The 288,358-nt window shown below is 40.3% G+C and overlaps 1 protein-coding gene, 2 long non-coding RNA genes and 1 other non-coding gene across 7 annotated transcripts; 2 read left to right on the top strand and 2 right to left on the bottom strand.

Annotated features, from left to right (window-relative positions):
* The first annotated feature begins 30,312 nt into the window (after positions 1–30,312).
* Positions 30,313–49,558, top strand: LOC135362712 (uncharacterized). Its single transcript, XR_010407711.1, has 4 exons — positions 30,313–30,394; positions 39,613–39,780; positions 42,764–47,126; positions 48,527–49,558. It is a non-coding gene; the product is annotated as an uncharacterized LOC135362712 (long non-coding RNA).
* Positions 49,559–125,282: 75,724 nt separating this feature from the next.
* Positions 125,283–275,287, top strand: LOC123849618 (uncharacterized). The gene is made up of 4 exons (XR_006792114.3): positions 125,283–125,393; positions 196,573–196,645; positions 260,863–261,004; positions 261,259–275,287. It is a non-coding gene; the product is annotated as an uncharacterized LOC123849618 (long non-coding RNA).
* On the bottom strand, positions 130,014–261,865 carry ERCC6L2 (ERCC excision repair 6 like 2). Of its 4 annotated transcripts, none has more exons than XM_064579485.1 (19): positions 261,747–261,865; positions 255,702–256,126; positions 239,019–239,138; positions 217,445–217,638; positions 210,280–210,441; positions 209,658–209,865; positions 206,408–206,548; positions 205,273–205,386; positions 204,228–204,347; positions 198,599–198,670; positions 197,456–197,601; positions 194,833–194,928; positions 183,230–183,329; positions 173,418–173,570; positions 168,860–168,940; positions 166,378–167,542; positions 162,665–162,819; positions 139,822–140,003; positions 130,014–133,489 (listed from the first exon to the last, which is right to left on the bottom strand). In XM_064579485.1, the coding sequence occupies exons 2-19, from the start codon at positions 255,723–255,725 to the stop codon at positions 132,517–132,519; spliced, it is 4,206 nt and encodes a 1,401-aa protein (XP_064435555.1). In that variant the 5' UTR covers positions 255,726–256,126; positions 261,747–261,865; the 3' UTR covers positions 130,014–132,516. The 4 variants fall into 4 exon arrangements, with proteins under 4 accessions (XP_064435555.1, XP_045738321.1, XP_045738319.1 ...); XM_045882365.3 differs by lacking the exon at positions 261,747–261,865 and adding an exon at positions 261,408–261,506; XM_045882363.3 differs by lacking the exon at positions 261,747–261,865 and adding an exon at positions 261,101–261,263.
* On the bottom strand, positions 169,067–169,168 carry LOC123850316 (U6 spliceosomal RNA). The gene has a single exon (XR_006792283.1). It is a non-coding gene; the product is annotated as a U6 spliceosomal RNA (small nuclear RNA).
* Positions 275,288–288,358: the final 13,071 nt, after the last annotated feature.

The following is a 288,358-nucleotide window of genomic DNA, read 5'->3' as shown; positions in this document are numbered from 1 at the left end:
GCAGCCACCGGCCATCAGCCAGAGTTGACGTGCAGATAAACTTACTTGTCATCTTTGAGGGGGCAGCATGGGCCCTGGCCTAAAAGTCAGAGAACATGGACTCAGTCATGAGGGGGCCATTAACGAGGTATGGGGACACCAGATGAGGTTTCTAACTTCATTCACTGTGCTTCAGTCTCTTCACCTGTCAAATGAGAGGGCTCGATTGAGTCCATGGTTCTCCATCAGGTTAATTCTAAGAATCCTATTGTATGAGACTGCTCGGGCTGCCATAACAAAATACCGTGGACTGGGGGGCTGAAACAACAGGAATTGATTTCTCAGTTCTGCAGGCTGAAGTCCAAGCTCAGGGTGCTGGCTGATTCATCTCCTGGGGTGGGCCCTCTTCGTGGCTTGCAGATGGCCATCTTCTTGCTGTGTCTTCACATGGTTATCTATCTGTGTATGCAAGTGTCTCATGTTTCCTTTTATAACAGCACTAATCCCATCATGAGGCCCCGCCCTCAGGACCTCATCTAAACCTAACTACCTCCCAAGGGCCCCCAACTCCAAATACCATGACATCGGGGTTTAGGACTTCAACAACAAATGAATTTGGCGAGGGGGGCACACAGTTCAGTCCATAGCACATATGGATAGCTTGTTTTAAAACACAGCTTCCTAAAAAATAAATAAATAAAATAAAACACAGTTTCCTGGGTTCTTCCTCCAGAGGTTTGGATTCAGTCCATCTGGGGTGGGATCCAGGAATTTATGTTTTTAGCAGGCATCCTACGTGATTCTCAGCCTCCTTCAAGCTTGAGAAGCTTTGGGTGAGTTGATCACTGAGTTCCCCAATTCCCGGCAGTGAGCTGCAGGGTCCTCCCAACTCCCAGCAACCACTTGTTCCTTTCTGCCTGAGCCCGTGACCTGCCTCCATCTTACCTGCCCACACTAGGTGGAGAGTCTGGCTCATTCCTACGTGGGGCTCTAGCCCAGCGCCCCTCCTAGAGTCAGGCACACAGTAGGCACGTAAGCGATGTTTACTGAGGGTCTTGCCCAGGACCGCTTCTAACTTCAAAAGTCTTTGAAACGCGCAAATCATCTTTGAAGAGCTCTCCAAGGGTTTATCTGACATTATTTAGGAAAAAAGCAGTAGAGCTGCCTTTGTTTTTACTGTCCAGGAGGCTTAACCAACAGCGGGTACATTTACATTTCCCTCTCTCCCCAAGCAGCAGAAAGCAAAACAACCTGCGCTGTGACTAGAAAATGAATCTACACAGACACAAAGGACAACCTTGCTTCTTCCTCAGAGCCCTCTGGCCAGAGGCATCTTTCCTTCAATCCCTGCTGACTACAGGGCCAGTGCTGAAAGCAAAGGCAAGGCCATCGCTGAGGCTCGGTTAGGACTATGTGACCCAAGAGAAAATGGGGACACTTTTCTACATTCCTTTAGTCCCACGAGGGATAATGAAGGGAGGAAAGGGAAGGGAATGTGGAATGAGTTTTCTCTGTTCCAAGTGGGACTCAGAGGAAGAAGACAGTAATGCAAAGTCGTTGAACCGGTATGCGGCAAATTATAAACCATTTCTGAAAAATCACAGTAAGATATCGCTACACACCTGTTAGAACAGCTAAGATAAAAAATAGTCACAATAACCAAATACTAGTGATGATGCAGAGAAGCTGGGTCTCCTCAGACATTACTGGTGGGAATGTAGAATGGTATAGCCATCCTAGAAAATTATTTAGCGGTTTCTTATAAAACTAAACATACCATATGATCTAACCATTTTACTCCTGGGCATTTACCCCAGGGAAATTGAAATTTATTGTCCACACAAAAGCAGGTACAGGAATGTTTGTATTAACTTTCTTTGTAATAACCTTAAATTGTAAACAACCCCAATGTTCCTTGATGGACAGATAGTTAAACCCACTGGAATATCCATACTATGGAATTCTACTCAGCAATAGAGAATCACTATTGATACATTCAGCATTTGAGAGGGATCTCAAGGGAATAAAGCTGAGAGAAAAAAGACAGTCTCAAAATATTCCATACATTATGTAACATTTTTGAAGTGATAGAATCATAGAGATGGAGAAGAGATTTAGTGATCGCCAGGGGTTAGGGAGGGGGAGAGAAGAGAGGGAGGTGGGCATGGCTATAAAGAGGTAGCACGAAGGAACCTTGTGGTGGGATTATTCTGCGTCTTGATTAGGGTGGTGGTTACATGAATCTACATGTGTGATAAAAGTGCATAGGACTACACACACATACACACGAGTACATGCAAAACTGATGAAATATGAATAAGATCTGGGATTATACTAATGTCAATTTCTTGGTTTTGATATTTCCCTATAGACAGGTAAGATATACCATTGGGAGAAGTTGGGTGAAGGGTACATGGGACTTCAGTACTATTTTTGTAACTTCTTGTGAATGTATAATTATTAAAAATTCCTAAAGAGAAAAGTAAATAACTAAAGATAAGCATTTTCTCACACTAGAAGCTCATTATAATTATCAGGAAAAGCAATTTCTTTCTCTTTTGGGGTAGAGGGCACAATCTTGGTGCATCATTTTATTATGAGTTACCTTAAAAGGCAAACAATGTATAGAATAGAGAGACCAGAAATAAGCCTTTCTGTATATGCTGGAACGATTTTCACTGAGAGAACCAAGACCGTTCAGTGGGGGAAAGGACAATCTATTCAACAAATTGTGCTGGGAAAATTGGATATCCACATGCAAAGAAATGAAACTGGACCCTTACCTTAAACTGTATGCAAAAATTAGCTCAAAATGGATCAAAGATCTAAATGTAAGAGCTAAAACTATAAAACTCTTAGAAGCATACACGGGGGAAATCTTCATGACATTAGATTTGGCAGTGATTTCTTGGATATGACACCAAAACCAGAGGCAATAGAAGAAAAATAGACAAATTGGCCTTTATCAAAATTAAATGTTTCTGTACGTGCATTAAAGGACACATCAACAGAATGGAAAGACAATCCACAGAATGGGAGAAACTACTTGCAAATCATCTATTTGATAGGTATTAATGTCCAGAATCTATAAAGAATTTCTACAACTCAGTGACAAAAAAAACACACAACCAATTTTTAAAAAAATGGACAAAGGACTTGAATAGACTTTCCAAAGAAGTCATACAAATCGACAAAAAGCACATGAAAAGATGCTCAATATCAGTAACCATGAGGGAAATGCAAATCAGTGACCACAATGAGATACCACTTCATACCCATTAGGATGGTTATTGAGGAAAAAAACAGGAAGTAACAGGTGTTGATGAGGAGGTGAAGAAATTGGAACACTTGTACATTTCTGGTGGGAATGTAAAATGGTGTTATCACTATGAAAAGTGGGATAGCAGAGTCTCAAAAAATTAAACCTAGAATTACCATATGATCCAGCAGTTTCACTTGTGGGGATATACCCCAAAGAACTGAAAGTGACGAACCCAAACAGATATTTGTATGCCTATGTTTGTAGTAGCATTGTTCACAATAGCCAAAGATGGACATAACCCAAATGTCCATCAGTGGATGAATGGATAAACAAAATGTGGTATATACATTCAATGAAATATTATTCCACCTTAAAAACAAATGATGTTCTGATACATGCTATCACATGAATAAACTTTGAAGACATTATGCTAACACCCTGACACAGAGAACTAATATTGAATGATTCCACTTATATAAGGGACCTAGAGTAGTCACTCATAAAATGGAACAGTGGTTACCAGAGGCCTGGGTGGGGAAAATGGGAATTATTGTTTAATGGGTATTGAGTTTTAGCTTGGGATCATGAAAAATGATCGATTTTTAATACTTAATACTACTGAACTGTACTCTTAAAAGTGGTTAAAATGGGGCTCAGTCGGTTAAGTGACTGCCTCCGGCTCAGGTCATGATCCTGGAGTCCCGGGATCGAGTCCCACATCGGGCTCCCTGCTCAGCAGGGAGTCTGCTTCTCCCTCTGACCCTCCTCCCTCTCGTGCTCTCTGTCTCTCCTTCTCTCTCGCAAATAAATAAATAAAATCTTTAAAAAAAAAAGTGGTTAAAATGGTAAATCTTATGTTGTATATAGGATAGCATAATTTTTTTTAAAAGCATTACTAGAGATAAATAGGGCCACACACATGCGCGCACGTGTGCGCGTGCACACACACACACACAGAGCAAACATTGCCAAATTCTTCCCCTCGTTCAGGAAGAAGAAGTCTGTTCGATCCCTAAGAAGAAGTCTGTTTTACTACAGGATTTATGGGAAACAGGATTTATAGTGCCAAGCAATACTTAGACAAGTTGCAGCTTTCAGCTTAGCCTTAGTCGTCCTGTGTGTTTTGACTGAAAGTCACTATTCCTGTACTATTGATCTCTGCTCCCTCGTAGAACTCAGTCTGACAAGGCTACTTGGGGGATTCTGAAAGCAAGTTATTCTTTTTTTTTTTTTTTTTTAAGATTTTATTTATTTATTTGACAGAGAGAGAAAGAGAGCACAAGCATGGGAAGCAGTAGGCAGAGGGAGAAGCAGGCTCCCCACTGAACAGATAGCCTGATGCGGGGCTCGATCCCAGGACCCTGAGATCATGACCTGAGCCAAAGGCAGACGCTTAACCGACTGAGCCACCCAGGCGCCCCTCAAGTTATTCTTTCTTGATTTACACCATTTGTCTTTCCTGGAAAGCCCTCTTTTCTCTCTTTTTCTTCTCCACCTGTTCGAATACTACCTACCTCCAGACCCAACTCCAATTCCACCTTCTCCATGACTAAGTCATTTGGTGATTTCTTTGCCTTGTGTACTCTGCCTCTGCACTTCTTGTTCAGGCCCATTTTTTGACATCTGCATTTTTTAGGTAGATTTACAATCTCAAATTTCATATTCCTCCAATTAGTGTCTAAGATCCTCAAGGTACAAACCAAATCGTTAATCTCCTTTTTACTACCAAGTAATTCGATGCTGTGATTTTCAGAGTGGGCACTTAGTAAAAGTTTTGGAACGGATGGAAAAGAAGTTTTTATCCATTTTCCTATACAATTCTGAAACATTTGAAAAAAATTTTTAAGTGAGAAAACTCAATGAATAAAGAGCTAGCCTGTGAAAGACAAAGATACCTAAAAATGTAGGTGTATAAGGATTTTCTGAATTCTGAAAGTAGTGCATTAAAAATATGCTGGAGTGAGAAATGTAGCTCTTTCTGAAATCACGGGTTGCTAGAACTACAGGGAACCTGAGACCATCTACTACTAATTTCCATATCTCACAGAACAGGAAAAAAATGCCCAGAAAGTTGGAGACGTTGACCTAGGAAGACACAGATGGTACAGGGTTGGGACTAGAACCCATGATCTCTAAGTTCCTACTTTTTCTTTGTACTTCCTGCAGCTGCCTGATGGAATTATTTTATTTACTGAGATATAATGCGTGAGATACATGGCATGCAGAAATGATAAATGGTATGCTGGAGATGAAGCCTATTGCATTATTAGGGAAAATAATCTTGCATGTTCAAATCGGCTGGTCTGTGGGTGTAAATGTTCTTATGCTGGGGGAGGGGAGATGTAGATGACTGTGGTGTGGAAATAAACAAAGAACACCCAAAGAGAACAAGCAGAAGCTGTTTATTTGGAGTATGCTCTAACAAGGGAGTCAGCCACCATCACTTGCATTTGGCAGAGGGTCAAGGCAGGCAGACAAGTGGGAAAGCTTTATAGTGGAGAGAAGGGGAGGCTTCAGGTGTGCACTGATGGGAGGCTGTTTGGCCTGGGAAAGCTGGGGGAGGGATAATTACAAGGGGGGCATTCTACGTGATTGTCTAGGATTTGGCTTTCTCTGGTTGGTCTTAAGCTGGAGGCAGGGACAAAAATTAGGGTAGTTGTCCATTATTAACCAAGTCCTGGCTATTTGCGGTCAGTTGTTACAGAGGTTATTGTTTGGCTTCCTGGCACAGCTGCTAGAGATAGTGGTCGGACTTCCTGTAAAAGCCTTAGAGACAGCAGGTTGGTTTCCTGGGCTGGTTACTGTATCATGGGTTGGTTTCCTGGGTGGCCGACGCAGACTGTGGGTCAGAGTTCTATTTTTATATATGGTCTGGCCATTGCCTGCTTGTGTATTCAGTCTCTCAATGATTATACCTAAGGAAATCGACCACTTCTTGCTCTCTCTCTGAATAAGCACCTCCTCCTTTCCCAGACTGAAATGAAGCAGCACATTCAGGAAACATGCCTCCATCTTATTGGAGAACAGAGCCTGTGCTGTCTACGAAGTCCCCACAAGCCTTCCTTAAACCTGCTTTTCTTATATTGATTCGCTGCTGAAAAATATGTGCATTAACCCAGGACTGAGTCTGAGCCTCCTGCGTCTCCCACTCATCCGATCTATTCTTCCCCTCCCCCGCCACGCTTCCCTCAGGCAGGAATCTTTGCCTCCCCAGGCATTCCCACACTTACCCTTACTTCCCTGCCCTTTCCCCCACAGCTGCCCACTTCCTGGAATGCCTTCTGCTCTCTTTCCCAAATCCTGCCCACTGTTCAAGTTTCAATTTTAATCCATGAACCATCTCCCCACCACTCCGGTGTGTGTGCTGTACATCAGAGACTCACCAGGGGCAGCTGCTTAAAAGGCAGAGTCCTGGGCCCCCTTGGATTTGGATTTATTAGGTCTAGGCAGGTTGGGTAAGTCATATTTGGACAGACTGGGAACAAGGGGGAAGAGTGCTTTAATTAAAAAGTAAACAACATTTGGGGGCACATGGGTGGCTCAGTCCGTTAAGTGTCTTTTTCTTGATTTCGGCCTCAGGTCAGGATATCAGGGTTGTGAGATGGAGCCGCCACTCGGGCTCCTCACTCAGCATGGAGTCTGCTTAGGATTCTCTCCCTCCCCCTCGGCCCCTCCCCCCCCACCCCAACTCCCATGAGCTCACCTCATGTGCGCTCTCTCTCTCTCTCTGAAAAAAAACAAAACAAAAACAGTAAACAACATTTGTATGAATAGAGAGGTGGAAAAACACACCCAGGCATGTGTGTGTGTGTGTGTGTGTGTCTGTACACATATTACATATTAGAAAAAATTGTGAAAGGCTTTGAAACAACCCAAAAAGATAGCTGGCATCTTCAGTGGAAAACTAGGCGCTGTCTGGCCCCTCTATTTGATTTTATGTCCATTTTATGTGGTGTCTGCCCCTTTCACGGCCATTGAGCTTTTTAGAGCTCTGTAAATTGTGGATAACTGACAGCAATGCAAACCCATTTTGCATGTGATCGAGGTCCCATTGATTTCTCTCCCCCACTGTGGAAGGAGTGACTTTTGCATCTACTAAGCAAACTCATTTCAGTATTCTTAACAGCCTGTGGACGTGTCTGTCCCTTGGGTTCTCCTTTGAACCAGTGCTAACATCTTACTGGCTCTCTCATTAATTAATAAGTCAAATAAAATCCTTGGCATATGTTCTTTGATATTCCTATGAGAGCCATGGTTTACCTTTTACAAATCCTCTCTGTCACGCCCCCGGGCCCTACTCGGCTCAGTCATCTTACCCTGAGTAAATGGTTTAGTTTGGTGAAAGAGATAGACGAGGGACTGACGACAGGCCACGCCATGCAACCAGAACATTATTAGGTGATGCGCTTTCGAAATGGTCATTCAAAATGCTGGCATCATCACTTTGTAATTATTTATCCCTCCCAGATGCCTTTGAGTAAGAACGAGTATGTAACATTAGTCTTAGCTTTTCCATACAGCTCTGGGAAATTTCCTCTGGAACTCCCAAAGTGCCGCGCAAGGTAGAGTAGAGTAAACATCAGATCCTCTGACGGCAGGTCCAGCACTGAATGCTGCTGGCTGCTCAGAGTGTAGTCACAGAACATCTCGCCTCTTTCATCTGTAGGAAGCCAGGGAGATTCCGCCTCGGGACCTCCTGGAATGCTCTCCACCTGGTTCTTATGTGGCCAGGCAGCTGGAGCCACTTAGCCGTCCAGAAGCCAGGAGCACCAGATGAGCCACGTGCACACCCGAGAACACCCACCTCTCCCGGCTCAGGGCTGCTTCGTTCCCTTTCTGGTCCTTGTTTTAAAATCGTTAGGCGAAAGGTCCAGGTGCTTCCGCACCTTTTGCCTTTCAACCTTCCATGGACCAAGACTCTCTCCTTGACCAAACTTTAGACTCCTCCGAAACCTCTTCTCGACAAGGCTTCATCCTTGAGCCCTGTCTTCAGCCTGCCTCGTGACAAATCCTGCTAAGTCAGGTTAGGGAGAATCCCACTGTGCCTGTTATCTGATCACCTTCCATATCTGATCAAATTCCTCATCCCTTACCCTCCGTATCGATCACCCTGGCCCTCCTTCAGCAAGAATCTTAGGTTGGTTTAGCAAGAATCCTCCTATCTTGATGTCTCCTCTTAGTACTTTTCCATCCACTGACCCTCTCGCTCTGCTCCTGGGCTATAAAGCCCCAGCTGTCTTGGCTGTATTCAGAGTGGAGCCCCGTCTCTCTCCCACTGCCACAGTCCTGACATCTGTCGCCATAGTCCTGACTAAAGTCTTCCTTCTGTTTTAACAAGTGTCAGAATGATTTTTTTCTTTAACACCACTAGCGTGTGAGCTCAAAGAGATGACTCAGCCTGGCCATTCTGACCCCTCAGCCAAGCTGACTCAAGCTGATGTGGGCTGCTTTCCGCTTTCTGAGACCTGCCCCAACCAAATAACCATCTCTGTATCTTCCAAGGCATCCTGTTGTGCATTCACCCCTGGACATCTCTAGCCTGCACCCCTAGAAGAGAATCACCAATTCCCCTTCCTTGAAAACCTCCCAATGTGCAGACCCTTGTTTCAATTGCTGGAGTGGCCTGGAGTTCAGCGCCAACGGAGTGCATTTTGACCAGCCATGGAACCACTCACACCATCTTTCTATGTGTTTCTTCATGTGTGGAAGGGGCCCGACGATTTTGTAATCCACCTCCCAGGACCCCTTGGGGAGATGTCTGATTTTTTTAGCAGGAGAGAATTCTACATGCTTGGGACATTAAAAAAAAAAAAAAAAAAAAAATCAGTTCAGCCTCATAGAACCCAGAACCCAAACAGAAGTCAACCACCAAAGTGTGCAAGGACGAAAGGGGGCTAGGAAATGTGCCTAATCGGCTGACACAACAAGCCATTTTCCTAAAGGGCAAAGACCGATTTCCTATGTTGGAAAGAATTTACGACCTCAGTTGCTTTCCTTTCTTTTTTCTTTTTTCCAGCTTCCTCCTCCTCCCCACGCAATAAAGATCAGTTTGTCTGGGAGCCACTTCTTTTTGATTAGAGCCCGTCTCTGGGAGAGGGATTGGGCTTCAAGGAGCACATAAAAGTAAGTAGTAAAACACAAAACACAGCACACAGCGCAGTGCCAGCCCGTGTCCTCTGCCTGGCAGGCCCTGTGTCTGGCGCACCCCGGCAGCCTGCCTAAGTGTCCGGTCACCATGTGCTCAGCGAAGAGCAGTTTGCAGTGAGGTCAGCCTAATTAGCCAGGCTAATGTCTGGTTTCCTGGGGAGAGCTTTTGTGAAGTAATTGCCTGCCTTGGGGTCAAAATGTAGTAATTATAGGTCTTTTTTTTACTAAATGAGATAAACAGCCTTTGAATTCTTCCAGCAAGTTAGCCAATCAGACCGAGAGACTTCTCTTTGTGCCCCAGACGGCAGAGGATATTTTGACAGGTGATTTCAATACCATGTAGCTATTTATTTATTCTGGGCTTGGGACATAAACACAAACATCTTGTCCTACAATTGCACACGTTAAAAGACTATCAAGACTCCGTCAGAACCAAATGTGGGGATCGTGGGGGCGGAGGGTCTGCTTAAAACGCTGACATTGGAGAATAAGGCCCACAGATACTTTGAGCTAAAGCAGAAATTCCATCACAATTTTAAAGTTAACAGAACAGCAGAATTATCCATGGTAACCAGCTCCCTTTCTCCCAATTGTTTGCTTATTTTCTCTGTAAAAATCAACAACGGAACAGTCTGGGAAGACCATGGCAAGCTAATAAAGTAGGCAACGTCCTTTCCATCTCTGGAGGTAGATAATAGGGCATGGAGACAGATGAATTCCGAGCATGACATGAACATATTTTTACCAGTTGTGGTTGGCGTGAAGGTGACTGGCTCCACGGAGTGTGAATAAAACTGGTGTGGAGACTGGGAAAGGAGGAATGGAGAAATGTTTTATAACCAAAATGAACACCGCTTCCAGGATTTTGTTGCCTCCTGGGTATCCACCCCCTCACACACACACCCTGCGGGCACCTAGCTGGCTAACCCTTGCAACCCAAGCCCCACATGTTGCCCACAAACCATCAGCATAAATATCACTGGGGAGTTTGCTTGAAATGCAGAGTCCTCGGCTCCACTGCAGACCTCCTGAGTCATAATCTGCATTTGAACATGATTCCCAGGGGTTTCCTAAGCTTATTCAAGATAAAGAAGTTTTGGTTTAAATTACCACGTGATAGGGTTTCTTCCAGATAGGTGTGGCTCATTTTGAGGAAAGACATTGAGAAAGCCAAAGTATGGGGACATAGGGTGAGCTGTTAAGTACTAGAATGGTGACCTACAACATTTTGGTCTCTTTAGAAGAAAAGTGATTTGTAGACTTTCTTAATGTCAAAACTCAGTTGGGTGCATGTGGGGGGGTTCAGCCCACCCCTCTGCTCCCTCCCTGCTCTACCTGGAAAATTCGAAGGATATACTCTCCCTCCCTTTCTGGTCTATTGATGCAGCTTGATACCATATATCAAATACTATTGGAGCATGTGGCTGGTCCATGTCTGTTCTCACTTCCCCTGGTACCTCTTTTAGGCCCGGCCATGCATATGGAAGTCTGGTATTTAACGACGCAGGTAAACTTTTGAGCATCAAAACAAAACTTAATGTTTAGAAGGAACTGCCTGCTGGGGTGGGTCCAGAAGGAGGTTTGCACGTTCATACTGTTTCAAAATCCCACATCAAATGCACCAAATGGTGGTTGGGAGCTCTGCAGAGCTTGCGTATAGGATACCCCTGATATTTTTCTAGCACACGGGTGGATTTCAAAGACTCTGCCTTAAGATGGTGTTGGTGAAGATAGGTAACACCTCATGATGCAGAGCATGGATTTTTTTTTTAAGACATTTATTGGACCCATGTCACTATATTGTATAGCTTTCTATATACTAAAATCAAGACCTTAATCAGCAGTAAGCAACCCTGAAGGAAAAGAATTAGATTATACTACAGTATTTCCATTATTTTAATTGCATTTGAGAACTTGGAAGCCAAAGTGCTTTCAAAGCGTTCTGCAAATGAGTTACTCCAAAATCACCTCCTACCAAGAAAATTCTGGTTGATGACACATATTCTATTCCTGAAATCAGAATCTCTTCTCCAAATCCTCCTATAGGAACTCCATTCTTAATCCTGCACAAAATACATGAGTTATCTACCCAAGACTGCCTAGCTCTGGAGTAGAAGTACCACTAAACGGTAGCTCTTGGGCATATTCAAGCCACGATACTAAGTAAGATAAAGAATATTCTTCATTCAACAAGTATTTATTGAGTACATAATGTCTAAATATAGGTCTAGAGTGAGTAATTATAATATCAGTTAAAATTTTAGTAAATGTCTGCTGTTTGTCAGGCAATGGTCTATGCAGTTCTTTTTTTTTTTTTTTTTTTTTTTTTTGCGCGAGAGAGAATGAGAGACAGAGAGCATGAGAGGGAGGAGGGTCAGAGGGAGAAGCAGACTCCCCGCCGAGCAGGGAGCCCGATGCAGAACTCGATCCCAGGACTCCAGGATCATGACCTGAGCCGAAGGCAGTCGCTTAACCAGTTGAGCCATCCAGGAGCCCAATGGTCTATGCAGTTCTCATGTATTATTTAACTTATTTATAAAATAATCCCATAGATTGGTAGATTTGGAAGCTGAAGCCCAGAACGTCCAAATAATTTGGCTGAAATCACACGCCTAGTAAGTGGTGGAGCCAAGATTTGAATCTAGGAAGTTGTCTCATGAGTTGAAATTAGGAAGTTGTCTCATGATTTGAGGCTCTTAATCCCAATATGATCCACGTCTCTAAGAAGACAGACCCTACCCTTGCTCTCATGGCACTTAACATTTCACAGGGAAGACAGACATTAAATGACTACTAGTGAGACTAATGAATTTTAAGTCTGATGAGTTTTAAGCTATGGAAGCATATCAGAGGGGGGACTGAAGGCTTCCAGAATAAGTCATAAGTTTAAGTTGCAAGTGAGAATTCCTGACAAAGTTTCCATAGCAAGGCCAGAGTGTGGAGCTAGAGCCAGATTAGGGTGAGACTGGGTGAGTTACAGTAATGATGTTGAGTTTTATTTGGAGAGCAATGGAAAGCTGTTAAACTAAGAGAGAAAGTGCCCCAATCTGACTACAACAACAGCAGGGTGGAGGCGTAGAGAATGCGAGGCTTGGGAGGTGGTAAGGGAGAGCCTTGGTCGGAAGCTGTTACAGTGGGGATGATGGCTTTGCCAGAGTGTTGGCCATGGGGATGGGACACATGGTCTGAGGTGGGACCAGTTGGACTTGATCTAACTTGATCTAACTTGGGGGACAAGGGAAAGGAGTTTGATTTCTGAAATGTAAAATATGAATAGTGAAGCTTAGTACAGACTACTGACTTGATAAAATGTAACCAAGTATAACAATTCATGGAGCCTCTCCTCCATATTTTATGCCCTGCACTATGGGCCAGGCACCCGGCAAAGTGGTTTATATGCATTTTATCATTGATCTTTATAACAACCCTGTCAGACTAGCACTGTTTGGGTTCCCATTTTACAGGTGAGGAAGACGAGGCTGGGGAGGGTTAAGTGGAGGGCCCAAGATCATAAGAAAAGTGGCAGGAGCAGTGTTAAAGCCCTAGCATGTCTGATTCCACAAACCACGGTCCTCATGTGTCTCTTTCCGAAGCTTGTCTGATGATAAGACTCACCTGGGATATTAGTTGAACAAACTTATCTCTGGGAGCCACCCCTGGATGTGCTGATTCAGTGAGCTGGGGCCCCAGGATCTGTGTGCTCACAAGCTTCGTCACCCCTTCCCCCTCACTTTGCATAGTTTTATTCACAGAACTGATCAAAGTGAAAATTTTATGTATTATTATCTAGCAGCCCCTCTAGAACATAAATCCCAAGAAGGCAGCAGCTTTGGCCAGCTCCTGGAACAGGCCAGGACCGACCCCACCCTCCTTCACGCCCCTCCCCTCTCCCCGGAGGACCATAGAGCTCCTGGCCCTGTCTCCTGGCTTCTGTCCTTGCCCCTCCTTTGGCCAGCCTCCACACTGAAGCCCGAGGGATCTTTGAGCGATGGAAATTTAATCTGCCATCAATCCCTTGCTCACTGTCCTTAGAACAAGAACGCTCTGATCAGGCCCTGGCCTCCCCTTCCTTCCTCCCTTGGTCCCTCGATCCAGCCAGGCACTCAGGCCTCCTCCAATCACCCCAAGAGCTCTGAGCCATCAAGGGCCCCATGGAGGCTCCCAAGCACACTTCTCCTGGTGGTACCAGAGCTGCCCTTGCTGGTACAGTATGGAGGCAGAGAGGCTGGAGGCCGCTCCTCTGCCCACTTCCCCTCCTGGGCTCTTCCTGAGGCTTCAAGGGAGAGCTGTTTGCTGGCTGGCTCTGAGAAAGCCTCAGTAGGACAGGCACTCTGGTCACACTGCTGACCTGGGTGGAAGGCACGAGAAGGTGTCCTGAGTGGGAGGTCAGGGAGGGCTGCTCAGCTGTCCTGGTGGTCAGGGGCAGAGTGGAGAATGCAGGGAGGTCTCCCGCAGGAGAACTCTGCGGTGGCTGCTCCCTGGGTGGCCCGGCCGGCATGGCCTGCTGTGTTCTGTGCAGTTAAAAGAAAGCTGCGGGTGGAGGGACCTCGCTGCTCAGGGCCCCGACCACGGCTTACGCCACACATGGCTAAAGTACACAGACGATTAGCAATCAAGGGAAGGACCTCCCTGCTAGGGAAAATGACACAGGGGTTACTTCTCTGTAAACAGCCCCAGAAAAAGCACCGGGTCCTTTTACGGGCTGTCTCTCCTTCCTTTGAGAAGTTGCAAATGCACCCACTGAGTGCTTTGGCTCTCAATTCACAAACGGGGGAGGAGCAGCCCAGACACACACACTCACAACCTACAGCCTTCCAAACAGCAGAAAGCCCCAAAGGCCCTTAGGACTTCTCAGAAGTCTGTGCATGCCCGTGAGACTGAATCTTGCTGCGTGGAACCCGCTGTGCCTGAAATAGAAAACAGGTTGCCCTCAGGTCAACGTGGCCTCCCAGCTCTGGGGAAGCATTCCTGGTGTGCGCCTTGTTGCGGCGCCTTTGTTACCCAGGTCACTCATAGGAGCAAAATAGAGTGTTTGCACGTTGCCTCTGTTACTTATTCGGGATTAACATCTCATGAGTAATCTGTCAGGCCCTCCTGAGAAAAGGTGGGACAGAGACTTACGGGCTTTTAAAAGCCTCCAACCTTACTCGTATCTGTGAGGCCAGAGCCTTTCGGAGTCTTTGCAGCAGGGTGATTACCAGTCGTCCCCATACCTGGGAAGCCCAAAACAACATTCTCTGGGAACGAAGATTTCTGGTTGTGTTAGTGGCCATTAAACTTGTGAATGACAGAAGGCCCCACACAGGCCTAAGCACCAAAGGCCATTTCTGGCTTCTGCAGCTGGGAAGTCCAGACGGGCTGGGGCGTGCATTCCAGTGGGAGCAGGGAGAGCAAACGTGCATAGAGCCCTGAGCACAGATTGCCCGAGCCAGAGCGTTTAGCCCTCAAACCACACAGCCATCATGGCCCCATCCTCATCCCCTTTTGCAGAGGAACAAGTTGAGGAGCAAGGCCGATGGCTGGAGGCTGGCAGGGCCTGGATGTGACCACGAGGCCCTGAAAGGCTGAATCTCTGAGTGTCACTCGGTCTTGCTTCTGCTATCCTTAGGCAGAGTCACTCTGCTTTTTGGATCTGCCACCTTCTGAATTTGTCCCATTCTCCCCTCCTGGGCACAGGCTTCCTCCCTTCAAGGAGAAGTCCCCAGTGGGAAGCCTTTTGGCCCAGGGGCTTCAGGCCAGGGTGGTCTCCTGCAGCAGCTCGACAGAGCAGGGAGCGGGGCCAGGCAGGAAATATAAATGTGTGACAAGGGCCATGTGCTGGGCACTGTGACAAACCACGACCAGCCACAGCCACTTTGGGGATGTGGCCCAGGGGTCACCAGGTCCTCCAATTCTCAAGAAAAGCCAGAAATCTGGATTTTTCTTATAAAAGTCTCTGCTTTTGAAAATGCTATGCAGACCTCACAAAGTACATTTTGAAGTCACGGGTGTTCAGCTTCTGCTCTCCAGAGGAGTCCTGGAGAAGCAGCCTCAGTGGCTCACCTGCTCACCTGTGTTTGAGGCAGTTCCTGTGGCCAGGGGTGCTCCAGCCATCTGGGACCTGGTCCGCTCCCGGGGCTGGGGGGGTGAGTGTTCAGAGGGAGGTGTGATTGAAGCCCCACTGAGACCACCCTGTCTGTGGATGGAGTCTCCAAAGAAGAAGTGATTGGGTAAACTCTAGAAAGTCTGTAGAACCACTTGTAGGAATCCATGGGTCCTCGGAGAAAATTGTAGGAGAAAAAAGTATTCCATTTAAAAGTTAAAGTTGGTTATTTTTTTGGAATAGCTTCAAAGCAGAGATGAACATAATGGGCTGAGAGACGGCTGATGTAAGCAGCAGTGACATTTCTTCAGCCTCTAATGAATGTGCCTTAGTCAGAAATTAGGGGACCCTCTGAGGTTGGGTTGGAAGCTTGGTTTCCATTTCCTATTCAAATGTGGGCCTGTCTGATGAGATAAATACAAAGGAGCCAGATGTGGTCCCTCTGTAATAGTTGCTGATTATACTGGATCCTTTGCCTGCAAGGCATTTTCACCTAGGGCGGGGGACTGGACTCTGATTAGCCACTTTGGGGGCCTTTCTAATTTGGGTTCTAACTGCATAGCCTGGCTAGAAGAAAACATGCTGTGTGTGCACGTGCTTTATGACAGACTTCAAATTCCTAATTGAATAATTCTGCAGCATGAATTTGAATATTCTCTTGTTCTTGGTACGGATCATTTCAGGAGATGCTCCCCTATGGGATACAGAGATCTGAGCACCAGCAGGGGTCCCTGTGCCCTCAATCCTCATGTCCCTGTCTCATCACAGAGCCCAAGATTACTTGAAGTACTATCTTTCCTTGGGCTTAACACACTGTGCATCTTCATTAAGCTTCCGTGGTTCTACACTGACCTGGAAGGATGGTGTATTAGTGCGTGGAACACAACTTGCTCCGAACTGCCTACCTGGTTTCAGCTGCTATACACAACTCTTCCTCTTAGAAAGGTCTCTAATAATAGGCACTGTGAGCCTATTTTTCAGAGGAGGAAACAGTCTCCAGGAGTTGGAAGGAGGCTCTACATGCGAGTTATATTTATCATATAGATAAAAGCGTCAGGGGCAAGATGCCAGGAGTATCACATAGGACGCGGTTGGCTCCAGCTGGCAGAAAATTCCAACACAAGTGAGCTAATGAGGAAACTTACTCTCTAACAAAACTGGAGGTCTGGAGGTTGGATGGCTCTAGGGCTGGTTAATTTCACAGCTCAAATGATACCATCAGGAACCCAGATTCTTTCTTTCTATTTGTCATCCTCCGCAGGTCAGCCTTGACCTCAGTCCTCATTGTCCCTACTTGGCTGCGTCACGCGCAGACTTGCCCACACCCAGAGTGAGGGAGGCAGACAGACTGCCACACGGGGTGCTCATTCTCTTATCTCACACTTGATTTTGAATGATCTGCACCTTAGATTCTCTGAGTTTTGCTGTAAAGTTACATTAGCAATGCCCATTTTCTTTCAAGTAGCCTATAGGTTGAGAAGAGCTCTTAGCTTATGTTTTAGAATGTGTATACCAGTCAGGGCCTGTGAACGAGTGAGAGTTTTCTCCATTGCAAGACACTTCTGGCTTCTGCTCTGCATATTGATTGAGAAATTAGATCTGGGAATCTGGTTGCAAAAATTATTTAATGTATTTGTGCCTTAGTTTCTGCATCTGTAAAATGGGGATCATGTTAGAATCTGCTTCATAGGGGTGCCTGGGTGGCTCAGTCAGTTAAGGGTCTGCCTTCTCTTCAGCTCATGATCCCAGGCTCTTGGGATTGAGACCCACATCGGGCTCTCTGCTCGGTGGGAAGCCTGCTTCTCCTCCCTCTGCCTGTCGCTCTGCCTGCTTGTGCTCTCTCTCTCTCTCTTGCTGTCAAATAAATAAATAAATAAAACCTTAAAAAAAAAGAATCTGCTTCGGGGCGCCTGGGTGGCTCAGTTGGTTAAGCGACTGCCTTCGGCTCAGGTCATGATCCTGGAGTCCCGGGATCGAGTCCCACATCGGGCTCCCTGCTCAGCTGGGGTCTGCTTCTCCCTCTGACCCTCTTCCCTCTCGTGCTCTCTGTCTCTCATTCTCTCTCTCTCAAGTAAATAAATAAAATCTTTAAAAAAAAAAAAAAAGAATCTGCTTCATAGGATTGCTCTAAGGATTAAATTTATTTAATTGGGAAATCCTTAGAACTGGGTCTGGCCTATTATCAGAGCTCAATAGGCCCCAGTTCTTAATGTTATTCTCCAAGGTGTCTCCCCCTGGAAGGGACCTGTAGGAGGCAGCTTTGATGTGACATCGGTGTGGCCTGTGCTTCAAATGAGGAGTGAAGGCTGTCCCACCACCTCAGATTCCAGAGAGGACACTATGGAGCATGACCCACTGCCCTGTGGCAAGGTGCCGTGACGGATGTGTCATCCAAACCTCCCAGGGTTTGAGAGGAAGGAGCAGTTTCCTAACGGAAATCTGGAGGCGCTGGGACCAGAGGAAGAATGGTAGGTGTGCTGAGCAGATGATACTACAGATGACCCACTACCATTTGTTTTCTCTTTGACTCCAGGGACGGGGATTTTGACTGTGTTGACCATATTAGACACCGTGTTAGTAGCTGTGCTTGTAAGAAATTTTTCGGTCACAATATAATCCTTTATTCTGCCCTCCAGACGGCAATCTCTTCTCTAAGAATTCTCTCAGTATTTGATCATATTTGGATGACTGAATTTTTTATAATAAAAATTTCTAGGGGCAAATGACACCGTCAGAGGCTAACTCAGCGTTAATAGATGTTTAAAAAAACTTCTGTTTTTATTTTTTAAAGATTTTATTTATTTCAGAGAGCGAGGGAGAGAGCACGAGAAGGGGCTGCGTCAAAGGGAGAAGCAGGCTCCTCGTGGAGCGGGGACCCTGACGCGGGAATCGCTCCCAGGACCCTGCGATCATGACCTGAGCGGAAGGCGGACGCCCAACCCACTGATCCACCCAGGCGCCTCTAAAAAAAAAAACTTTCACTGTACTTCTTTGATTATATAGGCATGATACATGAAAAAAGTTCATGCAAACCAGAAAGAAAGCAGAGAGCAGCAGTGACTGTTTCACTAGGGTAACCTTAGTGATGTGCCTCCGCTCACGACGCGCACAGAGCGCTGACGGCAACATGGCCGCCTGCGGCGTTGCGCCTCCCGTCCCGCTGCGCAGGCGCCCGGGCGGACCTCCCCGCCGGACTTCAGGTATGAAGACACAGCTTTCTCGCCTTGGTACCCCAGTCCTCCCTGCGGGGACAGAACATGTATGGACTCTGTAACGGGTTTTTGAACAAAACTGATAACGCTTATAAAAAATATTTTCTGAAGAGCAGTGCGTTTAAATCATTTTTCTGAAGCCTAAAACTTGCTATATATGAGCAAGTACTTATTAGTAAAGTACTTTTTTATGCCATCAGAATTTTTTTCTAAATGTAAAAGCCACAGACCTTCAACAAATACCTTACATTTAATCTTCATGTTTGTCAATCCATGTACATGGTTTAAAAAGGGCAACAGTTTTATGACAAGAGTAACAAAAACCAAAGCAGTCTTTGCCCATCCCACCCCGCCCATCCTCCTTCCCAATCCTCTGGCAAACATTTTATCTCTTCCAGATCTTTCTTCTGATGTTTATCTCCATGTTATAAAATAATAACCTTACATTCCTATTCTTTGATTTTATAGTTTTTGCTATTGTCCTCATCTATCTGAGCTAATGACAAAGCACCATTGACGAGATAGTTGGTACACAACAGCAATTTATTTCTCACAGTTCTGGAGGCTGGAAGTCTGAGATGTGGGTGCCAGCATGGTCAGGCTCTGAGGAAAGCCCCCTTCTGGGCTGCAGACTGCTGACTTCTTGTTGTGTCCTCCCATGGGGAGCAGAGGAAGCAAGCTCTCTTGTGACTGGCACTAATCCTGTGTATAAGGGCTCCATCCTCATGACCTCATCGAAGCCTAATTACCTCCTGAAGGCCCCGCCTCCTAACACCATCACCTTGTGGGTAGGGCTTCAACATTTCCCCCACACCCATTTTGGGGGGAAATGAACATTTAATGCATAACAGGTATCACCTATTAACTTCTAACTATGGAATATAAAGTCTGGCTCCTTTCACACACCCCTCCCCACATTCTCCCCTTACAGTTATTTCTATAATTTTGGTTAAACCAAAATTCTGTTTTTGCTTATGTCATGATTGTATAAATAGCTGAGCTGTTAGTGTACTATGATTATTTCCTTTCAGAGTCACTGGTTCGTCTCCCTGGCAGCTAAAAATTGCCTCACATTTTCATTTCTCAATTTTGTAATGTACCTACTTTATTCATCCTCAAATTCTTTGCCAGAGTATACATTTCTCAAAACATTCTAACACATCAGGCAATCTATGTGATTCATATTTTCCTTGGTGATTATTCTTCCGGAGATTTCTGTTCCAATCTATGAGTTATTTTACTCAGTCTTTTCCCCATAGACTTTTTCCCCAGAGTGTTCCTCTTTCCACTTCCAGTATGAACTGGTTCTTTCTTAGACCAGCTGTAGAACCACTGTCATCAACATAGGGATCTCATCCCTCACCCTAGGAATTCTAATTTGTGTTGGAATGTTTGTTTCTTGGATCCCATATTTTCCTCATTCTTCGTGTATTTCCTTGCTTTGGTGAATCACAGCCTCCAGTAGCTTCCTAGTTTTGTTTTGTTTTGTTTTTGAGGCTTACATGTTTGAAAATGAAAATGTATTTATTTTTTACTTTCACTTTTGACTGATAACTTGGGTGGGGGTGATAGAATTCTAGATTGGAAATCATTTTGAAGGCATTACTTTTCTGGCTTTAGTCTTGCTTCTGAAAAGTCCAAAGCCATTCTGATTCCTGGTCTTTTGTGGGTGCCCCATTTTTCTCTCTAGAACATAGTAGCATCATCTCACTTTCTCAAACATTCTGAAAATTTAAGGTGGTGGGCTCTGACGTGTTTTGTTTGTTGTTTGTTTCATTTATTGTGCCAAATAGTTGGTAGGATTTTTCGGTCAGGAGACTTATGTCCTTTGGTTCTGGGAAATTCTCTTATTTTATTTTTCTGATAATTTTCCTCATTCAGAGTGAAGAAAGTCTAGCTCTCAAATTTGGTAGACTAACCATCTAATTTTTTTGGTATTTGGTCTCTTATTTTCCAATTCTTTGTTTATATGTCTTCCATTTAAAAAATGTATTTCTCAGGGTGCCTGGGTGGCTCAGCTGGTTAAGTGTCCTACTTTTTTATTTTGGCTCAGGTCATGATCTCAGGGTTGTGAGATCGAGCCCCATGTTGGCTCTGCACTCAGCAGGGAGTTTGCTGGGGATTCTCTCTCTCCCTCTCCTTCTGTCTCTCCTCTGCCTGTGTGCACTCTCTCTCTCAAATAAATAGAGAGAGAGCACAAGCAGGGAGGAGTGTCAGAGGGAGAGGGAGAAGCAGATTCCCTGTTGAGCAGGGAGGAGCCCGATGCAGGGCTCAATCCCAAGACCCTGAGATCATGACCTGAGTTGAAGGCAGATGCTTAACCTACTGAGCCACCCAGGTGCCCCAATAAATAAATCTTTTAAAAATGTATTTCTTCAATTCTGTTTTTCAATTTCCATGATGAAGTTTTAAAAATTCATGCTCTTATTTTTGTATATTCTTCTTTATATGGCATCTTGATCTTGTTTTATGGATGCAATATCTCCTTTTCTCTTTACTTAAAAATGAATTACAAATTTTATTTTATTTTTTTAAATTTTTAAAAGGATTTTATTTATTTATTTGAGAGAGAAAATGAGAGAGAGAGAGCACATGAGAGGGGGGAGGGTCAGAGGGAGAAGCAGACTCCCTGCTGAGCAGGGAGCCCGATGCGGGACTCGATCCCGGGACTCCAGGATCATGACCTGAGCCGAAGGCAGTCGCTTAACCAACTGAGCCACCCAGGTGCCCTGAATTACAGATTTTAAAAAGAAATCTTGATCTTTACATTATCTCTCTTATTTTTCAGGTTTTTTTTTTTTTCTTTCTTTACAAAGACTTCCCTCAAATATCTGCTAACCCTTGAGTTCTATTTAAGAGTGACTATTACAACAGTACAGGAAACTCTGTATTGTATGCAAGGGTTTTCCTTTTGTTAGAGTGTCCTGAAGGGTAATTGGCTATTTTGTTAGGAAGTCCCAAATGTCATTATTGATAGTCAAGTATCTGGGGTCAACCAGTTTCCCCAGAGAGGGACTCTCTAATTTCCTGCTGTGGGATGGGGTGGAGGGGAGGATCTAAGCCTGACTTTTAGAGCTCAGAGCCAAGTGAGGAAAGGGGCTTGACTTTAACCTACCTGCTATTTACACCTGGGCCTAGGTCCCTGGACTTGGACTCTCCCTGCTTTATCATCTTTAAAGAGTGACACTTCTTCTTGACGACGGAGAGGTGGTCCCATGCTGTGTGGGGTTAGCAAGGGGACTGTGACTTCATTCTCAACCCACCCACCAGGACCCTACCCATGAGAAACACCTGATGCTTCTATTTCCTGAGACTTCCTCTGGGCATGAACCCACGCATATCTCCTGGCCCAGTGCTGGCTTTTTGCCTCCTCTGGTCTGCTCAGTCAATCACCACTAGATCTGACTGTTGCATTCTTCCCTCTGTCTGCTCTGACACCTTTCATGTTCTCTTTGCCCTTGTGGATCAATGTCTTTTTATCTTTTTTCTGTCACTTTAATAGGGTTTTGGGAGGGAGTGGAGAGGAATGTGTGTGTGCAATTCATCATTTTTACATAAATTTCCATAAAGCCATAACACCCGAAGTCATGAACCAACCCACCTGTGAATCTCTCATCCACATTTGGGACAATTCCATTGTCTCCTAACTGCCCACCACATTTACAGTGAAATGGCCTCATTTCTTAGTTGGGGGTGGGGTGGGGTGGAGGTATCTACATATGGCAAGAGCCTCCACTTTCAATGCAGAATCAGAGCAGGTGATAAAGAAACCTCTGCTAGTCTCCAGAGTATCAGACACTGCTCCCAGGTCTAGGTAACTCTGAATTTGCCAGACTTTTCTCAAGGAATTAACAGTAATGTAAGCCTTTGTTAAAGCTCCCAAATTTGAAACGATGCTGTATGAGGGAAATGTTTTGGTGTCTACCTGAAAGAATAGACATGCTCTTTTTAGCCCTTTGCTTAAAAAAAAAAAGAAAAAGAAAAAATTTTTCTTTAGCTATAATGGAGGAAAAGTAGGGCTGAGTGGTGGAGGGACTCAAAAGCCTCCCTGGGGGTTTTGTAGAAAAGGCAAGAACTGCCTGGAGCAGTGGTGTCTGAGCTGAGAGTGGCCCTTTTGGTCTGAGCCCAGTTCCCAGCTGAACAACATGGGCAAGCTGTACCTGTTTCTTCCCCAGGCTAAGGACATCGTAATTCACAGGCTGCCTCCTGGGAGTTTCCTGGTGGAGACAGTGATCAAGGATTCATTGATAATGCACTGTAGGAACAGACATGCTCTTGGCTATGAGGCAGAGTTTGAATCCTGGAGCTGGGTCCCTGGTGGACCCTGAGGATTCTGTGCTGAGAGGCTGCCAGGAGGCCGGCAGGGTGTTGGGAATGGTACCAGCTGGGGACTGGGCTCAATTTTGCGTACAGAATGTTTTATTCAGTGGAGAAAAAGTGCTTGGGCATCTGAATAAAGCCTTCGGATTCTGTGTAGTGGGCTATTTAACTCTCCCCCTCTTCTTCATGCTCTGAACACAGCCAAAGGCATTTGGAACTTGGCCCACATTGATCATATCGTAGGTGACAATGGAATCTGGGCCACCCAAAATCAATGAATCCTTAACAAGGCACAACTGGTTGTTAGGACTTGTCTACAGAACTGTGAAGTTGCCAGTTGGGTAAATATTCTTTGTATAAACACACTCATATTAATGTGTAAACTATTTCCTTCCCAGTAAAGAGGCTCTTTATAAGACTGCTCTCATGTCCCTACTTGGAGGCTAAAAAAGGTGTCCTCTCTAGGTGCTGAGGGTCCTGATGTGGGAACAAGATGCAATGTCTGATCCAGTAATAATCTGGCTCCAATCCAGCCCAAGGTTCTGTGATCCAGGCCTGGGAAAGGAAGGAGGACAGCTGGGGCGTGGAGGTGGGAAGATGAGCTCTGGCGGTGTGTGTGTGTGTGTGTGTGTGTGTGTAGTGAGTAGAAAAGTACCCCCCCCACACCCCCCAAGATATGCCCAAGTCCTAACCTTTGGAACCTGTGAATGTGACTTTATTTGGAAATATAGTCTTTGCACGTGTGATTACATTAAAGATCTCAGGATGAGATCATCCTGCATTTAGGATGGGCCCAAATCTAATGACTCCTTGCAAGAGAAAGGGGGGAGATTTGAGACAGAGAGACACAGGGAAGAAGGCCACGTGAAGAAGTAGGCAGGGATGGGAGTGCTGCTGCCACAGCCAAGGAGCCATAGAAACTGGAAGAGGCAGGAAAGAGTCTCCACTAGAACCTCTGGAGAGCACGTGGCCCTGCCAGCACCTTGATTTCAGACTTCTGGCCTCCAGAACCTTGAGGGAATAAATTTCTGTTGTTTTAAGCTACCAGATTTGTGGTAATTTGTTGCAGCAGCCATAGTAAACTAGTGAAATGGGAGAGATCTGGAAAGGAGGAAGCAGCAAGACAGGAAGACAAAGAGGTCAGGGAGGGAACAGTTGTGGAAGCAGAGGCAGGGAGGGGCCCGGGCTGGTGTAACAGGTCCTCCCACCCTGTCTTAGTCCATTCAGGTGGCCATAACAAAGTCTATAGGCGGCTATAGACAGGGTGGCTGAAATGACAGAAGTTGATTTTTTCACAGTTCTGGAGGCTGGGAGTTAAAAATCAGGGTGCCAGCATGGTTGGTCTCTAGTGAGGACTCTCTTCCTGGCTTGCAGATAGCCATGCTCTCAGGGTGCGCTCAGATGGCAGAGAAAGAGCAAGAGCAAGCTCTCTGGCATCTCTTCTAATAAAGCTGCTAATCCTATCATGAGGGCCCCAACCTCATGGCCTGATCTAAACCTGATGTTTTTTCAAAGTCCCTATCTCCAAATGCCATCTCACTGGGGGTTGGGGCTTCTACATATGACTTTTGGGGAGCCATAATTCAATCCATAGCAAGCTCTTACTGCATAGACCTCCCAGCATAGGTTTGGCAATTTAGTAGCTGGAACTGGACAGAACTCTGATGCACAAAACAGGCTAAATAAATAAATAAATAAATAAATAAATAAATAAATAAAAATTTCACCTGGAAGAGAGGACACACTGCCTTGGGTTTAACTAGCTCTAAATAAAGACTAACCCAACAGCTTGGATGGCAGTGAAGGCAGGTGGCTCAGTCATTCATCAGCTCTGTGAAATGGGGGCTGAGGGGGTTATATGTTCAGTCTCACTATCTTCCTCTTCTGTCATTATTCTGCCAGGAAGGGTTCCCTTCCTGGTTACTCTTCTGTTATGGGCTGAATTGTGCTCTTCTCCCCCTCCCCTGTTCCCAATTCTTTTTTATTTATTTATTTATTTTTAATTAATTTATTTTTTTAAGATTTTATTTATTTATTTGACAGAGAGAGACAGCGAGAGAAGGAACACAAGCAGGGGGAATGGGAGAGGGAGAAGCAGGCTTCCCGCAGAGCAGGGAGCCTGATGCGGGGCTTGATCCCAAGACCCCAGGATCATGACCTGAGCCGAAGGCAGACGTTTAATGACTGAGCCACCCAGGTACCCCCACCCCCATTCTCAATCCTTATATTGAAGTCCTAACCCACAAGTACCTCAGGATATGATGGTATTTGGAGCCTATCTATACCTTTAAAGAGGTAATTACATTAATTGAGGTTATTAGGGTGGGCCTTAATCCAATCTGGCTGGTGTCCTCATAAGAAGAGGAGGTTGGGACATGGACACGCCCAGAGGAAAGACCCTGTGAAGACACAGGGAGAAGACAACCATCTACAAGCCAAAGAGAGAGGCCGAGAAGAAACCAACTCTGTTGACACTTTGATCTTGAACTTCCAGCCTCTAGAACTGTGAGAAAATAAATTTCTGTTGTTTAAACCATCCAGTCTATGGTACTTTGTTTTTGCAGCCCAAGCAAACTAACATACCTTCTCTAAGCCCAGGTCTTCAGGTAGAACCCTCCTTGCTCTATAAATAGCCCAGACCACCTCCACTCCATTGCTCCTCATCCTCTCATCCTGTTGGAGTCAGGGACACAATGGAATCCCTATTCACTCCCTTCTAACTTCAGCAAGTTGCTCAATCTCTTTGAATCTTGCCTGCTTCCTTCATAAAACTGGACATAATGAACTCTCCCTGGGCATGCAAATTAAGTGAAAACAGACTGAATGGAGTTAAGGTCCAACTACTCTAGCATCTTCCCCAATTTTATCTATTGTAGGGGACATTTGCCATGTTTTGCAGCCCAGCACTGAGCAACCTGCCTCTCTGGAGGAAATGCCAAGATCTATGGGAGGTTGGGCCATGTCTCCCATTGTGTGCAGATGAATCTTCTAGCAATTTATCTTTGGGAGTGGGATAGGCAATGTGACTGGTTCAGCCAGACTCTCCTGTCAGGCCCTAGACTCTTAAAAGAGTGACATAAAGAACTCATCGAGGTGACAGTAGAGGAAAGAGATCAGACATGTGGCAACAAGGGCCCAATGATCTGGTGGTGCTATCCACTGGGCTGCACCACTGATGGTAGCCCAAGCAGCAAGTCTTACGGGGTGACTTTTCTATATTCTTGTCTAGTACTCCTTCTTTGTTTTTGTCTATCCCTAGAACTGGATCTTCCAGATTGCACATTCATTTCATACATTGTTTTCCAGTGATTTTTATCTTTAAATCCTTCCAATAAAATCCCTTTCTGCTCAAGTTAGAGTTGGTTTCTGTTGTTTGCCACCAAGTACTCTCATGGGTACATCAATGTTGTGTCCCTGTTTGCCATCAGCTTCCTTGAGCTCTGTTTTCTTGGGGTCTGTCTCAGCTGGCAATCAGATTGGAAAGTTATTTAACAAGTTATTTCACACTAAGATGAGAAAGATTTGCATAAAGTAGTAACTTTCCCCAAAACATTTGCATTTTGAAAAGGGCAAGGAAATAAGTGATGTTAAGAAGTTAGAATTCTATTTAACTGTCAGTGGGAGAGTTGATCCTTAGGACTAAATGTATATGTATAGCAGACTTGTCGTGCCTTGGAATCCTGTTGTTCAAAGCATTGTCTAGTCTGCTTTGGCTGAGAGTGGTTCATTTGAGTGGGTACCTCCCATGTTGGCCCTTCTGCTGGCATAGGTAGAGAGCATGGCTGTCTTTCAGCTTTGTGTTTTATTTAGATTTTACTGTTTTAACAGGAAAGTTCTGAATTTCTTACTTGAAAGCCCACTCAGATGCCTGATTGACCAGCATTGGCAGGTGAAGGTCACATTTTGTCCAAATGAGCAGGGGGGTCGGGGGAGAGGACAAGGGAGTATTTGTCCAAATGTTTTAATCTGTTGTTCAGGATTGATGACACATGGCATGACTAAGACAAGAACTTCTAAGCAGATCCAATGCAGCAGGGTGAGGGTAGAGGTGGAAAGCCAGTACACGTTACAGATCCCAAGGACAGCTTGAGCCAAAATGCAAATTTCAGGTCAATTCCTTTAGCCAGGCCACTGTTCCTGGCTCTAGCTGCCACCACCATGTCATTTTCATTGAGACTTTAATCAGCTCTTGATGGCCTTGCACCTAGAAAAAGAAGAGGAATTGAGGACAGAAGATGGTGGAAAGGACAAGAGTAGAAGCAGGGTCAGGAATGGGGCATTCTTCATGAATTAGTAACTTCAGAGTAGAACCTAGGCAGGAATAGCAAGAAGGACAAATTAAGTGAAGCAAAGAAAACAGTAAGGCAATCTGGGAAATGACACTACTCTCATCATCAAGCTCTTTATGAAAATACTGTGAGATTTAAGGGTCCTGCCTGCCTGCCCAGGTCATAGTCTGAAAGAAGAGATGGATGTCTTGTTCTGCACTGAATAGTCAGGATACTGAGTTTCTGGATTTTTTTTTTTTTTTTTCTGGGCAAGAGTCTTGTGAACAGCAATAGTAATTAGACAAGGCCCCCAAAATAAAGTGGTTAGCCAAACCTAGGGAGAGCATCATCTGTGAAATAAATAAATAAATCTTTTCACATTCTTGAAGGACTAACTTTAAGGTCAACTCACTGTGTTTGGTAAATCTCACTAGGGCTTTGAAATGGACTATTAACTCCTATGATATTTAGTCATGTCAAAAGGGAATTTTGACTTCTGAGGCTAGGTAGTTTCTGGGGGTGCTTTTCAAATGCCAACCCACGTTGCCTCTAGGAATATTTTCCAACTCACTGTTCTGCCAGCCAAGATCCCATCTTCAAGTCATTGCTCACTCCTCCCTCTTTGTGGCTCCTGAAGTCCATCAGCCAACAGAATCTCCCCCACTCCCCACTCCCACTGACCTTACTTTGTCTATGTTTATCCTGTTTCTCGCTTTGTCCACAGGATCCTCAGGGACCTCTCAGCTTCTAATTTCTTCTCCCCAGTTCAACCTATCCTTTCCACCACTGCCAGATTAACAAATATCCACACTTCCACATTATCTACAAAATATTAAGCTTGAGAGTGAAGATCTTACTCAATCTGGGCCCTTCTTAGTTTTCCAGAAATGAGAGAAGAATTTTAATTAATTGTGGTTTTACGCTTCCCAAGATTCTAACAGATGTTGAGAAAGAGTGTTGTCCCGGAAGAACAATGTCTGGGTGTCCTGCTTTTAGATAAATGTCCAATGAAACCCAAATGATTATTTTTATAATAAAAGAATGCAAACCCTATTAAGACATATTCTAATATGTTTTCTTCCTTAGATTTTAAGCCACATCACTGCAATTATGTGGTTGGGTGGCATCTGAACCAAAGGATGGTAAGCCAAAGCTGAGGAGGTAGAAAAGGAAGGGGTGGAGAAAGCCAGGGTGGTGATCTCTGGAAGGAAGCCAGATGAGAAGACTCTCTCCCCTCCGGCCAATGTTCAAGTGGTAGCACACACAGACAGCACACACTCAAATACATAGGCATGTGCACACATATACACACAGAGTTCCTTTACACACTAACTCATCAGTGCCCTTAGATTTCTAGAGCATTTCTAAAGCAGTCATTTCACTGTTGGGTTGCCTTGTTCTTTAGACTTCAGTATTTCTCACTTGGATATTGCTCATTCTCTTAACAAGTATGGTAGACAGGGGGGAGAAGGGCTAATGGTTTCCTAAACAGTAATTCTTTGAGGCATCAACCCCTCTTCTCCCTTTTTTCTCATACATTTTTTAATAGTCCAACATCTTTAGCAGTGTGAGATGATCCAAAGGTTCTCAAAACTTTTGAGTGCACAGCATCACATATGATTGCTTTCAAGTGTGATCTAGAGAGGTCTTTGTCCAGAGACACAAAAGTTACCATTAGTTATTTAAAATAGTCCATTACTATCTTGGATGCGAACGTTTCGTTCACTATTATGTGTATCAATGTGGGCACTTAAATTTCACTGTTTGGGGATTAACCACATTGTAGAGACACACAAAGATGTAAGAAATAAATTGAAAAAAAGGTCCATAGAAACAGATTTTACATCGTAAAAGAGAAAATTATTAGGTGTTAGAAAAATATAAATGTTGCAAACTGTGTTTTATATACTGCTTCCAAGAATAAAACTATGCCAAACATGGGGAAAAAAGGCATTGATTAATCAGATTTCTGGATGGCCCCTTCCTTTCACTCTTAGCACTGCTGTGCTGTTTTACAGGCAGTAACTCGGTCACCAAAGAAAAAACAATCTGAACAGAGGCCTTGGAGGATATGCCAACTTGAGGACTAATTATTGCCTTGTTAAACAGTGGGATGGAGTTATTATAAGTTTTTGGGTGTGGCAGTTAAAACGTACTCCATAAAACAAGTTTCTAGAAACCAAGAATTTCTCAAATTTAATAAGTAACTGAAAGAGTAATTTACAGAAATGTAGTCTTTCCAGGGAGCCTTTCATGAAACAAAAAAGTAAAAGGGATGTTGTTTTTTTTTTTTTTTTTTTTTTAATTCATGAGAGATAGAGAGGCAGAGGCAGAGGGAGAAGCAGGCTCCCCACGGAGCAGGGAGCCCGATGTGGGACTCGATCCCAGGACTCTGGGATCATGACCTGAGCTGAAGGCAGACGCTTAACCGACTGAGCCACCTAGGCGTCCCGAAAAGGGACGTTGTTAAATGGGAAACAGAATAGAGGTAACCCTTCCACATGGTTTTTTGAAACTCCTTTCAAAGCAGCTATCTACCAATGTTACCAATGTCCTGCATAGCTATTGTTCTGGAGGCTAGAATTCTGAAATCAAGAGCAGGGCCATGGTGTCTCTGAAGGCCCTAAGAGAGGTATCCTTCCCTGCCTCTTCCAACTTCTGGTGGTTGCCAGCAATCCTTGGTATTCCTTGGCTTGTCATCACATCACTCCAGTCTCTGCTTCTGTGATCACATGGCATTCTTCCTGTGTGTCTGCGTCTACATTTCTCTCCACTTATAAGGATATCAGTCATTGGATTAGGCCTACTTGAATCCAGCATGCTGTCATCTGAACTTGATTACATCTATAAAGACCTTATTTCCAAATAAGGTCATATTCATAGGTACTAGGGGTTAGGACTTCAACACCTCATTCCTAGCCCATGATGTCACCATAAAGAGAATATGCCAGAAGTTCTTTGTTATTTATACACAATGATATTAGTAATAGCTACATACTCAAAATAAAACTGGGGGAAAACTATAAAACCCCAACCATTTAAAACTTCTGGAAATGGTCCTAAGAAAAGGCAGCAACTGAAGAAACTTCTATTTAAGAAAATTTACAAGAATTTGGTAAGATAGGTGAGTGTCTGTGACATTTGAACCAAGACTGCTTCTTTCCTTGCCAGCTCCAGTTCAGCAGGGTAGTAAGTCCACTCCAAACTTCTGCAGCCAAGAGCACAGGGTTCCCTCTCCCTCCAGCATGCAGAAGGCATTCTTCCCTAGGGGAGAAGCATGGCAGTTCTCATCCTGCCCACAGTTACCTGTTTCTGAGACTAAGTTCCAGATGAGTGTGGCTGAGAGGTGGGGCTCCCTCTTCTGCTACCCAGCTACCACTTGTGGAATGGAGGGTCTACCTTGAGCATGGTGAGAAGGATGTGGCCCTGGTTACTCTTGTCCCAGCTCATGAGGTGGTAGAAGATGTAAACTTAGAGAATTTCTGGCTGCCCCTACCTCTCTGCCAAGTGCTCAGCATTTAGAGTGGAGGTGTCCCTCAGAAGAAAGCTTGCCATTGTCCCTACCTCCAGCTCCAGAGCCTGGCTCAAATGTTTTGAGGATGGGGTTGGAGACAAGGGAAGAAGCAGGCCATAAAAAGATAGTTTCTAATATTTCCTCAAAGAAATTAAATTATTTTGCAACAGTGCTTGGAGAACGTCAAGCTAAGTGTGCTCTCAAAAACCATGGAGATTATGGTGAAAGGCAATTGGGAAAATATTTAAGATACTGAAGGCTGAACTGTAAGCCTGATAGTCTGCAGGAGAAAACTCAGAATAAGTCCCTAGGGAGGAGAAAGTACACCAATATACAAGTAATGGGAGACCAAAGGAAAGGATAGAAAGGAACAGAAAAAATATTTGAAGAAATAATGGCTGAAAACTTCCCAAATTTATTGAGAGATATTGGTCTGTAGTTTTCTTCTGTTGTAATATCTTTGTCTGGTTTTGGTCCTAGGGTATTGTTGACCTCATAAAATGAGTTAGGAAGGATTCCCTTTCCTTCTACCTACTGAAAGAGCTTGTAGAGAATTGGCATAATTTATTCCTTAAGTATTTGTAGAATTCACTAGTGAACCTGTGTGGGCCTGATGCTTTCTGTCTTAGAAGGTTATTAAATTATTGATTAAGTTACTTTACTAGATATGGGCCCATTCAGATGGTTTGTTTCTTCTCATGTGGGTTTTGGCAGATTGTGCCTTTCAAGGAATTGGTCCATTTCACTTCGGCTACCAAATTTGTGGACATAGAGTTGCTCATAATATCTCCGAATTTATTGAAAAACAATTAACCTACACATCTAAGAAGCTCAACAAACTCCAAATAGGATTAATTCAAAGCAAGCCACAAAGAGACACATTACAGTAAAAATATTGAAAGTTAAAAACAAGGAGAAGTTCTTGAAAGCAGCAAGAGAAAAATGACTAACAAGGAACCCTCAATAATATTAACAGCTAACTTCTCAGCAGAAACAATTGAGGCCTGAAAACAGTGGGATAACATACTCAAAATGCTCAATGAGAAAATGTAAACTAAGAATTCTGTATCAGGGAAAACTATCTTTTAAGAAATGAAAGTGAAATAAAGACTTCCCCATATAAACAAAAACTGAGAGAATTGGTTGCTAGTTAATTTGCCGTATAAGAAATATTAAAGGAATTTCTTCATACTGAAAGCAAGTAACCCCAAATGGTAATTCAAATTCACATGAAGAAACAAAGACCACAGGAAATTATGTAATGACAAAACATAGTTTAATTACACATTTTTCTCCCCTCTTCTCTTAATTGATTTTAAGACACTGGTATAAAATAATATGTATATAATGTATTTGGGGCCTATGAAAACATAAGTATGTAGAATATGTATAATATGTTTGTCAGTAATAGCACAAAGCGTGTGAATGGGAGCAAAGCTCTATTAGGCTAAGGAAATGACTACAGAGTGCAAGGAAATAATTATAATGATGTATTGGGTTTGTAACATTAATAGATCTAATAATATATGTAAAAATAATATGACAAAAAGGGAGGAGGGAGAATGTAATTATATAGGAATAATGTTTCTATACATTAATGAAATTAAGCTAGCATAAACCAGAAGCCAATTCTGATAAGATATATGTGGTAAACCCTAGAGTAACTACTAAAAATACTAAAAAAATATATAGTAAAAAATCAGTAAAGAAGTTAAAATGCTACATTAGAAAATATTATATTCATATTTACTTAGTGTAAAAGAACTGTAAATTAGGAATAGAGGGCAAAAAGACATGAGGCATATAGAAAACAAAAAGCAAAATGACAGACATAAATTGAACTATCTCAATAATAATATTAAATGTGAATGGATTAAACAATCCAGTCAAAAGACCAAGACTGTCAGACTAGATTTTTAAAAATGTTTCAACTATATACTGTTTACAGGAGACACACTTTATATTCAAAGATGCAAATAGGTTGAAAATAAAAGGATGACAAAAGACACATCATTCAAACAACAATCACATAAAAACTGGAATGGTTAAACTGATGTCAGACAAATAGACTTTAAAACAAAAAAGTCATAAAAATGGACATTTTATAATGATAACAAGGTCAATTCGCCAGGAAGATATAATAATTATAAACATATATTCACTTAATAATATGACACCAAAATATATAAAGCAAAAACTGACAGAAATAAAGGGAGAACTAGACGATTCAACAGTAATAGTTGGAGACTTCAGTGCCTCACTTTCAATAATGTGCAGAATAGCTAGACAGAAGAGTAACAAGGAAATAGAAAGCTTGACCAACAGTATAAACCAATCAGACTTAGCAGACATCTATAAATACTCTACCCAACAATAACAGAATATACACTCCTCTCAAGTGCACATGGAACATTCTCCATGATAGACCATATGTTAGGCTATAAAATACACCTCAATGAATTTAAAAGACAAAAATAACACAAAGTATGTTCTACAACCACAATGAAATGTAGGTAGAAATTATTAGCAAGAAAGAACTGGGGAAGCTTATGAATAAGTGGAAATTAAACAACACACTCATAAATAGCCAAGGAGTTAAGAAATCAAAAGGGAAATTATAAAAAAGCCTGAAATGAAAGAAAATGAAGATACAACATACCAAAACTCATGGGATTCAGTTACAGCAGTCCTCAGAAGGAACTCTAAAGGTGTAAATGCCCATATTAAGGAAAGAAGAAAGATCTTAAGTCAATAACCTAACCTTTCACTTTAAGACATTGGGAAAGGAAGAACAAACTAAACCTGAAGCAAGCAGAAGACAAGGAAATAATAAAGATTAGAGCAGAAATGAATGATACACAATAGAGAAAATTATTGAAACCAAAAGCTGGCTCTTTGAAAAGATCAGCAAAATTGACAAACCCTTAACTAGATGGTCAATAAAAATAAAAAGAGAGAAAACTCAAACTGCTAAAATCAGAAACCAAAAAAAGGACATTACTACTGATTTTACAGAAACAAAAAGCATTATAAAGGAATATTATTAAACAATTGTACTCTAACAAATTAAATAACTTAGATGAAATGGACAATTCCCAGAAAGGCACAAACTGATAAAACTGACTACAGAAAAAACAGACAGTATAAATATAACTATGCCAAGTGAAGACATTGAATTAGTGGTAACAATAATAAAACTAACAAAGAAAAGCTTATGACCAGATGGCTTCAACCCTGAATTCTACCAAACATTTAAAGAATTAATACCAATTCTCCACAAACTCTTTCAAAAAACAGAAGAGGAAGAAATACTTCTCAGCTCATTTCATGAGGCCAATATTACTCTAATACCCAAACGAGACAAAGACATCATAAGAAAACATAATTACATACTAATATCTCTTATGAAAATGGACATAAAATTCCTCAACAAGATATTAGCAAACCAAATCCAGCAATATCTAAAAAGAATTTGGTGAAGTGGGATTTATCCCAGGGATGCAAGGTTGGTTTAACACCCAAAATCAATTAATGTAAAATATCATATTAATAGAATAAAAAAAATATCACATGATTGTCTCATGGATGCAGGACAAGAATTTGACAAAATCCAACACTGTTCAAGATAAAAAGAGTGAACAAATTAGGAATAAAAGGGAACTTTCTGAAACTAATAAAGGGCATCTATGAAAAATCCACAGCTAACATCATAATTAATGGTGAAATACTGGATGCTTTCCCACTGTGGTCAGGAACCAAACAAAGATATTTGCTCTTGTCGTTTCTCTTAAACATTGTTCTTGAAGTTCTAGCCAGGGCTATTAGGCAAGATAAAGTAATAAAAGCCATACAGATTAGAAAAGAAGAAATAAAACTATTCATAGATGACATGATCTTGAATACACAAAAAACTAAGGAATCAACTAAAAACTATTAAAATTAATAAACAACTTCATTAAGTTTGAAGGATATGAAATCAATATATAACAATAAATTATATTCCTATAAACTTGCAATGAACAATCTAAAAATAAAATTAAGAAAATAATTCCATTTATAATAGCACCAAAAATGCTTAGGAATAAATCTAACAGAAGTGCATAACTTATCCCTTGAAAACTACAAAGCATTGTTGAAAGAAATTAAAGATAATCCAAATAACTGGAAAAATGTTTTATGTTCATGGATCAGAAGGTTTACCTTTTTTTTTTTTTAATATTTTATTTATTTACTTGGCAGAGAGGAGCAGGAACACAAGCAGGGGGCGTGGGAGAGGGAGAAGCAGGCCTCCTGCTGAGCAGGGAGCCCAATGTGGGGCTCGATCCCAGGACACCGGGATCATGACCTGAGCCAAAGGCAGATGCTTAACAACTGAGCTACCCAGGCACCCCAGGAGGGTTTAACATTGTTAAGGTGACAATACTCCTCAAACTGATCTACAGATTCAATGAAATTCCTATCAGAATTCCAACTGGCTTCTTTGTAGACATTGACAAGCTGAGTCTAAAATTCATATGGAATTTCTAGGGTCCTAGAATAGTTAAAATAATCTTGAAAAAGAACAAAGCAGAAGGGTTCGTACTTCTTTAATTCAAAACTTATTACAAAGTCATGTTAATCAAGACAGTGTGGTACTGTCAAAAGGATAGACAAATTGATAAGTGGAATAGAATTGAGATTCTAGAAATAATCCATATATCTGTGGTGAACTGCTTTTTCACAAGGGTGCCAAAACTATCCTATAGAGCAAGAATAGTATTTTCTTTTTTTTGGAGGGGGGTTCTTTTTTTAATTTAAATTCAATTAATTAACATACAGTGTATTATTAGTTTCAGAGGTAGAGTTCAGTGATTCATCGGTCGTATATAACACCTAGTGCTCATTACATCATGTGCCTTCCTTGATGCCCATCACCCAGTATCCCCCTATGCCCCTCCCCCTCAGCAACCCTCGGTTTTTTTCCTATGATTAAGAGTCTCTTATGGTTTGTCTCCTTCTCTGTTTTTGTCTTGTTTTATTTTTCCTGGGTTTGTTTCTTTTAGTAACCAGAATCATGCTGTATGTACTGTTCTTTGATGTGCTTGTTGGAGATCTTCTCAGTCTAGCACACTCCTTTTATCCATTATATATTCCACAGAATTAGTGTCACTATTTGGGTTACCTCATTCTGCTGTTATAATTATTCCCACTTCTGTGCACAAACTTGAGCACAGAGGTTGGAATTTGAGGGGAAGAGTGTCAGTTTGAGTCCTTGTTGATCTGAGATAAAGGTATATTGACTTGGCATTGAGCAGGTGGCAGGCAGTGCAGGAGGGTGGCTGGACTGTGAATTTGGGACCCACAGGCTGATGGCATTGTGTGTGACGGGAATGTGGCTGTTTTGCTCCTGATCATGAATTCCTTTAACTTCTGTTTTTCTGGGAAACTCTAACTCTCCTTCTATTCTGAATAAAAGCCTTGTTGGATAGAGTATTCTTGGCTGTAGATTTTTTCCTTTTAGCACTTTGAGTATATCATGCCACTTTCTTCTGGCCTGCAAAGTTTCTGCTGAAAGATCCACTGATAGTCTTATGGGGTTTCCCTTGTATCTAAATGCTTTCCTTTTCTTGCTGCTTTTAAAATTCTCTCTTTATCACTGCTTTTGGCCATTTTATTTACTTGGTGTCTTGGTGCAGACCTCTTTGGATTGGTTTTGTTGGGAACTCTGTGTGTCTCCTGGATCTGGATTTCTCTTTTCTTCCCCAGATTCAGAAAGTTTTCAGCTATTATTTCTTCAAATAAGACTTCTGCCCCTTTTTCTCACTCTTCTTCTGGGATTCCTACCATGCGACTGTTATGCTTGACAGTGTTGCTGAGTTCCCTGGGTCTATTCTCATTTTGTATATTTTTTTCACTCTTACCTGCTCAGCTTGATTACTTTCCATTACTCTGTCCTCCAAATTGCTGATCTGTTCTACTTCCTCTTGTTTGCTATTTATTCCAGGTGGTCTATTTATTTTCATTTAGTGAGTTCATTATCTCTAATTGGTTCTTTTTTAGGTCTCCTATCTCTTTGTGGAGGGTCTCATGGAGGTCCCGCACTCCTTTCTCAATTCTAGTGAGTTTCTTTATGAGCATTACTTTAAATTTGCTGTCAGACATATTACTTATCTCCATTTTGTTTAGGTCTCTTGCTATGATTTCATTCCACTCTTTCATTTGGGACATATTCTTCTGTCTCCTCATTTTGTCTATTGCTGTGTCTGTTTCTATGTGTGAGGAAAGAGCTATGTCTTCTGCACTTGAAAGTAGTGGCTTTATGAAGAAGAGGTCCTGTAGTGCCCCACAGTCCAATGTCTCCTTTTCACCAGAAAATGGTCTTTAGGGGTGCCCCCTATGTGTGTTACTATAAGGGTGTCTTACTCTTGTGGTGGAGCTGTGTTTGTCTTCAGTCCAGCCAGCGATGGCTCTCTGCCTGTTGTGGGCAGGGTCTGGTGCCTATGGTGTTAGTGGGCCAGTCTGGCGGTGCCTTGGGCTTGAATTGAGTAAGACCAGGTATTTGCCAGAGATGAAGTAGCACCGAACTACAGGGCACTTTCCCTGTGTTGTCCCCAGAGAAACTTTTATCAGTGGGTGGAGACTGTAGTCAGACCAGCTGCCTGCCCCCAGCCCACTGCTGGGGTCATAGTCAGACTGATGTGTGGTTATCTTCTCCTCTCCCTGGAGCAGGACTCACTTTGGAGTGGGGTTGACCCTTGTCTGGGCTGTGCGCACACTGCCAAGCTTGTGGCACTGCTTTGATGGGATCTTGCCAAGAGCATATTGTAGTAGGTGGACCCACTTTGCTGTGGCCTCTTGTCTACATCCAACTGAGGAGTGTCCGTTCTACCAGTTTTCTGGTCACTTTCAGGGTTATTTATGCCAATGTGGTTGTTCTCTAGGTGGCCACACCACAAGAGGTGAGCCCAGGGTCCTCCTACTCTGTCATCTTCCCAGCAGCCTCTGTTCACAAGAATAGTCTTTTCAACAAATGGTGCTGGGTCAATTGAATTGCCACATACAAAAGCTTGAGTTGGATTCTTACCTCATACCATATACAAAAATTAACTCAAAAAGGATCAAAGACCTAATGTAAAGTTAAAATTATAAAACTTTTAGGAAAAAAAACCCCACAGAAATGATCTTGGATTTGGCAAAAGATATAAACACCAAAAGCACTAGCAACAAAGAAAAATGAAGTTGGACTTCATTGAAACTATAAATTTTTGTGCTTCCAAAGACATTATGAAGAAAATGAGAAGACAACCCACAGAATGGCAGAAAATATTTTAAAATTATATATCAGAGGCTTAGATCTATATATCCATAAAGAACTCCTACAACCCAATAATAAAAAGCCAGATAATCTAATTAAAAAATAAGGAAAGGATCTGAATAAACATTTCTTTAAAGAAGACATGCACAGTCAGAGAAAGACGAATATCATATGACTTCATTCACATGTGGAATTTAGGAAACAAAACAGATAAACATAGGGAAAGGGAAGGAAAAATAAAATAAGATGAAAACAGAGAGGGAGGCAAACCATAAGCTATAGAGAACAAACTGAAGGTTGCTGGAGGGGAGGCAGTTGGGGGTATGGAAAAAAATGGGTGATGGGCACTAAGGAAGGAACTTGTTGGGATAAGCACTGGGTGTTATATGTAGGTGATAAATCACTAAATTCTACTCCTGAAACCAGTGTTACACTATATGTTAACTAACTTGAATTTAAATAAAAATAAAATAAAATAAAGAAGATATGCAGATGGCCAATAGCACATAAAAATATGGTTGATATTATTAATCATCAGAGAAATGCGCATCAAAAGAATGAGATACCACTTCACACCAGTTAGGATGGTTGTAATAAAAATGTCAGATAATTGCAAGTATTGATGAGGATGTAGAGAAGTTGAAACCCTCATACACTACTGGTAGGAATTTAAAGTGGTGCAGCCACTTTGGAAAACAGTTTGGTAGTTCCTTAAATGGTTAAATATAGAGTTACTATATAATCCAGGATTCTTACTCTTAGGAACATATTCAAGAGAAATAAAAACACATATCCGCACAAAATCTTGTACAAAAATATTTATAGCAATATTATCCATAGCCAAAAGAAGGAAACCACCTAAGTGTCCATCAATGACAAATAGAGAAATGAAATGTGTTATAACAACGCAATGGAATATTATTCAACTATAAAAAGGAATGAAGAACTGATATATGCTACAACATGGATAAATCTTGAAAACGTCGTGCTAAGTGAAAGAAGCCAGCGCCAAAAGACCACATATTATATGATTCCATTCGTACGAAATGTCCAGTAGAGGGAAGTCTATAGAGATAGAAGGTACGTTTGTGGTTGCCTAGAGGTGGGGTAGTGGGGTCTGGCAAATAGAAGGTGATAGCTAAAGAGTATCAGGTTTCTTTTTGAGGTGATGAAATGTTCTAAAATGGACTGTGGTGTTGGTTGCACATATCTGAATATCTAAGAACAACATTGAATTTTATACTTTAAATGGTATCACATATGAACCATATCTTATGTAAGCTGGTAAAAAAAACTACCCAGAGTGAAAATACAGCCTAGCTCCAGAACTCCAGTAATTTAATGCACCCTTCCACAATAAGGGCAGACCCACGTAGGGCAGCCATCTGTGAAATCCCTATAAATTGGAGTATTGCTTGAGATGGGAGCAGGGACAGTTTTAACTTCTCTTTATTGAGTGTGTGCAAATGCTTCAAGGGAGTTCACCTACCTTCTCTTTGTTTTCCTCCTATTCTATTATTCTTCCTCCACTTAGCTCCATAGTCATCATAATTCTGAGGACTGGGAAAGAAGAACCATTTCATTTCCATTTGTCTGGCTGAAGCAAGAGCTGGTTGTAGTGATGGGGACTCTGGTCAGAAAGAGAACAGAAGAGCCATCTTGGATCTTTTCTGAGATCCTACCCTCAACTCTCCCATAATTTGTAAGTTTCACAGTTTATTTGTAATTTTAAACCCCCTTTTTTCCTTTTCTTTTTGCTTTATATAATGCACATTTATGTTACAATAGAGCCTGATTTTCTACAATAGGCTTTTAAGTGTGCTTTTGATTCAAACACAAAAGCTCTACTTCAATGTAATAAATAAATACCCAGCCATTATTGTACCAAATAATTCACAAACCCCAAACACACTTGGACTTAGACACACATCCTGTCCTCCTTGCTGAAGTCCACTTCAGCATGTGGCATGTCCCCTCCCCCAACCTCATTACGGAGCTCGAGAACAAATTACTGTGCTTTTCAGACAATGAGTCTGTATTCACTATTTTTGAGTATAAATAAGTTTGTAGTTAGAGTATTAACCTTTCTCACTGCCACGCCTGTTGGAGGCATGTAGGCAGGACCTAGGTCTGGATATGCCACTGATTTATTTGTGGGCTGATTCTATTTGTGACATTTTCTATTCTCTCATCAAGATTCTCTCCATGCTCTAACCAAGATTCCCCACTTACACACTCATGTGCTGCTGGAGACTTGGAAAGTCTACCTGCTGTCCAGCATGTGAGTTACTCACCTCCAGGCACATCTTGCTTCTTCTTATATCTGACACTAACTCATTTTGGGTTATTCCCTTTGGCATATATTACGCTCCTCATTTTAATGGATGGAGTCCACACCACTAATTTTTCTACTTCTCACATGACAGAGAAATCGAATTTTATTTTTAAACCCTCCCTCTGGTCATCACTGCGGACAGCTGTGCCCAGTGGTCAGTCTTCTGGGGGGCACTGGCAGCAGTGGCTGCCATGGTTTAAGCTGCCATATTTTACTCAGCCTGAAATTTATCCTAACTTTCAAATGTATCATGAATACTGCTTGGGCTCAAGCTGGTAACCACAAGGCAAGTCATCTACACACCTCAATTTCAGAGGTTCTGTCACTAAAGAAAGAAGGGGATATTAGGATGTTAGGAAACATGACACTTCATGTAAAACGACTCCAAGCCCCAATGACCAAAATATCAAGAAGTCCAGAACCTCCTAAGTCTGCCTCCTTGATTTGTCAGAGGCCCTACGAGGCGTTTAGCATTGGGTCCTCATTGTTCACTGAGGAGCAGGAACTTGGATGGATTCCTACAACAGCTAGAGAGCTTCCTTGATGCTGGGCTGAGTGCAGATTCTTTAGCAGCTGTACCTCTGTGCTGTCTCGGCCACTGCTGCCAAGGACCCTCAGAAGACTGACCACTGGGCACAGGTGTCCCCAGTGATGACCAGAGTGAGGGATGTTTTCCTCTGTACCACCAACCAGTCCTTCCCCTTAATTCTCCACACACAGCAGAAACCAGACTATACGTTTCTGAGAATTTTCTGAACTTTGAAGACAGTGAAATGGAAATACAATAAGGACAAGGGCTTACAGTGAGCACACAGACCCAGACCCTCCAGGCTTCTTTACCAGGCTGCTCCCTCCCCCCATCATTGGAGGTACTCTGAACATCTCCATACTTCAAACTCTAAAAAATGACCCTAAGAATGTCAGGGAGAGGAAATATATAATCTTATCTCTAAGATCCACTTCGAGAGCCCCTATTCTTTAGACTAGAACATCCCGTTCCCCAGGGTGGGGACATCTGTTCCTTACAGAACCACCTACAGGGTATGGTATTCAGGCATGGAGCCCACAAGAATTACATCACCATTAGAACATTGGCTGAAGTCTAGACTATTGACCATAAGTACCCGCAGCCCAGCCAAAGAGGGCTGAAACAAGGTCAGCCCTGCTCCTATGCAGTCTCATCTCATCAACTACTTGACCCAGTTCTTCAATTTCAGCCTTAGTCATAAACAAGTGCCTTCCTTACCACAGGACTTCAATTTAGTCTGTGGAGCTTGGCTGGCAAAGCAACCTCCATCCCCTCATTCTTCCCTGCACTTCTCCATCTCTGTCGATGTAGGAGTTTTATCAATTAGGATGTATCTGATAGCAAGCCAAGCCTTTCTCAAGCCGAGGATTCTGAGTTTGGCACTGGTCCTGGGGAGAGAGGGAGTTAGGAGGTCAGATGTAACAGGAAGCCATGCAGGGGCCCTGTTTTAGACATTTACGTCCTGCGATTGGCCTTATGGCAGTTCTGTCTACTTAATTTATGGCGACAATTTGACAACAGAACTACTGGACAGATATGATGGCATTTTAAGAGGGATGTGTGTCCTTCCAATCCAGATACATGTACAACCCACAGCACCTCCTTGAAACTGTTTCTGTCGACTAAAGTAATAACCTCCCAGCCTGATTCAGTAAAAACCTGTGGGACTACCTCTGAGAATCCTAGTAATAGAAAGTGTGGTCTACCTGCAAAAGGGCAGTGTTGGGTTGTACCTAATTTCATGTGGGCTTTTGTCCTTGTTTTCATGACTCTAGCACAATAAAATGAGTCATCAATTACAAATGTAAAAATACGAGATATAAATAATTAATTTCCTGCTAATATATGCTAATATAATTTCCTGCTGTGTGTGGAGAATTTCTGCTGTGTGTGGAGGGTGGTGTTGAAGATGATAGCAACAAGATGACACTGTTATATGTAAGAGATGAATCACTGAATTCTACTTCTGAAACCAATATTGCACTGTATGTTCACTAACTAGAATTTAAATTTAAAAAGCGGGAGGGAACCCACGTTGAACTTTGTAAACACTTTAGGTATTTGAAATTGTACCTTCTCTTCTATTCAGTGGTGCATGTTTATATCACATTCTCTTTGCGCCATTCCCATTTATTTTTCATGGGAATTATCTTGCTATTGGAACTGAAATTTTCTTTAGCTGGACTCTCCACTGTGGGAAAATAGTGGAAGAATGTTCTTACCTTTGGTGGTGGTGATGCTTTTGTATCCAAGAAATGGAAAAAGGAATGGTGGAAGGGAAGACACTGTGGGGTCTAAGAAGGGGGTTATTTCTATTTTTAGCAGAAAACGTTACTACCACATGTAATGGAGCAGGAGGTCTTAGAGGCCCCCATGGAGTGACACCTGACAGAGAGCTCTCTGCCTCTAGGCCTTGAGGAAGCAGGTAGGAGTTTTCTCTCCTTGGGTATAATTTTGTTGTTGAAACATCAATAAGAAAACAAGCAAAAAGCACAGAGGATAATAAACAGGTATCCAAGAATTAGCCATCCCAAAGGATCAAATGTTAATATTGGAACACATTTACTTCCAACCTTTTTTCTAAAAAAGAAAATATTATAGATATTTTGAAGTCTATGAAGTTCCCCTCTCAACTCTCCCCACCTCCATTCCCACCCAACATCCCTATGGTATCATTCCAGCCCAGGTATCAGCACTTTTTATAAACTTATGTGTCTACACATAATAGATTTATTTTGTTTGTTTTTTTAAATTACCACTTTAAAAAAAGTAATTTCTAGGAAGGATAAGGAATGAGTGAAGGAATTGAAGGGCTAGCTGAAGAACTGGATCTCAACAAGGACGGGAAGCAGCATTTCTTGGAGTCAGGGGGCAGGACCTAAGGGAGAGTCACCAAGATGGCTCAATGCCCTCTCTTCCCACACTCCCGTCCCTCCACTCTAAGAAGAGGTCTGACTGGCTGAGGCTGGGTCACCAACCCTCCCCTTGACTGGGGAGCTGGAGCACACGTGATTGACACTCTCACCAAGTCGGATACACGGGTAGAGGGGGTGAAAGCCTGGTGCCTTTGCCAGAGGAGGGCAAGTGGGTGCTGGGCAGGCGCTAACAGAAATCTCAGCCTCTAGCCACCCGCCCCATGCTTCCTCGCTCCCTTCACCCTTCTTAGAGCCACTCCCTTTTGAACACAGAATCTCAAAATTCTTCCCATGATACTTCGCAGACCTATTCACCTCTTTTTCTCTCCCCCAGACCGACTTGTCTGGGCCTTTTCGGTGTCAACTTTCTTGGCCAAAGGGCCTTATTTGTTTTCCCTAAACAAAGAGCCATCCACCCGGGAGATAAATTAAGTCACTTCTCTAAGACACACCTGGCTGCAAGAAGCTGTGTTTCCAAGGAGTACCTCTGCCTCTGTCCTACACTCACGCTGAGGAGAGAGGCCATGTTCCTGTGGCGGTCTCCTGTTTGGTTGCTGGAGGGTGGTGTTGAAGATGATAACAAGAGAGAGAATAAATATTGGGTGGAAGAGAGGAAAAGGAGGGAGAGGAGGAGTGACAGAAAACAGAGGACCTAAGAGGAAACAGGAGGGCAGTAGAAGGAACATTGTGTTTCTTCTGGGTGATGGGTTGGGTTGGGTTGGATTGAGATTCTTAAATATTTTTATGGCATTAACTTTCAGCCACTGGAGTAAGTTTCTGGTCCCCTTATCAAAAAAAAATTTTTTTAATGCATAAAATGAAATACATAGAATTACAAAGGAAACTGATTATATTGAAATATGGAAACTTAAACGTTTTGTCAAATAGTAATATGTGTGCTTCTTTCTTAATGTTTTAATGATAAGACCTGGTAGTGGGTCTAATTGCTGTAATGTGAAGAGGAAGTGATGAGCATATGTGATATAAAGATATCCATGTTCTACTGGTGACAAAATTGCAGCACTGCAATTGATCGTAGAAGGAAATGCTACATTTCAGTTAGTTGTTCATAAAAATAAAGATGTGGGTTTTATTCCCAAGCAAATCCACCAGGTTCTTGAGTTCTATCTGTAGAAACCAAGTTCAGAATTTCTGCTCTGGGGGGAGGATGAAGACGCTCTTTCCATGAGACACTTTGAAGCAAGGCGTGTAGGTGGTGCTGCTTCGAGGCACCAAGTGTGGCCCAGAGGCAGGCAGAGGGCCATGCCCTCCTCTGCACAGGACTCCACCTTGATGTGGCACCTGGGGAATAGTGACTTTGGGAGGACCAACAGTGGCCTTGTCACATGGGTGTGCTCAGTGGTACCCATCATGTGGCTCCTCCAAGTGGAGCCCCACACAGGGCAGGAGCAACATGGTGGTGAAGGTCCATGGCTGGAGGAGGAAAGGAGTGAGTGGGGCTGCTTCCCTTTCAGTACGTGGCAGCACCAGGCATCTGGTGGCCCCTTGCAGAGAGGAAGTGCTGCTTCCTGTCAGATTTGTGAGAGCTTTGTCAACATAGGTAGGGATTTTATTTTATTTTTAAATTTTTTAATTTTTTAAAAAGATTTTATTTATTTATTCATGAGAGAGAGAGAGGGGCAGAGGGAGAAGCAGGCTCCCAAGGAGCAGGGAGCCCGATGCGGGACCCGATCCCAGGACCCTGAGATCATGACCTGAGCCGAAGGCAGACGCTTAACCATCTGAGCCACCCAGGCGCCCAACATAGGTAGGGATTTTAACTAACCTTTTGTACCCAGTGAAACTAGTCAAATTCCGGAATGTCTTTCTCATCTTCTTTTTGGAGGTATGCTAAACTCTAGGAGTTCACACAGGTACTTTGAGGGTATCGGTTCAAAGGAGTCTCTGCGTCTTGATCTTGATCTGTCTTTGTCTTGAACTGAGACAGAATTCAACCTTTTGGTCCATGGGCGGCTCTGCTGACATGTGAGGATGCCCCATGTGAACCCTGGCTCCAGCATCCCCTTGCCTTAGATGCAGACTTTCTCCTCTCTCCCCCCCCCCCTCTCTCCTCCCTCCCCCCCTTTCACGGACTCAGGAAACATTCAAATGCTTTCACGTGGGAGAAATCATGGGCTTTTGCTGGCTTTTTAATGCCTGGACCTCATACACGTCATGAGCTACTACATGACCATGATGGAGCAGAGACTGCCCTGTGAGGCCTTGATGATCTGCTAGGGAAATAAGGGGGAAGTGGACTCTATCTACCCTGGGGCCTCCAAACTTGAAGAGAGATTCCATTATTTTTCCTTGTCTTGGACTAGGTTGGTGAACATGAAGGGCAAGCAGAGGTACCACACACATGAGTCACCCTCCTGCTTCCCCAGCTCCTCCCTCCCCGGTTCAGACTGTATTTATCCAGTCGCCCTGAAGTAGGGCACGTGCCCTTTGTTTACTTCTCTTTCCAGTCTTGTTATGACACAAACCTTCTGTTTTCATGCCTTGCAAGGGGGTAGCCTTTTGAAACTCCACCTTCCTGCCTTCTCTCAAAATTCTCAGCTTTTACAAATTAGGATCTGGGCTTCAAGGCCATTAATTCTAACTTTCAAGAGCCTATTTAACACTGAAAATGCAAGAATTCGTTTCTTTGGTTTCTGCATTTGGCTCTGTTCATGTAGCCATGAGTAGAAGCAGGTAGGTGACAGAGTGGGTCACAGGATAACTTTTGTGTGAGGAAATTATTTGGTATCTCAGGATATCACATCAGCATCCTGAACTGTATGAGCTCTGGACATTCACAGGCATGTGAACACTCAAGTGTCAGCTGCATTTTCTGCCCCAGACACAATTCTTTCCTGTACAGCGTGAACATATTTTAAAGTTCAGTTTCTGCTTTATCACATATCAATCTCTGAGTCAGAGAAGGCATATGATGTTGATGACGAGACAGGTCTTATTCTATTTGGAGATAGAAGAAGAAGGAGAATGAGGGGAAGGAGAAGAAGAAGCAGTAGGAGGAGGAGAAAGATGAAGACAATTAGCATGTTGAGAAAGCTCATCCGTGCAATGGACGGCGTAGGAGACAAGGGGTGTTGGGGGAGGAGGTCACATGTATCGTTGGGAGGCACAGTGCCCGGGCCTTGCTGATGGCCTAGAACACGGGCTTTGGCCGGGAACACCTTCTTCAAGGAGAGAGGTATTACCGTAAGTGGAGTCTTGGTTATCTGATCCCAGGGAGGCACGACTCCCGCCTGCACTGATGTGCTCACACTTTTCAGTCTTCTCAGGCACACCACCTCTACTCTCCACCATCTTCATTCCTCAGAGGCTCGGCCGGGCTCTTCCAGAGTCAGTGTGAATGCCGAGCAGGGACAGCAGGACAGGCAGTTTGGCTCAGGGAGCTGTGAGCAGCATCACCCCCATCTCCATGAGTGAAAATGTGAGGCAACACTCCCAGTGGAGGCCCCAGTTGGCCCCACTTGAGAAACACCTGTGTAGCCAGGGCTGAGGGGAAAGGATGGTGGTGTGCACTTGCGTGAGTTTGTTCCCACACACAGTGCCCATCGGGAAGCTTCCTTGGTGGCAACAGATGAGCAGCACACAGGCCTCACGCACCAACAGCTCCCCAGTGTTCTGGGCCGTGGAGGGGATGCCCGCAGTGCCCGGCGCCCCGCAGAGAGCAAGGGACGCTCCCCAGGAAATACTCTCACGCTCTTGAACTTGACGGAGGCTCACTTGCATCCTGCTTTGAATGGACACCCTGCATCTCGGTAAGCAAGCGGGCCACCTGAGCTGGAGGGCGGGGAGGCCCGGGGACAGCGAGCGTGCCCTGGCTCAGGGCGACAGACTTTCTCCCTCCGTGCCTTGGTCTCCTCCACTGTGTTAGTAAATTATGTCCTCCTACAAGGCGGGACTCCCCGGGAAGTCTGCACTTTCATAGCGCAGGACCCCCAGAGAGCCCATATGCTGCAGAGATAAGGCTCTGGGCCCCGGGGGGCGTGGGGCCTCCGTTTTCTCACCTGTGGAGGGCGACAGCTGCCAGTACCTACCTCCCAGGTGATGTGGGCCGAGGTGAGGCGACATCTGAAAAGTGCCTGAAAACGGTGGCTGCCACGAGTGCTCTTCAGATGTTTCCTGACTCCGCACCTCCAGCAAATCCAAAGCTGCAAGCCTGTGGCGAGCAGCAGTTATTCACAGTTTCCTGGAGACAAAGTTTGTGCTTGCGCCCTACGCCACAGGCAAAACTCCTGTAGCCACCTCTGTCCTCCGCGCAGTTTCCCTAAGGTGGCCAGCGATGGCCACTTCCCTTCCGTCACGTTCGCCTGTCTTGCTGACTTACTACCAGGAAAGTTTTAGTTTGTGATAACAGTGGGAAGTCTCTGCCTTGTTGCGGGACAGTCTGGCAGCCCCAATCCGATGAAGTTGACCCAAGCCCCATGCCCAGCAAATCTGCTTCTAGGCACCCAAGAAACTCTCCCATGGGTCGTGGGGGTCATGGACCGTGGCTACTGTGAGGCCCGCGGGAGTGGGAAAAAAGCGTGAGGGGTTCCGGCCCCGGAGCCAGAGATGAGGTGCACAGCCGGAGAGGAGGAAGGCTCTCAAAGTGGCTCGGAGTGAAAAGGCAGAAACAAAATCTCTAGGGGTTCCCACTGCTCAAGGTGAGTGTGGGGACCCGCGCGCAGACCTCACCGGGTTGTCTGATGGAGGTGCCACCTCTGTTGCCGCCCAGACCTCCCCAGGCTAGGCCTGCCCCTTACCAAGACGCCCAGGTGAGCACATGAAGGTTGGAGAAGCATCGTCTACTGCACGCGAGGCAATAGCGTGCTCTTCCGGCAGCCGTGGGAAATGAACACCTTAAAGGCTTGCCTTCAGGAGAGGGGGGATGGGACAGGAGAGAGTTATGAAAACTAAGGGGGGAACAACACAAAAGCAGAGAACTGTGCTTCCTGGGGAGAGGGGCTAGAGAGGGAGGTCCACGCAGGTATTTTCCTCAAGGAAGACTGCTGAAGATGCAGATATATTTTCCCCTCCTCCCTCCCAATCCTCGAGCCCCTAAGGGAAGCTGAGGACAAGCTTGGGGTCAAGGTGTCAGCCTCTTGTGCTCCTTTGCACACACTGCTTTGCTGAAGCAGGGCTACTGCACCAGACTTGGACTCTCTTGCCCCTTTAGCTCCGGCTGCTCCTGAAGTTCCAAATGCTTGCACACAGGACCGTGCGGAAACACGGGCGGGGCCCTTAAGACAGAGCATTTGCTAGATGCACATGGAAGAAGAGAAGCCTTTTCATCTAATGCTGATTCCCAGTCAAAGCAAAATTCCAGAGATTGTGAAGAGCAAAATAACAGTAAGCTGAAAATAATTTTGTGTTCAGAGACTCAGTACTCCGCCATTTGCTTGCAGTCTGTCTATTGCTTTATATGGTTACTTCAAAGCACTGGATGCTGGGTTCAGAAGGAACTATTAGTAACAGAAGCATGGTTTTAAAAAGAAAATGTGGGGAAGGGAGGGTAGAGGTGGGGAGATGGGATGGACCCAGACCACTTCAATAATGCCCAGAATATCCACACTGAACTCGTTTATGGAGCTGGAACAAGAAGAAGCTGGCTTTTATTTGGCCGTGTGTGTGTGTGTGTGTGTGTGTGTCTTTCAAACCTTTGAAAACTGGGGATAATTCAAACACAAGCCCATCAGGAAAACCCTGGATGAGATTACCATTGACAATTACTCTTCCAAAATGGTTAATGCAGGAAATGTCACTTAAGCAACTTCAAAACCCAGGTCCATGCCTGCCATGCATCATTTGCATGGCCATGCTGGTGATGAGTGAGGCAGGGTTATTGCAGATAAGAGAGAAGCTGCCTTTTAACACAGATGTCGTGAAAAGAAGGGCTATATACACCCCAGTGTTCATAGCAGCAATGTCCGCAATAGCCAAACTGTGGAAAGAGCCGATATGCCCTTCAACAGATGAATGGATAGAGAAGATGTGGTCCATATATACAATGGAATATTACTCAACCATCAGAAAGGATGAATACCCAACTTTTACATCAACATAGATGGGATTGGAGGAGATTATGCTAAGTGAAATAAGGAGAGAAAGTCAATTATCATATGGTTTCACTTATTTGTGGAACATAAGGAATAGCATGGAGGACATTAGGAGAAGGAAGGGAAAAATGAAGGGGGGGGACATCGGAGGGACAGATGAACCATGAGAGACTATGGACTCTGAGAAACAACCTGAGGGTTTTGGGGGGGTGGGTGGGTGGATGGGTTAGCCCGGTGATGGGTATTAAGGAGGGCACGTACTGCATGGAGCACTGGGTGTTATACGAAAACAATGAATCGTGGATCACTACATCAAAAACTAATGATGTATTGTATGGTGACTAACATAACATAATAAAATTAAATTAAATTAAAAAAAGAAAAAAGAAACCGCCTTTTAGGAAGGAAATGGAGGCTGAATGCAGAGGTGGGGCAGGGCCAAGGAGCTCGGGCCCTGCTGGCGCCAAGAGATGGTTGGGACCTGCCCACCACGGAGAAGAAAACCCAAGGCCTGGAGACATCATAAGAATTCTTTCTACTTTGCTTTTTCCTTTCATCAGAGCAGCTCAGAAATCCCTTTACAGAAATTAATGAGGCCCTCGTTGTCATTGAGTTTATAATTTCTGTTCTACAGATGGGATAACATCTAAGGTTATAAGATGAATGAGTGACGGAGTCATCCTTATTTTCCAGGAGTTCTGGTTCTCCAAATCCATTCCTGGGATGTTGAACATGGGTTGTAGTAAGAAAGTCTTCAAAAAGGGAAAAAAAATTTGGAGCAGTCTTTGGAATTCCGTCCATGGTACTGTTTAATCTGTAAGATGTGGGGCTTAACTTGTAGAGTTTCGGAGAAGATCAAAAGAGGTAAAAGGGATGCGTAAACACCTTCGAAAGTCTACCGCCAGATGCAAACGTAAGATACTAGTGCCAATAAAGGATATGTTTTCTGCTGTGGTGATTCCTTTTACCCAAAACCCTCCTGGGAGGATAGCTCACCTCTGGGCTCGGCGGCCAGCTGCGGCCACGCCTCTCCCTCTGCTTTCTGTCCAGACCATTCATTACCCTGTGCAACTGCCCCGAGCCATTTTATTCACCCGGACTCTCAAATGCTAGCCTGACAACCTGGGCCCCTGGAGGCAAAGTTGTTAAAGTCCTTGACAAAATGTTAAAGGCCAGGCGGTAGGAATTTTCTACAAAGTCAAATTTATTCAATTGAAAAAAAAAGTGTCTTTAATTCTGAGGCCCCCCTCCCTTACCTTGGCATTAAAATGCCATTCTAACTTTTAGTGTTAAAATGATGGGCCAGTGGATGGTATGGTGTTTTTTCCCCCCCTTAATGTGTTTACTTGGAAAAATGACAAGTTGGCCACTTGATATAGGTCCTCTGGTTTTGTTTGGTTTTGTTTTTGAAATTTTATTGATCCATTACATTCCACAGTCTGAGAATCACTGCTAAATGCTCTATTGCTTTGCTTTCTGAAGGCCTGAACTTGTGCCTATAGGAAACAATGAAATGCATAAAGGTACTGGACCCTTTATAGGACACCGATCTGGGCTGGGCAGCCTCTGACTTAGGAACGAAGCCTTCCCAGAATTTGGGCAAGGGACAGGGGCATCGGAGCTCTTGCCAACAAGGGGCAACTGCTTGGACCATGACTCAGATCTTGGAGGGTGGCCTGGCCACAAAAGATTGGCGGGGGGCGGGGGTGGGGGGGACACGTGCTTCAACGTACTGCCTGGGGCTAGAAATTGTTCCCAGTATCCTTAGTGAGAGCTAGCAGAAAATCACATTTTGGATGATTGTTAGGGGTAATTCAAGCCACACTGTGTTTGACAGGTATACTGCCTGTTAATTAGGGCTTTGTGGGAAGGCCCAACACTCTAACGGCCATTTATAGTGTTGTTCCTCAGGAAAAATGCATTCTGAGTTCCAAATCGCTAAATTAAAATCAAACTCTTAATTTTTTTTTTGTGGCTATTTTCAGCTGAGTTGTATCCAAACTTCCCAGATGCTGAGTTTCACCACTGGGGTGCCTGGGTGGCTCAGTCATTAAGTGTCTTCCTTCGGCTCAGGTCATGATCTCAGGGTCCTGGGATTGAGCTCTGCGTCGGGGTCCTGGGATTGAGCTCCGCGTAGGGCTCCCTGCTCTGCGGGAAGTCTGCTTCTCTCTCTCCCACTCCCCCTGCTTGTGTTCCCTCTCTTGATGTGTCTCTGTCAAATAAATAAATAAAATCTTTATAAAAAATAAATTAATTAATTAAAATCAAACTCTTGAAATGGTTCATACAAGGTAGGACCTGGGGCCCATCCAAGAGACCCAAATGAATCAAAAATAGTAATTGGCATTTCTCTCGTGTGTTTCCACGTGTTAGCTCCAAGGTCCTGGTGAACCCCGTGAGGCAGACAGAAGAGCTGGGTTCTAGACCTGGGGGTCCTCCATGGGGCACCAGCCACATGTGGTCCCAGCTCTGATGGGCCCTAAGTATAAAGTACACACTCGATTTTAAAGACGTGGAAAAAAAATAATGTAAAATATCTCAATAATTTTAAAAATATTGATAACACATTGAAATAATATTTTGGATTTATTGTGTTTAAAATATAGTATTAAAATTAGTTTCACCTATCTCTTTGAACTTTTTAAAATGTGACTAGAAAATATGAATGGCATAAAATTTTAAATCATATATGTAATCTTTGTAATTTGTGGCTTGCTTGGTTTCTGTTGGAAAGCACTTCTCTAGACCAGAGGTTGGCAAACTACAGCCCACAGGCCAAATGTAGTTCACTGCCTGTTTTTGCCAATAAAGTTTTATTGGAACACAGTCACACCCATTTGTTTACATATTGTCCCTGGCTGTTTTTGAGCTACAGCAGCAGAGTTGAGTAGTTGCACAGAGACAGTGTGGCTTACAAAGCCTGAAATATCTACTATCTAGCCCTTTATTGAAAAAGTTTGCCAACATTTGGTCTAGACTATCAGGGTTCAAATCTTGGTTTCCAGATTTACTAGCTGTGTGACTTGGGCAAGTTTCTCTATCTGTGTGTGCTTCCGTGTCTTCATGTGTAAAATGGCGGTAATGATGAAGCAAACTTTATTCCAAGAAGTTGTTGTGGGGATCAAGAGAAATAGTATGTATCAACCATAGAGTCAATGTTCAATAAATACATCATCATCATCATCCTCATTGTCATTTTACAGATGACAAGACTGGAGATCAGAGAAGTTCTATGTGGTCCACGGTCACAGTCACACAGCTCAAATCCAGTCTGCCAACTTGTGCTTTGTTATTTCATTCAAAGTTTCTTTAAAAACAAAAGAAAAAGCCCTTTAAAAAAAAGCTTGTTCGTGCCAAGAGGGTCCATTCAGGGCCCGCATGTACCCATCTTCCTTCCCAGATGTGGCCTCAGATTATTCTCAACACAGTTCTCCAGGTAGTAAGCACACCTGGATTTGGCATATGAGCTGAAACCTCTTTGTCATCCCTGTTCCATAGACCTGGAATTCAAGGTCAGTTGGGTAGACAAATTCCAATGTAAGTCACCTCTCAGCATATCAAATTAAAAGATAGCATACATTTGGGGTCCCCCAAGAGTTGAGGAGTCTTTAAAAAATTGGGGACATAAAATGCAAATACAATATTTTGCATTTACAAAGTTGTTTGCAATTTATAGAGCATCCATATAAGGTTAGCAGGGAAGATACGGGTATTCCACTTTCAAAGATGGGAAAATTGAAGGTCAGAGAATTGATGATTGCTCACCATTAGAAGCCTAGTGAGAAAGAAGCAGAACTTAGACCCTGGTCTGCAGGCATCGGTGGCCACTTTCCCTTAGAGCCAGAGTCCTTGATAGAAATGCTTCAGAGAACTGGCAGTGTAAATTTTGGAAGGAAGATGGGTATTTTTGTACAAATCCCATAGCAAGACTCTTCAGTTCCAAAAATGTTTACTTTCTTCCATTTCTCCTGAGACATGTCTCCTTCTTACCTTTCTTTCCTCCCCAACTTTGATAATGATAGGGTGTTTTGATTAGCGATCGCTACAGAAGAAACCACCCCAAAACTTAGTGACATAAAATAACCACAGCCATTTACTACTTCTCATGATTTTGTGGGTGGACTGGGCTCTGCTGGGTGCTTCTTTTGCATGGTGTGTTAGCCAGAGCAGTGGTCATTTGGAGGTTCAACCAGGCCAGAATGTCCAGGATTGCTCACTTACATGGCTGACAGTTGGGCTGGCTGTTGGCTGGGAGCTCAACTGGGGTTGTGGAATGGAATGTTCTAGTTCTTTCCAGATGGCCTTTATAAGTGGCGTGGGCTTCTCACAGCAGGATGGCTGAGTTCCAAGATGGAGTGTTCCAAGTATATGAAAGCAGAAACTGTGAATGTCTTATGGCCCCATTTAAGAAGTTGTGCGGCATCACTTCTACCACATTCTGTTGGACAGAGCAAGTCACAGGCCAGCCCTGATTCAAAATGGGAAATTGACTTCACTTTTCGATGGGAAGGATGATAATGAATTTTTAGCCATTTTCAATTCACAACATATGGGCACAGAAAAAATATGTCTCTCCTATAAGGAAAACAACAGAACAAATATAATGATAAAGTACATCAGACTTTCAGCCGTGGTCTCAAGAGATATGAGGAAGTGTGAGTCCATGACGCAGAGGGGCAGGCATGCCCTGTGGGAATGTAGGCCCACCATCTCTAAAAAATCTCCCAATTTCCAAGAGAGGGCCCAAATACGAATTTTCATGTGAAGTCTCTGCTTTTGCAATGTGAGCTCCCCCTTTAAAATCCCATTGCATGGGGCAAATTGACCTGTGAGCTTCCAGTTTTCAACTTCTGCCTCTCACCTCCACGGGACAGCTCATCCTTTCCCTGAAACACCTGTTGGTAAGACAGTCGCGAAACAAACTGAGGGTTGCTGGAGTGGGTGGGGGGAGGGTTGGGGTGGCTGGGTGATAGACATTGGGGAGGGTATGTGCTATCGTGAGCGCTGTGAATTGTGCAAGACTGTTGAATCACAGACCTGTACCTCTGAAACAAATAATACATTATATGTTAAAAAAAAAAAAAGAAGAAGAAGAAGAAGATAGCAGGAGGGGAAGAATGAAGGGGGGAAATCAGAGGGGGAGATGAACCATGAGAGATGATGGACTCTGAAAAACAAACTGAGAGTTCTAGAGGGGAGGGGGGTGGGAGGATGGGTTGGCCTGGTGGTGGGTATTAAAGAGGGCATGTTCTTCATAGAGCACTGGGTGTTATGCACAAACAATGAATCATGGAACACTACGTCAAAAACTAATGATGTAATGTATGGTGATTAACATAACAATAATAATAAAAAAAAGACAGTCACGAGCAACCCGTTTCCTGGAGAATGTCCCTGCTTCATGGTTGGTGAGAAAGGGAGGAGAAAAGAGCAAGTTAATCATCATGAGTCTGGGAATCCCCCAGGGAAAAAAGGTATTTCTGTTATTTACTTCCTAGTATTTACTTGCAGGACAATAAATCCAAGTCCCAAGGCGACCAGGAGAATCAGCAGTGGCAACAGCTGTACCAGACAGAGCCACCCTTTTTATACGATGAACACCTGGCGAGGTCGCTTTCCAGTGATTTCCTGCAACTCTTACCAGATTCCAGGCTGGAGAAGACTAGGGAAGGGACGGGAAGGGCAGACTGAGGGAGGGGAGCAGGAGGGGAGATGCCTCAGCCCCTGGAGAGATGAACTGCCATCTGGAACAGGATGGAAGAAACAGGCAGAAGAGGTTCACCGCAGCTCAAGAAGTGCCCAGAGCCACGGCCACCCCAGGTGATCCACCCACCTGGGCAGGAGGTCCTTCTACCCTCCCCAGCCCAGTCCCAAGGCCAGCGTCTTTTCTCACCATGGAAACCAAACAGCATTCAGTTCATCAATGGGAAGAAAATCCTTCCTGCAGTTTAGTGAAGAGACACCCATGCTGAAGAGCTCTCCAGATGGACACTGGCTGTGGCGGGTGGTGGGGAGAGGGTTTTGAAATCTGAATCCCGGGGCACCGCACGCACCAAACACTTCACAACACGTAAGGCCGCAGGGCGACTGATGTCTTCTGATGGGAACCTAGAGGGGACAGAAGCTACACCGGGGACAACACACTCCTCCAGGGGTCTGCTTGAGGGGTGTCTGGGGTGGGAGTGGGAGCCAGGGATCTCTCCTTGCCTGCCACCCCATCCACAGGGTGCGCGCACCCAGGCCAGGCACTGCGTGCGTGCATGTGGTCACTCCATTCGCTCGTTCAGCCAGTGTTTATCAAGCGCCTGGATGAGCCCCGTGATTTCGCAGCCTTTTCCAGGCCGATCTTGAGATGAGCCAGGTTCTGGGCCCCACAGCCCGGGAGGATGGGGTTGTAGGTCAGGGGCCACCCAGCTGCTCCCTGATTGCCAGGTGGGTAAGGAATGGGGCCACTACCCCCGTGACCTCAGTGCGCTGAGGGCCATAAGGATGTAGGTCATATTTTCCAAGTGTAAAAAAGAGTAAATTTAAGCTAAAAAATAATATATATATATATATTTATTAGGCTCCACTTTTGGGTCGAAGAGGCAATCTTGGAGAAGTAGTTTGGGTGATGAAAATATTTTGTTTTTCAAATGTTTGGATGGTTTATGAGGACTGTTGGTGAGGATATTTGAAATTAGGACCCTCTAGCAAATTTCTTACTATGTGGGATAAAAGACTTGTGGGAAGGACATTAGAACCATGGGAAATGAAGGAAAAATTGTAATTCTGGGGGCAGAATCCTTGTTTGTAATATTTCGATAGCATATTCATTGCCGGATAGGAAAATTGATCTTATTTTGTGTATGAGCATTAGTTGAAGTGATTAATAACTAATAATAGTTAACATCTATTGAACTCTTGTTCTGTGCCAGATATGATCTTAGTCACTTTGCATATATAGTCTTATTTAATTCTTGCAGCAACTGTGTGGGATGGGTGCTCTTATCACTCCCGGAGGTAAGACACTCCCCCAGAGTTTCTCGGTTTGTGACTGGCAGAACCTAAAATCAAACTCCGGAAATCTGCCTCACTCTGTTTTAATTTATGGAGGAAACAGGCCATCGACAGGGCCTGGAGAAGGTAACTGACAGCCCATTGTGATAAAAACTTGGCTTGGAGGCAGCGCAGCCTGCTCCGAGTCCCCTGTTACTGCTGCTCAGTGGGTGATGTGGACCAAGTCACCTCCCTGCCCCACAGCCCAGGCCCCTCTCACTCATTCACTCTGCATCTTTCTCCCACTTGGAAGAAGCGCCGCTCACCGCACGCTAGCAAAGGGGGCCTGCTGGGTGGCTACACACGCACGTGGCTTTGGAGGCGGCAAGGTGAGTGTGGCAAGGTCACGCCCCAAGAGCAGCACCCAGTGTGGTCTGGGGTTGAGAGCAAATTCTCGAAGTCCCCTGTGACAACAGAACATGCCAACCAACAGGAGGACTGGTCACCACCAGGCTGCATCTAGAAGGATACATGCCAGAGAGCTCTTCAGGTGGAAGCCAAAGGCCCTCTAGGCAGATGCCCCTGGACTCAGGGAGGCATGGCAGGGGATGAACCACCCCCCGCTGTGTGGCGTGGCCACAGTGCGATAAGAATGTGGGCACTCCCAGCGGTGAGGCTAGAGACCAAGGGCGTGTCGGGAAAGGCCTCGAATGCCATGTCCAGGGCTTGGCCAAGCTGTCTGTGAGGAGCCTGCTGGCCTCAGAATCACAGCAGAAGAGCAACACACTCTAAGCTGTGCGTATGGTCAACGCATGGCAGCGTGTGAACCCTGCAGGGGTCTGGAGAGAAATGCAGAGTGGGAAAGCTGAGGTAGTTCTTTCCCAGTTCCCTGCATGTAAACCCACATCTAGTAAAATTCTGATAAAGTCTAACTAGGGATTAGATTTCAACACCAGACTACAGTTTCCTTTTGTTGTTGTATTTTAAAAAAAGTGATTGCCTTTAAGGAAATGTACAAATGGCTTGGGAAGTGCTTGACCTATTTAAAAGAGCAAACTATTTCTGAGTGCTTCAGTTTCCTGGGTGAAAGCAACGGGGGCATCCACAAGGACTTTCCCTGGTTATTGCAGCAGGCTTGCCCAGGGTGCCCCGGCAATGCTCTGCTGTCATGAATATGCACCGCTCCATTTGGAAACTAAAGACTGCATGGCTACATCTTCTAACATATCATTTCCCTAAATCTCTGTGTGCCCCCCTCCCAGTCCATATCAATGCAATTTAATTCTAATCTCTGGCCAATTTCATTTTAGTACAATAAAAACTAATGAGACTTAGTGGCTTGCCATTGAGGTTCTGCTGAAAGTTTCATCTGGGAAAAGATGCAGAAGATAAAGCTTGTGATCATCTTTGAGCGCGCCCTTGCCTGCAGGCGGCCGTGGTGGTCTGGACTTCTGCGTTTATAGGACTCGCCCTCCCGTCCTGGTCTTCTCGGGCTAAGCCATGGCCCCATCTGCTGTGCCTCTGGTTTTAGAGCCTGCAACTGAAGCACGAGAAATGTTACATTTGTTCCCTGATGCCCACCCCTCGTTTTAGTTTTTTTTTTTTTTTTCCTTCCTATTCCCAGAGGGGGACCATCTATTTTTGGTTTAGATAAATGATTCATCGTCTATTGCCGTGGACTTCCTTTTATGATCGATTAGTTTGAGGCTGTCAGCGCTGCTTCAAAGCTATCATGCATCTTTCACACCCTTCTACCCTATAATTTATAAGCACTGTGGGTTTCAAGAAAAAGAAAAAAAAAAGAAAGAAAGAAACTCTCCAGTACTTTTATTAGCCACCGAAATGCATTAGGGTGCACGCGCTTTGAACTGCACAGAAGAAGATAACCGTGCCTGTAATTGGAATAACTCACATCGGTCCCCTCTCAGCTCCGTTTAATAACCTCTGCATTGTTTTATCCCCAGGATTTATCGATGACCTGCGGTAGCCCTCTCCCAGGTCCCGGCCCACTGGGGTGTTTGTGGGGGAAAGGGCAATGCGCGTGGCCCACTCCCTGACCCGAGCCGCCCCATAAATCAGGGCCTGCCTTCGTCTGTGATGGTGAGCCAGATGGCAGCTGTTGTTGGAGGGGCTCAACAGGAATCAGGGCCTGTGATCTTTCCTGTTGCTAACAGGCCTGATTTTTTATGGCTGTCAGCATCCTTGGAATGGCTGAGGGAGGCACACAGGGAGGCAGGGGGCGGGGGCCTGGTGGCTCTAGATCTCCGCTTTCTTCTACCAAGGGGGCAAGCCACAAAGGTCTTTCTCTCTTCCTCACTGGCCAGGGGGCTCGGCCTCACAGTCTGTTTCTGAAGAAGTTTCCTAGAGTGTGCAAGTGGCAAAGCTAAACGTAACCAAACGCCTTCTAGAAAGGAAAATGGCGGTCAGCTTCCCTTTGCCATTGATACATAGACCCTGAGCATCACCTTACGTGGAAGATGAGCGGCCCTTTCTGTTGGAGTAATGTCTAAAACTCAGTAGTTTCTTAAAACACAATCTTGCTTTCCCAAATGCCTTTTATATGGAAATAAAAGCAATTACTTAAAGCTACTTGGTGGGTCCGACATTTGGATTTTTTGCTTTTCCAGAGTGAATGGATAGAAAATTCAGGAAGGATGTAAGGGTAAAGGATGAAAAGCAAGGAGCTTGCCAGACTAAAGAAAGAAACCCCAGCCAGTTCTGAGGTACCTGATTAGGGGGTGTTAGCTGCAGAGATCCGGTCATTAAGGTGGAGTCGGACCACAGTGGGTGTACCAGCCTGAACACCAGCGTGGAGTAAACAGTTTATTAACAGTCCTTGTGTGGTCCGACAGCCTGCCTCCAACAGACACAACCTCCCAGCAAGAACAGAGCCGGCCACAGGGCAGAGCTGTGTGGTCAACACCAAACAGAGCCTATGGAAGCCCGGAGGAGATAGTAATAGAACCCCAGATGCAGCCAGGTGGTTTCTAGCACAGGAGAGTGCATCTATTTATTTATTTCTGTAGGGCTTGAAGCTAGCCTCACACCATAGGGACGCTAAGCTTACAGATAAAGCAGACATACCCAAAAAATCACATGCAGAAAGTTCCAGGGGACATCCAGGTTCTGAGAAACACCGTGGGTCCACTGAGACTCTTGGCTGTGACAGTATTTGCTGTGGTGGGATTTAGCCTGCAGCCAAATGTCCACTTCTCAGGTTCTGAGTCCAATCACAGATGTGCAAGTGGACCACAGTTCCATTCCCATTTGGGATCGTCTGTAGGCCGGTGGATCTGACAACCACGACTCTCATAATCTCTAGAGGCCTTGCTTGTTCAAGAAGCAAAATTACCAAAACAGCCTCAGGGACAGTTTACCAGTACAGGGCATGTTCAAGACAGGCTGGCTGGAAAAAAGCCATTCCGATGATTCCCCCAAAGGGCAGGTGCTCTGCTTTTCCTCAGACCAATCAGGGAAGGGCCCGAGGTTGTTGTCAAGGGGGTCAGGCCACAGGTTAGAGCTTCCTGACTAATACAGCCAGCAGGTAGGTGGGTGCATGGGTCGTGTGAGGTATTCTTTTCTCGGAGTTGGGGCTTTTGGCTTTCTGAGACGCCTGTGAGATGGGCTATTGACTCATGATGTAAAAATGGTGGTGAGACCCTGCCTTCAGCCTTTCCTTCTTCTGGGCTGACCTAAGCGGAGGCAGTAGAGGGTGCAAACAGAGACAGACATTTTTTACTCTGCCATGATTCAACTGCTCTGACCAGGGCTCAGTTTGGATCCGTCCCACTGTAAAGCTTTCAGGATGTATGTATGACCCACATGCTTTTCTTAGGCTTTCTGGGGAGTGTAGAGCTCTGCAAGCTCCTTCCCACCATGAAGGAAGTTCCCACACCACAGGCACCAACATGGCGGCCATAGTGAGAGTCCCGGGAACCTGAAGAGATAAAAGCCCCATCGTGGTGGGCAGAAGAATGGCCCCCAAAGATGTCCATGTCCTAATCCTTGGAACCTGGGAATATGTTACCCACATGACAAAAGGGGCTTTGCAGGTGTGATGAAGTTAAGGCTCTCAAGATGCGGATGTTATTCTGGTGGGCCCAACATAATCACTAGAGTCCTTAAAAGGCAGAGAGGAGGCAAGAGTGTCAGAGCAGGTGTAACAGTGGAAGCAGAGGTGGGAGTGATGTGATTGCTGGCCGAAGGGGCCAAGAGCCAAGGATGGTGGCTGCCTCTAGAAGCTGGAAAAACAAGGAAACAGATTCTCCCCTAGAGCCTTCGGAAGGAACACAGCCCTGCCAACACCTTGATTTTAGTCTAGTAAGACTCATTTTGTACTTATGGTGTCCAAAACTGGAAGATAATAAATTTGTGTTGTTTCAACCTTCTAAGTTTGCAGTGACAAACTTGTGACAGCAGCAACAATAAACAAGTACGCTCATCATTTTTGTGTCTTTCCATGTGTTAAGCTCATTTTTAAAAAGGACTTGTTTCCCCTCATACAAACTCTCGGCCCCTCCTGTGATTTGACACCAATGGGATTCTGAACAACTCTGATCGGGTGAGAAGTGATGAATTGAGGGCTTAGAGTAAAGAATTTGTTGTCTGAGAACAGACCCAATAGCTACTCTAACAATCAGAACAAATAAGTCATTCATATGAGAGCCAGGGTCAAGAACCAGCAAAGACAAACAAGGGAGCTAGTCAGAGACTCAACCAGGGAGTCCACTTTCATTCTGGGGTAAATTTGCTGGCACAGAAGTATTTTCCCCTCAGGCATCTCTGTCTTATAGGCCTGGGGCAGTGTCCGGGAAAGAAGTGTTTAAGGTTTTTTTCCTAATTATTAAATCTGACTTAAGTAAACATACACATGCAAATACATACACAATTTCGTCCTTGTTGAATTTCATTTCACATCTGATATATTGACCTTGGCTTTGTATAAGCTGTTGGATAGGAAGACAGTATTTCACAGTGGTTCGAGCATGGGCTATGGAGTCAGAGAACTGGGTATGCATAAATGGCCTCTCTTCACATTCATGATTGACCCTGGGTAGTTCCTCACCATCCCTGAATCCACATTGTCCCCATGTAAAAGGGGGCTAATCCTGGTCCCTATGTCACAGCATCATTGAAAATATTAAATGACATTGATGTCCCTGGGTCCTTATCACAATATTCAGCACATGGGCACATAGCTGGTGCTCTACAAATCTAAACTAGTTGTTATTTTAATAATTATATTTGATGGAACTAAATGTGCAGTTTAATTACTCATTTAACAAAGCTCATACTCTGACCCAAAAGTGATGAAGTCAGCAATGATAAAAAGAGCAAACATTTATCGATCATTTGCTATGTGCCAGATACTCTTTGAAACACTTTATGCATGAAGTAATGGAAGCTCAGGGAGTTTGAGTAACTTGCCCAGGTCACTTGGTTAGTCAGCAGTAGAACTTGGATTCAAACCCAAGCAGTCTGAGCTTAAAGCCTGACTAACCACTTTGCCATGCTGACTTTCAAGGGATACCCACTCAAGGCTTATGCCATGATTCCTCTAACCATGGGATGACCAGCAGATTCACCTCTGCTCCCGATTTTCTTATATCTTGAGGGTCAGTGAGGTGCTGTGGGCATTTTCCTTAAGATTAAATGATGCTGATTACTATCTTGGAGATGCCATGCAATTAAAATCTTGGCTTCCCAGTAGAATATGGGAGGAGATGTGGAGGAGGGTAAATGTTTAGCCAGGTGAGCTTGAAGCAAGTCTTCCAGGCATCTCTCCAGCATTGTGGCCAGGGCAATCCCCATGACTGCTAGTGATAGTTTAGGAATGATTCACTTGGAACTGTCTTCTGGGTGCTCACCTTTAGTGGGTAGTCATTTCCATGATTACGAACAAGAATGTACTTTCCAGGATTCTGGAACATGTGGCTGGCTTCCTTAAGAAAGCAGTAAGGGGACCATCTAAAAAAAATCCAGGAAAAGTAGAAATCAGGAAAAATGGGCAATACCAAATATTGTAGATATCAGAGAACAAAGTTATCAGGAATACTCAGGGAAAAAAAAAAAAAAATCCCAGAAAAGAGAAAGTGTCACATTCCAAACACTAAGAAAAGAAGTGAATCAAATGAGTCAGTTTCCAGGTTTTGATGGAAGCTGAAGCAGAGAGATTCCAGGGTGAGGTGGGGAATTGGGCTCAATGCTATCAACACCCCACAGGTGACCAGGATTTCCTCCACTCAAAATAGCAGCTGCTCCATCAGACAGGGAGGTAGACTATTTCTGGATAGTTTCCACACCAGCTGAATCCTGCCTCCCCTTGCAGTCCCAATTGCTCGAGGAGTTCTTTTCTTCCTCTCCTGCCACTGTCTCTCCCTCCTCTTTCCTACTGCTCCTCTTCTTCTTCCTCTTCCTCCACATTCCCTGGTCAGATTTCTGGCTACCGGGATCATTTACTTCCAAGAGGATACAAAGCAAATGGCCTGGCTTAGAAGCTGTAAGTGTGATTTAATGCCACTTGTCACCTTCATCTGGTGGCAGCACACAGAGAAGCATGGCAAAGACAAGAATCTTCTACTGAAGGAGGCAACATTTAAGAATAATTTTTTTCTGCATACTTTGAATTTATTTAATTTTTTAAAAGATTTTATTTATTTATTTGGGAGAGAGAGAGAGCAAGAGAGGGGTGAAGGGCAGAGGGAGAAACAGACTCCCCACTGAGCAGGAAGCCCCATGCAGGGCTCCATCCCAGGACTCCAGGATCATGACCTGAGCCAAAGACAGACTCTTAACCGACTGAGCCACCCAGGCGCCTCATACTTTGAATTTAAAGCTGACAAGTTTTATTTTCATAAAATAAAATAAAGTAAAATAAAATAAAGTGAGTTCCTAGTGTGATTGGGCTGCCCGCGGGGTTTGAGAAACACACAGCGTGATTTAGTTAAATCTTGTGCCTTGCTTCCGGAGCGGGGAGCCCACAGATTCCATTGCACAACAATAATATTTCAGTCGTGGCTTGTGAACCCTGGTGGGTGCTGTTGCTATGAATATTATTGCTGTTGGATTATTTTGTTTGGAGGCCTGGGTTTTGTTGGTATTTTCAGACTCTTATCTCAGCTTGCACATGTTTAAAATACCAGCAAGAGCTGACTGGGGAACGTGAGGTTGTGTGGGCTCTGGAACTGCAGTAAAATAAGCTGTCTTGTCGTCCTCATCCGTTTCGTTGCAGATTTGGAGAGTCAGCAAATGTTGTCTCAGAAAAAGCAGACAGGACTGGGTGCAAGCAGGGGCCCTTGGGAAGAGGGGAAAACCTAATGGAACAATGAAACAATGGAGGCCCAGGAGGAGCCGAACTAACAGAAAGAAAGGACAGAGAAAAATGAATGATAGAATAAATCCAGCAAAGGTGACTTTACACCCTCTTAAGCCCTTCTTGCAAATATGCTACTCAGTACATCATTCGTTCATTCATGTCCCTCCCCCCACCCTCATCATCACTCTCAGGAAATATTTAGAGACAATGGATCATCAAAAATAAAAGTAATAGCGTGAATGGAATGAATGAGGGGAACATACGGGAGGCAAATGAAGGCATGAAGCTAACAGGGGAGTTAGACAAAGGAGCACTGTTCTTTCCAGTTTAATACAATCAAATCCCAGAGTGCATCTGGTTGTTGGCTTACTAAAAAAAATAAGATAAAAGCAACCACTTTGCTTATTTCCATATTCCTCACTTCCACGTAAATAGTGGAGGGATTCGGAGATGAGTGGTAAACTCTGTAGATGGAGGAATGAAGGGAATTGGCAAGCGGTGGGAATCAGATGGTGATCAACCAAGGACGGCGGAGAGAGGGGGCCTCCAAGGGGTGTAACATTGCGGAGAGGGAGAAGCCCTGCCCGCGCTCTCCAGCGTCCCAAGCGACTTTCATCAGAAGGATCCATAGTCAGTGAAATGCTCTTTTGGCTTCTGTCTCCCTATTAGTCTATCAGTTTATCCCTAGGGCGGTTTCTAACCCATAGTAGATGGTCCATAAGCGTTTGTTGGACTCGGGTCTAAGAGCCATGAATGGAAGAACAAGTACAAGGAAAACATGTGTGAGATAGAGATGATGAAAAATAGTAGTAAGGGACAAAAGGAAAGAGAGGTCTTTCAGGTGTTGTTTTGAATCTTTTCCGACCCTTCTAGAATGGAGTGCCCCTCTTGTGCGTTTCCCCAACACCATGCACTTCCTTCACTCACTGCAGTGTGTGGTCGCTTAAGTCTGTGCCTGCCTGTTTCTCTTTCCCAGTGGACTGTATGCTTTGAGCAGATGGCCAGTGTGCCCATCTGGCTCATTATGGTGTTCTAGAATCTAGCACGGTGCCTGGCTTATTTAGTTGTTGATATATATATATATATATATATATTTAAGATTTTATTGTTACTGATTTGAGAGAGAGAGAGAATATGCATGAGAGAGAGATCACACTGGTAGGGGGAGGGGCAGAGGGAGGAAGTAGATTCCCCGCTGAGCAGGGAGCCTGATGCAGGGCTCGATCCCAGGACCCCGGGATCTCAACCCTAGCTGAAGGCAGAAGCTTAACTGACTGAGACACCCAGGCGCCCTTATTATTTTGAATGAATAAGAAATGAGACCAAAGTTAAAGGAAGAATCTCATGAAGAAATAAGGAAATTTGTTTTTAAAATGACCAAGGGCATAAAAAGATGTTTAGGCACCTCTGGATGAAGAAATTTAATTTGAAAAAAAAAAAAAAAAGGCTCTTTAGCGAAAAGCAGGAAAGGAGGCTATGATAGTAAAGATAATGTGATATGATCTAGAATTTTGATTTCTTTATAAAATGAAGTTAATCATCACTACGTCCTTTTTATAAGGGTTAAATGACACTGTGTGTAAAGTGTTGGGTATTCATTGGCCTCTACAATTAAGTCTGTTAGGTTGAAAGAAATAGAAGCCCAGTTGGAAGTTATTTATGAGAAAGAAAGGGGAGGTTGTTTTACTGGTTTGTGTACCCAAGCCAAGAGGAAGGCAGGGAGGGGGCAGTGTAAGTACTATGGCAACCCCAGATGCCCTTGGTGGGTTTGACTCATCCTTTCCTACTCCAGCTGTCTCCACAAACCTGCCACGGTGGCCACCAACAGCTCCAGACTCCTAGCAACAGTTTCATAGATAAAGAGGGCAACGGGGCTTCTCTTGCTGGACCCCAACTCAACAAGGTCCAAGAAGGTCTGTGATGAGTCCCCTCCAGTTATGTCCTCACCTCCTACGCGCCCCACCATGCTCCGGAACCTGACGCACCAGGGATGCCCTACTCTGGGTCACATCTCACCTTTCAAAAGAGGGCTCCAAAGAGTTGACGAAATCAGTATCGGCCAGGAACTCATCTCAATTTCTGTCTCTGATATCAATGGTAAGAGCAGTCATAATAAAATGCAGTGAAGGAAGTGAAGGAGAGGAAATGACCAGCTTTTCCTTCAATTTTTCCACTCTATCCTTAGTTTAATAATATGGCCCTGCCCCAGCTTTGCACCTTGGTCCTTACTCTATATCTGACAGCTCAAAAATTGGAAGGCACACACTGCACTGTGCAAATGTCAATGTTCAAATCTGGTTGATCTGCCAGCCACAGTCAAGGTGACTGGAGCTGCTTCCCTCTTCCCTCCTCCTCTTGTTGGAATCAATAAATGTCAAGTTCCACAGAAGCAGGTACTATGTCTTCTGTTTTCTTTTGTGTACCTTGCCTTACCCACAGAGTGCTGTGGTCCCAGTAAGTGCTTACTGAGTGCTTTTTAAGTAATCGAATGAGCAAGCAAGTCAATGAGCAAGTAACATCATCAAGCATAAACCGTGTTGCAAGATGAAACTCATGTGTCAAAATGTTTTCTCTAAAAGTAACTCAGGACACCTGGCCAGCTCAGTAGGAAGAGCATGGGGCTCTTGATCTTGGGGTTGTGAGTTTGAGCCCCACGTTGGGTGTAGAGATTACTTAAATAAATAAAAACTCTAACAAATAAAAAATAAAATAAGATAAAAACAACTCACTGAAAATACTTGAAAATTTTGCCTCAGAAAATGGGTCTCCTAAGTCAGTTAAACATATTTGGTGGATGACTAAAATGTACAGATCCTTGAGTTTGGCACACTTCCTGAAGAAATAGAATATCTGGACTCTGAAAGGGTTCCAATTAAATGACTTCTTATTGTTTATAAAGTAAGCTATTTTAATATTTCGCAGTGAAAGATTAATTTATCCCCTTGTATTTCAACTCTGAGCTGTTTTTGCTAATCCTACATGTAAAATCAAGTCTGAAAAGGCAGCATGGAACTCCAAAGAACACATTTACAAAAGATCTCATCAGCAAGGGAACATTAACACAGTGACCTTGAATAGCTAAGTTCCGGGGGGGCGGGGGGGCAGGCAACCAGCAAAGGAATGAATCAATTCATGTTCAATCAGTCCTGAAATGTTTCCTGAACGAGGTGAGTTTGGAGTCATATCTTAAAGGAAGTTAGAACCTTGCATTGAAATGAGGAGTGGGGACAGGAAACTGGAAAAAGGAATCATCTAGTCACAAACATGAATTTTAAAGCAAGACAGATTGATCTCTTTCTCCCTGCCCTTAGGAAAATATATTACCTCTGAGATTAATGAGGGGAAGGGAGGTGGGGTGTGAAATCAGATGGGGAAACTGGTGGACAGTTGCTCAGTGAGCCCCCTCCTCCCTCTTGTCTGTTTCCAGAAGCAGGATCACTGTGAGAGGTGGGCACCAGGAGGGGGACCTGAGAAGTTGGGCAGAGTAGCTGGAATTTGAACACTTTCAGGATGCTGACAGGATGTGAAACTTGGAATCTCTCACAGCAGCAGAGATAATCACGGGGATGGGGAGTTGGGGGAGGGGGGAGTTGGGCAGAGACATCTGGGTAACTAGGAGAGGCAACAAAATACGTGGGAGTCACATTGAAAGGGGAGTCCAAGCATCACCCTGGATTTACAGGGGTAAATAAGATGAAACAAACAAAAAACGAGAGAGAGAGAAAGATTGAGAACTGACTGGTCAGTAGAGCCTATGCTATGCTTCAGTAACAAACAATTCCCACATCTCTGTGGTTCAAATAAAAGTTTGCTTCTTGCTGACACTTCTAGTCCATTGTATGTCAGCATCATAGTCATGAGGGGCCAGGCTGATGGGAGGTCCATCTTGACACATGCTACCACCATTGACAAGACAGGACAAAGGGAGTTTGTGGTATCTTCTACAGTGGTTCTTTTTTTTTAAAAAACAATGTATTTTTATCACTATAAATACTTCTTCGAAGTTAAAATCCTTTTTATGATGTAAATAACACTGTCAACCCCAGAAATATTTATCGAGGGACTCCATGTTATTCCCTGGGACTCTTTACTATTCTGCACTATTTTATATTCAGTTTCTATTCTGCACTAGTTCTTAAAGTTTGGCCCAGAAATGACACACATTTCTTCTCACATTTCATTGGCCAGAACAAGTCACATGGCCATGCCTAACTTCAAAGTTTTTGATCATTTCCTTTTAGTTTAATTTCCTATACGCTTCAGATTCTCAAGCTCAGCACTCTCTATTTTTTTAATTTAAAGTCAATCTTCATTTGAACTTATCTTAATATCTCTGAATAAAGAAGTTATAATAAATGAAGAAGGCTTGGACTGTGTTCTGTGAGGAGTCATCTTCGATGCTGAATGAAGGACCTTGCTAAATAGAACATTCTTTGGGAGGCAAAGGTTTCAGGTTGAGAGGCTGACACGGTTAAGTAAAGACTGGCCAAGGGGAATTCCCTGAATAGAAGGACCTTTGCTTTGCATTATGCAAGAGCAGGTCCAAAGCCAATGATGCATCAGAGCTGGGGGGAGAGCCTATCTGCCGGGGTAGTGACCAGTGAAGGCAAACAGTACACCCCTGGGTGAGTGAGGTCAAGGAGTGTTTGATAAATGTGTGTTCCTGTCAGGCTTTCTGTTTTGGCAGTAAGACACTTGGGACAGTGAAGATAAGATCTGTCTCCTGTCCACTTATCTGCTCCAAGATTAATGAAGTAACATGTCCTTTAGGGATTGAAATTTAAGATTAAACGTAATGGTTTGAAGTACAAGCATGCAATGGCCATTTGAAGGACACAGCCTGACCAAATCCACTAAGATTCATCTGCTGAAAACATACTGAGTTCCTTCCTGTGGAACCAGGTACTGTTGTAGGCACTTGAAATGTAGTGATGAACAAGACAGAAGTGGTGGATACTGTGAGGTGCCATCCAGGTCCCCCTTCAGGAACGAAGCTGCTAGGAGTGTTAATGGCAGATGGCCCTGGGCGGTCAGCCCTCTGGGGACTGCTTCAGCCACAGGAAGCTCCCTCCCTCAAGGTCATGTCCGATTTAGAGAGCAACCCACACCAAGTTACTGATCAATGAGGGGGAACTTCCAGGCAGAGAGGGCAAGTGTAAGGGTCCTGAGGTGGCACTGGGCTTCAGGAATATGAGGAAGAGGGAGAAGCGCACTCTGGCTAGAGTGCCACAAATAAGGGAAGTCACTGTGAGGTTAGTGAGATAGGTGAGGAGGCCACTGTTGGTCATGGCAAGCACTTTATACTTAAAAGGCAGTTAGAGATAGGCGCCACTAGTCCATACAGGGGCTGTCAATGATTTAGAAAAGTCCCCTTAATGGCTAGTTCAGTGCACCATCTGAACAACCATTCATAGCATCCCTGCTAGGAATATCAGGCAATGAAGCTCACTGTGGTAGCTGAGATAAGTAGGAGTGCACAGGGGGTAAGGGGATAGGAAGAATATCAACCCTGGAGTTTAACCAGCAGCATCCAGCCTAGGTTGACCCAAACCGTGATTCCATAATTCAAACTGCATTTTAAATCAATGGCCAAACATATGTATCCCATTAGGAATTAGGCAAAGCTGTCGCTGTGAGGGTGCACCCTTGACTCAGCCTGGCTCTCCCCAAATGCTCACTCTTAACCCCTTGACATGGGTGTGCACATGCAGTCAACAGTGTGCATACCCTTCCCATATACCCCCTCCACCTGGACATGACCCAACTTGTTTGACACAGCTGGAGAAGGCTGTGTTTCTTTGGATGGTTAGTTCCACATCTCTAAATAAAATGCTGTATTTCTTGTATCAGATAGGAACTGTGTTCAGCTGCCAGTACAGAGATCCAGCAAAAGCTCCTTAAACAAGATAAAGATTTGTTTATCTCCCACATAAGAGAAACCGGACACAGGGAGCAGAAAGATAGAAGGAAGCTAGATCCTAAATGATTATAGAGCTACCATAGAAACCCTACATCTGGCAAGAAAGGAGACAAGAGAAAGGAAAAGGGGAATGTCCACATGCTTTTTGACCTGTTAAGGAGTTTTTCTATAAGTCCTACCAACAACTTAGGCTCAGATTTCACCGGCCCTTAGTTACATCTTCTCTCTGCCTCTGTCCTGATACAGATATGTCACTATTTGTAGTTAAAAATAATAAAAATTTCTATTTTTATGATTATGTAAATATTGTTTCAGCTCCAAGAAATGAACCATTTCTTTTCTTATAAAGAACAGTTCTTGTAAAGTTTTTGGTTTTTCCCAGAGTTTTGACTAGCCTCTCCTTTTATGTATTATCTGTCATTATTATAGTTTCAGCTTCCCTCCACCCCCACTCTGCCCTGGAATCTCCATCATATCAGGTATTCTCTCTTCTTTCTCACAAAGTCCTTTCTCCTAGGACCTCCCATTCTTCAATCTCACCCCCTGCTGGTTGATTTCAGTCTGCTGCACAACTGTCATCCTTGGACTTGCCATTACTGCTCTATGTGTCAGAGGTATTATGTCTTGGGTTCCATATCTTCTTTCTTTGTTTACTCCTATATTTTATTGGAACTTTCCTGATGGATTATCCTAAATCAGGAACCAAAGGGGTGCTGGACTAGGCACCAGACATATGGAGAGCAATGAAACGTAATCTGTCCTAAAGGGCTTCACAGACTAATGCCGGAGACTGACAGCTGGAGAGAATAAGTAATAATATTTAAGTGCACTTACATGTTCTAGTAGCTGAAGTGTGAGGCAGCGCACAAGCAGGAGCAATGAAATCTATTTGTGGAATCAAGAAAAGATTTATAGCAAAGGTGGCACCAGGTTCTGAAAGAAGACTCAGTGTTTGCTTAATAGAGAAGTGAAGGGAGGGAATTCCAGGCAGAGGTAACAGCATGGGCAAATTCACGGAGGCACAGAAGCCAAAGCCAGTTAGAGGAATGCAGTCAGGGATACTGAAGCATAAAACACATAAGGTAGTCAGGCTGGTGAAGTAGGCTCTGGCCAGAAGATACAGGACCTAGTATGCTTTCAAAGTTCCAAACAACCCCTTTATAAACTTAGGAGTATGTCTTATTTGCAAGCAGATCTACAAATGTAGGCAGGGTATTAAAAACCCCAAACACTTCTGTACAAGAAATAAAGTCTCTTCAATTCTGGCTGTTGGTTTCTCAGTCCCAATTCAGACAGAGGAAGCTGAACTCCTTCCATTGGGCTTGCACACTCCTCACCCCTCAAACAGATTGTTTGAACTTTTTCAAGAGATAGAGTTTTATTAGAATGTAACAAAGAATAATCGGTTTAGTTAATCTAGTATGCAAAATCTTTGGTGTTCCTATGGCACAATAAAATGTTAGGATTCAAAACAATTACAGATCTCTCTAGCACTCAGAAGTTTTCCCCACTTTAAAAATGCTAAAATGCTTCTTACTTAAATGCACACTTTGCTTTCCCTTCAAAAGACAGCGCTAAACTAACTCACAGAGGGTAAGGCCCTCCCCTTCCCACCTTTGCAGATAATTGGGTTGATTCTATATTTGCAACATTTCTAAGTGCTTCAAAGGGGACTGGGGCAGACATAACCTCACCTCAAAGACTCCTTCTGGCTCCACATCACAAGTCTCCTGGGTATTTTTACAGTATTATTGGTTGAAAACCATTTAAAATATCTTTCCTCCATAAATGCATGTGTATATAGCTTCCCTGTTTCCCTTCAATCCCTACATTATAGGTAGGAAGTAGCCAATCAAACAACTGTTTTATGAAGAGACTCATACCTGGAGAAAAAAATACCTTCACACTCCTTAATGGTAGAACCCAGCATAAGGTACTTCATGGGTACTCCCTTTTCAAGTTATTTTTTGCCTTTATAGATAGGAGCATTTTAGTGATTCTGCTTTAATGGCTCTTCAGAAGAATCAGAGGGGAAAATAGTCACTTGGTGGTTGGGGGAATTGTGGAAAGGTGTGTATGTAGACGGGCAGATTATACTGGTAATATTTTGCTCCTAATAGTTTACTCTTAAACCTAAAACCCAATTAATTCATAAGTTTTATTTTGAACATTTGAAAGTATTGGGTCATTCATTTATTTTTCCAACTAAGATTGAAGGTGTATGTAGTTCAATGCCAGGCCCTTGCTGGACAATGAACAAGGAGACCCTGCCCTCAGGGGCCTTAGTAGTCCCTGGGCTGGTAGACGAGGAAAATGTTCAGCCCCACAGCATTGTCGGTGCCAGGTGGAGGAACTAGAGCCTGCCGCCCCCACCACTGCACTCCCATTTTCAGATTTAATCTCCACAACTAAAATGACATCCTCTGTCCAACTCAACAAATTCCACTATTATAAAATGTCTTCAGATTTTTTTAAGGCTTTCTGGTCATTGCTCAACTGCAGATGATTTTCTTTGGGTTCAACCTACTTTAATATGACTTTTCTTGGCTTGAAAATCTCAGCGTTGCCACTGAGGACTCTCCTAGCTTCTGGAAAAGAATGTCAACTGCCCCAGCCTCCCATTCCAAAATTCCAACTCTATCCAGTGTCATTCTGGAATCATTTCTAAGCATGTGTGTATATATACTTATACATATGTGTTAAAGTATATATACTCCTGTATGTATGTGTAACTTATTGTGTATATGCATATGCATGTATATATTTACATTTCTGGTTTTGCCTCTTTTTTCTTCATACTAGAAAAATTGCAATATGGACAAAGAAATTAAAACATGAATTGGTTTATGACTCTAGACTTCACAACTCAGTGAATGGAAGGAATTTTTGTAATGACCGAAAGATGAGTTGTCCCCGTAATCTCCCCATCTCTAAGCTTGAGAGGGAGCCACCCTTTGTAAGTGAGTGATATTATACAATTCTAGTTAATAAGACCATTTAGCGTTATCTTGACCTAAATCCCCATGTGGCAGACAGGAAACATCTGCAAGGGGGAGATGCTTATCCTGCCAGCCAAATCCCTACAGGGCTTATCAGTGTTATGGAAACAGCTGTTGGCAAATACCCATTCCACTTTGTGCCCCAGTCTGATACCCTGCCTTGTGGGGAGGGGTGCTGTGGGTGTCCCCCAGGGCAGCGGGTCTCAGCTTCCCTGGCACACAGGGATCACCTGAGGAGATTCCAAAGCTACTCCAGCTGGAGTGCTACCTGCAGAGAGTCTTCCCTGATTGGGATGGGTGGGGCTGGGCGCGGGGGGGGAGGTCTCCAAGGGTGAGTCTGAAGTCCAGCCAAGGTTGGGAGCCTCTATGATAGAGTCGTTGACCTAGAGGCTCCTGATATTTGAGGGCTGAGACTACCAAGGTGTCCTGTGTTTTCTCTCTCTTTTTTCCAGAGTGGAAGGTCATAGGGAGGAGCAGGACAGGGGGTGTGTGGAGCTGCGTGGACACCAGGGCCTGAGTGTTCCTGCAGGGAGCCTGGCCATGTGGATGCTACTACACTCCGGGCCCGGAGCCCTGCTCAGACTGTCGTAACAGGGTAAGATAAGCTCCCTGGAATGAAAAGAGGGTCAGCTTGCCTTTTCTGGGTTCTTGTGCCAAAGCAAGAGGTCCCCGAACTCACAAGGTTGGGGCAAGCCGGTTTGTGGACACAAAAATCCAAAGGACAAGAGGACTCTGTTTTAGCAGATTCATTTATAAGGAAAATATCAGAAGCAAAAGGCACACATGGGAATATTGTTATTGGAAAGAGCATTTTGCTAAAAAATTTTTATAAATGGAAACTGCTTCAAGTTCAAGCCATATTTAAAAACACAACCACATGGGTGGCAGGAAGGAGGGTAACAGCTGTGTTCAAATATTTTTCTGAAGGGATGAACACCCAACCTCATTCAGCTGTCCCTCCGGCGGGCCTCAAGGGGCTGTGTGGGTCTTGCTTATGCTTGGACAGGCCCCTGCATCCCTTCTGAGGCCTCTGTGACCTGGTGAGGGTGATAAAGCATGGTAGCTGGTTAAAAAGCTATCCAGTTTAGAGATCATTTTTCTTCACCCAGGATGATTCAAGAACGGTTGATTTTGGTACTGGAGGGAAGACATGGACACACAAACTAGGTACAAGTTAGTGAAAAAGTCAAGGGGCCAGATTTCCTATGAAATTCATACCTGAGTCAGCTGGAAGTCTGTGGGGTTTGCTTCAGGGATTGCTCAGGGATCTTTTTCTCTCTTCCTTCGACCCATACTAGAATGGACTGGGTTGATTTGAGGGGTTTCTGGGTGGCTGTTTGAGGATGGAGGTTGAGAGGATTTGGGGAAATTGGAGAAAATAACTTTCTGAATAGACCAGAAGTGAAGTTTTGCTGTGGTGTGCAGCCCAGAATCTAGTAGAGACCTTTCTTGGTGGCATTTTTGGAAATGGCTCTGATTTGACACGACCTTTTTTTTGGCCTAATGGAACTTTGGTTATCTAGAAACACACATTTCCGGGGGCTAGGGTCAGCCACTAGATGAGGACAGGCACTCTGCTCTGGCTGGCACCGGGGGGTGGGGGTCGGGGGCCACAGGTACTGCAAATGTATCTGTTGAACAAATGAAAGAGTAAATGTCTCCCCTGTGAACTCCTAGAAAGCATTTCTGAAGTAGACAAAAGACTGTCAATACATATTTTCTCCAAGATTAATCATTTCAGTTCCCAGGAAACCAAACCTTTTCTGATCTTCAATATATTGTCTCATATCATATAAGTGTAATTAATGTAAATAAAATCTGTTCAACCTATTTATAATGATTAACATTTTGTGAGCACATACTGTGAAATAAGGCATTGTTCAAGGAGGTTTGCATATATTAACCCATTTTCACCCTCACAACTCTATAGGAGAAAGAGCTATGCCCATTTCACAGATGAGGAAATGGAGGCCCAGAGGATTTAGTAGCTTACTTAGGGATACTCAGCTAATGAGTGGCAGAATTGGGACCCCAGCCCAGGCAGTCTGACTCTGGACCTTGTTCTCCTAACCACTGCCCTGCCTTGTGTCTAGGGCTCATCAAGTGGTGTGCAGCCCAGAATCTAATAGAAGCCTTCTGGTAGAGGTCTAGTAGACCCCTCATCATTTTGTCTGCCCAACATCCCACTTTTCCTTCTGGAACAGCCATATCTACCACCCTAAGGAGAAAGCTCTCTGCAACCCAAGAGTGAGCAGAAGGAAGCCAGGTGCTCAGAAAAACAGGAAGGAGAGACCAAGAGTACTGGAGCATCAAGCCTCTGGTTCCCGATGTCCCTGAGACCCGCCATGTTCCTGCCATGGGATCTATGGTCTCTGCAACATTTCCCTTTTGGTAGAAGCTAGTTTGAATGGGGCTTCTGTCACTAACAATCTAGATAGTTCTAACTAGCAGAGGCAGAAGCTCAACTTTGAGCTCTAAACCCAAGCTTTCAGAGCCCTTCTGCCTTTTTGTAACAAAGAAGACCTTTGTCTAGAGAGGGATATGAGCCTTCCCCACAAGATGGGGACTGCTCAGGAGGACTTCATACCTGTGTTGCTACTCCAGATGTTTTCAAAGATGCTGCAGCAATTTGTCCCATGATCTCTTGTGAAGGGACTTTGTCATTCTTTCCACCAAGAGGGGGAGTCTGTTTCCCTGCCTCTTAAATTTGGGCATGACACATGGCTTGCCGTGGCCAATTGTACCAGAGTCTGACCAGAGTCAGACTGCCTAGGCTGGGGTCCCAATTCTGCCACTTCAAGACTAGCCCTTAAAAGGCCTTGTAGCTCCTGCTCTTGCCATCCTGGGGCACTGCCCCGAAGCCCCCACATAAGGAGGCAGCCCAGCCTCCCGGAGGATAAAGGACCGCGTGGGGGGAGAACTGAAACATCCCAGCTAAGAGCCCGTGGTGTCTGCCAGTGAGTGCAAGCCGAGCGGGAGCCGCCATTGGACCCTCTGGCCCAGCTAACCCCCCGGCCCAGCTAACCCCCCAGCCCAGCTAACTCCCCGGCCAGCTAACCTTCGGCTGAACATAGCCACGAGAGTGAGCTCTGGTGAGCCAGCAGAGAAATCGCCTTTCAGAAGCAAAAGAAATAGCAAATCGGGTCATTTTAAGCCACCAAGTCTTGGATTGGTTTCTTTCACAGAAACAGCTAAGTGATACAGCCAGTTTCGCATTGAGATTTTTCCAATCTTCCGCCAAGAGTCCTAATGAGAACAACACAGAGGCCTGGGAATGGCGTCTCCCTGGGAGCCTGGGTCCCATTGTCTGGTGGGTACGTATGGGAATGAGGGCTCGGCAGGAAAGGAATAACGTCTTCCAAGGCAGAGAGGCGTAGTTTCACTGTACTGCCTGGCCTAAGGAAGGCCCCGCACACATCAAGGTTTAAGAAAGTGTTTTTGCTACCTGGCATTAAATCTGGGCACCTAAGAGTCAGATACCTTAGCAGGTGCATAAGGAGGAACAGTGCACGACACGCCGACACCCCCCCCCTGCCCCCGCAAAGATATGTTAGCTGTGCAGTGTTAATCCATGTGGATAAGCCCTAGGTGTCATTCAAGTGCTGGTCTGGCGAAGTGCCCTTGCTAGCGAAGAATATTCTGGGTGAGCCCTGAATGTGTTTGCACTTGGAGTCCCAGGATCACATGGCTCTGCATTCACTCTTTTGGGCCCTGTAATACTTGTGTTTCCGGAGAACTGGCTACAGGTCTAATTACTAGGGCAGCCAAAACTTGGGATATGTTAAGCTTCCAAATCTGGAGTTCTTGACTCAGCCAGAATGCTTACAAATTCAATGAGCTTTATACATCTTTTCTGATTGTACCAGTTAGTTCAGGAAGAGCCTTTCCAAAGCTTTGCTGTTTTTCTTCCTAGTTATTGCTAGAAAACCATGGAGCATAGAGTCACAAGGTCTTGGGATATATTGGAGTAAAGCTCCTTGTTTTCGGAGAGGTCGGGGGTGTCTCCGATGACTCAAGATAGACTCAGTGGGGTGTGGAGTTAGATGTTGGCTCGTAGGGAATCTGTGTGCTCAGGGCAGAGAAAAATGCCTTCATTGCGACTAAATTGTCAGGGTCACATAAACTGCTGTCCATTCAGATCTCTTGGGTTTCCTGGGATCCCACTAAAAAGAACTTAACCCACAAGTGTGATTCAAGTGTCCAAGGATTCAGGAGAAAGGGATTGCAGGGAAATCTCTGGGAACAAGATTGCAGAGAAAGTCCCAAGCAGATAGTTTCCTGCATGAGGAAGGCATTCAGCATGCTGCAGGCTTCCTGTCAGGTGTGATGTGAGGGAGGATTGGGGTCCAGACAGGAACACATCCTCTCTGTCTCTGATGACACCAAGGCCTCTTTGCTAGGGATCCTGATCCTATGGGAATAAAACTGCAGTTTCAGAGACCAAGCAACAGTGCTGTGGTGGAGACATTTCCATGCCTGCTGGGGAGATGGGAGTCCCAGGAGGTGGGGGTGGGGCAGTCACAGATCAAGGGCAGATGGCCTGGGGTGTGCAGGGAGGTGTGTTGAGAAATTTGGCCACGGCGCCCACAAATGCCTGTGTAGAGCTTTAGCAGCGGGGGCCATAGCCTTAGTGTGGCTGGTGAGGTGAGCGCAGACAGCTTGGTGGGTGGATGGAGGGCACACACAGAAGAGGAGTTACAGGGTTATTTATTTCTAAATAGTATGGATTTGCATATATGACGTATATATGTACATGTACACACACATCTACTTTTGGATTCCAGGACACACAGTAAGCGAGGGCTGATGTCCCATCTCAGAGCAAGTGGGGATCCCAGTCAAATTGTTCCAATGACTCTGCCTCGGGCCTACAAGCTGGAAGGTCACAAGGCCCTCTGGACAATTTCCAGATGAAGACCTCAGGGCTCAGAGAGGTGAAGTGACTTGTCAACAAGGGACAATACTGTGGAGACCACAGGCCACATGGGGCCCAGGCCTGTTTTTGTCGATGAAGTGGCCCTGGGACCCAGCCACATGCATTCAGGATTCAGAGAAGGGAAGGGTGGCACAGGGTTCCATCATGAGTTGGTTCCAGAGGAGGAGGCAGCCCCCCTCTCTCCATTGCGAAAGCAGGGTAAGGACAAGGGGGAAGCCCAATGGTGATTCTGAATAGAGGTCCTCAGAACAAGGGCATCTCGGAGCAAACAATTTTATATCCTGTCACCTGCAGCTGAGGGCGAGAGCAGCTTTGGCGCCCATGCTGAGACAATGGCCTGGAGTGGATGCAGCACATAGAGCAGGGGCACTGTGATGAGTTGACTCATTCCAACAAATAACCTGTAGCAGCTTGAACTTCAGTTGGTAGAAGTTTTTCTTGCCCAAGGAGACAGAAATCGCCTAAGAACCTTGCGAAAAGCCACGAGAGAAGACAAGATCCAATCTTTGGCAAGCGTGTTTGGACCCAGAGCTTTGTGAAACCCCAAACACCAGAGGTGGGTCCTTAAGTGTATGCCTCGCAGACATGCCAGAGAGCCAGCCGGGCAAGAAGGATTTAGAGGAGAGGAGAGCAGAGGAGGAGGGAGATTGCAGAAGGACACCAATGAACTTTATAGTCTTCAAGTGGCTGCTTCACCACATCTGGAGGTTGACGATCCCCAGACACCCAGCAATCAATCCTCCCAGACAGGCCTGGATGCACCCGGACGCCGGAAGTGCTGGCTGTGCAGGGTTGCGGGGGTGGGCAAGGAAGGTGGCCTTGCACCTGGGAGGCCGGTGGCCCTGCTGCAGCCACGCAGGCTGTCTGGTCCCTGACGCTACAGCAGAAGAGGACACGGCTGTCCCTGCTGATGTTCAGACCAACACGGCCGGGACCTTCTGTAGGAGCCGTAAGGCGATCTCACAGCCACTCCAGACCAGCTGCCCCTCGTCTTCCCTCGCTTTCGCCTTCAACGCCCAAGAAAGCCAAACGTGTCCTGGAAGGGGCCTTGAGACTGCAAAGAAGTCATTGCCGTGAGCATCCTTACGTGTGATATGAGAAGGGTGTGGAGGAGAGCAATGAATTTCCAAACTTTTATTTTAAACTAATAGATCCTATTTTTCAAACAAAACGTTCATCAAAGACAAGTGGAAACTTTGTGTTGGGGGATGGCAGGGGGTTGACAAGAAGCCCGGTAGAGCTGCCGTAACAAAGTACCACAAGCAACAGAGACGTATTGTCTCCCAGTTCTGCAGGCCGGACACCCCGAATAGAGTGGGGGCCGGGCTGGTTCCTGCAGGGGCTGCAGGGAGGGATCTGCTCCAGGCTTCTCGTTCTGGCTTGTAGATGGCACCTTCTCTCTTCACATTGTCTTTCCTCTAAACAGCTCTGTGTCCACACTTCCCCTTTTTATAAGGACATCTGTTTTGGTGGGGTAGGGCCCACGTACCCTAACACCTCACCTTGGCTTGATTACCTCTGTAAAGATCTTATCTCCAAATAAGTTCATATTCTGAAGTCCTGGGGGTCAGGGCTTATATGAATTTGGAAGGGATGCAATTCAACCCAGAACAGAGCCTTTCCTGCTCTGACCCACCCCCTTCTCGACACCGTGGAAACACAGAGCTCCAGACACATCGCAAAGCTGCCTAGAGAGCCTCATCAGCCCCTTCCCCTAGCTGGAACAGTCTATGTCGGCACGGGCCTGTGCTCAACGAAACCCCTTGAGAATGTGTGTGTTCACCTGGTGCCCAGATCTTGGTTTCTAAATACCATTCACACTGAGTGAATCCCAGGCTCCTTGAGGAAAGGGCGGGTTCCAGGACTGGGATAGGGAAAGTAAGAGACGAGTCTGACATAGATTTTTGGGCTAGGAAGTAATGATGGGAGCCTGTCAAAGGGACACGGGGTAGGGGTGGAGAGCAAAGAGAGAGAAGAGAAAAAGGGAGAAGAAAAAAGGACACAGAAGCCTATGAGATAGGCTTATATGTATATAAGCCTATAATATGAAGAGCAAAATAAGCAGGGCTTGTAACTGATTATAGCCTTTTGAATCAAACAGCAATCTGAGGCCATACTGATAGAAATGAATGAATACAGAATGAAACAAATATGGAGAAGAGAATGTGCTTTCTTCTAGCCTAATGCCAACTGACATTTTTACAATTAGTTAGCTTTAGAAAATCACCGTTTGCGACCATCACAGTAAAAATGAACTCAGATGAGAATCATCCTTGGGGGCAAACACCAGTGGGGGAAGTATGATGGCAAGGATGTATTTATATAATCTCAGAGTCTCTTCTCACAGGCCATTTATTTGCTTCCAGGGGAAAAATAGTAACTCTACAGTAGAGAAACCTGAGGGACTTCACCTCAACTAAGTGATCATTGTTCACAAAATGACAAATGGAACAAAAAGACATCATGTGCCTCCTCATAGGATGCAGGAAGGACATAACAGCATTTCTGTGCTATTCCGTGTATTTGTGTCTTATCTGCTGTAAAAAATGACCACAAACTTGGTGGCTTAAAATAACAGAAATGTATTCTCTCATAGCTCTGGAGCCCAGATGTCTGAAATCAGTGTCAGTGATCCAAGATCACACCAGTCATCAGGGAAATGCAAATCAAAACCACAGGGAGATATCGCCTCTCACCTGTCAGAATGGCTGGTATCAAAAAGACAAGAAACAACAAGTGTTGGCAAGGATGCGGAGAAAAAGGAGCCTCGTGCACTGTTGGTGGGAATGCCGACTGGTGCAGCCGCTGTGGAGAACAGTCAGGAGGGTCCTCCAAAAATTAAAAATAGAATAGAATAAGAAATACCATATGATCCATTAAATTCCACTTCTAGATATTTATCTGAAGAAAATGAAAACGCTAATTCAAGAACCTTTTAAAAAAAGTTTTAATCTTTTTTTTTCTTTTTGGAATGCCATATTGAGATACAATTCACATACATACAATTCATGCCTTTAAAGTGTATAATTCGGTGATTTTGAGTATATTACAGCGTTGTGCAACCATTGCCACAATCAATTTTGGAACATTTTCATCACCCCCAAAAGAAACCCTGTTCCTTTTATCTATTACCTCCCCATCCCCAACCCTCACCCCAGCCCAAGGCAACCACTAATCTACTTTTTGTCTCTCTAGATTTGTCTGTTCTGTGCATTTCATATGGAATCATATAGTATATGGTCTTCTGTGTCTGGCTTCTATCACTTAGCATAATGGTTTCAAGGTTCGTTCGTGTTGGGGCTTATATCAGTACTTCACTCCTATCATGCCAATGAGCCAAAAATGGCCCTAGGTTATTTCTTCACAGCGGGCTGAGACCCCTCAGCTCAAAAGCCACCAGCACCACGCTCAAATTGTGCACATCCAATTGTTTCAAGGCTCAAACAAGCAGATTTTTAGCCATTTGGGGGCTGCCTGCTTTGTATGCTCCGGAAAACTATACCCAGCATCTGCTGGTCATTGATTATGTGGAACCCTGTGGTTTGAAGGCCCAAAGGTGGTCAGGCCCTTCAGAGCTCTCTGACCTGAATGAAGACTGTCAGCCATGCAGCTGAATGACATCACTTAGATACATATGCCCCCTGTCTGGCCCCCTCCCCCGCCATTCCCTTTGCCCTCTTCCCCTTCAGGATGGTGGACCCCTTGTCTTAAGCCTCTGTAGGTCTCATGCTGTGAGGAATTTCCCCCTGCATGCAACCCTGTCCAAGTGCTGCCCAAGAGTTTGCTGAGTGTTACAGTCACTCACGGCCATTCCTTTTTCCTTGATCACTTCCACAAATCTCTCAGAACTCCTACAATTCCTTTCTGTTGATGAATAACATTCCACTGTATGGATATATCAGTTTTTGTTTATCCATTCCTCTCTTGATGGACTTGGGTTGCTTCTACCTTTTGGCTGTTGTGAAGAGAGCTACTATGAACATTCCTATGCAAGCTTGTTTGAATGCTTGTCTTCACTTCTCTTGGGTGTAGGTGTATAATTGCTGGGTCATATGGTAACTCTATGTTTAACCCTTTGAGGAACTGAAAGACTGTTTTCCAAAGCAGCTGCACCATTTTACATTCCTACCAGCAATGTCTGAGGGTTCCAATTTCCCCATATCCTTGCCAACTTGTTATTGTCTGACTTTCTGATGATAGGCACCCTACTGGATGTGAAGTAATATCTCACTGTGCTTTTGATTTGTATTTTCCTGATGACTAATGATGTCAAGCATCTTTTCACATGCTGCTGACCATTTGCGTATCTTCCTTGGAGAAATATCTATTCAGAATCTTTGCTCATTTTTAAATTGGGCTATGTGGATTTTTATTATTGAATTGTAAGAATTCTTTATACATTCTAGAACGAGTCCCTCATCAGATATATGATTTTCAAATATCTTCTCCATTCTGAGAGTTGTCTTTTCACTTTCTCAGTGATGTCCTTTAAAACACAGAAGTTTATAATTTTGATGGTATCCAATTCATGTACTTTCTTATTGGGTTGCTTTTGCTAAGAATCATTTTAGCTCTTACATTTTAGGTTAATTTTTTAATAGAGTGTAGGTTCTTTTGCATGTGGCTATCCACATGTCTCAACACCATTGTTTAAAATACAATTCTCTTCCATTGAATTGCGTTGGCAACCTTGTCCAAAATCAACTGAGGATAGATATATGGGTTTGTTTCTGGACTCTCAATTCTATTCCATGCATCTATAAATTTATCCTTATGCCAAGACTACAATGCCTCGATGCTTGGAGATAAGCCTTTTGTGTGACTCATCCCCCCCAACTAATTGAACTGCTCAGGTCAGGATTCCCAAGCCCTGTGCCCTGCCCCTAAAGGGTGGTGTCTTTTAAGGGTGCTGCCGCTCTAGGTATTAGGAGTTGGCTGTACTCTGGGGTTTCTCCTTCTTTCCAGCCTTTCTGTGGCCTTCGTCGGTCTTTCCATCACTCAGGAGTGTTTTCCTCAGACTGGGGCAGTGGTTTGGATGATTTGAAGCAGTAAGAGACCGGGAAGAGGGTAGTGGTCAAACTCACTGTCTACAGGAGGTGGGGGGCTTCCTCTGTGCTCCCCAACTCCCACTGACAGATCTTTGGGGATTGACTGTACTTCATTTTTGTAGCTCTGGTTTAAGAATAACAAAGTTGAACCCAAGGTATGAAAGAGACTAATGAGAACTGGGAAAGATATTCCAGAAGTAGGGAAATAATCCTTGAAAGGAAAGAACAGTGCCCAATTTTTCAATATTTAGGCTTTTAGCTATCAAATATTCTCCAGTCTTCTGTCCCTTTGAAGGGAGGTAAAAAAAAAAAAAATATGCTGAGAAGTGAATCCATTCATCATCGGGAATATCATGGCTTTAAAAACCTTTCCCAACTTAAAACATTTCCAAAAGGGAAACTTTACAGACTCACCAGGGAACATAATAGAATCTAGAACTGGAAAGGCAACTGAAAAGAAGCAAACATCACTGCTTCAGGAGAGAAGTACTGAGGAAAGGAGACCTCCCAAAAGAATGTTTTCATGTGACAGAGGGACACGTGGAGAGCTGAGATCGTACATCTCCAGAATGAGGTCACTTCAGGTGCTTTGCTGGGAACTGAGAAGACCTTATGTGATCTGGGAATGTCTTCAGTGAAAGCATCACAGGCAATGATTTTAGACAGAGGAAGTGTTGGTTAATATTTCTCATCTGGAGCTCAGCTGGAAGGGGATAAGGTGTGGGAAGGAGCCCGGAGACACCTAGAAGAGCCTCTTTGTTTCTTGCATGAGAAAACAGCATCATCATTTGCGAAAAGAAGTGAGACATAAAGAAGGAAGAGACCAATGTGAGATTTAAGTGCATGATCAGAATTGCAGAGTCTATGCCCATGCTATAACTACTAGACCCTGACCCAGAGGGCAAGGGAAGGAAAAATGGAACAGGTTTAAAAAAGGCCTGGCTTTGACTGGCCCATAGTATCCAAGGAGGCTCATCTTGGGTCCCCTGTCCTCCTTCTCTGGGACACGGATCCAGTCTTCTTGCTTTGTCTATTGTGTGGTGTATTTTTAATAAGTGCCAGGATAGCCAAGGGGGTGGATTGAAAACTCTAGGGGGCCCCCTATGCCTGAGGTAAAGAGAATACGGTATGATCAGGGCTCCATGGGAACCCTGGGGTTTGGGTCTCTCTCCGAGGTGTTAGAAGCAGGGATGGTTTTTTCATACCTTGACAACTTTTTTACGTAATAAATACATGTTGATTTAAAAAATGCAAGTAATCAAAAGGATAATAATTACCAAGATCTCCAGCTGATAACCATTGATAATATTTTCACCTCTTCACAACTTAAAAATACACACACACACACGCACGCATATTTGATTTCTTCAAAAATTAAGTCTCACTGTACAATAGTCTTTTGCAGGTTTTTTTTTTCACTCAACTTGTGTATGATGAATATCTTTCCTTGTCAACTGAAACTTTCACAACATCCTTTTTTAGTGGTTTCGATCCATGGATGTATCACAGCTTTCTAGTGGATAGTATTTTTATTTTATTTTATTTTATTTTATTTTATTTTATTTTATTTTATTTTATTTTATTTTATTTTATTTTATTTTATTTTATTTTTTGAGAGAGAGAGAGAGTGGAGCAAGGGGGAGGAGCAGAGGGAGAGAGAGAGATTTATAAGCAGACTCCACGAGTGACGCCCAGAGTGAAGCCCAACGCGGGGCTCCATCCCAGAACACTGAGATCATGACCTGAACTGAAATCAAGAGTCGGATGCTTAGCTGACTGAGCCACCCAGGCGCCCCTCTAGTGGATAGTATTTTAGATCAGTAATTATAATCAGAGCGACACATTTTTGGCTCTCCTGAGCACAGCCAGAACAGGGCTCTCTGTGGTATCCTCTTGCATCTCTTAACTTTTCTTAATGAAACAAGGGTCTATAAAAAGGAGAACCAGGGCAACTAGTGACCACATCCCAGGCAAACACTGAATCCTGTTTAAGGATTCCTTATTTCTGGTCCCTCCCTTCCTTAAGCTCCAATGGAATCAATAGCTTCCCTGGAACAGATAATACCTAAGTGAGATAATACATTTAAGATGATCTGTAAGGTATAAAATTGCTATATAATTGTTGTAATAATAGTAACAATATTGTTATTATAGATTAAGCTCTTGATTTGGGGTTTATAGCGGGAACCTATAGAACATTTAGAATTACACAAAGCAATAGCTCACCTCACTTTAGCCATACATGTGCTCCTGAAAGTTTGGGACAGACTAAACATATAATGAATGAAATCATACATTCACACCTAAATTTGAAAATGGTTCTATTTTCCTCTCTGATTGGTGTTCAATTTTCACTTTAAACCTCTAGTTTTCCCTTAAACTTTAGTTTCCTTTAAAACTTTAGTTTTAAGCACTACCCCCTTCTCACCAGAAGTTAAGATCGGGCAAACACTTAAACCTTCTAGAGGAACCTGATAAAGGACTGTTCTCTGAGCAGGGCATCCTGTTTGTGGCCCCCCCACCCCCAACCCTCCCCTTTCTGCTTCTCCCTGGGGAGTCTGGCCTGTGTAGACTGTACTCTACAGCTCCTGGACCCTCTGCCTTCTGGGTCATTTTGGCCAGTGGGAGCAGGAGATCAGGAGGGGAGAATGAGGCCAGGGTGTTAACTGCCCTGACTTCCTTTCTGCAAAGTCATTTCTCAAGGAGGCATCTTCCTCATTACCCCTCTCCCCTTCTAGATTCCCATAACCTCTCCCTCGGTCATCCCGTTTGCTCAGTGGTGGCAAAACTTTCCTCTATTATCCTAATTTGAGTGTGCCTTCTGTTTCCTGTTGGAACTCTATTTAATAAAGTCTGGAGAGTCTAGAAACCCTTTGATAGCAGATTGCATCCTTCCTTAATTTGGTGACTAGAATCCAGTGGAGGCTTTGCTATTGCTCACAAGGGCTCTGTGAGTTAAAGATAAGGGCATGCAAAAGAGGGATAGGCACAGGGTCAGGCACCAAGGATCTGGGTGCTAAACAAATGTCAAAGCTATCAGTGAAAAGAAGAGTATAGTGTTTAGGTATAAGGTTTGGTGCCATGCTGCCTGGTTTCAAAAATAGCACACTGCTTACTATGGCAGCCAACTTGAAGATGGCCACCAACGATTCTGTCTCCTGTATTTTTGCCCTTGTGTAATCACTCCCTTTGAGTGGGGGTGGGAACTTGTAATTTCTAGCCAACAGAATATCACAGAGGTGATGAGATGTCATTTCCATGATTATGTTGCATAAGACTATAACTTCCTTGCTAGCAGATCCTCTCCCCAGCTGAAGATGCCAACTGCCATGCTGTGAGTTATCAATAAAAAGGCCCATGAAACAAGGAACCGAGTTGGTCTTTGGCCAACAGTCAGTGGGGAACCCAACAGCACTCAAGGAATGGTCACTGGCCAACAACCGCATAAACTTGGAAACAGGCCCGTCCCCAGTTGAGTCTCCAGATAAAACCTGACTGACAGCTTCGTGAGAGACCCTAGCCATATCACTCAACTACACTGTGCCTGGATTCCTGACCCACAGAGGCTGTGAGATCATAAATGTGCTTTGCTTTAAGCCATTAAGTTTGTGGTAATTTGTTAGGCAACAAAGGATAACTATATATCTGTCTAATTGCAAGGAAGTCACTAAAACAATTTGTGTCTTAGTTTCCTTATCTCTAAGAACAGAATTAAGATAACAATCATACACTTCTGCTTTGCAAGGCTGAAGGGAAGATGAAATGAGGTAACTAATATGCTTAAAGCAGCACCTGACACAGAAATGGCTCATCACACATCAATGTTGGCTAATATTTTTAGAGCAGACTCTAGTCTCTTCTGGGCTATACCACATTCCCTGATCATAAGATTTGGTTAACCCTTCTTCCTCTGCTCCTGCCCCCCTGAATTCACCCCAACGTTTGCCCCTCATTTGTCTCTTTGGTAAATGTGGCATTCCATAACAGGTTTCTACAGAGCAGAAAACACCTTGCAGAGCCCTAAAGCATGAGAGTACCGCCCTAAACCTTTTCTGAGACTCAGTCACCCCTACTGTCATCCTCTTTGTGGGCTCTCCTCCACTGCTATCTCTGAATTCCTTAGAAAACCAACTAAAACACAGCTTGGCTAACTCGTGTTAGCCAAATCTGGATGTCTGTTTAGTGGCACTTATTATAATGCATCCCTCTAGGGGCCAGCAGAGCATCAGAGAACCATAGGACGTATGAAGCCAGAGAGGAGCCTTTTCCAGCTCTGGGTCTCTTGAAACATAGTGTTTAGTTCCTCAAGTGTCATTCACTGTTTTGCCCAGATCTTGGATCCTTCTCTCTTCCTAGGGTCTGAGAGGTTTTAAATCTCAAGGACCCTTTCCTGTCAGTCCTCTTTTCCCAAACCTCCCCCACTTCCCATACACTCCAAACTTTCAGACCCATTTTTTACCACAATGAAGCTAAGGTCTCCAGGCAACTTCCTTTCTTCTTGTACCCACCCATGTTCCTTTTCTCTTACAATACCTTACATGCAAAATGATTTCTCCTTTTCCATTCAGCAAGCCCACTCTACTCCAAATTCACTTCTACCTCCTGTTCCTACCTACATTGATTTAGTGGACATGACTTTTTCCCCATTGTCCCAAAAGTCAATCTCCCAAAACAAACACATACCTGTTGACCCATGCAAATAAGCCACATAGAGGATTATTGGTTGTTTCATCTACGTGCACAATATTTTCTCTGAGTATAAGTTGCCCCAACATGCTGTGGGTGCGGAAATGAACCAAAAGAGGAAAAGTGACTTGCCCTAAATTAGCCTTCAGCTCTTTGCCACTCCAGGAGCAAAATTCAGGGGTCCCAACCCAGAGCAGATACTGTTAGACAATAGGACTGGCCTGTTGTCTGGGGCCAATCAGCTGGGCAATAATTATGCTTACTCTTTGACCTGTCTAGTAGGACAAACTCCCAGTGAATTGGAAACCCCAAAAGGTGAGGGGCTACCTCTTATTTACATTCACCACAGAGAGATGGATGTAAGAAGCACTCAGGAAAAATCGGTCAACTTGACCCTGTCATTTCCTTCAAAGCAGAAGGCAGGGAAACTATAAGAGGTGGGAGCTGGTTTGGAAGAACCTCCGAATGGAGTCTTTCTAGGAGATATCTCTTATAGTAGCTGTCTCACCTTTCAGTGCACTGAGAGAGTTCACGATCGCCAGGAAAAATGACTCTTGTCACTGCCAGCCATGTGAGCAAGCGGCTCCACTGCATCTTGTAAATCTCCCTCCGCTGGGGGGTGGGGGCAGTGGCACTGAGGGGGACAGGGGAGTGACGCAGAGTGGATTGTCCACAGGGTTTACAGTAGCAGCAGCTTTGTTTTCTCTGCCCCCCTTTTTTTGGGGGGGGACACTACAGTACTGTGGATGGGTGAGCAGACGAGTGGGTGGATAGACAGACAGAAGAGGGATTTTCCTTCTCGAGATTCTCATAATTGGTGTGTGGTTTACATCCCTTTCATCTGGAGGACGCTGATAGTAATCTGAAACAGCTTGAGCTAAAGCTGCCTCAGGTGACACAAATGGGCTAAACTGGGCTTGTCCGGGGCCCCTTGTCTCCTTCCCTCCCATCAGCTCCTGCTCTATTTTAAACAAAAACCCCTCCGGTGTCCTGAACCTCAGGTAACCAGCACAGTCAGTTCTTCTCATTTAAAACAAACGCATGACATACACAGAGTTTTTTATAAAAATAGCATAAGGAGACAGGTGCTATGAAATCCCAGGTGTCCCTCCCCAAAGAAGCTTTTAACAGCTGAATACTTGCAGAAAAATGTTAACTCCAAAATCAGGAGAGAGTATGTACTTTCCATTTACATGAAAGGAATTTCTGTATATCCACAGCTCTGGCTCTTGCTGATTTTACTTAGTACCTGTGAGAGATCATTCAAATCCCCTCTGGTTCATTCTTTTCAATGGCTGTATTGTATTCCATCCTATGGCTATAGTTAATTGATTCAATCCGTTTTCTATTGATGTGGTTTTGGTGGCTTGCAGTTTTTCACATGGTGGCTTTGGGGACAGAAGTCTCCTGGCTGGAACGTGGGGTCTAGTGGTCATCTGTGTGTCGGTCTTGTTGAATGCATCCACCAACCAATGGTCAAGCCCAAGGGCTCTTGGAGATGCTCCATATGGCAGCGAGGCCCCACCATGAGAGGGGACCGACCCAGAAACCGAAAGCCAAAGAGGTACAGATGAAGATACTTGGGCCCCTGGGTCCCATGTGGGGATGCCATCACACAGGGGCCTCGCAGGGAGTGGGGAGAACACTCTCGGGAGTCTGAGACACGGGGCTCCAGGCCCACCCTGTAGAAGAGTAAGGAACATAAGGACCATTTGCTGTGCTCCGACTCGGAGCCAGCCACCTGGGACATGCGTGGTCTTTCCTCCCCATCACAGGGATGGGTATCACCAGCCCCTCGCAGGTGGAGGGACCGAAGCGCCAACACACAGTTGCCTGCCCGGGGTCAACACTACCCCGGTCCTGCGGTGTGTGCGGGGTCACCTCTCAGACAATTCTGAGTTTGAAATTCTTTCCTTCTCACCCCCACTCTGGCCTCCTTTCAGCCACTCCTTCCTAATTTTTCCTGCCCTTTCCTTTCAGAGGAACCTCAACGAAGTCAACAAGTATTAATTGAGCTCCAACTCTTGACAGGACACTTTTTCTCCCTTTCCTGTAGGTTTCCAAATGGGAGGCACAGTTGTCTCAGGGATTCCAAGGTGTCAGATCACCCCCCGGGGGCCTTCTGGTGGCCTCCTCGGGGATTAATGACAAGTCGCCCTCCTGAGCTGGTGTGAGGGGAGGGGCTGGGAGGGAAGTGGGTCCTCCCTGCCTCGCGCCTCTCCTGCCACCCGAGGAGCTCCAGGCTGCGCTATGAGCTCCAGCTCCGAGCCTGTTGAAGCCTGGGTGTCAGAGGCTGCGCCAGGCCTCAGCCTCCGACTTGGAGGGGAGGGACCTCAGAGGCTCCTAAAGCCCATGGGCGGCCCACGGGCGGGTTGTGGGGGTGGGTGGGTGCAGAGGGGCAAGGTGGGAGTGAGGACAGACAGTGTGCTTCTCCAGGTCTGGAGACGGAAGGAGGAGGTGTATGCAGTCGGAAAATGTCAGACACCTGACACCGCGCACCCCGCCGGCCCGTGGGAACCGGGCTGCCAGAAGCGGATTGCCAGCAGGTAGCAGGGCCTCAGGCCTCCTGCTGCCGTCCAGCCTCCGCACTGTCAGCAGGCTGTGCGACGCCCCCCAGACTGCTTCAAGGTTTGAATGACAACAACGGTGGCCATTCATGGAGAAGTGACTAAGGCCAGGCACTGTCTAAGCCGAGCCCTTTTCGAAACCCCAGGACAGCCAGCAAGCCAGATATCAATTCCCACATTTTACAGATAGGAGAATGGAAGCTAGAGCTGGGAAATGGCGTGCCCCAGCGCACAGAGCCCTTAGGAACTAGGCCGACAAAGCAGGGCGGGCCGATGCAGGGAGGAAATCTGGGTGGCAGGCCGGGGGGGAAGAGAGGTGCCTCTGGCTGGGGCACGGGGGAAGCAGTTGCATTATAAAAGCCCTTTGGGCCTTGTCTTCCTTGAATGGGGCTATTTAGTGGTGAATCCATAATGTTGGAGCAGATTGGGCTCCTTGGCAAAGCCCTTGGCAAAGCCCTTGGCAGGCTCTCCCTAATGGAACATCCAGAGAGAAAAAGTCCCCTGTCCTCCTCCGCGTCCCTCGTAACCTCCGGCCCCACCCACGGGGATCTTGTTTGCTCTGGCAGACAGGGAGCCCATTCAGAGCCCTCGGGTGGCACAGGCAGAGTCTAGCCCGGGAGCCTGGCCAGGCCACGTCTGGATGGGGGGGCGGCGGAGGGGTCAGGGGCTCTCTAGAAGGCTCCTTTGGCTGGGGTGGGGGGCGGGGAGCTGACTTTATTCTGGCCCATGAGAATGACTGACTTTACAGTTCCCTCTTGCTCCATAAACCAGAAAGCCACTTCCAGCTGGTGGGAGGAGGCCTGGTGGGCGGGTGTCTGGTGCCATCCTGCCGAGGGCGGGGCTGTGGTGTGTGCTAGCCGCAGGGAAGGCGGGGCTAGGGCCCACAGCAGGCCTGAGCGGGTGCCAAGGCTGTGCACTCAGGGAGAGTAATTGCTGCACCTGGTCCCGGACATCCACAGCTTCCCAGCTTAGCACCTTCATTATGCTGCCATCAGAGGCCTTTCTTGGTATACAAGGAGAGGCTGCCCAGGCCTTTTTCCTTTTCCAAGGATGGGAAATACTACCTTACCTTAGGCTCAAACCACATCTGACTCTGACAGGGCTGTGAGTGAATTCCACAGCCGGCTGCCGCCCGAACTGCTCCCAGGGTCTCCCAGCCTTGGGAGTCAGCGGGTCCTCATTTCCAGCTTCTCGCCGGGGCTGCCGAGCCCCCAGACAGGAAGAAACCCGGCTGCCCAGGGGCGGCCCCTCACAGGGTAAGCAGCCCCCCGCGTAAGCAACATTGGCCGCTTCTCCCTCCTGCCTTCCTTGTCAGGCCACAGCTGTCAGGACTAGCTTGAAGGTTCTTACGTTTAAATATTAAAAAATGCTTAGTTAAATAGGTTGGCTTGTTTGCTTTTGCTGATAGTAACAGTCTACCCACAGAGCCCTTTCAAACCTCTGCAGTGTTTTGGAAAGTGGATAAGGGACTCATTCAGTGACACGCAAGTGTGACCGGAGCCAGGAGGGAAGCACGGATCTCATGAAATGAGGAATCGCCTCAGACCACACACAGAGACGTTTCTGAACTCAGGCTGCCTCTCTCTGTCTCTGTCTCTGTCTCTCTCTCTCTCTCTCACACACACACACACACACACACTTCCCACCCTGGCAAACTGGCTGTGACTGGCAGCAGGAAAGCCCTTACTGGAGTCCAAGGCCAAAGGCCGAGGGGGGCTTCCAGGCCTTATGGGGCTCTTTGTTAGCCACAAGCTGATGACAAACTGGATGAGTACAGTGTGCACCCCGCCCCAAAGAGAACTCGCACACACACAGACCAGCACCACCTAAACACAGCTGTTGCAGAAGGAAAAGTTGGAGCCAAATGGAGTGGTTGAAATCACCTTTGTGTGGGGAGGCAGGAAACACACACACGTTTTCCCCAAGAACGGGCAGGTTTTGTGGCAACTTCCCTCCGAGTTCTGTGAGTCCGGGGAGCAGCCCGGCAGCCCCACTCCCCAGGCACCAGGCACAGGAATCACCTGACTGGACACAGCATTTCTTCATATCAGATAAGTCATTGTTGGGCCACGGGAATGAGGGGCTGCACAAACGTGAGGTGAGCAGTTCTTCTAGAAGACACTGGGGCAAAATTACTTATCCATTCTTTGACTACAAACTTCAAGCGGAGTGAACTGAACCTGACTGGGGCCCTGTGTGAAGTTTGGGAGATCTTGGGTTTTCTTTCTTCCCCTTCTGAACTTTTATTTAAATGTAGGCTCCAATGGATCCAGAGAGAGTGAGGCGGTTCCTTCAAGAAATACTTAGAGTGCTTCCCAGGCACAGTGAGTGGGGGTGGGTCTGGGGGATGAGGGCAGGGAGAAGGAGCACACCCCCTGCCCCTACAGCCCCAGCGTCCTCGTCAGATGCTGCAGGGCAGCCCCTTATCAAAGGGGTGTGCTCCCCAAAGCCTCGGTCCAGGCGGACATCACTGTCACATCTGCTTGGCAAAGGCCATGAGGTTTTCCGTGGCTCTTATTTCTCCCCCTCGCCATCCACTCCCTCCCCCTGTGGTGTGACTGTCCCTGGGAAGGTGGCAGCACCTTCCCAGGCTGTCCTCGTTTGCCCCTCACCAGGGTGCTTCAAGGAGAGTGACCTGGGCAGAAGACCTGTGTGCCTTCTTTCTTCTCATGCTCCAACTTTTGAGATGAGAAGATGACCTTGCCAAGAATAAACACAGAGTTGGAAGCCCAGAGTTCTGGTTTGGTTTGGAATGAAGAATCCCCACAGTCCCAGGATGTCTCAATAGGTCACACAAGTCCTCAACCTCAAGCAGCTCAGACCAGCAGAAGAATGAGTTCTCTCTCCTGAGCTTTCCTAAGGTTTTCCTGAGGCTTCCTCACAGTCTGTGACCATGCAGGTGAGATCGTTGACCCTGGCTTCTCCGGGCCAGAGTGTGAACCGCAAAGATGGAACAAGAGCCAAACTCAGAGGCTCCTGGCTGAGCGGCCACTACACATTCAGGAAGGTTTCCTCCCTCCATTCCCTTCCTGGGTTGGCGCCAGCTCTGATGATGGTGTCACCTTCCACAATGAACTCACTCATATTCTAACCCAAGGGCTGTTCTTCAAGCCCTTTGCCCTCCACCCTTGGGAATTTGTCCACAATTCATGTGGCAGCCTTCTGCCTGCCAGGCATCTCTGCTCCTGCCCCTCTACCCCTCCCGTGCAAGCTGCCGTTGCCTCCAGAGCACCAGGTGAACGGAGGGCTGGCGCAAGAGCAAACACATGCCCGCCTGGGACCCAGCTTCTCGCCTGTGGCCCCTCTGGGCCACACTCAGGTCCACCCTGCTCCCCGGGCCTCCCAGAAAGGGTAGAAAAACACAGTGTCCTCAAGAGTGAAACAGAGACCATGATTTTGACCTTGTAGAATAGTGTGAAGATAAAGTGAGATTTCCTCCTTTTCTTTACATCGACAAATATTTCTTTGTCAAATACCGATTATGTTCCAGGGCCAGAAAAATTGCCAATTCCCAGGTATTTGCTAAATATTCTGGAACTCATTTGCAGAGAAAGGAGTAACTTTTTTGGACATTATAAATCACTGTGACAGAGACCGTGGTGTTCACTGATAACCTGATACCTGTGTTCCTCTCTTCCTCCCGCTCACATCTCTGCAGTACATTCCCAGCCTCCCTTGCAGTCAGTGGAGCCATGTGACCAGGTTCTGGCCAATGAATGTGAGCAGAGGTGACAGGGGCCACATCCAGGCCTAGCCCATAGAAACCTCTCACACAATACAGATGTTAACTCAAAATGGATCACAGACCTCAATGTAAAACATGAAACTATGAAACTTTTAGAAAAAACATAGATCTTTGGGACCCAGGGCTAAGCAGAGTTCTTAGGCTCGACATAAAATCACAATCCATAAAAGAAAAAAAAAAAGATAAATTATCAAAGTTAAAAAACCTTTTTTCTGAGAAAGACCAGGTAAGAGGATGAAAAGACAAACCATGGACTGGGAGAAAATATTTGCAAACCATACATCCATATACCTAAAATATATAAAGAACTCCCAAAACTCAATACTCAAAAAGCAAGCAAGCTAATTAGAAAAATGGGCAAAAAACCATGAAGAGATATTTCACCAGAGAGGATATACAGAAACAAATAAGCATGTGAAAGGGGGTTTCATATTGTTAATCCTTAGGGAAATGCAAATTCAAATGAAATATCATCACACACCTACCGGGTTGACTGAAACAAAAATATGACAACACTAAATGATGGTGAGGGTGTGGAGAACTGGATTGCTTATATACAGTCTTTCTGGTGGAAGTATCAATTGGTACAGTCATTATGGAAAAGAGTTCAACAGTGTCCTAATAAAAAAACTAAACACACAACTATCTTCCATCCCAGCAATTATACTCTTGAGCATTTATCCCAGAGAAATGAAGACTTTGTTCCCACAAAAACCTCTATAAAAATGTTTACAGCAGCTTTATTCATGGTTGCCCTAAACTGGAAAAAGCCAGCTCTCCTTCAATGGGTGCATGGTTAAAAAAATGTGGTCCATCCAAAGCATGGAATACTATGCAGCCACGGAAAGAAAAACTATGCTAGATGTAATAACCTGGAAGAATCTCCAAGGAATTATGCTGAGTGAAAAATACCAATCTCAAAAGATTACATACTGTATGATTCCATATAAATATTATTGAAATGACAAAATTATAGAAATGGAGAATAGATTAGCAGTTGCCAGGAGTTGAGGAGGGGGTGGAGGAGGGAGGGAAGTGGGTGTGGCTATAAAAGGGCAACATGAGGGATCCTTGTGGGGAGAGAACCATTCTCCATCTTGACTAAGTCAATATTGCCATTGGCTGTGATGTTGACCTGGAGTTTTGTAAGATGTTACTGCTGGGAGAAGTGTCCACAGGATCACTCTATATTTCTCATAATTTCATGTAAATCTACAATTGTCTCAAGAGTTTGATTACTATCCCTGGTACCCCTCTCATGTTCTTGGCCCTTTCTCCCCTTCCACTGGATGGATGGAGACACATCCCGGACCAAGAGGAGGGCAAGTCATAAGAGGGAGGGAGTCTGGATCCCTGAATGGCTGCGTGGAGTAAAATCATTCCCTCTCTTTCCCACACTGGACCGGGATGCAAAACTTTTCTTATGTTAAACCACTGACGTGTCTGGGATTTGTTTGTTACTGCAGTCACTTCTACTTATTCTGACTAATGGCACATTGGAAAGTCTGGGATTCAAACTCAAGTTCAGGTTCCTCAGGCAAACAACAGATGAGCTGATTTGTCCATGAAATTACTTTGGTTTCTAGTGCAAAGAAATCACTCCACTTCCTGTGTGTGGGCAAACCTGGGATCAGCTCCCACTTTCAGCTCATGTTGGCTTTTCCAGTTCAAGTCACTGGATTTCTCTAAGCCTCATTCTCCCCAACTGCAAGACTCATGAGTTAGGAGAAGAAGTGTGCATATGGGAAAGGACTCTGTGCATGACCATACTGGAGAGTTGTGTGACCAGCAGGCTCCTCATTGCTCTCCTTGTGATCAAACTCTTCTGGCCTCTGAGTCATTCTCTGTCTTAGCCCCCGATGACATTCCTTAAAAGCAGACCTGATCAGTTAACCTTGGTTAAAAAATGACAGTAAAGACAATGACGAAACAGCAATAATATTGATAATAATAGCTGTCATCTATCAAGCACCAGATCTGTTCCTAGTAACACTTGTAAGTAAGGGTAAGACTGCGTAAAGCCCGGTCTTTACCCCTGGGCTTCTGCTGGCATTTCCAAGCCCGGCATCTTCTGAATTGCTCTTTCTCCGACCCTCCTGGGCAGGTGATGCTCCACGAAGATGTCCTCTTTCACCTTGGCCCTCCCTGCCCCGCACTTGGGGCAGCGTGTCCCTCATTTGAGGCTCTGACCTTACAAACAAGGTGTAGGTGGGGACTGGCCATTAAGAGTTACAGTATGACAGGCACTGGGCAGAGTGCTTTGTGAACATCATCTTATCTAGTTATATAACATGTCCTTCTGTAGAATGGGAAATTCTGGCAGGCTCTTCTTAAGATGGCTTCCAGAGGCCAGGGGAGCCCTCCTGTAAGGTCATGATGAAGTTTCACTGGTTGTATGAGTTTTGTATTGCTGTGGTGACAAATCAGCACACACTCAGCGGCTGACAAGAACATAAGTGTATGATCTTCTCTAGTCTCACAGTCTAAAACTGTGAGTGTCTGGCAGGGCTGTGCTCCTTTCTGGAGGCTTTAGGGGACACCCCCCCAATTCCTGTTCTGCCTCCTTCTGTCACTGGTGATTACCCTGGGCCCGCCTGGATAACCCAAGATCATGTCCCCATTGTAAGGTGTGTTCATAAGTAACCTTAATTCTCTCTGCTGCCCAAATTCCCTCTGGCCGGGTAAGGTGATAGACTCACAGGTTCCCGGATTAGGAGGAGGCTGTCACACCTTCCACACAGGTTCATGGCAAAATGAGAAAGATGACAGTGTAGTGATCTTCTTGTGATGCCAATTTGTTTTTAAAATTATAATTCTGGAAGTATGCCTTCTTAATTTGGGGGCAGGGGTGTTAAATAGTAAGAAATGTCCTTCTGAGGAAAAAAAAATGGAAAGTCGGCAAACTGGAGTGTTCTTAGTCCGTGAAATTCCAACCTGTGGGAAACAATGCTTTGGACCAAATAGTCCCACAGGTGTGCTCCCCCAGAGCATTACCCAGGCAACCGCCAGAGGCTGACTACCTCAGGGTGCTGCTGAGGGATGGTGTGTGGGGGGGTGGTCCCTGAAGGGCTGTGGCCCGGCTGAGAATCATGGAGATGTGAGAGGTGCCAGTGACAGGGGCTTACCATCCCACTCAGATCAGCTCCCCGATCAGTACTCATGCTGGGCTGAGGAGTGGGAGCCAGGCTGTGAGCAATCACGGGATAACTACAGGAGCAAGGTGATGTAACGTGAGTCACCTTCCTTAGCTGACAAGTGAGACAAGGGCGATGTGTGTTTAGAGCAGGTGGAGAAAGAGGGATGCAAATATACACATGCTTGTGTGAGGCTGACGGGGTTCCATGGATGGAATTAGAGGGCTGCGTGGTCTTTGACAAATCACTCAACCTCTCTGAGCCTGCTTCCTCATTATCAATACAATAAAAAACACAGCACCTTCCTCCAGGGCCTTATGAGGCTAAATGAGATCCTTCATGAGAAGAATTTTGTGTGGTCAACACACATATACTATATTTTAAATAAACAAGTACCAGTTTTAACCTTACATTATGGAGACTATGCTCCACATTTTTGAGGGTTAAAAATTACATTAATCTTCAATACAGTCTGCTTCTTGGGTTTTGCCCTTGACATTGTTTTTAGAGGAACAAGTTAAACCAGAAGCAACTTCAAAATAGCTTCTAAGCCTGCATTTCAGTTTTAAGATGTTGATAGAAAAATTCACTCAAAAGATGGGATAAAATCCAGCCATTAACAAACAGATTAATTTAGTTCAAAAGTTTGAAAATGTCTAATGGTCTGTTAGTTCCATGAGTAAGGATTTACCTATTGGTGAGGCCTTTTAAGTATCAGCAGATGATTTAAAAGATCAGAAAGAAAGAAAGGAAGAGAAAGAAAGAGGAAGAAAGTTTTGGTTTTGGTTGATTGGTTTTAAAAATCATATGAATTGCTTTTTTTTTTTTTTAAGATTTTATTTATTTATTTGAGAGCGAGAGAATGAGAGACAGAGAGCATGAGAGGGAGGAGGGTCAGAGGGAGAAGCAGACTCCCTGCCGAGCAGGGAGCCCGATGCGGGACTCAATCCCGGGAGTCCAGGATCATGACCTGAGCTGAAGGCAGTCTCTTAACCAACTGAGCCACCCAGGCGCCCCTGAATTGCTTTTTTATAGGTAGTAAAATTACTACATAGATATTGATAGATATATAAAGAAATATACAAAAGAAAAATATTAGTCACTCTTTCCCACTGCCCAAAAGTAAACACCACTAATTTTTTTTATATTTCCTCCTGCTGTTTCATCCAGCAAGAATGAAGCAATTTTCATACTGTGCTGATATCCTGCAGAATCCTACCAAAGTAGACAATGAACTTTAGTTAATATCAGACAACATTTTAGGGTTTTTTTTAACTGTTAAAAAATAAATATTTACCCTCCAATATCTCTAGTTGTCCAGTAATATCTGCTTTGATTTCATCCACATTTTCAGTTTTTTTTTTCCCTCTCTCTCTTAGAAATTCCTGGAAACTTCCAGTCCTCTCTACCTCACTGGTCTAAAAGAACACAGCTTTCAGAACCACACTGGGATTCGTTCGTGGCCACAGATGCTGAGGAGCCCAAGGACAAGGAAGGTAGGGAGAGAAGGGGACATATGAGTCCTGTTTCACATGTCCCTGTCCTTAGGTGTTTATTTCACGGACACCATGGCAAGGTGGTGGTAGGTGCCCGGCCTTTGTCCTACCACCTTCCACTCACCCTCTTGATCCCATGGGGCCGGAATACTACACAACATTACCAAACTCTCTTGCACCTGAGCTTTGCACACGAGCCACTCAGATACAGGCTGGGAAGATGGGAGTGAAGCGGGGCCGGTGTCCGTGGTACCTGGGCAGGCTCGTGGACATCAGGAGGCACAGGGCCTTCCACTTAGCTGGGAAGGACGGCAGCACCAGGCGTGTTTTCTGAGTCCTGCAGTGGTCGTGGCTGTTTCTTGACTTTACAGAAGAGGCAGCGGCTCCCTGGTGGCTCAGTTTGGCAGGATGGTTTGGGACTCACCCCTGAAAGCTCAACCTACAGGTGGCTTTTTAGCCCTCTCACCCATTCTGTTAGCCATTTTGCTTAAGTAAGCCCAACTCACACCAGCTAGAGTGGATTCTATTCTCTGCCACCGAGGCCCCACTGATAACGGCTGTTGTAGTAGATCTATCTTGAGCATCTGCTGTGAGTTAACATCATATGAAGCAAGACGAGGTCTTCCAGAGAGGTACTAGAAGCAGGATGGGGTCTGCCAGAGAGGTACTGTAATGGCTTCCAATGAGCCGAACTAACACTAAGTTAATCCTCTCAATAGTCATATGAGCGGCATGCTATTATCCCTCCGATCATCCAGAAGAGGAAAGCAAGTCACAGATGGATTACATCATTTGCCTGGGGTAACGAGGCACAGCAAGCTCTGTCCCCGTGCAGTCTGGCTGCAGGCCACACGGTCTTTGTTTCCGCCCTCTGCCACCCGGCCTCTCATGCCTACATTCTAGACAGTCTGATAGTTGGTCTAAAGGGTCTGCTCTTTTTTTTTTTTTTAAGATTTTATTTATTTATTTATTTGACAGAGAGAGAGAGAGACAGAGAGAGAGAACACAAGCAGGGGGAGTGGGAGAGGGAGAAACAGGCCTCCCACCGAGCAGGGAGCCCGATGAGGAGCTCAATCCCAGGACCCTGGGATCATGACCTGAGCCAAAGGCAGCCACTTAACAACTGAGCCACCCAGGCACCCCGGGTCTGCTCTTTTTTGAGGAATAAAACCAAGCACCATAAAGTACACAGTTATGAAGTGGGCTGTTTTTTTGACTCTTTGACTTTGTGTCATCTTAATTTGTGGGTTTATAAATCAGACCTGAGAGATTTTCAAATCTGAATTCAAACAAGAGACCACAAAGATCTCACTCCTACTATGTTTTCCCATGTGGAGTATTCAGACTCGTTTTCCCACCCTCCCCTAAAACCATCCCTCAGCAGAAGGATATTCTGTAAGAAGCCTGTTCAGCTCTTAAAAAACTGGTTTCTTATGTCCTGCATTTGAAGTCTGGACTATTACCCAAGTTAATAACATATTTTCAGTCTGTTCCTAAAGAGGGCTGGGAGCATGAATCACACATACTACATAGTTCTTGCTTTCTTTGTAGGGAAAATTAGCAGGGAGAATTACTTTTCTCATCACTCCTCCACAGAGATAATTTATCTCTGTTTGAGGAGTTGTATGTTTCTGTGCTTGCTTGGTTTGGAATTGCAACAGACACTCTGAGTCCTGCAAAAATCCATTTATTTTCTGCATGGAATGCAGCGCAATGCACCGACGTCTTCCATACACCAGTCACAGCCCCGTTAATAACACAGTCCTCGGACCCCACTTACACCCAGAGCCTCGCCATTGCTGGTATCAAGTAGCTTGAGCTCATAATTTCGCTGAATCCGTCTAGGCCTTCCCCCCTGTTCTGCTCCAACCAGCACAGAAAGGGGCAATGTTAACTTGATGGAATTAAAAAATGCCAAAACCACACAAAAGAATGCAGGCCTGCCTGTAGCACTCACCTGCTAAGTCTGAAATCTTCCACCCAGTGAATCCTCCAGAAACCAGGTCAGTCCCAGAAGCTGACACTACCTTGGCCAGGGAGGGGCCAACGGTGCTGTTAAAAGCTCTAGCCAGCGATTACCTCAGACAGCGGAAACACAAAACTGGTGCTTGTGTTTATTTGAAGTTATTGGCTTCGGACTCATTCCTGGTAGACAAAGATTATCTTGTTTACAGCAGCATCCAGATGATGGACAAGACTCTGTATAACATAAATCGAACTATGTGGGGGGTCGGGGGGCACAAAGTAAACAACTTTCCTCAAGCAAAACAAATCCTGCCAAGGCTCAAGATGGAATTCATTTATTCTACAGCTTCAGGTTGACGTGTTCCAACATTAAACAGCCACAAAAGCAGAGGGATAAGAACTCATGTCCGAGGCATACGAGCCTGTCCTTTTAACTTCTAGCATCTTTTGCAGAGGCTGTCTGTGGCTTTGTCATGCTGCGGTGTTCACTTCTCGGCAAATGCTCTCAGCCCTGTCACTTCACAGGACCGTGTGGCTGTGAGCTGCACATCTGTGTAGAAGGCAGGAAGGGGCTGCGAGGGCCTTGAGGACTTGCCATTGTCCTTTGGAAAGCATTCTGCCTGGGGAGAAGCCCTGACTTGGGAACCTTAGTGAATTTAACGATATAGACAGAGCTTGGTGATGAGTCTGCCCCCTCTGGGATTCGGACTTGCTTGGCACTGGTGATGGGGCCTTGTGAGACGTATTCACACCAGCGGCTGCAGAACCTGCTCGGGAAGGCTCACCGGCGCAAGGACAGAATCCAGCAGACCAGCCAGGGCCCCACACAGTGAGGAGGGACTCCAGGCCCGGCCCCTCAGCAGGAGAGGTGGTGGTTGGGGGGCACAGCGGCCAGAACGGTGCCAAGGGCAGCTGGGACGTAAGTCCTGGGCTCCTGAGCACAGACTAGAAGTTCTGTTGAGAAAGGACAGGGAGGGGATGGAGCATGAGTTGGTGAGATCCCTCAGGGACACCAAAAACATTCCAGGAGGAGGGGAGCCAGAGGAGGGTGAGGAGCCAAAGGGGGATGTGGAAAGAGGGTGTCAACAGAAAAGAAGTATCAACAGGGAGCCCAAAGCAAGTTCCTGAAAAAGAAACTCCGGGGGGGGGGGGGGGGGACGAGGACAAGAGGAAGATGAGGATCCTGCCTCAGAAGATGAGGGGGAGGAAGGGATGAACGAACAAATGAACGAACGAATGAACGAATGAACGAATGAATGTGTGCGTCCGCAGCACAGCACGGAGATCCAAGAAGGGAAGGAGAGAGCTGGGAGCAGCGGGCGGGACTTCGTTTCCCGGAAAGCCGTCTCCCTCTCAGTTTGCTCTGTCCGTGCCAGTGTCTTCTGCAGATGAGGCCCCCGTCCTGATTCAGGGGTCCGGCCCGCAGGGTGACTGCACGCCCGCTCCAGGGTGCGGTTACCGGCCGGCCCCGCTCGCTGCGGGCCTTGCGAGCGCTCCCTCCGGCCGAGCACCGGCTGCTACACCTCCACGCTGGGGAAGAACCCCCCTGAAGGCCCAGGCCGCAAAGAGAAGGCACGTGCGCCCGCATCAGCTGTTGGCCTGAGCCGCTCCCCCACAGCCGTGGAGACCTGAGCGTGGGGGGCCTGAGTCCGCCCCGGTCCTGGCTGGTTCCACTGTCCGTGAGCCTCCCCTCCACTGGCCTCTCCTCTCCTGAGCCTCCTCCACCCGCACACGCTCCCCCGCACAGGAAAACCCACTCGGACTCTTCTGCGTCTCGCCCACTCACCTCCACTCCCATGCGTGTGCGCTTTGATTTCACCCACACCTCCAGGCTCGTGACTTCTTCCTGTCCTTCTCATCTCCACCAAGCCTTCTGGCCCCGTCTGATCCTCCTCTTCTCATGCCACCAACCCCTCGACGCCCCTGCCCCTCAGACCTCTTCCAGGGCCCGCCTGCCAAAGCTGAACTCTGAGTCAGCCCCGTCATCTACCCTCCGCGCTCATGCTGGGCCACCGTATCGCCTCTCCCTTACCCCAAAGCTTAAGGGCTGAACAACAAACACTTTCTATCACACATGGTTTCTGCGGGCGAGGCTGCTCACTGTGGTTCAGGGTCTCTCAGAGGTTGCAGAGGAGATGTTGGCCAGGGCCACAGGCCCCGGGGACTCGGCTGGGACAGCAGAGTTTGCTGCCAAGGTAGCTCCACACAGGGCTGTTGGCAGGGGCCTCAGCTCCTGGCCTCCAGGGCCATCCCACAGGGCTGCTTGAGCATCCTTATGACATGGCAGTTGTCTTCCCCAAGGCAAGTGATCCAAGAAGGAAAAGGGGCAAGCCTGAAGCCACATGGTCTTTTTGACCTGGCATTGGAAGTCTCCCATGTCACTGTCACTTCTGCTGCCAAGTGCCTAAGGCCCGCCCACATTCATGGTTAGGGGAATGGGGACCACTGGGGGAAGGGGGGTGGCCTAGTTTAAAACCACCCCAGTTCACCTGATTCTATTCCTCTCAGGAGAGCGATCAGGCTGTTTTCCTGCCCCCCGACTGCAGCCAGAGCCAACTTGTGAACCCTTAACTCTGGGTAGACATTGCATCCACCTTCTCTGCTTCTGTGCATAGGCACGTGAGCCCTGATGGAGAAAAACTCCGCGAACAGCCATGGGGGCAATGCTGATGCAAGTGCTCCAGACTAGCGGGCTCTTCAGCTCCTGGCACCTCTTCTCCCTGACCCCAGGCGACCCCAGTGACTCTCACTGCTGCTTCTTGGTGGCACATCCAAGTTCACCTCTCTCCTCAGTACCTGCACTTCTCAGCAAGCAGTTTGCCTCTGACTTAATCACTTCCTCTCATTCTGCACAAATGAATCTGTATCATAAACTTATTTCCCTCCCATCTTCTCTCCTAAAGCTTGATCATTCCAGATCCAATTTCCATCCTTCCAGCAGTTGGCACAAATTCCTCTTAATCTTTCACCTTTGTACTGGGTTCCCTGCCTAACTATGAACAAACTCGTGTTTGTTCCAGACTTTTTTTTTTTTTTTAAAGACAAAACAAAATAACAATCCATTCTTGGCCCACTCGCTCCCCTGCCCAACAACACACCCACAGGATCCTTCAGTGACTGTCCCATGTCTCTTCCACTTCACAGTTGGGCTTCTAAAAGGAGTGATGTGCATTTTTGGTCACTTCTCCCACCTCTTTCACCACCACCCACCTGTCAACCCACTGCACTCTAGCCTCACCCCCAGCCTCCGCAATATCTCTGGGGCCACCACAGAGCCATCTCCACAGATTGTCCTGTCTTGTGTGGCCGCCACATAGCCCTGGGCTCCCAGGTGATACTTCCTTTCTGTTGACACTCTCTTTCCACTTCCCCCTTTGGCTCCTCACCCTCCTCTGGCTCCCTTCCTCCTGGAATGTTCTTTGTGTCCCTGAGGGATCTCACCAACTCATGCTCCATCCCCTCCCTGTCCTTTCTCAACAGAACTTCTAGCCTTTGCTCAGGAGCCCAGAACTTACGGCCCAGCTGCCCTTGGCACCATTCCACCTGGATGTCACTTGTGAACCTTAACCTTAACACGTCCAAAACTAGACCAATAGTGTTTCCTCTCAACGTAGCATCCCTGTCCACCAGGTCACTCAAGCCAGAACCCAGGAGCCCTCCGTCTTCTCTCCATATGACCAATCATTTAAGTAATCCTGGGAAACAAAGCACCACCACAACAATAACAAACAACAAAAAAAGGCTCAGGCCCTGTTGCCGGGTTCCCACCTCCTCTGCCTCCTCCCAAGCTGCTGATATCGATCGGGCAAGGCCCTTACCTTCTGGGCCCCTGTCTTCTCATCAGTAAACTGGGCATAATAACAGTACCTACTTTGTAGGCTTGTTGTGCCGTTAAGTGATAAATCCACAAGGAGTCAGGGAGTAAAAGCTCAGAAAGGGCGGCTCTGAACATGCCATCCTCCTCCCCCCGGCGATGGACATTGGCCAAGCAGTGCTGCTCCCGGTCCAGTCCAGACTGGAGCCAATTTGGGAAACGTTTGTTATTGATCTATAATGGGATAAGTGCAGAGGTTGAGAGTAGGTGTTTTAAACATTATAACCCTAATGTGTTTTAAGTGATTACAGGAGCCAATGGATAATTTTATAGACGTTAAATCTCATAATAAAAAGTTGGGGCTTCACTTCACACCCATCAGGATGTCTACTATCAAAAAACCAGAATGTAGGGGCACCTGGGTGCCTCATTTGGTTAAGCGTCTGCCTTCAGCTCAGGTCATGATCCCAGGGTCCTGGGATGGAGCCCCACGTCCGGCTCCCTGCTGAGTGGGAAGTCAGCTTCTCCTTCCCTATGCCCTTCTCCCTGCTCATGCTCTCTCTCTCTTTCTCTCACAAACACACACACTCTCACATAAATAAATTTAAAAATCTTAAAAAAAAAAAAAAACCCACAAAATCCAGAAGGTAGCAAGTGTTGGCGAGGATGTGGAGACACTGGAACCCTTGTGCTCTGTTAGTGGGAATGTAAAATGGTGCAGCTGCTGTGGAAAACAGTATTGAGGTTCCTCAAAAAAAGTTTAAAAAATTACCATGTGATCTATCGATTGTACTTGTGGGTATATACCCCAAAGAATTGAAGCAGGGATGTGAAGAGATACTTGTACACCCATTTTCATAGCAGCATCATTCATAGCCAAAAGGTGGAAGAAACCCAAGTATCCATCATAGGATGAAAGGAAAAACAAAATGTGGAGTATTATTCAGCCTTAAAAAGGAAGGAAATTTGTCACATGTTATAACATGAGTGACATTTGAGGATATGATCCTAAGCGAAACAAGCTGTATGCCAAACTGTATCATTCCACTTAGAGGAGGTCCTCAGCTACAGTAGTCAAACTCAGAGAGAGAGGAGGATGGTGGCTGTTGGGGGTTGGAGAAGGGGGAAGGGGAGTTGCTGTTTAATGGGTAGTTTCGGTTTGGCAAAATGGAAAAGTTCTGGAGATTGGCTGCATAGCAATATGACTACTTAACACTACTGAACTGTATACTTAAAAATGGTTAAGATGGTAAATTTTACGTTACGTATGTTTTATCTCAATTAAAAATTTTGGATAAAAGACTAGGGTCCACATTTTTATTTTTATTTATTTATTTTTGAAAGATTATTTATCTGAGAGCGAGCTCGCACACGCCCATGTGCATGAGTGGGGGGAGGGGCAGAGGGAGAGAGAGAATCTCAAGCAGCCTCCTCACTGAGCGTGGAGCCCAAGGCAGGACTCAGTCTCACGACCCTGAGATCATGACCTGAGCCGAAATCGAGTTGGATGCTTAACGGACTGAGCCACCCAGGCACACCTTGTTTGTTTTTTTAAACTACATTTTTCTGATAATTCATTTTATAAAAGTATCTATCCATGAATTGGAACCCAAACGCTGCACACCACAGATGCTTCCAGAACCACTGCCCTGGGTCAGGTTCAGCTGCATTCCTTCCTGGTTTACCTGCCTGTGCTCTGACCCCTCTCCCATCCATTCTCAACCTTGGCCACAGAGTTAGACACTCTAAAGAGCAAGTCTAACTCTGTGTCTGTCTGTCTTGGGCAAAGATTTTCAGTCGTTTTATACTCGCTTCAAGGGAAACCTCAGACCCCCTAGCTGGGCACACAGAGCCCCCTGGGCTCCAGCGGCGCCTCTGCCCAGCTCCACGGCGCCTCATCCTGTGATGGCCCTGCCACTCCTCCCGGCGCCCCCCCGGCTTCCGCGCCCCCCTCCCCACCAGGGCACCGGCTGGCCTCTTGACCACAGTGCCTTTGCCCCCGTGTCCCACCCACCTAACTCTTGCTTGTGTGCCAGAGGCCAAGGAGCCTCCTCTGAAGGGCACATTGCACAATGCATGACGGGAAATGAGCCGCCTCAGCACTGACGAAAGTGTAAGAAATGGGAAAGGAAGAGGTCAGGCCCTTGAATGGGCCAGAGGAGGGGAGCTTTAGGCAAGCGGGCTACTTGGCCCTCGCCAAACGTGCCTGGAAGGCCCTCTGGCCCCTACCTGTGTTTCTGGGGCTGCCCGAGCAACCCAGGGATTCTGCAAAGTGGGCAGGCGGTCGTGGCCGCCACCAGGGCCTGTCGGCGTGAGCCCATCATGAAGGCTTCTGAAGATTCTGTCTTTCCTTTCAACTTGGGAGAGCAGAGGGAGGCTTCGGGCCCGGTTTCTGATGTGCTTCTTGACGCACTGATCGTGGGCTGGGCCGAGCCGGTCACCATGACCCTGAACAGCTCGGCTGAGAGATAGCCGCCCTTCCTTGGCTCCTTCCTGGGCGGGTCCCCTGGTGGCCTTGGCCTGCCTGCCCCATCCTGTGGGAGAAACCCACGCGCTGCCTGCCGGGGCTGGCCAAGATCCTGCTCTGGGGCTCTGGATTCGAACGGTGTGCCCAACTCGAAATAAATGTTTGCAGTCTCCCTGAACAGTGCCTGCAGATGGAAAGGGCAGCTCTTATTTTGTGATGGCTACGAGAAGGGGCATCGTCATACTGAGGCCAGCCTTCCTGCCTGGGCGCCTCATTCCCAGCCTCTTGGTGGTGGTGGTGGTGTTTTTTAGGCAGCAAAAAATCTCTATTATACATAGGTCCAATGTAGGAATTAGGAATTATTTATGGTTTCCTGCAATCCTCCCAGGTATAATATGTCAGATTCAAACTGGAAACTATGTCTGGAACGAAATCCTACTTGAAACAGTTTCTTGTGGTTCCTATTAATGACCGGTGACTGGCGGATTTACACAAACAAAATGAATATTATAATTTGGTGGATAAGCAAATAAATTACTTTTATAGGATTTAGGCACTTTCCACGGAAGCTTTGGTTTATCCAGAGAGACGTCTATGCATACAGGTTACTAAATTGCCAACATACAACCCTTGAGTCCTGATTCTTATATTAAACAGGAGCTTGGGCCCTGCTCTCTGCAGACTTGCTGCTTAAATGGGGAAATAAAATGCTTGATAAGTAGGAAGATTCTTTGTTGACATTTTTAAGCCAGCTGGGAGCCTTGAGAATTTGAGATTTGACCTACATGTAGGGGAATGGACTTCTTCCCAGGCCACCAAGCGCCTGTTGGAGGACAAAGCATTCTAGAGATGGCCAGCATCGTCTCTTGGCCACACAGAGGCTCTCTCTGGCTCCGTCAGCCCGGGCTCTTGGTGAGACCTTCGCTGCTTTTAGCTGCTGCCAGGTATGAGAGTGTCTTTTGGGGTTCATTGCCCTGGAGCAGGACATTACTGACAGATAAAAAGGCTCCCACAGGACAACTATCAAAGCTGAAGGGCTGCATTTGTAAAAATACCTGAACAGACCCATCAGGGAGATAGATATACGGGAGAGGCAAACTCTCAGAAGCGCGGTGGCAAAGATAAACAAGCCAGTGCCCGCGACAGAGCCAGATCATCCCCGGTTCGCCAGAGTGTTCTGCGGACGATCTGTCGCTGGCACACCCCCTTGAGGAGAGACAAGGCTGAGGAAAAGAGCCTGAGCCAGGCGCTCAGTGTCACTTCCGTTTTAGCAAAGCAGGACATGCTCAACTCAGCTCAAGTTGCACCAAATGAGATGGATCTGCTCTTTCCTGGAGGATCCGGGACAGGGGGCGGTTGGGGGGGACAGACATGGGAGCAACTTTTCAGATCTGGGGTCCGTGGTCTTTCCTTGATGAAGGAAGGTACGTGGAGTGCTGGCCTTGGGGCTCGAGGTGTGCGTTGAAGGTTCCCAGCGCGGGATCCCCGGCCTGGCGTGGGAGTTCCAAGCGAAGGGGCTGTGCCAGCTACCCGCCCCCCGCCCGCGGGGACACCAGAGCTCAGGGGCAGGCCTCCTGACAGTCCCTGCCACGCCAGTGACCCATGACAGCCGCTGACGATCTGGGGCCCGTGATTTACTTTTTCTCCCCTTATTTGATTCTAATCTTGTCCACAGTAAGCTGGATCTAATAAAAAAAAATTTTTTTTTTGGTAGAATGTCTGTGTGCTGTTAATGTGGATGGAGGATGACCAGCCTGCCCCTCCCAGAACAGGCCCAGACGAAGGCTCCCCAGACCGGGTCTTGGGGCAGCAGGCATGGGTCAGGCCTGCTGTGACCGGGGAAGGCTTGTGTTACTGCAAAGCGGAACTAGGCAGTGGGTCCCCAGAGATGGCGAGCAAAGAAGGCTCAGGCATTCGCACACTTACTTTTTATTTGCAAACAGTTATACAAATACATATGCAAGCTGGTTGCTGCCCTAAGGGTTTTGGCTTGCAGCCAACCCATCCCCTGGGTCCTGGCGCTTGGACACCTCAGCTTTCTAGCATTTAGAAGGCAACTTGATTGGAGCAGGCTGTGGATTTTGCTGATGCCAGGAAATTATTTTCTCTTGGATTCAAACCCTGCTTTGCTTGTCGAAAAAGGGAGAGGGTTTGTTCTCGATGAGCATTGGCAAGAGATACATCATTCTGATTATTTTGGATGCCTCCAGACCTCCAGCACAGATCTCTGGGTGCCCTGGGTGTACAAGCAACAATTCAGGCCTTGGGCTGAGTGTTACCTTGTGAGGGAGACCTTCCCTGACCAGTCTTGCTAAGAAATACAATAAGCAAAACAAATAGAACAAAACAACGTAAAATGACCCATCCTGGCCCCCTTCATTCATACCACTTAGCTTTATTTGGAAATACTTATTTCTTTGCTTGTTTATTATGTCTGTCCCTCTAGACATGAGGTCCACGAGAGCAGGGACCTTATTTGCATGGTCACAGCTCTATCCCTGGCATCTAAAACAGTGCCTGAAATATAGTACATACACATTGTGGAATGAATGGATGTACTTTAAAATGTACCCAGGATTTGTCTTTATCGGGTTGGTGAGACATGCAGAAATGACAGTCATGAAGGAAGAAGTCTACACTCACAGCTCCCTAGAATCAGGAGGCCCCACACAGCATGCAGGGCCCCCCCAGGGAAAGCGGCAGTGTCCAACAGGAGGCAGAAAGGGAGAGGAGAAAGCACGGGCGTGAGCCTTTATGGAGGTTTTCACGGGAAGGAGTCAGCAGCAGGGTAAGCAGCTGAGCAGGTTTAGGATTGGCTACTATGAATAATTTCCACAGGCTCTCAGCGAGAGGGGTGGTCCCTCCTTGTCTAGTGCTTAGCGCTTTGGGTGGAGGAATATCGCCTCCTGGACTGTAACAGCTGAGAGGAGGTGGTTTGGAGTACGGGTTCTGGATGGAGTCGTTTGCATATGAAAGACATGCAGACAAGTTGCTTGCTATTTGTAGGAAATAGCTAACTGGGAGGGGCGGTCCCTTGCTCTGTCCCCAAGTTCCCAAGATGTCACAGTCTCATAAAATATAGACCAAACCCCCCCACCCCCAAACAAGAAACAAACCATGATCAATACAGGACTCTTCGACATGTGTAGAAATGTAGAAGTTTACACAAATGTGAGAACCACACATGCTCGGAGTAAGCCAAAACAGACAGGGTATTGTTCTGTTTCTACTGGTCCTGAAATCGCCATGTTTCCTTCGGGTGATTTTGCCAGTGGGATACCCAGTGGGGAATGATCTTTTCTGATACCACCTCTCCCAAACTTTTACTAAAGTATAACGGGCATTCAGAGAATTACATAAGGTACAGTCATCATGCTCACAACTGAATACACCCCTTCAGCCAGCAGCCAGATGCAAAAAGGGAACATTACCAGCAGCTGGAGGCCCTTTCTTGTCCCCTCCATTTCCTATGGTAACCACTGTCGTGATGTCTAGTAGCCCAGGTTAGTTTCGCCTGCTTTTTACCCTCACAGGTATGGATTCATATCGTGTCTAGTTTTTTTTTTTTTTTCTAATTATATTTGTGAAATTCATGCATATCATTGCATATGGTTGAAGAGAGTTGATTCTTGCTGCTGGACAGTATACCACTGGGCACGCTCCACAATTTATTTACCTATTCAAATGTTAAGGGCCATTTGGGAAATTTCCAGTTTGGGACCATGACCCCTCCGTGGACTTTTTGCCCACTGGTGTGTCAGCCAGTCTTGCAGCTGGGAGGACCAGAGCTTCCTCTGGACGACTTAACTCGCAAAGGTAGGTTGACTGGAACTGTTCTAAGTAGTTCACAGAATAGAAGAAAAAGAGGGAACACCCAGGCTTGGAAAACGATGTGAATCAGGGCTCCCCATATTAACGGATCAAGAACTTGTGGACCACCTCCTTGGATGAAATGGTAAGTTTCTCCCCCTGGAGAGAGGGACCTGGAGCGGGGGTTCCTGTCTCTTGGGATGGAACACTAGTGGCCTACAGGAATTCTACAGAGTGGCATGAGAAGAAAAGAGTCTGTGGCTAAGTCATTTATTTTTTTGTTTTTTTGTTTTTTTAAGATTTTATTTATTTATTTGAGAGAGAGAGAGACAGCGAGAGCAGGAACACAAGCAGGGGGAGTGGGAGAGGGAGAAGCAGGCTTCCTGCCGAGCAAGGATATGGGGCTTGATCCCAGGACCCTGAGATCATGACCTGAGCTGAAGGCAGATGCTTAATGACTGAGCCACCCAGGCGCCCTAAGTCATTTGGGACACTGGTTAAAAAAGGTTATACTTCTCAGCACCTTTACTAGGAGAGAGTGTATTTTAACCTCTAGGAGGGCAATATTTCCCAAACTTGACTTTTTTCATGGAGCATCAACTTTTATCTCAAGGAGCACCAGTGTTCCAAGGAACCCAGCTTTAGGAAACACTGATGCAGAACAGAGTGTGAATGAAGGAGAATAGAAGAAAACGTGCTTTGGGCTGAGTTTTTAATGCAAAGATAGGGGTTGGGATGTTTTTTCTAGAAAATAGGGAACTTTGAGAATAGATGATCAGTGTTACTTACTTACTCACTTACAGGAATAACCATCTGGCAAGTGTTACAATAACACCAAGCTTTTGTGTAGGTTTTGCAGTTCACAGAGCCCCTTCGGTACATTACGTAGGTCAGTCTGACCACTGATGCCCTGTGCTCTTAGGAAGCGGAGGGCCAGGGAAACAAAGGAAGACCCAGACACAGGGTCGCATGCAAACCTCGATCAAGCTGCCCACTAACTGTGATGGCTGCCGACGGGAGACTTAGTTCTGCACGGGGATTGTTAATTGCAGTCCCGGGCGTGGCTGGGATTGCCTGGGGCGGAAGGTAGAATAGCGGCCTAGGAATAAGGCTTGGACAATAGTGATGTAGAGAGGCCACGTGGATGAGGATGAACCTGCAAAGAATCCTCAGAAAGAGCAGCCAGAGCATTGAGGCAAATCAAGAAAAATACTGAGATTCAGATGCCAAGGCAAGATAGCGTCTCAGAAGAGGGGACAGGTCAACCGTCTTTCTCTTTCACAGTTGTTATCCCTCCTGAGTCTCTCATGCCTCTAACTCTCAGAGTCAGCTTCCAGAGGACCTGGACTGGTACGCGGCCCGGGGTGACTTCACTGAGAGATGATTAGGCAGGGTTATGGGGCTGGAAGCCAGACCGGGGTGAATTAAGAATGAGTAGGAATTGATAACATGGAGCCAGCGAGTATAAACAATTCCTTTGAGGAGGCTCAGATGGCCCAAATGCTTCTGGCCACTTGAGAACAGAAACTTCTTGTAAGTATCTGGTAGTCCTCAGAAAGTCCTCAGAAGCGCACTATATAAAAGAAAACTGAAGTAATGATGAGCACTCATTTTCTCTTTGGTGGATACATCTTTCTCAAAGCTGTGTTTCTGTTTGATGTCTTTGCATAAAGGAACACCCACAAAAAAACTGGTTGATTAGCATTGCCTCCTCCTCTCCATTTATTGGATAACCCTCAATTTCTCACGTTCTTTACCACCCTCACCAGATAATACAAAAGCTGTTTGAAAACCCTTTAGTATATTAAAGAGTTAATAAAGTGCTGAAATCAGTGCTTTTCAGAGAAAGGTAAGCTTTTTTCCATAACCACTAATAAAAGGAAATTCTGGGATGCACTTCAAATAGTAGGGAAAAGGCAATTCGAGAAGCAGTAAGGAATGATGAACAAAAAAGTAAAAATATGGGCATAAGGCGCAAAGGGAATTATCTGTATAAAACAGCAATAATAATGTCCTGTGGACTTTTTAAAGAGATAAAGCATAGTTTTTTTAAAAATTGGAAGGGGAAGCTTGAAGTCGGTGTCTTTTCTAGAGTGTTCACTTGTTACATGGGCTCCTAAGCTCACAGGGTGGCCAAGGGGCAGGTATTTGGTGGAGCTGTGCTGTTATATGGATACAGCTGGGAGGTCCACACCCCTGCAAGTAAGGCAGAGCCATGAGCGGGGAGAGAAGGAGGGCAGGCTGCAGGCTGGGGCCGCCATATGCAATCTGACCCAGGTCCCCACAAATGTTAGGAAAGGCAGGTGATAAGGAAGGAAGACCTTCCAACAGGGGCAACTCTGAGTGACCACCCATCCTGAGCTGAAATTGCAGGACTGGCCATTGGTTCACAGTCACCAAGGCAGGAGGAGGGTGGTGGCCACATGGCATCCCAGGAACTCCCAGGCATTTCTGACTCTGACTCCCAGGCGTGAGAATATGAAATCCAGTCTCCCTGGCAACAGGTTGGGCTAACTCTGGGCACAACCTCCCCTCCAAAGTCGCCAGCAGAATCAGGCTGAACCTGCTCTCTCGGGCTGAAGCCTGAAATCAGGCCCTTGTTTGGCTTCCACCCCTACCCTCCAGGCTTCCCTCCCTCCCTCCCCCTTCTCCCCTGATGCACTTCTTTAATACATCACGTGTGGACCGAAGCCTGTCCTGGGACTGCTCGTGGGGAACTGGCCCTTAGCTAAAGAACCTCATGAGCAAAAGCATGGTGTGCACGTGTGGTGTGCGTGTGTGCATGTACGTGGTGTGTGGTAGGTGTGCTTGCTGTGTGTGTGTGCACGTCTATGTGTGCGGTGTGTCACTAAGTCCAGGGTGTGAGGCGGAAGGAGAAGGGCTCTCACGTGCCCTGTGTCTTGAGGGTAGTTTTATCCTCTGGGCTTTTCCACACACCAGAAGAGGTGACCGTGGGAGAACTCTCCCCCCCTTGCCCACAGTCCCCACCTCACGATCCTGCTCCCAGTCTCCCCTCTCTTCCCCCTTCTCCCTCAGGCCAGTAATTAAGCTCCCATCCACCCCCTCTGCTCTGCTCTGTCACAGCAGGACCTTCACAGGACTCCCAACCCTCCCGTCCGCCTGCAGCCGCCCTGTTGGGCTCTGCCAAGAGGGGGCACTAGACGGAGGCTGCAGGACGTAGCCCTTCTGTTGGGTCCCGTTCCTGTCAGCATCACCCCACAACAGTGGACTGTGACCCCAACAGTGGCTGCAGTTTCCGGTTTTCGGATTTGCTTCCCTCATTCCTGGGGGCCAGCCTCATCCCCTCCGCCAGGGAGATCAGCACCTGCTGGCCCGTGTGTCCACCTCAGAGATGTGAGCCCCGCCCTGGGGAGGTCCACTTCTGAGCTTCTGAGGCCCCAGAGCCAGATGACCCTAAGGTCTGGTTCCAGCTCCTTGGGGCCCCTTCTCTGGGCTCCTAGGACCTGGGCTCTAGGATGCTGCCTTCTTCCCTCTGTTCCTTGGGAATGCTGGCTGCTTTCTTCAGTGACACTGTGTCCCTTTTTGCCTTTCAGACCTCCGACATCTGTTCAACCAATTCACTATGTTCAGTTTATATTCTATTAAAATAAGGGGCGGGTCTGTCTTCCTGCCTGGCCTCTACCTGGAAGAAGTCTCTCCCTCTCCCCAGGGCTCCCAGAGGCACAGTCTCATGCATTGCTCATGGTTCTCTTGCAAGTCAAGAGAAAGATCCAAATGATCACTTTTAAAAATTCAACTCCTGAGGTGCCTGGCTGGCTCAGTTGGTAGAGCATGTGACTCTTGATCTCAGGGTTGTAAGTTTGAGCTCCATGTTGGGTGGAGAGATTATTTAAAATCTTTAAACATTTTTTCAACTCTTCTTCAAGATTACTGGTGCAAATATCAATGCAAACAAAATGAAAAAGCTCAACAAGGATTAAAATTGTGTATTGACAGAAGTAAAGTCATGTTGACAAGATTTTGATTGACTTAGGGAGCTGTTGGAGAATTCTATGCAAAGGAATGACAGGGTTGGATGCACGGCAGGCTTCTAATGTGTTTTGGTTGCTCACTTGTCCACTCAGACTACTCCTACCAACTGGCTCCGTTCCAACCCTCCACCACTTTCAGTCCATGAGGTTTAGAGGGGACCACTCTCCCCAGCCCAGGGGGATCACATGACTCAGGCCTGTCACTTTCCTATAGGACTTGGAATTGGAAGCATGTGAGCTGGAGCATCTGTGGCCATTTGGCCACTGTGTGCAGCTTGAGGATGAAGCCAACTTTTGCAGGATTGAGCTGAGTGGGGAGAGAGAGGCACTGGGTCTTAGGGATGGCCAGTGAGATTCTATACCAAGCCACTCCTGAAACCAGCCTCCCACCCGTAGTTTTCCTTTTTGATTAAGTCAGTTTGTGTCATTGGAATCAAGAGTTCTACCAGAGGTATCTACAGATTTCTCTAGAAGACTTAAGAAGTGGAAGACTTAAAGCCACTGCGGTGGTGGAAGCCTTGGGACAGTGGTAGGAAATTGGAAATTAGGAGGTAGAGTCAAGAAATACTAAGACGTGGTTACTGAGTAACCATAGTGAGTGAGAGAAATGGAGGCAACCAGTGAAAAAGATGGTGCTCAGATTTGGGAAATAAGGTGAAATCATTGAGTTGGGAGTTAAGCAGAGGAGCAGGATGAGTGGAGAGTTGGAGATGAAGTCCACTTGGGACAAGAGTGTCCCGAGGAGCACCCAAGGCACTATGGTCACACCAGAGCAACTGGGTGTGAGTGGGAAACTCAGAAGAGAGGTCAGGGGTGGTGCTGAAAGTTTGCAGTCACCCCCCATCCAGGCTGGCCACAGCATGATGGTGATTGGAGATGGTTTGGTGTGAGACTAACCCCAGATTGCAGGCGGCCTGGTAGGAAGCAGAAGGGACCCGCTGAGAAGTGGGAGCCTGCCAGGCCAAGACTGACAGACGTGTAAGGATAGGCAGGAGCACAGCCTTCGAGAAAGGGAGCAAAACATTCAAGAAGGAGGTGGTGATTTGCTGTGTGATGTCACAGGCCACCCCATCCCATCTAGGAAAGCCGGATGAGTTCTCTCCTGAATGCACTTGGGACTGATGGGCAGATTTCAAATAATCTACAGCTCTGACTTCCCTTTATCCACTCCGCTTCTATCTCCTCCTCCTCCCCGTCACCAGTGCCTCCACCAAAGATAGAAAGGAAAAAATACCAAGACAGGGACTCTGACCCGGGGAAGGAAAGCCTTGGGACGCACAGGGTTTGCTGCCCTGCCTCTGTGCAGGGTGTGGCCAGACTGCGGCCAGGCTCCAGAGCTCAACCACGCTGGTTACCAGGGCAATAGTTTAGTAGCATTTACTGGGAAGCAATTCATGTTTAAAAGATGTAAAGTTACTGGGTGGGGGGGGAGCAAGACGGTGGAGGAGTAGGAGACCTGGATTTCGTCTGGTCTCAGGAATTCAGCTGGATGGGGATCAAACCATTCTGAACACCTACAAACTCAACAGGAGATCGAAGAAAAGAATAGCAACAACTCTCCAAACAGAAAAGCGACCACTTTCTGGAAGGTAGGATGTGCAGAGAAGTGAATCAGGGGCGATATTCGGGAGGATAGATGGCGGGGGAGGGGCCTCCGTCGGCCGCTTCTGGCAAGTGATGGAGCCACGGAGCACAAAATCTGAACTTTTAGAAGTCGGCTCCGCTGTGGGACGTCACTCCAGTGGCTAAGCGGGGGGTGGAACCCTCGTGTGACAGTGTGGTCTGAGGACCCTTGGGGTCACAGAAAGACCAGGGGTGCCTGAGTGCGGCAGAGCTCCCAGGTATCGGAGCGGGGAAGCCGGCTGCAGAGGTGGAGCCCAGGTGCGGGCTCTTAGCTCGGGGTTGCCATAAGCTGTGATTCGCGGCACAGTCGGGCCACTGCTCCTCCAGCAGGGACCCAACAAGTGGCAGATCCGGGGAGACTCCTCTTCCTCCCCCGGGACAAGCGGCGCAGGAGCGCACCACAGGGATCTGCTGGGTTTGGAGACTCCACCTGGGGTCAGGTGCCAGAGATAGAAATGCTCGGTCACAAGCCGGGTGAGCACGGAGTGCGGCCGGAGACCGGGGAGACGGGAGTGACTGACTGCTTTTCTCTGGGGCTTCACTGAGGAGCGGGGCCCCGAGTTCTCGGCTCCTCCGGGGCGGAGATTGGGAGGCCACCATCTTCACTCTCCGCCTCCAAAGCTGTACGGAAAGCTTGCAGGGAATAAAAGCTCCCGAGAGCAAACCCGAGCAGATTACTTAGCAGGGAGGAGGCAAGGGCGGGGCAATTCCGCCTCCGGCAAAGACATTTGGAAACCACGGCAACAGGCCCCTCCCCAGAAGATCAGCGAGAACAGCCAGCCAAGACCAAGTTTACCAATCAATGAGAATGGCAGAACTCCAGCGCTAGGGGAATACTGTATATAGAATTCATGGCTTTTTCCCCATGATTCTTTAGTCTTTCAAAGTTAATTTTTTTTTAACTTTTTTTTTGAATTTTTCTTTTTCCCTTTTTCAACCAACATCTTATCAATCCCTTTTTTAAAAAAACATTTTTTTCATTTTTAGAGTCATATTCTATCCCTTCATAGTAGTTACCCTTATTTTTGGCATATATATATATTATATATGTTGTTCTCTCTTTAGAATTTTGAGATAGTTTCTTCTAACAGATCAAAATATACCCTAAATCTCTAGTGTATGGTTTTGTTCTACTCTCCTGCCTGATCACATTCTCTCCCCTTTTTTTTTCTTTTTTTTTAAATCCTCTTCTTTCTTTTTTCAAACAACTTCTTATCAATTCCTTTTATAAAATTTTTTATAATTTTCATCTTTACAGTCATATTCCATCCCTTCATCATATCAACCCTTATTTTTGTACATATATAAGTTTTTCTTTCTTTAAAATTTTGGGAGGCACTTTCTACTAACAGACCAAAATACACCCAAAATCTAGAGTGTGGCACTGATCTATGCACCAGCCTGATCATATTTGATCATATTCTGGGTTTTTTTGTTGTTGTTGTTCTGTTTTTGTTTGTTTTTATCTTTTTCTTTTTTCTTTCTTTCCCTTTCTTTTCCCCTGGTGTCAGGTCTTTTCTGATTTGTTTAGAGTATATTTTCTGGGGACGTTGTTACCCTGTTAGCATTTTGTTCTCTCCTTAATCTATTCTCCTCTGGACAAAATTACAAGATGGAAAAAAATCACCTCAAAAAAAAGAACAAGAGGCAGTACCGACTGCCAGGGACCTACTCAATACAGACATTAGTATGATGTTGGATCTAGAGTTCAGAATCATCACTTTAAAGATACTAGCTGGGCTTGAAAAAAGCATGGAAGTTATCAGAGAAACCCTTTCTGGAGAAATAAAAGAACTAAAATCTAACCAAGTCGAAATCAAAAAGGCTATTAATGAGTTGCAATCAAAAATGGGGACGCTAACTGCTAGGATAAATGAGGCAGAAGAGAGAATCAGTGATACAGAAGACCAAATGATGGAAAATAAAGAAGCTGAGAAAAGAGAGATACACAACTACTGGATCACGAGGGCAGAATTTGAGAGATAAGCGATACCATAAGATGAAACAACATTAGAATAATTGGGATCCCAGAAGAAGAGAGAGAGAGAGAGAGAGGCAGAAGGTATAATGGAGCAAATTATAGCAGAGAACTTCCCTAATTTGGGGAAGGAAATAGGCATCAAAATCCAGGAAGCACAGAGAACATCTCTCAAAATCAATAAAAATAGGTCAACACCCCGACATCTAATAGTGAAACTTACAAGTCTCAGAGACAAAGAGAAAATCCTGAAAGCAGCTCGGGAGAAGAGATATGTAACCTATAATGGTAGAAACATTAGATTGGCAACAGACCTATCCACAGAGACCTGACAGGCCAGAAGGGACTGGCAGGATATATTCAGAGCACTAAATGAGAAAAATATGCAGCCAAGAATACTATATCCAGCTAGGCTGTCACTGAAAATAGAAGGAGACATAAAAAGCTTCCAGGACAAAAACTAAAGGAATTTGCAAACACAAAACCAGCCCTACAGGAAATCTTGAAAGGGGTCCTCTAAGCAAAGAGAGAGCCTAAAAGCAACATAGACCAGAAAGGAACACAGACAATATACAGTAACAGTCACCTTACAGGCAATACAATGGCACTAAATTCCTATCTTTCAATAGTTACCCTGAATGTAAATGGGCTAAATGCCCCAATCAAAAGACACAGGCTATCAGATTAGATTAAAAAACAAGACCCATCGATATGCTATCTGCAAGAGACTCATTTTAGACCCAAAGACACCCCCAGATTGAAAGTGAGGGGGTGGAAAACCATTTACCATGCTAATGGACACCAAAAGAAAGCTGGGGTGGCAATCCTTATATCAGACAAATTAGATTTTAAACCAAAGACTGTAATAAGAGATGAGGAAGGACACCATATCCTCCTTAAAGGGTCTGTCCAACAAGAAGATCTAACAATTGTAAATATCTATGCCCCTAACATGGGAGCAGCCAATTATATAAGGCAATTAATAACAAAAGCAAAGAAACACATTGACAACAATACAATAATAGTGGGGGACTTTAACACCCCTCTCACTGAAATGGACAGATCATCTAAGCAAAAGATCAACAAGGAAATAAAGACTTTAAATGACACACTGGACCAAATGGACTTCACAGACATATTCAGAACATTCCATCCCAAAGCAACGGTATACACATTCTTCTCTAGTGCCCATGGAACATTCTCCAGAATCGATCACATCCTAGGTCATAAATCAGGTCTCAACCAGCCAAAAGATTGGGATCATTCCCTGCCTATTTTCAGACCACAGTGCTTTGAAACTAGAACTCAATCACAAGAGGAAAGTCAGAAAGAACTCAAATACATGGAGGCTAAAGAGCATCCTACTAAAGAATGAATGGGTCAACCAGGAAATTAAAGAAGAATTTTAAAGATTCATGGAAACCAATGAAAATGAAAACACAACTGTTCAAAATCTTTGGGATGCAGCAAAAGCAGTCCTAAGAGGCAAGTCTATAGCAATACAAGCCTTTCTCAAGAAACAAGAAAGGTTTCAAGTATACAACCGAACCCTACACCTAAAGGAGCTGGAGAAAGAACAGCAAATAAAGCCTAAACCCAGCAGGAGAAGAGAAATAATAAAGATCAGAGCAGAAATCAATGAAATAGAAACCAAAAGAACAGTAGAACAGATCAGTAAACTAGGAGCTGGTTCTTTGAAAGAATTAACAAGATTGATAAACCCCTGGCCAGACTTATCAAAAAGAAAAGAGAAAGGACCCAAATAAATAAAATCATGAATGAAAGAGGAGAAATCACAACCAACACCAAAGAAATACAAACAATTATAAGAACATATTATGAGCAACTCTATGTCAGCAAATTAGATAACCTGGAAGAAATGGATGCATTCCTAGAGATGTATCAACTACCAAAATTGAACCAGGAAGAAATAGAAAACCTGAACAGACCTATAACCACTAAGGAAATTGAAGCAGTCATCAAAAATCTCCCAATAAACAAAAGCCCAGGGTCAGATGGCTTCCCAGGGGAATTCTACCTAACATTTCAAGAAGAATTAAGACCTATTCTTCTGAAACTGTTCCAAAAAATAGAAATGGAAGGAAAACTTCCAAACTCCTTTTATGAGGCCACCATTACCTTGATCCCCAAACCAGACAAAGACCCCATCAAAAAGGACAATTACAGACCAATATCCTTGATGAACATGGATGCAAAAATTCTCACCAAAATACTAGCCAATAGGATCCAACAGTACATTAAAAGGATTATTCACCACGACCACGTGGGATTTATCCCTGGGCTGCAAGGTTGGTTCAACATCTGCAAATCAATCAACGTGATACATTAACAAAAGAAAGAACAAGAATCATATGATCCTCTCAATAGATGCAGAAAAAGCATTTGACAAACTACAGCATCCTTTCTTGATCAAAACTCTTCAGAGTATAGGGATAGAGGGTACATACCTCAATATCATAAAAGCCATCTATGAAAAACCTACAGTGAATATCATTCTCAGTGGGAAAAAACTGAGAGCTTTTCCCTTAAGGTCAGGAACGCAGCAGGAATGTCCACTCTCACCACTGCTATTCAACATAGTATTAGAAGTCCTAGCCTCAGCAATCAGACGACAAAAAGAAATAAAAGGCATCCATATCAGCAAAGAAGAAGTCAAACTCTCACTCTTTACAGATGATATGCTACTTTATGTGGAAAACCCAAAAGACTCCACCCCAAAACTGCTAGAACTCATACAGGAATTCAGTCAATTGGCAGGATATAAAATCAATGCACAGAAATCAGTGGCATTCCTATATACCAACAACAAGACAGAGGAACGAGAAATTAAGGAGTCGATCCCATTTACAATTGCACCCAAAACCATAAGATACCTAGGAATAAATCTAACCAAAGAGGCAAAGAATCTGTATTCAGAAAACTATAAAATACTCATGAAAGAAACTGAGGAAGACGCAAAGAAATGGAAATATGTTCCACACTCATGGACTGGAAGAACAAATATTGTGAAGATGTCATTGCTACCTAGAGCAATATACACATTCAATGCAATCCCCATCAAAATACCATCCACTTTTTTCAAAGAAAAGGAACAAATAATCCTAAAATTTGTATGGAACCAGAAAAGACCCCGCATAGCCAGAGGAATGTTGAAAAAGAAAAAAAAAAGCTGGCGGCATCACAATTCCAGACTTCCAGCTCTATTACAAAGCTGTCATCATCAAGACAGTATGGTACTGGCACAAAAACAGACACATAGATCAATGGAATAGAATAGAGAGCCCAGAAGTGGACCCTCAACTCTATGGTCAACTCATCTTTGACAAAGCAGGAAAGAATGTCCAACGGAAAAAAGACAGTCTCTTCAACAAATGGTGTGGGGAAAACTGGACAGCCACATGCAGAAGAATGAAACTGGACCATTTCCTTACACCACACACACAAATAGACTCCAAATGGTTGAAAGACCTAAATGTGAGACAGGAGTCCATCAAAATCCTAAAGGAGAACACAGGCAGCAACCTCTTCGACCTCAGCCGCAGCAACTTCTTCCTAGACTCATCACCAAATGCAAGGGAAGGAAGGGCAAAAATGAACCATTGGGACTTCATCAAGATAAAAAGCTTTTGCACAGCAAAAGAAACAGTCAACAAAACCAAAAGACACCCGACAGAATGGGAGTAGATATTTGCAAATGACATATCAGATAAAGGGCTAGTATCCAAAATCTATAAAGAACTCATCAAACTCAACACCCAAAGAACAAATGATCCAATCAAGAAATGGGCAGAAGACATGAACAGACATTTTGCCAAAGAAGACATCCAAATGGCCAAGAGACACATGAAAAAGTGCTCAACATCACTCGGCATCAGGGAAATCCAAATCAAAACCTCAATGAGATACCACCTCACACCAGTCAGAATGGCTAAAATTAACAAGTCAGGAAACGACACATATTGGTGGGGATGCGGAGAACGGGGAACCCTCCTACACTGTTGGTGGGAATGCAAGCTGGTGCAACCACTCTGGAAAACAGTATGGAGGTTCCTCAAAAAGTTGAAAATAGAGCTACCATATGATCCAGCAATTGCACTACCGGGGATCTACCCCAAAGATACAAATGTAGGGATCTGAAGGGGTACGTGCACCCCAATGTTTATAGCAGCAATGTCCACAACAGCCAAACTGTGGAAAGAGCCAAGATGTCCATCAACAGATGAATGGATAAAGAAGATGTGGTATGTATATACAATGGAATATTATGCAGCCATCAAAAGGAATGAGATCTTGCCATTTGCAACGACGTGGATGGAACTGGAGGGTATTATGCTGAGCGAAATAAGTCAATCAGAGAAAGACATGTATCATATGACCTCACTGATATGAGGAATTCTTAATCTCAGGAAACAAACTGAGGGTTGCTGAAGTGGGGGGTGGGATGGGGGGATGGGGTGACTGGGTGATGGACGCTGGGGAGGGTATGTACTATGGTGAGCGCTGTGAATTGTGCAAGGCTGTTGAATCACAGATCTGTACCTCTGAAACAAATAATGCAATATATGTTAAGAAAAAAAAAAAAAGAAGAATGTAGCAGGAGGGGAAGAATAAAGGGGGGGAATCAGAGGGGGAGATGAACCATGAGAGATAATGGACTCTGAAAAACAAACTGAGGGTTCTAGAGGGGAGGGAGGGTGGGAGGATGGGTCAGCCTGGTAATGGGTATTAAAGAAGGCACGCTCTGCATGGAGCACTGCGTGTTATATGCAAATAATGAATCATGGAACACTACATCAAAAACTAATGATGTAATATATGGTGATTAACATAAGAATAAAAAAATTAAAAAAAAAAAAGACGTGAAGTTACTAAGGACACCTGAGATTTCGACATCTTTGTAGACGAATGCTGCTCATAAAACACCCCGCACCAGAAACACGGAAAAATTCATCCCAGCCTTGTTTGGTTAGGATCTATGGTCACTGTTTCAACTGATGGACATCCAGGGGGTCTTAGATTCCAGCACCCAGCAACCTTCCTTTCTTGATTCTTTTAAGTCTTACCAAATCTTGTAGGTTGCACATCCTCCTGTACTTGTGCTGGACCCAGAGGAGACTGGGAAAATCTTTTGTCTCCATGGGAGGTGGAGGCCTCCACATTCCTGCCGCGGCCCCATCTGACTGAGAAGGGGGGTAGGCTCCAAACTGAGAATCTCAGTGCTCCATTCTGACACTGCTGATTTTTTTTTCAAAGCATAAAAGTATACTTTTTAGGTGTTAATACAAAAGACATCAAAAACACAGCTAAAAGAAATGACGCATGTTTATAAATGTGTGGACTATTTCTGAGAAAGATGCACAGGAAGCTGCTAACAGTGAGGGATGGAAGAGCTTGCCCCTGGGTGAGAAGGAGGCAAACTGTATGCTCTTTTGTACCCTTTGAATTCCATTTTATGGATCTACCAAAAAATTAATTAAAAATCCTATAAAAAAGCAATAAAGCCTCTGGTAGGGTATGTATTCCAGGAAGAAAAGGACAGCATAAGTATTATGTAACAGGTGCGTTCACAGAAATAAAAAAACAGGGATTCACTAGAGCAAACCCTAATCACATAGTCTCAGTTCCCTGCTGTCTGGGAGCTTCTGCCCATCTTGTCCAGATCATGGAAGGAGGGGTAGGGAGGAATCACCCTAATTCCCAGGCAGGAAATGGGGGCATGGACCCTTGTGGTATTGATGTGGTTTGAAGTGTTGGGGTTTGGAGGCAAGGGCCAAGAAAGAATTTTTGAGATGTCTTCGGTGCAAAAAGGTGGTTTTATGAAAGCACAGGGACAAGACCCGTGGGCAGAAAGAGTGGCACCAGGATCATGAGGAGTGGCTGTTATATACATTCAAGTTGGGAGGGGGTTAGGGACAGGTATTTTGGAAACAAGGTTTCCAGGATCCTGAGGGGGCTGGCTGTTGTTAGGAAAAGGTCATTTATTACTGTTTAGTAAAAACTCAGTCATAAGACCCTTCAGATGTATACCAGTGGGTCATATGCTTGGAGGATGATTGCTAACATATATCTTGGGGAGTAGAGATAAAGGAAGTTTCCAAAGGAACTTTTATATGTTAAAGTAAACATACAGGATCCTGGGCGGGGGCGGGGGGGGGGCGGTGTTAGTCAGGTTAATGTTAAGCTAAGATTGCCTTTTGCCCTTAGCAAAGCATTAACATCAGGGCAGCTGAGTTCCTAGAAGAATGTCAGTCGGCCTGGTCCAAGGACTTGCCTGTCAGTGGGCTGTAGGCAGTAAGGAAATTTAATTTTTTCTTTTGCCTTTGTTTCCCACATCAGTATCATTTATGGGTCCTGGAAAGGGGACCACTGCTGACTCCTGGTCTCCCAGCCACTAATTAGTGATCAAAATCCCACCCCCTCCCAGGACAAAGGCAGCACAGCTGGGCCTCATCTATGGCCAGAAGCTGATGCTCCGCCAGGGTTGGAGATGGGAGGACACTAGTGGTGTGGAGGGCTCTGAGGGGCCTATGTTTGTGGGAGAATGAGGACACTGTGGGTAGTCATAAGTCCTCCTTGTGGGTAGGACACCTCTGGTGTCTCCAGCATGCTGCCAAGCAAGAGGAGCTGACTGAGGAGAGTAATTTGTCAGGAGAGTACAGGAGGAGATCAATGTGGAGACTGTTCTAACTTGTCCATGCCCAGAAATTCAGACCGCTAATCCATTAAAGGCAGGTGAAGAGCAACGGGGCCTCTGAGACATTCCAGATCAAACCTGGCCTGACATCCACCCACCCATCCACTTAGAACTGCTACTAACAGATGGTTGCTGCCACCTGGCCCCCAGGCCACAGCTGGTGCTGTGGGTCATTCCATCCCTGTTTGGAAGGTCAAGGTTCTCTGCAGAAGTGCAGTACAGTGGTGGAGAAACAGACCCAAGGGCAGTTTGTTTGCCCTTTGTTTGTCTATGTCTCAATTTCTTCTTCTATAAAGCAGAGATGATAATAATAATAATAATAATAATAATAATAATAATACCTAATAATCCCTCCCCGGAAGGACTGTTGGGCAGTTGAATGAGAAAATCCACTTGACGTGTTTAACAATGACGTGCTCAACAAACGTGCGCCAAAGCCTTCAGTTTTTATTCCCCAGCTGAACCACCCTTAACCTGCTTAACAGGGGAAATAGGAGGTTTACAACCACCGAGGTCCCTGTGTGCTTTAACACGCTTTGGGGGAAATTGGTGTGGAAAATAGATTAGGAAGGGAGGAGGCTAAAGGCTAGAAATCCAGGGAGAAGTCTGTGCGGCATCCAGATGGGAGGTGGAGGGGCGGGAACTCGGGCCCTTGGCAGTGGGATTCGGGAAATATTTTGGAGAAATTCTCTCCAGGACTTGATAACAGGCTGGGAACGGACCCTTGGCCGAGGGCACCGGCCTTGATGGCTGGAGGAAGGTGGAAGGTAGAGAGCCGGCTGCAGGGACGATCTCAGAGGTGGGGGCTGGGGACGCGCGCCGTGGGACGGGAGGCGGAAGCAGCGGGCCCAGAGGCGGCTGTGAGCGCAGGGGTGGGGCTCGGGCTGGAGGGGGAGGATTTCTGCGCGGGGGGGGGGGGGGGGGGGCGCGCAGCTGGCGCTGGTCTCGGTGCAGCGTGCGGAGGCGCGAAGCCCGATTTCCCCCTCGCACCGTCGGCTGCGCGGCGGTCCGGCCGGCCTGGAGGAGCCGCTGGGGCACTCGGCGACCCCGCGCGGGGACCGGCCGGCTCCCCTCCTCCCTCCCTCCGCCCCTCGCCGCCTCAGAGCTCCCATTCCGCCCGGCCCCCGGCGCCTCCGCCCTCCCGCTTCCCATGACCTCAGTGAGACGCGCTCGGGATCAAGTTGAGGCTGGTTTTCCAGCGGGCCGCCGGCCAGACCGCAGAAACCGCCGCCGTTCACGCCCGGCGGCCGCGCGCCTCCCGCGGCCAGGGCGGGACCGGGACCGGCGCGGGCGGCGGGGGACGGGACCCTTTCACCCCCCGCTGAATTCTAACCCGGCGGGAGCCCCAGGGGTCGGCGCGCGGGGGCGACCAGCCGCTGTGCGCCGCTAACTGGGGCGGGTGCGCCCGGAGGAACTCGCGCCCACCGCCTGTCCGGGATCGCCCCCGCCCCCCGCAAACCAGGGATCCCTTCCTCTCCTCCCCGCCCCCCGGCCAGTTTAGGATCCCTTCCCACTCCCGATCCCGCCTGCCCCCGGCGGGGTCCCAACTCCGGCCTCAATCCCCGGACTGGGGGCGGGGAGGGGCGCGGGTTGGGGATTTTCACGCGCCGCACGCGCTCCCCAGCTCAACGGGAGGCAGGACCCCACCAAGTGCTGCCCCTCCTCCTGGCCTCGCGTTTCGCGGTGGACAAGCCCCCGGGCGCGGGCGCGAGCGGCAGCCGGCCACCCAGGGCTTCCTGCGAACGCAAGGACATGGGACTTTCCTGAGGTTTGCGGCCAATGGCAGATAACGCGCCCTCGAGGCGCAAGCCCTTGGAGCCGGCTTTCGTGTTTTCCATCACTACAGCCGGAGCGTAACTTAATTCGCTTCTTTCTCTCCCCCCCCACCCCCGCCCCCGGGAGAAAATGAACCTGAGTCGGAGGAGCAGATGGCCTCCTCGGCCTGGGGGCGGCGAATCCCGGGCTCGGGGGTGGTGGCCCCCGCAGCCGCCGGGGTTGCCAGTGACGGTCTCAGCGGCAGCGGTGGCCTCCTGGAAACTGCAGACGAACTTTATTTGAAGCCATTTCTACCCACCTGCACCCTCTAATATTTGCCTGCGGGGCGGGAGGGGAAGGCGGGACCCCGGCGAGGCGGCTTCCCGGACGGCGGCGCAGGCCGAGCGGGCAGAGGCGGGCGCACGCTCGGCGCCTGGGGCCCGGTCCCGCGGGCAGGGCGGCGGCCCAGCGCGGGCCCCGGGGCCGACAGCGCCCCGTCGTCACACGCGCGCGGAGCAAGGCCAAACAACCTGTCCTTGCCGCGACTCCGGCGGTGCTCCGGGGCCGGGCTCCCGACTTGCAGTAACTCCGCCTGACTGTCTCGCTCTCCTTTGGCACTTAGGTCTCCCGCCGCCTTTGTGTATCTTGGAGGTTAGAGTAATTGTCAGAAGCGTTTTTTGTATTTGGCCGGTCCCAAACTCAAACTTCTCTACAAGGCCCACATTCCTTGTCATTTGGGGTTTTAAAGGCTGAGGGAGACTGGAGAAGTGTTGTTCTGGCCTTCCCATTCTTTCAGGCCTGGCCCCTGGCCCCTGGCCCCATCCCCAGAATTTGGGGTGGCCTTTCCTGATCACTCATCCCAAAGCATGTTTCTTCGCTTTTGGACTCTGGAATCCATCCTGTTTCCACCGCTCAGCACACATTTTGTCCTTGGATTCCTTGGTGGTGTCCTGTCCTCTCACTCACACCCTCCTAGGGGACACTTGAAGCTCCCTGAGATCCGCTCGTCCACCCCAACATGCCTGAGCACACTGCTGTGCCCTAAGCTGTCTTTGAAGAGCTGTTGCGCCTTTCAGGGCAATGTGGCAGCTCTGGGCCATGTCAGGGGGTGCGTGATGGCACCCTGGCTGGAGCTCCACAGACTAGCTGTGTTTGCCTTCTCCTGGCAGGTCAGTGAATTGCTGCCCCCCCACCCCCACCCCGCCAGATGACTTGCCTGGTGCTCTGGCTTCAGGAGGGTCCCAGGTATGACATTCAGCGCTCCTCCCACATCACTCAGCCTGCTCAGCTTTGCTGATGCCTGTCCCCCTGCCTTGTGGAGGGGGAGGTTGGGGGAATCAGGTAGTTGAAGAGGTCTGAGTAGGACGAGGTGTTTGGGGAGAGCAGGGAAAGCTTAGTGGGGGAAGCTGTGATGTGGCTGGACACGGCCCTGAGGGCTCCAGGACACTGGTGAGCAGGATGCTTGGGCAGAGGGGGTGGACTTGAGAGTCAGGGACTGCCCTGAAAGGAACTTGGGGCTCTGCCAGGCAGCGCTGAAGGGAGGCTCCTGAAGGCAGTGGCAGAGAGGGCAGTGAGTCCTGGCTGGGCAGAGAGAGGGGTCGGCTGTTGGCAGCACAGGGAAGGCACTAAGCAGGTGGCTGGGGGGGGGGGGGGGCAGGCGGCAGAGCGGGCGTAATCTGAGCATGTGAAATCAGTTCTCATGGAGCTCATGCTGGCATTTATGTTTCGAAAAATTACAATCTCTTCTGGTTCTTATCAATGCTTTTATAATAGTTTTAGGAAGGTAAAAAATACATGCATTAGCTACTATGAGCCTTCTTTTGAAGTCTTTCAGTCTAGAAGCATGTCTCACTTTACAAAAAAGTGAAAAAAATCAAAGTTAAGAGATATATGTGGGGTGAGGGGGGACTAATTCATATTTTAACTTGACAAGATGACTCACTAGAATTTCCTTAGAGACACATAAGACATTCAGAGATGCACACTTTCCCCCTTGTTTACATAAGCTAAAACAATATAAAGTGAGTTACAGTGATTTCTTTCAACAAGACGGAGGGGGCTCATTTAGCTAACCAAAAAGACATCTGTAGAAAAAGGCACTTTTTTTTTTAAAGAGTTTTAAAAAATATTTACTTGAGAGTGCAAGCAAGCATGGGGCAGGGGAGGAGCAGAGGGTGAGGGAGAGGAAGAGAGAGGGAAGCAGACTCCCTGCTGAGCACAGAGCTCTGCCCCAGGCTGGATGCCAGGACCCTGAGATCAGACCTGAACCGAAATCAGACACTTAAAAGACTGGGCCACCCAGGTGCCCCCAAAGAGGCATTCTTGGTTCTTAACCATGACAGAGAGCAGTACAAACCCAAGAGTCACTTGGGCATTATCTGTGTCAGTGACAGAAAGGCATCCTACTCATATAATTAAGACTAAATGTGGAAATTTAGGGGATAAATATAACCAGTGCCATTTGTTAACCTGTAGCAAAGCAAATAAAGTACATATTGACCAAGTTGAAACATAATGCTAACGACAACTTTGGGGCTCCAGGCTGAGCTTGCCCACAGGCGAAGGGGCTCACTGACGTGGAGAGAGTGTCCTGCCCAGCGACGGTCTCAAGACAAAATATTAGCACATCATATCATAGTGTGAAACTTATAAAAATAGGTGCTTGTGCTGACCCCTCGACCTCCTGAAAGCCTCTGCAGGTGGTTCTGACTTGCCACTTCAGGGCTTCCCTCCAGAGGGAGGGTCAGTCTGAGTCTTTCCCCAAAATCATTTAAAACTCTGTAAGACCTTGTGAGGCAAGACAGCCCTCCTGTGGTTGCCCATTAACAGAGAAAGTGTGATATTCCCCCCACCTGCCACAAACACCACGTGGAGCCAGCACTGAGTGGGGGTGTGTGTGTAGGGGGGGGAGCAGGCAAGGCTGTCACCCAAGGCAAATGCGGTGTCGCCAGTGACAAGAGGTGTTCCTGAACTTACGAGTCTTCCCTTTAACACTCCCAGAAGCACTTAGGTGGAGGATGCTTTGCGAGAGCAGGTGGGGATGGAACTGGAAAACAAGATTACATCGATGACGCCCCAATGAGAATTAGGTGAGGAGCTAACGTGCTCTGCAGTCTGGGCTCTGTGAAGGCAGATCCATCTTACAGGATCATATAGGTTCAATGACATCCTTGGTGGGTCCTAGACCCACTGTTAACTGGATTTATGACCTAGTGGCCATGGAGGGAGCCATTCGTGAACTTTGAGGCAGGCAGCGATTCCATTCTTAGGGATTTTATAGACTAGTAAATGTCAAGTAAAACTTTTGGGAACTGATATGGTTATCAACTTTTATATCAGGTAAGGACAATGAAAAAGACTAAAAACTACGATCTACTATCATTTCATACAAAGAGGACAATTTTAATATAAGAAAGAATAACTTCAGAATTTAAAATCTGCCCACATTGGGCTTTTAAAACCTTTGAACTATGCTGTCCTTGGCTTTCTCATTTTCTGTGGACTCCAGAAAATTTATCACCAATTCCTCTCTGCAAAACAAGGTTTTTTGCCTTGACCATATAGGGGCAGCCACACAACTTACAGGTGATGTTAATTTACTCTGAGAAGGTGTTTCAGGGCTTTAAGGGAACCCCAGGGAATTCAAGGGCAAAAAGCCTCTCGGTATTTTGACTCAGTTTCCAATTTATTAATAACTGTGTGTTGAGTGCTTTAAAGACAGGTGAACAAGACAGACTGTGGCAAACAGAACCTTGGAAACCTGAAGTTGGAAGGTTTTTTAGCAGTGATATCATCCCTGTGGTTTTTCACACTAGTGCCCCATGGAGCCACACGGTGCTGCTGGAACCAGCAGACCTCCATTTTAATTATTTTCGACAACTGATCTTCTAATTAAAATAGAGTTCAGTTGCTTTAAAAAATGCTTGAACACCAGTGGTCCCGTCCATCTCAAATTTAAAGGGGGTAACAGGCTGAAAGAAGCCTTGGGATTTGCCTGGGGCCACCTATTTATCTGGAAGACCGTGGTGGGGTGGGCTAGGCAGGATTCTCATTGTCAGCCCCTCATAGTGTCTGTTCCCAGATTCATCAATGGCTGATCCAACTCTTCCCACTGCTCCAGTGCAGGGCAAGTCGACCCTTACAGTTTCCCTCAGGGGACTTTCCGACTGGCTCCTTTCCGTACTGGACCCTGTACTCTGCTTGACACGCTGCTCCCGCATGATAATAATGACAGTTTCACTGGCAACTGCTGAAAACTAGTTTTTAAACTCCAGGTCTGTAATTTTTGCTTCCACTTTGACTTTCACTGATAAAAATCTCTTTAATAGTATTTCATTATATTGTATGAATATCATTTTATGATTCAAAGGTCATATCTGTATTAAAAATTTTAAAGGTATTTTATTTTATGAAAGATCCACTTTTACTAAAATGACTGAACTGTCCCATCTGGTATGTAAACTGAGACGAAGGGGTGTCTACTTGCTTATGCGGGCTCCTCTACCACAGATACACAACACATTGATTCTATAGCAAGCACCTCAGTGGTGAAACTCAGCATCTTGTAAGTTTGGATACAACTCAGCTGAAAATAGCCAAAAAAAAAAAAAAAAGAGAGAGAGACTAATTCCATATAATCTAAAACAATGATTTGCAAACTGTAATTTCCAATCATTAATGGGCCATAAAATCAATTTAGTGGGTTATGAGAGCATGAAAAAAACACATAGACATAAGAGCCAAAAAAGTACAACAGAAAAGGAGGTATCAAAGGGACACTGCATGCCTTCTGGGTAAATATTATTTCATAAACATTTTGTTTCAATCTGTATTAACACATACGTACTGGGTCATGATATAAAATAGATTTCACAGAGAAAATCGTATTTGGTCACTCGGTCCCTTGAGAAACGATTTCTTTGCTTCTTGGTTTTTGTTTGCTTTCTCCATTGCCCAGCCATGGCTCCCTGCTGCAATGGCGGGTACTCTGGAGGCCCTGCCCCCTCAACACAACAACGGTCTATGGCGCTCTGGGCACCACCACTTCCTGGGGCACTGCCGTTTCCTATTTTTCTTCCTGCCCTAGCTCCGGGAGCTCAACCCAAGGACAGCTGCCACAGCGCACGTGAATGTGGGTCAGTAGAAGCCTCAGTCCCTGCTCCCATGTGCCAGGCATGACCCGCTGGCCTTTACAGCCAGGACTCTTCACAGATGCGCTCTCCTGTCTTTTACCCGCAGCGGTCCTCACCTGCACCTCGAGCCACTGGCGTGGGACACACAGGGACCGAGTGAAGGTTTCCACAGAAATGAATTCAACAATAAGCACATTCCGTTGATTATAAACCACATACATTAAATTCAACAAAACAGAACAGGTTTAAATAAAATGTTTCTTCGTTTCTCCATACTTCATACAAAAGTACTACACACAGCTTAATCTGTACTGACTAAATCTTAACTGTTGTATAACAAGTGGAGGAGAGGCACTGTGTTCCGTGGCTCTCGGCAGTAGTTCGATCACTTCGCTGTCTACCTCACATAGTACAGTTCTACAACATTAACCCTTTGATTTGCAGCAGTGACAGACTTATTATTTTAACACAACATCATATATTCAGTACTAGGTATTACTTTCTCTGACATAATTTAGTAATAATACATGATGCTTTGGGAAAAGGAAAACAGTTAATTTTCTAAATGCTAGTAAGAAAGAAACACATCAATGTACTGTAATTTGGCCTGTGACTTAATGGAATCTGGGAAAGTAAACCAGAGCCTTTTTAATCTGGAAGGACACAAATGTTGCTTGAGTTCAAAGCCTTCACCTTTCATATTAGGAAATATCTGCCCACCAAGGTAAGTAAGTGACTTATCTACAGGCACATAATTACACAGTAAGGGAGATGTCCCAGGTCTCCTGATAACAAATCTAGACCTTTTTCTATTTCATAAAGATGTTTATACTATAATACAATCATATTTTTAAAAGATCAAATCAGATTATCAAGGAAAAACCTTTTAGGCTAAAACAACCCTACAGCAAGAGTTTAATAAAAATGTTATGTTGACAACTGTGTTCAAAGTAACATAATTAGTGTGGAACACGGTGGTGTAAACGTGGATGGCAGAAGTTCATTGGTTATAGTAATTCCTTGTATGTTTACGCATTACTTTTGCGCATTAGTCGTGTTTTCATCTGTATCACTTGAGCTAAATTTTTTCCACAAAAATTTCTCATTTGATTTCCAAAGTGAAGTTTCCAGCTCCTCTTTCCTTTTGGAGGAGGCAGCAAGGGGCACTTTTTCACACAGAGTCTCTATCACTGCCAAGTCGGTGAGTTTGCTAAGACTGTCGTCATTCTGTTCATTCAAGATGTCCCAGAAATCTTTTGGTCTCTGTTTTGCTTTTTCCATGGGCCCTGAAAGAACTTTCTTTGGCAGTTGTGTGGGACTGTTCCCATGACTTCTAAAGAGGTCATCAAGAATAGACGTGTCACCAAGTAAGCCAACCACAGAAGTGTTGCCTAACTCTGGATTTTTGATCTTTCTGTTTTCCACTTTGAAAAGTGGTTCATTTCTTGAAATGTCTGTTCTTGTTAGGTCTTGTTGGTCCTTCATGGTATATTCTAATTTTTCTAACTCATATACTTCAGACTTAGTGTTCAGGGAACAGGATGCCACAGTGCCTTTGGAGGCTTGGCTGTTTTTCCCATTGTCAGTCTCTTGGGTAGAGCTTATAGGTGATTCGTTAGTTTCTCCATCATTAGAAAGCACCTCTCGTCTATGGAAACTGTGATTTTGAAACTTAATAGATTTTTCTTTATATATTTTTGGGCTGCAAATTTGAGAAACTTTTTTGGGAAAATTTTTAAATGACAAAGTTTCAGAATCTGACGGCCTTTCTTTTATAAGAGATTCTCTTTTTTCAAACTTATTCCTGACTCTCTCTCTTTTCTGATGGGAAGATTTAATGAATTCTGCAGCAGAATCCACAAAAAATTCTTTTACCTCTGGATATTGAGAAGCATAAAAGTCTTTTAGCATTTTCTGTCGTTCTTCTGATGTGGCCTTAGTTATATGTTCAGCAAATTCCTTTACAGAAGGCAAGTTAAAATAAGAAGCCATTTCTTCAAATTGTTTTCTGAAGAGTTAAGGAACAAAAGCAGTGGTTATTTTTATTATATTTTATTTTTAAAGAACTCATCATCAGTATTTAAAGAGACAAAGCAATGTATATTTGACCCTTGAACAACAAGGGTGTTAGGTTTCCCCATGCAGCCGAAAATACAAGTATAACTTTTGACTCTCCCCAAAATTAGCCTACTGTTGACTGGAAACCTTACCAATAACATAAAACAGTCAATTAACACATATTTTGTATGTTATGTGCATTATATATAATGTGCTGTATTATGTGCTATATTCTTACAATAAAGTAAGCTAGAGAAAAGGAAAATGTTAAGAAAATCATAAGAAGAGAAAATACATTTATAGTACTGTATTTACCAAAAAAAAAAAATCTGCCTATAAGTGAATCCACACTGTTCAAACCTGTGTTATTCAAGGGTCAACTGTAATTGTATTCATTTAGTATATATTAGCTTAATTCCATAATGAAAATGCATTTTGTACGAGCAGGATATGACCTCTTTCCTCATGCTACTGAAAAAGACTTTCAGCTCATGAAATCACCAGCTTTTTAAATTATTCTGATTTATACTGTTAGGTATTTCCTGGGAATTGTGGGATCCCAGCATGCTACTCCTCCAGTCAGCCAATTTATGACTGACATGAGAATCATAATTTATATAATCTGTATTTGAAAATCTATATTGCGTTTAAGTCCTACAATTGTCAAAGAAAGGTCATAATGAATGGATGAGAGAAAATTCTGAAAAATAAAGGGATTTTTTTTCTTCTCTCTCCTTTTTTCCCTTCTTCCACAAATACAACATTGAAATTTCACACAGCTTTATGATGATCCTAAAGGAAAATTCTAAACCTAGATAAACCTAGATTCTTTCTTCCCCCAACTGGTCCAACTTGGGTATAGACAGTTAAACTAAGAAGTTGAGATGCTATTTAAAGCAGTGAGTTTCACTCTTAGTATAAGATACTAATAAAAACTATTGTATGCATGTGTGAGGAAACGGGCCTTCCAGAACCCTTGTAAGACAAAGGCAGAAAGAAAGATTGTTTCAGAACCCTAGACACCAGACTCTGCTCCTTTCCCCAGATGAGGGTGCTATGGACTGAACTATGTCCCCCTCAAATTCATATGTTGAAGCCCTTATCCTCAGTGTGACTATATTTGGAGATAGGGCCTTTAGAAAGTAATTAAGGTCAAATGAGGTCATAAGAAGCCACCAGAGAGATCTTTCTCCACATGAGAGGACATGGTGAGAAGGTCACCATCTGCAAGGAGGAGCGCCCTCAACAGAAGCCAAATCAGCTGGTACCCTGATCTTGAACTTCCCACACTCTAGAACTGTGAGAAATAACTTTCTGTTGTTTAAGCCCCAGTGTGTGGTATTTCGTTAGGGGAGACAGAGTAGATTAAGACAGAGGGCCTTGCTTTGCTGATGCTGAGTTTGAGCCATGAATCAGGAGAGCTCAATGTTCCCAAACATTCTTTCAAACAAAAGTCAGAGATGGTGTTGTAGCACATGATTAAAAGTCCCAAAGTTTTAGAATTATATTTATATTTTATATAATATTTCCTTAAAACAGTCATTTATGCATTCAACAAATATTTATAGACCCTCTATGTGCTAGGCACCGTGACCAGCCCTACTACCATATTCTTCAAGGAGTTTATAGTTGAGCTGGGGGAGACAGATGCATGAAAATCAAACCAGAAGAGAGTGATAAATCCCACTACGGATGTAAATACAGGGCCCTGTGGGTGCCCACAGAAGGGGTACCGAAGCCAGTGATGGGTCATGGGTAAGGCAGCAGGGCAGGCTTCTCTGGTGTCACCAGTCAGATAAGGATGAGTGAGGAAATGTTCCAGGGAGAGGGGGAACACGCACAGGCCCACTTCTGAGAGGACCTGGCTTACAGAGGGGCAGGAGAAACGGCCAAGGAAGAGGCTGAAAATCATGAGGGGTCTGTATACCAATTTCAGAAGTTTGAATTTTCTCCTGCACACAACAGAGAATCCTGAAGGTAAAATGATGATTTATTTGTAATGTATGTAAGTAGGAGCTCTAAAGCCACTATTATTTTTGCTGCTCAGGCCAGGTTATACAAAGTTTGTGTTTCCTGTGATTTAGTGGCAATCCATCCCGCAGGCTCAGGACTTTCGTGGCTCCAGATGAGTATGCTGGCTTCTAGTCCGCACCACACTGGTCCTATTAACTGTTCCAAGTCCAGATATCATCTATGCCTGATCAACAGCCACTCTTACTGCCAACAGAATATTTAATAACACAAATACAAGCTTCCAAATTTCTGTCCTGGAAATTGCCAATGTTCTTGTTGGAAAGCAACAAGCACGTTCTTAAAAGGTTCCAGTTTTCACTTCATATGAAGTAATGAGGTATTATTATTTTGTTTATTAATCATCTCCAAATCCATTTTCATGGCCTTTCTAATAAATATTTGTCTGCGAAGATTAAGTTAATGGCAAAGTTACAGGCTGATGTCTTTTTATTTATCCAAGACTTGGTGGTGTCTCAGCAGCTGCCAAAGTACTTTCACCTTTGCTGTGCTGACCTCACTCACGATCCTATGATTCTGTCACTTCTGGGAGGAGACCTATTTCTGACCCTGTGTTATGTCAGTAATATGCAAGTAAATTAGGCTGTGCGGATGTCCCTTCACAGGATGAATTACGATTATAATTCATTTTATTTTTGCCTTCTAACTGGCTTTCATAATTCTTGGTGTTTAAAAGAATTTTCTCTAAGTATTTAAGGAAGTGCAAGGTACAATCAGGAGGTATAAGCTAGCCACTGTGTAAGGACAATTTAGTAAACGAGAGTAGACACTTGTGAGCCACTATAGAGAAAGAAAGAAAAAGAAAAAAAAGAAAACCAAAGATAGGTATCCAGAGTAGTTGTGTGCCATGGATGTTAATTCACGTTCTCTCCCCTGTTCTTGAGGAACTGAGGGAAAGGGGTAGAACACAGCTAAACCATCTTCTCTTTGCCTGAGCTTTCTGAAGTGAAGGGGGACAGGAACTTCATTCCAGTGACCTAAGGGCTGCAGCTGGTACAGAGCCGTGATTCTCATAAAGGTGGATGGTTAGTGGGAAAGACGTGTCAGCAGTTCTAACACTGTTCCCTGGTTCTAACACTGTTCCCTGGCTCAGATGCTGGTACGTTAGCCTTTCACTTAGCCTGAGGCATTTATTCCCTAGGCTAGGTAGAGAAAGAAAGAAGAGAGGCCAAAACTAAGCATTGTTAATAGTTTTATTTTTATATACAGTGCTAGAGGGGATAAGGACACTTGTGCTCCTCAAAAACTGGTAAAATGCATTATGGCCGGCCTCTGAGCAAAATAATTGCCCAAAGTAAATTGCCCCATGTTTGCCCAGAATCATAGTTATAAGTCTGTTTAAGAGGAGATTCACTGGTGTAACATGTGGGGTGTTCACCCTTCTGGGCAATGGTGCGCAGCTAAGAGCCATGCCAACCTACCACACCAGTACCCAAGGGCCGAGGAGCTGCCAAACCCTGAGGAAAGAATCTGGAACCCAGAGAAACATCACCATTTGCCCACTGCCTGCTGAGTCTTCAGGGCCAATTCAACCCTGCCTCCCATCCCTGCTTACCTCAGCCACTACTCTCTTACCTGGAACCACTGGCCTCTCATCCCCTCCTAGTCTCTTTATCCCCAATCTAATCCCTCGCCTTTCCAGACCATTCTTTGGTGCCCCAGAACCAGTCTATGATCTACCAACTCCCCTGTTCTCCTCCAGGAATCGTCCCTCTGTCCCCTCATACCGCCTCTTCCCATGCAGCCCTCACAAGCTAAGGCTCTTATACATCACACCCTAAATCTCAGGGTTCAGGGTTCACATTGCTGCTTCCAGACCATCATTTTCTTGGAGACTCCTTCCCCTCTTTGAGGTTTATGCTATCTCGCTAAACCATTCTCTCCCTCAACTTGTTAAGTGACCTCTTAATTGCTTCCTGCTAGTGACTGAACACCCAAGATTAATCCTGCTTCCTTTCCCATCTCCTGCCATCATTCTTGATAATACCAATATCCATGTGGATGCCCCACTCAACTCCCAACTCCTGGCCCCACCAATTTTTTACCACTCCTGACCCGAGAATCAACTGCATGTCAGGTCCCTATTCCCAAGACCATAGACTGCCACTATCATTACCATTAACTGCACAACCTGCAAATCCCTGAATTTAGGCGCCTTATACAGCAGCTCAACTGTTCAATTCCCCCATGACAACAATGCTGGAAGATACTTCTGACCTCATCAAGCCTCCCCTTGTTTAGCTTAGGTTCAATTTTATAATTACTCCTTTGCAAACATCCTTCAGCTTCCTTGCTTCTCTTTCCCTCCATTCTAACCCCTGAAAAAACCCCAGCCATCTCTCTATTCTGTGTCTGTAACTGAGCAACTGAAGTGTACTGAACAAAGTCTGCACAACTGCATGGATGCTTCTCCTGCAATTACTCTCAAACAGGGACTTACATGAGCCATGAATTCTAGTCTCACTAAGCTTGCTGTCCTACTTTATAAGTGATTTATTTCCTGGCTTTTCTCTCCTGAAATTTTTCTCCCTCTGAATTGATACTTTAATTCTCAATTAATTGAGGAAATATCACCGTATCAATGCCCGTCTTCATCTCTTCATCTAGAAGGCTAGACCTTCTGCAGGGGCCTGAACCTCACCCTCTCCTGCCTCCAGGGCTTCTCTTAGCATGGCTCTGGCATAATCTCTTTTTCCCCTATTAGGCTTTCCTCTCAACACACAAACAGGTTCTATTATCTTCCCAACTTGAAAAAAACTTACCTTTGACTGATAACGTCCTCCAGCTCCTGTCCCTTTTTACTCTCCAAGAGCTGTCACAGGGTCTGCCCATCCCCTGCTTGCCCACCTCACCCCGGCGTCTGCCCACAGATTTGCAGACAGCTCCCATCAAGGCAGCCATTGTGTTCTCTGCTGCCAGTTCCAGGAGGCACCTTCCCACTTCATCTGATTCTGGTTCTCAGAAGCATTTCATAAAGTGAAGTGCTCCCTCCTTTTTGAAACTTTCACTCCTCTTGGACTTCAGGACCTTATACTGTGCCTCCTACCCAGCGGGCCACTGTCACCTGAAGGCTCAGTCTTGGGGCTTCTCCTTTTCTCTCTGTGCCAGGCTCCTAGGCTGTTCACACAATCCGTGGCTCTAAAATCATTTATAATCTCGATGCTGATGACTTCCACATTTAGATCTCCAGTCCCTAAACCCCAGAGTAGCATATCCATTGCCTATTTGGCATTTCCATAGAACCTCAAATTTAATATGAACAAAAAGAGGACTCTTTTTTTTTTCACTCCAAACTCTTTTCTCTGCTAGTTTTCCCCATTTAGTCAACCCAGTCTGTTGTTCCAACAACCAGTCCAGCCCCAAACTGAAATCATCCACTTCACTGTCTCCATGGCAACCACTCTATCGCTAACCACCATCAACTAAGTTCCGTATGGTCTCCCCTAGTCTGCCCTTTCCCACACAGAACCTCGAACAATCTTTAGAAACATACATCAGATCACATTCATGCCTCAACAGCTTTTGGCTGCACTTGGAATAAAATCCAAACTCTTGTCCGCACCCGACAGGGCTTTGCTTGCTCCAGCCCCATCTATGTCTCGGCCTTCATCTTAAGGCTGCCCGCTTGGTTTATCATGTACTAAGTACATGAGTTTTCTCTCGGTTCCTCGAACACACCAACCTCTTCCCTCCTCAGGCATGTTCTTACTCTAGCTCTTTGCCTGGTTATCCCTCAGGTCTCAGATGTCAACTCTGTCATGAGGTCTTCCCTGACTACCTAACAGAACGCTATCTGCTCCCCCTCCAGATCCCATTATTCTCTATCAAGGAGGCCTGCCCATTTCTTTTATTTATCATTTTATAATTACTTATAAGTTTTTTTCTTTTGAAAATTCTTATGGTTTAATGCCAACTCCCACTGCACTGTAAGCTCTACGTCCTTTTTTACACTATATGTTCAGCACTCAGCACAATGCCTGAGTACATATTAGGTACTCAATAAATATTCAGTGAATGAATATAATGCACTTAAGTATTTCATGTATCCATATAAAATGGATATAAAATGATTTTTTATCAATTCAGGGATTAGCTTTCTAAAAACATTTAAAACATCTGGAATTTATTTTTTTAAAGTGTACAAATTTAGATGCCAGGTATGGTTAAGATTCAAATAATTTGTGTATTTTATTAAGTAGCTATATTTCTTTTGAGAATAATTCTTAAGGTCCAGTATTGTTATAAACATACCTGCGGATTCCTTTTGGTGTTTCTCCAATTATGAAGGTGGTCTGATCTGTGCGGTAGACTTTTTTCTTCTTCTGGCTTACAGGGTGTGAAATGTAAAGGGGAAATGAAATGCTTCCTTCACTTAGCTGTTGACCTTTCTTTGTATGTGTCAGTGTATCTGTCTTCACTTTTTCTTTCTGAGTCTGAAAAGAGAAGGAAAGCAAAAACTAAGTCTGAAAAAAATAGTCATTTTTGGTTCAATGAGGTGATGGCCTTATTTTTTCCCCAAACTCTTTATAATCAAGTATATCATATTCTCCAACTGATAGCACTGTAAGAGATGTTAACCTAGATTTTTAAAAAGAAGATACAGGCAAAAATTACTTACAGGATAAAAATTAATGATTATAAAAATAATGGCATAAAAATGAGATATTTAAAATTCTTAAATTCAGTAATTTCTCTCAATATTATTAATCAGATTTTCAGGTATTTAATTTTATATAAGCAGCCAAACTTTAAAAAAATAACCATCTTTATGTGATAATTAAATAAGAAACTATTTTCATAAATCCTACTTTTTAATCTCTACTGGATTGCCAGGATATTTAGTGATTTTAAGATGCTAACTACAGTTGGTTGAAATTATAGATAAAATCATATTTATTTTACAGACTACATGGGTTGCTTGTTTAACATAAATTGTTAAAAACACTGGGTCAAGAAAAAAAAAAAATTTTAAATTGTATGGTTCCAATTTCCCTGAGAAGATGGTACAGTGAATATGTGGCAAGTCCCATCCCATTCCAAAAAGAGAAATATTGTATACAATTTGACAACAACAACAGCAAAATTATATTTGAGCTCCAAAGTAAGACAGGTAAATCAGTAGGCGCCAAAAAGCAAAGAATTAACATAGTGGTGAATGGGAGCCAATGCCTTAAGTTATAGTCTGCAGGACCCCCTGTCCAGAGGGGAGAGGAAAATGACTGAACTCCCTGCACTGAAAACAAACAAACCAAAAACAAAGGAGGGGTTAAGAGGATACCCAGTTTGCAACTTAAAGCTGGGAAAGCCCAAATTGGGAACACAGCATGGAAGCAGGTTATGTTCCTACTCTAGATGAGAATAATCACTGGTGAAATGTGGATGCCCAGCCTGTGCCAGTTGTGCAATCTCATTTTGTAGCACCTGGGTGGTATGGAAAATCTAAGCTAAAAACCAACATAAAAACTAGCCCAGACTCACTGAAAACCATGGATCTAAATGAGGGATGAATACAAAAACATACCCTAGGAAGACTTCCATAATCCAGAGAATGCTTTTGATTCCAGTGTCGGGGGAGGGGTGGGGAGGAGCTCAGGCAAAAATTATGAAGAACATATAAAACCCACCACCATGAAAATGGGCAGATGTAACAAGTGTGAGAATACACAGTTGGAGGAATTTTAGGTAATGAAGCAACCTGAGACTTTAAATCATCAGCATGTCCAGAAAGGTAAAGGAAGGAATAGAATCTGCCAGCAAGAACTGGGTATTCTAGAGGCAGATCTGAAAAAGAACCAAACACAAACTCTAAAAAGGAAATAAAGTTTTAAAATAAAAAACAGAGATAGGAACAAGCTCAAAATATGAGTTAAAGCAGCAGACTGAACAGCCCTACAGTAATAGCTGATAAAGTGGTAGAGTAAGAAGACATACCCAAATTTCTAAAATACTGGAAGAAAAGAATAGAGAAAATAGAAGAGATAATGCAAAGACATAATGTCAGGTAACTGAAGAAGGCATGAATCCTCAAAGCAAAAAAGGAGAGAGAATCTCTAGTGGGAAAAATAATAATAAATCTTATACTTTGTTATATCACAGAGAATATCTTAAAAACTAGCAGGGAGATGGGCACCTGGGTGGCTCAGTCGTTAGGCATCTGCCTTCGGCTCAAGTCATGATCCCAGGGTCCTGGGATCGAGCCCCACATCAGGCTCCCTGCTCTGTGAGAAGCCTGCTTTTCCCTCTCCCACTCCCCCTGCTTGTGTTCCTTCTCTCGCTATCTCTCTGTCAAATAAATAAATAAAATCTTAAAAAAAAAAAAAAAAAAAACTAGCAGGGAGAAAAAAACAGATATCCCACAAAGAAAGGACAATCAACCTGAAGAAAGCCTTCTCATTAATACCACCACCACCAGAAGATAATTAGATAATACCTTCTACATGCAGAGAGGAAAAAAACTATAAACTCAGTATTCTATACCCAGTTAAACTATCATTAAATAATTCTTTTTTCAGACATACAAAGACTGTAAGAGTGTACTAGATACAGATTCTTGCTGATGACATAATTATTTTTCTTTTTTAAGAGTTTGATGGGATTGAAATGGCACATATAAATGAATGTGGGTAGGGAATAGTTTTTCATTCCACAAATATTTACTGAGCACCTGTTATCTTCCTGCCACCACACTATGCAGTTGAGAACAAAGATATTTACATATACAAAGAGGCCTCAACCTTTAAGGGACTTAAAAGTGACAAGCCCTTTTTTTTTTTTTATTTTAAAGATGGAATATTTAGTTTTCTTTTAAAAAATAAATCATTCATCTCTTCAACTTATATTCAAGTTCATTTTATTGAAATAAACTGAATATAACACATATGACATAACTATGTTCTTTCTCTCTCTCTCTCTCTCTCTTTCTTTTTCTCTCTCTCTTTTTCTTTCTGTAATCTCTATATCCAACATGGGTACCAAACTGATGACCCTGAGATCAAGAGTCACATGCTCTACCAACTGAGCCAGCCAGGCACCCTGTAACTGTATGTTTTGTAGTAGCAAACCATTTCTAATGAAAATAAATTGACTTCTTAAATATCTCTTGTGAACCAGATGGACAAACACAAAATGTTGAAAATACTTTCCTTAAAGACATCATTTCTTGAATCTTAAAGCATTAACAGGAAAATGCTGACCTTTAAAGATAAATTTGAAAGAGATTTGATGCATTTATTTTACATCACAAGAAAACAGATGAATGTTGAGAGTTTCCAATAAAAAGGAACATCATCTTAGATGATCCCCAAGAAATAATGATCTATTATTGTAAGGAGAGTTGGGATGTTTACATGAAGATAAAGGGAATAAACAGAAAAAGAAGGAACTGGGCCAATCAAGAACACTCCATCCTCATATACTGCAATTTCTGAAGCCATAGAGAAATCATGCCAGACAATGGCAATTTTCAATAACTTACATGATTACTCTGGGTCTTTCTGACCTTGGCAGGATTACAGAGTTCATATTTTGTGTGGATACATTTTTTCTAAGTCAGTTTTATAAATTCTTCAGGGAAATTCAGCTTTTCCAACAACAGGTATCAAACATGTGGATCTTTAATTTTTGCCAAATATTCCAAATTTAAAAACCAGATTATGTTAGACAATCATAAAAAAGGAAAAACATTCTTTTCCCACATGGGCTCAATACTTTATCCTTTATTTAAAAAAAAAAATCTATCTAGGTTCAGATTTCCATTTTAGTAGAGTCCTTTGAAACTACTGAAACAAGGCTGTGAAACAAAATTTTATTAATTAACTTAATAAACATTTTGGTGGCCTTTTTATAAAGCTGGTTTCACTCTAGTAAAATAGTATCCTTTACATAGCTGAAAGAAGGAAAACAGTGCCAAAGTGCAGCTGCAATTGTCGTGATAGTTATAATTTATTATAAAGCAAAGTTCAAGGCCCATGGCCAAGAGGGAAGGTTCCAGATTACGTGGACTGGACTCAAGCTCATTCATTACCACTATGTCAAAGCTGTGAAGTCATATGACACTGAGGCAACATGAAGAAGTAGCAACAGTAATAAAGGCTTGAGTAATGAAAAATTCAGTAAAATGAACTGGATTAGGAATTGAAAAGACAATACTATCCCTTCTTAACACTAGGAGAGAGGGTGAGGTTGCTTGCTAAAGAAAGCAAAATGAATCCACTCCTCTTTCCCCTAGAGAGTAGAATGGCCAACAACCGGAACACTATGTCTGTATTTAAAAAGAAATTTTGCAATCATGACATGAATACAGCAGAAATACCAGTTTCTGCAAAAGCCCCTAATTGTTCCTAATGTTTTCCTAAAAAGTTTCTTTAAAACTATCCATCAAGATTTGCCTTTAAGAAGTACTTCCATATTCTGTGATTCTGATGAAGCTTACTTTCATATGATAATTTATGATTATAATGATAAGGAACTATAAAGATAAGGACTTTGCACAGTATTTGTACAGTATAAATATTTCTGCTAATAAGTATTTTAGAAAGCTTGACACTATTAGAATATAATTTATAACTTAGTATTGCTATATTCATGATTATTTGCTTAATTACTGGGTATTGTTAGGTGTTTGTATGAAAAGTCAAATTCAATTTATGGAATCTTTATTAAAAACAAAACTTAGTGAGTGTAAGGAATGCAGTAATTGTTTCTAGGAAGTGTAAAAATGCAGTTAAAAATCCATTTGATAATGAGATTAGACGAATGGAAATGGGGGGCTACTTAAAAAGGTGGATTTATCAGAGAATCCTGAAGTAATAATTTTAATCTATGAGCAGTAACGTGTCTTCCTCCTATGGACATATACATACTATATGAAGCAATCAATTGAGAATTGAAAAAGTGAAGGAAAAACTGTCCCCCTTCAGACCACAGTTAAACAGGGCTAAAAAGGTAAAAGACAGGCTATGTCTGATTATGTAAGTCCTAATCTGATTTATATAATTAAGAATTTAAACACATGATGTATTGTCTTTACAAAGGTAGTTGTTATTAAAACTAAAATTCATAATATAAAAATTTGTTCAATTAAGCTCAAACATTATATATTATTTCTATAAATGATAATTGCTCTAATATATTTTGGCCAAAATAGTCTCCTCATTTATTCACAATTAAATGTTTAACTTGGAAATAGCTCACTTCAAAGACTTCATGACTATCAGCTTTGATTTAATTTTGATGAAGTTATAAAATCATTACTGATTTTTCTGATGTATCTATAAGATGTGTTTGAAAATATATCATAAAAATTACTATTTAAAAATGTACAGTGTATACACTCTATAAAATAAAAGCTGTAATTATTTTAAGTTGTAAAAGACATACATTAGGATTATAATAAATAAGAAGGCACTTTTGTAGGGAAAAATTCTGTCTTCTAGAGTAGCCACAATGAATCCACACTAGGTATAAACAACTGTATATCATTCTGTACAATTTATTTCTTACTGGGAAGTTTTAGGTTTATATTGGTTCTACCAGGAAATTCCTTATCTTCAGACCAATAGTAAGAAACATTCAGATAACTTTTGATAATACTTTCTTTTTCCTTTGAACCAAAAGTGCATTGTCTGTATTTCAAGACATTAGATCTAAGCCAAGCTACATTACTTTAACTGAACCAATAGTTATTTTTGAAAGGCACAGCTTTAAAAAAGGTAATAAAGTATATATAGATTTTCAATATGAAAGTAAGGAAAAAAAAACCCACTCTTAAAAAGTTTCAAGATAGTCTTTGGCATCAATGTACTGAGAAAAGAAAAAAAAGGCAGATGCCCCTACCTATGATTACATTAATATTTTTCTATTTACTCTGCTATGTAGGAAATCTATCTTTATACACTAGGAAACTTTACTGGGAATAGTACAGAGAATGTTTAAGTTAAAAAAAAAAACCAACCTTTCTACTAATAGTCATGGAGGTAAAAAAATAACTGGAGGTAAATTATTAAAAGAACTGCAGAGAGTACCTAGATGGGAATGGCAAGACAATGAAAAAAGTTGATAGGGCTCAATCTTGCCTACAGCCATCCACCTATAACAAATGGGGCAAGAAACATTACAATCCAGGAGAGTGAGTTCCAAAGCAATCATGAATAGCCTCTAATTCCCATCTTGGCAGGAGAAATACTATTGCGATCTCTGCCATCTTTCTAACGCTCCTTGGGACTAATTCCTAGAGACACATCCATAGCCAGTGCAGATACTGCTGATTCTTTCTCCCCTGCTCATCTGTACCCTCCACAGAGTGGAGGAAGCTTGGACAGGAATAGGGCACAATGAAGCAGAACAGCCTGATAGGCTACTACTATTCCACAGTAGGCTACTGGGAATTACTGAAATGTTTTATTAAGCAATTTTGGAATAGATCCGTCTCCTAAGCCGGTTTCTCCAGAAAACACCCTGTAGAACATACACCAGAACAAAGAGCAATACATATTTAACTGACACATTCACTATTTTTCTCCCATAACCAGATGTTTAGGCTTGATTCATCATTGAGAAAGTTGAAAACAGGGAGGAGATTTTCAAAGGCATTGGAAGGTCCTGATGGCTTGGACCCACTGAGAAGGCTGAGTGGAAAGATTAATTAAAGTTGGATTCTAAGATCACCAGAGGATCTGCCTATTACAGGAAAGCTCTTGGTCTACACCTTGTTCCTGAGAACAGCACCTCACAAGGCACTCTCTGGTCACTGCCACGTGTGGGCGCAGCATGTGGCCACAGGTCCTCACACTGTCCTGATCACATTAACTTTGCCACTGAGACTAAAAAAAAATCAAGTGCTCTTTCATTTTTTTTTTCTTCATTAAATCTTAAATAGTGAAGTCTGAGAGGAAGCGATGCTTTTGTCTACACATCTGTTCTAAGGAAAGATTAAAAAAGAAATCTCCCTTTTGGTAAGGGCCAAACTCTGTAAACACATAGAAAGTCATAAGCTTCCTTGTCTTTGCAAAGCAGGGAATCAAGAGTACTATAAAAACATATAGCACATGTAAATGCATTCATTCAGTGGCATCTGAGTTTCTAAAAGGACGAAAACGTTTAAGGATCTTTGTACAAGTGTGAAAAAGCTCCTATCCTTAAAGTAATCATTGAAGGTTTTTGCCTGGAGGTAGGCAATATTACTGTAAATGCAGTTTTCCAATATTCAGGAAAGCCAAAGGCAACTATGAGCCCTGAACTGTCTTTACTCGTCCTCTGGAGAAGAGCCTGCTGTTCAGAGGAGCCACCACAAATACATATTAAGGTCAAATTTTCTGCATGTTTAAAAATGACATTCAAATCTGAAAAAAACACTTAGATGCAAATCCAAAATCTTTTTTATTATTGTTCTGCTTTCTTCCTGGGAGAAATAATAGTTACAATCCAGCTACATCTCTATCTATTAGATCTCTATCTGTATATTTTTAATAGTGCTTTGCTTTCTAGGTGAGTCACAACAGGACAACTTTATATTGGCTGTCCTGAGCCTAGGTTCCTTTTTTATCCCCATGAGTCCATTTCTCATTGTCGGACAGATCCATCTATCTAAAAGAACAAAGTGACAGCCTTGGGAGAGCAGGTGAATGCTGTGGAGCACACACTACAAAAAGGAATATAGAAGCCCCATCTCCTTGGGATCTGGGATCCTGAAGGCACTGCCAGAGCAGTCATCTGTGGACAAGGCAACCACCAAAGTCAGTCCTCCATGGCAGCGTGGTCAGGGCATAAATTCCCTTTATTACCTCCTGCAGACAAAGGCTAGAGCAGGGTCTGGGGACTTCTGGGGTAGCAGTTGGAACACTGGACTCAGCACCTCAGGCCCTAGGGTTCAGGGGAAACTTGGAAGTTTTTGTATCTTTTTGAGCCTCATTACCCTGGGAGATAATGAGTGATTTGGGGATCCGGATCTAGGCGGTAGGAATCTGGATCAGGGACTCCCATCAGTCTCTTCCATATTTAAAATTCACAATTCTACCAGTTCTTATAGGATCTCCAGAAAGTAGTAATGAGTAGGTCCTTAGAATCTTGCAGCCCTGACACAATTTTGAATCTTTATACATATTAACTACATTACTGTAAAACTTTCTCTAAAGACTATTTGGGCAGGGAGCCCGATGTGGGACTCGATCCTGGGATCATGACCTAAGCCATAGGCAGATGCTTAAATGACTGAGCCACCCAGGCGTCCCTACACTTGGTTTTTTTTTTTTCAAGATTTACTTTAGAGAGAGAGAGAGAGAGCACACACAAGAGAGAAAGTGCTCTCAAGCAGGGGAAGGGACAGAGGGAGAATCTTAAGCAGGCTCCATACCCAGTGCAAGCCCAATGCAGGTCTCAACCTGGGGCTCAATCTCAGGATCCTGAGATCATGACCTGAGCTGAAATCAAGAGTCAGACAGATGCTTATCTGACTGTGCCACACAGGCACCCCATTTTTACACTTTAAAAATTATTAAGGACCCCAAAGAGATTTTGTGTTTTACCTATTAAACATTTAAAATATTTATTAATCTATTAAAAATATTAATAACATGTTTTTATATATATATTTTTAAAGATTTTATTCATTCATTTGAAAGACAGAGCACAAATGGAGGGGAAAGACAGAGGTAGAGGGAGAAGCAGACTCCCCGCTGAGCAGGGAGCCTGACATGGGGCTCAATCCTAGGACCTGGAGACCAGGACCTGAGCTGAAGGCAGATGCTTAACCGTCTGAGCCACCCAGGCTCCCTGAGTGGCTATATTTTACAATCCTGTAAATGTCTTTAATATCTAGATTCATAAAACACAGCTGGATTCTCATATCTGGCTTCTGCATTCAATCTGTTTGCAACAAGGTTCTTTTGGTTGGAGTATATGAAGAAAATCAGTATCATATAGATATGTAGTTAGAAAAGGGAAGAATATATATATATATATATATATATATATATATATTTAAAGATTTTATTTATTTGACAGAGAGAGACACAGTGAGAGAGGGAACACAAGCAGGGGGAGGGGGAGAGGGAGAAGCAGGCTTCCCGCGGAGCAGGGAGCCTGATGCGGGGCTCGATCCCAGGACCTGGGATCATGACCTGAGCTGAAGGCAGAGGCTTAACAACTGAGCCACCCAGGCACCCCAGGGAAGAGTATTTTAATAGCCTTTCAGATAACTGTAGATATTCTTTTTTGATACTGTATCAAAACTCAATTAAGGTTAGTTTCATGTAAAATCTGCAACCATATCAGTAAATTTTTTATATTGTTAAAATTAAAAATCACTGGTATTTATCTTGTACTTTGGCTGGATTTTTTCCCATGGCAAGATTTTGTGGTATCATTCACTGGTCATGTGGAAATATCGATTAACAGCTATGCAGATCTTCCAAATGTTGATTACATTCAACTGTACAACACTGGAAAACCGTATTTGTTGTTATCATCACCTACTGCATCAGAAAAAAAAATCTTTAAGTATAGGGAAAGTGTCATGGTCGTGGTTTTGTGACATTTTAGTTTTCACTCGAAAGCTTGACTTTTATTCCTGGCAACACATATTGCCCATTGTTTTCCTTGAAGTACAAAACTTACTAGGTTCATTTTTAAGAAATTACCTACCAAACATGCAAATTTAAATAAACAGTTTGTCAAGTACAAATGCTGTTTTATAAAAAACAGCAGTTTCCAGCTCAATTATACAAGTGCTTATGTACACTTCCTATTTTATCAAACAGAACAGAAAAAAAGATGAGTATAAAGGGCTGAGATTGGTTAAAATCAGCCATTTTTTTCAAGGATATAAATTCATCAAGGATATTCATCAGAGAAGCTAGTTTTCTTTTCCTGCAAATATGTAGTGGTGCAGAATCCAACGGCCGCCTGGCATAACTTGGGGCCACTGCCTGATTCATGCTAAGCTGCTAGCAGTTTTCTCACCATCGCTTTTGCACCATTTGTACAAATGTTAGCAAGTGAAAAGCGTACTTAGAAATATTCTGAAAATAGTTCTGACCTTGCAGACCCCGGAAAGAGTCTCAAACATCTTAGGGGTCCACTCCATGGACCACACTTTGAGAACTGCTCATCTACCAGAAATGGACACGTCTTCATTCAGCACATACTTAATACCTCCGTGCTGGAAATGGACCAGGATGACCAGAGTGGATTTTGGTTTCACCCAGCTTTGTGTCTACACACAGGAAAAGGCTCCCGCCTTAGTGAGGGAAAACAGAAAAGTCTTTCTGTCTAGAAAAATGATTACCAGCTCCAGGCCTGGCTCTTGGCCTTCTTCATCAGGGAATGGTTAGATTTTCTGCACATGTTGAAAGTTACTTGTCAGGTATAAACTCTAACATTTTGGTCTGTTCAGGTGAGTTTAACATCTTTTGATTATTGTTCTACATGCAAGGCCTTTCCTGATCTGTTCCCCCTATGTAGCCTCACTCTTCCTGATGTCCAATACAGGCTGGCCTGATTAGGCTAGTCTTCTCACTACTGCCAAACACATCATGATAGTCATTTCTGGAGCCAAATTTCCTCAGCCCTGCCTTCTGCCCAGCATAGTCCTACCCATGCCTGAAGGTCCAGATTCATGAGACTTTCCTTGCATCCTTTCTTTTTCTTGCACTGCTATTTCAATATCTCATTTGATAACTTTATTATATAAATGGAATCTACCTTGATTTAAGATGTTATGTAATCACATACAGCACACTAAGCCAAAAATCCTAATTTCACACACCAAGGGAATACAACAAAATCAAGGGGCTCTCTTTGAATAGGTAGGGCCCCTGTACCATTGGAAACTATTTTGATTGCTTAGATCTTACCTGTGTAACTGGATCTATACATGCCTCTAACAGAGAACCATATATATATGTATATATACACACACATATACATATAATATGTATATTATATTATACACATATGTGTGTATATTATATATATGTGTATATATATGTATATGTATACGTGTGTGTGTGTGTGTATATATATATATAGAGAGAGAGAGAGAGAGAGAGAAAGATGGGGGGGAGAGGGAGAGTCCTGAGTCATGTACCCGACAGACTTTCAATAAATGGATGTTGAATGAATATAAACTTACAAAAACATAACACAAGTAAGAAAAATTTTTGGAAGACAATTTGCCAAAAGCAAAAACTTCTTCCTCTGAAGGTATTCATTACTTCACCTGGCAACAGTAACAGCATAACCTTAAATACTGAATAAAAGTAGGATATGTCTTTCCAATTCCATTTTTAAGCAGTTGCTGCCAGAGTCATGAAAATTGTTTACAGATTAATTGAAAGTTGATTCTGATAGTAACTTGGCTACAGGATGATGATACCTTTAAAATAAAACATCAACTTATCAACAATCTTGACATAAAATCTGTGAGAGCTGACTCTGGCTATGTTAACAGGGATCTTATCCTCATCATCAGGAAATTTGCAAAAATATCACAAATTCATTCCATAGGAAATTTGCAAAAGTGTCACAAATTTCATATTAGATCAAGGACCACAGTTCAAACCTATTTATCCTGCCTAAAGCCAATCCACCACACAAGAATTTATGCTTATATTAAAAATTCCTCACATTTTACTTTGTAGAATCTCTTTGAGAAGACTTTATTTAGTATCTACTAGAAATTCCTGATTGAATATCCAGGTACCAGGTACTGTTCTAGCTCCTGGGAATAAAAGAGCAAGATTCAGTTCCTAACACAAAAGAGTTTACAAGCTAACCAGGAATACAATGGCAAACATTGTTGATGGCCTACCAACAGCCATTGTTACTCTTTCTTGTCTGAACAAAAATGGAGTTCTCTTAGAGATGTGTTCAGGGAAGGATTGCTCTCTCAGTTTTCGGGGGGATAAACTGAGATTAGGCAAGCTAGGCATGTTTTGCAAGAAAGACTGTTCTTCCCAATAAAGGGAGACAATATGAAAAGAACCACACCTTTCTGTCTTTGGATACCTTTTGTATGAGAAAATGAGTAGTCATCCTGCAACATGAGGCAAAAGGCCCAGGGACTAAATGTTAACTTACTAAGGATAGTGGGGCAGAAAATGAGAAAGCCTGAATCCTTACAATGTCACTGGGCTATAGCACTAAACCTGGAAATACCCCCAACAGACTTGCTGTTATGTGAATTAATTCAACGGTCCATTGTATAGACTACTTTTATTAATTAATTAATTAATTAGTTAATCATTATTGAAGTAGAGTTGACATACAATGTTACATTAGTTTCATAGTGATTTGACAAGTCTATGTGTTATGCTAGGCTCATCACAAGTGTAGCCACCACCTATTACCACTCGGCACTATTACAACACCATTGACTATATTCTCTATGCTGCACCTTTTATTCCTGTGACTTGCTCATTCCATAACTGGAAGCCTGCATCTCCCACTCCCCTTCACACATTTTGCCCATCCCTCCCACTCCTCTCCCCTCTGGCAATCATTAGTTTGTTCTCTGTATTTATGGGTCTGTTTCTGCTTTTTGTTTATTTATTCACTTGTTTTGTTTTTTAGATTCTGCATATAAGTTAAATCATATGGTATTTGTCTTTCTCTGTCTGACTTCTTTCACTTGGCATAATATCCTCTAGGTCCATTCATGTTGTTGCAAATGGCAAGGTTTCATTCTGTTTTGTGGCTGAGTAAAATTCCATTGTATATATACCACATCTTCTTTATCCATCCATCTAGTGATGGACACTTGGGTTGCTTCCATATCTTGGCTATTGTAAATAATGCTACAATAAATATAGGGGTGATATATTTTTTTTGAATTAGTGTTTTCAATTTCTTTGGGTAAAGACCCAGTAGTAGAATTACTGGATCATATGGTATTTCTATTTTTAATTTTTTTAAGGACCCCCCATACTGCTTTCTGTAGTGGCTGCACCAGTTTGCATTCCCACCAACAGTGCACAAGGGTTCCTTTTTCTCCGCATCCAACACTTGTTACTTGTGTTTTTTATTTTAGCCATTCTGACAAGTGTGAGGTGGTATCTCATTGTGGTTTTGATTTGCATTTCCCTGACGATTAGTGATGCTGAGCATCTTTTCATATGTCTGTTTGTATAGGCCACTGTTATAGATGGTTATTCTATTCCTTGCAGCTGAAAAAATCCTATCGACATACTATAACAGCACATACTACAGTGATAAGTGCTACATCATACACACACACACACACATAAAAATGAAGATGAGGAAGACATTTACACTGCTTTGGAGGAGCCTGAGGGGACAGCCATCATTACTGATCCAAGGGGCAGGAGTTCAATAGGCAGACATAGATGAAATGCAACTTTATTTTATTTTTTAAAAGATTTTATTTATTTGACAGAGAGAGATAGAGAGAGAGCACAAGCAGGGGGAGCGGCAGGCAGAGGGAGAAGCAGACTCCCCGCCGAGCAGGGAGCCCGATATGGTACCCGATCCCAGGACCCTGGGATCATGACCTGAGCCAGAGGCAGATGCTTAACCGACTGAGCCACCCAGGTGCCCCGAAATGGAATTTTATTTTATATTTTTATTTTTTTTATAAAGATTTTATTTATTATTTGACAGAGAATGAGAGAGAGAGAGAGCACATGAGAGGGGGGAGGGGCAGAGGGAGAGGCAGACTCCCTGCCGAGCAGGGAGCCCGATGCGGGACTCAATCCCGCGACTTCAGGATCATGACCTGAGCCGAAGGCAGTCGCTTAACCAACTGAGCCACCCAGGCGCCCCCCCGAAATGGAATTTTAAACAAAAGAACCACAGGAGCAAAGGCATGGCAGGGTAAAAGTCCATGGTGTGCTTGGAGACTGGTTCATAAGCTGAAGGCTGACCAGAAGAGCCTGTTCCTCTTTATATCCCCAGTGTCTAGCAAGTGCCTGGTACAGAGTATCAGTAACTTTGAATGAGTGTCTCAGAATGAGACTGAAAAAGCCAACTAGGGCCGAATTGAGATAGGTCTTGTGTGCCGTGGAAAGGAAGCACAAAAAGACATTTCACAGAACTTTGGAAGACAGAAAATTAAGGCCCAAAGTGACTGTTTAGGTGTATTACTGCTAGATGAGGAAAGCTCATAAAGTCATGCATGGGTAGGGATATCTTTTCTTACACTGTTACCTATGTTCTCCCTTCTTGCGTGGGTTTCCTATTCCAGCACTATGGCCAACGGATGACAAATAGTGAGTGAAAATGAAGAATACCACCATTCATGCTGCTCTAAAATGACTAATATCCTTATATGACCTACCAGTGTACCCAATTTAGCATTAACTTGAGGCAGTAAGAGCTCAGGAGCCTTGACGTGATAGCAAAAACGGTTGTGCCTTATGTAATACTTTCATGCAGGAATTCCCAATGACAAACGTTTTCTGAACTCCCACTCTGTGCTGCCTGTTGCTAAATTGTGGTGTTTATGAACGTGTATGCCAGATAGAGTTTTAACGATCTAAAAAAATATTTTTTAAAGTGAAGGACACATTCAGTCCACCTGAATTTTTTGTTCAACTGCTAAAGTGAGGGTGTTCTTCACAGGCAAGTTATTTTGGAAAATTAGACTGATTTGTCATATTGGAAAAGTAAAATGGAGTAAAAAAAAAAAAAAGTAAAACCTCCAAAACAAAATAGAAGCCAAAGGAACTGAGGGAAAAAAACAAGAGAAGACAGAAGGATTGAAAGACTATAGGGATTTAAGCTTACTGACACTGTTGAGCCTGAGGGAAGCCACTTACCATCTCATTTTTAAAAATCAGTAAAAATAATACATCTGCATTAAATAATCTCCAAGAATCCTCCAAATTCTGAAATACTATGGTTCTCTAGTCTTATACTTTTGCTTTATTCATCCTAGAAAAATTCAGAATTCGTATGTGTAGAGACAGGATTCTCAGATGACAAGGCAATAGGTGTTCCCATTAAATGGCCATGTCCAGTTGATACCACGGTTCTCACAGAGGGATAAAATATAATTTGAAAAGGGCTGTTAAGTGTTTAACTTTCTTTAAGTCACCAGGTAGAGTCAATCAGAGTTCAATGAGATCTTATATCTCTAAGCTTTATATTGTTAATGAGAAAACATTATTTGAAGAAATAGTATTTTTTAACTATTTGGAATCTTCCAACTATTCTAAACGGAGAAATTCTTTTAAGAAGTAACATCTATCCAGAATCAGTGGCATTCCTATACACCAACAATAAGACAGAAGAAAGAGAAATTAAGGAGTCGATCTCATTTACAATTGCACCCAAAACCATAAGATACCTAGGAATAAATCTAACCAAAGAGGCAAAGAATCTGTACTCAGAAAACTATAGAATACTCATGAAAGAAATTGAGGAAGACAAAGAAACAGAAAAATGTTCCACACTCATGGATTGGAAGAACAAATATTGTGAAGATGTCAATGCTACCTAGAGCAATCTACACATTCAATGCCATCCCCATCAAAATACCATCCACTTTTTTCAAAGAAATGGAACAAATAATCCTAAAATTTGTATGGAACCAGAAAAGACCCCGCATAGCCAGAGGAATGTTGAAAAAGAAAAGCAAAGCTGGCAGCATCACAATTCCGGACTTCCAGCTCTATTACAAAGCTGCCATCATCAAGACAGTATGGTACTGGCACAAAAACAGACACATTGATCAACAGAACAGAATAGAGAGCCCAGAAATGGACCCTCAACTCTATGGTCAACTTATCTTTGACAAAGCAGGAAGGAATGTCCAATGGAAAAAAGACAGTCTCTTCAACAAATGGTGTTGGGGAAATTGGACAGCCACAGGCAGAAGAATGAAACTGGACCATTTCCTTACACCACACACAAAAATAGACTCAAAATGGAGGAAAGACCTAAATGTGAGAAGGAATCCAACAAAATCCTTGAGGAGAACACAGGCAGCAACCTCTTCGACCTCAGCCGCAGCAACTTCTTCCTAGACTCATCACCAAATGCAAGGGAAGCAAGGGCAAAAATGAACTATTGGGACTTCATCAAGATAAAAACCTTTTGCACAGCAAAGGAAACAGTCAACAAAACCAAAAGACAACCAACAGAATGGGAGAAGATGTTTGTAAATGACAATTCAGATAAAGGGCTAGTATCCAAAATCCATAAAGAACTTCTCAGATTCAACACCCAAAGAACAAATAATCCAATCAAGAAATGGGCAGAAGACATGAACAGACATTTCTGCAAAGAAGACATCCAAATGGCCGAGAGACACATGAAAAAGTACTCAACATCGCTTGGCATTAGGGAAATCCAAATCAAAACCTCAATGAGATACCACCTCACACCAGTCAGAATGGCTAAAATTAATAAGTCAGGAAGTGACAGATGTTGACGAGGATGTGGAGAAAGGGGAACCCTCCTACATTGTTGCTGGGAATTGCAAGCTGGTGCAGCCAGTCTTGAAAACAGTATGGAGGTTCCTCAAAAAGTTGAAAACAGAGCTACCCTATGACCCAGCAACTGCACTACTGGGTATTTATCCCAAAGATACAAATGTAGTGATCTGAAGGGGCACCTGCACCCCAATGTTTATAGCAGCAATGTCCACAACAGCCAAACTGTGGAAAGAGCCAAGATGTCCATCAACAGATGAATGGATAAAGAAGATGTGGTCTATATATACAATGGAATATTATGCAGCCATCAAAAGTAATGACCTCGTGCCATTTGCAACGACGTGGATGGAACTGGAGGGTATTATGCTGAGTGAAATAAGTCAATCACAGAAAGACATGTATCATATGACCTCACTGATATGAGGAATTCTTAATCTCAGGAAACGAACTGAGGGTTGCTGAAGTGGAGGGGGGTGGGAGGGATGGGGTGGCTGGATGATAGACATTGGGGAGGGTATGTACTATCGTGAGCACTGTTAATTGTGCAAGGCTGTTGAATCACAGATCTGTACCTCTGAAACAAATAATATATTATATGTTAAAAAAAGAAGAAAAAGATAGCAGGAGGGGAAGAATGAAGGGGGGGGAAATTGGAGGGGGAGACGAACCATGAGAGACCAATGGACTCTGAAAAGCAAACTGAGGGTTCTAGAGGGAAGGGGGGTGGGAGGATGGGTTAGCCTGGTGATGGGTATTAAAGAGGGCACATTCTGCTTGGAGCACTGGGTGTTATGCACAAACAATGAATCATGGAACACTACATCAAAAACTAATGTAATGTATGGTGATCAACATAACATAATAATAATAAAAAAAAATATTTGTCAAGGAATAGCATTCTGAATGGAGAAAGAACATCAACATTTGTCCTGAAATGTTTGTGTATTTCAAAATAAAATGTGAGAATTCAAAAAAAAGAAGTGACATCTATCTTCTATGCAATTGGAACAATGACCAGCTACGAGAGTTAGAATCTAACTACTTCTCGATAAGTAAAGATTATTTTTGTCAGTCCAGTTCATTGTTAAATTAGTTTATAACTCCTTTCAAATGTATTTTTTCTATAGAATTCTTCAAGACAAATGAGCCATAGCTCAAGCTGGGTCCCTCATCTATAAAATTAGAGAACCAGACATCTTTCATGGTTTTCTAACATATGCTATTATTGGAACTGTTAACAATAAAAATCATATTAAGACACTGGAGAGAATAACAGGGAGTTTCACTGATCGCCTTTACTGATCAGCAATAATCATAATTACAATAATAAAAATTTCTATTATATTTTGAGTAATTTCAATGTCTTTCTTGCAAGAAGCTGAATGTGTTTTGTACACAATAGCTCAACAGACATGTTACTCCATTAATCCTGGTAACATCACTGGGAGGAAGGATGCCACATCTACTCATTGCTACCAGCTAGGAGAGGACTAGGTGTGTATATTTAAAGTTAATATCAGATTCTCCTTCCTCTGACTAGGTAACAGGTGTTCTTCACAAATTACATACTATCTTTCTGAATCAATCCCGGTTCCAAAGATAGAAACTTTTCATGCCAACACTAGTTACATAATTACATATAAAAACAAAATTTAAAAAATCTTGATCTCTACTAAAACTACTTGAAAGAACAACTTTCTGATATAAATTCCATAATATTGGCATCTAGCTATAGAAAGAAAAATGATAAAACCATGAGAAATCCCACCCAGTAAGAGTTAATTTTGTTACATGATGAAACCATAAACTTTCCTTACTCAACTACTTCATAAACCAGTCATTTGTGAACCATTACTTTAAACCATCATGCCATTCACTATCCTGAAAAATAGGATAATGGAATGCTATATCTCCCCAAAGTCGGCTTCTTTGTAAACAGTCCATCCCTCCTTGCTGACTCCAAAAGCTGTATAAACATACTGCAATCAAATCCACCATAGCTCATAGAAATCCTTTCTTTAAGTAATCTACAAAACACCAATCTAATACAAATACAAGAGAGAGATGTTCTTACTAACACAACATTTTGTATTTGCAGTATTCTGAACAGTGCTTAAACCTGCACGGGTTATAAAAGGCACCCTTCCCCGTGCCTCCCCCCCCTCCCCTCCCGCCCCACCCCACCCCCTACCCCTGGCCCGGGCTGACAGAGTGCTTAGGCCTCTCATTTACACCACACTGCAATAACATAAAGAAGGGTTTACTATTAATCCAGGTTTTACTACAAAGCAACCCGTTATTTCTCTGTCAAACACTGGCAAGAGTGCCAAGTGTCTGTCATCCAATTCAGGGGATTAAGTCTTCTTTTATAGTCTGATACTTGTACCAATTTATACAAAATACAGATATAGTTTCTTAGAGTCGGTCACAGTCTATATGTGGTGCGGACTCGGGCCCAGAGGTTGACTATGACAGCTGGCAGGAGACGGAGGGGAGAGTACACCCCCTCCTCTTGGTCACCAGTCCCAGTTGCCATGGTGATTAATCCTTAATTGAATGCTGTCTTTGTACATATCTTTTCAGAAAACTTTAAGTATACTTAAGTTGAAAACATGCAGTTGATTGAAAAAATGAGGCCCCACATCACAAACAGGTATAGCTAAATTCTGTGACATACTTCCATATATTAAAAGAACAAATTAACTCTAATAAAGGTATTAGCAGTCCTTTCAGATGCTTAAAAACATTTCTTTCCGGTCTGAGTTTAAACCTAAATCACACAGATTTTCCCTCTGTTATCAGACATCTCATCTTCAGAAATGGCTCTAAAATATCTAAGTACAATTTAAGGCAAAATGAGTTCTTATTTTATCTAATCTGTATTACTAAATAACCAAGTTTGATTAGAAATTTATTTTAGGAGAGAGGTTTCATTCAAGATATCTATAAAATGTTAGATAAATAGAAATTAATTTATAAAAGTATAAACTGTAAGAAATCAAAGGAAACATGGAAAAGATAGTACATTTTAGGCCTTTTAATATATGGTTGAATTTGAAAAGCAGGTTCAGAGCTCTTGTCATTTTGGTTATCAATAATTACATCAAAAGGACTGAGAAATTCTGAAGGACCATAGGAGTTCATCTAGGATTGTGGTGTGCATTACTTCTTTTTTGTAACTTTTCCATTTAGTATATTCCTTTGCAATTTAGTTAAAAGCTCTTACACTCAACTACAGTATTCCTGGGAAAGTGAAATACTTGCATATTGTGACCACTGTTAATGGTGTGTCGCCTTCATACAAATAAATAGGATTTGTTTCATTTTCTTAGGAAGTGAGACAGCACATCTGCATCTGGCTGCAGACACACACACAGACCACACACAAGCCTGCGCGCACACGCACACGCACACACACACCACACGCAAGCCTGCGCGCGCACGCACATGCACACACACAGACCACACGCAAGCCTGCGCACACATGCACACGCACACACAGTCTTTTCAAACACAAATAAAGGTCTCTAATAAAACTTTGGTGACAGACAAGAAGCACTCAGAAGAATTCTCAGTAATAAAAATTCTGGATGTGAGCCCCAAGATGAAAGATACTGTACTGTAAGGTGGGAGGTCTGGGGATTTCTGGAGACTTTAGAAGCCAGAGGTTTGCAGATATTTTCTGACACTATGGCTGAGTCTCTTTTGCTTTCACCTTGCTTTGTTTCCCTTTACCTTAGTTTATTCTCTTTTCTTCTCATAACAATTTTTAATTTTTTTTCAAAACTACAAATTCACTATTGCCACCAACACACTACAACTCTCTCAGTGAGTGACACACGTATCTCTAACCAAAGATGATGGTGTGTTTCAGTGATCTACTCATTAAAGGTGTTTAAGTAATTCTGACCAGATATGATGAAATCGGTGCTTGTGAATTTTTTTTCACATGTCATATACTGTCCCCAAGTGATTTTTGTATATAGGTAATAGATTACAACTTTCAAGAAATTACAGCCATATTATTAACCTGAGGTTTTAAATGGTAGAGGTAAAATCTGAGGGACTGAATCTTACTCTGTTGGAATTTTACTATATCAGGTATTGATTTAAAGAAGTTGGCCGCTGAGATGAGCATGTTTGTACAGACTGTTCTTGGCCTGCTAGCATTGGTGGCATGGGATTGGACCTCCTGCTTAGTGGCTTTAAAACTTCCCGAATATTTTACACCCACTATGATTTAGTCACTAAACAACACATTTCTTCATACACCCTGAAAAAGGTTTACTAAGTTGGTCTGTGTGTGATGGGGAGACATACAGCCTCAAAGGGCATATTAGAAATCCTAGGGGATGAGTATTTCAACTTGTTTCTTGGTAAGAAATGTCCCTCACTCCAAAAATCACTGTGAAGAGACAAAGTTTCTGATGAGATTGTGCTGTCTACCTCAAGAATGCTGGGGCTAAAAAAGATTGAGCATTACTGGGATTGCTAATGTAAGGATAAAGGAACTCCCTTGCCCCTGGTCCTCGGCCCAATTAAGGGCAAAGTATATTTCTTCCCTTTTCATTTTTACAACTTGCCTTAAGAAGGTTCCAAAGGGATGTTTATTTCTCTTACATTTAGGTGGTTGCTTCTCAGGTCCATTTTGGGAGGAATTATATGAGGCTGCGAATTTCTTTTCTGAGAAATATTTAAATAAACCAACAATATCCAGTTAAATTACTTCATTAACATCTATGACAGGGGTTTGCCAAATTATCCGACATTTTCACATTAAAATTTGTTTGGATAAGAGCATGGTTAAAAAAAAGGGTGTATGGTGAAAAAATAAAACCCTAAGAAAAAAACAGCTGTCTATTTAAGAGATTCTGATAGGCTCTTCATTCTAATATAGCAAATTTCTGGCATATTTCTGCTTACCTTTTTCAGATAGCTCCTACAAGGTGGACAAACTATAGAAATTGCTCTCTACAGTGTTGGTTGAGATATGGTATATTCCTAGATCAAATGAGAATATAAAAAGGCAGCATACGTGGGTCATGAAAGAATGCTTTCACGTGTTATATCGTGGCATTGTGCCTTTGGATTACAATGAAAAATGCTAAACGCACAGTCTTTCAAGTCCATTATTCCATTTATTCTAAGGATATTATCAGACAACTGACTGCTCACTAGATCATTCAGTAGTCACCATTTAAAATCCCAGGGGACAAATTTCCCTCAAATTAAGTGCTAGGAAGAGCCTTTTTCCTCCTTCGAAGAGCTAGCATTTTTTTTTTCCTTTTTCTTTTCCTTAAGGACAACAATTTAGCTCAGTGCTTCTCAGCAGGGTGTTATGGCATTTTGAGCAGAACAATTCTTGGCATGTGGGATGGCCCTCCCTCCCCCACAACAGCCATTTAGTCTCCCTGGCCTTCAGACATTAATGCCACTCAGGTACTCAGTCACTGTGACCACCCAAAGTGCCCACACACATTTCCAAATGCAGTAGTTGAGAAAACACTAAATAAATAGTTTACTTCCTTTGTTTTGTCTACCAGGAAACTCAATCAAACTTGTCATTTAAGAAAATATCTGGGTAAGAACATTATATCCTATATATCTGCATTTAACTTTCTCTTAGTCCTGAACTTCTAGTTTAATTTATATTTTCCTTGTCTCTGAATTTCATTCTGTATTCTGATTTTATTGTTAGGACAATCCAGATCCTCTGTGGAGCCAGAGGAGGTACAAATAAATAAAGACAGCTTGACAGTTCAGAGGCATTTTCCCCCCTTCATTCTTAAAAGTAGTACCAACTAGAAACAAAGTATCATTGTTGTATACAGTACCCGTTTTTAACTCCTACACATCAAGTGGTAGAAAAACTTCTCCTCAGACACTCAGCTCTTAGGAATAAAGAATAATAAGCCAAAGAGAAGAAAACATTTTTAAAAACATTTGATGAAAGTGACTATGTGTAAATAAGATACCACATTTACATAAAGCCTTATTTTTATATAACAGCAATTTTAAACAAGAAAAGCACATAGGATGTATTTATTACTTTTAACATTATATGAATCCTTTTGCTAAAAATATAAATTCTAGGGGCACCTCGATGGCTCAGTCGGTTAAGCATCTGACTGTTGATTTTGGCTCAGGTCATGATCTCAGGGTCATGAGATAGAGCCCCACATTGGGGCTCCATGCTGGGCATGGAGACTGCTTAAGATTGTCTCTCTCCCTCTCCCTCTGCCTCTCAGTCCCCCACCCACACTCGTCCCCGTGTGCACTCTCTTTCAAAAAAAAAAAAAAATATATAGATAGATTCTATATGAAGTTAGTTTTCATGTGTGCCTTCATGTTAGATGAAAAATTCTGAAGGAAATCTAATCATACACTTCCCTTTTCTATATGAGCGGAAGTGGTTTTGATTCTGATTTAACTGCATGATTCCCTCAGATTTCTCATTTTTTAGCAAACTTTTATTAAGGGAAACTGCTAAGCAACTCAACATTATTAGGCATTTAAATATAGATGTGCCTTTTAATATAAAACATTTTAGCAAAACAGTGCTCCAAGTGGCGTTCTGATTTTTACACTTGTTTGTTTATTGCTTATACACAAGTCTTAGTAGCCACTTCGGAGGGAGTATTTAGAGAAGATCCTATTGAGTAACTTCTAAATACTAAAGATGTCAGGACCCTACGTTCTCTTACCTTAGAAGTGCAAACAGCTACATTGGCGGGAAGCTGGGAAAACTGCTTCAATTCAAACACATCCCGTGCTGCCCATCGGCTCATGTGATTTTCAGCTTTGCTGGATCCAATCACAGTCTGGTTGGAGTGAATATAAGCCACTTCCTGAACACCATCTGGGAGGCAATTGGTGTTTATTAAGTGATGTCTCGTTGTGAAGCAATATGGTTCCATGTACACTTTAAAAATTATCAGTAATATACTAAAAGAGAAGTTATGCTTGTTCTATTCTTAATCCTCAAGAAAAACATTGAGTTTGTATGTTAACATCACAATATTCTATTTTTTATAAAAATTGAAAAGAGTTCAAATATACTGGTCTAGGTTAACTTGGAAATGACTTTCCCTTCTCATCAATATGAGAACTTCTGAGATTAGATAACAATTTTTAGATTTAAACCTGAAATGAAGGTTTTGGCTAAGAAAAAAGTCACAGTGAAGGGTTATCTCCATGGATTTGTTGTTTCTATTGATTAAAAAAAATGGTTTACTAATTTAAATAGAGTGCTGGCCTCATCTATCTGTTCCTTTAAACATGTACTTAATTACAGCAATGGAGTGGGAACATGGGGTTTATGACCAGGGAGTTTCATTTGGTTGGCTTTGTTCAGTTTTACTGTTTGTATTTTGTCTTTTTTGTACATATGCCCAGAGAATGTCAAGATTGGGAGCTTTTTAGGAAATGAAAAAAATTAACTTACAGCTTTTATCTGAAAGAAGTCTAAAAAAATGGTTACATTTTTTATTGCTTTGCTTCTAGGTACCTATAATTTACTTTTAAATTGTGGTCATAAAAGAGAAGGCTAGAACTGAGGTCTGTAAAAGCTCCCTCAAACATCTCTGGCAATGAACCTTAATTATGACCTTCAACCCTTGTGCTGTTTCAGTCCTGAACCTCTCTCAACCAAAATTGACAATTGTGAGAAAACAAGATGTTAAATAACAAAAAGAACAACTAAGATAATATTCTCCTTAAATCTCAAAATACCAGGTAGCATGTACGGCAACAGTTTTAAACCTCTAGAAGGATCAAGTATTCTTCTGGTAGAAAATTTACTCAGATTTTTCTTAATTTTGATGACACGTTTTATGTACTATTCAAAATAGCATTAGTTCCACACTACGGACATCTTTTACACAGTAAAAAACAAACACAAAGCTCAGCTAATCTTTTAAAGAACAGTTTATGCAACGATTCCTCAAACCTAAATCTAATTATAGCACACAAACCAAAGGATAGTCCAGTACTTAGTTACAAGGGTATCAAAATATATATCATAATGAACTTGTGAATAACCACAAAAGAAAGCTTGATATGTAAATAAGTCAAACACAATGATTATAGTTCCTATATCAAACTATCCTTGCTTATATATCAGCTTCTTTCACATAGTTTTTTTTGGGAATGAGTCAGACACTTTTAAAAGCAATGCTAACTCTTAAAATCACTAAGCAAATTCTCAGCAGATGGTGGTAGCAGGGTAAGCAATTTTTCAATCTCTGAATCCCTACATAAAACAGCCAGCAATAACTGAGTGAAACAAAAGGCCATGGACAACACATACAACAAATTAAGATAACAAGACACTCCCCCATGAACCCTAAAATACAAACAGATGGGGACAATCCACCAACAGCTACACTGTGCACAGCATCAGGGTGTGGGTGAAGGAAGCAACAGGGTGGCATCTGATGGATCTGAGAACAGAGGGCCTAGAATAGCCAACAGGTGTGCCCTGGAGAGCACAGTGGGCCACCTGGAGATGAGTTGGGAAGGAACGGGGATCGGGGAAGGTTTTCCGTTCTCCAATGCTGAGTGAGTGCAGGGGGCTTACGATAAGAAGGCCTGAGAGAATGAAGCAAACTAGATCTTAGGAACTCTCCAAACTGACCCACCAGGGCTCCCAGGTCAGGGCCACACAATGAAGAAACTGCTGGGAGGGAGTAAAAAAGAACAGGATAGGAAGATTAGGAATGAGGGAAAGAGATAGTCTAAAGCAAAGCAGTGGGTATGGATAGAGGCAAGAAATCCCACCACAGTTTTGAGCACTGTACAAAAAAACAGATATGGATCTTTGTGAAATTAGAAAAAATTTCCTAAACTCTGCCTCACTTAAAAAATTCAGGGAAAATAATTTCTATAAAAATGAGCAAGACGGTCAAATCTCATAAAAATTATTATGAGAAAAAAGAATAAGCAGCAGAATGAAAATATGCCATAAACATATGCTCACAAAGCAGATTAAAATTGTAACTGACTTCAAAACCAGGTAAAAGACATTAAGAAAATAGTAAGATACAGGAACCAACAACATAAGTCAGAATTAGAATAACTCAGAAAAGGGTGGACAGGACTCAGGAAGATTTAGAAATTAAAAACAAATTTAGAAATGAAGACTAGACTGCAGGAACACCTGCAGACTGAGGGAACAAACAATAACTAATGCTTTAAGAAAAATGGAAGGATATTTTTAAAAAGCAAAAACAAATGAAAAAGATAAAGGATTTCAGACAATGTGACAAATACTGAAGACAGGCAAAGAAAATTGAGTATTTGAATAATAGAGGAGTCTCTGAAGAAGAAAGCCACAGCAAAGGAATAGAAAACGTAACTAAAAATACTAGTACAAGAAAGCTTTCCTGAAATAAAAACCGAGTTGAAACTATATTATGACAATACTGACCCAGAATAACCAACACTGCTATGGACTGAATGTTTGTGTCCCTCCAAAATTCGTATGTTGAAGCCCCAATCCCTAGCGTGATGGTGTTTGAAGGTTGGGCCTTTGGGAGATAATTAGGTCATGAAGGTGGAGCTTTAATGAATGGGACTAGTGGCTTTAAAAAAAGAGACAACAAGAGAGATGATTTTTGTGTCCACCATGGGAGGACACAGCAAGACAGCAGTCTTCTGTGGGCCAGGATGAGGGCCCGAACCAAGAACCTGACCATGTTGGCATCCTGATCTTGGACTTCCAGTCTCCAGAACTATGAGAACTAAAGGTTTAAGCCACGCAGTCTGTGGTAGTTTGTTACAGCAACTCGAACTAAGACAAACATTCAAACACAGTCTAGTAAATTTACTGGACAATAATGAAAAGAAAAGAAATTCTTTAGGCATCAAGGGGGAAGAAAAAGAACATGTGATACAACACTTCATGCCAAAAGAAAAGGAAGCCTCATATTTAAAATACTGAAGAAAGTGTGAGTCAATGATTTTATGTCTGGCAAAAAATGACTTTTAAGTATAAAGGGCACAAACTATTACCAACAGGAATCTCAGGGAATATTATTCTCATGAGCACTTCCTGAGGGATCTACTAGAAAATAAGCTTCTGACAACCAAACTGTCTGGTGAGATGCTGACATAAGGACTGAAGAGGAGCATTAAACTTATAGTCACCTACCCATCAAGACTAAATGAAGTCTGGCGAAAGGGCTGTGATTCAGATGGGGCACATGGAGGGGGCCCTTGGGGTGGATGACAAAGTTCTCTATGTTGACCTAGGTGGTCTTCCCTTTATCCTGCCACCCACCCACTTCCTCATTTGTGCCTCAGTGTAGCATCTTGATTATAGAACTATTTTACAAACTGATTTAAGAATCTCTTACAGAGCTATTTGAATGCACAAAACAAATATGTAACAAAGTTTTCAAAATATATCTATAGTTACCTAAAAATTTATCCATTGACTCATACAGCTGCTCTTGATTGACAACTTTCTCATTTGAAAATTTCATTGATTTTCTTGGCATAAAAGTGCCATTTTCCTTATGGTTAGGCAATTTTGAAGAGAAACTGATTCTAGCTTTTATAGTTTTTGGTGTATGACTCTGTTTAGAGAAACTGATGTGGCGGACAGTTAAATCGTCATCTGAGGATGAAAAATCATCAATGGCTTGCGAGTTACAATCTCCATCTGCTGCATACGGTTGATTTGTTTTCTTCATTGTTTTAGGAAAAGTGAAAAGCTCCTTTTTACTTTCCTTTCTTCTCTTGAACCTCAAAGAACTAGTAGCTCTTCGCTTTCTTACTCTTGACTCAGAGGAAATTTCAATGTCATCAGACTCATCACTAATATCATTACTGCCTTTTCTTTTCATAATAGATTTCAGCGTCATGTTCTCAGGATTTAATTGTTTTGCAATTTGTCTATTTCCTTTGACATCAGTCTTTCTATCATCACCATTATTTCTTATTTTTACAGGATTTTCTCTTTCAGAATTTTGAGATCCATCCACGAGTGGCTTAAACTTTATACCATTCTTAGGGCATATCTGAGTTGTATACTGTGTGGGAAAGATGACATCACTATCTTCTGATTCTGTGACATTCTGTAAAACGCAATGGTGGTCACCTGTATTTTTAAAATTTTTCTCATCATCAGACTCAGAAGAAATATTTTGTTTGAAAATTTTCTCACTTTTATCAAAAATACATTTTTCATTTGGATTTAGGATGTTAGCTAATTTCTGGCGTTTTGAAGTACCAAGAGAGTCATGACTTTTCTGAAAACCAACATCTTTGGCTTCTGTTGAAAGACACATGGGCTGTTCATCAGAACTTTGATCATCAGAGGCAATATTTCCATCACTATCCTCAACTGCTTTATAGTTTGTTTCAAACAATTTAGAGAAACCACAATGGAGTAAGGTAAGCTGTCCAGCAGAACCTGAAGCTTTACTTGAGTCAGAGGCTTTGTTTTTAGCAGTCTTTATTCTTGAGTTTCCCACTGATTCATCATCACTAAAATCACTGCAGGGATCACATGCTTCTTTTGTTGGCAACTCCGCAGGTTGTTCTAGACCTCTATGTTCTTGACAGTCAGGCTCTTTAGACTATATAAGAAGCAGTCACAGAAACATTAGAAAATGTCAAGATAATATCAAATCTATCACACTGGAAGCGTATTAAATTTGGGCAGGTAACTAATATATCACTTGGCATTTTCGAAAAATACATTTTATAAACAAATGCAAAGGATTTAATATTACAGTCTGGTACATTCTTTTTTCAAGTTGAATAACTTTCCAAAATAAATAAAAGTTTGAACAGACTACCATGTAATGAAATTATCTATAAGGAAAACAAAGAGCAGAGGAGTCAGCTTCTAAGATGTAGGGACTGATTCTGGTCTCGGAAGTGAAAAGTACACAGCCTGCTTACTGTAGTCCAGCACATAGTTCCAATCACACTTTAAGAAAAAAACAAATTTGTAGGCATTAACAAAGTAAAGAATTCACAACTGGAAAACAGTTCTAATAGATTAAAAATAAGATCTGATAGAATCTTGACCATCAGAAATAAAGAAAATATTTTAGATATTCTGAAGCAAAATTTGCTACAAATTTAAATCCAGTATTTATTATTTTTTGCATCAATCAGAGCTAAATATATCCTTCAGTTTCTTAAAACCGAGGCTTTATTAGTAAAAGATTTGGGGAAAGTATTATCCAGTAATACTTTTTTTTTTAAAAATCCAGTAATACTTTTGCCAACATTTGCTACTCATGTATTTCTATAAAGTTAGAAAAATATTCACCCCATGTTCCAAATCATCAAGCTAGTATAAATGTATAGTTAAATCCCCAAAAGCAAGAAAAAACCAACAACAACAATAACAAAGAACCTTCCACATGTAGATTCTTTATTAAAGAGGCCTTACGATGACAATATAGATTTTGTAGTATGTGAGATGACATAATACCAAAAAGATCACAAGATCAAGGACTCAAAATATGTTTGAGTCAGAGAATAATTTTGATGTTTGGATTTAATAATCTTAAACAGACACTGATTACTATTTTTTCATTTAATTTTTTGGTTGGTGAAAAACTGTTTAGTTAGGTTGGATTGTTCACCTATACAGTGTATTTAATTTTGGATTTATAGTTTGGTATAGTTAAAATTCCAGTTTGGATGTAAATGATGGGTGATTGTTCTTGACTTTGTTCTTATGATATGAAATGTGAAATTAGCCTAAACTGTTAATTTAACTGACAGTTAAATTTCTGTCTGACTTTGTGTCCTTGACTTTTTTTTTAAAGACCTTTTTCTTTACACCCTGAAAAATGAAGAGAAAGGAAAAATAACATAAAATTGTCCCAATACATGTTTTCTAGGAGTCCTAGGCTACAGATTCAAAAATTGCTTACCGTTTCTTGTTTGTGTACGGGAGGTTCCTCTTTCAACCATGTTGTGGACGTCATGATCCCGGCTTCCACTTTGCCTTCTCTCTATAAAGAATGCAAATAACTATAAAATATGGGGTAGAAACAACCAGATAAACAATAGCAATGGCATGCTAAAATTTGGAGTTAAGAAAGGCAAACGGAGAGCAGCTTGCTTTAGCTCTTTTTTAAAAAAATATGGACCGCTTCGTGACTTTGCATGGCATCCTTGCGCAGAGGCCATGCTAACTTCTCTGTGTTGATCCGGTTTTAGTGTATGTGCTGCCAAAGCAAGAACTGCTTTAGCTTTCTTAACACTATTTTTCAATTTTGTTAATTACTATAAACTCATATACAGTTTACATAACATTTTAAAATGTTCATAATTCTTAGGTAGTAGAGAGGTACAGCAGAAGTGTCCTGGGCCCCAAAAGTACTCTTATTTCTTGTCTTAAAGTGTCTTTTTCAGATAGAAAATAGTACTTTTCAGCCAACTCCACTAATAGTTCTAGTAGGGGAGAGAGAATGAAAAAAATGTTACATATTTACCCAATAACAATATCCATAGCAACTATGTCTACATAATAGTTATAGTAAGGACATATGATTAACATCTCAAACACTACAGATAATGCTGAATATTGGTAACTTGATATTCTAGCCTATATTGCAGGCGTATTTATTGTTCATATTCACTAAAATATGTTTATTGATTCCTTTGGTGTAATAAACATCAAATGAAAAGGTCTATCTAATATGAAACTAAAAAAATACCTAATAGTGTAACAGGTTTGTTACATCTTTTGGGAAAGTATTTATGTTTTTAAAGCTTTTGGTATACCATTCAGCAAAAGTACTTAATGGCCTAGATTCTAGACCATTAAATTCTCCTTCAAAAGGAAGTCAATTTATTTTTCTTTTAAAGACTTTGTTGACTGAACAAGGGGAAATACTATTATCCTCATCAGAGTTACAAATGCCCAACTTACAAATACACATATCTACCAATGGCATGGTTCCAGCCACCTGGTATCCATGGTAACAAGTAAAAATCTCCCCTCCAGAACTGTAGAGAATGAGAAATAGTTCTTTGAGATCTTTTCTTCCGATGGTTAGAGGCTATTATTGCAAGGGGGGGGGGGGGGTCTCCATCCCAGTACTATATTTATCCTTTCTAAAGCCAGATGGCTACAACAGATGGAACAGGCAGCACCAGAAATCTTCAATCCTGTTGGAACCCCTTTGTGATAGGTAAATGGCAACTCCAGTCTTCTGTTTCTCAGGCCAAACACCTTGGAGTCATCCTTAACTCCTCTTTTTGTTCTCATACCCTGTATCTAATCCATCAGCAAATCCTGTCAGCACCACCTGGGTAATATATACAGAATCCAGCCACTTCTCACGCCATCTACCACTATTGCTCTGGTCCAAACCACCATCATCTCTTGGCTAGATTATTGCAGTATCCACCTACCTGGTGTTTTGCTTCTGCTTTTGTACTTCTATATTCTAATTCTTAATATTTAATCTAGATTATAGAGGTCAGACTATGTTTTTCTTCTGTTCAGAACCCTCTACTTGCTTTTTGTCTCACTCCAAGTCGAAGTCAAAGTGCCCACATGATCTGGCTTCCTGTCATCTCTCTGGCCCCATCTCTTGCTTTCTTGCTCACTCCCCTCTGGCCACTCTGGCTTTCCTGCCATTTGGAAATTCTGCTGGGCATGCTCCTCCTGCAGGGCTTTTGCATTTATTCCTCTGTGTAAAACACATCTTCCTCCTTCATCTCTTCAAAGAATCAATTGCAACCTCCTAGTGAGCACTTCCTTGGCTATTCCATCTAAAACTGCAATGCTCTTTCCTTGACAGTCTTCCTATTTCCCTTCCCTGCTCTAATTTTTTTATTAGGATATAACTTACATATAACACTGTGTACACTTAAGGTGTGCAACATGTTTTGACACATTTATCTATTGCAATATGATTACCACCATAGCTTTAGCTAACATCTCTATCATGCCACAGAATAATCACTTCTTTTTTGTGGTGAGACCATTTAAGATCCACTCCGTTAGCGACTTTGAAGTATATAATACATATTATTGACTATAAGCATGATGCTGGGCATTAGATCTCCAGAAGTCATTCATCTTCTACCTGCTCTATTTTTATTCTCAGAGCCTATTGTCATAAGACTATATGTATCATTTTTTTGTTTATTATTTGTTTCCCCAAAATAGAATGTAAAATTTTTGTAGGTAGGACTTTTTGTTTATTTTATTCATTTCTGTATGCCTAGCTCTATGATGGGTAGTACCTGACATTTAGCATATACTCAATAGATGTTTGTGAAATTAGCCCTAAATCTCTCTCTCTAAAGGGAGATCATGATATAGATAAAGTCAGTGCAAAGTAGAACTAAATTGCCTGGAAATCATCAGATTAAAAGTGTTCTATAAATGAAAATTTCTACATTTTAAAACATTTTAAAAGAGATTTTCTACAACCTTTAAAAATTAAAAATGTATTGCAGGAAGTGAAATAATTCTTTTGCTTTTTGATATATGCTTCAATTATATAGGGCTTGGAATAATAATATATTTTTTATTTTTTTTATTAACATATAATGTATTATTTGTTTTAGGGGTACAGGTCTGTGATTCATCAGTCTTACACAATTCACAGCACTCATCATAGTCCATACCCTTCCCAATGTCCATCACCCAGCCACCCCATCCCTCCCACCCCCCTCCACTCCAGCAACCTTTTTTAAAAACATTGTTTGGCCAAAAGCAGCATGAATCTAACCATGCCTGAATAATTTTTATTATTATTATTATTCTTTGTTTTTTAGGGGAAGAGATATTTATTCTAGCCTGTAAGCACCCGGCTTGAGTAATTTTAAATTCTGGCTGATAACAAATGAGCAATTTTAATTCAAAATTTAATTTAATATTGGGGTGCTGATGATGTGCCTAGTAAGAAGTTAAGCATATTTTACCACAAACAAAATATAAGACCAAGAGAGTCCTGTCATTAATAAACAATCCTGGAGGAGAAACAAGATATACTTAGGACAACCAGAAAACAAGAGAACTTTTCATTTAATAACTTGTCCTACTGAATGTCTTACCTAACATTTGCTTAAGGAATAGGCTGCTATTCTGATAAAACAAAGAACTCAAATATTTGATAAATGAGAGAAAAAAGGATAAGTCATATAATGCTAACATACGTTATAGACAATATTTTTAAATGAGAAGCACCAATATAGGTTGGTATGTTGGGTATTACTCTGAGAAGGAAGTAGGATCTGGGGGGGGCCTGGAATACTAACAAGGTTACTGATTATACAAAAGGAATGGGAAAGAACAAGTCCATGAAAGAGATGGTATATTCAAGAAAAAGACGGGGACTTTATTTTTTTAAATTTATTTTAAAGTAATCTCTACACCTAACATGGGGCTTAAATCCACAACCTTGAGATCAAGAGTCGCATGCTCTTCCGACTAACCCAGACAGGCGCCCCAAGACAGGGGGACTTCAAATGGGCCACTCAATTCAAATAGTTACTATAAAACAAAAATTTAGCAGTATACATCAGACACTGTACAATAGTTGCAATATGCCCAGGATATACACAGTACATGCCTCCCTCTTAGCCATCTTGCTTAACATGATATTACATGTTCATAATGTAAGTGTTCTCTTTCACCTCTCATCAAGATGGTCTAAGTTCTTTAAGGACAGAGACCAATTGTTCTTGACCCATTTTTATGAAACTGACTAAATCAATGAAGTACATGAAGGTTTTACTACAAAGTCCTGGAAGTTAAGGGAAAAAATCTTTGAGTTTTCTGAGACTCATTTTCCTCATCTATAAGATGAAGGGATTGAAAAAGATGATATTCCAGGATTTTATGATACTCACATTGGTATCAACTAGAAAACAGGCTAATACCCTTAGTATCCTGACATATCAAAGAATTTAAGCGATTTTTAAAAAAGGATAGAAATTTCTGTTTGAAGAATAAGAAACATCTGTATGCTGAGGATGAACACAACTGAGAGAGTTTGAAATATTGGTGTGGAATTTTTATTGGGAACAGAAAACAAAAATCTCCATGAGACATGAGAGTGCATCTCAGGGAGTATTTGGTAACTTTTAATCAAAACACATTTTATATTTTTGTTTATTTAGGAAAATCTCTCTCTCTCTTTTTTTAGTTCCTGACTTTAGCAGCTGTTCTCAAAATAATATATTTCTCTTTGCCAGTCTGAATATGGTCTTGGAGGTCATACTATCTACTATATGTATCTGTATTTGTTTGTATACATTATTTACAACTACACATGGGGAAATCTTAGTTTAGAGGTAAAATAATTCACTTCCTATTTTTCTAAAAGTCAAAATTCTAAACACAAGGCATTTTCACTAAGAAAACCCCAAATGTCTTGAAAAGGTAGCAGCAATTATATTTCAAGTTTCCTGAGGGAGAAAACGGTATTTAAATATCATTGAAAAGTTCAGGGAACAATTTCACACCTCGAGGATGTCCCTCGTAAGACAAGACCCTTGGGACCTTAGTTTGAAGAGATTATAGACCCCAAAAAGCTCTCCTCGATGCTCTTTTGATCCTTGAACCGCTTCAAAATATCGCTTGGCATTTTCACTTCCAACCACCACACAGTGAAGTTGCTAAAACAGAAAAAACACAAGATACTTTTGAAGTGTTTGCTCCAACAATATGTCAGAATTTCCTGGCATTCCCTGTATATACACAGCTTTAGCTGGAGCAGGCAGAATCTCCTTAGGGAGGAAATTTTATTTTAATTTCCCTGGCAGATGTTGCCATTATGGTGAAATAATAGTAATCGGGCCAGTCTTATTGAAGAAGAGATCTTACATTTCCTATTTTATCTGTTTTCTACCAACTGAGTCAAGATCCCATCACTATGCAATATTCATTTGATGTAAAACGTTTAATGATAAAAGGGTACATTTGAATACAGTTTTCTCCTTTCTAGACTCATTACAACAGGAACTACTAAAACTGACAAAAATATCCCTATTTCACCCAAGTTAAATTATAACCTAAGTAACTACATGATAATTATGTTGCTGTCAAACTAACTGCGTCCATCGTTACATTGTCAACCAGCAGCAAAAACCAATCACTGTTTAGAAACACTGCATCTTTGAAACACTTGAATATAGAAGGAACCTTGAAGGACATATACCACTTTAGTAACAACAATAGTGTACTTCTTTATTTGTGAGGTATTTTACTAAATGCAATGTAAATATAATCATTAACCCCATATACACTTTAAAATTTCTTGGAAGAAACACAGACTGCACAGAGTGGAAAATAACTTCAGTGTATTGTTGATGTAAGGATTAGTAAGAAGTGATACCATATTGTGATTTAAGTTGATTTGTACTGTAATACATTACTCTAGGCAACTAAAATAACTCTTATTAATAATAGCTGCTATTTATTGAATACTTACTACCTGTGTAATATTTGTACATACTCTCATTTAATACCTACCTATAAGACATTATTATCTCTCTTTTTAGAAATAAAGACTTAAGTTTAGAGAAATTAAGTGTCTTCTCATAGACTGCCCAGCTAGGAAGTGTCATTTCTAGGATTTATACCTGGATTTGGTTAAATCCAAAATTAATACTTGTAAAAATTTCTCATCTCCAGGATGTCCCTTTTAAAACAAGACCCTTGGGAACTTAGTTTGAGGAAGCTTTGGATCAGTATCCAAGTTGATCAGTTGGTATCAATATTCTAGAAACAGGCTATAGTCTGGGAAAAGTGAATCACCATAGCAACTGATGTACCTGATGGTCCAATTGATGATTTTACCCTTTGCTACTGACTCTCCCTTAAACTAAATATAATCACCAAAGTAATTTGTAAGCATTAATCTGCATCTTTGTAAGTTCCCTACCAAAGTTTTACCACAAAATTTATAAAAGGCACGTTATTTTGTACGTAAAATAAGTTTTCCATAGTGGCTCCAGTAAAAGTGAAGGTCAGATACATCCATCTATAGACTGCTATAAGAAAATAATGTTAGAATTAAAGAGGGTGAGGAGGAAAAAACCAGTAATTGGAAAATGTAGCTCAGGTTCTGGCTTAAGAAAAACCCATTCAAGGCTACAAAACGTTTGGATTTCTTCATAACAATGCACAAAGTGTACATGAGGTAGAAAGAAAACAAGCAATGTTCGCCATGCTAAGGAGCCATGACACCTTCTTCCATCCTCAAGACCAGTAGCGTGGCATCTTCATATCATTCTGACCCTCTGCTTCTGCTTTCCTCCTTCTCTCCTTTCTCTGAACTTCCTGCCCAACTGTTCCCTTCAGTGATTACTTTGGCTCACCCAGAGAATCCAGATGGGTTTGTGGAATTAGGATGTGGACATCTTTGGGGGAACATCATTCAGCCTACCAGAGTAAGGACATGTAAAAAGAATGATGGAGGCTTGACAAAATGACACAAAATCCACCTTGTCTCACTGGACCAAAGTGAGGCAGTTTTAATATCAAAATATACAGTGAAATTCAAGAGACTGTAACCTATTACTAATACAGGATCCCATGAGTCCATATAGATTAAATAAATATATAGAAAACAAGGGGACTCTTTTTTATGGTAGAAGAGCAACAAAGAAGAAGGAATAATGGAAATTAGAAAGTCACCATCTGACAATCATCATAGTGGTAGCTGATTCAGGTGGGAATTAGCAATGAGTGCTAAGGCTGATGGGTACAGGTTTAACAAGGAACAGGATATTGGCATAGTCTCAGAGGATGTCCCCAGAAAATATTTATCAATTATAAAGGGAAAAAATGGTGACTGCAATGATGAAAGCTGACAGGCACGAAACTGAATGGAAATAAAGGTCACCACCAGGCGCCTTCTGACCAATGCAAGGAGAAGAGCACAGAATTGTTTCTGAACTATTTGCCAGGGGTTCTTGGCTTGAATCTGGACATGAGGAACATCAAATGGACCTACTTTAAAGGCGAGCTAACACAAGGAAAGGCCTTACTCTTTAACACTGTGAAGGTCATGAAAGACAGGGAAAGCTTGGGTAACTAACTACTCTAGGTTAAAGAAAACTAAAGAGACATGAAAAGAAATTCTCTATAACCACGATCCTGGTTTCGATCCTGAACCAGAAAAGAAAAAGGAGACAAGAAATTGCCAGGGAGTTGGTGAAATCTGAATTGAGTTTTGTGGATTACAAGGTAATCCATGTTAGTTTCTTGATTGGGATAACTGCATTCTGGAGAGGAGAGCAGAGGGAAAAAGCCAAGTGCAGGACAACACACAAAACTGAGTATTTATATGCAGTCAACTATTCTGATATGTACATATAAATAGGAGAGTGTCCTTCTTTGGGGGAAATAGACACTAGAGAACTTAGAAGTGATGTATCTGCAACTTTCTCTCAAATGGTTCAGAAAAATAAAGATCATGGCTGAGGGAAAGAGAGAAGCAAATGTGATAAAATGTTAACAAGTGGGGAATTTGGGTGAAGTTAATTGGGTGTTCTTTGGGCTATTCTTACAATTCTTCTGCAAATACAAATGTATTACTAAATTACATATATCTATTCACCTTTCATATATATTTGGAGCATTTCATATAATCTAAAATTTGGCATTCAGAAATTAAAGTGAATTTAGATTATATGAAATGCTCCAAACATGAAGGAGTACAGTTTCTTTGTAGGTGTTTTATTTTTTAAAAGTATAAAATGTCTGAATGCATTATCACAACAAATGCAAACAAAATATCAAAGTGATAGTCCCCCTTGAATAATACAGATCATCCTTTATAAGTCTTAGTAAGATTGTAATGTTTAGGTATATCCTTCTAGATCTTTTTCAATGCAGTTAGAGCTATTTATATATACACACAGAAATAACTTTATGCATCAACATAATTGATATACTTCTTCTGTGAGTCAGGTTTTTCGGTCCCACTTAAAAATGTCTTAGAGGTCTTGCCAGATCAGTACATCTGGTCTATAATTTTTTTTTTCTGTTGCGTGTATCAGAATTTATGTTATCATTCTGCTACTACGAGACATTTAGGCTATTTCTTTTTTTCATTTTTTTAAACAAATACTAATAATGCTGAATATAAATCCTTGTTATCCTTCACTGTGTGTATATGAGAGTATTTTTGTCAGACAGATAAGGAGAAGGTGCTATATGTTTTAAAATGTTAACTTAGCCTATAAAATAAATGGACCAAGTTATATTCTCAAAAATAGTATGAGTACCTCTTTACAAATACTCCCGCCAACAATGAATAGTACCAATCTCTCTATATCCCTAAAACCACTCCCCAAAACAAAAACCCACACACAAAAAAGTTTTTGCAGAATGTGCGTAACACAGTATTGTTTTTTTTTATGTTATGTTAATCACCATACATTACATCATTAGTTTTTGATGTAGTGTTCCACGATTCATTGTTTGTGTATAACACCCAGTGCTCCATTCAGTACATGCCCTCTTTAATACCCATCACTGGGCTAACCCATCCCCCCACCCCCCTCCCCTCTAGAACTCTGTTTCTCAGAGTCCACAGTCTCTCATGGTTCGTCTCCCCCATAGTATTGTTTTATTTTATATTTCTAGATTACAACTGTGGTTAGGCATCCTTTCATATATCCATTAACCATTTGTATTTTTCCTTCAATAAAATGCCTAATCATAGTCTTTTTATTGGTTTGTGGAAGTTCTTTATGCACTATAGATGCTAATCCTTTATTTACCATATACATGGACATTTTCCTCCTAGACACTTTTTATTTTTATTTTAAAGATTTACTTATTTGAGAGAGGAAGAGAGAGAGAGAGAGAGACTCTGCACTGACTGTGGAGCCCGATGCAGGGCTTGATCCTATGACCCTGAGATCACAACCTGAGCTGAAACCAAGAGTCAGACACTTAACCCACTGTGCCACCCAGGCGCCCTCCCAAAAAAACTCTTTATATTGATTATCTGGACATTAAAAAGGGCATATAGGGGAGCGTTTCTTGGTTCATATTCATGTGTTTTAGTCTATTTCTTAGCTCCATCTTTAATAATGTGTACCTGGTATTTTCTGATTTCTTGTTTCTAAAAATTATTTTAATTTTTTATTATTATGTTCAATTAGCCAGCATATATTATTAAGGAGGGCACGTGTAGTGATGAGCACTGGGTGTTACATGCAACTAATGAATGTTGAACACTACATCAAAAACTAATGATGTCCTAGATACTTTTTAAATTTGGCTTGTAGGTCCTTTGTCATACAGAAGTTTCACATAAAAATGTAGTTAAATTTACAATATTTGCCTTTGAGGCTGTATTAGTTCCCTAAGACTGCTTTAACAAAATGCCACAACCTGGATGGTTTAAGACAACAGAAATTGATTCTCTCACAGTTCTGGACGCTAAAGTCTGAAATCAAGATGTTGGCAGGACCACACTCTCTCTGAAGGTTCCAAGTGAAGACCCTTGGTTCCTGCCAATCCTTGGCATTCTTGGTTTGAAACTGCATTACTCCAATCTCTGCCTCCTTCATCAAGGTCATTCTCCCTCAGTGTCAGTTTGTATCTGAATGTCCCTCTTATAAGGATATCGGTCATTGGATTAGGGTCCACCCTAATCCAGTATGACCTTATTTTAACTTGATTACATCTGCAAAGACCCTACTTCCAGATAAGATCCCCTTCAAAGTTACACATAGGGGAAGGGCTTTAACATACCTTTTCTTTGGAGGGGGCACACAATTCAAGTTCTAACAGAGACTTTGTTAAAGATTTTTACATTCATGTTCATAAGAGATATTGGTCTGTAATTTTCTGTTCTTGTAATATCTTTGCCAAATTTTGGTATCAACATTTTTCTATCTTTCTAAAATAAGTTACAAGTGTTCTCTCCTCCTTTGTTTTCAAAAAGATTATCGTTTGATAGAATTCACTGCAGAAGTCATCTAGGTTAAAGTCTTGTTTTATGAGAAAGGTTTGAATTAAAAATTCACTTTCCTTGACAATATAAGGCATCATTTTCCCTCATTTGAAATCATTGCTCCTAAGCATCCAGAATCACTAATAAGAAGTCAGATGTTTATCTAATCTTAGTACTATTATAGGTAATATTTTTTTTTCTCTCCAGAAGGTTCATCTCTGGAAATTTAGAGGACTTTTCACTTTATCCTTGGTGTTTTATAATAATAGAAAGATGGTGTAAGTGTGGATCTATTTTCATTCATCCTGTTTAGCACTCATAATTACATGGGCCTATATAATTCTTGGACTCTTGTTTTCTACTTTTTATATTCTTCGTCCTTTATTTAGAGTTTCTTTCCGTCCCTTCCTTCTATTCCCCTCTTCAACTATAAGACTGGTATTAGAACTTCTACATCTAGAATTCATTTCCCCTAACTTTTCTTACATATATTCTTTGTCTTTTTGCTCTGTAATCTAGAATAATTGTTTAGCTCTCTCTTTTAGATGAAAACATTGCTCTCTTCTACTCAGGCTATCTCTGGAGTTCTTCATTTTCTGGAAGCTAATGGATTCTTTTTCTGGTAGCCTGTTCTTATTTCTAGGATCCTACAACCTCACTCACCTTTTTTTGTTGTTGTGTTTTAAAGATCTATTTATTGGGGCGCCTGGGTGGCTCAGTCGTTAAGCGTCTGCCTTCGGCTCAGGTCATGATCCCAGGGTCCTGGGATCGAGCCCCACATCAGGCTCCCTGCTCGGCGGGAAGCCTGTTTATCTCTCTGTTAAATAAATAAAATCTATAAAAAAAAAAAAAAGATCTATTTATTTGAGAGAGAGAGAGAGAGTGGAGGGGCAGAGGGAGACAGTCCCCAAGCAAGATTCCCCACTGAGTGCAGAGCCAGTCATGGGGCTTGATTGATGCCATGACAAATGAGATCACGACCTGAGCCAAAATCAAGAGTCAGACACTTCACTGAGCCATGCAGGCAACAGCCCCCCCCGCCGCCCCCCCAGCCCCACTCATCATTTGAAAATACTATTATACATTTTTAAAGCTCTATTTTATTCTTTTCTATTAATTTTTTTTAAAGATTTTTTTTAATTTATTTATTAGAGAGAGAGAGTGAGAGAGAGAGCGCAAGAGGGGGAAGGGTTAGAGGGAGAAGCAGACTCCCCGCCGAGCAGGGAGCCCGATGTGGGACTCGATCCTGGGACTCCGGGATCATGACCCGAGCCGAAGGCAGTCGCCTAACCAACTGAGCCACCCAGGCGCCCTTTTCTATTAATTTTTGTCTTCTCTGATGTTAATTGTTCTTCCTCTTCCTCTACCTCTTCTCCTTTTTGAGTGCCTATAATAGTTCTGATGGCTCTTGTAACAAATTATAAACTTGGTGGCTTAAATCAAAATAAATTTATTTTACTCTTACAGTTCTGGAGTCCAGAAGTCTGAAATCAGTATCACTAGGCTGAAATCAAGGTTTGGCAGGGCCATGCTCTCTGCAGATGCTCTAGGAGAGAATCCATTCCTTGCCTCTTCCAGCTGTCGGTGGCTACCAGCATTCCTTAGCATGTGACCGCATCACTCCATTCTCTGCCGCTCTGGTAGCATTGTTTTTTCTTCTGTCTGTGTCAGATTTCCCCTTGCTTCTTTCTTATAAGGACATTTGTGATTTAGAACCTACCTGGCTAATCCAGGCTATTTGCCCCATTGCAAAATCCTTAATCACATCTGAAAGACCCTTTTTTCCACATAAAGAAACATTTACAGATTCCAGGGATTAGGACTTGGTATCTTTGAGGACCATTTTCATAGTGTTTCTTTTCTTAAACTGTTCAAAAATTATTTTTTGTTGGGTATTCATCTGTCTTCAAATACCCTACATTCTTATCTCAGCCTACTGCGGTGATCATTCAGAGCAGGGGACGTGTAAGTATTTAATCTTCTGGGCAACAGGAGGGACTTTCTTCTCAATTTCAGCAAAATATGGAGCTCTGTCTTGCTTCTTTGCTTCCAGTATTTCTATTTATTGTTCCTACTTGAGAGCAGACACCTCTGTTGGCTCTAATTTGCTGCAATTGGGGTAAGATTATACGGGGCTAACCCATCTTGTTAGATCATCAATGATATCCCAAAGAGGGGGCATCATAGTCACCCTAAGACTCCCCCCCCTTTTTTTTAGTATCTGCTGACTCTAACTTGGAATATCCAGAAGCTGCACCTACCTTTTTTAATAGTCTCTTTCTGAGTTTAGCTTGGCTTCTTCCTTCAATCTGATCCCAAATGCCTTTTGTCTTTTAGGGTTCCTTATAACTTGTGGGCCACAAATAGAACTCTTCTTACTTTCCAAAATTTTTACAGTTTTTTTTTTTTAAGATTTTATTTATTTATTTGAGACAGAGAGAATGAGAGAGAGAGAGCACATGAGAGGGGGGAGGGTCAGAGGGAGAAGCGGGCTCCCCGCCGAGCAGGGAGCCTGATGCAGGACTCAATCCAGGGACTCCAGGATCATGACCTGAGCCGAAGGCAGTCACTTAACCAACTGAGCCACCCAGGCGCCCTACAGTTTTTTTAAACATCATTTTTGGGAGTGCCTGGGTGGCTCAGTTGGTTGAGTGTCTGACTCTTCGTTTTGGCTCAATCATGGTATCAGGGTCATGGGATTGTGCCCCACATGGGGTTCCACACTCAGAGCAGAATCTACCTGAGATTTCCTCTCTCCCTCTCCCTCTGGCCCTCCCCCGACTCCTTGCTCTCTCTCTCTCTCTGTCAAATAAATAATTTAAAAAATCATTTTGGATTTCTTTTTCCCCAAGGGATTTGAGGAATACTCAGAAAGCTAGCTAGAGTGTGTATGCCATATGCACTCTTGGTTCAAACTCCAGTCAACCTTTAAATCACATCTCTTGCCTTTTTCCTCACACAACTGCCATATTATCTTGATTTGTGCCTACTTAATTATATGGCTGAGTCTTTCCTAAAGGGCTCATGCTTAAAAAATATTTTAATAACCAAGTAGAGCATACAAACTTCTGAAAACGGACATTATCCTCATCTTCTGAAGTAATAGTATTATATAGTGTATATATATGTACATATATATATAGTATATACATATAGAAAATTACTACATATATATAGTAATGGACAGAAAAATTATGCTGGATTGTGACAAGTCTAAGACAATATTCTAAAGAACTGCTCCTAAGATGAAAAGAATAATGTTCTCCTTTTTTCCAGCACTGTTTAAATATATCTGAACAAAATAATGTTCAAGTAGTTGTGCCATACCAAAGAACAAAAAGATGAAAGGTTTCTTATAGAGCTAAGTGCTTTAAGAAAAAACAAAACTGCTGTGTACAATTCTATTTTTAGAATTAAGAAAACAGCATAAATTTAAGATTGGATCATTCTTAGGTTAACTACCACCACATGTTTGCTCTTAAATAGATGCCAACGGAATATATAGGGAGTAATTCAAATTTAACATTTATAATTAAACTTGAACCTCATTCCAGATCTTCTCAAGTGAGCAGTTATAAACTACATAAATTTTGTTTATTTAGAGACATAAATGGTGAAGTAATTGATACCCTAAGGACATGAAAGAGTTAATACAATCTCAGATGAACACTAAAAGCACCGACACAGTAGTTAGTACACTTGAGTTCTATCCCTGTTATTCCATTTACTGGGATGTCCCTGGGTCCCAGTTTCATCATGTACAACATGAAATGGTTGCATTAGATATCTCTAAGGGATTTTTCCCTTAGTCTTCTTCATGCAATGGTACATGCAGAAAATGGTAACATGAACACCTCTCTGGAAAGGTTTCTTAAGGCTGGAAGTTGGTTTAGGTAATCTTGCTGCCCAGAGAGCTGTGAGATCAATGTGTCAGTGCACGTGTATCCCATCTGTGGCATACAATTATGTCCTGTCCCACAGGCTGGGGGGCTGTGACCTTGCTACTCAAATTGTGGTCCACAGTAGTGTTGACACTCCTGGGAGCTTGTTAAAAATGCAGAACTCTTGGGCTCTACCCAGAGCTACTAAATCAGAATCTGTAGTTTAAAGATCCCTACGTAATTCATGTACACATTAAAGCTTAAAAAGTACTACTCAAAGAAAATTTCAGCTCTGAAGTTCAATGAACATAAGAATTCATCCGTTTTACAGAATATATTCTAAAGTATATTTCATAATCTTATTAAATTCCATATTCTAGTTAGAATAAAATGAAAAATCAATTTTTACACAAATTTCTGAAATTTTTGAAATAGACAAATGTTTACTTCTTAATTAGGAAAAGGGAAATATATTTACCTGCTTGTATACCTGTCGTAAGTACATGATCTCCTCCACAGTTCCCAAAGATATCAGCCTAAACACTTTCACATCCCTGCACTGCCCAATCCTATATGCTCTGTAAAAAGATTAAAAACAAAAACCAACAAAAATCAAATGAAACAACTTTGGGTTCAGGAGGTACCTTTAGGATAGAAAAATGGAACGTTACTAAAATTTTAATTTAAAAAGAAACGTATGCACAGTTTATTGTACGTCAATTATATATACCTCAACAAAACTGTTTAAAATGAGGGAGGGGAACAGTTAATCAACTGGCAAACCTATAGAAGTGTAGATCTGCAGCCCTAATTTCAAAGAGATTTCTGTCTGGTTGAATCACTCAGTTGACTAGCACCCCAGGTATTTTGACATGGACCATAGTGCGAATTAAAACAATAACCTGATTTACCACACTGGTTAACTGTAGGTCTAGGCCTGGGAGCTTCTCTCAGGTGAAGGCTTTATTGGATGCTCTGGATGATGTCCTGTTTTTTTGTTTTTAAGATTTTATTTATTTATTTGACAGAGAGAGAGCACAAGCAGGGGGGAGGGGGCAGGCAGAGGGAGAAGCAGACTCCCCGCTGAGCAGGGAGCCCAAAGTGGGGCTCAATCCCAGGACCCTGGGATCATGACCTGAGCCGAAGGCAGATGCTTCACCGACTGAGCCACCCAGGAGCTCCAAGTCACCTGTTTCTAAATATCTGTTACAGTCATGGGCTGGGTGGTGGGGACCAGGGGCAAGGTCAAACTGCCTCATGTTTGAAACTGTTAAAATTTGGGGGAAATTTAATTTTGACCTTGTAAAGTCACTCTATGTTGTTGTATCTGGTACTCTCTACCTCCTTCACTCATTGCTCCTCATAGAGAAGGGCTTTACTAGAGGGTATCCTAGGGCCCCAAAAATCTTGCACCCGCACAGGGGGATGGGGGACCCTGTGGCACAGCACAGCCAGGGTAAGTTACTGCATTCTCACGTCCATCCTGCAGCCTAGATACAGAGGGACTCACAATCCCTTTCTCTCCCACAATGGAATGGAGTCTTAAAAATTTTTTTAAATGGATCTAAGGAAATGTCTTCTGGGTGTGTGCTCAGTCAATTGGTGAATAGGATAGATTCTGTTAGAATACATATTCTTTAATCTTTACAGACAAAAAGCTTACAACATGTTACTTTGGACCCGCGCTTCATCAATTTCTACGTCCATTAAGAAGGGATACGTTAAGTGATGGGTCTTTTTTATATGAAAACAAGTGCTGAGGAGCTGTTATACAGTATGGAGGTCTATATCTTCGTTTCTCTCCTTGATTCCTCTGGCCAGAGTCAACTAAAGGACAGGGAGAGAGAGATGCTGTTCATTTAGTTTTATTGGCAACTAACTTAAACCAAGTACCAAAACACAGTACCCTGGGATAAATAATATATTAGGATTTAATGGCCCAGATGAAAAAAAACAAAATTAAAACAAATGTTGTTAAGATAAAAAAAAAAAGTAGAAATTTTTCTGTGGCTTTCATTTGATTATTTTCCTTTACATCGGTCAGTGGTGAGATGCTGGTTAACAGTGTGGGCTCTGCAAGTCAGAGTGCATGAATTCAGATCCTGAAATCACTGGCTGTGAACTTGAGCAAGTTACTTCAATTTGTTGTGCCTCACCTTCCTCGTGTGTAAAATGGGCATGATAATACTGCATATCCCATAAAAGCTTTGGTATCAGGGTAATGCCGGCCTCACAGAATAAGTTAGGAAGTGTTCCTTTCTCTTCAAGTTTTTGTAAGAGCTTCAGAAGGATTGGTATTAATTCTTCTTTAAATGCTTGGTAGAATCCATTGGTGAAGCCATCTGGTCCTGGGTTTTTGTTTGTTGGTATTTTGATGACCAATTCAATCTTTTTATTAGTTGTAAGGTTTATTCCTATCTTCTATTTCTTTGTCATTCAGTGATTCAGTCTTGGTAAGTTACGTTTCCTGGAATTTGTCCATTTCATTTAGGTCATCCAATTTGTTGGTGTACAACTGTTCATAGTACTGTCTTACAATCCTTTCTATTTCTGTTAAATCAATAGTAATGTCCCCTTTTTCCTTCAGATTTTAGTTATTTCAGTCTTCTTTTTTTCTTAATCTAGCTAAAGGTTTGTCAAGTTTGTTGATCATTCTGAAAAATGATCTCTTGGTTTTGTTGATTTTTTTTTTCTATTGTTTTTTAGTCTCTCATTTATCTCTGTTCTAATCTTTATTAACTTCCTTTTGATAACTTTGGGTTTAGTTTGTTCTTTTTCTAGTTCCTCAAGGTATGAGGTTAGAGTGTTGACTTCAGACCTTTCTTTTTTTTTTAATGTGTTTGCCACTATAAACTTCTCTTTGTACTTCTTTCACTGCATCCCATAAGTTTTAATATTGTGTTTTCATTTTTATTTTTCCCCAAGATATTTTCTAATCTCTCTTGTGATTTCTTTTATAACCCATTGGTTGTTTAAGAGTGTATTATTTAATTTTTTTAAAGATTTATTATTTTAGAGAGAGAGTGAGTGCCAGTGGGGGAGGGGCAAAGGGAGGGGGCAAGAGAGAATCCCAAGCAGGCTCCACACCCAGTGTGGAGCCCGACTTGGGGCTTGATCTCACAACACCAAGATCATGACCTCAGCCGAAATCAAGAGTCAGACACCTAACTGACCGAACCAACCAGGCACCCCATTTAATTTCAACATATCTGTGGATTTTCCAGTGTTTTTCTGCTGTTGATTTTTAATTTCATTCTATTGTGTTTGGAAAGAAAACTGTATGATTTCAATCTTTTAAAATTTATTTTTTATTTTTATTTTTTTTAAGATTTTATTTATTTATTTGAGAGAGAATGAGAGACAGAGAGCACGAGAGGGAGGAGGGTCAGAGGGAGAAGCAGACCCCCTGCCGAGCAGGGAGCCCGATGTGGGACTTGATCCCGGGACTCCAGGATCATGACCTGAGCCGAAGGCAGTCGCTTAACCGACTGAGCCACCCAGGCGCCCAATCTTTTAAAATTTATTAACATGTTTTATAACCTAACATATGGCCTATCATGGAGAATGTACCATGTGCACTTAAGAAAAATGTGTATTATGCTGTTGTTGGAAGGAGAGTTCTGTATATGTTTGATAGGTCCAATTTGTCTATAGGGCTATTCAAGTCTTTCTTTCCTTCTTGATCTCCTGACTGAATGTTCTGCCCATTAATGAAAATGGGGTATTGAAGTCTCCTACTGCTATTGTAGAGCTATTTTCCCCTTTCAATTCTGTCAATATTTGCTTTAATATTTTAGAGCTCATTTGTTTGGTGCATTTATGTTTACAATTGTTATAGCTTCTGGGTGAGTTAAATCAAGAACTATCATTTAGTATACTACCCTTTTTTTGTCTTTTATGACAGTATTCAAAAGTTTTTTTTATCTGATATTAGAATAACCACCCTGCTCTCTTCTCGATACTATTTGCATGGAGTGTCTTTTTCCATCCTTTCACTTCCAACCTCCGCATGTCCTTAAACCCAAAGTGAATGTCTTATAGACAGCATATAGTTGGCATATGGTGTGCTGTAGTTGTTTTTTAATCTATTCTGCCAATCTATATCTTTTGATTGAAGAGTTTAACCCAATTATATTTAAAGTAATTAATGAGGGATGCCTGGGTGCCTCAGTTGGTTAAGTGTCTGCTTTCAGCTCAGATCATGATCCCAGGGTCCTGGGATCAAGCCCTGAATTGGGCTCTCTGCTCGGCAGGGAGCCTGCTTCTCCCTCCCACTTTGCCTACTTGTGCTCTGTCAAATAAATAAATAAAATCTTTACTAAAAAATAATAATGTAATTAACAATAGAGAAGAACTTACTTTTGCTATTTTATTTGTTTTCTGTATGTCTCATGGCTATTTTGCCCCTCATTTCCTCCATTACTGCCTTCCTTTGTGTTATGTGATTTTTTTAGTTACAAATTTTGATTCCTTTCTCATTTCCTTTTGTGTATATTCTATAGATATATTCTTTGTGAAGATTATATATAACATCCAAAAGTTGTAACAACTTATCTTAAACTGATACAATCTAACTTCAATTGCATTAAAAAACCCTCCTTTACAGCTTTGCCCCTCACTGTCACAAGTTAAATCTTTATATATCATGTATTCATTAACACAGATGTATAATTACTTTTATGCATTTGTCTTTTTTTAAAGATTTTTTTCCTTTTTTAAAGATTTTATTTTTAAGTAATCTCTACACCCAATGTGGGGCTTGATCCCACAACCCCAAGATCAAGAACTGCACATTCTACCAATGGAGCCAGACATGCACCCCTGCATTTGTGTTTTAAATCCTATAAAAAGTAGACTTACAAACCAAAATTACAGTAATGCTGGTTTTTATATTTGTCTCTGTACTTACTAGCACTGCAGAATTTTATATTTTCTTTTTTTTTTTTTAAAGATTTTATTTATTTATTCATGAGAGACAGAGAGAGAGAAGCAGAGGGAGAAGCAGGCTCCCAAGGAGCAGGGAGCCCGATGCGGGACTCAATCCCAGGACCCTGGGATCATGACCTGAGCCAAAGGCAGACACTTAACCGTCTGAGCCACCCAGGCGCCCGAATTTTATATTTTCATATGGCTTTGAGTTACTGTCAGAGTTACTGTCAGAGTCCTTTAATTTGAACTTGAAAGTCTCTTTAGCATTTCTTGTAGGACAGGTCTAGTGGTAATAAACTCAGCTCTGTTGTCTTAATTTCTCTCTCATTTTTGAATGACAGTTTTGCCTGATACAGAATTCTTGATTTTTTTTTTTTTTCCTTTTGGCACTTTAAATATATCATTCCACAACCTTCTGGTCTGTAAGGTTTCTGTTGAGAATCTGCTGGTAATCTTACTGGGGATCCCTTATACATTACAATCCATTTTTTTCTTGCTGCTTTCAAGATACTCATTCTCTTTGTCTTTAACTTTCTACAACTTGATAATGTGTCTCAGTGTGAGTATCTTTGTGTTTATCCTACCTGGAGTTTACTGAATTTCTTGTATTTGTATATTCATGCTTTTTCCAAATTTGGGACGTTATTATTTCAGTCATTTTTTCTTCAAATAGCTTTGTCCTTTTCTCTCTCTTCTTTTGGATTCCTATAATGTGTCTATCAGTCTATTTAATATGTCCCATAAATTCCTTAAGCTATGTTTATTTTCCTTTGCTGGTTTTTGTTGTTTTTGGTTTTTTTTTGCTCCTCAGATCTGTCTTCAAGTTTGCTGATCCTTTGTTCTGCCTGTTTGAGTATGATGAGTCTTTCTAGTGATTTTTTTTTTTTTTATAATTCAGTTATTGTATCTGTCAGGTTCAGAGTTTCTGCTTTGTTCTTTTTTTATATATAATTTCTATCTCTGCTGATATTCTAATTTTGTTTATATATTGTTTTCCTGATTTCCTTTAGGTCTTTGTCCATAGTTTCCATCTAGCTCTTAGAGTTAGGACAGTTGTTTTAAACTCTTTGTCTATTAAGTCCTATGCCTGTGTTTCTTCAGGGATGGTTTCTGGAGATTTTGTTCCTCTGAATGAACTATGTTTTCCTCTTTCTTTAAATGTCTTGTATTTTTGTTTTCTTTGTAAAAAATTGGCCATTTGATAAAATAGCCACTTCTAGTCTTTGCAGACTAGTATGGAAAACATTCATTAATTAGCAGGGTATATCTTGAGTCTTGGGAGCAGCTCAGGCTAAGGATTAAAATCTACTTTGGTCATTTCTGGTTATGTGTCCTGCCTGGGTCTGTGTGTACATGTGTGCTTTTAAATGTCTTAATTTCCCAAAGAGTCTCATTTCAGTGTCTTCTCAGGGCCTTAGACATATTCTATTATATTCCTCTACTGTAATATCACATCCCAAGGATAGAATCCCACTGCAGCTTTCATGCACCATGGGGCCTATCACTGCTTTCAATAGCTTCTGCCAGTCTGAGATCCAAGTTATGCCACCATTCCTCCTCTAAGCACTGTCAGGTGAAACAGAAACCATTCCCTCTGGCAGCTCACAGACAGGTTAGAAAGCTGCAAAGGAGTTCCACACTGCTCTTTCCAACCTGAGAGGGAAGGAACTGGGAATTGGTTGCTTCCTCCTGGTTGTGCTGCATTAGTGAATGGGGGTAAGGCAAGAATGAGTAAAGATGCCATGAAATTTCCCAGTTCTGAATATAGCTTCCTCTTCTTGATTGGGAATTTGCTTGATTACTGTAGATCTTTGACTGATTTAGAGAGTTCCAATAAAGTTATTTTAATCAGTCTCTAGTTTTTTTAATCCACCCGTGGGGAAACATGTACCTAGAGCTTCTTAGTCTGCCATCTTACTGGCATCACTCTTTGATTTCCTCTTTCATACAAGAGTTATTTAAAAATATATTTAAAAACGTCCACATGGCTAGATTTTTATTCGCTACATGTTCATTGTTATTTTATAGGGTATTTTATTTTGTACTGGAGCCATGTAATCTAGTCCTTGTGATTTCTATTAAAATATATAGTCATTTAAAAGTATGCTCTAAAATGGAAGATTGGGTATTTTCAGTTGTGATATGGTTATATACATTTATTAAGTTAAAGGCTAAATAACTGTTATTCAAATAATTTATGTATTTCCTTTTTTTGCCTAGTTGATCTATTAATTTTTGAGAGAGGGATATTAAGTTTCCCATCATGATTGTGGATCTGTCCATTTCTCATCATAAAAGAGTTTTGGCTTTGTTATGGAGTGACTATTATACTTTCCTCATGGATTGTTTCCCATTTTGTTTTCCTTAATGCATCTTGCCTTTAAATCTACTAATATTTGGCTTGATATTAATATTGCCACTCTCACTTTTTGTTACCATCTCTCTGATTAGATTTTTAAGTATATTTTTATTTTTAACCTTCTATATATTTTTAAATTTTATATATAGTAATAAGCATACACCTGAATCTAACTTTTCATTTTCCATTTCTTTTTCTGTTTGTTTAAATAAGGAAGTTTTAACCCATTCATATTTATATTTGGCCTTATTTCTCACAGTTTATCTTATGTTTTGTATTTGCCATGCTTTTTTAGTTTCTTCCCCTTCACTGCACATTCACATTTCCAATCATTTACTGAAATAATCACATTTTCTCAGTGACTTTTAAAAAATTTCTTTTGGAAGTTCTGTTTGGATGTTTTACATCTAATTTCCAATGTTTCTCAAAGTGGATTTAGGGATTAATTGTATCAAAATCACCTTGGGTGTTTGTTTGTTTTTAAGAGTTTATTTATTTATTTGAGAGAGCGCGTGGGCAAAAGCGAGCAGGAGGGCGAGCACTGAGAAGAGGGAGAGGGACAAGCAGACTCTGTGCTGAGTGCAGAGCCTGATGCAGGGCTCAATCCCACCACCTGGCAATCATGACCTGAGCTGAAATCAGGAGACGGAACCATTTTAACCAACTGAGCCACCCAGACATCCATGGGTAGTTTTTAAAAATTGTGGTAAAATATATAAGATTTACCACTTTAAACATGTGTTGTTTTTTTGTCTTTGTTTTTGTTTTTAGAGAGAGAGTGCCTGCGAGTGGGGTGGGGAGGGGCAGAGGGCAAAGAAGAGAGAGAATCTTAAGCAGGCTTCATGCCCAGTGTGAGCCTGATGCAGGGCTCAATCTCAGAAGCCTGAGATCATGACCTGAGCAGAAATCAAGAGTCAGATGCTTAACCAACTGAGCCACCCAGGTTCTCCCCACTTTAACCATTTTTAAACATACAGTTCAGTGGCATTAAGAAAATTCACATTGGTTTGCAAACATTACCATCATCCATCTCCACAACTTTATCACCCCAGACTAAAACTTTGTACCCATTACACAGTAACTCCCTATTCTCTCCCTTCCCCAGCTGCTGGTAGCCACCATTCTACTGTCTCTATTAATTTGACTATTCCAGATACAACATATAAGTGGAAATATATAATATTTATCCTTACATATCTGGCTTATTTCAATTAGCATAATATCTTAAAGGTTCATCCATGTTATAGCATGATCAGAATTTCATTCCTTTTTGTTTTTTAGAAGCTACATGAGATGATGGATGTTAACTAAACTTACTGTGGTAATCACTGCATAATATTATCTAAGTCATTATACTGTATAGCTTAAATTTATATAGTGTTGTATGTCAATTATATCTCAGTAATACAAAGAATTTCATTTATTTTTAAGAATGAATATTCCATTTTATGTACAGAATACATTTTGTTTATCCATTCATCCATCAGTGAACATTTGGGTTATTTCTACCTTTTGGCTACAGCGAGTAATACTGCTATAAACATGGTTGTACAAATATCTATTTAAGTTCCTGCTTTCAATTCTTTGGGTAAATGTGGTAATTCTATACTTAATGTTTTAAAAACCACCATCTTATATTCCATAGCAGCTGCATCATTTTATATTCCCAGCAGCAATGCAAAGGGTTCCAGTTTTTTCATATCCTCACCAAGACTTGTTTCCTATTTTTGATAATAGTTATCCTAACGGTCATGAGATTGAGCCTGCCTCAGGCTCCGTGCTGGGCATGGAGCCTGCTTAAGATTCTCTCTCCCCCGTGCCCCTCCCCACCCTGGCTCACACAAACACACACACACACACACACACACACACACGAGCTCTCTTAAAAAAAAAAAATTATCCTACCAGGTATGAAGTGATATCTCATTGTAGTTTTGATCTGCATTTCCCTAATGATTGGTAATATTGAGCACCTTTTCATGTGCTTATTGGCCATTTGTATATCTTTTTTGGAGAAATGTCTATTCAAGTCCTTTCCTCATTTTTAAATTAGGTTTTTATTTCTTGGTTGTTGTTACCAAGTTTTAGAAGTTCTTTATATATTCTAAATGTTAAGTCCTTATCACATCTGTAATTGGCAAATACTTTCTCCTGTGGGTTGTCTTTTTTCTGTTGCTATCGATCGTCCTTTGATATACAACCTGAGGAGTTTCTTAAAATGCAGACTGTAGATCCCCACCCTAGACCTACAGAATTAGAAAACCAGGAGGATAGTGCTTGAACATCTGTGCTTAAAAAGTGAACCAAGTGATTATTATGCCCAACTCTCTTAGTTGTTGCCCTTAAATTTTTTTGTTAAAACTTAAAAAGATTTTTTGGCATAAACTTGAAAACTGACCAAGATATCCTAATTCTTTTTTGATGAAATATAAATCCTAACACAATTATCCCCAAACTCCAATGTTTTATTGAAATTATATGGAATTTTAGTTTTTGATTCTTATTTTTTTTTCTTTTTTTTTTTAAGATTTTATTTATTTGAGAGAGAGCACAAGCCAGGGGAGGGGCAGAGGGAGAGGGAGAGAGAATCTCAAGTGCACCCCTTGCTAAGCAGAGCCTGATGCAGGGCTCAATTCCAGGACCCTGAGATCATGACCTGAGCCGAAGTCAGACATTAAACTGACTGAGCCACCCAGGCACCCCTCTTACTAATTTTCTTATACCATCCCTTCATATTCTTGAGAATTCTTTCTTTATAACTGCATTAAGCCTCTCAACTAAACCATCAACAATTATTTAGACTTAAATATAAATTTCTCAGTTCCTAGATGTCAACAGTTGCTTTATTTTCCCTCACATATTGATATTTTAGCCATTGATTACAACTATAAATCAAAATTATTTTCTTGCAGATACCATCATATGAATTTTGTCACTTTGACAACTTCAACTGTCTTCCAGAATTCTATAATGTAGATGAAAAGTCTGTTCTTCAAAGTCTGTTTTTTTATTTTAAAGATTTTATTTATTCAACAGAGAGAGACACAGCGAGAGAGGGGACACAAGCAGGGGCAGAGGGAGAGAGAGAACCGGACTCCCCTCTGAGCAAGGAGCCCAATGTGGGACTCGATCCCAGGACCCTGGGATCATGACCTGAGCTGAAGGCACCCTCAACGTCTGTTCTTCTGAAATGAGTGTGATTTTCATTTATTTGTAACCTGTTTTGTTCTTTTTGTCTTTATTTTATAAATAATTTTCTTTCCCTCTTTCTCACTCTGGCATTGTTTAGCCCCTTTCTTTATCTCTGCAACTTAGAAATATCACCAATATGTGTCTGTATATTTTCTCTCCTGCCCTGTCATTGTGTTCTAAAATATTCATTCCTTTTATGTTCCATATCAATCTCCATTTTCAGTCCTCTCCATTATATTACTTAGACCTTGAACTGAATTATATGGCAATAGTTTTAATTTCTAAGAATTTCTTTTTTTTTTTAAGATTTTATTTGAGAGCGAGAGAGCACAAGCCGGGGGGAGGGACAGGGGGGAGAGGGAGAAGCAGACTACCCACTGAGCAGAGCCTGACGCAGGGATCATGACCTGAGCTGAAGGCAGATGCTTAAAGGACTGAGCCACCTGGTGCCCCTAATTTCTAAGAATTTCTACTTTTCTCTTCTATGCACACTTTTTTACACGGTGTCCTATTCTTATTTTATTTCCTTCAGGGTCTGTTTCTCATCTTGGCCCTTTTCTTTCATACTGTTGGTTTTATTAAACTATCTCATAATTCTTTTTTTTTTTTAAAGATTTTATTTATTTGAAAGAGAGAGCGTGAGCAAGAGAGAGAGCATGAGCAAGGGGAAGGGGAGAAGCAAGACTGCCCTGCTGAGCAGAGAGCCTGACGTGGGGCTCAATCCCAGGACCCTGGGATCATGACCTAAGCCGAAGGCAGTTGCCTAACCAACTGAGTCACCTAGGCGTCCCCTATCTCATAATGCTTAATTTTCCATTCATAATTACAAATGAGGAACTGGGTAGACTGCATAGGAAAGCTGGTCTGGATTTCTACGCAGCTACACAGGTCAATTTAATCATTTCCCCCTTTTTATGTTCCATGGAGATCTGGGATTACTTTAGGTTCAGCTCTGCTTTATGATCTGGTCTTAATGCCCACTGTAAAAACCTCCTGTCAGTCTGATTCCCCACTTATTTATAAAATTTATGAAATAAATCTTTCACCTTTGATCAAGGGGCATCTGTTGTAGGCCAATCCCTCTTTATATATGGGGTGTAGGAGAGGAAATGGCTTTAGAATTAGCACATCAATTAATTTCCCACAAGAATTCAGTCTGGTCTCTTCCTACATCTTACAGTTGCTGACCCAAGCTTGAAATTTCTCTGTGCTCTCCTACCGACTTTGGACTGTGGCTTTTCTCTGCTGGTTTCTTGATCATATATACATTCTGTTTACCTTCTATCTTCTAGGAGTTTCTTAAAACTTCTGATCTATTAGTAGTGACCCTCCCTCTCTTCCTGCAGTATTATGGGTTTTTTCCTTCTTCTTAAACCAGTCCTGTCATAATAATGGGATTTTGAGATGGACAGAAAATAAACTGCTATTATCAGCCTGCCATTTGGGTTCAGATTCAGGGCTATCTTAAATACAATTTTTTTCCTAAGGTTTTCTCTATCTTCTAATCACAGTAATATTATAAGCAACCTAAAAGAGTCAAAAAGGAGTATTTTTAGATAAAAAGTACTTGTAGGTCACTTTAAATTTTGTCAGTATTATACCTGTCAATTGCTTGAAGATCATTGGCTGGATTCCAAGTAGGATCAAATAATACAACAACATTGGCACCAACAAAATTGAGGCCTAGTCCACCAGCCCTGGAGGAAACAGAAAAGGGCATATTAAAATAGCAAAAACATAATTGTTGCCCTCTAATTCAATTGTGCCATGTTTCTGTAACCAAATCAAATCAACCAATCTATAATCAATATTGCATTAACATCATAAAAGTAAGATGATTAAAACACAAACATGTCACAAACGAAATAGCTATGGGATATTATTTTTCTACCATTCTAGAATATCCCTAAACAAACAAACAAACAAACAAACAAAACCTTACCGTTAAAGCCCACATAAGTAGGTTGTGCTGTTTTTTTCATTTTTTGGATATTCAAATACTATGCTATAAAGATTTTCCTAACATACTTTCTAAAAATTTCAAGTATAGTCCAGCTAAATAAAGTACTATACACATTTTTAAAAATCAATACAGGAGTAGATGTACTTCTTATTCCTTCCACTAAGTGCAGCTAAAAACCCCTGGACATCATATTTATATAAGATTCTAAAAGGTAGAGAGAACAAGATTGGCTAGGGACTATACGAACTAAGGAATGACATGGCAATGAGTTCTCCAGCTATCTTTTTTGCTTAAAAATCCCAGACTGGGTTCTGGAGAAACCAGCATACTGGAAATGCCAACAGTCAAGACAAAAAATCCCCCAAGAAAAGCCTTCTTCCTTTAGCCAAAGAACCAGGAAAGGTATAGCCTTTAAGACAGAAAGATAATAACAGCCTATCCTTGTAAATACCATGGAAAAAAATCTATGGTCCCACTCCCAACCTGGTCAGTAAAGACTGAGTGAGGAGATTAGATTTCCACCCTTGCCTAACTACAATGGGGTGCCTCTCACCCACACCCAGGGAGTGTCAGAGAAAACTGACTGAGGAGCTGGGGACATTCATTTATGCTCAGCTATAACCAGATTCCCTCTGTGATGTCAGTGGAGGCTGTATAGAAACAGTAATGAAGTGCCTCACTCTCAGGATGTCAACAGAAGCCAAGCAAGAAACACAGATTCCCATCCTTATGCGGCTGGCATGGTGTCTGGCTAAAACAAGGAAAAAGCCCCACTATAGATAAGCTCAAAATAAAAAATAACAAAATGTGTGAAGAAACCATCTACCATAAGCAAGAGCCAGAAAGAACAACAAACAGAGGGATTAGCAGCCCCAAGTACAGGAGTTAATAGAGCAAAAATGCCATTCAAAAAGAGATTTAAAAAAATAATGATTAAAATTACTAAAGAAATAAGAGAAAGATTAGAAACCATAAAGAACAAAATATGAGTAAAAACAGGCAGATCTGAAAATATCAATAGGACTTTTAAACATGAAAAATAGTCTTTAAAAATTCAATGAATGGGTTAAATAACAATTTCTAATATAAAGAGATAATTAGGAGCTTTATGGCAAATCTTATCAAATCAGATGGAGTGAGCAGAAAAGGAATGAGAGATGACTGCTTGTCATCAGAAGTTCTATACTATTTGAACTGTTGTTGAAGACGTTTATGACTTTGAAAAACATTAAGAAATTAAAAATGCTTATTATTTAAAAAATTAAGAATGCTTGTGTGTACTTTATAAAACTTAACTGAAGACAATATTCTATGTCATTTATTGCTCTATAGGTAAGGAAGGGCTCATGTGAGAAATTACTTCTTGATTCATTCACAGGAAAATGGGAATCCAGAGCGTCTCTCCTTATGACTTCATTGCAAGAATTTGAGAATAACTTCAGGGTTCAACAGTAAGTAGCTCACTCATCATATATATAATTTTATTCCTCATTTTAAGTAATTATTGTGTTGACTTTTTACATTTTACATATGTTTGTTTTTAAAGTCCTTTGAAATTCTTTTTGAAAGATAGTGGGGGCAGATCTATAAAATACTTATTACATTAGATGTCCAAGTAAGGATTTGTTAGCCCCAAAAAGGGATTAATCTTCTTAGGTGTTTATATTGGCTTAAATCTTTCTCTAAAGTGCGTATATTCTTTAAAAGGTTTTAATGAGAAATTCATAAATAGGTGTTAGAACTGACCTAACTTCTATAAAACCTATTAATATGGAGCTGCTGTGGTTAGACCAGGTAGACAAAGGGAGGAAGTACATGGCCCACTAAGTCCAGTGGGCTCTCTAGTGCTCCTTGAGCACAGTTTAAAAACCACTGCTACAAATGATTCTCAGTTATATGATTAATAACTTGATTATTCAATTAAGTCTGACTGTTCTGACCACAAGACATGAATAAGAACACTATCACAGAAAATTCCTGGGAGGAAACATCCATTTCTTTTGATTGTTATCTTTATAAACCCAGACATATAAGGAGAATTCAGTGATGATAAGGAAATTGAGAGACAAGGTTAGGTAAAACTCAAGATATTGTTATTTCAGTCATAATTAATAGCATTTTTGCTGCTTCTCCTTAAAGCCAAATAAAACAAAGCAATATAAGCATAACCACTGAAAATTAATCCAGTAATAATTTTTAAATTACCCTAAATCTTAAAAGCAGTTAGATAAAAATCAAGTTATCAAATTTTATTTTCTTACATTGTGGAGACAAGGCAAATGTTAACATCTTGTGTACTGTTGAACTCTTTCACAATCTTGATTCTTTCCTCTGATTTCGTACTTCCATCAAGTCGTCGGTAATCAAGGCCGGCTGCCATACAGTATTGCTGCAGAACATCAAGCACCTAGAGAAAAGACATGAAAAAGGGCAAAGACAAATTCATGGTTTAATAAGTTTCATACCACTATAGAGATAAGATTTACTAAGTATTAATAATTGCTGCTTACAAGTTCTTTCTTACAATTACAAGAGCAACAAATATTTTCCTGGCTTCTGGCTCATGTATTTCTTCCCATTATCCTGAAACTGACTTTAAAGTTCACCAATGTTTGTCTTAAAAAAAAAAAAAAATCGGGCGCCTGGGTGGCTCAGTTGGTTAAGCAACTGCCTTCGGCTCAGGTCATGATCCCAGGGTCCTGGGATCGAGTCCCACATCGGGCTCCCGGCTCAGCAGGAAGCCTGCTTCTCCCTCTCTCACTCCCCCTGCTTGTGTTCCTGCTCTCGCTGTCTCTGTCTCTGTCAAATAAATAAATAAAATCTTTAAAAAAAAAAAAAAAATCGGGGCACCTGGGTGGCTCAGTTGTTAAGTGTCTGCCTTCGGCTCAGGTCATGGTCCCAGGGTCCTGGGATCAAGCCCCGCATCGGGCTCCCTGCTCCACGGGAAGCCTTCTTTCTCCCTCTCCCACTCCCCCTGCTTGTGTTCCCCCTCTCGCTGTGTCTCTCTCTGTCAAATAAATAAAATCTTTAAAAAAAAAAAATCAATCTTTTAGAAAACAAAAATCAAACTTTATTGTTTTTAAACTAAAACCGGATAAAAATAAAAGTATTGGCCAATTTATATAAATGAATTTCAGTATTTGTGCTATTTTCCAGGTTCTAAAATCTCTTAAATGTCTTGAACATTTTAATTATAACAAAAACACCAACAGAGAATTAAAAATCTATCTTTGTATTTGCTATTTGACAATACCCTGATATCATTGAGATTTAAGCATCTGTTTTAAAAGTTGCTTACCTCACTACCATTTTCTACAGTATGTATAAGATAGAAAATGTGGCTGGACACATTATGTCTCTTAGGCTTTGTGCCTCAGAAGTTAGGGCTGGGCCAATCAACTCACCTTGGTGGAAAAGGAGAAAAGAAGTATTTTATCTTTGTTTTTCCTGCAATGGTTTAAAAGCTGCTGAAGGACCTGGAAATGAACCACAGAAATCAACCACCAGTGAACCAGTTCCAACTAAAAGCACACTTTATACATATAAACATCACTTGAGAATTTCTTAAAAATTATTTTTATACAACATAACCTCAGTCCTCTTTCCTAATTCCCTTGATTTTTGCCAACTTAGAGAAATAAAGTATTAGATATTACATGAGATGTTATTCATCATCATACTGTCAATAATGAGGTAAGGTTCCCAAAGACTTTTGTTTCATCTCATCTGGTTTTAATAAAAAGGAAGCATTTTAGATTATGGGATGCATTTAAATGAATTAATTTAATTTCTAAAACACACTTTCTTTATACCTACAATATGTTCAGAAACTAAATTACAGAACAGCATTCCTTTTAGGAAGTATTTAAGTTTTTTCTAGATAGATATAATGAAATGTGTTTAATTACATCTAGGTTCTAAAAGTCTTGATATTTATTTTCTTAAAATAATCAGTCACATATACACCTCTTCTCATTTTATCCCCTCTGCTTCTCTATTTACAGTAAGCCCTGACTTCCAGATTTGATTTTGACCTCAAAATGTCAATAATTTGCCCCCATACACAGTGCTTTTAGGGAGGAAGCAAATAATCAAAAGCCTATTTATAATAGTAATACTGTTATTTTTAAAACAGGCATTTCCACATCTGGCAATGACAGTTCCAGAACACTGTGGAAAAGTAATCCACAAAGGAAAGAAAAGGAATTTTCTGAACTAAGCCTAAAATTTTTCTGAATTATGCAATAAACACTTCAGCAATTTTGTTTATTCACTGATAAGCATTTAAACTTAAATAAAAAATTGTAAGAAATATAAGACACTTTCAATAGTTGACTAAGAGGACAATGTTAACACTGACCCCCGCCATCCAATCCCTCAGAAAAATCCATGGGTTTAAAAAAAAAAGCTACTCAGATAACCAATCAAATGGTGAATAAAAATGTCACAGATCAGGTAAACCTAATTTTAATACTTGCAGGACTTATAAAGTAAGCTTTGCATTTATTTGCTAAATAAGCTTTGTATTTGCTTTATTTTTTAATAAAATAACTGATTCTATATAAAGTATGTGCATTTGAATTTCACATAATACATTAATTTTTTAAAATTAAAAGACTTTATTTTTTAGAGCAACTTTGGATTTACAGAAGAATAGAGTAGAATATACAGAGAACTCCCACAGACCCCCTCTCCGCCATCTTGCACTTCTGCCCCTCCCCTGCATGCAGCTTTCCCTATTATTAACATTTTGCATTAGGGTGGTACATTTGTAAAACAGATGAATGAATAAATTATTATTAATAATACATTATCATTAACTATTATTATTAAATTATTAACTATTATTATTAACTAAAGTCTGTTTATATTACTTACATTAGGGTTAATTCACTGTGTTGTACATTCCATGAATTTTTATAAACATGACATATACATGACATATAATGGTATGTATTCACCATTACAGTATTATACGGAATAATTTCACTGCCCTAAAAATTCCCTGTGCTCCATCTATGCGTCCCTCCTTGCAAACCCCTGGCAACCATTTATCATTTTACTTTCTCTAGAGTTTTGCATTTTCCAGAATGTCATATAGTTGGAATCATACAGTATGTAGCCTTTTAGACTGGCTTCTTCCACTTAGCAACATGCAATTAAAGTGCCTCGAGTCTTTTTTGTAGCTTGATAGCTCCTTTCTTTCTATTACTGAATAGTATTCTATTGTCTGAATGTACCACTATTTATCTATTCACCTACTGAAGGACATCTTGGTTGCTTCCAAGTTTTGGCAGTTATAAATAAGATTGCTATAAATATCTGTGTACAGGCTCTTGTGTGAATATAAATTTTTAACTCATTTGGGTAAACACCAAGGAGTGTTGTAAATAACAATTCACAGCTAAGAAATCTTGGGCCTAACTTTTCTCAAATTAGTCAGGCCTAGAGATGAACATGACCCCTATATGATCCCAACAGCACTAAATTGGGTCCTAAGTCTTTTTCCCCACCCCCTACAGTAAGTGGCTCTGTGGTATTTCCCGAGGGAAGGGAAAATGAAGATTCTTATCAGGGGAGTAAGTTCAACTTGTGACCATCCACTTGAATAGTAGTTGAGATCACAAAAGACCTTTACATATAAAAGAAAAAGGTTGAGTTCATGAGTGTAGTTTTGAGGGTATGAAGGGTACAATGAGCATTATATCAACAAATAAATTACAGCTGCAGGCTGACCTATAATAAGAGAAGCACAACTAGCATCTTTTATCACCTGAATTCAAGATATACATGCAACTTGGATTTCTTAACTCTCCCCATAGGCAACAGATTATATGCCTATACATTCTATATCACTAAATTACCAGATGATGTTGATAATCAAATGATGAAACATAATCTTAAAAATATAACCCTAGGTTATTACTATCAGTCTCTGTCTTGCTGGTGTTCTCTCACAAAACAAATAAACTACAGGCTTCTTTCACATATACAAACACCTACCCAGCCTCCAGCAACAATTCATGCTTGCTTTTTCCCTTCTAAAAATCATAACAAAAAATAAATGTAATAATTATTTTAATCAGACATTGTTATTCCTAGATATATAACTCCAATAGTACATTTTAAATCATATGTTGAGTATACAAGAATATAAAATGTAGAGTTATAAAATTCCATTTAATATTAAGAGTAACTTTTTAGTGAAGAATCATAATGAATGCAATTTAAATATATAACAATAGATAATACAGTTTTCACAGGAGGCCATGGTTTCTGGCCTGGGAAATAAGTGGGATAATAAGTGCTCAGTTCTAAATTAATTGAGCTTTTTATATTGTTTTATTTAAAAATAAATAAAAGTCAATAAAATGGATGACAAAATAGATTAACTATTGTTAGGAAAGATTGTTAGGAACTTTACTATTGTTAGGTTTGAATTATTTATTATGATAATAAATCATAGAATATTCTAACACAGACTTATTTTAAAAATACACAACTCTCAACAAAGTAGGTATAGAGAAAACATACCTCAACATAATAAAGGCCATATATGACAAGCCTACAACTAACATAACACCCACTGGTAAAAACTAAAAGCTTTCCCTCCAAAATCAGGAACAAGACAAGGATGCCTGCTCTTGCCACTGTTATTCAACATAGTACTAGAAGTCCTAGCCAGAGCAATTAGGCAAGAGAAAGAAATAAAAGGCATCCAGATGGGAAAGGAAGAAGAAAAACTGTCTCTATTTACATATGGCATGATCTTATATATAGAAAACCCTAAAGACACCACCAAAAAAACTGTTAGAACTAATAAATTCAGTGAAGTTGTACGATACAAAATCAGTCTACAAAAATTCATTGCATTTCTGTACACTAATAAGGAAATATCAGAAGAAGAAATTAAGGAAACAACGCCATTTACAACTCTATCAAAAAGAATAAAGTAACTAAGAATACATTTAACCAAGGAGGTGAAAGACCTGTACACTGAGAACTGTAAGACATTAAAGAAGACACAAATCAATAAAAAGGTATGCAGTGTTCATAGGTTGGGAACTAATGTTGTAAAATGTCCATACTGCTCAAAGCATTTATAGATTCAATGCAATGGCATTTTCCACAGAAACAGAACAAACAGTACTAAAATTTGCATGGAACCACAAAAAAACCCAAAATAGTCAAAGCAATCTTGAGAAAGAGCAAAAAAAACTAGAGGCATCATACTTCCTAATTTCAAACAATACCACAAAGTTATTGTAATCAAAACAGTATGCTATTGTCATAAAACAGACATACAGATCAATGAAACAAAATAGAAAGCCCAGAAATAAACCCACACATATATAGTCAATTAATTAATGACAAAGGAGCTAAGAATATACAATGGGGAGAAAGACAGTCTTTTCAATAAATGGTGCTGGGAAAACTGAATAGCCTCATGCAAAAGAATGAAATAGATCTCAGTAAGACATCTGCACCCCCACATTTACTACAGCATTGTTTACAATAGCCAAGACATGGAAAAAATGTTCAGTGTCTGTTGATAGATAAATGGATAAAGAAAGTGTGATATATACATACATAATGGAATACTGAGACATAAAAAGGAAGGAAATCCTGGCATTTGCAACAACAGGAAGGGCATGGTGCTAAATGAAATAAGAGAGAGAAAAACAAATACCCTATAATCTCATTTATATGTGGAATCTAAAAAAAAAAAAAAAAAAAAAGCTTGTATTTATAAGTACAGAGAACAGATTGGTGGTTGCCAGAAGCAGGGGTTGGAGGCAGGCAAAATGGGTGAAGGTAGTGAAAAGGTACAAATTTCCAGTTAGAAGTCCTGGGAATTTAATGTACAGCACAGTGACTACAGTTAACACTATATTACATATTTGAATGTTGCTAAGAAAGTATATCTTAAAAGCTCTCATCATAATAAAAAAGACTATGTGTGGTGATGGATATTAACTAAACTTATTGTGATAATCATTTTGCCATATACACACATATCAAATCATTATGTTGTACACCTAAAACTAATATGTTATATGTCAATTATATCTCAATAAAAAATACATACACAGTTTTTAGGTAATCTTTTTGGCTTTTATTTTATTTCATTGAATTAGAGGTCCAAGCAAACTAAACTATGATGAGTGTATGTAGATTAACTGCTAAAAATATTTCCAGGATTTTAAGAAAACCACCTGACTACTTCAAATTACTTCTTTATTTATTTAGCCAAAAGAAATAACTTACTTTCTTCTTAATTAAACCATAATGTTGGGAATTGTTTTGTAATAATCTCTGAATCCATAAATAAAATTCTTGATAGTTACTAAAGAGTTAAATAAAGTGGCTGCCAAAAGGCTGGGAGCTACCAGCAATTCACGCAGCTGTCACCAGCAGTGCCCCGAGGCCTGGGTCACGGCTGGAGAACCAAGCCTTACCTTTCCCACCCTTCCCTGGGAATACATCACCGAGAGCAGCATCTACAGGTCAGTCTCCTGGTGTACAACAAATGCTCCCTTGCTACAAATGAGACTTAGCAACTTTCCAATATAGGTTGGCAAGTAAAAACAAGAGGCAGAAAATTCAGTCTAGACACAAAGGTCTTGTCCACCTCGAACCCTTTAAGAAGTTTCTTTCTCTAATTCCCAGCTATTGCCTATCCTCATCCTTGTATTTGGCATTCGAATTTATATTTCTGGTAGAAAATCTCTTAAACATTTGAAGATAAGCTATTAAATATGTGGCAACAGCATACATTTTTAAGAGGGCATACATCTCATAAATCAGTAAGAAAGTCTGAAGTATATCTGATGTAACCACAAATTGAGAACCTACTGCATGCATGGTTCATTGTAAGCCAGTAAATGCTGATAAGGCTACATCAGTTGTCTTTGGCTACAGTCTCTTCTGAATGATTGGGTATCTGTTCTGATTAGTTATTGTCCCTGTCATACCATTGATAAATATTTTGTATATCACCCTTATGTGTGTGCAGCCTGAAAGAGCACTTACCTTCATTTTCCCACTGTATTTTGGGTCAGAAAGGGTTTCAAAGGCTGCATCTTTGCTTTTCTGCACAAAATCTGGAAACTTGGAAAATACCTGATCACATATCCTTTTGATAAGTGTTTCCTTAGGAGGAAAAGACAGAAAAAGGAAATTTCAACGTAACACATTTATACCTATATAAATTGAGACTGTTTATGGAAAAATTCTATTTAGAAGGAATATATACTTTGAAGATATTATCTTCTCTAAGTCAGACTAATAATTCAGAAAATCTTAAAGTGATAATGTTAATCATATATGGCTTTGATGAGTTCTGAGATAATGATAGGACTAATAATTTTATCATTATTCTTTTATAATCTCTAAAGCAAGGAATCAAATACTTCCCAAAGAGCAAACAGTACTATCAAAGAATAATATTAAATGCTTATAAGATTTTAAAATTATATTTGAACAGCTTGAAGACTATAACACAAAAAGAAAATATAAAATCATTATATTAAAAAGCCTTAAAATAATAAATAAATAAATAAGCCTTAAAGAAGATTTTTTTAAATTTACGTTGTGCTCTAGAATAAGATACAATTGAAATGTTCAAAGTAAATGATTGCGTTTATGTCTAAACTTTGAAACTGCTGATTTTTGCCAATTTGGGAAATAGTTCTAATATTTAACATACAGATTACTGTAAGTGAATTTTAATCCAGTAGGTTGGATAAATGGAGTTAGATACATTATTAATAGAATAAGACCGACTCATCAAATATCTTACTTAGTAATTATATCAAAACATGTTAGGAAAACAAATATAGCAACATTACCAGAGGCATAAAAAAGAGTTATTATTTTAACTTAGGCTTCAATTTTCCCTTAAAAAACTTAAGAGCATATACTTCTTTGACACCCAAAATAAAAAATGAGCAAGTCAGTTTCCTCTTAAATTGCATACAAAAATAACTTAAAGATACTTGGCTACGACATTTTATAGCAAATATAAAATCTTTATGCCAAACAGCATCACAAAGAAATGTAAAAAGCCAGCTCAAACCTGGTGTTTGGAGGAGCTAGCAGACTGCAGGAGTGCAACATGGTTAGCTACCTTCTGAAGGACTGCAAGATAACTGAAATACAAGGTTTTCACTGTTTCACCATGTGAATTGGTCTATAACCAGAAAAAGAGAAAATAAAAACAAGCAAGGCTATGTAACTACTGACTTCATAAACTATATCACTTACACTAATGTTTATCATCTGGTTACCCCTGGCACAATACATTCTGAGAAAATTATGGTGAACTGTTACGTAAAATATCCATGAATCACTTAATGTGAAATCATACTTTTGGTGATGTTTTTAAGAAAAGAGGGGAGAAAGTCCTCATTCCAGAAAGTATCTACCCTCATGATCCACAGTGATAGAGAATGCTGCCATACAAGGTTCCTGGTAATAAAAAATGGCACGGGGGCAGGGTTATACTTCACTGTCCCTTCACTGTCCTCTTGTTTATATTCCAAGGCATCCGAGGAAACTGTGCTATTCTGAAAAAGTGACGCAGTTAAAAACAACAAAATAAATGAGAGATGGAATAAATCTCAATCTAGATCAATATTTATTCGGGGTCCCTCTATGTACATGAATATTTGACAGATAACTTGATAATAAAATAGAGAGGTAAAAAAAAAAAGGGCAGGAAATACAGATAGAAGGTTAAAAAAATACAAACTAATATTTGTTTCTAAATAAAAATAAAATACTCTATTATACCAATGTACAATTTTGAATAATTAACACTCTATCAGAATAGTATTTTAAGCCTGCTATCAAAGACTAAGTTTACTATTAAGGGATAAAGAGAAACTTCTGAAAATAAGATGAAGTCCCAAGATGAAGTAGGCTACTTCCCAACAAAAGTTGAAAGGGAGGATATCAAATTGAAGCTACTAGTTTCTGAGAGCTACTGAAAAACCAGTTTATTGAAAAGATATTTGAATATTATATTTTGCTATGATTACTATTTGATATTGTAAAATACTTTTGGAAAACTATTCCTTTTTATGAACTTATGGCGTCTAAAGTTAAAGAACTGAGGAAAAGTTATTTTATCTGCTCCTTACCTCCAACATTAGAACAGAGAACTATGTAATCAAAAGGAAGATGTGGAGATACCACCCAGAAATGCTTGCCTTATAACAACAATTTCTCCTTTTCCGGCCACTGCTGCAGCTACAAGGCTCAGAAGACTGAAGTATCAAAGTCACATCTTTTGTTTCTAATACCGTTTGATAGACAGCTTTCTGAAAATCTGTCAGAGAACAATACACCATCTGCCAAGATGAAACACAAGGCAATTATTGGTACTTTTTTATAGCAGTAGTAATCATAACACACATCAGATTTTGAAGTCTGTAAGAGTGAAAACTGCTTATAAACTATTTTTCTTTTAGATATATTATTATGACAATTTCTCCCACCCTACTCTAAACTATATAAATAACTTTCTTTTCAAATAAATCTCATAGAGTTTGTTTTTCAATTGAAAGGAATCAAATATGAAAAAAACAAGTGTTTTCCTTATATATTTCTAAATATATTCTGGGTCTTTTCAGGCTTTCATACTACTAGCCCATCATGCAAATAAATGACTATGGTTTAGGTCAAATAAAAAACTAGATAGGGAGGGGTGCCTGGGTGGCTCAGTCGGTTAAACGTCTGCCTTCAGCTCAGGTCATGATCAGGTCCTGGGGTCCTGGGAGCCTCACATCGGGCTCCCTGCTCAGCCGGAAGTCTGCTTTCCCTCTCCCTTTGCCCCTCTCCCCTGCTTGTGCTCTCTCTCTCTCTCAAATGAATAAATAAAATCTGTAAAAAAGAAAAAAACTGGATAAGGAGAAAAGGGAAAACTTTGGAACAACAGTATGAATAGTACTTACTGAATTCCCTGAAAACTTAGAAAAAAATTTAAAACTTTATTATTCTTATTTGTATTATAATTTGTATTTGATATCCTACTATAAATTCCTAAGATTAGTAAAGGTAAGAATTAAGAAAATACACATAAAAGCAACTACAAGTTTCTATTTTATGCCCAAATTAAAAAAAAATTTGATAAAATCATGCCACTAATAGGTTATGCAGGATATAATTTACCTTATATTTCTAGTAGCACTGGAAGTTGGTAAAAGTCTTCTAGATGTAGTGGTATATAACCAGGGTCATAAAAACCCATAATAAGATTTTGAAAAATGTGAATAAAAAGGAAAATCCATCTATTTATAAATATTTATATATCACTACAACAGAATATTATAAAAAAATGACAAATTCTGTTGATTGTTTCTTTTGGTATACAGAAGCTTTTAAGTTTGATGTAGTCTCACTTTTTTTTTTTTAAAGTTATTTATTTGAGAGAGAGAGAGTGCGGGGGTGGGGGGGTGGTGAGGTGCAGAGGGAGAGTGAGAAAGAGTGTTAAACAGACTCCACACTGAGCACTGAGCCTGACGCAGGGCTTGATCTCACGACCCTGAGATCACGACCTGAGCTGAAACCAAGAGTCAGACGCTTAACCAACTGCACCATGCAGGCGCCCCATAGTCTCACTTCTTTATTTTTGCTTTTGTTGCTTATACTTTTGATGTCATATTCAAAAAATCATCACCAAGACCAGCGTCAAGGAGCTCTTTCCCTGTTTTCTTCTAGGAGTTTTAAAAGATTATGTTTTGTGTTTTAATCTTTAATCTATTTCCAGTTAATTCTTGTGAGAGGTATAAGACAGGAGTCCTACTGCATTCTTTTGCATTTGAATATCCAATTTTCCCACCACCACTTATTGAAAAGAGTATATTCCTTTCTTACTCCCTGAGTATTCTTGGCTCCCTTGACTGTATATGCGTGGGTTTGTTTCTGGGTTCTCTATTCTACTCTACTGATTTACGTATCTGTTTTTATGCCAGTACCATACTGTTTTGATTACTATAGCCTTGTAACACAGTGTGAAATCAGGAAATGTGATGCCTGCCAACTTTGCTGTTCTTTCTCAAGATTGCATTGGCTATTTCGGGATCTACTGTGGTTCCATACAAATTTTAGGAATGTTTGTTCTATTCCTGTAAAAATATGCCATAGGAATTTTGATAGGGATTGCACTGAATCTATACATGGCTTTGGGTAGTATGGATATTTTAACAATATTAATTCTTCCAATCCATGAACATGGGTATCCCTTCCATTTTTTTGTGTCTTCTTCAATTTCTTTCATCAGTTTCTTATAGTTTTCAGCATATAGGTCTTTCACCTCCTTGGTTAAATTTATTCCTAAGTACCTTAAAACATGTAGTAACATTTACTAAACACTCCTCACATGCCACACACTTCAGAGCAACCATATAAGGCAGACACTGCTATCATCACTCCTATTTAACAGATAAAGAGACCAAGGTTTGGGAGACTTAGCAAATTGTTCAAGGTCACAAAACTCCTAAGTAGGGGAGCCAGGATTCAAGCCTATATTATTTCATTTCAGAGCCCAAGCTCTAAACACTCTGTGCACAATTCTCTCTTCATATATTTATGGTTATTGCTCCTACTGGACAGACAATTAAATAACATACATAAAATTGCACAAAATATTTTAAAAAGTGGGGGTTCATTAAGTATTCCAATTAAACAATACTATTTGCTTTAGAGCAAAAAGTCAATTTCCCCAACTTGTTGTCAGTTTATTTTCCTTTCAAATCTATTTTTTTAAAGTAATAATCAACAGGATATCCTAAGTTTAGAGAGTATTTGATAGTATTGCCCATATATGGGACATTAATTAAGCTTAGTTCATAGTAATTTATAGAACCTTTATTCCATTACCTGAGTTAGAAGAACCACAAGATTAAAAACCAGAAAAGAGGACCACTACATTCTTAAACAATTGACAGAATTTAATTATAACTTTCCTAAAATTCTTCAAATTAAGTTAGTTGTATAACTACAGATAGCATTCTAAAAGAAACAAACCTATGAAACAAAGCTTTTATACTGTAGTCCTATAGCTGTTATTAAGGTCTCAAAGAATACACTGGGCTATAGATAGTAGGCAAAATATATGAAGGGCAAAATATGAACAGAAAACAAATTAGGGAGAGAGTTCTTTCTTCATTGAGAAAGAATTATACCAAAAGCGTTCTTATAAAATAAGAGAAATGAATTTAATGTATACTAACAATAAATCTGTTAGCTGACCTGTTAGATTGGGCTCAATTAATGCTTTCTGAATTTGCATATAATACTTTTTTTCCACACTGAGTAAACGGCAAAAAACTATATTCATAAAATACCACAGGAGATAGATTTCCTCTTAAGAAGAATTTTTTTTCAGAAAAAATAAAACATGAGAAATTAATAAATAAATGATGAGAAATTAATAATTTAAACAAATGCAGTTCTTACCCGGTCTTCCTTCTTAGGCAACTGATCCTTGATTAGAGTCTTGGTACGCCTGAGAAACCATCCAGACATCTTCTTTGCAAGCTTTTGCATGGCCTTTCGGCCAGTGGCTAGTTCTCTTTTTGTTGCTGTGTGTCTCTGACCATGTTCCACTGGGTCAGAAAACTGCTTCTTGAAGTGGATCCTACTACCTAAAAGTCCTGGCACAGCCCTTTATAAAAAATTAAAATAATTGTTTATAAAACAATTAAAAAAATGACTTTATTAAATTATCTAAAAAGAAACACATTGACTTCTTTCGCTTCTAAGAAATATACTAAGTCACTTGTTCATGAATGATAACAATAAAATGAAAGAAAAGAGAATGTTTTTTCTTTATGACATTTCAATAAATAACTATAAGATGACAGAACTGGTGAATAAGTTCAGATATTTACTGCAAGGGCCAAGAGTAATATATAAAGATAGGTATTCATGGGACTCTACTCTGTATATTGTGTTTGAGACAAACACATCCATAAATAGACATAATTTTTTTTTAGAAACTATTAATTAGCAAACAAGGTAACATTAAGTTAAAGAAATATTAAAAATTTTCCAAAACGGAAAAATTATTTTCACTCACCAGTCCATAACACACCACAGTTCTTTCATGTTGTTCTGAAGAATGGTTCCAGTGAGGCCAATGCGGACATTACATTTCAAAGCTTTCATAACTTCTGTTATTCTAGCCTTTGGATTCTTGATTCTATGAGCTTCATCCACAATGATACCTGACCATTCCAAACTACAAAGTGAGAAAAAAAAGGGGGGTGGGTAAATGTTGAGAAAACTTCTCTTTCTTACTCTGTATAATTTTTAGAGAGCAGCTTTCTCTACCAAAGTTTTAGAGTTTTTTCCCTATTTACTCTTTGATGATTCCATAGGATTCTCAGTTAGTTAAATGGTCCTGGGTTTGGACAACCCATAAAAATAAAATATGTAGGGAGACAAAAGGATAGATTCTGTTTAATGATGGTGGAATTAAAAATTCATTTAAATATCACTAAAATGACAGAAAAGGATTTTTAAAAAGAATAAACTAGTGAAATATAAAAGCAAAACTTGTAATGTCAAGTCTGAATGAAAAATGTCAATATAACTTATTAGCTCTCTCTGCTAAAAAGGTTTAGAATCAATTGTTAACCCAGTAGCAATGAGCACCAGTAGTAATCAGACCACTAAAACAAAAACAAAACAAAACAGAGCCCCATGGAGAAATGATTGATTTCAGACATGCAGCAGGGGAAATAGTGAAGAGCCAGAAAACACAGATGTATCCATAGACGAATGAGGGCATGTCCAAAGGACACAAAAGCCAAACTAACTGGAAAATTTGAGCATCATTAAGAATAATGATTATAACTGAATATAAAACACTGAATAAATAAAAACCCCAAAATTCTATGAAAAAAATTAATTTAGATCCTTACCTCACGCCATAAACAAAAATAAACTAAAAACAGATCATAAACCTAAATATAAGAGCCAAAACTATAAAACTTATAAAACATAGGAAAAAATCTTGTGATTCTGGGTTAGGCATAAATTTCTTAGATATGACACCAATAAAAAATTTTTGATAAGTTGGACTTTATTAAAAGTTAAAAACTTCTGCTCTTCCAAAGAAACCATAGGAAAATGAAAGACATGCTACAGACTGGGAAAAAAACATTTGCAAATCATAATCTGGTAAAGAGCTTATACACAGAATATATAAAGACTTACTGCAACTCAACACAAGCTAAAACAATCCAATTTAAAAGATGAGTAAAGTATTTTAATAGACATTTAACCAAAGAAGATATACAAAGGACAAATAAGTACATAAAAGATTCTCAACATCTTTAGTCATCAGAAAAATGCAAATTAAAACCACAAGATACTGCTACAAACCCATCTGAATGGCTATAATCAAAAAAAGATTGACAATATCAAGTGTTGACAAGGATATGGGGAAACGAATCCTCATACACCATTTTGGGGAAAGTGTAGTTACTTTTTTGTGTGTGTGCAGCTACTTTTCTAAAACAATTTGGCAGTTTCTTAAAAAATTAAATTTCTCCTAACACCCAGCAATTCCATTCCTAAGTATCTGTCCAAAAAAAAAAATTTACATCCACACAAAGACTCGTACATAAATATTCACAGCAGCATTATTCATGACAGCCAAAAACTGGAAACAATCCAAATGCCCATGCATGATGAATGGATAAACAAAATGAGGTATATACATATAATAGTATGTTAAGCAATAAAAAGCAACAAACTATTGAAACATGCTACAACATGATGGACCTCAAAATCAAACACAAAAGACTACACAGTGAATGATTCCATTTACATCAAATTTCCAGAAAAGGCAAATCTATAGAGGCTGAAAGTAGACAGCACTCCTTGAAACTGGAGATGGGACCACTGATTGACTCAAAGCAAAAAAACTTTTTGAGGTGATAGAAATGTTTTAAAACTGGATTGTGGTGATAATCACAACTTCATAAATTTTACTAAAAATCATTCTCTACTTAGAATGGGTATATTCAATGGTATGTCAAATCCACTTCATTAATCCATTAATCCATAGTGACACTCAGAAAAGGGGAAGATGGGAGGAAAACTTTGCTATCATTGTAGATGACCATTACACCAACATCTTAGTCTGAAAGTTGGCCGAAGAATCAAGCACTTGCCTTGCTTTTTTAGTTGATATTATAATTAATTCCTAATTAAAGGAGAATGCCAGTTAATAAGTGTAGAAGAAATGATAAATTCAGGAAAACATTATTTTGTAAAACCCAGTAAAATATCTGATTGAGCCAAGAATAATTTTTGTATGCTAATACCACTAAGCAAAAGGACTGAAGGATCAGAATATTCAAATAGTGGCAAAGTACCACCCCACAATTGTAAAGGGAGAAACATAACTTTATAATCTCTGATGACCACTTCTTTAGCCTGTAGGACAAACTTGGCATCATTAATAGTGAAACAACCTGACATTAATATCTCCTGAAGTAATGTAATATGAAGCCCACAGCCTCACTTATGAAGTATTTTTATCAAAAATATTTAACCTGAATCTCAACCTTAGACCAAAATCAGCTTATAGAAATACAGATGTAAAGGAATACACAATTCCTTGAGAAAGTAAATAGACAAGTCTAATATTTGAGACATCCTAAAAGACAACTGGCCTGATCCCCTCAAAATATCATATAATAAAAAAGTAAGTTGGGGGAATGTCCCAGATTAGAAGAGACTAAATACACTTAATCAACAAATCCATCATTTGAACATTTATTGGATCCTGCTTTGCAAATACTGGATATTAACAATATTTTGAAGGTAAGTAAGGAAATTTTAATTGCTGTTAATTTTCTTAAGTGTGACAATGATAATGTGTATGAGAAAAAATATAATTAGTTTTAGGAAATCTATGCTAAATATTTTGGGATTATACTGTCATGTTATTTACCGTTTACTGAAATGACTTAATACCACCACTGTACATAGACATAGACACACATATATTAACATATTTTGCCAACATTTGAATACACACACACAAACACACACACACACACACAGAACTGGTGAGTATAGGTGGTAAGTATATAGATGTTCATATACTGTTACTTCAATATTTCTACAGGTTTGATAATTTTTTAATATAAAGTTGAAAAAGAACAAAAGAACCAAGAGAAAGGAAAAAATGACCACAAAATTGTAAAGGCTGGGAAAAAAATGAACAAGATGACTTACAAAAGCAGAGAAAGCAGAAGCCTATGCCAGTGGTGGTCTTCAAAAGCTAGGAATTGGTGGTACCAGATGCCTCTGGAAGTTGGAGTTATACAAATGTTCATGTCTAAGAAGCAACTGGATCTCCTAGCTAGTAGTTCCTACTCCATAAAATAGTCCAGCCAGGTCACCCTCAACTAAGCAAAAGAAGGACAAAATCTAAGACGAAATCAGCGGGTGTGCTGAAAACTAAAAAAATAAAAAATTTAAAAAATTAAAAATTGGGGGCGCCTGGGTGGCTCAGTCGTTAAGTGTCTGCCTTCGGCTCAGGTCATGATCCCAGGGTCCTGGGATCGAGCCCCGTATCGGGCTCCCTGCTCGGCGGAAGGCCTGCTTCTCCCTCTCCCTCTCCCCCTGCTTGTGTTCCCTCTCTCGCTGTGTCTCTCTCTGTCAAATAAATAAATAAAATCTTTAAAAAAAAAAATTAAAAATTGCAGCATAAAAATTTTCTTTAGAGATATGGAGGTAAAAGTAGAAAGAGAAGTAAAAGAATTGAAAATGGCTGTGTCTGAAGAACAGGTAATAGAGGTGGCAGGAAGGAGTGAATTGCAGTTTTTCATATTTGGATCTCTAAATAATATGCATATATAACTGATAAAAATGAAGCAAAACATAAAAATAATAACAAAAAGAGATATAGCTCACATATAGTGTGTTTACTCTGGATTATCTATGATCAATGTTTAATTCTATCAGAGTGCTATTCTCACAAAAATTACTTAATATTTGAGCAAACTTGTTGAATCACTATGTTGTACACCTGAAACTAATATAACATGTTATGTCAACTATACCTCAATAAAAAAATAAAATACCAGATTGCAGCAACTCTAAAACAGAATTACTTAATATTTACTCAAATGAAATCTAAATTATTTTGAACATTTGTCAAAATAAAGCCATTTGAACAAATAACAGAAAGCTACATATAACAAACACTGTGACATTTAATTTTTCAATTTTACACAGAAATCTGGGACACATACCGACAAAATTCCACTTCAGAATTCTTATTTAATATTTGTAACAATCACAGAAAAAAACTACTTAACAAACATATATTCAGCAAGTATTATGTGCTAGAGGTGTAATAAGCACTGAAATACAGAAATTATCCTACACCAAACTCCTCACAGGGGCAGACAATTAAAAATTAAAATATGATTGATACTATGATGAACAAATATTGTACTATATTTATGTAAGTGCAGAACATCTTCTGGGGTCATATAATATATTAAATAAAAGCCCAAGTTCTGGAGTTAGTTGGTCAAAGTTTAAATTTCATGTCTACCAATGACTTAGCTGTTGTAGGCTTTGGTGAGTTACTTAACTTCTCCATACCTCAGATTACTCCTATCTTTCTGATAGCATCCATGAAACAGGAGCAGACTATCATTAGCTTCTAAGTGAGGTAAAATCAATCTTAGAGCTGACAAAAATGGAAATCCACCTTACTAATAATTATATTAAATGTAAATGGACTAACTACTCCAAATAAGAGGCAGGTTATCAGAATGGATAAAAAAGCAAGACCTATCATTAACCACAAAGGTTCACTTTAAATATAAAGAACCAATATACTCAAATAGAAAGAGAAAATGATAAACATGCAGTAAGTATAAGAAGACTGTATTGTCTATATTGATATCAGATAAAACTTTAAGATATAAAAAGGAACATTTTTTAAGATAAAAGGATTAATTCATAAGAAAAAAATACTAATCTTAAATGTGTGTGTACCCAATAAGAGCTTCAAAATATATGAGCTGAAAGCTGACAGAACTCAAAGGAATTTAAAAATATACAAGTATAATTGAAGATTACAACATTTTTGTCTCAGAAATTATAAAACAACAGAAAATTAGTAAAGACAGAGAACATTAAGAACAACTCCTAACCAACTTGACTTTATTGATATTTATAGAATACTATATCTAACTGTAGAATAAACATTTTTTTCATGTATACATAGTTCAGAAAAATGCAAATTATACAACAAAGTACCACCACAGACACACTAAAATATCTAAAAACAAAAGACTGATAATGCCAAATGTTGGTGAATATATAAAGCAACTTAAGTCCCATAGATTGCTAGTTGGAACAGAATGGTACAACCACTCAGGAAAATGGTTTGGCAGTTTCTTCTAAAGTTAAACCTACACTTACATAACCCAACAATTCCACTCCCAGGAAATGCAAGTATGTCTACCCAAGATAAATGAAAATGTATGCTTCAAAAAAGGCTTCTACAATAATATTCCTTAGAGTTTTACTTATAATAACCAAAAACTGGAAAACCCAAATATAAGTATCTATCCTCAAATTAATGGGTAAACAAAATGTGGTATATTCATAAAATACAATACACCTCAGGATTTAAAAAGAACGATCACAGATACATTCAATAACATGGATGAATCTCAAAAATACTATGATGAGCAAAAATATTATGATGTGCCAGACACAACAGTTCTAGAGACTAGAAATCCAAAGTGTTGGCAGGTTTGGTTTCTTCTGAGGCCTCTCCTTGGCTTATAGATGGCTGCCTTCTTGCTGTGTCCCCATGTATCCCTTCCTCTGTGCACTCAAGTTCCTGGTATCTCTTTCTCTTCTAAGGACCCCAGACAGATTGGACTAGGCTACCTTAATGGCCTAATTTTAACTTAATTGCTTCTTTAAGAATATTGTCTCCAAATATAGTTACATTCTGAGGTCCCTGGGTTTGGGACTTGCCCATACAAACTTGGAGGGGACACAATTTAGCTCATAATAAGCCTTCTAATTGGTCTTTCTCCATTTAGTTTGGTTCTCCTCTGTCTGCACACACAGCAGATAGGTTACTTATAAAATGCAAATCTGACCATTTTTATCTTATTAGTAATCCACTGTAAACATTTCTAGGGCACTTTACTACCTTAAGAATAAAGACCTCTAATCCTCCAGACAGCTTTCAATATCTTTTATAATCTGTTCCTTGCTTACCACACAGTTGTTGTCTCCCAGCCACTTCCCTCTTACACATATGCTGCAGCCATGAGATACAGAATGCATCAGAACTGCTTTGATTTATTCAAAAGTGGGCCATGATGGTTGTGGGCTGAAGGCTTCTGCAAATGCTCTTTGCTCCCTCTTCCTGCATTACTCTTCTACTCTTCAACTCTTACTCATCCTTCAGTTCTTACTCAGCTCATAGGTCATCTTCTCTCTCTGGGAAGCTCCCTGACAACTCTCCTCACTTTGCAGCAGAATTAGGTCTCTTATGTGCTCCCACAGCATCCCCTGTCACATATCATAACACTCACATGGCTTTATAGTTATGTCTCTAGATGCCCCATTAAAATCGTAAGACGCAGTCAGGCATAAGCCAGTTCATTTCTTTTGGGTACTTATAATCCTGGAACACTGATTCTCAATATGTATATGTACATGTACTTTTTGCCACTCAATATTCTCAACAGATTCCCACAATTAAAATCATTCATGAAAATTGCTCTTAGTCTAGAGGTGCCATATGTGTAAAATTTAGGATAGTATTACCCTTCTTTAACACACACTGTTTGGAGACGGAATAAAGGAAAAAGAATGGACTGTATAAAATCTGATGCAGGTTTTGTTTTCTTTTGTTTTGTTTTGAGAGGGCGAGAAAGAATCTTAAGGAGGCTCCACGCCCACACAGAGCATGACATGGGGCTCAATCCCACGACCCTGAGATCATGACCTGAGCCAAAATCAAGAGTGGGATGCTTAATTGACTGAATCACCCAGGCACCCCACAGGTTTTTCCTTTTTAGAAAATAAATTATTATAAACTATTTTAATAATTCTGAAATGAAATGAAATTATGCTAAGGAATATCTAGAACTTTTTAAAAAAATCACAATATAAAGGGATAAATACAGTGGGTGTAAACAGAATATTAATGCAATCATTCCCATTATTCCCATTACCTGTTAAGTTCCTCCAGACATAAACGTAGCGTTTCATAAGTTGTTAGAGCAATTTCACATTTCCTCTGCTTTACACGAATCAGTTCGTTGTCTTTTTTGTTACCATGTAAAATAGTGACTCTGAAATATCCCCAGGTGTCCAATTCATCCCTCCAGTTGTAGAGGACAGAAAGAGGAGCAACTATTAAGAACATCTAAAAGAAGAAGAAAAACAAAATTATGATAAATTTTTTAAAAAATGAAAGAAGTGGATTCTGGAATATCAATAGTCCTTTTCTTTAATTTTTGACACTGCAATTAATAAGAATAAATACAACTTAGTGACTGGATATATCTGGATATAAAAGACTGTCGAAAAATATTTTGTTGTTTATCTTTTTATTAGGATAAAACAGATAACTAACTTTGTCCAAAGAAAGAACTGTTTTTATCGCCCCCCCCCCGCCCCCGCAAAAAGGAGCCAAGAAGAGAGAAACAATACTCCAAAGCAGAGGAAAGAGTTTAATCAGGACCCAAATAATAACTTCAAGAGCCAAGTGGAGGGGCGCCTGGGTGGCTCAGATGGTTAAGCGTCTGCCTTCGGCTAAGGTCATGATCCCGGGGTCCTGGGATAGAGCTCCACATTGGGCTCCTGGCTCGGCGGGGAGCCTGCTTCTCCCTCTCCCTCTGCCTCTCTCACCCTGCTCATGCTAAAAAAAAAAAAAAAAAAAGAGTCAAGTGGATAATACAAATATGTAAAGCAGGCAGGTTTTTTTCTTGAAATATATGGTTTTCTGAAGCTCTTTTTCCTTTGTACTCCCCTAGTCCAATTCCTCTCTCCTTCTCTCAGATACTGTCAGTTGAAGACCTAGAAAATTTATTAAAAAATCAAAGCAATTAGAAGAAAACCCCTACCTCTTTTCTCATTAGATCAATAATCTACCTATATTTATTTTCATACATTCTGCTCTCCTACACATTACCATGGATGAACTAACCATGTTCTTATCTAAAGACAAACCCTAAACTTATATAGTGGCTGCCATCACTTCTTGTCAAACTAAAGTCAATGCTGGAGAAATTGCCCCGAATCTTCCCTATGTAACTATAACTTTCCCTTTTTAATGGACCATATCCATCCACAAGCTAGTAAGTCCTAATATTTCCCAGGGTTAAAAAACAAAGCAATACCCCAAATCCCTTCCTTAACCCTACATCTCTCTTTAGCTATCCCCCATCACTTTATTGCCTTTCTAGCAATGATACTCAGGAGTTATCAATACTTACTGCTTTTACTTACTTTCCTCCTGTTCTCTCTTGAATTCATATAAATGACTTCTGTCCTAACTCCTCCAACCAAAGCAGTCCTTATCACGATTAACAATATGTCTCTGTTTAGTCTTGAATGAATGTTGGGGTTCCACTGATCTTCCCTGTAAACTAACCCCAAATCCTGTTGTCATCACCCATTTTAATTTTGTAATGTTTTTATCTCTCACTGTTACCACTACCTCTAAGCTGTTATATTTATTTAATTTTTTTAAGACTTTATTTACTTATTTGACAGAGAGAGAGAGCGAGAGCAGTAACACAAGCAGGGGGAGTGGGAGAGGGAGAAGCAGGTTTCCCACTGAGCAGGGAGCCTGATGTGGGACTCGATCCCAGGACCCTGGGATCATGACCTGAGCCGAAGGCAGACACTTAACAACTGAGCCACCCAGGCGCCCCTAAGCTATTATATTTAGTAATGTTACAAGTTTCTTCCCTAAAGTTTTATATGTGTCCTACTTCATAAAGATGAACCAATTAAACATACTGAAAATTTTCAGTTTAGCAAAAAGTTAAATAACACAATACTAGTCTAAATCCTGCTCTCTCTTCTGTGAAATATTTCAGGTAGGCCATTCGTCAGCTGTAAGAAGTCAAATCTGACTCTTTTGGAAAGAGAAAGAAGAAAAAAAGAACAGACGATTAACCTACTCAATTGAGAGTTTCTTTTTCCACCCCATCATCAAACACACATAAATACTTTCTTGTCATACTTGATTCATCTCAAATACTTTTGCCTTTTGATTTGGAGTTTATCCTATGAATTCCATTATACCCCTACCTTCAAATACAAAATTTGGGATCCAAGTACTTAGTCCAAGTATAGTCTCATCCCCTCCCCCCATTTTCGTAGATTACAAGATGAAAATGATGGGTCCAAACTCCACTGCACACTTTGAGCAGTTTTCCACTTCAGGTATCATTAATCAAAGTTGGCAATGAATTTAAAGATTCCTAGAATCAGCCCTAAGATTCAGAAAGTTTTAAAATTAAGACATTTCTTATTATTGGTCTTTGAAATTGCAAAAGGTAAATAAAATGGTTCAATAACTTATTTTAATACTAAAAGATGTCAGAGAACTGAGTTATGCCATTTACAAGGTCCAGAGAAAGTATATAAGAAGAATGTAAAGTATTTACTACCATGCTGTGAATAATATTTCATTTAATAAGCCTTACTTAAGCAAAAGATGTCAAAACAATAAAATGGAAAGCAGTGTCCAGTTGCTAAATCACTGCACACAAAGCAACTATATTTGTTATTCTGAAGCTAAGAAACAATTTTATAAAACTCGATCTAAAATATAATACAAATAGGGCCGCCTGGGTGGCTCAGTCATTAAGCGTCTGCCTTCACCTCGGGTCATGATCCCAGCTCCTGGGATCGAGCCCCACATCAGGCTCCCTGCTTCGCGGGAAGCCTGCTTCTCCCTCTGCCACTCCCCCTGCTTGTGTTCCCTCTCTTGCTGTGTCTCTCTCTGTCAAATAAATAAATAAAACCTTTAAAAATAAATAAATAAAAAGATAAAATATAAACGGAATTAAAATTTGCTCACTTAAATACTACTAAAATCAACAAAGGTCACATTTAACCGATCAACTAGAGAATACTGAATTACTTTTAACTCTTTCAACAAATCTATCTCAATTATTGAAAGGCATGCCTTTAAAGTTTGATTCTTCATGCACTATGGCCTTAGAAAAATGATGTGATGTGGACTATGACAAAATACCCAAAGATGTTTTTCATGTGCAATGATTTTTGTGGTAGAAATAGTTATAGTATTCACAATAATTACCGTACCATTATTGAGCACTTGCTGTGTGCCAAGGGCTGTGCAAAGTAGTTGACAAATATTAACTCAAGGACTTTACATAGAAATGCTATGAAGTAGAAATATTTAGTATTTCCTTTCTAGAGATGAGATGAAAAAACTAAGGTGTAGAGTTGTTAAATAACACATCCAAGGGGCGCCTGGGTGGCTCAGTCGTTAAGCGTCTGCCTTCGGCTCAGGTCATGGTCCCAGGGTCCTGGGATCGAGCCCCGCATCGGGCTCCCTGCTCCGCGGGAAGCCTGCTTCTCCCTCTCCCCCTCCCCCTGCTTGTATCTCTTCTCTCGCTGTGTCTCTCTCTGTCAAATAAATAAATAAAATCTTAAAAAAAATAAATAAATAACACATCCAAGATCATACTGCTATTATGTGGCAAAATAGTATTTGAGCCCATGTCTGTCTAATTCCAAAACTTGTAACCACTATTATATATCATGTTGGTACTATAATTCAGGAAGCCATGACTGTGAGACATACAGCTCTCATTTACCACTGTAACTCTAGACCTTTGTATAGCATTTAGAAAACAAAGGTGTTCAAGTGATAAACGAAATAATAAATGCAACCATGCATGTCAGTGCCAGGTTAGGATCAGCAATTCATATTCAGAGAACAGCAACAGACAAACAGGGCCAAAGCAAAGGTCTCACACAGGAGGATGTGAGATATTAAAGTGAAAAATAATATGTACCTTTATATAGAGAGAAGTTACAGACCATAAAATTGAAATTTTTGCTATATATTTCAAAGTTCTAAAAAATATTCCCTGTGATTACCTCTATAATGTTAATTCTTTCAAAAATGCCAAACCTAATTAATTTAAACACTATTATGTATAACTGGTAACTTTTCCTTTTGGAATAACTTTCCTTTTGGCTATTTAATATATGCAAATTTGAGTTTAAAATCCATTCTAGCCATGGATTTATGTAAATCCTTTTTTAGAAAAGCAGCATAAGAATTATACCAAAACTAGACGTTCTTCAAAAATAGAAAATTATAGACCAATATCACTTAAATTAATGGACAGCAAACCAAAAAATATCACATCTTTCAATTAAACAAGGAAAGTAAATAAGGGATAAAAATGGAAATGACAAGTAAAAGTATTTGTAGAAAATATAAGTAAAACAATAAAATGAACAGTAAATCAATTAATGTTTTTAACGATTTATTAGAGAGAGAGAGAGTGCATGCACACGTGCATGAATTGGAGGAGACGCAGAGGAGAGAATCTCAAGCAGACTACCCACTTGGGGCTCGATCTCATGACCCATGAGTTCATGACCTGAGCCAAAATCATGAGTCAGACACCTAACCAACTGAGCCAACCAGGCATCCCAAACAGTAAATCAATTACTAAGAACAGTAAAAAAATTAAGAAAGTGCCATTTATCAAATCTGTGTTGCACCTTAAATGATACATTAGGCCAGATGGACTTAACAGATATATACAGAATATTTGATCCCAAAGCAGCAGAATGAATATACATTCTTCTCAAGTGCATCTGTAACATTTTCTGGTATAGACCATATGTTAGGACACAAAACAAGTCTTAATAAATTTAAAAAGACTGAAATCTTATCAAGCATCTTTCAACCACAAACGTATGAAATTAGAAAACAATTACAAAAAGAAAACTCGAGAATTCACAAGTATGTAGAGGTTAATCAAATGCTACTCATGATAAAAACCCTCAACGAGGTAGAGTTAGAGGACATATACCTCAACATAACAAAGGCCATATATGAAAAACCTACAGCTAACATCAACCTCAAAAGGGAAAAACAGAGCTTTTCCTCTATGATGACGAAAAGCCAGGGATGTCCATTCTCAACAGTTATTTAACATAGTAATGGAAGTCTTAGCCACAGCAAACAGACAACAAAACAAATTAAAAGGCATCCAAATTGACAAGGAAAAAGTAAAACTTTCACTATTTGCAGATGACATGATACTACATATAAAAAACCTAAAAGATTCCACCAAAAAAACTGCTAAAACTGATAAACTAATTCAGTAAAGTCATAGGTTACAAAATCAACATAGGGAAATTTGTTGCATTTCTATATACCAATAATGAAGCAGCAGAAAGAGAAATTAAGGAATCAATCCCATTTACAATTGCACCAAAAGCAATAAGATACCTAGGAATAAACCTAACCAAAGAGATTAAGGACCTGTACTCTGAAAACTATAAAACACTGATGAAAGAAACTGAAGATGACACAAAGAAATGGAAAAGCATTCCATGCTCAAGGATGAGAAGGACAAATATTGTTAAAATGTCTATGCTACCCAAAGTAATCTACACATTTAACACAATCCCTATCAAAACACCAACTGAATGTTTGACAGAGCTACAACAAAATCCTAAAATCTGTATGGAATCACAAAAGACCCTGAATAGTCAAAGCAACCTTAAAAAAAGAAGAGCAAAGCTGGAGGCATCACAATTCCAGACTTCAAGTTATATTACAAAGTTGTAGTGATCAAAACAGTATGGTACTGGCACAAAAATAGACACACAGATCAATAAAACAGAGCAGAAAACCCAGAAACAAACCCACAACTATATGGTCAACTGATCTTCAACAAAGCAGGAAAGAACATCCAATGGGAAAAAAACAGTTTCTTCAATAGTGTTCAGAAAACTGAGCAGCAGCATGCAAAAGGATGAAACTGTACTACTTTCTTAGACCATACACAAAAATAAATTCAAAATGGATTAAAGACCTAAATGTGAGACCTGAAACCTAATAATCCTAGAGGAGAACACAGACGGTAACCTCTTTGACATCGGCCTTAGCAACTTTTTTCTAGATATATCTCCAGAGGCAAGAGAAACAAAAAGCAAAAATAAACTATTGGGACTTCATCAAAATAAAAATCTTCTGCACAGTGAAGGAAACAATCAACAAAACTAAAAGGCAACTTATGGAATGGGAGAAGATATTTGCAAATGACATCTGATAAAGGGTTAGTATCCAAAATATATAAAGAACTTATAAAACTCAACACCCAAGAAACAAATAATCCAATTAAAAAGTGGGCAGAACACATGAATAGAAATTTTTCCAAAAAAGATATACAGATGGTCAACAAACACACAAAAAGACGCTCAATATCACTCAGCATCAGGGAAATACGAATCAAAACTACAATATTACCTCACACCTGTCAGAATGGTTAAAATCGGTAACACAAGAAACAACAGATGTTGGCGGGGATATGGAGAAAGGGAAATCCTCCTGCACTGTTGGTGGGAATGCAAACTGGTGAAGCCACTCTGGAAAACAGTATGGAGGTTCCTCAAAAAGTTAAAAATGGAACTACCTTATGATCCAGCAATTGCTTTACTAGGTATTTACCCAAAGAAAATAAAATACTAATTCAGTGGGATAGATGTACCCTGATATTTATAGCAGCGTTATCTACAATAGCCAAATTATGGAAACATACACACACACACACACATACAGTCATACATGTACACACACACGTACACACACACACAATGGAGTATTACTCAGCCATAAAAAAGAATGAAACCTTGCCATTTGCAACAACATGGATGGAGCTAGAGAGTATTAAGCTAAGCAAAGTAAGTCAATCAGAGAAAGACAAATACCATATGATTTCACTCATATGTGGAATTTAAGAAACAAAACAAGCAAAGGGGAAAATAAAGAGAGAGGGAGGTAAACCAAGAAACATATTCTTTTAACTTTAGAGAACAAACGAATGGTTACCCAAGGGGAGGTGGATGGAGGATGGGTTAAATAGGTAATGGTGATTAAGGAGTGCACTTGCTGTGATAAGCACAGGGTACTGTATGGAAGTGTTGAATCACTATACTGTACACCTGAAATCAGCATTACACTGCATGTTAACTAAAAATAATTTAAATAAAAATTTAAAAAAATAAACAACATGCTACTGAACCACCAAAGGGTCAAAGAAGAAATAAAAAAAAAAACCTTGAGACAAAGAAAATAGAAATAAAACATGCCAAATATATAGGATGCAGAAAAGCAGTTCTGAGAGGGAATTTCACAGCGATCTATGCTCAAAGAACTAGGAAGAAGAACAAAGCCCAAAGTTAGTAGGAGAAATAAATAACAAAGATCGGAATGGAAACAAATAAAATAGAGACTAAAAAGACAAAAAAAAAATCAGTAAAACTAGGAGCTGCTTCTTTGAAAATATAAAACTGATAAAACTTTAGCTAGACTCACCAAAAAAAAGAGGGAGGGCTCAAATAAATAAAATCAGAAATAAAAGAGATGTCACCAAATGATACCACATTCATACAAAGAATCACAAGGGAGTACTATGAACAATTATGTGCTAACAAATTGGAAAACCTAAAAGAAATGGATATTTTCTAAAAACTACAACCCTCCATGACTGAATCATAATGAAAAAGAGAATCTAAATAGACCAATTACTAGTAAGATGAATTACTACTGATTTTCCAATCAGTAATCAAAAACATCCCACAAACAGAAGTCCAGTACCAGGTGGTTCAGTGGCAAATTCTATTAAACATTCAAAGAAGAGTCAATACAAATCCTCCTCAAACTTTTCTAAAAAATAGGAGAGAATTCATTTTACAAGTCCATCATTACCCTGATACCAAAACCAGACAAGGACACTACAACAAAGGAAAATTAAAAGTCAATATCCTTGATGAACAAAGGTGCAAAAATCCTCAACAAAGTATCAGCAAAGTGAATTCAGAAATACATCAAAAGGATCATACACCATGATCAATGGGTTTTATTCCAAGGATGCAAGGATGGAATGTTAATGTTGTTCAACATCTGCAAATCAATCACATGATACACCATATTAACAAAATGAAGAATAAAGATCACATGATCATCTCAATAGATGACAAAATTCAACATCCATTTATATAATAGATAAAAACTCTCAACAAAGTAAGTATAGAGGAAAAGTACTTCAACATAATAAAGGCCATATAACAAGCCATAACTAATATTACACTCAATGGTAAAAGATGAAAACTTTTCCTCTAAGATCAGGAACAAGACAAGGATGCTCACTCTCACCACTTTTATTCAACATAGTATTGGAAGTCCTAGGCAGACCAATAAGGAAAGAAAGAAAGAAGGAAGAAAGTAAGGCAGGCAGGCAGACAGGCAGGAAAGAAGGAAGGAAAGGGGGGAAGGAAGGAAGGAAATCCAAATTGGAAAGTAAGAAGAAAACTGTCAATGTTTGCCTATGACATGATATTGCATATAGAGAACACTAAAGACTCCACCAAAAAAACCGCAAAAAAAACAAAAACCAAACCAAACCAAACCAAACCAAACACTCTTAGAATAAACACATTCAGTACAGTTGCAGGAAACAAAATCAATATACAAAAATCTGTTGCTTTTCTATACACTAACAACAAACTATCAGAAACAGCAATGAAAAAAATAATCTCACTTATAACTACATCAAAACGAGTAAAATACCTAGAGATAAATTTAACCAAGGAGGTAAAAGACCTGGACACTGAAAACTACAAGCCATTGATAAACCACAGAAAGGGCGACTGGGTAGCTCAGTCAGTTGAGTGGCCAACTTGATTTTGGCTCATGTCATGACCTCAGGGTCCTGGGACTGAGCCTGGCATCAGACTCCATGCTCAGCAGATTAAATAAATAAATCTTTAAAAAAAGAAACTATAGAAGACACAAAAAAATGGAAAAATATTCCATGCTCTGGATTGGAAGAACAAATATTTTAAAATGTACACACTACCCAAAGCAATCTACAAATTCAATTCAATACCTATAACATTCCAATGACATTTTTCACAGAAATATAACAATCCTAAAATTTGTATAGAACCATAAAAGACCACAAATAGTCAAAGCGATCTTGAGAAAGAACAACAAAGCTGAATTATACTCCCTGATTTCAAACTGTTTTACAAAGCTATAGTAATCAAACAGTATGCTACTGCATAACAAGAGACACATAGATCACTGGAACAAAATACAAATAACCCAAACTTATATGGCCAATTAATTTATGACATAGGAGGCAAAAATATACAATAAGAAAGGACAGTCATGTCAATGAATGGTGTTGGGGAAACTATATAGCCACAGCAAAAGAATGAAACTACCATCTTGTAACACACACAAAACTCAAAATGGATTAAAGACTTGAATGTAAGACCTGAAACCATAAAGCTCCTAAAAGAATACATAGGAAGTAAGCTCCTTGATTATGGTCTTGGTGATGGTTTTTTTCTTTTTATTATGCTATGTTAATCACCATACATTACATCATTAGTTTTTGATGTAGCGTTCCATGATTCATTGTTTGCGTATAACACCCAGTGCTCCATACAGAACGTGCCCTCTTTAATACCCATCACCAGGCTAACCCATCCCCACAACCCCCTCCCCTCTAGAACCCTCAGTTTGTTTCTCAGAGTCCACAGTCTCTCATGGTTCATCCCCCCCTCCAATTTCCCCCTTTGCATTTTTCCCTTCCTAGTATCTTCTTTTTTTTTTTAACATATAATGTATTATTTGTTTCAGAGGTACAGGTCTGTGATTCAACAGTCTTACACAATTCACAGTGCTCACGATAGCACATACCCTCCCCAATGTCTATCACCCAGCCACCCCATGCCTCCCACCCCCCACCACTCCAGCAACACTCAGTTTGTTTCCTGAGATTAAGAATGCCTCATATCAGTGAGATCATATGATACACGTCTCTCTCTCTGATTGATTTATTTCGCTCAGCATAATACCCTCCAGTTCCATCCACATCGTTGCAAATGGCAAGATTTCATTCCTTTTGATGGCTGCATAATATTCCATTGTGTGTGTATATATATATATACCACCTCTTCTTTATCCATTCATCTGTTGATGGACATCTTGGCTCTTTCCACAGTTTGGCTACTGTGGACATGGCTGCTATAAACATTGGGGTGCACGTACCTCTTCAGATCACTACATTTGTATCTTTGGGGTAAATACCCAGTAGTGCATTGCTGGGTCTATAGGGTAGCTCTATTTTCAACTTTTTGAGGAACCTCCATACTGTTTTCCAGAGTGGCTGCACCAGTTTGCATTCCCACCAACAGTGTAGGAGGGTTCCCTTTTCTCCGCATCCCCGCCATTACCTGTCGTTTCCTGACTTGTTAATTTTAGCCGTTCTGACTGGTGTGAGGTGGTATCTCATTGAGGTTTTGATTTGGATTTCCCTGATGCCGAGCAATGTTGAGCACTTTTTCATGTGTCTGTTGGCCATTTGGATGTCTTCTTTGGAAAAATGTCTGTTCATGTCTTCTGCCCATTTCTTGATTGGATTATATGTTCTTTGGGTGTTGAGTTTGAGAAGTTCTTTATAGATTTTGGATACTAGCTCTTTATCTGATATGTCATTTGCAAATATCTTCTCCCATTCTGTCGGTTGTCTTTTGGTTTTGTTGACTGTTTCTTTTGCTGTGTCTGATATGTCATTTGCAAATATCTTCTCCCATTCTGTTGGTTGTCTTTTGGTTTTGTTGACTGTTTCTTTTGCTGTGCAAAAGCTTTTTATCTTGATGAGGTCCCAATAGTTCATTTTTGGCCTTGCTTCCCTTGCCTTTGGTGATGTTTCTAGGAAGAAGTTGCTATGGCTGAGGTCGAAGAGGTTGCTGCCTGTGTTCTCCTTTAGGATTTTGATGGACTCCTGTCTCACATTTAGGTCTTTCAACCATTTGGAGTCTATTTGTGTGTGTGGTGTAAGGAAATGGTCCAGTTTCATTCTTCTGCATGTGGCTGTCCAATTCTCCCAACGCCATTTGTTGAAGAGACTGTCTTTTTTCCGTTGGACATTCTTTCCTGCTTTGTCGAAGATTAGTTGACCATAGAGTTGAGGGTCCATTTCTGGGCTCTCTATTCTGTTCTGTTGATCTATGTGTCTGTTTTTGTACCAGTACCATACTGTCTTGATGATGACAACTTTGTAATAGAGCTTGAAGTCCAGAATTGTGATGCCACCAGCTTTGCTTTTCAGAACAATACCTTGATGAACATGGATGCAAAAATTCTCACCAAAATACTAGCCAATAGGATCCAACAATACATTAAAAGGATTATTCACCATGACCAAGTGGGATTTATTCCTGGGCTGCAAGGTTGGTTCAACATCCGCAAATCAATCAATGTGATACAATACATTAATAAAAGAAAGAACAAGAACCATATGATCCTCTCAATAGATGCAGAAAAAGCACTCGACAAAGTACAGCATCCTTTCTTGATCAAAACTCTTCAGAGTATAGGGATAGAGGGTACATACCTCAATATCATAAAAGCCATCTATGAAAAACCCACAGCGAATATCATTCTCAATGGGGAAATACTGAGAGCTTTCCCCCTAAGGTCAGGAACACGGCAGGGATATCCACTATCACTACTGCTATTCAACATAGTACTAGAAGTCCTAGCCACAGCAATCAGACAACAAAAAGAAATAAAAGGCATCCGAATCAGCAAAGAAGAAGTCAAACTCTCACTCTTTGCAGATGATGTGATACTTTATGTGGAAAACCCAAAAGACTGCACCCCAAAACTGCTAGAACTCATACAGGAATTCAGTAAAGTGGCAGGATATAAAATCAATGCACAGAAATTAGTGGCATTCCTATACACCTACAACAAGACAGAAGAAAGAGAAATTAAGGAGTCGATCCCATTTACAATTGCACCCAAAACCATAAGATACCTAGGAATAAATCTAACCAAAGAGGCAAAGGATCTGTACTCAGAAAACTATAGAATACTCATGAAAGAAATTGAGGAAGACACAAAGAAATGGAAAAACGTTCCATGCTCATGGATTGGAAGAACAAATATTGTGAAGATGTCAATGCTACCTAGAGCAATCTACACATTCAATGCAATCCCTATCAAAATACCATCCACTTTTTTCAAAGAAATGAAACAAATAATCCTAAAATTTGTATAGAACCAGGAAAGACCCCGAAGAGCCAGAGGAATGGTGATGGGTTTTTTAATGTAACTCCAAGAGCAAAGGCAACGAAAACAAAAATTTGTTTATTTTGGATATTAACCTGTTATCAGATATATGATTTGGAAATATTTTCTCCTGTTTAGTTGGTTGTCTTTTCCTTTTGTTGACGATATCCTTTGCTGTGCAGAAGGGACTACATCAAACTAAAAAGCTTCTGATAAGTATTTAATATCCAAAATACTAAAGAACACATACAATTCAATAGCCAAAAAAAAAAAAAAATCCAATTTAAAAATGGACAGAGAATCTGGATAGACGTTTTTCCAAAGAAGAAAAGGAGATGGCCAATACGCACATGAAAAATATCACTAATCATCAGGGAAATGCAAATCAAAACCACAATGAGATATCACCTCACATCCGTTAGACTGCCTATTTTCAAAATGACAAGAGATAACAAGTGTTAGCCACAATTTTAAGAAAAGGAAACCCTTATGCACTATTGGTAGGAATTTAAATTAGTGCAGCCACTATGAAAAGCAAAAAATTAAAAATAGAACTACCATATGATCCAGGACTTTCACTTCTGGGTATTTGAAGAAAACAAAAACACTAATTTGAAAATATTTATGTACCCCCATATTCACTGCAACATTATTTACAACAGCCAAGATATGGGAACAACTTAAGTGTCCACTGATGGATGATAAAGAAGATGTGATATATAGATATATAGATATATAGATATAACACATATATACACACACAGAATACTATTCAGCCATAAAAAAGAATGAAATCCTGCCATTTGTGATAACATGGATGGACCTTGAGGGTATTATGCTAAGTGAAACAAGTCAGACCAAGAAAGAGAAATATCATTTGATTTCACTTATATGTGGAATCTACAAAATAAAACAAACCAAAAAAATCAAGCTCATATCTACAGAGAACAAATTAATGGTTGCTAGGGCATTAGTGTGGTATGTGACATGCATCCAGCTATAAAATAAATAATTCATGAAAATGTAATGGTGATTATAGTTAATACTATATTGAATATTTTAAAGTTGCTAATACAGTAGATCTTAAAAGTCCTTACAGGAAAAAAAAATTTTTTTCTAACTATGTATGATGATAGATGTTAACTAGACTTATTTACTGTGGTGATTATTTTGCAATGTATACAAATAACAAATCATTATTTTGCATTCCTGAAACTAATATAATATGTCATTAATACTTCAAAAAAGGCCTGAAAAGGCATGTGGCTTAATATATGTAAAAACATGACCAGTTAGAACATAAAATTTAAAAAATTCCATTTGTAATAGCAACCAAAAAGAAAGAATACCTAGTTAAACTTAATGAACAAGAAACTAGGTCATATGAAGAAAGCTAGAAATTCTGAAGGGCAAGAAATAAGATTTAAGCAAATGATACAACTACTCTTGGATATGCAGTATTTACAGTGTAAAGATGTTCATTCTCCCTACCTAAATCAATAAATTCAATGTAATACCAACTAAAATGTCAATAGGTTTTTAGGAGAAAATTGAGAATTTGAAGACAAACTAATCCTACCAAACATTAAAACATATTATAAAGCCAAAAAAATTAAAACTGTTTAGCACTGAAAGATAAATGAACAAATAAATCAATAGGACAGAACAATATATCTAGAAATATACCCACACATTTATAAATGAGTTTTATTTTACTCAAAAGTGACCCTTCAAATATTGTGAAAAAGAGGGCTTATTTAATAAATGACAATTAAAATAATTGGCTAACCAATTGAAAAAAATAAAGCTGGATTAATAGATCATTCCTTTTTTTTTTTTAAAGATCTTATTTATTTATTTGACAGAGAGATACACAGCGAGAGAGGGAACACAAGCAGGGGGAGTGGGAGAGGGAGAAGCAGGCTTCCCGTGGAGCAGGGAGCCTGATGTGGGGCTCCATCCCAGAACCCTGGGATCATGACCTGAGCCGAAGGCAGACGCTTAACGACTGAGCCACCCAGGTGCCCCAATAGATCATTCCTTATAGCAAAATAAATTCAGGCTGACACGAGATGTAAAGGTATAAATAAAGTCATACACATTATAAAAGAATCATGGATGAATTTACAATCTTAGGTACAGAAGATTTTTCTAGGCAGGCATAAAACCTAGAAGCTATAAAGATAGATATTTTTAACTACCCAAATTTTTAAAAAATACAATAAATAAGTCAAAAGCTGACTCGGAAAAAGTAGGGAAGAAATATTTACAGATTACATAATGGACAAAAGATTAGTATGTAGAACATCTGATTAAGGACTATTAAGAAATAGGATTAAAACTAGAACTTGATGCTTTAAAAAGCTATTAAAAGTCTTTTAAGATTCTGAAAAGACACTTGACCTCACTCATAATTAAAGCAATAGAAATCAGAGCAAGGTGTAATTTTTCTACATCTCTGACAATTTGTTTGTTAACACCTAGGATAAATGAAAAGGTGGGAAACAGACACAGTTTTACACTATTGGTGAGGATACAAATTGGCATAAGCTCTTAAAAGGCAATTTGACTCTAGCTGTCAAAATGTAATATACCCATAATTTCAGTACCACAAACTGTGTGATGCCAGTACCAAGAATTTATCCCATAGTTATGATGGCAAAAAGTTGCAAGATATATGCATGAGGATTTTCACAGTAGCATCATTTGGAAGATAATCCTCTTGGTATACATCAGAAACTAAAGAAATAGTGTAGAGTAAATAAAATGCTGGAAACATATTTTTGTTCAATCACCATTGAAACTGCTTCTGATAATGTGATTACTAGAAAAATTCTCCTCTGCATTAATACTGATTATGAATTTTCACAGACTCTTTAAAGCTTTATCATGGGGCGCCTGGGTGGCTCAGTCGTTAAGCGACTGCCTTCAGCTCAGGTCATGATCCCAGAGTCCTGGGATAGAACCCCGCATCCAGCTCCCTGCTCAGCAGGGAACCTGCTTATCCCTCTCCCACTCCCCCTGCTTGTGTTCCCTCTCTCGCTGTGTCTCTCTCTGTCAAATAAATAAATAAAATCTTTTAAAAAATAAATAAAATAAAGCTTTATCATATGAGATAGCAATATTTTAAAATTAATTTACTTTGATTTTCTTAAAGACTGAATTCCAATCCTAATGGCTTAAATCTAAAGACTCATTCCAAGAATTAATATGTGAAATGCATACTTTGTGTATTTTCCTTTAGGAATTTATTCTTGGCAGGAAACATCTATTTCATGCATTCTTAGATGATTTATTCACACTTGAAAAGTTTCAAAATATATATGAGATGTATCATTTCACACACACATACCCCAAATCCACCACTCCTTAATTTGTAACATTTGATTCATTAAAAGTATTTGTTTTTCAAGGAGTTCCAACATTAATTTTTCAGGATTCCATTGCAATTCTGGCATTAGCATAATAAATATAAAGGAATTTATTTCTTTTCTAGCTATTTCACAGACTATCTTTTAAAAAATGCACAAAATTTAATTTTTTTTGAGATTTTATTTATTTATTTGACAGAGACACAGCGAGAGAGGGAACACAAGTAGGGGGAGTGGGAGAGGGAGAAGCAGGCTTCCCGCCAAGCAGGGAGCCCGATGCGGGGCTCGATCCCAGGACCCTGGGATCATGACCTGAGCCGAAGGCAGACGCTTAACGACTGAGCCACCCAGGCGCCCCAAAATACACAAAATTATAACTGGACCAATACAAATTTATCTTTTAAGAATTTCATCACACAGGGGCACTTGGGTGGCTCAGTCACTTAAACATCTGCCTTCAGCTCAGATCATGATCCCAGGGTCCTGGGATCGAACCCGACATCAGTCTCCCTGCTCCGTGGGGAACCTGTTTCTCCCCCTCCCTGCTGCCTGTTGCTCTGCCTGCTTGTATTCTCTCTCTCTGTCAAATAAATAAATAAAATATTAAAGAAAAAAAAGAATTCTGTCACACAAAAATATAGTATTTGTTTGAATTTCCTTCTGGGGAATTAATTTAGGATGTCACTGGTAATCCCATTAAAAGCTTTATGAAATTCCAGGTCAAATGATTAACTAAACAAATGTATGTATTGATGCAACTGAAACCAAAGAACAAATATAAAAATAAATCCATAATAGTGTAAAATTCTTGGAAGTGGTCCTGCCCAATAACCAGAACTGTGTAAGAGTAGATGAAAACTGACATACTTGTAGAAAGGAGGAATCTATCCTATACCCATGTAAGCGAAAACTTCCCCAAAAAACAAAAAAGCCAATTTTCCTAGAAAAAGACTTTAGGCCAAACACTATAACAAGAGACAAAGACGGTCATCAGATCATAATAAAAGGGGTCAATTCATTAACAGAATATAACAACTGTAAATATTACACCCAACATCAGAACACCTAACTATATAAAGCAAATATTAACAGGTATGAAGAGAGAAAATGACAGCAATATAATAATAATAGGGGACTTCAACACCCTACTTTCAACAACAGATAGATCATCCAGACAGAAAATCAGTCAAGAAACATCAGACAAAGTACACGTTAGATCAGATGGACCTAATAGACATATATACAGCATTTCATCTAACAGCAGCAGAATACATATTCTTCTCAAGCACGTAGAACTTTCTCCAGGACAGATAATATGTTAGGCCACAATACAAGTTTGTGTACAATGAAACTAGAAACCAATGACAAGAGGAAAACTGAAAAATCCATATATATGTGGATATTAAACAATATGCTCCTGACAACCAAAGGTGTCAGAGAAGGAATCAAAAGGGAAATCAAATAATATCTTGAGACAAAAATTGAAACACAACATACCAAAACTTATAGGATGCAGCAAAAGGAGTTCTAAAAAAGAAATTTTTAGTGATAAAGACCTACATTAAGAAAAAAGAAAAATCACAGATGAACAACCTAACTTTATACCTCAAGAAACTATAAAAAGAAGAACAAGGAACACCTGGGTGGCACAGTCAATTGAGCATCCAACTCTTGGTTTTGGCTCAGGTCGTGATCTCAGGGTTGTGAGATCAAGCCCCCATTTGGGCTCCACATCTAGTGTGGAGTCAGCTTGGAACTCTCTCTCCTTCTCCCTCTGCCCCTCCCCACCCCTGCTCATGCATGCTTTCTCTCTCTAAAATAAATAAACCTCAAAAAAAAAAAAGAACAAATTAAGCCCAAAGTTAGTAGAAGCAATCACAAAGATCATAGTGGAAATGAATGAAATAGAGACTAGAAAAACACTAAAAAGATCACTGAAATTAAGAGCTGATTCTTTGAATAGATAAACACAGTTGGCAAACGTTTAGCTAGAATAAGAAAAAAGAGAAAACACTCAAATAAAATTAGAAATGAAAGAGGAGACATTACAACTGATAACAAGAAATACAAAGGATCATATGAAATTATACAATTATATACCAAGAAATTAGATAACCTAGAAGAAATGGATACATTCCCAGAAAAATATAACCCAACAAGCCTGAATCATGAAGAAAGATCTGAACAAATTACTAGTAAAGAGATTGAATCAGTAACCAAAAACCTACCAGCACAGAAAAGTCCGGGACCAGACAGCACCACTAGTGAATTTTGCCAAACATTTGAAGAAATGTCAATCCTTCCCAACAATCCCAAACTCATTTTTCAAGGCCAGTGTTATCCTGATATCAAAGACAAGGGTATCACAAGAAAAGAAAAATACAGGCCAATATCCCTGATGAATATAAACACAAAAATCCTCAACAAAATATTTTTTTTTTAAAGATTTTATTTATTTATTCATGAGAGACAGAGAGAGAGAAGCAGAGGGAGAAGCAGGCTCCCAAGGAGCAGGGAGCCCGATGTGGGACTCGATCCCAGGACCCTGGGATCATGACCTGAGCCGAAGGCAGACGCTTAACCATCTGAGCCACCCAGGTGCCCCCAAGCCTCAACAAAATATTAAACAAACAGATTCAACAGTACATTAAAAGGACCATACACCATGATCAAAGTGGGATTTATTTCTTAGATGCATTGATAGTTCAACATATGCAAATCAATAAATGTGATACATCCATCACATGAACAAAATGAAGGATAAAAATCATATTTCAATAGATGCAAAAAAAAAGCATTTGACAAAATTCAACACCCTTTTATGATAAAAACTCTCAACAAACTGGACATAGAGAATACATACTTCAACATAATAAAGACCATATATGACAAGCCCATAGTTAATATCACAGTCAACAGTCAAAAGCTGAATACTTTTCCTCTAAGATCAGTAACAAGACAAAGATGCCTATTCTTACCCAGTTTATTCAACATAGGACTAGAAGTCCTAGTCAGAGCAATTAGGTAAATAAAGAAATAAAAGATACTCAAATTGGAAAGGAAGAAGTAAAACTGTCTGTTTGTAGATGATATGATATTACATGTAGAAAACCCTAAAGATGCCATAAACAAAAACAAAAACAAACCTCTTAGAACTCAGTAAAATAAATTCAGTAAATACGCAGGACACAAAATCAATATACAAAAATCAGTTGTGCTTCTATACATTAGCAATGAATTATCAGAAAAAGAAATTAAGAAAACAATGCAAAGGGGGTGCCTGGGTGGCTCAGTCATTAAGCGTCTGCCTTCGGCTCAGGTCATGATCCCAGGGTCCTGGGATTGAGCCCCACATCGGGTTCTCTGCTCAGCGGGAAGCCTGCTTCTCCCTCTCCCTCTGCCTGCCACTCCCCCTGCTTGTGCTCTCTCTCTCTCTGTCAAATAAATAAATAAATAAAATCTTAAAAAAAAAAAAGAAAAAAGAAAACAATGCAAAGTAATGGCAGAGTAATTAATTAAAGGGGAAACAATTATGACAATCATCTGCTTCAGAGAAGCAGCACTCCACTTCTCCTATATAAAGTACTGTGTATATTCTTCCAAAGCAGGAGAACTTCTTCAGAATTCATAGTGAGTGTTGGGGCTGAGGAAATTTCTCAATTGAAGAAAAAGTGCTATACACTTTCAAACAAAAAGAAAATTTCCTGTACAAGCAAAAAATCAGTTCAGGACTGGAACCTCATCTACAATATAGAGTGACAGAAGAAAATAAAATTATTTTGGTCAAGTTTAAGAGAAAACTTTTAACTTAGAATTCTACACACAGATAAACTATCAATCCAGTAAAACAGCAATATAAAAGTACATAAAACCTTTGAAACAACTGAAGTTGTTAAATAAGCAAAAAGTGGTACAAACACAAGAAGAAATGAGAAAGCTGAAAGACATAGCAGGAAATTTTAATATATTTCTCTCATAATTTAATTGGTCAAATAGACCAAAAGCAAAACAAAACAGTATTAAGAATTTTAACAATATAATTAACCTTGATTTAACATATATATTTAGAACTATGTGGCCATAATAACAAAGAATATGCAAAATACTTGCAAACATTTTAAAATAACAGATTATGTAACCGCACAGCATTAAAAACACCTGACCACGGATTTAGCCACACACACACACAAAAAAATCAAGCCAGTATTATCTGAACAACAAAAGTAGAAATCAACAACAAAGGCTAAATACTCCCATCATTGTCCATCCCCCAATAATATCTATTCACTTGGAAATTTTAAACTTCACTTTAAATAGTATTTGGGTAAAAGAGAAAAACTATAGAGTCACAGACAATTTTGAAAAGACCACCTAGTGAAAACTATGAAATGCAGACAAAGTAGTACTCAAAAAAACATATACAACTTAAGTGAAATTTATTAGAATATAAGATTAAAAATAAATACTTAAGAATTGAACTGAAGGAGGTAGAAAAATTGTGTATATTATAGCAAGGAATTACACATATACATGCATATGTGCCTATATAAATATATAAATGTAAATAAATATATATTATATATTAATATCTTCACCTATTTAAAGTATTACTTTTCCCTGCTGTTTTTCTGCCCTGTTAACTATCAGAACTGACATAAGATATTAATAAATTCTGCACTGACATTTAGAATCAAATAACAACTGAAAACAGGACTACAAACAGTATCTGAACTCTAGAAGATTTAAAGACACATTAAAAATATGCTTTAAAGGGGAAGGGAAGGAAAGATAAAACAAGACGAAATCAAAGAGGTAACAAACCATAAGAGACTCTTAATCATAGGAAACAAACTGAGGGTTGCTGGACGGGAGGGAGTGGAGGGATGGGGTAATCGGGTGATGGACATTAAGGAGGGCATGTGATGTAATGAGCACTGGGTGTTATATAAGACTGATGAATCACTGAACTCTACCTCTGAAACTAATAATACACTGTATGTTAATTGAATTTCAAAAAAAAATAATAAAATAAAAATAAAATAAAATGGCTCAGGTCAAAAAAAATATGCTTTAAAAAAAGAAAATTATAATACTTCTTTAGGATCAAATTAAATTTGACACAGGATGTATTTATAATATTAAAAATAATAAAAATTTTAAAGTAATAATAATACCGTAAGCCAATACTTCTCAAAATTTTGCACTAAAATGCCCCAAAGATAGACAATAGAAAATTGGCCTCAGCAATCTTATGTATAAGACTCTATTATAGATGAGACTGTTTAAACCTTGACTTGTAGAAAGTGATTTCATTACCATAATAAAATAAAGATTTCATAAAATCACTTCATCTTTATTTCTATCCAGTTTCTTGAGAAGAATATTAAAAGTGAGACACAAAAATATGTTTTCTTGCATTTCATTATTTTATTAGAAATCTATTTTTTATGAGTCATATATGAGATATTTATAAACATGCATTTACAAAGGAGAAAGCTGAAATGTATACATAAATACCATTCATAGTCACAAGGGCAGAGACAAAGACACACCTAGACCTTAGTCTTTCTAATTCTAACTTCAACAGTCCTTTATGTAGGAAGAATTTGTTTCAGATTTTCAGGATGTAATTATTCTGCTGAACAACTTTATCAATGACATACCTTTGTTATCAATATCTATAACTGTCTCCTTTTTCATTCTCACATAAATAAAAAACAATATAATGGACTTTGATTAACTTTACATATACATTTATGAAAATTTAACAAATTAATGAAAGTAAGTCATATAGATCCAGCCAAGAAAAAGACTGAAAACCTCCAAAAAATTTTAAGCTAAAATTGTATTTTGCCACTTTGAGAGTCAATCATACTTAATTTGAGGATGAAACTGATAATCCTTCAAGAATTAGATCTATAAAACATTTTAATGATGTCTTTAACTTATATGTTTTGAATTTATACTATAATGTGTGCTGTGTACTGTAATGTGTGTTTGTGTACTTTCCCAATACCAGCTTCATAAGCTGTATGTTTCTAAACATCTTACTTTTTTTGCTATAGAAGGGGGCTCCTTTTTCATACTTCTTAGTAAAAACTCCGGCATGTTGTTTTCAATATCTTCACGAGTTCCCTTTTTATGCAAAACTGCAGCCAAAAATGAAATAACCTGGGAGGAAAAAAAAACTTTTTAATTACTGTGTAAATGTTTCAAGATGGACAAAATGTAATTTGAAATGTTACGCTTACATGATTAACTACCCAATTAGTGAAAATTTGAGTATGTACAAATAGATTTGTTACAGGAGAAAACAATATGAAATAGTAGTACTGGTTTTCTTTTATATATTAACAAACAAATGTACAGTACACCTTACCCCTGAATACAGTAAAAAAGAATTCTCACATGGCTATCTCTTCCATGGTAAATTTTACCTACTCAATGAATTCTTTCTTGATCTCATCAGTTGGGACATTACCTTATCTGTCTCTCTCCATGGCAACTATCTCTTCATATACTCTATTAGAATAAACGATATACATTCTTTTTTCCCTGTAGAAAATAAACCCCGTGAGTTTATTTGGCTCATAAAGTTGTGCACTTCTATTCATCTCATAATTATAGATGGAATGATAGAATGTTATTTTAAGATAGACTAAGACAATTCATCAATATACACACCACTTGGAATAACAGCTATTCTCTAAATACCAAGTAAAAAAGACAAAGAGACATAATAAAGGAAATACAACCTCACATAATGAAGAGCAAGAAATATTTAATCAATTGGACTTTGGTTCAAATTTCAGCCTTAGTTGCTTGGCAGTTATGTAAACTTGGGCAAGTTAATCTCTTTGAATAACTGTAAAAATATATGAAAATAGCAAAAATAAGTATTTGCAGAGTTGTTTTAAAGATTGGGGCGAAGTACTTGAGGTATCCCTATGGGGGGAAAGAATCATTACTTTAGAAAAATAAATCATATAAATATTAAAACCTAAAGAAAAGAATATGAGAGGCGCCTGGGTGGCTCAGTCAGTTAAGCGTCTGCCTTCGGCTCAGGTCATGATCCCAGGTCCTGGGATCGAGCCCCATGTCGGGTTCCCTGCTCAGCGGGAAGCCTGCTTCTCCCACTCCCACTCCCCCTGCTTGTGTTCCCTCTCTCGCTGTGTCTCCCTCTGTCAAATAAATACAAAAAAATCCTTAAAAAGAAAAAAAATATGAGATTAGAAAAACTAAAAAAAATAGTGTTTTTAAAATAAGAATGGTTACCTACCCTCAATCCCAAATGACAAAGAAAAAGAATGGTGTAAGAGAAGTATTTGAAGAGATAAAAGCTGAAAACTTCTAAAACCTGATTTAAAAAAAAAGTCAAGGCATATATTCCAGATCCACCAAGAACCTCAAACCAATAAATAAGTAAATAAATAATCAATCCACAAGTAGATGTTTCATAGAAAAACTGCTCAAAACTTGAGACCAAAAAAAAAAAAAAATCTTAAAAGTAGCACGAGGAAAACACAATAGATTACCTACCAAAAAACAACAACTGGACAAATAGCTGATCTTGTAGCAAAAACAACGAAAGACACTATATGATAGAATGATATTTTCAAAATGGTAAAGAAAATAAAAGCAACCTAGTTTTACACCCAGTAAAGATATTATTCAAGAATAAAGATGAAGATATTTTCAGACAAACAAAAACTGAACAAATTCCTCATTAAAAGAGCCATAGTAAAGGAAATAATTAATGAGGTTTTCAGACACAAGGAAAATTATACGATGTAGATGTTCAGTGATGCAGGAAAAACTTAAGAGCAATAAAAATGGTAAATATATAGAAAATATAAATACATATTAACATTATTGAACAAAACTAAAATGTCTTCCTGAAATTAAATAAAAGCATTAAAAGATAAGACAACACATGTATTTGAGTCTGAAAGGGCCCAGTGTAGTTATAATATTCTGATGTCCTTACACTGTCCAGGAGGAAATAAAAGACTAATTTATATTAGATTTTTTGATAAGTCAAGAATGTTATATTCTCTGGGGTAACCACTAGAAGGAAAATACTTCAATGTGTAAGTAGTAACCTATTAAGAGAGAGATAACAGAATAATATGAAATAATCTATCCAAAAGGAGGCAACAAAGATGAAAATAAACATAGGTGATGTACAACAAATAAAAAAGCAATAATAAAATAGTAGGTTTAAATCCAAATATATTAGAAAGCACATTTCATGGAGGGGACTAAATGTTACAATTAAAAGACAAAGATCGTCAGGTCCATAAAATATATATGCCATTTACACACAAAACATTAAAATCAGGAATAGAAAAAGTTGTTAAGTAAAAAAATGAAAAGACATGTGAACAAAAACCAAAAGAAAGTTGATATAGTTGTATTAATAGACTCTAAGGCAAAAACATTACTAAATTAAAAAGATACACTTCAAGCTTGATATTGATTAAAAAATTAATTCACATAGAAGTTATAACTAGTGTAAATTGTTAAAGAAAAAAAAGTTTACTGAAACAAAAGTAGACAAATCCACAGCATAATGGTAAGATTTTGAAATAACTCAGTAAGAAGAAACAAAATAATCAGTAAAGAGACAGAATATTTGAATAACATGGTTAGCAAACTTGACCTAATGAAATTTGATCAAACACTGTACACTACTGCAAAACACAGTTTCATTTAAAGTACATATGAGGGGCGCCTGGGTGGCTCAGTCAGTTAAGCATCTGCCTTCAGCTCCGGTCATGATCTCAGGATCCTGGGATTGAGCCCTATGTCGGGTTCCCTACTCAGTAGGGAGTCTGCTTCTCCCTCTCCCTCTGCCCCTATGCCCCCTCTCTGGTTGTGCTCTCCCTCTCATTCTCTCTCAAATAAATAAATAAAATCTTTTAAAAAATTAATAAAGTACACAGAAATATTTACAAAGGCATCATACAAGGTCATGGAGCAAATCTCAATACATTTCAATAGAAATATTATAGAATATGTTCTTTGATGTGAGAAATTAGAAATAACAAAAGTTTAAAAAGAAAATCCACAAGTATCTATAAAGCAAGAAATATACTTCAAAGAAGAAATATATTTTAAGGTATATTAGAATAAGGGGTGCCTGGGTGGCTCAGTCGGTTAAGTATCTGCCTTTGGCTCAGGTCATGATCTCAGGATCCTGGGATCACTAGCCCTGTGTAGGGCTCTGCACTCAGTGTGGTTTGCTTGGGACTCTGCTCAGCAGGGAGTCTGCTTCTCCCTCTCCCTTTGCCCCTACCTCCTGCCCGTGCTCTCTCTTTCGCTCTCTCAAATAAATAAAATCTTAAAAAATATGTATAAAATTAAAAATGAAGTATATTAGAATATACTTCTAATTTCACAACTGAGATTAGAATACATTTTGAGTTTAATAATAATAAATAACAATTACATATTAAACTTTTAGACTACACCTAAAATCATGTTTTAGGGACTTAAATGCCTATATTAGAAAAGAAAAGAAGCTGCTAATAAGTATCTAAGAATCTATTTCAAAAATTAATAAAAATACAGAAAACATAACACAAAAAACAGAATTATAAATAAAATGTGTAAGTAGAAAAGCATATAATAAAAAGGATCAACAAAGCCAAATGATCATTCTTGTGAAAGGTTTTTAAAAAGTGATAAGCCCCCAGAAAATTAATGAAGAAGAAAAACTAAGAGGCAAACACAAACATACACACACACACACAAAGGACATAATAAATAATGTCATGCCAATAACTAAAAATTTAGAAGAAATGAAGAACAGAACTTATCAATACTGACACAAGAAAAAACATAAAATTTACATATTCATAAAACTATTAAATCTAAACATAATTATAAACCTTACACAAAGAAAACTAAAAGTCAAATGGCTTCACCAATAAAGTCTACCAATGCTTAAGAAAGATACAATGCCAGCTCTGGAGCACCTGGGTGGCTCAGTGAGTTAAGCATCCTACTCTTGATCTCACCTCAGGTCTTGATCTCAGAGTTTGAGTTCAAGCCCTACGCTAGGCTCCACTGTGGAGCCTGCTTAAAAAAAAAAAGAGAGAAAGGAAAGGGGAAGGGGAAGGAAAGGGAAGGGAAGGAAAAGAAAAGAAAAAAGAAAAGAAAAGGTATAAGGGAAGGGGAAGGGAAAGGAAAGGGAAAAGGGAAGGGAAGGCAGGAGAAGGGAAGGGAAGAGGAGAGGAGAGGAGAGGAACATAATCTTGATAAGAAAATATGATAAGAATATCATATGCAGGAGATTTATAGGCCAATTTTTCTTATTCATATAGAAGCAAAACCCTTAGCGAATGTAACACAGAAATATAAAAAAGAAATATATACTAAAACCAAGTTTGGTTTAATTTTCAAAATTTAGATATTGTATGGGTATTAGTTAGGTATTACACTTAACTTTCCTAACATTAGTTTCCTTAAAATAAGAATAGGACAACCCATTTCATTAGAAGATATATTTTACATGAAGTGCTACATTATTAACTTTAAGCACACTGTGAAAAGTTGGGAATGTATATTTTTATCACTAGGGCAACCAACAAAAAAAAATGTAAATAGTTAAAAAGCCAATAGAAGAACTGAAATATATTTTTTAAAATATCCTAGCAACCCAAAAGAAAGCAGGAATGGAGGAAGAGTAAGACAGAAAACAGTCTGTTCAAACAAAAACCAAATAATAAAATGGTATGTACAAATCCAAATATAACAGAAATGTAAATGGACTAAACACTCCAATTAAATATCTATGTTTGCCAAAATGGATTGAGTTGTCTACAAGAGACCCACTTTATTTTTTTTTAAATTTAATTCCAGTATAGCTAGCATACAGTGTTATATTATTTTCAGGTGTAAATATAGTGATTCAACAATTCTATGTATTATTCAGTGCTCATCAAGATGAGTGTACTCTTAATCTTCACCTATTCCACCCATCTGCCCACCCACCTCCCCTCTGGTAACCCACCTCCCCTCTGGTAACCCACCTGTTTGTTCTCTATAGTTAAGAGTCTGTTTTTTGGTTTGACTCTTTTTTTTTCCCTTTGTTTCTTAAATTCCACATAGAGTGAAATCATATGGTATTTGCCTTTGACTGATTGACTTTGCTTGCCATGTTGTTGCAAATGGCAAGATTGCATTTTTCTTTATGGGTGAATAATATTCCTGTGTGTGTGTGTATCTATACATATCTATATAGATTTAGATACACACCATATCTTCTTCACCCATTCATCTATTGATGGACACTTGGGATACTTCCATAATTTGGCTATTGGAAATAATGGTGCAATAAACATAAGGGTGCATATATCCTTTTGAATTAGTGTTTTTGTATTCTTTGGATAAATACCCAGTAGTGCAATTACTAGATCATAGGGTCATTCCATTTTTATTTTTTGAGGAACCTCCATACTGCTTTCCACAATGGCTGCACCAGTTTGCATTCCCATCAATGGTGCACAAGGGTTCCTTTTTCTCCACATCCTTGTCAACACTCGCTTTCTCTTGTGTTTTTCATTTTAGCCATCCTGATGGGGATTTGATTTCCCTGATGATGAGTGATGTTGAGCATATTTCATGTGTCTGTTGGCCATTTGTATGTCTTCTTTGGAAAAATGTCTGTTCATGTCTTCTGCCCATTTTAATCGTATTATTTGGGGGTTGGGTTTTTTTGGAGTGTTTTTATAAGTTTTTTATGTATTTTGGATATAAACCTTTTATCACATATGTCATTTGCAAATATCTTCTCCTCCCATTAAGTAGGTTGTCTTTTAGTTTTGTTGACTATTTCCTTTGCTGTGCATAAGTTTTTTATTTTGATGTAATCCCAATAGTTTATTTTTGCTTTTGTTTCCCTTGCCTCAGGAGATACATCTAGAAAAATGTTACAACCAGTGTCAGATAAATTACTGCCTGTGCTGTCGTCTAGAATTGTTATAGCTTCAGGTCTCACATTTAGGTCCTTAATTCATTGAGTTTATTTTTGTGTATGGTATAAAAAAGTGGTCGTTTCATTCTTTTGCACATAGCTGTCCAGATTTCCCAACACTATTTATTGAAGAGACTTTTCCCCATTGTATATTCTTGCCTCCTTTGTGAAAGATTAATTGACCATATAACTGTGAATTTGTTTCTGGATTTTCTCCCCTGTTCCATTGATCTAGGTGTCTGTTTTTGTGCCAGCACCATACTGTTTTGATTACTACAGCTTTGCAGTATTACTTGAAATATGGAATTGTGATGCCTACAGCTTTATTTTTCTTTTTCAAGGTTGCTTTGGCTATTTGGGGTCTTTTGTGGTTCCACACAAATTTTAGGATTGTTTGTTCTAGTGTTGTGAAAAATGCTGTTGGTATTTTGATAGGGATTGCATTAAATCTGTAGATTGCTTTGGGTAGTATGGACATTTTAACAATATTTGTTCTTTGAGTCCTTGAGCATGGAATGTCTTTCCATTTGTTTGTGTCATCTTCAATTTCTTCTATTAATGTTTTATAGTTTTCAGAGTATACGTCTTTCACCTTGGTTAAGTTTATTCCTAGATATTTTATTATTTTTGGTGCAGCTGTAAATTGGATCATTTTCTTAATTTCTCTTTCTGTTGCTTCATTATTAGTGTATAGAAATGTGATGGATTTCTGTATATTGATTTTGTATCCTACAACCTTATTGAATTCCTTTATCAGTTCTAGTAGTTTTTGGTGGAATCTTTAGGGTTTTGTTTTTTTGTTTTTAAAGATTTTATTTATTTAACAGAGAGAGACATAGCGAGAGCAGGAACACAAGCAGGGGGAGTGGGAGAGGGAGAAGCAGGCTTCCCGCAGAGCGGGAAGCCCGATGTGGGACTCGATCCCAGGACTCTGGGATCATGACCTGAGCTGAAGGCAGATGCTTAACGACTGAGCCACCCAGGCGCCCCTAGGTTTTTTATATATAGCATCATGTCATCTGCAAATAGTGAAGATTTTACTTCCTCCTTACCAATTTGGAAGACTTTTAATCCTTTTTCTTGTCTCATTGCTGTGGCTAGGACTTCTGGGTACTATGTTGAATAAAACTGCTGAAAATGGACATCCTTGTCTTGTTCTTGACCTTAGGGGAAAAACTCTCAGTTTTCACCATTGAGTATGATGCTAGTTGTGGGTTTTTCACATATGGCCTTTATTATGTTGAGGTATGTTCCCTCTAGAAATATTTTGTTGAGGGTTTTTATCATGAATGGATGTTCTACTTTGTTAAATACTTTCACTGTGTCTATTAAAATGATCATATGGTTTTTATCCTTTCTCTTCTTGATATCATATATCATGGTTGATTTGCAACCCGGGAATAAATACCACTTGATTGTGGGGGTTTTTTAACGTATTGTTGAATTTGGTTTGCTAATATCTTTTAGAAGTTTTTGCATCTATGTTCATCAGAGATATTGGCCTATAGTTCTCATTTCTGTAGTGTTTTTATCTTCTTTTGGTATCACGGTAATGCTGGCTTCATAGAATGGATTTGGAAGTTTTCCTTCCTCTTCTATTTTTTGGAATAGTTTGAGAAGAATAGGTATTAACTCTTCTTTAAGTGTTTGGTTGAATTCACCTGTGAAGCCCTTCAGTCCTAGACCTTTGTTTGTTGGGAGTTTTTTGATTACTGATTAAATTTCATTGCTGATTATCAGTCTGTTCAAATTTTCTATTCCTTCCTGATTCAGTTTTGGGAGATTATGTTTCTAGGAATTTATCCATTTTTTTCTAGTTTATAATATTCTCTTACAATCCTTTTTATTTCTGTGGCGTTAGGTGTTATTTCTCCTCTTTCATGTCTGATTTTGAGTCCTCTTTTTTCTTTTCTTCTTTTTCTTTTTTTTATGAATCTGGCTAAAGGTTTATCAATTTTGTTGGTCCTTTCAAAGAACCAACTTACGGTTTCATTGATCTGTTCTATTGGTTTTTGTTTGTTTACTTTCTATTTTGTTTATTTCTGCTACACGAGACACACTTTAAATATTAAGACACAGATTCTTTTATTAACAAAGCTAAAAGTTGGTTCTTTGAAAAGATCAACAAAATCAATAAACCTCGTTGGGTTATCAAGAATAAAACAGAGAGGCGCCTGCATGGCTCAGTTATGAGTCTGCCTTGGGCTCAGGTCATGATCCCAGGATCCTGGGATCAAAGCCACACATAGGGCTCCCTGCTCAGCAGGGAGTCTGCTTCTCCCTGGGCCTCTGCCTCTACCCCTCCCCCACTCGTGCCACGCACACGCATACACACTCTGTCTCTCTCAAATAAATAAATAAAATCTTTTAAAAAACAGAATAAAACAGAATATAAAATATTCACATTAAAAATGCAGAGGTATCACTCAGATCCTACAAAGACTAGAAGAGTGAAAAGGAATATCATGGAAATCTTTATCAGTTTGACAACTTAGATGAAATGGATAAATTCTTTGAAAAATACAATTTACCAAACTGACACAGGAAGAAGTAGAAACTCTTAATAGCTTCATAGCTATTAAAGTAATTGAATCCATTATCAAAAACCTTCCCTCAAAGAAAATTCCAGGTCCAAAAGATGTCACTAGTAAATTCTATCAAATATTTAAGTATAAAATAACAGAAACTTTACCCAATTCTTTTAGTTAAAAAAGGAGGAAGAAACACTTCTCTATTTTATGAGATCTGCATAACTTCAATACCAAAACCAGACAAACATAATATGAGAAAACTATAGACCAATATCCATAATAAATATATAAAGGCAAAAATTCTTAAAATATTAGCCAATTAGGGCTCCTGGGTGGCTCAGTCGGTTAAGTGACTGCCTTCAGCTCAGGTTGTGATCCCAGGGTCCTGGAATCAAGTCCCACATCAGGCTCCTTGCTCTGTGGGGAGCCTGCTTCTCCCTCTCCAACTCCCCCTGCTTGTGTTCCCTCTCTCGCTGTCTCTCTCTCTGTCAAATAAATAAATAAAATCTTAAAAAAAAAAAGCTAAAAAAATATATATATATTAGCCAATTAAATCCAGCAAATATAAAAACAATACCTCATGATCAAATTGAGTTTATCTGAAAAATACAGAACTAGTTTAAGATTAAAAAAACCAATCAATATAAATCATATTGATTCATATATTAACAGAGAAAAGGAGAAAAATTGATGATCTCAATGGATGCAGAAAACATATTTGATGAAGTCAATACACAGTAACTACCAAAAAAACCCTCAGAAATTAGGAAACATCCTGCATCTGATAAAAGACAGTATGAAAATCCTACAGCTAATATACTTAATGTTAAAATATTGAATGCTTTCTGTCTAAGACAGGAATGAGATAAGGATGTCACTGCTTCTATTCAAATTGTCCTGGAATCCTATCTAGCCAGTGAAATATGGCAAGAAATAGAAATAAAAGACATAAAAATTAAAGAAGTAAAACTGTCTCTATTGGTGGATGACATATACTTGAAGTCTTCTTGTTGTATCCTCAGATGACAGAGCAGAGAAAGGAAGCAAACTTTCTCCTATCTCTTCTTACAGTGTCACTAATCTCATCCCTAATCACTCCCCAAAGACCCCACCTCCAAATAATACTATCACATTGAGGATTAAAGTCTCAACACATGCATTTTGGGGGGACACAAACATTCAGTCTACATATCAACTTGAATACATACTTCTCCAAAGAAGACATATATATATATATATATAGCCAAAAAGCACATGGAAAGTTGTTCAACATCATTGGTCATTACAGAAATGCAAATCAAAACCACAACGAGATACCACTTCACATGCACTAGAATGGCTATAATGAAGAAAGTAAAATAATAAGTATTGACAAGGATGTGCAGAAATAGGAAACCCTACACATTGATGATGGGAATGTAAAATGGTGTAGCCACTGTGGAAAATGGTATACCAGTTCCTCAGAAAAATAAACATAGAAATACCATATGATCTAGTAATTCTACTACTAGGTACATAAACAAAAGAAACGATAGCTATGTCCACACAGAATCTTGTACATGATAGCAGCATTTTTCGTAACAGCCAAAAGGTGGAAACAATCCAAAGGATGAAAAGAAAAGCAGGGGCGCCTGGGTGGCTCAGTCGTTAAGCGGCTGCCTTCGGCTCAGGTCATGATCCCAGGGTCCTGGGATCGAGCCCTGCATTGGGCTCCCTGCTCTCCAGGAAGCCTGCTTCTCCCTCTCCCCTCCCCCTGCTTGTGTTCCCTCTCTGGCTGTGTCTCTCTCTGTCAAATAAATAAATAAAATCTTTAAAAAAAAAAAAAAAAAAAAAAAGAAAAGAAAAGCAAATTGTGGTATTTACATACAACAGAATATTTCTCAGCCATAAAGGGAATGAAGTACTGATATACTTGGATAAGCCCTGATAACATCATACTAAATGAATGAAAGAAGCCAGGCACAAATGGTCACAATTGTATGATTCCTTTTACATGAAATATTCAGGAAAGGCAAATCCATATAGACAAAAGGCCCATTAGTGGTTGTCAGGGAAATGAAGGTAATTACTTCTGGGGTGTTCTGTGCTGATAAAAAATTTTAAAACAGAGAGAGATGGGGTTGCATAACATTGTGAATGCACTAAGTTACTTGTATACTTTAAAATGGTTAGTTTATGTTATGTGAATTTCACCTCAATAAAAAAATTTTAAATTATACCTTATATTTTTATGAGAAACATTTGGGCATTTAAGGTATAATCACCATTATTCTAGTTCTTGAAAAAGTTAAAAAAAATGTAAAATGTCAAGTTAATACAGATCAATAATTCAATAAACAGGAGCTGTTTTCGTTAGCATCATTCCACTGAGATAAGGAGACTTGCATACAGTCTTGTATATCACAATAAAGTAGATTTTTCAGCAAATTATGTTATCTAAAAGATTATAAAATGATGACATATAAGAATGGTCAAAACTTGTGCTGAGTTTTAAAATATTCTAACAAAATTTGCATTTCTAGCCCATATTATATAAGGCAGTGTAATGCAGGAGTTTGGAGTCTGACCAACCAGTTTTATACTAACTATGTGACGTTGGGCAATTTACATAATGTATCAATAAATTTCAATTTTTTCATCAATAAAATGGGGGCAACAAGGCCTAATTAACATGTAGGCTTAACAGAAAATGCCTATCACAGAGCCTAACATATAGGGATCATTAAATATAAGCTATAACACATGATTACCTAATCCAACTTAAAATTCATTGGTCCATTCAATAAAAACATATTCATTACCTAATACATGCCAGGTACTGTGCTAGGTGCTGGAAAAGCTTAGATGAAAGGCTTATTTGTATCTGCCAGCAGTCTGAAATCCAGTTGATTTGGGGGTGGGGCAGAGTGGGAAAGGAGATGAGGTGAGGAAGCATGGCTGAGAAAAAAACTGATGAGCAGAAAACAGTAATAACTATATAAAAATAGTAATAACTGCAAGAGGGCACCGGTGTGGCTCAGTTGTTAAGCGTCTGCCTTTGGCTCAGGCCATGATCCCAGGGTCCTGGGATCGAGCCCCGCATCGGGCTCCCTGCTCAGCGGGAAGCCTGCTTCTCCCTCTCCCACTCCCCCTGCTTGTGTTCCCTCTCTCGCGTGTCTCTCTCTGTCAAATAAGTAAATTAAAAATTTCTTTAAAAAAAAAAATTCAGCAAGAGATTGATGTGAACAAAATGGCTGATGCAGAACTCAGACTAAAGGAGGCGAAAAGAATGTTTCACAAATGACAGAGTTCAAGCACTGGACAATAATGAAAAGGTCAGGCAACTGGGTATTGATTAGAACGGGACATGAGGAAACTATATAGTGAGGGAAATGTTCTATATCTTATTAGAGTAGTGGTTTTATATATATACATATAGATGAGTTAAATACGCATAACTGTACACTTTTGATCCATGCATTTTACTGTTTATAATTAAAGACAGAATCATACACACACACACACACACACAGATACACACACACAAAGATACATATATTCTTTTGAATTATAGGCAAACTGGTCCTCAAAGGCTACTGAAAAGGCAGAAAAGATACCAATTAGATACTATATGACAATTTAAATTAAGCAATATAAACCTAATCCATTGCTTTCCTCTTAATTCATCTACGGATTGTTTCATTATAAGAAAACTATATTCCTAATTATGATAATTCATAATTCAACCTGTCCATCTATCCAAGATGATGAAGATCTTAATTTTAACTTAATTTGTCAAATTCCATGAATTTGAGAATTCTGTAAAATATTGGGAAATTTTAATAAAAATCTAGGATTTTGCATTCATTCCCAATTTTAATTTCTTAGTCCAATTAAAACTAAAAGTGAAAACAGATGAATTATTGGTGTTGAACACATCACAGGCACAAATGAACACAAGGAAACTTCTGGGGTAATAGATGTGTTCATTATCTTGATTGTGGTATTGTAGTGATCATTTCTTGGGTGCATTTATATGTAAAACTTACAAAACCATACACTGTAAATTTATGCACTTTAATGTATAACAACTGTAACTTTAAAAAGTACATACACAACATACAAATGAATATATACACATACAACCAACAAGTCTGCTAAAACTAGTAAGACTGACAAAACCAAATTTTGTAAGAATATAGAGCAACCATAATTTCATACATTGTTGGCAGGAATGCAAAATGGTACAAACGCTTTGGAAAAGGTTTGGCAATTTCTTATAAAACTAAGCATACATTAGTTTATGACCAAGTAATTCCATTCCTAATTATTTACTCAAGAAAAGTGAATACATAGAAGATTGTTCAAGAGAGTTCTTAACAGTTTTATTCATAACAACTAAAAACTGGAAACAGCTCAGGTGTCCATAAGCTGGAGGATAGATAAACAAAATGCAGCATCTAAACAATGGAGTAACTACCAGCAATAAAAAGGAACAAACTACTTATGCAGTCAATAACACAGATGAGACTCAAAATATTATACTAAGTGAAAGAAGCCTTACACAGAGTGTACATGTATGATCCTATTTATATAAAAAAGCAAAACTAATCTATGATATAAAAAAGCAGAACAGTGATTGCCTCTTGGGGGTGGTGGGAAGACCAGGAAGAAACAGAATTGATCTCTTCTAGAGTGATGATAATGTTCTGTATCTTTAAAGGGTTTATTTGGCTTACACAGATGTCAAAGCTCATGGATTGGTGGGTATACTTAAGATTTATGCATGTCATTGTAAATTTTACTTCAAAATGAAAAAAAAGAATTGTAAATAAACACTAACTAGCTAATGACACATATGCTCAAGTGTTTGGGGACAGGATATATTAATGTCTGCTACTTTAAAATGCAACAAAACATGGCTTGATGGATGGATAGTAAGTGATAAAGCCATGTATAATGACATGTTAAAAGAATCTAGGTGGTAGGTATATAGGTATTCATTGTACAATTCTTCCAACTCTTCTATATGTTTGAAAAGATTCATAAGAAGATCCTGAGGGAAAAATCAGTTTGTAAGACAGTAGTGACTCCATTTTTTGCACATTTATTTATGTCTGTGTATTCATGGACCAGTATATATGAAATATATGCATACATATGTTTATGTATGTTGTATATTCAACTGTTCCCTCTCAATCAGATAGATCCTTCCAATTCACTTAAAAAATACTCAAGTTCCTCCTCTTTCCAAATGATACAAACAAACAAAAAAGAAACTTCCTCAAAATTCCATCCTCCTTCAGCTATTACTAGGTCACTTTTGTTCCTTTCAAAGCCCCCTTTCTTAAAGAGGTAAGCATACTTCCCATGTCTATGCCTTCACCTACTTCATCTGGCTTGAGCCCTCCCCCCCCCCCCACTGAATTCCAGCAAAATAGCTCTTGTTCAAGATACCAATAATTTCCAATGTCACTAGATCAAATGCACATTTTAAAATCCTCATCCCTTGAAGAATGTAAAATATTGAGCTGACATTTTTAAATCTGAAATGAGGGAAACAAACTTTATTTCGGATGTAAACCAAGCTTTTTTAAAAAGAAAAGTTCAATTTCATATTATGGTCAAGTCAGAATGTGAGAAGGGAAAAACTTAAGGGATGTTATCAGAAAAAAGGAAAAAAATGAATAAGATTATATTACAGTCCAAATGGTAAATGCCAATGGTAATAAATGCCAACAGTAAATTTTCATAGACCATTTTCACCTAATTCTACTGTACTTTGAAATTCTACTAAACTAACTATAGTCCACATTTCTTCAACTGGTTTAGTCATTGTATTTATAGAAGCTCCACCTTAAATGGATCTCCCAAACCTCCTATTCATGTAGAAATTATTCCCTGAGCTATAAGAATAATAACCAGGGATGTAGGTTTCCAAGGATCAGAAAAATCCAGCTAAGTATCAAAACTAGTATAGAAACTATGTCCTAATCTTCAGAAGATAAGCCCTCAAGACTTTCAAAGCACATTCAAAACATAATTGAAAGCCTTCCAAGGATTTCAGTGTGTCAGGTAATACAAAATTTTGCAGTAAAATCACTTTAAAAAATACATCATAAAATAAAGGAAATTTCTTTATAACATGGACTTCAGAGACGAAAGCTAAATTTGAGCCTAAAACATGCATAAGAATTTGAATTGTATATGGTAGTTTTAATGGGAGGAGATTCCCAACTAGTTCCCAAAACGGTCACTTTTAGTAGCATCTTCATGTTTCTGATTTTGCAGATTAGCAGGCATTGGCTAGTCAAAGAAGTGTGGGAAAAGACATTCTAGCATGGGCAAAAACAATAAAACTGTATGTAAAGATAGTCATATTAGTTATTTATGGTTATAGTTATTTATTTTCCTCTAGTATTCATCCATATACCTTGGTCACAGATGATATTTTCCTAAAGGCTCCTTTCTTTATTCTTGCCACCTATTCTCCTGAGAAAGTAAATTTGTTTATTCCATAAGCAATTATTGAGCACCTTCAATGTGCAAGCCTAGAACTATGTGCATTGCCTGGACTTAGACAAACAGTACGGCTAATGGTGATACACTATGATTATTGAAGGACTTAGTTTTACTCTAGCTTTTTACATCAGAGCTTTATACATAATTGCATTATTAGACTATTTTTTAAAGATTTTTATTTATTTATTTGAGAGAGCGAGAGAGAGCACACACATGTGAGCAGGGGGAGGGGCAGAGAGAGGAGAGGGAGAGAGAGAATCCAAAGCAGACTCTGAGCTGGGCACGGAGCCCGATGTGGGGCTCAATCTCACAACCCTGAGATTATGACCTGAGCCAAAACCAAGAGTATGATCCTTAACCCACTGAGCCACCCAGGCGCCCCTAGACTATTTTTAAATGTTGAAATTAGTTTTTCACTTACCTTTGAGTTCCACTAACAATGGAGGTGTCATGAAGAATAAAATAGCTTAAATTCAATTATAATGAAGGAAACACAGAAGGATTTAATCAGAAACTAGACAAACACTCCTGAAAAACTAGAGTAATTGTATAGTATAAAGTCTAGCTTCAGAACTCTAATCTTTTTAGATCACAAACCTTTGTGATAAGCAGCTTCTAACAGGGATCCCAATAATCCCAACCTGCTGGTATCCACAGCCCTATTTAATCTTCCCCCTTAAGTAAGAGCTGAACCTAGCAATTTGCTTCTAAAGAAGCAAATACGGCAAAAGTGAAGGGCTGTCTCTTCTGTGATTAGGTTACAAAAGACCATGAGTTCCCTCTTACTCGTGCTCTCTCTTGCCCTCTCACTTGCTCTCCCTGAAGAAGCATGCTGCCATGTTGTAAGAAACTCCAGTAAGAGGCCCATGTAGCAGGGAACCAAGGGAGCCCTTCACCAATAAATAGCTCATGAGAAACTGAGGCCTCAGTCTAACATCCCACAAGGACCTGAATCCTGCCAACAACCCCGTGGCCACAAAGGGAATCCACCCTAGTCCAACCTTGAGAGGTGGTGCTTTGTGAGAGGTGGAGCCAGAGGACCCAGCTAATCTGCACCTGGATTCCTGACCCACAGAAACTGTAATATGATAAATGCATACTCTTGTAAGCTACTAAATTTTGGAGTAATTTGTTATACAGCAATAGATAACTAACAAACACTCCCTCTGAAGAAAAGCATGTAAGTATACAAATTCTGGCACACATTTTAGGGAAATAGGAAGCCTCTGTGAAGTGCACCAGTGGAATTCCTAGCGGTCCAGGGATCCCAGATTAAGAAACTTCTAATATGATAAACTCTAAACAATATACACAAAAGGCCTGCAAGAAATCAATTTAACCATGTTATGTAGCTTAACAAATGTCAGAATACTTTCCTTCCATACAGTATTGCTAAGAAAGTTAAACTACTTTAAATATAATTGATATCTTAGTACTAGTATTACCAAAGGTAAAATCAAGCCAAGTTATACCAAAACATTATTTTGAGTAACATATTTCACAAATACTAAATAAGTACTGAGAATAAAATAATGACTACACACCATCCTAATTTTGAGGACTTTCCTGGCCAGTGGGTGAGAAACACAGACACACACACACACACAAAATAGCTACTATAAGAGTTGGGAGCACAAATAGAGATTTGTATATGGTATCCATTCATGTACATAATAAAATGACTGTAATGAATTTTAGTTATAATGCAATTAGCAGAAATACCTGTACTGTTTTTCCAAGTCCCATGTCATCACCAAGAATACATCCTTTTCCTTGGATGAAGTGTGCATAGAGAAACTGGGCTCCTTCCCTTTGGTAGTCTCTCAAATACCTGTTAATAGTATAAGGAATAGAGTCTCCATCTTCAGATAATGGAAAAGCAACAGCAGATGATGGAAATTTTCGGTCAGGGAAATAAGGTTTTTCCAAATCTTCATCATCAAATATAAAATTCCTGGAGCAATCTTTAAGAGATTTTACTTCTTGAAGTCTTTTAAGAGGTACTTTTCTTTCTTGAAAATCTGAATATAAGATGATTGCAAATGACTTCCCATTTTCATCCACTGTGATAGATTTTATGCTTGCTTCACAAAGTGTGCCATTATCTGGAGAAGGGGCAAGACATCTTTCTCCTGGATGCCATATGTCTGTAATAATAAAGAAGAAAATAAAATTTCCAAATCTACCTTATAAAGCAACCCCCCATTTATCCACCGCTATGAGAAAAAAAAAAATGTACCTCACACGAATACCCTTTCCAAATTACTGAAACAAGCTAAATTATAACATGTATAGACATTCTCCTAAAACATATTATCAGATGTTCTCCTATAATAAGCAGAATAAAGGATATATAATTTATTTCCAGTGATTCTCACCCTGGCTGTGTGTCATAATCTCCTCTCCTCATACATGCTTGGACACTACCTCTGTTGATTGTGGTTCAGTGGCTATGGGCCATGGGCATCTGGTTTTATGACTTTGTTTGGTGGACACTGTTGAATTCAAAGGGCCATTCTGATTCACAGCCAGGGTTGAGAACCACCGATTTAGATATTCATGATGATTCGTGAACATCATGTATATTATTCATGATATGGTAGAGTAATAGTAAATGGGACTTGATAATGAGCAAGCTAAAATCCTCTAGACAGCAATGCTTTTGTGATTCTCCTGTCTGCTTTTTCCCATCTCCTTTCTCTGGAGACAGCTGTTACTTCTTGTCAACATTGCTGCTTCTTTTTAAAAAAAAATTTTATTTTTCATTTTTTTCTAGTATCACTGCTTCTAAACTGTTCCCTGAACTTGTATACAACTAACCAAGGGAATCTCTAATCCAACCACAGAGTGATGCGTGCCAGCTTTGTCACAGCTTTTCTCCCTTCTATGTTTTAAAGGCTTGCAGTTCTTTAAAAAGAGATGAATTCTAAGATCTCTTTTATGCTAAGATTTTATTATTCTTTGAAAAGTCTGACCCTTTTCTCTGTATGTATTTATTCCGTGCTTAATTGTACAGCTTTCAATTTTATTTTCTTTTTTTTTTTAAAGATTTTATTTCTTTATTTGACAGAAAGCGAGTGAGAGAGCACAAGCAGGGGAACAGCAGAGGGAGAGGGAGAAGCAGGCCCCCCACTGAGCAGGGAGCCTGATGCGGGACTCGATCCTAGGACCCTGGGATTATGACCTGAGCCGAAGGCAGAAGCTTAACCCACTGAGCCACGCAGGCGCCCCGTCTATTTTATTTTCTATTCAGAAAATATAGCACTATGAACAGGGAGGGGAGTATCTTTAGAGCATACAACTAGTATAATTAAAAGATACCAAATAGAGGAAATTAAGTAAAAATAATTTTCTAAATGGAATTTCTTATAGCAAGAATTACAGAGGAGTTGCATGGCTACAGATGTAAAAATACTAGGAATTATTTTTCTCACATATTTCTTATTGAGACCATTAGTAGTTTCTTAGGGTCTTTCCGATGATTTCTTGTTAGGTTTTTATAACATTTGTGATTATAATATGACTAGTATATTTACATTCTCTTAAGCACGAATAACTCATTATGCTATTCCTCAAAAGTAAAACCATTATTCCCACTAACTTTGGTAAGGTTATTTTGCATAACAATTAGAAGTACACCAGGAAAAATCTGTTCTCCTAATCTTTGGATCCAAACGGTTTGAGAACTGTCACACAATTCTAAAAGACACAGTTTTAACATGAAACTAAAACCTTGATCCATTGTACAGGGATAACAGATTAGTGAGCCCTATTTTCGTACCAGTACCATTTGAGCCTTAAGAATTAACCCTTATAGCAATTCTTAACACATTATTTCTGTTTCACATGATTTGTTTGCCTATCCAGAAAATGCCTTCCAATTTTTAAGGACTTAAGTCATTAATGTGTTTATTATTCAACATACACGTTTTAACACCAATTACCTACAAATATACTGTACCACACAATAGGTATAAAATGAAAAAAAATGTCAAAAATGATATTGCTTAAACCTTGCTCTTTCCAAATCTCATTAAATCTTTCCAAATCTCATTAAATGGCATCATCATCTAGCCAACTTTTCATGATAGAACACATTTAGCCAGCCCTTATTCCTCTTTTTATATTACTCCCTATATCCAATCCATCAGAAAGTCCTGCTGGTTCTCCCTCAAAATTTATCACTTCCCTCCATCATGCTACCACCTCTGTAAAACAACTGTTGGCAAACTTTTTCTGTAAAGAGTCAGATTTGGGCTATTTATTATTTTAGTTTTGCAGGCTATACTGTCTCTTACCCTTGTAACACAAAATCAGGGACAGAGAACACATAAACAAATGGGCATGGCTGTGTTCCAATAAAACTTTATCTACAATAAATATCAGGCTGGATTTGGCCAGGCCCATAGTTTGCTGTCCTCTGCCCTAAGGCATGCCACCTTTGGCTTTCTCCTAAATTACTGCTATGAACTCCTAACCATTCTCTCTGCTGCCCCCACCATTTTCCCCCTACAATCCATTTTACACATAGCAACAATACTATTTAAAAATATAAATTACTGGGGCGTCTGGGTGGCTCAGGCGGTTAAGCATCCAACTCTTGATTTTGGCTCAGGTCATGATCTCTGGGTCCTGGCATCCAGCCCTGCGTCAGGCTCCATGCTCAGTGGGTATATGCTTGAGGATTCTCTTCCCCTCTCTCTACCCCTCCCCCTGCTTGCATGCTCTCTCTCTAAAATAAATAAATAAATCTTAAAAAAAAATTAAAAATTAATAAATCTTTAATTTAAAATTTTTCAATAGTTATCATTGCATAAAGAATAAAGTACAAACTCCTTAGTATGGCCTATAAGTCCCAGTATGATCTGCCAATACTTACCTCTCCAACCCATCTCAATTTTTCTCTGTACTCAAACATGCTAAGCAAGTCTTTTCTCAGCTGTTTTTATGTCATCTCTTCACCTTATTTAAAGTAGGGTACCCTTTTATTCTGTATCTCAGTATTTTATTGCCTCCATAACTCATATCACAATGTTTAATGACTATGTTTACTTGTTTTTATCTATCTTTCCCACTAGAGAATAATTTCCTTTCCAGGAAAGTGTCTGTATTTTTCAAGTTTTATCCCCAGCCTCGGCACTCAGTAGGCACTCAATAAATGTGCTGAATTTATTAACAAAAACACACCCTTGATCTTACAGATCCTAGATACCTAGTGAGGGAGACAGATACCAAAAAGTTCACAAACACGAAATTGTAGCAAGTGCTTCAGGAGATAAGAACAAAGTGCTATGGAAAAGAGTATTGAAGAAACATAATTTAAAAGGGAAGAAGATCTAAGAAGAGTATCTCTGAGCACACAGCATGTGCAAAAGCCCTATGGGCTTCATACAACAATTTCTGGAAATCTATTTGGTTCCTTAGTTTGAATAATTTCTAGAACTAAACAGATTCAGTTAAGTTTGAGCAAAGGCTGGAATCTCTCTGTATCAAATTCTAGAACAAATAGCTTAAATTGGGAGGATTTCCTGTAGGGTTGAATGAAGGGTCCTCTTTAACATCATTTCCTTTTCTCCTTTATTCCAGACTGGTCTCCTTGCTGTTCCTCCACTATGGCAAGCATGCTCCCACCTCAGGGCCCGAGCTTTCTATTCCTTCCATCAGCGCTCTCCCTAAATACCCAAATGACTGATTCTTTCACTTCATTTAGGTCTCTGCTCCAATGGCATCTCCTCAGAGGTGTTTTCTCTGACCACTGAATCTAAAATAGCACTCCCTGCCACTCTTTCTTTACCCTGCTTAATTCCATTTTTAGAGAAAAATATGGAATATTTGTTATTGTTTATCTCAACTTAGTTCCCTAGAGCAGGGACTTACTTTGTTCACTACTATATCCTGGGCACCTAGAACAACGTTTGAAACTCAAATACTTGTAGAACTAACAAATATTTATACAGAGCTAACATTTGAAGACTTATGTGTGCCAGGCATGTGCTTTATTTAAGCCTCGCCACTATCCTTTCATGACTTCATGTAAGTAATATTGTTAGTTCCATTTTATAAATGGTGAAACAGATAAAGGTTAACCAACTTGCCCTTGGTTACATAGCTTAAAAATGGCAGATCCTGGATTTGACCCAAGCTATCTGACCTTGTAACTACCATACTGTACCATGCACACATGAATGAACAAGTCCCTGAACTGAGTAGTCCCTGCTCCTTTTAACTGAGGTCTGAGCACCACAGTCACTACAATCTCCACTCAGCAGCTTCTCTACTTATTTCAACTGCCAGGCTTCTATGGGTAGTTATATTTGTGATCCCTGAGTTATAGTGTCATCAATTCCTAGCCTTCAGAGTTGAGGCTTATTACATAAACCTCTCTAAACTTTAGCTCTGAATTCCTCATCTATTTAATGATATCGATACCTTCCTCAAAGGAAAGCATGGAGATAAATAATCAGCATATTGCTGGGCACAGAACAAGCACTCAATATCCGATAGTTCTTATTATATCACTTTTAATAATGAAAGCTATTAATACGGGGACAAGAAGGCATCCCATTTGACTTGTTAGATAGCCACACCCTCCTTAAACCCTCTCTTGAGGACCCAATAAAGGTTGACTGTAAGGCCCTGATTCAGTACATCATATATAAGGTCTTTGTGTAATCAAATAATGTGAACTGAATATCTCAACCTTTATTCACCTATGTAACTACAAACGTCTACCATTCGCTAAGAACTGGGGCATACAAGGACAAAGGATAAACATACCACACATTTACTGAATGCTTATTATGGACCTGGGTCACATAAGTGCTTTGCATACACTATCTTATTTCGTAATCACAAGAACTCAGCAATGATCTCCATTTTACAGATGAGGAAACTGCCCAAAGTTGTTCAGCAAGTAACTGTCACAGCCAGTACTAGATCCAGTCTGACTCCAGAGTCCAGGTTCTCAACACTGAATCCCAAAGAAATGGTGCCAGACTCCGGCTGTCATTCAGAGGAGCCACAAGGTAAAATCCCAACCCCAAGGGAACTGGCAGGAACGGGTCCAACCCAGCGCAGTAAAGACAGGTGCCTAGGCTGAGAAGCGAGCTCCGAGCTTGTACCTTTGCCGGCGGTTTCCGCGCGAGGCTTGGGGGCAGAGGGATCCATCCGGCCAGGGGGAGGGGCCGGGCAGCCTGGTTGCGTACAATACTCGGCAGGCGGCCGAGGACCTGGAGGAGGCGGCGGGCGGGAAGACTGAGGCCAACGCCACTTCCTGCAGCCCTTCGTACATCGCCCCCCTGAAGCGCGACGCCAGCGGACGAGAGGGAACACAGGTGGAGCCCGACAGGGTCCAGGGAGAGGGGAGGCGGCGTCCCAGACAGCGGCAGAGCTGGAGAGCGCTGTGGAGGCTGGCAAGGCGGCGCTCACCTAGTCATCTCGCGTTCCGCCGGGGGAGAAAGCAAGCGGGCAAGTGGACCCCTGACCCTCCCTTTCAGAGTTGGCCCTACCTCTACCTTCCCCTGCAACTTTCAGCCCTGGCTCGGAAAATCCCGCGAGATCGGGCCCCTGAACTGTCATTGCGGTCTCGCGATAACAAAATCTTGGTTCACATGGGCGGAGCAGTCTTCCTGCCTTCTTGGCCCCGGGAAGCGGGTTAACACAAAGGTCCGCGACCGTTGCAAGTATCGCGAAGTTTGATATCGCCTGCCTGCCGGTTGCGCGTCTTACGGACAACAGAGGGATCTGAAGATACCCGTGGGCTCGCACCTGCGGCAGTCCTTAAGGGCTGACTTACAGCTGGAGACCGTGTCCGCGATCGCGGCCTGCTGCTGGCTTATATCTAGTACTTCCTCGTGTTCCTCGTGTAGCGCATGCCCAGGAACTTGAGGCGAGTGACTCCCTCCTGGAGCGCTCAGCGGGGTGGGACACCCGCCCGGAAGCCAACGCGTCACGACACTCGCGGGAGACTGAGTAAACTTAGTGGTCACACACTAAAATATAGTCAAAAATAACTCTTGTGAGTACAAACCAGCAATACATGCCGTAAATAGAAGATAAAGGTAAAAATACTATGAAAATTTAAAGTGTCCGTGTACCATCCACAGTTAGAATGGTTTGTGAGGCATTATGGGAAAACACCAAGCAGGCAGTCGGGCTGTTTTTGTTAAAGCATCATCAGAACAACACACTACTCACAAGTTAATGGATACTACTTTTCTAATACTTTGCCAGACCTTACACGTTGATTCATCGAAAAAAAAATGGTTTCTGCACATGTTAAAATGTTTTCATATACTGTAGGATATTTCATTGAACTAGATTTGCTTGAATGGGCCTGCATTGGTTTCCTATTGCTGCTGTAACAAATTACCACAAATTTTAGAGGCTTAGAACAGCACAAGAGTATTAGGAATACCACAAATTTATTATTGTACGGTTCTGTAAGTCAGAATTCTTCCTTGGGTCTCATTAGGCTAAAATCAAGGAATCAGCTGGGCTACATTCTTTTCTGGAGGCTCTCCAGAATCCGTTTGCTTGCCTTTCTACACATTCCTCGGCTCATGGCCACCTTCCTTCTGTCTTCAAAGTCAGAGTTGTTGCCTCTCTCTGAGCCTTCCATAGTCACATCTTCCTCAGATTGCAGCTGGGTAAGATTCTTTGATCTTATGATCAGATTGGGTCTACCTGAATAATGCAGGATAATCTTCCCATTTGAAGGTCTGTACCCTCAATTATATCAGCAAAGTCCCTTTGCCAGCTAAAGTAATATATTCATGAATTCCAAGGATTAGGATGTAAACATCTTTAGGGGCTCATTATTCTACCTACCCAAGGGTCTAAATGAGGAAAGCTATGTTTGTTTGCTGCCAAGAGGTATCTATACTTTGAGAGATACTAACAATTAGCAATATGTTTTCATAAAATCCTTCATCTAGAGTAGCCCTTATTTCTGTTTACCAACAGGTAGAAACTTTGTATCTAAGAAAAACATCTAATTTACTCACTATGTGTGAGATGTTGGCCCTCACACATGGTTGAGAAGTTATGTCATTTAACCTCATTGCTTAAGTGTCCTCACCCATGACAACAACCCATGGCAAGTTACAGTAACCTACATGAAAAAGTGTTGTTGTAAGTATTAAATAGGTTAAGTAAAACATCTAAAACAGTACCTGCCATAGGAAGGAATATGTGGATTGCTATTACTGTTGTTATCGATGGAATGCATCCACTTGAAAGTTGCATTCTACATAACCATTGCTTCATTTTAATATTTTGGCTAGTAGTTGGTAGTACATTATTACTTAGATTAGAATTTTAGACTACATTCTAACTTAAAGCACCATGGATTGTAAGGCATATTATTTAGGTACAGCTGAAAAAAAGAAAAAAGCTGCTCATTATGTAAATTGTAACTCTTGATTTTTAACATGCATCCTGATACTGGAAATTTTTAAATGTGGGGGAAAAAATCTGCTTCTTGGAATTGATGAAATATATCTTTTTTACTTAAATTCTTTTCACATTGTCTCCAAAATTAATGGCAATTGGAAATTTCAACCAAGCTTACTTTTTTCTTTTTACAACTACCAGAAAAGTTTGATTGTTCCCCCCCACACACACTAAAATAACTAGTTGTGTAATATTGTCTTATTTTTCCAGAGGTCTAATAATTTAAGACCTTGATTTTTTTTTTTTAAGTTTTTTTTTTTTTTTTTTTTGAGAGAGAGAGAGAGAGCATGAGGTGAGGGGGCAGAGGGAGAGGAAGAAGCAGGCTCCCCACTTAGCAGGGAGCCTGGCACCCTGAGCCAAAGGCAGACACTTAACTGACTGAGCCACCTAGGCACCCCAAGACCTTGATCCTTAAGGTCTGACATCTAAATAGAAGTGATCAAACAAAATCAGAAGTAAATTTTTATTTAAATGAAAGAGGTCATCTGGTTGAAGGAATACTGGTGACTAACAGAGGAGGAGGGGGCCTTAATTTCTGAGTATTAATTATTTAACCTCACCACCATGTTTATGATGCATAGTGAAGCAGAAAAAATCATGACATAAAAATATGTGTTAGTGAATTAGATGCCTCACAAAATTAGATATCCTTAAACATTCCTTCCCCCACTAACAGTAGTTTTTGTCTAAGGCCATTGCAAGGACATCCTTGTCTAGGTGCCGATGTTGTACACATCTAATACTGTAATGCTAACCACTGCAAAGTGAATTTGAAAGTCTTGCAAAATATTTGGGAATTCCTAAAGTCAATATAAATGATCTTGGATAACTAGAACATGTGCAAAACCATTGGCAAAGGAGGAGCTAGCAAAATTAAACTTATTAAAACCACAAAAAGAGAAGAAACACAGAGGATGATAGCATAGACATTTCTAAAGAATATTACTTGAATATCAAAGAGACCCTTGAGAAAAATGATTCTAATATTTTATCAAAGAAATTTTTTTGTGTTTGCAATACAAAAATTAAATATATACCTATATGTGGTTCATAGACCTCCAAAGTTGTGTGTTAATTCAGCAGAAAAGCTCAAGAAAAAAAAAAAATAGGTGTGTATTTCAGTTCATTTGGCCTGCTATAGTAATACCACAGATTGGGTAGCTTATAAACAACAGAAATCTATTTCTCACAGTTCTAGAGGCTGGGGAATCCAAGATCAAGGCATCAGCATGGTTGTGTTCTGGTGAGACCCCTCTTCCTGATTCATAACTGGCACCTTGGTATGTCGTCATACAGTGGAAGGGGCGAGGGAACTCTGTGGTATGTCTTTAAGAGTACTAATTTTATTCATGAGGGCTCCACATGTGTGTATGTCATCACTTTGGGCACTAGGATTTCAGCATATTAATTTTGAGGGGACATGAACATTCGGATCATAGCAATATGAGAACTTTGAACTTTGAAAATTTCTTAGTTAGATGATTTTAGGTTGTAGCATTCCTCCCTTGATAAAATGTCCCAGCCTCTGTGTCAAGGGAAAGAAAGGAAGAATAGATGAGTAAGAGCAAGGTAAACATGGTAGAAATAGATGTGTCCTTTATCAATAAGTAATCTATAGATTGGCTCAGTTGGTTAAGCGACTGCCTTCGGCTCAGGTCATGATCCTGGAGTCCCGGGATCGAGTCCCGCATCAGGCTCCCTGCTCGGCAGGGAGTCTGCTTCTCCCTCTGACCCTCCTCCCTCTCATGCTCTCTGTCTCTCATTCTCTCTGTCTCAAATAAATAAATAAAATCTTTAAAAAAAAAAAGTAATCTATAGAGTTTAAAAGGCAACATTATTCAACAATATGAATATACTTAACATTTCTGAACTGTACACTTAAAAATGATTAAGAAGGTTAGTTTTCTGTGTGTGTGTGTTTTTACTACAATAAAAAAAAAAAAAAAAAAAAAACCTGGGTCAACAAAAGGACAATTTAAAACTTGAGCCAAGTGTAGTGAAAGATACATAGTGAATGGCAGGTTAGTGCTAGGAATGTGATGACTATTACATCTTGAACCTTCACCAATGCCATTTTTACTTAATAGACTCATTGAAGAAATCTCAGAGGTCCTCGATCCAATGCTCTAACTTAAAGATAATAAGATAGTTTGAGAAATGTTAGCTTATTTTACCAAGGTCACAAATAGCAAATAACAAAATCAGGATTAGAATACGATTCTTCATTCTTGTTCCAATATGATAGGTGTATAAAAATACTATTTCATAGAAGATATTTTTAAATTTGAAAAATTAAAACCTATGATTCTATTTCTTGTACTATTCCATATCTCATGTCATGTAATAAGCCTAAAAATTCTGCAACAAAACACCAAGACCTGCAGGTTGAAATACTATTATAAAAACACCCAAAATGCATTGCTGAGAAAAAAAAAAAAAAGGTAAAATACTCATAGGCCAAAAATAAGGAGGAAACTGAAAACCAGCTTACTAAGTTGGCACTTATGCCACTGCTGTACCGGAGGCATTTGCCCATCTCAGTTACAGAAAGGTCTGAGTTTATCTGTCTTATGGGGACAGAAGACATGGTGTGAAGCTCTTACAAGGTCACGATTTGGAACTGAGACCCTCATTTGAAATCAGAAACCCTGAAAGGCAACACCCTCAGTGAAATTACTGGGTAGAAGAAAATCTGGAAAGCAGAAAAGGGGGAGGATGAAGAAGAGAGACTTGTCTGTCATGGCATGGGCTCTTTGGGCCGGGTTGTGTGTGTGTGTGTTTGTGTGTGTGTGTGTGTGTGTATGTATGTATGTGTGTCTATTTCCTTTGACATTTTGAAACCACTGCCATATCCCCAAATGGATTTAGGATTTGAATTCACATAACCCGTATGACCTAGGAAACCCCAAGCCAAGATAACATAATGTAGTGTCAGGTTAATTGCATCCAGGTTGGAAGAAGGAAGCAAGCTCATCTTCTCTAAAGGAAAACATGTTAAAACAAAGATTCCTCAAAGTTTCCAGAGATAAATCCCAAACAGTTCATAATTCCCAAACTGTAAAAAAAAAAAAAAAAAAAAAAATGCATAAAACAAGCCACCATGAACAAAAGCCAGCAGGGAAAACATGCAAGAGAAATAGACTCTTAGTGATTTCAGTTAACAGAAGTATTAGATACAAGTGTTGGTGTGTAGTTAAAATATTTACTGATATATTTTGAAACTGAAAACATGGAAAGAAAAAAGGCACTGTCAGAAAACAGCAAATAGATTTGTTAAAAGAACCAGAACTTCTGGAAATGAAAACTTTAATTACTGAAATTAAAAACTCTATGGTAAGTTAAACAGCAGATTAAACACGCCCTAATAGAGAACTCATGAACTGAAAGATCTAAAGAAATGACTCCAACTGCAGAGCAGAAAGTCAAGTGGAGGGAAGCCTGGGTGGCTCAGTTGGTTAAGTGTCCGCCTTCAGCTCAGGTCATGATCCCAGGGTCCTGGGATCAAGTCCCACATCAGGCTCCTTGCTCAGCAGGAAGCCTGCTTCTCCCTCTACCTGCCGCTTCCCCCCTGCTTGTTCTCTCTTCCTCTCTTTCTCGATCTATGACAAATAAAGAAATAAAATCTTTTATTAAAAAAACAGTCAAGTGGATGGAAATATAAAAGAAAGGTTAAGAGAAATGGAAGGTAGAATTGAATTTCCGGAAGTAATGAATAGGGAGGCTGAGGGGGAAAAAAATGTTGAAAGAAATGAAAAATGAAATCTCAGATTCAGGAATCATAGTGAATTGATTGTAATACAAAAAAATAATTAAAATAAAATTAAAGGGCGCCTGGGTGGCTCAGTCGTTAAGTGTCTGCCTTCAGCTCAGGTCATGATCCCAGGGTCCTGGGATCGAGTCCCACATCGGGCTCCCTGCTCAGCGGCAAGCCTGCTTCTCCCTCTCCCACTCCCCCTGCTTGTGTTCCTGCTCTCGCTGTCTCTCTCTCTGTCAAATAAATAAATAAAATCTTTAAAAATAAATAAATAAAAATTAATTAATTAATTAATTAATTAAATTAAATTAAAATAATTAAAAATAATAAAATAGTAATATATAATATATATATCAGTATTTAGACACGTTGAAGTAAAATTACAGAAGCAACAAAGAATCTTGAAAGCAGCCATTAGAAAAGACAGATTACCTATGTGGAATAGAATGACAATTTAACTGATAAAAGTTAACTGACAACAGTTAATAGTAACAAGAAAGTCAGAAGACAATGGAATAGTAACTTCCAAGTGCAAAGAAAATAACTATCAACCTAAAATTTTATAATCAGCTAAACTATAATAAGAGCAAAATAAGAATATTTTCAGACAAAACTAAAAACATAACACCAGTGGACTCTCATGACAAGACCTTTTTAAGGATTTTGAACTAAAAAAAAAAGTGAAATGATCTGAAATGTAAGAATGATTAACAAAATGAATAACCATTGACTGTATAAAACTATAACAATGATGATATAATTTGGATATGTAAAAAATAAAGGAAAATTAAAACACTGGACAGAAATAACTTAAAAATGTGATAATAGTGGAAGACTTTAAGGTATTTGAGATATTTCTGTTGGAAAAGAGAAGAGTAGAGATAACTTTTACTAAGCAAAGTATTCACATTAAGTGTCAGAGTATATGTAAATGGAATATTAAAGGAATGTGTAAGTTCTTAATAAAAATGCTAAGAATATAAACATCAGACAAAACAAGATTTAATGTAAAATGCAGTGAATGTAAAGAAATTAACCACGTAAATGATAAAAGTCTTAGGTTGCCAGGGAGGTAAAAAGTTTTCAATTTATCAACGCTATTAACAGTTCCAAATATATGAAAGTTGTCAGAATTTCAAGGGGTAAATGATAAGTCCACAAACATGGTAGGAATTTTTAATATTCTTCACAGTAATTGTAAGACTAAGAAAAGTAGAATTGAGCCACACAATTAGCAATCTTGATCTAGTAGACGTGTATAGAATACTCCATTCTATTGTTAGAGAATAAACATCTTCACAAGCAAATAGGAAACATTCATAAAAATTGACCATGAGGGGCGCCTGGGTGGCTCAGATGGTGAAGCGTCTGCCTTCGGCTCAGGTCATGATCCCGGAGTCCTGGGATCGAGTCCCGCATCGGGCTCCCTGCTCCTTGGGAGCCTGCTTCTCCCTCTGCCTCTCTCTCTGTGTCTCTCATGAATAAATAAATAAAATCTTTAAAAAAAAAAAATTGACCATGAATTGTGTCATAAAGCAATTCTCAACAGCTTTCCAGCAATCTGATTCATACAGATCATGTTCCCTGATCCCATGAATTAAGTTAGAAGTCAACATTTTAAAATTATGTTTAAAAGATTATATATTTGGAAATTTAGAAACACTTCTAAATAACTTAGGGGTCAGAGTTTTAAAAAATCATGATGGAAATTAGAAAATAATTGTGAAGCAGAGTTAAAAATATGTTTTTAGGCTCTTTCAGCTTGAAGTCCTAAAATGGCAAACCTCATGTTTTAATGTAAGATAGTCTTCTGTATAATATTTCCAAAGGAAGTCACCAACATAGATTTTATGATCCTAACTCCTCATCTACATTGAGGATATAACAGGGCTGGCTGAGAGGGATTAGAGGATGGGAATGGGAGATTAGAAGAAGAGATTTATAAGGCTATTATAGTGCTAAATCCCACACTTCAAGACAAGCAAGAGGCTTTAGAGGGATCACTTGGAAAGTTTAATATGCATCCCCTGGAATTTGTGGGACATGGTGGACCATTTGCCTCAAACCTTAGAAATCTGAAGGACAAGTACTACGGCTGGCTAACTGCTCTGAAGTTGAGTAAGAAAAGTTGATGCATTGGGGGCCACCGCACAAAAGATGACAAAAGGATGCACATTTCCCCTGGAGCAGATGTGGGTCTTAGGTGAGAGGAAGCCAGCAGTGACTTCAAGATGACCCTAATCAGGGATCTGGATAGCTGGATGCCTAGGGGTAAAGTACTGACTGAAGACCACAGGAAAGCACCCTGTGAAAGATGTTTAAGGACAGTCTATGCAACTACATTATAGTTAAGTAAGACCTTTCCTGTTCCTTACTTTATCTCCTTTTCCCAAGATTAATCCTGGAAAAGTCAGAAGCAGCCTAGTAAGTAGGGGAGGAAGGCAGAGACATAATTCTAATAAAAGAAGCAGTCATACTTACTTTTCTCACTTCACCACCTGTAGCAGATAGGAGCTCTGGTAGAGGAAGAACTTTAAGTTTGAATGAGGGTAGAAATCTTAATTTTAATATCACAGTTGACTTAACTGCTAAACAGAGACTTTCTGCTTATTTGTCTAGTCGCTAAAAGTGACCACAAGATTTTTTATTGAGAAAGACCAAGAAGACTTATGTGATCTTGCCTAATTTCCTTTTAAGGTTATAGAGAAAAACTAGCCCTTAAAGTGGGTTTGAATGAAGAGTACAGCAAATAAATGAATTTCTATTCTAATTTCATCTAATGGGTTCTGTTGTTTCAACATCCATTAGGACTGAATAATAATAGAAATACTGCACATCAAAGTTAGTAAGAAATTAGTACTTAGGGAGTAAGAAAATGCTTATACTGAGAAAGAAGAAAAGCTGAATGATCTATACTTCCAGAACAACTAGTCCTAAAGAAAATAGAAGAAAAATAATGAACAGAAATTAATGAAAGAGTAACACAAAATACAATAGCAGTAATAAAGTGAAAAGTTAACTCTGAAAAGAAAAATAAAGTAGGCAAACCACTGGTAAAATGCATCAAAAAAAAGAGGAAAAAATACAAATAAACATTAGGAATGAAAAATAGGGCAAAACTAAAGCCAATTCAAAGAGTAGAAAAATATGGGAGTATACTCTAAGCAATTTCATGCCAAAATTTTAAAGGTATATTTCCTTAAAAATATGTCAAAAAGGAAAAGAGGCCCTGAATGAAATTATAACTGTTAAGAAATAACTTAAGTCAGTAGTTGAAAATGCCCGTCCAAGGAAAGACCAGATCCACATGGCTAGATAGGCAAATTCTACCAAATATTCAAGGGAATAGATATATTCAGTATTATATAAACTCTTCCAGAGAATAGAAGAAAAACTCTCCAACCTATTTTATCGACTTAGTGAAATCTAGACAGCAAAATCTAATAAGGACAGTATGACAATTGAAAATTACAAGCCAACTGTAGTTATCATGACTGATGCAAAAATTCAAAACGAAATACTAGTGAATCAAGTCTAACTTTGAATAACAACAACAATAATAATAATGCATCATGACCAAGTTAAGTTTATCTCAGGAATGCAAGTATAGTTTCAAATTGGAAAATCTAGTAGTGTAATTGATTAATAGATTAAAGGAGAAAAATTCTAAGATCATCTCAAGAGATGGAAAAATAATTTTATAATATTCAACCAAATATTGGCAAGATAGCAATAGAAGTAAACTTCCTTATTCCAAACCTGTAGGAAACACTAAATGGCAAAATGGTACACACATTCCTTTTAAAACCATGAACACAAAGATATCTCTTATCACCACATCTGTTCAACATTGATCCTAGTCATTTCAATAATAAAAGAAAACTAGATATAAATTATAGATATTAGGAAGAATCAAAACTGCTATTATTTAGGAGAAGATTCTGAGTTGATGGTGGAGTAGGAAGCACCCGGAATCTGTCCCCCCAGCTAGGCAATAACTGAACTGGCAGAATCTGTCTAATGTAACTATTTTGGAACTCTAGTTTGTTGAGCGCTTGCATCTTCCAAGGGGAAGACTTGGGACAGTGAATTGTGGTTAATTTTGGTCAATTTCAGATCGTAGCACAGTAGCAGCAACCCATTCACCACCCCCAGCCACTAATTGGTAGTTGTGCATGTGTTTCTCAAGCAGCTTGCACAAAGCTGTGGGAACTAGAGTGGACAAAAAGAATCTGTGTTCTGATTGCCGATTACTGCTTCCAACCAATCACAGAAGCACAAAGAAGAAGCAGCCATTGTTGCACCTACCCCCATTGTGCAAGCCCCTCCCTCTCTGGCTGAAGTGATAGCCAGGGTATTTAAAGGGCCAGCCACCCTTTTCCCCCTGCTTCATTTTTTTTTTTGCCTTTTTTTCTTTTGGGAGCCAGACAGTAAAGAGTAGGACATTTGAAAAAAACTGCATACATGAGGAAAATTAGAAAGTGACCACACATGCCCAGGGAAAGGCTCAGAAGAGACCCAAGAAAACATTGCATTTACACAAGTTGATCCTAGACACAGAGACAGCCTACAACAACAAAAAAAACAATAACAAAAACAGCAAATCCTGGTGAAGGTAAGAATCAGATATCCTTAGAGTTACTACATTATTAAATTCAAATGTCCAATGTCCAACCAAAAAGATCACAAGACATACAAAGAAACAGGAAAGTATCACCATTCAAAAGAAAAAATAAATCTGCAGTAACTGTACCTGAAAAAGAATTAATGGCAGATACACTAGATAAAGACTTTTTAAAAACTGTCTTTAAAATTGCTCAAAGAACTATAGGAAGATATGGAGAAAGTCAAAAAAAATGATGTCTGAACAAAATAGAAATTAAAGAGATAGAAAACCTAAAAAGAAAATGCAAAATGAAACGCTGGAGCTGAAAAGCACAATAACTAAAATAAAAAACTCACCAGAAGAATTCAAAAGCAGATTTGAGCAGGCAGAAGAATAAGTGAACTTGTAGATAGGAGAATGGAAATTATTAAGGCTGAGGAACAGAAAGAAAAAAGATTGAAGAAAATTGAGCAGAGCCTAAGGGGCCTGGGGACACAATAAAATGGACCAGCATACACATGGTGGGAGTCCCAGAAGGAGAAGAGTGAGAGAGAAAAAGGGCAGAGAGAATATTTAAAGAAATAATGGTTGGAAATGTCCCAAATTTGATGAAAAACATGAATATAAACATTCTAAGAAGATGAACTCAAAGAGACCCATACCAAGACACATTATAATCAAACTTTCAAAAGCCAAAGATAAAGAGAATCTTGAAAGCAACAAGAGAGAAGTAAATCATCACATACAAGCGATCCTCAAGATTATTAGCAGATTTCTCATCAGAAAGTTTGGAGGCCAGAAGACAATGAGCCCATATATTCAAAGTGCAAAAAGAAAAAAACAAAACAAAAACCTGTCAATAAAAACTGCCAAAACTGTCCTTCAAAAATGAGGGAGAAATTATGACAATCCCAGATAAACAAAAGCTGGTTCATAACCACTAGACCTGCCCTACTATAAATGCTTAATGGAATCTTGCAAGATAAAATGAAAGGTCATAGAACAGTAACTCAAATGTTTATGGCAAAATAAAGATATCAATAAAGGTGTATACAGGGGAAATTATAAAAGCAGGTATTATTGTAACAATGGTTTATAACTATGTTTTGTTTGTTTTCTATGTGATTGAGGAAACTAATACATTTAAAGAAAAAATCATTAGTTATAAAAGCTAGTATTACTGTAACCTTTGTTTGTACGTCCAAGTTGTGTTTTCTATGTAATTTAGAAGACTAATTCATTTAAAAGAATTACTTATGTGTGTGAGCACACAATGTTTAAATGTATAATTTTGTGACATCAAAAAAACAGGAGTGTGGACAAAGCTATAAAGGAGCAGAGTTGTTTATATTATTGAAATTAAGCTGGTATAAATTCAAATTAAAGTGTTATAACTTAAGGATGTTAAATGTAGTGACCACCAAAGAAAATAGCTGTAGAATATACACAAAAGGATACGAGAAAGGAATTTAAACATTTCATTACAAAAAAATATATATCTTTTTTTTTTTAAGATTTTATTTATTTATTTGACAGAGAGAGAGATAGCAAGAGCAGGAACACAAGCAGGGGGAGTGGGAGAGGGAGAAGCAGGCTTCCCACCATGCAAGGAGCCCAATGTCGGGCTGGATCCCAGGACTCTGGGATCACGATCTGAGCCAAAGACAGACACTTAATGACTGAGCCACCCAGGTGTCCCTACCCTCCTTAGTTCTTACATCCCATTTGTCCATGGCACACCCCCCCAAAAAATCATTTAAACACACACACAAAAAAAAACAGTAATGCAGGAAATGAGGGACAAAAAGAGCTATAGGCATGTAGAAAATAAATAGCACAATGGAAGAATAAGTCCCTCCTTGTTAGTAATTATTTTAAATGTAAGTGAATTAAACTCCAATTAAAAGACAGAGATTGGCAGAATGGAGAAAAACACATGAACCAACCATATGCTGTCTACAAGAGACTCATGTGATATTCAAAGACACAGATAGGTTAAAAGTGAAAGGGTAGAAAAAGATATTCCATGCAAACAGTAAACAAAAGGTTGGTGAAGGTGGGGTTATGCTAATATCAGACAAACTAGGCTTAAAATCAAATAAGTTACAAGAGACAAAGAAGGACATTATATATTAATAAGAGATTTCATTAATACTTGGACTATCTCCCTTCACTCATTTACTCAAAAGTGTGGCAGCATAGAAAATTAGCTGAGAGAAATACCATAGAAAAATATTTTGCCCAACTAGAAAAGTACTAATGAAGATATATTTTTCCAAGGAATTAAGTAAACTCTAAAAAATCCATTACATATTCATAATAGAATCTTTTTTCCCAAAAGATTCCAGTTAAAGTAATGGGAATTACATTTGAATAACATCTAGATAATGCAAAAACTGTAGATTTACTTTCATTAAGCAAGATAGAAATTTTAAATATCTGGCTTACATTAAAAATTGTAGGTTGAAAATGTTTCCAATCTTTACCCTAGGGTGAAAAATGTTTTCAGATTACATGATTTGTAGGGTCCATTTCAAGGCTAAAATTCGATGTGATTTCTGTAAAAGATAACTTTTCCCTAAGTTATTTTAAGACCACATCACTTCATTATTTGTGACTTTACCCGGATTTTCATTGCTTAAATTCTTTATTTTTTTCTTAATATTTTATTTATTTATTTGACAGAGAGAGAGAGAGAGCAAGAGAGGGGACACGAGCAGGGAGAAGCAGGGAGAAGCAGGGAGAAGCAGGGAGAAGCAGGGAGAAGCAGGCTTCCCACTGAGCAGGAAGCCCAGTGTGGGACTTGATCCCAGGACCTTGGGATCATGATCTGAGCTGAAGGCAGATGCTTAACGACTGAGCCACCCAGGCGCCCCTGCTTAAATTCTTTAAACAAGGTAACTGTTTCAAAAGAGAATCAATATACATAGTTTAAAGTGGTAAAAATCACATTTTTAAAAGTATGCTTATGTACTTAATAAAGATGGTTGCCAAAGTTTTACTTTTCAAATATGTTCCTGAAGGGAGTGACACCTTAGGAACCATGAAACAGTTAAAAGGGAATTCTGTGGTCATTACAGGATGTGCAAACTTGAATGGGAGTTTATTCTGAAAGCAAATATAATGTTGTGCTTCCTTCATAAGTATCATTTTATCACATTGCCCTATATTCATCAATATATTTGAATGAGATGGCATGATCTGGGATTGACAGTGTGTGGTTAGTAAGAAATTAACTCTAAGAATTAATTAAAACAGGGAAATATGAAAAGCATGTAAAAGTTAAATGAGTTTATTTTTAAATTTGATACTATTTTTGTTAATATAAAGCAACTCTTTCAGGGGAACTGCTCTCTCCAATTTATGCATAGATTATTTGACAGACTGGTTGAAATATTCCATACCACTTTTGCACAGTAGAAATGAAAAACCCAAAGAATTCATATTTTCAAGACTGTTAGCACCTTCTCACATTTCAAGAATTTGATATTCAATTTCTGTAGAAAAACATGGGCTTTATTTTTCTTACTGTTATTTATATAGGTCATTTTTACAAACAGATTCTCAGTATCTAACAGCCTGCAATAATTGCATTTTCTTAAGGTCTTCTTGCATTTATCATTGTTGTCACAATAATGCCTCTTGTGGCTGTGAATTGTCCTGAGTCTTGCCATATTCACAATCGTGACAAGATCTATCTTTTTTTTCCTATCAACTTTTTTATTGCTTTTCTTCAAGAAAGATTGTATCAGTTCCTAAGTGACAATTTACATATCTGGTAAAGTGGGACATTATTGCTATTATTTTGGATGGCAATTAGGAGAAGCAGAGAATATGATTGTGGGTTCATACATGGTTATTATTAGAAAAAAATTATTTGACTAAGCAAAATAAGCCTATAACCAAAACAAAGGTGATTTAAGCAAAGAAAGTCCCCATTCTCTCTTCCACTTCTTAAAAAACTTAGGTTTTTTATTCATATGCATGGATATTCTTTTTTTGTTTATTGAGATATAATTGACATAACATTCTATTAGTTTCAGGTGTACAACATAGTGACTCAATATTTGTATATATTGTGAAATGATCGCCACAGTATGGTTAACATCTGTCATCATACGTAGCTAAAAAAATTTTTTCTTGTGATGAAAGCTTCTAAGATCTACCCTTTTAGCAACTTTCAAATATACAATATGGTATTATTAACTATTATCACCATGGTGTACCTTACATCCTAAGTGGATATTCTTGAAGGAAAAAAGAAAACTACCACTTCTTTCCACTTTTAGGAATTTTAACTATTATATGGTGACAAATATTACTAGTCTAAAGGAGTATAGTACAAATCTTATCATCTACATTATTCAAAACAGGTCATCCCTCCAAGCTGGTCACAGTTTAATAGAGGAGAAAGGGCTGTATAATGTGATAAATGACATGTACAAAGGGTTCCTTCATTTTCTACTGAAACTAATATCTTTCAGGCTCCAGATATAAATATACAAACCAATGATAACCTGCATGATTCTTTTCCTATGTATTTTTTTATATCATATATAATCCACAGGCCATTTTAATGGACTAACTCAGTTTAATCTTAAATTCTATTAAATGCCTATTTCTTTTCTGCCATATAAATTCTCTAGCTATTGGGGCATGTGAGTGGCTCAGTCAGTTGAGCGCCCAACTCTTGATTTCAGCTCAGGTCATGATCTCAGGGTTGTGAGATTGAGCCTCGTGCCAGGCTCCATGCTTAGCATGAGTCTGCTTGTCCCTCTCCCTCTGCTGCTCCCCCCATTCCTTCTCTCTCTCTCTCTCAAATAAATTTTAAAAATAATAAAAATCTTTAAAAAAATTCTCTAGCTATTGAGAGAAATGACAAAAGAAATATTAATAAATTTTATAGTATCTTAGAAAGGTCGGCAGTCCCCTTAGTGCCTATTTATTTAGTCATTCATTCAACAAATATTTATTTAGAATACCTAGCATATGTCAGAAACCTTGCTAGGCACTGAAGATATACCCATAAACCACAAAGACATGGTCCCTGCTCTCATAAAATTCAAAGTCAACAACCTCTCCAAAATTGTTAGCTAAAATGAAGATTGCATAGACTCCCACACAGTTAATTAACACAGATTGATATTATTGGAATAATTTTTATACTCAGACCCATTATAGTAAAATTTAAGAATATCAAAATAAAACTTCCAGAGAGAGATAGCAGATCACTCGCATATGAATAGATAATATTCATTTTAGACACTTCAAAAACTTCTGCAAGAGGACAACTGAGTTGTATATATATTTTTAATACTGAAGGGGAGGAAAATCTCCAAAACTAGTATTTTGCACACTTATCCAGACTGTCGTTTAAAGAAGAGAGTGCAATAAAAAAAATAAAAAAACCCTCTACCATTTAAGGCCTCAGAAACTTTGCTACACAAACACCCTCTTTAAATAAGAAAAAAACAACTCTTGAGCACAATAATAGTAGGGGACTTTCGGACACCACTTTCAATAATGGATGAAACAACCAGATGGAAAATCAATAAGAAAAGAGTGCACTTGAACAACACTGTGGACAAATTGGACCTAACAGACATATATAGAACTCTCCTTCCAGCAACAGCATAATACACATTTTTCTCAAGTACACAAGGAATATTCTCCAGGATAGACCATATGTTAGGCCACAAAAGAAGTCTTAATAAATTTTTAAAAGACTGAAACCATACAAAGTGTCTTTTCCAATCATAATGAAATGAAACAAGAAATCAACACCAGGAGGGGAAACTATAAAATTCATAAATATATAGACGTTAAACAACAAACTCTTACATAACCCATAGGTCAAAGAAGAAATCATAAGAGAAATTGAAAATATCTTGAGAAAAAGGAAAACAAAAACACAACATAAACTTATGGGATGCAGCAAAAGTAGTGCCAAGGAGGAAGTTTATCGCTGTACACATATTAAAGACGAGAGATCTCAAATCAACAGCCTAACTTTACAATTTAAGGAACTAAAACAAGAAGAACAAATTAAACCCAAAGCCAGCAAAAGGAAGGAAGTAACAAAGATTAGAGCAGATATAGAGAATAGAAAAACAATAGAGGAAATGAAACCAAGAGTTAGTTCTTTAAAAAAAAAATCAACAAAATTGACATTTAGCTAATTTTGACTAAAAAAAGAAGACTGAAATAACTAAAATCAGAAATGAAAAGATATTACTACTGATGTTATAGAAATAAAAAGAATTTTAAGAGAGTACTATAAACAACTGTACACCAACAAATTCAATAACCTAGATGAAATGGACAAATTCCAAGACACCTACACCCTACCAAGACTGAATCATGAAGAAGTAGAAAATCTGAATAGACATTTTACTAGTAAGGAGATTGAATCTGAAAACACAGGTGTCACCAAAAAAAACCCAGGACCAGATGGCTTCACTGGTGAATTCTACGAAATATTTAAAGAAGAATTAGTACCAATCCTTCTCAAACACTTCCAAAATTTTGAAGAGGAGGAACACTTCCTAACTCGTTTTATGAGGCCAGCATTATCCTGAACTACATTAAACTAAGAAAACTATCAATATTTCTTATGAATAAAGTCCTCAACAAAGTACTAGCAAACCATTTCAATGGCATATTTTTTTAAGATTGATTTATTTATTTTCAAGAGAGCGAATGAGCAGGGGAAGGAGCAGAGGAAGAGAGAGAATCCTGAAGCAGATTCCCCACTGAGTGCAGAGTCTGACACGTGGCTCCGTCCCAGGACCCTAGATCATGACTGGAGCTGAAATCAAGAGTTGGCTGCCCAACTGACTGAGCCACCCAGGCACCCCTCAAATTCAACAACACATTCAAAGGATTATACACTATGATTAAATGGGATTTATTCCTGGGTGCAAGGATGGTTCAACATACAAAAATCAATGTAGTACACCATATAAACAGAATGAAGGAAAAAATAAAACAAAACATGATCAATTGATGCAGAAAAGCATTTGACAAAATTCAATACCCTTTTATGGTGAAAAACACTCAACAAACTAGGGACAGAAAGAAACTACTTTAACATAATAAAGCCCATTTATGGAAAACCTACACCAAAAATCATACTTAATGGTGAAAGACTGAGTGCTTTTCCTCTAGGATCAGGAACAAGTCAAGTATGTCTACTATGTTAAATAGAAATTTAACATAGTGCTGGAAGTCCTAGCCAGAGGAATTAGGCATGAAAAAGAAATAAAGTGATCCAAATTGGAAAGGAAGAAGTAAGATTATCTCTGTTTGCAGATGATATAATCTTATATGTAGAAAATCCTAAAGACTACACACACACTCAAAAAAGCTGTTAGAACTAATAAACGAAGGGGTGCCTGGGTGCCTCATTCGTTTGAGCATCCAACTCTTGATCTCAGCTCAGGTCTTGATTTCAAGGTGGTGAGTTCAAGCCCCGCATTAGACTCCACGCTGGGCAGAGAGTTTACTTAAAAACAACAACAACAACAATAGCAACAACAACAACAACTAAAAATGAATTCAGCAAAGTAGCAGGATACAAAGTCAAAATGCAATATCAGTTGCATATATATACACAAGCAATGAACAATCTGAAAACAACCCAATTCAAAAAAGGGGCAAAAGATTTTGGTAGATATTTCCCCAAAGACAGTATGCAAATGGCCAGTAAATACATGAAAAGATGTTCAACATCACTAATCATTAGGGAAAGGCAAGTCAAAACCACAATGAGCTACCTCACATTACACCCATTAGAATGGCTATTAAAAACAAACAAACAAAAAACCTAGAAAACATCAAGTGTTAGGATGTAGAGAAATTGGAAGCCTGTGCATTGGTGGTGAGAATATAGATGTAAATGGGGCAGATGCTATGTAAAACAGTTTATCACTTCCTCAAAAGCTTAAACATAGAATTATCGTAAGATTCTAGACTTCTAGATTCTAGAATTATCATAGATCCAGCAATTCCAGTTCTGTGTATCTACCCAAAGGAATTAAAAGTACAGACTCAGATATTTGTATAGTCATGTTCATGGCAACATCATTCACAATAGCCAGAAGGTGAAGCAATTCAAGTGTCCATCATTGCATGAATGGATAAACAAAATGTGGTATATACACCATGGGCATTATTCGGCCTTAAAAAGGAAGGGAATTCTGACACATGCTGTAACATGGATGAACTTTGAAGACATTATGCTAAATGAAATAAGCCAGACACAAAAGAACAAATAGTATATGATTCCACTTAGGTGAGACACCTAAAGTAGCCAAATCTATAGAGACAGAAAGTAGAATAGTGTTTGACAGGGGCTGGAGGGAGGCGGGGATGGGAACTTACTGTCTAAGTTTCAGTTTGAGAAGATGAAAAGTGTTCCTGAGTGGGAGAGTAGAGATGGTTGCACAAAAATTAGAATGTACTTAACACACTTAAAAATGGTTACCTGGTAAATTTTGTGTTATGTGTACTTTATCACAACTAAAAATAAAAATGGTTAAAATGGTAAATTTTATGTCATGTATATTTTACCACAGTTAAAATATATATAAAAACTTCTGGAAGAACTCCAAGAAGAGAAATAAATTCAGTATGATGTTATATAGATATGGGAAGAAAGAGTGAGCAAGTAACTTTTTAAAATTTGTTATTGCCTAAAAATGTTAGGACAAAAAGTAAAGAATGAAAAGGAAAAAAAAAAAGAGGATAAATATGGAGGAAAAAAGCATAACAATCCAAAACTGAAATTCTGGATGATGTAAACTAAAACATTTCAGAGAGGAGCTAGAAACAGATGAGAAAATACTAAATGATTTGTATTGTTCAAGGAAAGGTATAGATACTAATAAACTTAGGAAACAGAAAAATAAGAGAAAGTGTAACAGTAGATCTTAATAAGTTAGGGATAACCCATTAGAAGAGTAAAGTTAGAATGTAAATCTCAAACCAGCGGAAGAAATTTTTATCTGTTTGGAAGAAGGAAAGAATACAAAGAGGAAGTATGAAATGCAGAAATAAATCCTGTTATACAGCAATTACAGTAAATGCAAAAGGTACTCCTATTGGATTACAATACAAAATGCTAAGTAAAAATAAGAGATATCTAAAACAGAAATATACAGAAAGATGGAATTTAAAAGCATTGAAAAAATATATTAGGGAAATATAAACAACAATCATACAAAGGACAAACATACCACTCTTACTATCTATCAGAAGAGAACTCAAGGCAAAATATTATAAAAGGCAAAGAGCAACATTATATATAGATATTATACAGGTCAAGAAGGTAAAGCAAATCAGGACTTTTAGCAAAGATGCTGGGCACAAGGTCAATTTTTAGAAGTCAGTAACATTTCTCTGTACCAGCAAGGAGCATCTAGAAAACATAATAGAGACTAAGCTAGTGTCTGGTAATAAACTTTTAAAATAATATGCAAGATCTATATGGCAAAAGTTTTTAAGCCCAATGATAGGATACAAAGGTCAAAATAAAGGGAGAAATAGTGGTAAGATCACTTGACATTCAAAAATACGTTGATTATATTGAATACACGTATTCATGAATATATGTATTCATGGAATCATTTTAAGGAATATTCAACTTGTAGCAAGTGAGGTTATAGGCAGTCTAGTGTACTTATGATCATTTTCTTCTAGTCTAGACTTTTTAATAAGTATTGATCAAGGAATTTGTCCTTAGATTCTTTGTATTTACTATTCCTTCACCCTGACTATTCTTCCCCCAGATATTCTCATGGCTCACATTCCAAGTATATTCTGATTTCTGTTGAAATGCCACTTTGTCAAATGCTTCACTGAATCCATCTATTTAAAAAGAGCACCCCCATAACTCATCCAGGGTAAGGACAATGGATCCTTATGTGCCTTTAGCAGTGTCACTTTCTTGGCTTTCTTGGCTGTTTGCCAGGGGATGGATACCAGATCCAGACTATTAATATCTAATCAGGAAAGAAAGGAAGAGGAGATACAGGTGGGACTTTATAGCACTTATCGCTACCTGATATTATATTTTATATGTTTTATGTATTCATTGTCCATCTCCTTTAAACACCAGAGAGCAGTGACTTCTTGTTATTGATGCTCCGTGTTATGGGCACAACACATACAACACTTTGGACATAGTAGGCACTCAATAAATATTTGTTGAATCATTTGAACATGTACAAGAATAATTTATTTCTAGTGGGCAAATATATTCAAGAAGAACATCAATTAAAATTAATTTTTGGTAAATGAACTTTTAATAAACTGATTTTTAAAATATTGCCCTCCTCTACCATCAGATAATATACCTCAAGGTCGTATCAGCTGTCTATTTAATTCTCAACTTAAATGACTAATTGAGTGGATAAAAACATCTTTTCTGGTTTTAATTCTTTTCTACATATATATGATTTTCAGATGCAAGATACTGTATAGTAATTCATATTGTACAATTTACTGTGTCTTTTTATAATTGAATTTATGCCCTCTGGACCAGCAATATAAATATTTATCTATGAAAGGCTAATTTCCCCCTCAGTAGCTAGTTAAGAAGTAAATTTTGAAAAGACTGAAATGTTGCCCTAAAACAGGTATTGTACATAAATAGTCACATCAGTCATAAAGATTCAGCTTTCATCTTATCTTGAGAAGACCTTAAAGAACTAACTTATCAATTGTAATAAGGTTTGTAATTAGTTTAATGCACAGTCACTCTGAAACTTTTCAGACATAAGTTTTCCAGATACTCATAGCTTGGATTAATTAAAAATGTCACAATTCTTTAGAGACTTCATGTTAGTCATTATATGTTATAGATGTAGCATAGAGCTTTCCCTCACACTTAGTTGGTGCACTAAATAGTTATTTTTATAAATCGCATTATTTTTATATATTCACATTATATATTATTACTCCAGAAGCAGATAACCTGCAGTCTAGATAATTCTAGGACCTACTGCCTATGAGTACAGAAAAGTATATATAATTAAAAGTCACAAACAGATTACTGAGAAAAAAAAGATGGCACACTGACAGGAAAAGACTAATTTTCATTCTCAATGAAAATGTTTGGATGACTTACAAGAATGCAAAGAGGTTAAATATGAATGACATGATTCAACTAGCAAATGTGTGGTATATAATTTGCTTTAAGAAATTATAAAGCATTGGAAAGACGTCTTACTTAATGCCACTTATATTTTATGAAATCAGAAAGCCTTTAGTCTATTGAGTAAAGCCAGGTCCTATGTACAAGCAACGATTAAAAAAAAAAAAGCCAACCTAAATGGCTATAGCTCAGATAAAATGTTTAAGATGGATCTAAAGACTCACAATTCACAAGAAATACACAGGAGAGATAAACAAGTTAAATAACACTAGGAAGAAGTAATCAAACGGATCTGGACTGTAGAACATTGCACAAAACAATTGGCCTGGACACTTTAAAAGTTCAATGCCAAAGAAAAGAAAATGTGTGTTAAAGGGTGGGGAGTACTGGGGAGAACTCTGTTCTAAATTAAAAGAGTTTAAAGAGATACCAAAAAAACCATAAAATACAATATATTACATAAAATATATTTGGGCAACAAATGAAGAAATTGGTATATGGTCTGGGTATTGAATAATACTATACAATTACTGTTAATTTTCTTGAGTTGTGTTAATGATGTAATCATGAAGTGGAATGCCATTTTTAGGAGATGCAGCTGAAATATTTAGGGAAGAGTATCATGAAGTATGCAACTTATTTTGAAATGGATTCAGCAAACATACAAGCAAAATGCACTCAAGCCTATATTGCAAAATGTTAACTGTTGAATCTAGATGATAAGTTATATGAGTGATATGAGTGTTTGTTGTATTTTTCTTTCAAACTTCCAATATGCTTAAAAATATTCATAATAAAAAGTTGAAGAAACCAAAAATTATTTAAGCATTTATAATAGAAGTTCCTCTTAGAATGTTTTTAAAAGGATCTAAAAGGAATTCTCAAAGATAGAGAGCTAAGCTCAAGAATGAATGAGCACTCTTTACAAAGAATACCATTGGCCTGTTACTAAATAAAATGCTAAGAAAATAATGATTATCACCCTTAAGACATAGGCAGTTGGTCTTACAATATCAATTATCTGTTTCTAAGTATTATGTATGTTCTCAGGATAAACAAGAGTGTCAATGGCTTAGAGTGCTACACAACTTGAAGCTCAGAGAGGTCAGCATATTAATTATCTTTGCTATGATAGATATCTAATCTTTACAGAAATTTTATATAGGAGTCAGATGAAATTCTTAGTATAAAATCTTAACTATCTTTGTAAGTAGAACGACTAAGTGAATATTTTACTATTTAGCTAACACAGCACATGAATTAGTGAGTTTACCCAAATAAGCGTGGATCTCGCTGAAATTGTGTCTTGGCATCTCTGTAATATTGGATTAAATGCAAAGTGATTCCCCGGAGGATGCTGTTTTTTTTACAGCCCAGGCTGGAGAAACAAACTGAGTAGCAAACCAGTCTACCTGTTGAATATAAAAGTGAAACATTTAGCTAAAGAAATATCTGTTAGTGTTTATTATACAGTGGTGATAAAAATCACTCCCTTAATATCTGGCATTGACATTTACTGAGACAATACTAAGCAGTGTGATCAGGGGTAAGTTATTTATTAATTCAGGGGCTTTTGACAAAATGTAATAATAACTGTATAATTTAAAATAAGGTTCATGCAGAAGCTCCATCATATGCTGTGATCTAAATTAGCATGAAAGATCTATAATAAAATAATTGATGCTATGTAATTTTAATTGTCCTTGCTATTCACTCTGCAATTAATACTCAATTACTCTTTGTTTTTTTTTTCTATTTATCTTGCTTTTATTCTACCACCCTGTATACCTTTCTGTTTTCTTTGATTTTTCCCTTCACTTTAAATATGTTTGGAAAATCTATCATGATATCTTGTTGTTTCCAACAAGCCCTGAGAACACTGACAAGTACTGAGTCATGGTCCCTCCATCATTCTCTCAAACCCAGTCTACCACTGCAGCTTCATCTGATACTACTTTTTAAGTCTGGGTCTGCTTTTTAAACCCACCATGAATAATACAGAAGGTTTTCAGGGCAGTTAGGAAGAGAGGACCTGCCTCTCACGGCAACCTAGTATTAAATATTAGCTTTCTAGTTACCTTAAACTGAATGTAGATTTCCAGCTTGCATGCAAAAGCCCACTTTTCGGTCAGCTGCATTCAGAGACTGCTGGTGCCCATTTCTTAGGAGGAATATTCTTATTTTTCTGAAAATCCGAAGCACAAGAAAGAAGTATTATTCTTGGGTGCCAAGTAAAGAACTCTTTAAAAAGATCTCTATAGCAACATAAAGTCAGTGTCTTCTACCATTTTGAGAGGTAGAATTTGGAAGCAATAAGCACTTTGCATTAATATAACATTCTCATCTCTTGAAAAGAAAGTTTCCTATTACAGAAGTGGTTATTTGTTAAAATTGAGGTAAAGGCCACCTGAAGGGAAACTTCTACACAACAACTCATTTCTTCTACTGGAAGATGTCAAAAGTAGAAGCCGGTTTAGTCATCGTGAGATTGTTTAACACCAAAGAACATGTCAACTGAGTCATTTAAGGAACATCTAAAGTGGACTTTTAAGAAGTTGAAAAGTTTTCTTCTCCTGATCAGTAGAGCAGGGAGGGGTATAAATAGGTATTCAATGACTAACTGGTAAATGTCCTTTCTCACAGACTCAGGACAGCTGAAGAAGCCCACAAAGGAATACATCAGGGAGAAAAAAATATGCCAGTATAAAAGAGAATCGTTTATTTCCTTGTTTCTACAAAGAATGTGTTTTTGTCTGCAGATTCTAATAATCCAGAGAATAGAGGAAATTATGCCAAAGATTAAAGTAGAACTTGAAGTATCTAATTATGGTTTTACAAATCTTCCCTCTTGATTTGCTAGAAGTTTAGACCCAAGTCTTTTGCAAAATTGTGAAATAGGGGCAGTTTGTAACAACTTTGCCTCCTTCCTTTCTCGTGGTTGCTCTTGTAATTCCTTTCCCTCCCTTGCTGATGCCCCTTTTGGTTATGTCCCCTCTGTTCATCTCCAGAATCTTCTCTGATCCCTTCACAATTTCTCTGCTCTCTCAAGGATGCACTAAATGACTGGCTTGATAATCCGCCCAGCAGAGGATTTGAAACCCTCTATTTTTCTTTCATGGAATAGTTGCTTGTGGACTACTAGAATTTTGGTTTAAAAAAAAATTAAGCATATCTTTCCAGTGAATTCTATTTTGTGATGTGGTTGTTGACTTTCATTATAAGATTAAACATATATTATCCTGGAAGTAATTTTAGTGTCTGGATAATGCTTAATATAGCAGCTGTTAAAATCACATATTTAAATGAATGCTTATGGGTAAAAATATGAATGATTCTCAAAAATATTAATAATTTCCAAAACGTTAAGAAAATACTAGATAGTAATAACTGAAAATAAGAATTCTCAAGCCTAAATTTTGTAAAGTATCTGAACTTTGGTACTTTCTATACATTGTTCATATAATTGTGGCAATTCTGTATCTTTACCTTTAAAACTATAGCAATTTAGTTCACTTTCCCTCAGCTTGAAATGATCTTAAGCTTAAATGTATTTTCTGTATAAAAATGTGCAACTTTTGAATCACAGACCTGTACCTCTGAAACAAATAATATGTTATATGTAAAAGAAAAAAAAAAGAAGAAGAAGATGGTAGGAAGGGAAAAATGAAGGAAGGGAAATCGGAGGGGAGACAAACCATGACAGACTATGGACTCTGAGAAACAAACTGAGGGTTCTAGACAGGAGGGGGGTGGGGGGATGGGTTAGCCCTGTGATGGGTATTAAGGAGGGCATGTATTGATGGAGCACTGGGTGTTATACGCAAACAATGAATCATGGAACACTACATCAAAAACTAATGATGTAATGTATGGTGATTAACATAATAAAATTAAATTTAAAAAACAAACAAAAAATGCACAACTTTCTGAACACACTGATATTTTCTCCTCCTTATAACTGGAGCTCTGCCCCAGAAATCTGAACAGCCTCCTGCTCCTATTTTAGAAGAGAGAGAGGTTGGGTTTGACCTCTTCATGGGGCATCTGGCTGTCCAGATAAAAGACCCCTCTTCCACAGGCCCACCTGTGAAGAAGAATACTCCTTTTCAGGTCACCTTGGTGCAAGAGGCATCTGGTTTTATGACAATTGCATTCGCATTCAAATTTGAGGCTGCTTTTTTTTCTTCTCATAAGCAGACAAAAAATATCATCTTTCTCCTGTAGTCTCCTGATACCCTCTCAGGACCCTGACATAAGATGATGACCTCCAGATGTCATCACAAAATATCCTAAATTCAGGGTATGCCATTCCTATGCAACATAATTCCCAGGCCATAGCATCACCTGACTAAAAATAGATCATAGTGGTAATCACAACTCCTTGTCTGGGAACTCAAGATTCTCATATTCCTGCCAGATATTTGGGGCAGTTGTTGGAAGGCACTCATTCCCCTATTCCTGAGGTTTCCAGGTAGAGAACATCTGTTCATGTGGCACAGTGCTACCTCACTTTCTCCTTTGAAAGGAGAAAGGATGCCAAATCTGTCAAGATCAAGAAAAATAAGGATAATGTGAAGTTTAAAGTTCGGTGCAGCAGATACCTTTACACCTTGGTCATCACGGACAAGGAGAAGGCAGAGAAACTGAAGCAGTCCCTGCCCCCAGGTTTGGCAGTGAAGGAGCTGAAGTGAACCTGGCCCACTGATTTGAATTATATTAAAGTTTTAAAAATTCTTAGAAAAAAAATTATCTGAGTAGGGAGCTTGGGATAATGAACTGAACACTTACAGCTTAGTCCTCCCTCCTTTATTATTGAGGTCTGCTTGCTTGCAGAAAACGTGCTTAGGCTGCTCTTGAACATGAGGTAACTAATAAAGGCTTTGTTATTGCAAGGGAGCAAGGGACTGTGGTTTTTCTAGCACTGCCTTTAATGAATCTCATTCTTCTCATGTTTGTACACCTTCTCCCAGTGCTCTATCAAAAATGAGGCTGACATTTTGCTCGTCATCTGTCTGGTTCCACTTTCTACTTCAAATGGCTCAGAACTCTAGTGGAAGACAAAGGTATAAATGCATTGTCCTCTTTGTGTGTCAGTAGTCTCCAGAAGTAGACTCCACAAACTGGTTTTCTTGGCCCCCACAAGGTTGCCTCCATTTTCCCCTTCCACCTCAGTGGTAAAATCTCCAGTCCCTGCAAATATCAAAAACAGCTGAGGTGCCCCAACGTCACAAGAGCTATAATGGAAGGTACTGCTCCTGCTGTTGATGTGGGAACCAAAGCTGTAGAGGACATTACTTTCCATACAAAGGATCCTCTCCATCACTGCCAGTGGTACTCCTCCTTGTTATTACCAAAGCTGCTGACACCTTCAGCTCTCAATGTCCCACACAATTTCAGCTGATGAGCTCCAT

The sequence above is a fragment of the Mirounga angustirostris genome, unplaced genomic scaffold, assembly GCF_029215605.1.
Source record: "Mirounga angustirostris isolate CCGP_5_RB_7025 unplaced genomic scaffold, mMirAng1.0.hap1 SCAF_15, whole genome shotgun sequence".
In the NCBI taxonomy this organism is placed as follows: domain Eukaryota; kingdom Metazoa; phylum Chordata; class Mammalia; order Carnivora; family Phocidae; genus Mirounga; species Mirounga angustirostris.
The sequence above is the reverse complement of the archived record's forward strand: the minus strand, read 5'-3'. Positions and strand labels throughout refer to the sequence as shown.

What these genes read in the sequence shown, in the direction of transcription:
- ERCC6L2 (XM_045882363.3), bottom strand. Translation starts at nt 261,146, where the DNA reads ATGGATCCCTCTGCCCCCAAGCCTCGCGCGGAAACCGCCGGCAAAG. An exon ending in CTAGCTCCTCCAAACACCAG is followed by an intron (nt 204,348 to 205,272) that starts GTTTGAGCTGGC and finishes TTTCCTCCTAAG; the next exon opens with GAAACACTTATCAAAAGGAT. An exon ending in ATTTGCCTTGTCTCCACAAT is followed by an intron (nt 194,929 to 197,455) that starts GTAAGAAAATAA and finishes TGTTTCCTCCAG; the next exon opens with GGCTGGTGGACTAGGCCTCA.